The sequence below is a fragment of the Episyrphus balteatus genome, chromosome 1 (assembly GCF_945859705.1).
Source record: "Episyrphus balteatus chromosome 1, idEpiBalt1.1, whole genome shotgun sequence".
Classification (NCBI taxonomy): Eukaryota; Metazoa; Arthropoda; class Insecta; order Diptera; family Syrphidae; genus Episyrphus; species Episyrphus balteatus.
The window spans coordinates 162,906,412-163,150,204 of NC_079134.1; the positions used below are offsets into that span (position 1 = coordinate 162,906,412).

The following is a 243,793-nucleotide window of genomic DNA, read 5'->3' on the forward strand; positions in this document are numbered from 1 at the left end:
AAAAAAGTTCCATTTTCGAACACAGTGTTAATGTCTAATTGCCTTTTTTTCTAACTACTTAAATAAATGACTTATGGTTTTTCTATAAATGAGAATATAAACACTTTTGATTTATTACCTTAAACCCTCTTCCAATATGCCTGTTTTTTTTTTTTTTTTTTTTTGTCTATAACTTCCGTACACCAACCCTAAAAAATATAAAAAAAAAATAAATTATCCGATTCATGATAAATTCAAAATTAATAATTTAATTTTTATTTATCAACAATCCACTTGCCGTGCGTGTGTGATCCGGAGCATAGAATTTCACGCTCACTTATCTCCCATGTACAAATATCGCCTATGATATTGTAATGTAAAATAAAATTCATATGGCATTCATTTGATTTCAAGCGGAACCCATAAAAAAAAGATCATACAACCAGCCAGACACCAGTTATGCCTTATGAAACCAACCCCTTTTTTTCGTGCCTTTCCAGTAGCAGACACTTGACACCCCGAAAGCATTATGAGATTCGGTAATTTTTAAACAACTTACTGTTTCCTTAAGCGTTGTTTGAATGGTGTAAGCGTAACTCACCCTTCTTCAATTATCTCATAAGGATAACAAAAAAATAAATGACTAATTGAGTGTTTTCACAGCCCAAAATCTGTGTACGTAGTTCGAAACAATAAAAAACTGAATAAAAATGTTACATTCTTGTATGGAAGTTACATAGTCTGGGAAATTAAGTTGTGTTTTTTTTTTTGCATAAAATCATAATTACAAATTCGTATAAAAGTAGGACAAAGGGTCAAAGCATAAGTACAGAAATAATTACGAAAAGAATATGAAGAATCAGAGCCGAAAGTAGTAATTTACAACTGAAATTGGTATATCACAGATAAATTTGTAAAATCACATCCATAATAAGTAAATCTAACCAAAACTAAAAAAAAAACACTTGTTACTCATTTAATAAATACTGGTAAATTATGACCAAAAGTTAAAAATCTAAACTGGTAACGTACAACTGTTAAAAAAACTGTAAGATCAGAGCCAAAACTGATAAATCCAATGCACAACTGAAAAATAACAGCTTGAAGTGGTAGATCACAATAAAAACTGGAAAATAAAGAAAGAATCTTGTAAATCAATGTTAAAATAGGTAAATCACAGGTGAAACTAGGCTGCCTGATACAATTTTATTAAAATAGGGTTAACAGGCAGGGGCGTAGATACCGAAGCAAGCGGGGCGGTGCTCCGACTGAAGACAATAAAGAGAAGGAAAGTTATTATAAAAAAAGTTACGAAGCAAAAAGATAAGATATTTGATATGATTCACTTCAGAAACAAGAGAGAAATTATATCCTTCAGTGTAACGTATAATGTATTGGTAGCCAGTCACATTATGTAATATACCTACAAAATCTTAAAAATCTAAAATAAATACATAAATTTATCTAAAAGAAAAATATTGCAGGGGCCCCAAAAAAAAAAAGAAATTACTTTTTTTAAAGAAAAATTAAATATTATCGATGGGCTCCACAAATAATTACTTGCATAATCTTAGCGACCATCAAATAATACATTAGCAGCCTCCCTTTAAAAAAAATGTATGGTGTATACGTACTTTTTTTTTTATTATTTTTTCTTAATTGATATGTAATCAAAGGGGCCCGAAAATTTAGATTTGCCCCGGGTTCCCGGCAACTCAACGTACGCCCCTGTAATAGGTCTTAAAAATCAGGACCAATCGAAACACAAAAAAAATTTAATCTTAGAAAACGACCATTCCATTTCAACTTTGAGGACATACTGAAGCTTGTAATCTAGTTTATCTCGTTGAAAAAGTAATCTTTTTTCTTGAAACTTTATGAGTCTTAAGAAGGATTCAGGATAAAGTTGATGTTCTAGTAGTTTCACGAAAAAAACTAATTAAAAGTAACTAAATTATTCACAGACAAGGACGGCAACGGAGAAGATGAGTACGCCGTTTCTCCGTTATCGTCTTTATCAGGGAATAATTTAGCTCCGTATCATTTGTATATTGGAACTGCATAAAAATGGTTATCATCGCTGACGGTATTTTTAATGTCGTATAAGGTGAAGTACACTACATATCGAAGATGCCAAATGAAATGTAGCTAAGTGAACCTATTTTGGATTGCCATTTTCTAAAATACAACAATTGTTTGAATTTAGAAAGGATTAGGGACCAATCCCTTGGTTAATGTCTATGGCCTGATGCACAAATGCGTTTTTTTGACGCACAATGCCACACAATTTTGATTCTTACAATACTTACACTCACAGTAAAATTGAGTATGCGTTACTGTGTGGTGACACTGTAAGAAATCACGATTAGTAGATTAACGCAGCATCACCGCAACGGAAGCTTTATAATTTTTATAAGAACACATATATGTAGATCTAATGCTTATAATTTTGCCGCATTTTACCAAGTTTCATTACACAAGTACATAAATATCACGTGACAAAAAAACATAAAAAGAACTTACGAAAGCTTTCTTATACGATAATTTATTATTCCGAATTTTTTTCTGAGAACTTTGAACTAGTATTATAACCAATTTTGACCAAACGTCAAAATTTAACGAGTGGTTGAAAATTTCAACGCAATTCGGAGATGGCCTTATTTGTAAAAATGACGCGTGGATTGGAAAAACGTGGCGGCCATGAACTATCACAATCTATTCGTCACTTTTTGAAACATATTTACAAGGGAAAACTCTTCCTTACCATAGATATCTATTTAAATTCTAGAATTGAGCCGATGACAACGTCTAATTGTTGTTTGTCCTTACTGCGCATGGGTAGATAATGGACAGAAGGGTGCTAAAAGTGAACCTATGAATAATTAAAATCCCAAAAACAAAAACATACCTACCAATAGTTTTGCAACTTAACCTCTTAGACTATCAATAATAGACCTTTGCTCATTTAACTTATTGTCATCCCTGATATAGTCCTTGTTTACATCGTTGTTTATTTATTATGTTCGCAGCCAAACCCCTTGGGATGATGAGGCATGAAAATCTTATCACTATTAAAAAGTGATGTTATGACGTTTGTGTTTTTTTTTTATTTGTCACATTTTATACAGAAGGTGCATTTTGGTATACCAGCCTTAGCACACACAGGGTGGTGATATGTCAGATGGTCAAATGTGATTTTAGAGATTATATGACGATGTGCGACTTGATGATTAATCGCCGTGTACCCTTTATTGTTAGCAGGATTTAGAACAAAAATCCCTTCTGTTCGTAGTGAATTGACTGTAATTGAATAATCATCTGGATAAAATTGCAAAAAGTCGCTTAGGTAACATAAATATTTTCCTAACAAAAAAAGACACCCTGTTAAATGTCATAATTGATTGTATCTGTATCTACGCCCTGTCCAGTGTTTTTGGATGATGCAGAACCTTTTTTTTTGCTATGCTGCTTATTATTTTCGACTTTATTATCGCAGATAAATGAAGAAATTATTTCACCAAACCAACTCATCTAACAGAAATAAACAACAATATTGTGTTATATGCTTCGTCCTTGTTTGCGCTTGAATGTATCTCTCCCAATTACTCAAATGTTATCTTTAAGCTTACAAAGACTAAGTTTGAGGTTCGTTACTCCCCCTTGTCAAGGATAGAAATAACCCAACTCCTTTATTTTGTATCCCAGACGACACAGGAGAATTCTGTGTTTTTTGTGGAATAAATTTTTATATATACAAAGGGCTAGCACTTTGGTTTTATTTTGGATTATGAAGTGTAAGTGAGGGAGAAAGAGAGAAGAACCATTTTGGCTCCATAGTGGTGGGGGTATATTTATGTATATACACTTATTTGTTTGGAAGAGTATCATGGTCGGTCGGTGGAATGAAAAATTGAAAAGTATTTATTTGCAAAACGATGAGCAGCTTTGAGTGCGCAAAATGAATATAATTTTTCGGGTAAGAGCCACATGATTCTTTTAGGGCGTCCGTCGACAGATAAGGATTTTCTAAGATGGAGAGTTTATTTTTTTAAATAAGAGAGGAGGAGGGAAAGGAGATTGGGAGAAAAGATGCAAGCATCATGAAAACAGCAAGTTTATAAGAAAGTTTTGTGGGATTATGTGTTTTGGGTAATAATGTTGTGTTGGCATATTTCTTGTTTGCAGATCAACAACAAAATTTATTTTTAAAAGTTGAAAGAAAAATATTTATAAATCTATCTTTTTTTTAATAAAAATTAAGAGACATTTATGATAAAGTTAGGCATTTTCAAAAACTATAAGGTCCAATTTATTCACTCTCCATCATCTTAAAAGCCACCATTAAAAATGAAAAATCTGTCAAATCACATACAAAAGTCAAAAGTCGTGTTTTTTTACAATTTCTGTCAAAAGTAGACATCCTATCGAAAAAACTAAGGTACAAAAATTGTAGATAGTATAAAGATCTACAACTTTTACTCAAACTATTTTTTTATATAACCTCAAAAATATAGAGAAAAATGCAAAAATATGATTTGTTGGTTTTTACCGAATTCCAAAAAGGAGGAGGTAGGTATTCAATTCTTCTGTATTCTTCTGTATTTTTATTTTTTTTTATGTTTGTTACCTTTACTTTAATTTAGACTAAGTGAACAAATTTGGTGATTCTTTTTGTATCTATTTTAAATATTTTTTTTTAGAAAAATATAAATTTTTGGATTTTTGACGAATTAAATTTGAAAAAAATAGTTAAGGAAAAAGTTTTTGATTTTTGAAAAATTGGGAATGCCGTTATTTAGACTAAAACCTTGTACAAATGTACAAAAATAACATTTTTATTCCTTTAGTATAACGGCATTCCAATTTTTCAAAAATCTAAAATTCTGTCGGTAACTTTTTTGATTGAAAAATAGGCTATTTTTTCAAATTTAATTCGTCAAAAATTTATATTTTTCTTAAAAAACAAAGGTCAATCCGAGTTTTTTTTATTTTTTAATTCGAAATTACAAGAAATTTCCAAGTCTTATTTTCTCAAGAAATTTGAAAATTTGAACCAAAATTTAGTAAAGGAGCTAAAAAATTAGTTTGAATAATTTTCTAGTAATTTTCCAATAGAACTGCCTGAATTGGAAATTAAGTTTAGCAGTGAATTAATCCGAGACCCCACACTTTACTCAATTTTTAGTCGATAAAGTTGTTGCCCATGTTTTCGTATGTAGTAAGCGTATGAGTTTTCGAAGTTTTTGTTCTACATTTAAGAAAAATATAATCACCGTCTTACTTTGTAGCTATTGCTCTCCATACAGTTGATATGCATTTAAGTTTAGAATATTCACTGAACCAAATCCATACGTAAATACAACGAAAAAATTCGTTGAGCCAACGAAAATTTAATTAATTTTCAGCCGATGAAAAATTTAATTGGCTCAACGAAATGGCTTTCATACGTTAATGAAGAATTTCATCAATCAACGAAAACTAGTATTTTAATGAAATTTTTCATAAAAATTTTTGATCGAGAGTTAATGAATTTTTACATCACTTTACGAAATTTTTCATCGATTAACGTAAAATTTAATTAACCACGGTGATATTTTTTGTTAGTCAATGTATTTTTTGATTAATTTATGAAAGAACTTTCGTTAGTTAGCTAACGAATTTTTTCGTAAATTTAATAAACATTTTTATTAAATTACGAAAAAATATTTGTTAGCTAACGAAACTTTTCGTTGTATTAATTGTATTTTTTTATTGGACTTGTTAAATTATTAATTTAATATAGTCCAAACCAAAAATTGGCGTTTCGACCCGGTGGAGCTCACTTAAGTCAACTGATGAGTCCGACTTATCGTGAGACACCTTGTCAATACGCAAATATTTTTTATATTCAGCTCAGCTTACATAGATTTTTAAACAAAAACCTAATGTGAACTATATAAAGCAAGATTCAATTTTTAATCATTAAAAAAGAAATGCATCCAAGTCTACGTTTTTTTTTGTAAGGCAACGATTTTTTTCGTTAACTGATGTATTTTTTCATAAGCCAATGTAATATTTTATTAGTATATGAAGAATTTTCATAAGCTTATGAAGATTTTCGTTAGTTAATGTTGAATTTCATAAGTTAATGAATTTTTTCGTTACTTAATTAAAATTTTAATAAAGTAAGGAAAAAATTCTTATTTTTATTCTTTAAAATGAGTATGAAATTTTTCGTTAATTGATGAATCTTTTCATTGAATTGGATTTTTTGGCACTAAAAAGAGAGAAAAAGTGTATGAAACGTTTTCATTAATTGATGAAGGTTTTCATATTACGAAAAATTACATATTTTCGTTGAGCCAACGAAAGTTTCGTTGGGCCAACGAAAATGTAGTGTATGAAACGATTTTCGTAATTTTACGAAATTTATTATTTTCACTGTTGTTAAAAAGCATAATTGACTAGCTTCATTTCAAGCTTAAAATTAAAATAATGTCTGCAGAAAGTAAGGAGGTACTCGTCAAAGTTTGGAACACAAAAAAAATTGAGCGGAATTAAAATAAATAGTAGCTTTTCAAGCTAAACATTTTAGATAAAATCAAGTGTAGAATATCGGATTAGTACCTTTGTATTTCTTCTTTATCTCAAATTAAAGACTGAAAAAGTGAAAAATAAAAAATAATAAAAAAAATAAAATATTAAAGTTCGCTGCTCAACTCTTTTGTTTCAAAGATGTCATATAATTTGCTTCCCAAAAAGAGGTTAGTCAACTATAGAATCATTGTTTTTTTCTCATATATTCGTTCAACTGTGTTTCAACACGCCGTGTCATCAGCAGAAATCGCCAATCCTTCTCCAAAAACTCAGTTTGATTATATTTGAATTTATCATTACCTCTTGCAATCATCATTAACAACGACTTTTTACAAAAATTTAAAAAAATAATAAAAACAGAACCTATTGAATAGTCGATAGAAAATTCACAGACTAATTCAAAGTGACATTTATTTATGAATCCGAGGATAGCTGCAAGTCAATTACTGTTTCACGCTGACCACCATCAAATGAAATGCTCAATACCAGACAAAATTGTCCTTTCCACTCAATTAATCCAACGATTACACTATATTCCTTATACCTACCCTAAAATAAATTGTTATGCCTGCATAAAATCGATGAAAATCCATCCCTTTGCACAGAAATGCGCATTCAATTGCAAAATGGATCAGAAACCATGAAAGCCTATCGAGAGGGTCGAAAGGTGTTAAACCATATCCATTCAACCGACCACAGTGCCGGACACAACACACAACAATACAAATTTTGGCACGCGTTTAAACATCTAAGCTGATTAATGTGGTATCAAAACCCTCTACATAAACGCACAATCAATTTGGCTCAATGAAATGCGATAATAACATGTCGCTAATTGTCTAATTGACTTCCTCTGCTATATTACTGGAGTAGGGGGATCTTTTATTTCATTGTCGCATTGAATTTTCATTCGTATTGTTGCAGTCGTTTAGTATAACCACCCCCGCAACATTTGGAAATTGTTCATGAGACTTTTTGTATTTTTATTGTAAGTTTTGTGGTTTTTAATTGTTTGGTCATTTTTGGTTGTGATTGTCAATCACAGTTCGGGATTAGAATGGGGAAGCATTTAATTGAATTGTTTATTGATGATTAACCGGGGCAAAATGAAAATGGTTAGCCATCTGCTTGAAGATATTATAAGCGTTTTTGGACCAGAGTTCCTTTCAAAGTCACTTTTAGAAAAAATTAGTTCTTAAAAATCAAATATGAAAAATACAGCAAAAAAAAAAAAATTCGGTGGTGTTTGTACTTTCATTCAAGTCTTCATGTTTTTATTACTATGTTTCAAAATATCTATTTAAAGTACTGAACAAAATAGTAGCAGCCAGCTATAGCCGTAGATAAGTTCCAAAATAGAGCATAGTTAAAAAATAGTGAACATATGAAAAAAGTAAAGAAGAAGCCTTTAATATCTTTTTTTTTTTAATGAAGTAAGACATGTTCCATGAGACATGGCCCATGAGACATTTACCATGAGACATTTACCATGAAACATTTACCATGAAACATGTCCCATGAGACATTTATCATGAGACATTTATCGTGAGACATTTATCATGAGACATTTACCATGAACATTTATGGTGAGACATTTATCATGAGACATTTATCATGAGACATTTATCGTGAGACATTTATCGTTAGACATTTATCGTGAGACATTTATCATGAGACATTTATCGTGAGACATTTACCATGAGACATTTACCATGAGACGTTTACCATGAGACATTTAGAATGAGACATTTACCATGAGACATTTTCCATGAGACAGGTCCCATGAGACAATGAGACATTTTCTCTTGGAAAATTTCTTATGGAAAATGTCTTACGGGACATGTTTCACGGGACATGTATCACTGGGCATGTCTCATGGGACATGTCTCATAGGACATCTCTCATGGTAAATGTCTCATGGAAAATGTCTCATGGGACATGTCTCATGGAAAATGTCTAATGGGACATGTCTCATGGGACATGTCTCACGGGAAATGTCTCATGGGACATGTCTCATGGGAAATGTCTCATGGGACATGTCTCATGGGACATGTGTCATGGGAAATATCTCGTGGTAAATGTCTCATTTTAATTGTCTCATGGTAAATGTCTCATGGGACATGTCTCATGGTAAATGTCTCATGGAAAATGTCTCATGGGACGTTTCTCAAGGGACATCTCTCATGGTAAATGTCTCATGGAAAATGTCTCATGGGACATTTCTCATGGGACATGTCTCAGGGGAAATATCTCATGGGACATGTCTCACGGGAAATGTCTCATGGGACATGTCTCATGGTAAATGTCTCATGGGACATGTCTCATCATGTAATGTAGTTTCAGCATTCAGGTATTCTCTACATCATCAGTTCTTGTGGTCCATGTTTTTTCTTGCAACCTCTTTAATGCAATGTCTGAAGTTTTAAGCAGAACCCCACAAAGTCATATTGGACGCGGGCTAAATAAATATTATGCGTTCTTAAGTTACCAAGTTTCAAAAGTGATCAAGTTTGACTCTTCATTAGCAGCATATAACACAAGCTAAATTCAAAGAATGCGGTTTAAAATTTTCTTTGGGATTTTTGTCTTTCAGTCCTTAAGCCTGAGGCAGTCCTTCTATTGAATAGGCTTTTCGCGACCAGGGTCTCTAAAGTATCTGAACGATTAATGAATACCATTTGTACATGGGAATAGTCAAATTTCTTTTTTCTGAAAAAATTTCAATTACTTTCGTAGCTACAGTATACGGAATTCAATATTTTGTAATCATCTTTATTAAAATGTCTATCATATCGAAAAACTTAACACCTATCTTTCCTGCATCAATAAATCGAACATTTATCCATTCGTTCTGATGATTTAAGCTTAACTTTCTATACCAAATCATAAAAACTCCCAACAAAGCGTATAAAATTATTTACTATCTCAACTTATTACCATTAGCATCAAATCACGGTTCAGGAATAATCTACCATGTGTCCGAAAAGAAACCGCTCCCGCCTTTAAAACAAAGTAATACCGACAAGAATCCTATCCCTCCCTATACCATAAACAACAATGATGCCGACTTTAACAATTGAACTATAACCATCATAATGGTCATAACAATCAGAGGACGATTGTATAAAGTTGCTAATTGCATTTTATAGCGTTTTATAGATTTATTCTGGCAAACACTTTTTTTTTTTTTGAAAATGCTTAAATAACCAACCAAGCAAGAAATCAAAAAAGATCAAACTCCAACTTGCCTCTCTTGTGTACCGAAAATCAGTTCCCATAGCGAATATAGTCGTCATATCGGATAACTCATCAAAAGATTTTTGTTTAACTCATTTTGTCCTTTTTAATCGAAAATTAGCACCTCAGTTAGATATTTACTGAAAATTACTTACCGAATTTTACGGTTGCAAGTCTGTGGCTGACCCCAACAAACATCAAAAACGATCGATGTGGCGTGCAATGTTTATATGAAGAAGAGAGTTATTGGACGAAGAAGTTATGATAGTTAAACATGGTTGCCAACTCGTTATAAACTATTTTAATGAGAAAGTTGTAATATCAGTAAGATTTTGCTCATATAAAACTGTACAGAAGCTAAAATAGCCCCTATAAAGCTTTAAAGAAGCAAAGTTGTTTGTAGGGTTAGTAATAAGTAACTTTTCGAGTCGTGAAGAGATTGTGGTGCAAAGTTTGAAGTCAACTTAAAACTTTGTCGCTTTCTTTGAAAGAACAAGGTTATGTTGTTTTTTAAGGCCTTTGTCAAGGAAGAGTTGAGTAAAGTTTTCACTCAGAATTTTTCAATATTTTTTATAGATTGCTTTCTCAAAGTGGCAACCATGAATGCAAAAGCCTTCTGGTAGTCGCGGTTCATCGGGCTTCACAAGGTAGTGTATAATGATTATCGGACCATAAACTATCCGCTGGCTGTCGGTGTATATAGATTCAAAATCGGCGGCGGCGGCGTTTACACTTGAAGTTTTCAATATGAACTCCGCTGATGACGAAAAGAAAAAAACAAAACTGTCTATAAGAGATGATTGTAGATGAATGTAAGGTTTTCTTTTGGCTCAATTTCACAAATGAATGCGGGAATTTAAAGTCTTTTTTTTTTGTTTAAATTTTATGATTTGAGTGTTTTTAACACCTTTAAGCATTGGGCCATCAACTTATGAGTTGTTCCTTTGATAAAACATCATTTGGTTGATAAATTCACACAGCACACCATACAACTGGTCATCATTATTGTTAACTTAAGTATGCTTTTAGCTTCCTAGATAATATAAAATTTCTCTTATATATGTAAGAGAGGTACTATGTATTCATTGTACTCCTTATAGTCTTATGCAAAATGTATTTTAATATTTTGTTTTATTTAAGGTTAAGTTTAATTTTAAAATAATTAACAACAAATTTGAAAGTATGGCTGTAATATGAGACGGTTCATAAAATATAGGGAGAAATTTGTATACAAAACATGAGTTAATGAATTTAATTGATTAATAAATTAATTATTTCACATGTCTTACCTAATAACGAAAAAATTACTTGATGAGACTTAATTATTAATTTGGAACCATGTTAATTTTTAATTAAAATAGATGAGTCTTGGATTTTAATCATATCTCTATACCTACGTGATTTAAACAAATTAACATAATCTTGATAACAATTTTATTAGTAATTCATAAGAAGCAATGACTTACATTTTTAAATCGTTCAATAACCCAGAAAATATAATAATATTAAAAACTGACAAAAAAAAATACAAATTTTGTTTGAGTTGCAGTAAAGAGTTGAAACCTAAAAAATATTTTTCCTTTATCATGTCTGAGTTTATACCTAAGCAAAATTTTGTTGTAAAATAACATTTAGTCGTATGAATTTTTTTTAAATATACATATAAATGCCAAAATTATTTAACAAGAAAATTAATAACATTTAAAATGGAATATTCATTTCAACACCAGAAATATCGTTACCATGTCGTATACTCACTCGTACATTACTAGTTTTCAATATTACTGAAAAGGATAGTAGTTAGTACTTAGTACATAGCCGTACTATAGGTATGTCAAGTATAAACTTTTGAAATAAAAATATTGCTTAAAAACTACAAAGTTATGAGTAACAAAGTGTTGAAGTTATTTTGTTTGTATTGTAAGGATTGCCAACCATTGAAGTTTCCATTTTCTCTGTGGGAACGCTATTTTTTCAATTTCAGTTTCACCTTATCTTTCACTTGTAGGGTGTGATTAAATCAGTCTCTCATATGATATGAGTCCGCCCACAGAGGCAAACAGAGGAAGTAGTTAAATAAATTTTTGAACTCAAAATTACGGAAAATTATAAGTACCTATTCTTAAAAAGAAAAATCGAAAAATTTTTGTTTCCGCTAAACTTGTAACTGATATTGTTAAACTGTTTATTTTTAATATATTTGCAAAAAAAAAAATTGTTGAAAAGTCAAAATTTAACTGATTTTATACCATTTAACAAATACTCACATTTACATCAGTTTTCATAATTTTTCAACTTTGAATAAAAATTTCTAAATCTAGAAATTTTTTTTGAAAGAAATGCTTTCACATCCTGATTCTACAACATTATTACTGTAAGAAAAACTTCCAACATATAAAATAAAATGCACGACTGGGGTCGCACGTACTTGCTCTTATACTTAAAGTAACTCTAATGTTAAAGCTTTTTATTCAAACAAATTAGGAAAAATTTGATATTTTCAAGAAATTTCATAGGTAGTGTAAAAAAAATAAAATCTGTTTTTATAATTAATTAAACACCGTTTTAAATGATGTTTTAAAATAAAAAAACAATTATGCCATTTTATTACTTGTATAAAAAGGCATTTTTAGAAAAAAATTTTTGAAAATGGTAGGAGCCGTTTTTAAAAAGAAAAAAAATTTATATATACAAAATTTCTAACATTTTTCAAAAAAATAGTTGGTATGCCATTTTGAAGAAATAATTAATTTACACATAAAAACTAAATTTCAAAATATTTCATTGATCCGTTTTCGAAAAATTGATTTTCAAAAAAGAAATTTTGAAATATTTTTTAAAAATCCAAAAATGCGTTTTTTTGAAAATTTCATTATTCATTATTATTCATTAAAATCGGGTTAATATTGTACGAGATATTAAGAAACGAAAAAAACCGATCTATGACAGGTTACGTTAATAACGGTACAAAAAATAGTTTTTTTATTTTAAAAGTTGGCTTTTATGTGTAATACTACAAACAAAAATTTTAATCAAAATCGTTAGAGCCGTTTTTGAAAAAAATTAACTTTTGTAGTTCCGTTATATGGCAGGTACCGTTAGTTTTAGTCATAAAAAAAAATTTCAATTTCCCCTCTAGGGAATCACCAAAAACTGCTAACTACCAAGTTTGAAGAAAATCACTTCACTTGTTTAGGCTGCAGCTCCAGATAGAGACAGACACACAGACAGACAGACAGAATTGCCGGACCCACTTTTTTGGCATTCTCCATCATCGTAATGTCATGTAAAATTGTTATCTCGAGTTCGAGTTTTTTCCACTTTTTTCCCACTGTGCGCCGCACTGTGTTTTATACGTATAAAACAAATGTATTGTAAAATTAACAAAATGTAACAAAAATTGTTACATCAAATTACTTAACTAAAATCTAAAAACATTTTTATCGCCCTTTTTCAAAATCAAAAATGGATAAAAGACCAAATTTTGTCTGTAATTTTTTCCATTTTGTTTTCAGGCCTATTTTCCTTTTTTTTTTTTGAAAATGAAAAAAACTTTGTTAAAATGCGAGAAGAGATACTACGAAAAATTAAAACCTGGAAATGGCTTTGTAAAAAGAGGAAGATTTACGCATGACGAAATACATACTTTAAAAATATTAGTAAGTGGCTTGTTAAAATCCGCATTAGGCCCAAATTAAATAAAAAAAAAACAAACTGTTAAAAATCAACCAAAAAATAAAATTCAATCTCCGGTTTTCGAAAATTTCAATTATTTTTTTTCAAGAGTTTAAAATTTTATATTAATTTACATTAAAAAATATTTAAATGCTTTTGTATAATAAATTTCTTTAAAATTGAACTTATCATTTCCAACACATTCTTAAATTTTCATCTTATTTTAAAATTAACACTGTTAGACTGCACTTCTTTGTTAAAGATCATTCCTATAAATATTAAAATCCTAATCCAATTTTATGGAAACTGATGTCCAGATTTTATGCATTTTGTAACCCCATCAATTATTTTCCAATAAACTTTATTACAGTAGGTATGTAGGTTTATATTATACTTACAACAAATCCTCAATCAAATTTGTGGAAATGATTGGCAAAGCATAAACCATTTTCCAACCCAAAAATTTGAAAACTCAACTCAATTTCATGTCATGTAACATGTCACAATATACCCCCTAAATACCAATGATATAACTTATAAGTTATTATAACTATCAAATGATAAGCTATAATGTCATACAAAACGTTTCTTTTGTATTCCCATGAAAAATTCGCAATTTTCCCAAAAATTTACTACCAACCATGTCCATAAATGTTAATGTCCATTTGGGTCCACTCTGCTCTGGAAAATTATCCTAATTTGCCAATTAATAGTTTCAACCAGACAAAGCGTCCTGTCCCGTTCGGTCCATCCACTTCTTTCACTATTATATGGATATCGATTTAAATATGTAAGTCGGGACAAGCCCTTGGTGTTTGCATGCTTATACTTATATGTTTGTTGAACAGAACGACAATGAGAATCCTACCTACTTTCTGCTCTTACTCAAAATAAGAGTCCTCAGCTGCTCTACTCTATAATATGTACTCTCTATACCCTCCTCCATTAGTCACATAATTTCCATAAATACGCAATCACGATGAATCCCATAACATAACATGTTAACATCGTCCTTTTATGCTGAAATTATACATACTTGTATAACCAGCAAGGATTGTCGCCGCCATCCACCAGCCAGCCAGCCGCATGTTGTATAGTAGAATCGTTGCCAATTTTCCGACCGTGTCCGATTCGTCCTGGATATTTTCCTTTCGCTTATTTATGTGAAAAAGAGCGGCGGGATGATAATATGAAAATGGGAAAGGAGTTTCGTGTTTATATTACAATTTTATTCGAATGCTGGCTCGTAAGGACGAAACAATCGATGTAAATGACAAACGATTACGTATTTGATAATAATATTGTGACAGGGATGGTTATTAACGCAAATCGGTTCTGTTATGTTTTCATTTTTTTTTTTTTTTGTGATTTTTATTTGAATGGGAAGAATCTTTACTGAATATTATCTTTTTCGAATGAAATGCGTGTCAAATGTGGAGCACGATTCAGAGATTTTAGATAAAAACTTAGAGAAAAAATTGTAGTTTTGGCAATTATGTATTGTGAATTGACGAACAAAATTACAACCATTTATTTTATGTGAAGATGAAGTTTGAAAAATCTTATCACAAATCTTTGAATCGAGAATAGAAGAAAATGCAAGTAGAGTAGACATAATGACGGATGACCCTAACATATTTAAAGGTTTGATAATGCGTTACTCTTCAACACTAAAAGAATATAATTTTATAAATGTAATAGAAAAGTATATCACAACACAGAGAAACAAGGGGCACCTTAAAATAAGATGATGTCCATCTTAAAAGTTTTTACATAAAAGCAAGATGATTTTCCGCTAAAATTAAGTGGATTTCTTTTAAATTTGCCAATTTAAGAAATTAAGAAGATTTGTCCGCTTAATTTCAGACGCAAGTCATCTTGGCAAAAAAACCATGCCGAAATCCGTTTAATTTAATATGGAATCCGCTTGTTTTTATGTGGTCTTTTTTTTCGTGTATCTGTTATTCATAAGAATTTTGTTACATGAAAGGATACGAAAGTTAAAAATATGATTGAGCTGCTTTAAACAAGAACATAACCAAGGTTCGAACCTCGGTCATGAAATTTTGGAGCAAATTTTCACCTTGGACCAAATTATATTGTTTTATTAGCCTCATTAATGCAATTGGTGGTTCAAAAATGTGTTTGCAATTCTAAAATTAATACAATTTCGATTTAAAACATTCAAATCTGGTTAGCAAAGTTAGTTCAGGAAACAATTTTTCTGTGTGGAAAAAGTGGAGTAAATGCTGAAAAATCGGAGCGTTGGAGTAGATTATTTTTTTTCCCTCAAAAGTGGAGCAAATTTGCTCCGATAGGAGCAAGGTATTAACCCTGAACATAACATAACATAGGTACCCAGGTTTTTGGCAATTTCTTCTTTTTTTCCAAAATAATATATTTGCGAAGCAACGTTAGAACAGGTGTACATGTCTAATGTAAAAATGAATCATTCTAATTTTTGGTAGGTTTTTTTTTTACTAAGCGTTGATTAAACCATACCAAAAAAAAGTTATCAGTTAGGTATTTCATATCTTTCTTTAATGAGGTTTTAGAGCTCCAGACAAAAGTAGGTATCCCTTGGAATGGAATGGAATGGAATGGAATGGAATGGAATGGAATGGAATGGAATGGAATGGTCCCAAAAAGTAATAACATAAATCTTTAAGTTTCGTATGTTTCCATACTTGCAGTTTGGCTGCTATTTTATACCGTCAATTTCATTATAATCTTTGAACAACAACAACATCTTGAAGGTGCTACCCAGTGGCGTACGTTTAGTCGCCGGGGCCCCGGGACAAGACTAAATTTTGGGGCCCCTTTGATATTTGGGGGCCCCTTAGATACAAAAAAAAAATCATGTGTGCAATTCACACGTGGTAGAAGTGAAACCTTAAAAAATCATTTTTCTTGGAAAAAAAAAATATAAAAAAAATACCTATTTTTATTCTATCACCTTCAAATCCATGTTTTTTATATGACAACCTAGATAAATTTTATATCATCTGAAAGCTTATTGTCTTAGCTCAAAATATATATATCAATCAAGTCTATGAGACATCTACAAAAAGAGCTCAAATTTTTTGAACTCGATCAATTTCCATCAAAAAAAGCGAAAAAACACGTATTTTTATCTTCTCACACTATTAAATCCATTTTTTTCCCTATACAAATTTTTACACTATCTGAAAGCTTATTGTCTTAGCTCAAAATATATATACCGATCAGGTGTATGAGACATCCACAAAAAGAGCTAGAATTTTTTAAACTCGATGAAATTTCATCCAAAAAGCAAAAAAAAACATTTATTTTTATGTTTTCATGCTATTAAATCAATTTTTTTGTTTGACGACCTATACAAAATTTTATACCATGTGAAAGTTTATTGTTTCACCTTGTATAATAATGTATAAATCTTATTTCAAAGATGTCTACAAGAGAAGTTAGAATTTTTTAAAGTCAACCATGTCGAATTTCCAGACTGAGATTACGGTACTTCCTACACTATTAGCTGGTCATCGCCAACAGATCTCCACAGGTGTTTTGAGGTATTTTTAAATTTTTTTCAATTTAAGATTGTGTAACTTGTAGAGCACGTAACATTATGTGTGATATATCAAATAAAAGGTTATGTTATCAGCATGCGTATTAAAGTTAAATCAAATTTGTATATGCACTAGATCAAAAGATATTACGTGTGTTGGAAAAGAACATCTTTTTACCGTTATCTCCGAATTTTGAATATGAAATTAATTGAAATTTTGTACAATTATAACTTATTTAATTACCTATCTACAGTACAAATTTCATTCATCTATCTATTAAAATAAAAAAGTTATAACAAGTTGAAGTCGTGTCGCGTTTTCGTTTCATCTTGTTTCAAATCACTACGATACTAAAGAAGTTTTCACTTCAAAAAAGTACGTATACGCCATACATTTTCTTTTGTATGGCTTATTTATTTTTAGGTTTATTTAAATGTTTTAATATGTTCGTAATCCACTTTGCTATAAAATGTCTATCATAAAAGTAGTAAATACTTGTACTTGTAGGGGCCCCAAAATTAAATATTTAGAGACCCCTAAAATACAATTTTTTTTAGCTTAGAATTGGTAGTTCTTGATTTTCCATCATCTTCTTCTTCTTCTTCCTTTTTTTTTTTTCTCGGCGCTGATATGATCTCGATGTCGAGGGGATCATAACCTTCCCACGTTACTGCTTCACACTAGTGATCCGCCTGTGGGGTTCGCCGGGTTCCATCATCAAACATAGTTTATTTCTTTTGGGGCCCATGAAGTATTATTTTTGGGGCCTCTAAACTAAGTACATAGAGGCCCCTAAAATATAATATAATTTTTTTGGAGCCAAGAATTAATAGGTATTGGGGCCTCTGTTCTGAAGTAATATTCGGAATGCCACCAATAACGTGATTTTTTTTATTTTGGGCCCTGATGTATTTATGTTGGGGCCCCTGAATTGATATTTAATTTTCCATTTGATTGTTTTGAACCACTGAAGTAATAGCTTTTGAGCATCCTCAAATAATATTTGTCATGCCATCAAAAAATTTGATGAATATTTAATAGATTTTGGGGCCCCCAAATTAATATTTGATTGCCTCTCAACTAACGGGGTTCCTGAAAAATTATTTTTTGGGACCCTTCATATAATATTTTTGGAGCCCCAAAGTCATATTTTTTGGGACTCCTAAAGTAATATTTATTAATCCATCAACAAATGTAGTTTAATTTAAAAAACAATTTTTTTTTTAATTTAATTTTTTTTTGACACCTTGAAGTAAAGGCTTTTGGGGCCCCTGGCCTGAATTTGTTTGCTTTTTTGGGGCCCCTAACGTATTGACTTGAAGTAATATTTGGTATGTCATTAACAGAGCTTTTTTTGCTTTTTTTGGGTTGCAACAAATATTTTTTGGGGCCCTAAGATAAAATTATGATTTATCTTTTAAAAAAGCAGTTTATTTTTTTGGGGCCCCTTGGGTAACCTTTTTTTAAATCAATATATATTGTGTGGCTACGAATGCATTATACATTCCACTGAATAATATAATTTGTCTTCCTTGTATCCAAAGTGATTCAAATACATTTTAATTCACTTCATAACTCAATTTATGCTAACAGTTTCCTTCTCTGCATTGTCTCCAGTGGGGGCCCTAGGATCGGTCAGGGCCCCGGGGCGCCGCCCCGCTTGCCCCAAGGGAGTGTACACCCCTGGTGCTACCACCTAGTGTTTATGGCTTCTGAACTCGCTCAATACTCAAGTGTGACGGAAGAAGTTTTTCAAATCAAATGAAAAAATTACTAGACCAAGCACCACACACAAAATGGAATAAAAGGAGTCTGATGATCGGATTGGCATCCTTGAAACATTACTGTAACTCTAGCCATAAACACTTGGTGGTAGAACCTTCAAGATGTTGTTGTTGTTCAAAGATTGTAATAACATAAATCGTATATTTCATATTAGTCTGTCAGCGGATATGTCCAATATTACAAATCATACAAATACACAAATGTATAAAGTCTCATCATTATTAATTTATAGGTTAAATTTAAAAAAAAAATGTGTGAATTTTATTTTGCCGCTGAAAGTGATCATCTCGATCGTGCAACAACCATTAAAAAGTTTGGCTAAGAGCCATTTTTCTATTAATGTTATATTTTATGCAATTAAACAAATTTTTCTCACGGATTATAAACAAAAAGTTAAGTGGCATAACAAGACTTATATGAAATTCATTAGCATTATCATAAGTTATAAGTATTTGCATTTACGTCGTCAATTAAAATATCTTATAAACTCTATGTGTTTGTGTATGTAATAAGACGTGTAATTAATTGGAAGGAATGCAAGGGGATCAACAAATTGAGTGTGTCATTTAATTTATAAGATCTTAATCTTTTAATTTGGTATTTCTGGAATCAAAACCACTCGGACAAAAATAAGAAAGTTTTGAAAAAGCCCACTTTCAATCTCATCTGCTTAAAACAATAAAATTTCCTACTTGAATAAATGGAATCCGCTTAAATTCTAGTAAATTTAAAATGAACAACTTTTTATTGTAATAAGAATTTTTTATAAAAAACTTTAATTATGAATTATTTATCTATTAGCATGTGCGTGCGATATGAAAAGATTTTCTTAAAAAAGAGCAATCATTTAAATTAATGTGAAAATCTTTTTAAAATATAAATGTTTGTTTGTTATTTCTTTTTTTTTGCCGGATCGATTGTTTAAATGAGTGTATAACAGCAAACGATGGTCAATAATGTGGAAAGTTTTAGATAGGGATAATAAGATCAGTCCAACTAAAATGTATTGATTTTTTATGCAGAGTTATAATTTTATTTTTGTATGCTCAAGCTTAAGCATAAAATCTTTCAGCAGACCCTTCAGAAGTCTGAAAAGGAAACAGTAAAAACTAAAAATTTATCTAAAAAGTTGTAATTTAAAATAGCCCAGATATCTGAAAATGTTGTTAATTTTGAGCTATATTTTCGGGGCGTTAAATAACATCGAGATAAACAGTAATGTTGGCTTTTAAAGCTCAACATGGCCACAAAAACTCTAGAAAACCAATGCCGTTTTTTTTTCGATAGAATTTTTGCAAAAGAATTTAAAGATCATTTTAAGGATTAGGTACGATTTTGAATTCAAATGATAATAAATCAATTTTTCATGCATTTCTTTTGATATAAATGTTTGAATTTATGACACAGTTAACCATTTCTAGCATACAAAAATTGATATCGAAAAAAAAACTTTTTTCCGAAAATTCGATCGAATAAAACAAAAAAAAAAACCGCTTGATGGATTGAATCGATACTTTGTAGAGTTTTTGTTGGCATGTTAAGCTATAAAAGGCACAATCAACATTACTGATGTTTTTTTCGATACTTACAACTTGGCGCCTGATTTTTCAAATGATATAATTTTTGATTGTGATTGTGGTTTATGCAAGATTTTAAAACACACCTTATTTTTTCTGTGCAATCAGCGGTTGCTGAGATATTGATGTTTAAAGAAAAAAGATCTTTTTTTGTTCAAAATTCGATATTTCACCTTTAAAATGTTCGTATCGAATTAAAAAAAAAGAAAGAAAATTGAAGCTTAAATCAAGTTAACCCATTTATATTAATGGTTGGTAACATTTTTTACAAGTTCTTAGACCAAAAACAAAAAAATACCTACAAATTTCGATTTGTTTTTCGGTATTCAATAGGATTGTGTCGAAAAAATGTATTGTAACTTCTCAAAACTAGAAAGTTCAAGCCTTAAACCCCTCTTTTTTAAATATATCTGTGCGAAGATTTTAAGGGGAATACAGTCATTTGAAAAAACTCCAAAAAAATTGGAAAATTTATTTTATCCCTGAATTTTTCCGCTAGTTGTTTCGTTTTAGCAAATGGTCCCTAATAGATTCTAATTGAGTCAAAGATTGTAGATGTCCACTCAGAAATGTAAAAGCAGGTACATTATGATTCAAACAGTATACTTTTAAATGAATATTGGGTAACTTTGGTCTGTTGTTGTTTAAAATTTATCTAAGTCCTCAATATTTTGTCCCTTACAACTCTGATATTTCTCAACGACAAGTGAAAACTGCAATTTAACTTCTCACTTCGCTTTCACTAAACGCTATGTTAACTCCTTTTATTTTACCCAAAATAAAACGTGATTAATTGAAAAGAATAAGAAACAAGACATCAAATAGACTTTAAGAAACCTCCGACAAATTGTTCACACATTAATTTCAAAAGAGCCTACACCGCCACTGGTTCCCCGTTGTGGTATTTTTTCCAACTTAACCCTCTCTTTATCTAATTTCGATTCGTGTCAATTGAAAATGAGCCTCTTTTTACATTTGACCTTGTTAGCGATTTCATCGATAATCTAACAACTCGATTAGATGTTTATGAATTTATTATCCGAATCGGTTTTTTGTTCAAAAATTCTGTTGAAAATGTTGTTGTGATTTATTGAAAGTCGCCGCTCTTCTCAGTTTCACTTAAAATCTATCACATTCAAAATAGTTTTTTCCGCCATTTCAAAACACCAAGCGTATTCAAAAAGAAAAGGAAATAACAAAAAGAACTGCCTCTTTTTCAACGGAAAACAGTTCCTTCGCGAAGGATATTTTTAAAAGATTTCATTGTTAAACAAAACTCATTTACCAAGAACTTATTTCTTTACAATCTTCAGCTGAAACCTCTATAAACTACTTAACGATTAAAGAACGTTTAAACACTCTATGTCGTGGTTCAATGGAAAAAAAGGATCCTTTTTTTTGTTTAGGATGCGAGGTACAAAATTTTGCACTCTGGGTAAAACTGTCGATTATTAAGAACCGACACCATTAATTGCGGACTACAGAGTGAAAAAAAAGAAAGAAAAACGGAGAAAAAAAGGACCTCATTCTTGAATCCATATACAAAGTACCAAACCAATAATTTCCCCTGGGCCAAAAGGGCGAGAGATGTCCTCCTGAGTTGGGGGTAGATCACTATCTTTTAGTTTTGTCTCTATACCATATAAATGCAACGAAGGATTCACTCGGTTGGCCACATTCAATAATTGAACGACATTGGATTAAAATTTAAATATTTCAACAGCTCTGCAGGAGAGACTTCTTGGACTCTGTGTCCTGTGACACAATGGACCAAACAATATGTGTGTTCTCTCGAAGAAGATGTAAATTTTATTGAACTCTAGTGCTGAGAGCTGACCCACCACATCGCCACCGCTTGTGACATTGCCATGACTTGACTATTTATAATATGGTAAAATGCAATGCCATGCAAAAGGATGGAAAGGATCATAAATTGTTGGGAATTTCAGTTGAACGCTTCTTTTGCTAAATATCAACTCAATGTTTGTTATAATTTTTTTTTTCTTCTATTCACTTTCGCTGTCGTAAACACTTTCAGCAAAAATACACAAACACAACTATAACCAACACACACCTAAATTGAAATCCTTCTACTAATACAGATATACCTCGTTGATGAAAGGAGTTTATTGCACAAATGATTCCAATACCAAACACGAGTTATAAAATCCTTAACCATTTTTATAGGAGGACAGAAGAGGTATAAAAGGTGTTTAGCTTGGATATTTTGAAAGTCAAAAATACTCAGGTAAATATACGTACCTAAATCGCGATATTATTTTATGACTTTTATGGAGCTCTTATTTCTGTTTGTAAACCTTTAGCGAAAACCTTTTCTTTTTTTTATTTTGAGACTTTTGTATTATATACCTTTTTTCGGGGATAGAGTTTATGTTTTATAGTTTTTAGGCCTTTCATTTTTAACTGGGTATGATTTTTACTCGTAAAGGTGTTGGTTTTTGGTATGATGATAGGCTTCGAAAAGGACTATAAGGACAATGGCTGGTTAACAAGGCGTTGTTAGTTAAAAAAAAAAAAGTACAATGAGTATTTGTGGGTTGTGTGGTTTTTTGTTGTCTTCATTTTTTTGTGGTTTTTTTAGAAGAAAAAAAAAATAAAAGGTAATAGAATTGCACGAACAAATATGAAACAATTGGTTTGGTGTTTTTTTCAATTGGAATTTTGATTAAATTCATTTTTGAAATTACTTTTTTTATACTTAGGTACCAAATAGAAAGTTCGGTTTTATTCGCTATATTAGGTACTTTTTCTTAACTTATTTTGAATTCCGATCTTTTGGAACTAGATAAAGAACTCTTTGTGCGACGGGAAGCAAATGAAGAAGGAAATGTCTTCCAAGTAATTCATGACTGGCCGCCATTTTTAATTTTTTGAACCTTACTTCACTAAATTGGTTCAAGGTAAAAAATATTCAAGTAAGCTATGATTAAAGCTATGATAAAAGATAAAATTCAATTACGGAACCACTTTTGTCGAGAAACATTTTTTGAAATTTTAAAAAGAGCTTATACAAAAAGTAAAGGTACCACGTGGCTTCCCTGCTGAATTTTTAAAATTTCAAATTTTTTTTTTGTTTCATTTACTTACACTTATTACGTAGATATGGATTGGCTTAAGGGGGGGAAATCCCTCTGGACGACACCCTTTTTAATATTTTTTTATGAAAAACTGAAAGCACTTATTGAAATTTGGAAAAAGGCAAGATATTACTGACATTATTAAGTATTGAAAAAAAAAATGGCGGCTCTGGAGCCTTTCAAAGTTGACGCCTCTAGTTTACGCCGTGCAATGCACAGGTCCAGGAAATCATCTTAAATCAAAAAGGAAATTTTTTTCCGTTAGATGATATTAGTACGCATTGCATGAACCTAAATTTATTTTTTTTTAACGAAAAATCAAAATAAGAAATCAAAAAAACGAAAAAAACCATGTTTTTTTTTACAAAGAAGTAGTTAAAAAAAATATTTACTGTACAAATTTTATTTGTACTTTTAGGTTCATGTTGTGGCCAATAAGTTAAGGAGTAATTTGCTTCAAATTTCAAGTAGATAGCTTCATTAGTTTTTGAGTTACATTGCACGGCGCGGAAAAAAACTAGTTTCGAAAAAAATGCGTTTAAAGTTTTCGTTTTCGTACTATGGTAGGTTCGGAGCGCATTGGCTTCGGGACTATCTAGGCACTTTTGAGGCTTCATTTAAGGCTAAGACCACTGAAAATAGTTTCTTCGGTTGATAAATAAATTTATTACGCAAAAAAAAATAATGCAAAAATATTCCAATACTTAAATTTTTGTATCGAGGAATAACGTGACATTCTAAACTTTATGGCAAAAGCCCCATTTTGCTTCAATATATGTAGAAGCTCTGATCGTCTGGTTATTACGTAATGTTCTTAGAATTGGGGCAGTTTTTTCTTTTGTAGAAGACCAGACGAGCAGAGCTATTACCAGTATGTTTACAACTTTTCGTAAGTCATGATAAGAGTGTAAGTAAATAATGCAAAAAAAGAAAATAAGATATTTCGACAAAAACTTTAAAAGTTCAGCAACATTGTATTTCTTTTTGGCTTGGGCCTAATAATATGGCAAGGTAGTGTAAAGTGTCTGACACATTTAATACCATACGTTTACTGATTGAATCTACCAAAATCACTTTGTTCAAAATAAATATTACTCGCCTGGAGATGAATTTTTCCTAAAAATCGTTTCTCTTCCTAAAAAGAAAAGGAGATAATTTATCGATATAAGTACATGAAATTGATTGTTAAGGGTCGAATTTGTTACTTTTATAGGATAATCTTATCAAGTTTTCCCTTAAAAATTCTTAAAAAATAAGGCTTTAAACTGCAAGAAAAATAAATTTTATTTTTATTGTCTTACCTGCTGAAGATTTTATGATTCTAAGCTAAAACTATTAATATCTAACTATCACTATTGTACACCCCTCGCTGTTGCACTTAACTAAACAATCCATCTAGCTAAAATAAATGAAAAGATGTTCATTCTAAAATATGTAGAATTTAAACAGATTCCATTTATTTTAATAAGAAATCTTATAGCTTTAAGCAGATGGCATTAAAAGCGAGCATCATCTTCTTATAAAGTAAGTACGTTATTTTTCTCTGTTTTATTCTCCAATGACCAAAAAGTGGCATACAACTAAGTGGAACGCTATAATTCTTCAAAACTAAAGTATTGAACTTTTCAAAAATGTTTCTTTTTATTTTGAGGAGTGTAATAATACATATATGGAATTTTATTCTAGTTTTGAAATCAAAAATTGCATGTAGTTAATTCCGAAATCACTGAGATTTGGTGCATCATTTTTATTATAGTTATCAATTCATTTATTAGCTATTTTGAAGATTTTGAGTATTAAAAATTAACTAGAAATGAAGCCTTCGAAGTTCGAAGTTTCAATATCACGATCTCAAAAAAAAAAAAAAATGCACGACTGGGTCGCATGTACTTGCTCTTGTAGTTCAAAGCATCTTTATCTTAAATATCTATTGGAAATTTAAGATTTTGTGGAGAAAAAAAATCAAAACAAAAAAAAAATCGAAAGTTAAAAAAATTCAATTTTTTAAATATTTTTTGAAATTTTTTTTTTTTTTATTTTTTTTTTTAATTTACACTTCAATACCTATGATGTCTGTGAATTTTGAAAAAATTGACTTATGCTTTGATGAAATATATGAACTTAAGAAACATGTCAATTTTTGAAAAACGGCAACGCCATATTTCCGCTCTCGGCATTTTTTGAGAAAAACTAAAAACGCAGTTTTGTTAGAATCAATAAGAGTACTGCGCACACCAAATTTAAACGAAATCGTTAGAGCCGTTTTCGAGAAATTTGAAATACCTACCTCGAAAACGTTATATGGGAGATATGCGTTAAATTGGAGATATTAAAAAAATAAAAAAAACGGTCCTAGGGAATTACGTAAAAATCATCTGTACCAAGTTTCAAGCAAATCCATCCATCCGTTTAGGCCCTAGCTCCATGTACAGATGGACGCACAGACGAACAGACCGACGGACTGCATGACGAAAACCACTTTTTTGATCTTCTCCATCATCGTAATGTTGGTTTTGATTAAAACCTCGATTTTTTTTTCTACACGAAACCAATACTTGCCCTATAGAGCAAGTAAAAAGTATAATTGAAAGTAGTTGATAGGAAATTACCCGTCTTAACCCAAATAGAATTTTGACAAATAGTTATCGTATTTTCTGATAAGGCTCCATTCTAAATTGAGCAACATATAAAAGAGAAACTTTCTGATGGGTCCATTGGACTATGGACTTCTTTATATGGGCCATTTTGAAAAATAAGATGAAAAAAGAAAATCAATTTTTGAAGCTTATTGTAACTGTTTTCATAAAGTCTTTCGCTTTAAGACATTTTCCATTGAATATAAATCAATATCAATCCTACATGCTAACGTTATTCATCCAACTAGAACCAATATGTTGACATTTATAAAACACTGCCAATACTTTCGGGCCAAATTCTAAGTCCCTAATTGAGTTTTCTTGAAATCATTCATTTATCTTAATTTAACAAGACGACATTAAATGACTTTTTTCTTCTGTTTTTTTTTCTGATGGCTATATAGGAATTCTTTTCAATGATATTCCTTAAAAAGTTGTATCATCTCTAGATACTATACTATATAAACCCCCGGAAAGCAATAATAGAGTTCCAAAAATAATTCCAAAATAATAAATCCCTCCTTATTAAGATCCACCTGAGCACCAACCATCACTACCAACAGCAACACCAGCATCAGCAGCATCAGCAGCATCAGATTTCCCATTAAATTGTTTTGCTGACAGAACTCCGCCTTCTTCGTATAAAAAAAAAACGAAGCCTTAATACCGTTCCGCACCCCAATAATGTGTCGAATCGACTGCTATCGTTCGTATATACCAGAGCTTCCCCGAGTTTGAGAGGATAATAGATAGCCGATTAATCATGTTGAACCATTGAATTATAACGAAAATAATTGAAGTTCTCGGCACAGGATAGAATAAACTCGTACACAAAAGCCATCCCTGAGATGAGTTTTACCAAAATAATATAGGTGGTGGTGATGGTGCTTTAGGTACCTATAGTCTCTTTTTCGTTGTTCAGTTCGATTCCATCGCTCTTCTTCGATCCTAAATCACCAAACTGCGGCAATTTATCGGGGCCACAAGTATAATAAAAAGCCATGTGGAAGAGCTTTTTCTCCGTAACAGAGTTGACTAATTCATCACCTCGCCCCTGGCAGGGTTGGAGGATGTAAGTCTCAACAATCGATGTTGTAGTAAGGTGACCTTATGAGCACCATCAGGCCGACGAATTCCCTTCACTAAGCTGTTCCCCCATACCTTCCACAACCTCTCTCTCTATTCAAGCCATAAATAAGAGCTCCATTCAAAACTCACTTTATTGCCATTTTATTGACACATCATGCCAGGCCAGGCCAAGTCAGAGGGTGATGGTGGTTATATACGCGTCTGCGCTCAATACCACCCACCCCCTATTCCTTCCTCGGAACGAAACCCATCCATTACCTACCGAACTTCATTATGTGGATTTATTCCTCTATTTATCTTTCGCCTGCAATGCTGTGGCTGGGTATCCTTCTTCTTGGTCCTTCCTGTATATGCTTCTTGGCAGTGCCAACAACTGAAAGCCAACAACAAAAAAGGAAGTCGTTCAGCAGCACTAAATAACGAAAAGAACGATGTGGCGGCAGTTACATTTGCACGTGACATCCCGACTAGGAAATGATTAAATAATTGGAAAGGAAACAAAGATGGCTACTCTGCCTTCTTATATTGGACATCATGGAATATTTAATGTGGGCACATCGTTAACTATTTATTTACACCCGTTGATTGCCTTTTTACCACATAACCTCAGAAATTATTAAAATATCCTACCTCTGACATTTTGAGTTCGCAGACATTCGTTAAAAAAAAAATATGGCTTCCTTTGACAATTGCTGATTGTCATTTGGAAATGCCATCGTGACGTTTCATTATCTATCCATCACCATCCGTCAATAAAAAACTAAAACCATAAGGACCGATGAATAAATTTATGACAGGCTCTCTCGCTAAATGCGTAAGGACTTTCTTGTTATTCATACCTCTGGCTGATTAGCGAGGAAAAAATCGACTCAACTCGGAGTTAATTTTTATTGCGGTTTAACAATTTTTTACCTACTGTCACCTTTTTTTCCTTTCACCTTAAAAAAGTGTCACATTGCAAATTTGCTTGAGTAAAAGATCTGTTTTTTTTTTTTACCTTTTTCTGTCGGGTTTATGATTCTTCTCAAAAAAGGACACTCCGAATTGCACTGTGCATCATAAAAGTGTAATGGCCTTGTGTTAACTTTTAGGGAAAATATCATAGTTTTTTTCGTGAAAAAAATAAAGAACAATCGATTGAAACTGGGTAATCGTATTTGGTAAAAAACGAGAACACTTTTTGGTGCTATTATTATAGATGAGGTTGTGTTTTGCTGCTTTTGTTTGCAAATATATCTGCACTCTGTGTGTCTCTGTAGTTTTTGCTACTTTCTTAGTAAAAAGGCTCATAGAAATGAGATTTACAATCGTGTTTTGAGGGTATTTCAACATTGTTTTCATTTCAATTAGATTTTTAACCTTGTTAACCTAAAAAACTACTTACATAAAATAAAGAACAACGAATTCAGTTTTTGCGCAGGTTTTCGAAGAAATTTATATATAGTTTTGTACACAATATGGTTTAGGACGATTGATGGGAAATGATGTTTTTGCGCGAAAAAATTGTAAAAAATGATTGCAGTTTGCTTAACAAAACAAAGAGGTATTATAGAAGTGTATTAGGATTTGTGGAAATAAAGAATAATGATGTTTGTTAAAAAAAACGTTTATTGGATTCAAAACTGATTTTAAGAAAAATGTCAATGTTAATTTTGTAAAGGCAAATCCGATTTGACTTGACTTGAATGTATTTTCTATTGTGATTGAAAATCTGATTGTCTTAAATCAGAGAGAATTAAAGACTCTCGCAAACTAAAAGTTCCAACTGATTCCGCGATTCCATCCAGCAGCGGTTGACTGCATCAAAATTCTTCTTAAATGTGTAACTAAATTTGTCACTTTAATCATTTTATTTCACACTATTTGACAAAAAAGACAAAAGCGAAAAAAGTGACAAAAGTGATAAAAGCGAACAGAAGCGAAAATAGCGCAAAGATTGACAAAAACCGCGATAAAGTATGACCAAGGACCAGCTCAATAGGTAAGAATAGCATTTGGTTCGGTTTGAACTTCGTTTTTGATGAAAACTCCATCTGGGTTTAAAGTACAAGGCAATAGGGGTTTATCCCCAATTTAAAAAATCTTGGCCGCAGCACCACAGCTGTCACCACCGTTTGGCGGAAAATTTTGACACACCCACCGCCGCACCACGACTGCACCACGCCCGCACCATTTCATTTTGAATGAAAAATTCTTCGCGCCACCGCCGCACCACGACTGCACCACGTCCGCACCATTTCATTTTGTATGAAAAATTCGCTGCACCATAATACGTAATTTGGGATTATTGAAAAATAAAAAAAAAATAACGGCGAGAAGGAGTTTCGAACCCGAGAATCCAGAGCACTTTCAATTAGAAGTCCAACGCCTTAACCACTCGACCAAGTCATGTTTGTACGAACTGGCAATTTGTTGCTCAAGTCAAAATAACTTTGTATAAGTATGTACGAGAATAGAATTTTTGATCATGGTGCAGACATGATGCGGCGGTGGCGCACTGAAGTTTTCATTCAAAATTAAATGGTGCGGACGTGGTGCAGTCTTGGTGCGGCGGTGTTGCAGCGATTTGTTTTTATATTTTTTTTCATTTTTTCAAAATGAAATGGTGCGGACGTGGTGCAGCGGTGGTGGTGCGGTGGAATTCCATTTTTACTCGAAAGAAGAATATAAACAGGAAATGATCGGCCTTTAAACAAAGCCATAAACACAAAAAATACGAATACCCAACTACTTATTTGAGATTCTTTATTTTGCAATATCTCAGAGACCTATATTAAAAATAAAAACACGACATTATGATAATCACGCCGACAAACAGACCCCTTCTATCGCAGCAGCCAGATATTACGAGACGACATTCGGTGTTTGGTTTCGTCTGTCGTAACTTCTATTTGTGTATAAAACGACTAACTTCTACTAGGCCGATCCACTTGACGATCCATTACAACACTTTAAGTAGAGGCTAATTTGCGAACAAGAATAAATACATTTTAGAGCGTGTGTGTTCAATCTTTTTGAACTTGGTTCTCATAAATACATTGCGGTGCGACTGGCGGTTTTAAGTGGCTTCCCAGGCGGTCTGTCGGGCGGGATAAATAGATATGAATATATTGCAACCGGAAGAATTCGATTTTTATTTTGTTTCCCATTCGAGGGATAATAGAATCAAATAATAATTATTATTGAACATGTCTTTGAGAGAATAATAGCGACAAAGAAACCAAACTAGTGGCTATGTATTTAAGTGGATGCTTATAAGGGATATAATATGGAGGCGGAACGTCTCCGTTAGGGCGCGACATATTGTGATTCGTTATTTTATGATTTGAGTTAGGATGTCTAACAATTCAGCAGAAATAAACAATTCAGCAAAACTGTGAACTGTTTAGTTCAAAAAATATTTCGTTGTAGTAATAGAAATTTTGGAAGAAGTCTTCTAAAGCTTCAGAAACGTTCAAAATTCAAAAAGGCAACTTATCAAGTCAATATTTAAGCCTTCGAGCCTATAGTTTTGAACTTCTTTCAGGGCGAAAATAAAGACAATAAGCATGACGTCATAAAACTAATTCGCCATGATTTTGTAATTCCCCAACATGTTTCGTTTCTCTCCTCACAAAGTTGACAAAGTAAACCCTCTAAAATAGGTATCATAAACTTTGTGAGGAGGGGTGCACATTCTAGTAAACAAACATAAACAAAAGTAAACCAACAAAATTTTGCAAAAAAAAAAATCAACCCTTTCCACGTAGGTATCTCTCTTCTTCCATTCCAAACAAATCTACCCTTTTTCCCGAAAAAACCTCGTTCACTCAACTCTTTGAACCTCTATAAAATGTCACAAAGTCGAAACAATCAGCGGCAATAGTAAAACAGTTTATTGCAGTTGTTAGTACAAAATGATTTCGGGGCAATTGCCCTGTCATATATTTCAGCTCTGAAATGAGACGAAAATAAAGACAACAACCCTTTTTGAAACAGAATTGAATTGAATTGAATTTTATTGAGTCTTCAAAGTTAGGTTACATTTTATATCTTATTCTAACAATAGCTTTTATTGTACTAAAGTGGCTATAAAGTATTGCCTTCTTTTTCGAGTATTTTTTTTGTAAAGCCTCGTGGCTGTCAGTATTTATATAAAACTAAATATATGGTTGGACTGCTTTTGCTCATAAGCATTTAGTTGAATTTGTTTGTGACGGTAGTCACGAATACATATATACAATAAACTTAACCTATCTTAAAACTACATATATACGAAAACTGGCCAGTGCAGTGATATGCTTAATATCTAACATATTGCTTGAGATTTTTATTTTTTTTTCGTTTCTTTTCTTTTTTGTTTCTTTTGAGTTTATGAAGCGAGAGCGCCATATATACATTAAACATACAAGTAAAATCACATTGTAGCAAACAATAAAACATTCAATTTAGATGAAATTAAATCAATTAACTGGCGAATATGTTTTAAAGTATTTTAGATGTACTAGGGAATATGCTTTCAGTTTTAGCATCAGGTGTTTCGATGCGCCGTTATGATTCGTACCGCTTACTTGTATGGATATAGCGTGCGATGAAATGCCGCTATTTACTGTTGTGGTGTGTTATGTTGTACTGTTAGCACAGTTTAACTTTTTGTACATACTAGTTTCCCTGTTTTATGGCGATGTAATTATCCATCCTAGTCACTTTTTGTGTTATTATTAGCTGTGGCTAATTGTCTGTTGCTGTTGATGATTTATGTCGACTTCAAAGTCGCACGTTCTTTGCAGGACACACGAACGGGTTGGGGCATCCCGCAGACCCGTAAGTGACTCGTCCGGATCTCCATCACTATTTGAAATTAGCTGTGGCTAATTATCTATTGCTGGTGTTGACTTATAAGTCACACGTGTTTGTTGGACATACGAATGGGTTGGGGCAATCCCACAGACCCATTAGTAACTCGTCCAGATAATATAACTTTACGTTAAACTTTTACTAGCTCCAAGAGCTGCGACTGCCTTCGGCCACGACTGCCTTCGGCCACGGTTACTTCCAAACTCCTTTTTGAAACAGAAAAAGGATTCATTTGCAGTTTTATTGGTTTTTGTGGAAAAAAGGATATATTTAAACCGCCTAGGTTTTTCGTCAAACAATCGACATTGACAAACAGACACAAAACCAAAGACCCATAAGTCTATGCGGGCAACGGAAGCTGATGCATTGGTCTACCTCTATTCAGCGAGCGAGCGAAAAGTAGCCACTGGCGAATTAGCAAGCATATCATCCTTTTACAATCCTTTTTGGCAATTTTCTATTATATTCGCATCACGACAGAGTGCGCACCCCTTTTTTTTGCGAATCTACAATCTACCTCTTTTGGCTTTGACTTTCGTCCATCTTCACGGCATAAAGGGATTATCGAGTGGTTTTAGTACACAAACAGGTCTTTCGCACACAAAATCGCGATGAAAGGATTCCTGAAAGCTACCTATATAAATTTCGCACGTTTATTATCCTGTTTTGGACTGTCGCCAAAGACAATGGTCAGTAGTTTATTTGCGAATGCCAAAAGGATTAAGATCGCCCATTGTATTGCGCACTTAAAATAGTTATAACCCGTGTGTACATATCGGAGCTTGTATACGACTTTGGGTTAACCTGTGTTCTCTGCAAGTGCAACAGAAGATATAAAGATATAGGTGTTGACCTAAGAGGTGGGTCTGTTCCCTTTTTCATTGCCTTCAATTGGATTAACAACGATTAAGGGATGTAAGTTCGTCTGTTAAGTCGCAAATGTGGACAAATATTTGGCATCGAACTTTCTATATAGATACGAGTACGTACACATTGTAGCTTGTGTGTTTATTTGTTTTGAGAACAAGACGTTTGGTTTACAATTACATTGGACCATCCTCCGTACAAAACGTTTTGAATTTTTGTATAGGTATTTTGTATGTGAGCACAAGGATTTCTAAATTCGGATTAAAATTTACCGCTTTGAGGATTTAATTCTAGATAAAATAAGTTAATTTGTTTGTCATTTAGAAACATAAGCCCGGTGCGTCGCGTGCAATATTGCTTAGAGGGTGGGAATTTTGTGAGATTTTATGAGTAAAGTAAATTCAATAATTGGGGCTTTCCAGAAAAAAATGTGTGTGTAAAAAGTTCATCAAATTCTCGTTATGGGGTAAATGTTGATGGAATTTAATTTTTTGTAGTAAAAGCAAGTGTAAAGAATGGAAAATATCGGGTCAAAAAAATCTATTTTGGATATTGACAGGTACCGTTAGTTTTTGTTCTAAAAGAAATTTACTCTGGGGAATACCCTAAAATTGTTAACTACCAAGTTTGAAAAAAATCGCTTTCTTTGAATTCTATATCATCGTAATGTCATGTAAATATTATTTCGAAATCGATTTTTTTACGAATCCTTAACTTGCCCTATCGGTAGTAAAAATAATTTTTAATATCCAATTTTGGAGTACCTAATCAAATTTCAAACAAATTCTCTAACATACTATTGAAGAAATGGATGTTTCAAGAAAAATCTATCACAACAAAAACATTACTGTTAAAAAAGGAGCCAAGTTCTCCTATGTTGAAATTATGCTGGCACAAAAAGTACTGAGATGTAAAAGTGTACCAAGTTCTAAAGTTTGGGTTCAAATTCGTATCAATAAAATTTTGATTGTTCTCTTGACAATTTTTCTTTTAATTACCGATTTTTAAAGTTATTTCAAAAATTGCCAAGTAAACAATCCAAATTTTATTGATACGAATTTGAACCCAAACTTTAGAACTTGGTACACTTTTACATCTCAGTACTTTTTGTGCCAGCATAATTTCAACATAGGAGAACTTGGCTCCTTTTTTAACAGTAATGTTTTTGTTGTGATTTCACTACTTTTTGCAAGGTATGGCTGTAGAATTGAAAATCTCTATATTTGATGAAAATTCAGTGAAAATGGGCGGTTGCCACGCCCCCTGGCTGAAATTCTCAAACCTTAAATTTTTTCCTTTGTATAAACTACCATCTCTACCATTCTACCAAATTTCAAGATTCTACGATAATCAGAAGTGCTCTATTATATTTAATGAAAATTCAGCGGAAATGGGCGGATGCCACGCCCCCTGAATTGAAAATCTCAAATTTTCGATTTTTCCCTTTGTATACACCACAAGCCCTATCACCGTGTAAAATTTCAAGTTTCTACGTTAACGGGAAGTTCTCCATAATTTTGATGATCTGTCAGTGAGTGAGTGAGTGAGTGAGTCAGTCAGTTACGGTTTTTGCGATTTTTGAAGCCCTATATCTCAGAAACTACTCATCGTAAAAGGCTGAAATTTTGTGAGGAGTTTGGTTTTGACAAGCTCAATAAATGTAGCGAGTATGAAATTTCTAGCATCTTTGGTGTGGAAGTTAGAGGGGGGTCGAAAATGGCCTGAGTTGTTTCCTGTAAATAAGGGTGTAGTGCCAAAGTTGCTAGAGAACTTGGCTGGGCACTACCGTGCCCCTTGATTTCTTTTTATCCTACAAAACATTTTTTTAATATCATTTTCGAACGATATTGAAGCAAACTAATGCAAGTATACCTAGATTATACAATTTGTTTTAACTTTTACAATCAACAAGAACAGATTTATAGTCCATTAATTTTAGGTTCTATCTGCGGAAAAATTCCTACTGGGCTCGATTTTGGTATAGACCTTTGTTACGGCGTTGTTATGAAGATGTGAAAAATCGACATTGATATCGCGTCCGCGTTAGAAGTTATAGAGGTCAAAAGGTCACGAAAATCAGTTTTTCGCATATATCTCGTGACCTGTTGCTCGGAGGTCAATACAGGTTTATGGAAAATCTGTTCGTCATAAAATTATCTACAAATATTGCCTTATGCATTTTTCTGTAAATCCAACCGTTTCTGGAATAGAGCTGTTTCAAGCGTAGGCATAATACATGATACGTAATAATAGGTTTGTTTTTTTAAGAGTGAATAATTCAATATTTGAATACTGAAAAATACATGTGTAATCTCTTTTGCTTTTAATTAATACGTTTTTATAAGTTTCACTTGTAATCGATATTCAAACTAACTTACTAACTAACTTACAAACTAACTTACTAACTAACTTACTAACTAACTTACTAACTAACTTACTAACTTACTAACTAACTAAGTTACTTAGCTACTAACTAACTATTTAATAAAAATCTTAGCAATTAATTTTGACCCTCAGGTCAAAATAACCTACCCTGAGACATTTTGGTCTGTTTTTCGTGACCTTTTGACCTCTATAACTTCTAACGCGGACGCGATATCAATGTCGATTTTTCGCATCTTCATAACAACGCCGTAACAAAGGTCTATACCAAAATCGAGCCCAGTAGGAATTTTTCCGCAGATTGGGGTAAAAATGCCTAAAATTACTGGGCTATTAATAATTGAATTTCTTTAAATTTTATAAATACTTAGAAGGAATGATAACAAGACAAAATTATTTTGGAAATTTCTAACTTCTGTATTAATTTTGAGATAAATCTTTTTCAGTATAAGATTTCGTTTAAAAAAGTAAGTACATAGTAGGTAGGAACCTAGTAAATTGATTTGTTTTATTAAAATCGTTTTTTTGAGAAAATTAAATTTTTCCAAATAAAGTTTTTTTTGTTGCAAACGAATTACTTGGTATACCCATGAACTAGCAGCCATGAAAACTGGACAATGATAAAAATAAGTCGTTTTCATTTACAATTTGTTAAAAGTCCTGAAGTTTCCTGCGTCTGCTAGGTCCATCTTTGTTTAAATTGGTGTGCCTCTCTAACGTCACACCCGTTACATCTTATTTGAAGACAGCAAATTTTATTAATGTATTAAAATTAATGTATTAAAATTAATGTATTAAAATACTTAATTTAGTGAACAGGTAAATAAATAAGAGCCAAAAACGTACAAAATTATGCCTATATACTCTCATGGAACTACCCATAATGAAAATAAAATACACGACGGGATCGCATGAACTTGTTCTTAGAGTTCAAGTAATATTTTTAAAACTTTTTATATAGAAATTTGGTAAATGTAGGTAAAAACAAAAAAAAACATAAAATTAGCTTTTCAAAGGCATAAAACAAGATCTGAAATAAAATTGGGCTTCAAATCAAGTATGCAATTTAATTTATTTTATAAAGATGCATTTTTAAAAAAGGAAACAATTTAAAATCGTTAGATCCGTTTAAAAAAAAAAAAAAACTAATTTTTTATAAATTATTTTGTAGAAATCACAAATGAACGTCTTAAACCAAAATTTCAAAAAAATCCAATGTCTCGTTTTCGAAAATTTGATTTTTCAAAAACCAATTTTGTTTTCAAAATCTTATTTCTGACTAATATTTAAATTATATAAAATGCTTTTGCATATAAAAATTTGGTTAAAATAGAATTAGTAGTTTGGCAAAAAATCAGATTTGAAAAAAAAAAACAGTTCTATGACAGGTACTGAATGATTTTCGAAAAAAAATCATGAAAAGCTAGACCTTACTTAAAAACCAACATTTGAATTTTTTTGACAAATTTAAATTTTCCGAAATTTGTACATATGAAAGGTTCCTTTATTTTTAGTCCAAAAAAATTAATTCCAAAAACCCTTGGAATCTCCAAAAAATCCTACTTAACAAGTTTGATGTCAATTGGTCCTTCCCTTTAGGCTGTAGCCATTTACAGACGGACTTCCGGGACGCACTTTTTTTTAATTCTCTATCATAGTAATGTCACGTTCTTTTTTTGTACGAATGCATAACTTGATTTATGTGCCCATGTACATATGTAGTAGATACCTATATCGCAAGTAAAACTGATTTTGAAAACACTTAACAGTGTTTTTATATTTCAAAAAGAAAATGACTCCGAAAAAGAGAATTCTCGTAGTCTGTTCACCAACCCTTATTTTGTATAATGAGTTGAGTAAAAAATATAACACTTTTGTCTTCAGTCGGTTCTTGTCCTTGCTATTTTTATAATATATTTTTATTCCACTAGAGGCGCTCCAATACATTCATTGATTGACCGGTATGATTTGAATTATTTGATTAAGAGCCGATTGTATTTACCTACGTGGTGCATACTGAGTTCAGCTTTTACAACCTCACTCAGAGAAAAAATAGTTAATATCGGGAATAGTCAATTTACACTATTAAAATATTCAATAATGACTATTTAAAATAGTTATCCAGGTATTTATTAACTATTAAAATAGTTATTTTTTCTCTGAGTGTATGTATGTATTTAAGCAGACTAGCTAAGGTTCAGCTTTGGCTCAAGAATGTGAAGAATCATTTCTTTTTTTACACAGGCCTGAGTCACATTTAAGCATTTTTACCATGAAACATTAAGTTTTAAATTAAACAAAACAAATTTTTTTACCATCCTTTACACAGATATAGGTACACATTTATTCGTTTCACGATATGTAGAGATTAGTTAGCAGCGTTAGAGATATGATTGCGACAATTTTGGAATCTTTATAAAAAGTTTTCCAAAAAAATGATTATTTCCACTACAGAATATAATATTAATGGATTTTTTTTTTCTTACAATTCTTTATCAATGTTTACAATAATTTCTTTGTTTCTTTAAGGAATGTACTCAAAAAACACAATACAAAGAGACAAAGTACTGATGCCAATGCAACAACACGTGCATTTCCTTCTGGCATTATTTTATCATAAACAATAGATCCCAGGAATGCACCCCAAAAGCCAAAGCTTACTTGAATTCCACAAATTAAGGATCTATAAAGAATAAAATTTTTTTCAGAAATCTAAATTTTGAAAAATAGTTAATAGACCACCTACCTGACCATTGTGCCATTAAATTCAATCGAGTACAAAGTTAAAGCCTGCAAACCACACAGAATAGATCCTTGAACAAATCCAACAGTCCAATAAATGTACTCTCCGTCGGAAACGAACTCAATTAATGAGCAAACTGCCAAAGCAATTAGAATGCAAGAAGCTAAAAGGACACAAACTCTGAAGAAAATCGAAGAAAGGATACAAATAAGGACTCACTTGCAAATTGAATTCGACCAATCCGATTGAGTATCTCACCACCCCAAAACAGGACTATTATCGATGGAACAATCACCTCAATATTAGCATCGTGCATTACTTTGTAGAAAAATGTATAAAGTTCAAAAGGTTGATCACAATCGCTGTTAATCTGATCAAATTCTGTGTTAATCTTTTCACAGCCAATAAAATTTTTCGATTTTAGATTTGTATCGATGAATCTGAAAAAAAAAGGATACAATTATATTAATATTACTGTTGAAAAATGGGTCTTAGAGTTTTTGGGTCTTTGGGTCCTTGAGTAAAAATGAAATTTTGCCACAACACCGCACCATGATCAAAAATTTCTTAACCGCCGCACCACCGCTGCACCATGTCCACACCATTTCATTTTGAAAAACATATGACAAAATTCGCTGCACCACCGCCGCACCACGACTGCACCACGTCCGCACCATTTCATTTTGAATGAAAAATTTGGTACACCACCGCTGCACCACGACTGCACCACGTCCGCACCATTTCATTTTGAATGAAAAAATTTGGTACACCACCTCCGCACCACGACTGCACCATTTCATTTTGAATGAAAAATTCCGTGAACCACCGCCGCATCACGTCTGCACCATGATCAAACATTTTACTCTCAAAAATTTTATCTTCAATAAATAATCCAAAATTATGTATCATGGTGCAGCGAATTTTTCATTCAAAATGAAATGGTGTGGCGGTTGTGCGCTGAGATTTTCCGCCAAACGGTAGTGGTGCAGCTGTGGGTGCGGTGGTCAAGATATATTTTATTTTTTTCTTTAAAAATTCAATTTCTATTTTTACTCGGGTCTATGTGTCTATGCGTCTATGGGCCTTACGTCTAATAGTCTATGCATCTATTCGTCTTTGGGTCTATGTGTCTTTGGGTCTTTTGGTATTTGGGTATATTGGTCTTTGAATACTTTTGTCTTTGGGTCTTCTGATCTTTGGGTCATTGATTCTTTGGGATTTTGGATCTATGGGTCTATGCATCTATGGGTCTTTGGGTCCTTGGACCTGTGGGTCTTTGAATCCTTGGATATTTGGGTGTATGCGTCTTTTGAGTCTATGTGTCTTTGGGTCTTTGAGTCTTTGGGTCTTAATGTGCTTGGGTGTAAGGGTCTTTGTGCTCTATACTTACTTGACATTATTGAAAATTGAATACCAAAATGTTGTGTAAGCGGCAGTGATTCCATGAAAATTACTATTAACGAATGTACAATTCTCAAATTGTACATAATTTAACAGTTTTTGATTGAATGTACAATTGACGAAATTACAGCTTCCGAAAATTCTATTTACAATGTCTTCAGAAAATTCAACATTATCAAATGTTTTATAGATGGTATAGTTCTGAAAGCACAAAAAACAATGTTTAAAAATCATTCTTTCAATGTTTTTCAAAGATTTAGACTCTTAACTGTTCTTTCAGTAAATTGATGAGATTCTATATATCGGCCATTATTAAAAGCATAAACTGGAAGTCCATAGCCAACAAACATGGCTAATATCCAAATACAAGCAATTATTCCATTGGTCCTCCAAACTGGGGAACGATAGCAACAGAAAATCTGTAAAAAGTACAATAGCTAAACTTATTTCCTGAAGAAAAATTTTCACGTTAAAATCACCTCCGACAAACAATTTAAGAAACCACTTTTCTTTTCACCACTTCCAGAACTCTTTCTATATTTCATCCTGGGAACAGCCATTTCTAGAAAACTGTATGTTCCCTTTGAGTTATTCCAACGATACATTTTCTGATAGATCTTCAGAGCCTCGGCTTCCCTACCTCGGCTCAATAACCACCGAGGTGATTCATTAAGAAACACCAATCCAATAATTACAACTATGGCAGGCATTGCCATTACCAACGAATAAGTATGCCATCCACTGAAATGTTCATCAAGTTCCTGCATCAGTTGCATCCCAGATTTCGGTAATATTGACCAAGATATTACAGCAGCAAGCATAGCTCCAATCCCTCCTGTCGAAGTTACCATTCCCAAAGCTCGACCTCTCAAATGTGGTGGAGTTGTTTCACAGACATAAGTTGCAGCAATTGGGAATGTCCCTGCTCCAAAAGCTGAAGCAAACATTCGAGCTGCACCGAAAAATCTAAAAACTGGCATAAATGCTGCAACAATAGAAAATATTATCATGCAGATAAAACAAGTTAAGAGTGTTCTCTTTCGGCCAAATAGCTCAGCACAACCACTTGTAAATGTTGCACCAAAAAATGCTCCAATTAGATTGGAGTGAATTAGTGTTTTCTTTTGCAGTGGTGTCATGCAAAATTCCAAATCAATTGATGGCATTATGAAGTATAGAGAAAATAGTTGAGCAACTTGAGTTGCTAGAGCAATTCCTGTTGTAATAATTAGAATTATTTGATATCGTCCAAATCCAATCTTTTGAAGAAAAAATTTAAGTTGTTTTTAATTGTTTATCAAGTATGTATTGGAAATTACAACTTACTTGCTTGAGAGCATCTGCATGGAATTGTTGTCTTAAAGTTGCACCACCCGCTTTAACCATAATATCTGTTAGTATGTCGGTGCTATGATTTTGGTCGGATGCATTATTTCCTGAAGAATTCTTCTGTAAAAAAAGGATATAAGTAGAGTAAGAGACAAATGTAGCATACAAAAAAAAGAAAAACTTTGGTATTCATATAAACTAGATCTATCAATTTAGTACCATTTAGCGTAGTAGTTAGTGTGATGGACTGTCACGTCAGAAGTTCTGTGTTCAAATTCAGCCCACACCACCAAGAAATTTTTACTGAAACTTTAAGGACTAGAGTCACCAAAGATTGAACAGTAGATATTTTTCGAAATGTTATGCATTTTTGAAACTGGTGCGTTCGATAATGGAGCCCGAAAACTTAAGATGTTCATTTTGCCATAACAATAAAGAACTTTGCTCAAAAATTAGAACTACCAGATTCAACTCACAGTCTAATGGTAGGTATAAGATAACTGTTCTACATTGATAAACACAATTTGTGAGACAATTTGTTGCATTGGCTTTTTGGGACTTATTACAGACTTTACTCCGTTTTTGAAAAAAAAAAACACTTTTTCATCCAAAACTATACCAAATAGGTACCATTTTTATAACATTGATTTTATCGGAAGTTATAACGGATTTTCCTTATTTCCCAAAACAATTGTAGGGTACCATTTTGTTCATAGTTTTTCTGGTACTATTTCTAAATTTCATCTATTCTTCAAACAAAAAAACACTTTTTCACTCAAGATAATTTTTTAAACTCATTAGATTTTTAGTACCTATTTATAATGAATGCTAAATGTCAAAAAATTAAATAAATGTATTATAGCTGTTATGAAGTCTTTCACATAACTCCACCGACAAATATTTTGTAAAATTTTATGTGTTATTTATACTATTTATTATTATTATATTTTTTATCTTAAACATCCAAAAAATAAATTGCACTTGCTCTTATGCTAAAAGTAACTTTAATGTTAAAGCTTTTTATTCAAGAAAATTAGGAAAAATTAAATTTTGATATTTTCAAGAAACTTCATTAGTAGTGCAAAAAAATAAAATCTGTTTTTATATGTCATTTTTTATGTCATTTTGGTATGTCATTTTTAAGAAATAATTAATTTACACATAAAAATTAAATTTTCAAAAATTTTTTGATTTTTCAAAAAAAAAAATTGAAATATTTTTTATAAACCCAAAAATGTATTTTTTGAAAATTAACTTTTCTATTTCCGTTATAATATGACAAGCATCGTTTGCTTTGCTCCTAAAAAAAAATTCAATTTTTCCTTTAGGGAATCACCCAAAAACCAATCTGGAAGAAAATCGTTCCAGTAGTTTAGGCTGTAGCTCGAGGTACTTACAGACGGACAGACAGACAAAATTGCCACACCCACTTTTTGGCATTTTTCATCATCGTAATGTAATGTAAAATTGTTATCTCGAGTTCGATAAGTTAAAATAAGCAATTTTTTTAATAGCATGTCATTTTAAAACATTCGTAAAATAAGTAACTATACCCTTTCAGAACCTTTCAGAATACAAAAACTTAAATAATATCTAAAAACTACCTAAAAAAAAGTCGGATTTCTTAAGAAAAAAAATTTTATCTCGGTTATTTATGAAATATTCCCAACAATGTTAAACCATTTTGAAAAGAGAATTGAACACACCAACTTTTAAGGCAACTTGCCGAAACATTGTAGTGCATTTGTTTTACACTACGGCTCATTGAATTAGAGTCATGTAAAATTTTTTAGTACTAAGTTGGGTAAAAAAGTAATATTTTCTTTAAAACTGATACAGCTGAGTTAAAATTTTTGAATGCATTTGATAGCAGAGTTATTCAAGGTTCCGTAACAAAAGAAAAAAATGAGAAAAATTAAGATTTGTAGTCCCGGCACATGAAAAACCGTCACAGGGTGACCATTTTTTCGACTTTCAAATGCCCATAACTCCTAAAATATATGGCTGCGATTTTTTTAATTATTTTTCTGATAACTTTCACCACCTACCCTATCTACCGTTTTCGTTTCGACGTTAACTTTTGGGACCCCCTGTATAAAGAAATTTTTTTTTAGTTTCCCACAAAAAGTCAAATTTGGATCTACCCCCCTATTGATGCAAGGTGCTTAATTTGAACTTGGTTTTGTAATAAATTATTTTGATTTCTTTTTTAAATTTATTTTTGATACGAGTAGCATCTAACCTTGAATTAGGTCAGATCCATTGCGTCGCTGAGCAATGGCTTGAAAGTTAAATCTCGAAGAGACTAAAGCTGATCCGATGCTACCAATACAGTACAGCATAGCACATACAAAACAACGTTTCCACCTATGGACAATGATGGCATAAAACAAGAATTGGCGTTCTGAAGCACTCCAGTTGAATTAACGGAATGAAATTCATCGAGAATAAAGAGTCAACATTAACTGAAGATAATCGTTCGACAGAAGCATCTAAGAAAAATCTATGCCTAATTTTAGCCAAAGTTGAGGTATTCATTCAGCAGGGCGTGATAACGTCTTATAAATCGATGAACCATGGCAGCCACCACAAAAAAGTGACCCCATTTTCTATTCTATAAATTTAAATTCAGAATTAAAAATAAACTATTAGAGATACAAAAATCTTCTATAACTTATTTGAAAGATAATAACTTGAAGCTTAATCCAAATGAAGGATTTTTAAAAATTCCGTCATTTAATAGGGTAAACAGGGGTAAAACGGAAAGATGAAATTTGTTCTAAAATCTAAACGCAAAGTCGTAGAAAATTGATTTTTTTTTTGCTATAGATAGATGAGATTAATTTAAGAATAACTGCATTCAAGAAAAAATTCCAAAAATTTTTTAAACTAACCTATAACGTTTTGTTTGAACGTTGTACATGTGTTGGGGCTATAACAAAATGATGATTTTGGGTAAAGGAAATTTTTTTTGACAATTCTAAAGATGCCAGATGAAAGATGAGAGAAAAAAATTAGGGGTTTGATACGGACTTTTTTCCAACACTCTGCGTTTCGAAATATGAATTTTTGAAAAACACCTTGTTTTTTAGGGGTATTTTTGGGTAATTTTTGTAAACTTATAGGACATGTAGGTTTTGGCCTTATGCATTCATGTGCAAAAACTTGGAAACGTTAAGTGAGTTTTGATTGAATAAAGGAAGAAACAAGTTCTTAAAAAACACGTTTTTTGAGCGTTTTTAACCGATTTTCATTGTTTTTTATTTTTATCTTTTTTTCTTTAATAGATACAGGATGAAAATATATGGAGTAATGATAGACCAAAGGCTACGACTATATGTGTTACAAGTTTCAATCATTTTCGTAAACAAAATTTTGAGATAACGGTAAAATAAAATTTCAGAATTCAACAGGTTAAAACTTTTGACAAAGAGCAGATAGAAATTTAATTAAACTTTAATGAGCATCCTGATACAATTACCTTTCATTTGGTATATCACACATAACGGTAGACTAACTACAAGCTACACAATGTTAAATCAAGGAACTTGCGAAAAACCTCAAAACCCCAGTGGAGATCTATTGATCATGAACAGCCACCAGTGTGGGAAGTACCGTAATCTCAGTCTTTAAATTCGACATGTTTGACTTTAAAAAATTCTAACTTCTCTTGTAGGCATCTTTGAAATGAGATTGATACGTGATTTGAAAGGTGAAATAATAAGCTTTCACATGGTGAACATAAAAATAAATGTTTTTTCTCCTTTATTTTAATGAAATTTGATCGAGTTCAAAAAATTCTAGCTCTTTTTGTAGATGTCTCATAAACCTGATCGATATATATATTTTGATTTTATTTACTAGGTACTAAATTGTTGTATACTTTGCCTATTTCACTATAAATAATTGCAAAATTTGATTCTTGCCAAAAAAAAATGCATCGTTTTAGTTCTACAAAATATTTTCCGTTGCAAAACTTCATTTAAACGTGTATATGTAATTGAAATATTGTACACATACAAACATACATAAAATCTTACCATTCCCGGATTGTCATTCTGGAAGCTATTATTGCCCCCATTTTGAATATCATTTTCGTATGACGTTGGTGTTGCACCAGCATCTGCATCAGGACGAAGAAGTGGTCCAACACTTGGTCCATCTGTATATCTCATTGCATTTGAAGAATGTTGATTGCCCATTAAAAGGGCTTGTTCAGAATCGTCATCCATTTTGTATTATTAAAAATACTCCAACACCATCTAGAAAATCAAAACAAAATAAAAATAATCTTATAACATAAAAATGCACTTGGAAATTCAATATATGAGCATCAAAACAAGAGATTATCAGTTTTGTTTTTGTCTACAAAAACTAAGTATTGTGTATGTCAACATAAATAAATATAGGTTAGTGGGTGTACAGGAAATGATATTGATTTATCCAGTTTGTGTGGTGCTCCGGTATTCCGGTTGAATAGTGAAGAGTATTATGCATTTTGAAAAACAATTAGATGAAAGAATTATTAAAATGTTGATAGTTTAGAAAGTTAAAACACTTTAAAAATTTCTACGCAATATAAATTTCTTACAAAATTTACTCAATTAAGATAGAAAGTCGAACTTGAATACGCTAAGAAAGGTAATTGACTGCACTTATGAAATAAATACAAGTGGTAATGATAAAAATACTCAAAACCTATTTGATGTTTGTGATTTGCGCATGTGTTTAAATAGAGAGAACACATTTGAGGTGTGTTTCCTTTAACATTGTTTTGAAAGGATTTAAGTTTTCAATTTTGATCCTTTATTATAGAAATTTTTTTTGGGAAAGAATATTTTTGTTTGCTTTTTCGATTTGGTTCCCCTCTATTGGTTAACGGACTAAAAGAAAACTGAGAAGTGACTTTTTCAGTGGGAATAAATTAACTTTTCGCTTTTTCCATAGTTTTTTGTTCTCCACATTCGAATACTCAGTTTTATCAGCCTGTGAAAACAGCTGAGGTATCACAAATCGGGCTCAAAAAACCGATGAAAACGAAAATCGTATGAAAAATCACAATTTTTGTTTTTGTTTTTTTTTTTTTTAATTTCTGAGAAGTGACAAAAAGTGTTTTTATCCCCTTTTGGAAAGTCACTTCTGAATTAATATTTTACAGCAGCTCCGTGTATCTGAAATTTGATAGAACACTATTTCATTATTTTAATCTATCGTTAAAAAAAATTTTATAATTATGATAAATTATGGCAAATTATAAATCATGATAAATAATTGGGTACAAAGTACACTACCTATTTCCACTTGTAATATGACCTCTCAAGGGTTCCGATATCATTCCATCCATTGAAATTTGAATGAATGATAGCATAATTTTGACATTCAGCCAATGGTAACATAGATGAACAGATTTAAATTAGTAATTAAATTGATTTTACTTTTGTACTTTGAGTCACTGTGGCGTATGAGTAACATGTATGTTATGAGTAACATATTCTTGTTGAAAAATCTCACTGACCGAATTACAATAAGTTCAACAAAAGAAATAAATAAATTAAAACAGAGTTCTAGGTACTACCAGTGCACAGAAGATCAAAGGCTGTTTAAAAGGTTTAGTATTTTTGTAACAGTTCGACGTTAAACAATAATGCATTAAAAGTAGTAAAAGGTTTTTATTAGAAAAACCTGTTTCAAGTAATGAAATTTTCCTATCCACATTTTTAGCTTATCCAAGGGTCGAATTACGTCATATGTTCGTTAACGTATGTGTCCCTATCTTTTTCTACTGATTAAATAGAGACAGCAATAGCCAAAACGTGAACGTATGATCGTAATCTTGGGCCGTGATTCGACCCCAGAATAGATTATACCTGTCAATTCTTTAGTAAACGTATTTACTAGTTTTTATTCATGATTGGGGAAACTCTTGCTTAGTGACCCGAATACTTAATTTGGAGCGTTTGGCGAGGAAAAAATTACACCAAGTTTCCATTTTAATGTACGAATATATCTGCATTAACATTAACGACTTCTTTTCAAAGAACTTATTTATATTGCATTTAAAAAAAAAAATTTTTTTGTAAAAAAATTAGTTCGAATTTTTGAAGTGAAAACTTCTTTAGTATCGTAGTGATTTGAAACAAAATGAAACGAAAACGCGACACGACTTCAACTTGTTATAACTTTTTTGTTTTAATAGATAGATGAATGAAATTTGTACTGTAGATAGGTAATTAAATAATATATTATTGTACATTATTGTAAATTTCAATTAATTTCATATTCAAAATTCGGAGATAACGGTAAAAAGATGTTCTTTTCCAACACACGTTATATCTTTTGATCTAGTGCACATACAAATTTGATTTAACTTTAATACGCATGCTGCTAACATAACCTTTTATTTGATATATCACACATAACGTTACGTGCTCTACAAGTTACACAATCTTAAATTGAAAAAAAATTTAAAAATACCTCAAAACACCTCAAAACACCTGTGGAGATCTGTTGCCGATGACCAGCTATCAGTGTAGGAAGTACCGTAATCTCAATCTCAGTCTGGAAATTCGACATGGTTGACTTTAAAAAATTCTAACTTCTCTTGTAGACATCTTTGAAATAAGATTTATGAATCATTATACAAGGTGAAACAATGAGCTTTCACATGGTATAAAATTTTTTATAGGTTGTCAAACAAAAAAAATTGATTTAAAGCATGAGAATATAAAAATAAATGTTTTTTTTTGCTTTTTGGATGAAATTTCATCGAGTTTAAAAAATTCTAGCTCTTTTTGTAGATGTCTCATACACCTGATCGATATATATATGAGCTAAGACAATAAGCTTTCAGATGGTGTAAGAATTTGTATAGGTTGTTAGGGAAAAAATGGATTTAATAGCGTGAGAAGATAAAAATACGTGTTTTTTTGCTTTTTTTGATGGAAATCGATCGAGTTCAAAAAATTCTAGCTCATTTTGTAGATGTCTCATAGACCTGATCGACATATGTATTTTGAGCTTAGACAATAAGCTTTCAGATGATATAAAATTTATATAGGTTGTCATATAAAAAACATGGATTTGAAGGTGATAGAATAAAAATAGGTAGATTTTTTCTATTTTTTTTTTTGCAAGAAAAATGATTTTTTAAGGTTGCACTTGTACCACGTGTGAATTGCACACATGATTTTTTTTTCATTTCTTTTTTTTTAAATTTTGATTTTGAAAATACATTTTCAAAAACTTAAGAAAAAGCTCTTATTAACCCTTTCGGACCCAGCGTTACTCTCATGTAACATTTTTTTAAAAATTCGTAAAAAATATTAAATTAAACAATTTTTTAGGTTACGATGGCTTAATTGAAAGATAATAATGCCTAGTTACTGGATTATTACAAAAAGTTAGTCAAATATCATACCTTTAATTTTTTATCGAGAAAGGGACTGAAATTCACATTTTTTTTTTTTTTGCAAAATTTTTTTTTTTATGTATGGTCATAATTTTGAAAAAAAGATATAAAAAATGTTAATGCAGAAAGTGTTTTGTTTATTTGCTTAGAAGAAGTAGCATATATTATAGTCTCATAAAAAGTTATTTTCTCAGTTCTCCGACTTTTTTGGTGGTCATAGGCAGTGCATGTTACTTACATGTAACATGAGAAAAACACATTAGTTTTGCTATTTATTATTTTGGAAAATAACTTTTTGCTATTCATATTTCTTAGTTGTGATGTTTTTGAATCGATAATACCGAAATAATATTTTTTAATATGGATTTTCATAGCTTGGGTTCGAAAGGGTTAAAAACAAGATAAAAGATGAGGGTTTTGACTTTAATAACAACGTAATTTTAAAATTTTTATTGATTTTAAAATTTTGTTTTTTTTTTATGAAAAATAACAAAACCCCGCACAAAATCAACTCAGTTTACGGTACTGAAAATATTTTAAGCTTATTTTATATTTGAATTTTGTCAGCGTTACTATTTCGTGGTAAAATATTTGCAGAGCAACTGCAAGTGAAATTTTAAATATTTCATGATTTTTTTCTTTTAGAGGAAGCCATATTCATTTTAATGAAAGGCTATAATTAGCTGACAAGCAATACGATTCCAACGATACCTCATTATTCGAGGTGAGATAAGTGGTTTAGAAGTTTTGATGGCACAGATGAAAATACTTACTTTTCAATATTTTTCTGAATAATTAAAAAAAAAACGTAAGCATCTGTTTTATGGTGTTTAACAAAACATTACTGGGATCATCAAATCATTAAATATTTAAAAAAAAAAAAACTATTTTTTACAATTATAAAATAAAAGAAAAATAGGGTACAAAAACAGATTTTTTCATATCAAGCAATTTTTAATACAGTCAGACCTAACTATTCGAACTTTTTTATACCATTCATAACTCTCTTGAGTCCACCTTCAAAACTTGTCAGACATAACTTACAATTATAAATGCGCATATTAAACAAACACATGTTTCGAATGTCAGAATCTTTGTCTTAACATTAATTTGCAAAACACCATAAGAAATAAGATTCTTGATAACTTTTTTTATACACTTTACGCATTAATTCACAAAGATATGACAAATCTTTGAAGTGACGTAATGTTTTAACAACGTCATTTGACCTTGAAAACTAATTTCAATATCATTGTCCATGTCCAGCAGTGTTGCACTTTCTCTTTCAATATCACCACACAAAACACTAAACCTTTGGCACACTTAAAAGTTCATTCAAAAAACAAAACAAAAAAACAAGCCTGTTTTTAATTCACATGATGTTGACCTTTTTTTCACTGACCAATCAGCGTGGGTGTTCAAGATTTTCACTGCAAAAAATATATGCATTCGTCAAAAAACTCTGTTGAATATTTGATGATGTTTTGTTCATACTTGTCACTGCACCTCAATCATTAACAAAACACGAACAATGTATGTCCTCTGACCAAGTTAAATGTTATTTACTTTTTAGGACTTTTTTTTTAGATTTCCTACAATGATAAGATTTATTTTCTATCTAAACAAGACCTTTGAAATGGTCATTCTGTGTTTAGTCTTTGTCTGGAAGACACTCGAAGATAAATAGTTTTTGCGGTATCTTCTTTTCCGGCTGCTATTATTTAAACCTGCGTGCATCGTTAAACGTTTAACATTGGGATAATTTTAGATAAACGCACGCAAGGTCTAAACGAATTGTGTGGGATCAAAATACTTCACAAATTAATCGGGTTGTAATTGGCCTGTTAGTTTCGAATAAAATAAAAAAAAAAAAACAATAACAATAAAATAATAAACAACAAGTTCCAATGTTCCAGAACATTCAAGTTGAAATAAATTGAATTTGGTCAACCAGTTCTTGTCGTGATTTGGACAAGTTAGTTAGTGAGCTTTCCTAAGGGAAATTATATTCATCAAAAAAATTGTTCCACCATATTTTTTTAGTAACTTATTCCTTACGAAATGACAACAAAAGCCAATGTGACAGCTTCACAAGCTACCGCATTGAAAGGCGTATTCCGAAATGGCAGCTATGTGATACCAGGAGTTTACGATTTGAGTGTCGAGGACACAAATTGGGTGTTGACTTCGTCATTCATCATTTTCACAATGCAAACTGGTGAGTAAGAATTATTTTGATGGCAACAATTTGATAGGACAAAAGAAACGAAAAGGTTTGATAAAAAAGCTGCAAATGGTTTTATGTTGTGAAATTACAAATTTTGTTAGAACATACCTAACCTTAAAAACTTTTTGATATTTTGAAAAATATAAGAGATAATTACCACGGGCATACATTTTCTAAGTGTCTGAATTTAAACAAATTCCCTTAGAATATTATAATTCACAGTATATTCATGCTGTGAGTTTTATATAGTGTCGGTAAACATCGACCAAAATAAGGCGTCTTAGTAAGGGTACGACAAATCTAACTGATGAGCCCACTGTCGTACCTGGGCGAAACGCTTTATTAATAATTTCACTGAATTTTATTTGCGTGCAAAATTTTGCGATTTATCTTTGTATTGTGAAAACCAGCTGTGATTTGAATGTGGTCTTCAAATATTCACTTTACGAATTAAATGAATTTGTCAGAAATAAACTTAACGCAAGGTTTAAGGATCCATTTTTGGAAAAAAAAACACGATTTTTTCGCAACTTCTCGTTAAGAAAAAAAGATTACTCATACGCCACAGTGACCTATTAATAGTGGGCACTATTTTTTCTGCACTTTCAATTGCAGACATCTTCCTCATTTATCGTTTTCGAATTTAAAACATACAAAGAAAATAAAATCAACTTGCAATCATATACGTTAATGATTTTCATCCCCTAATTCTAAAATTGGGTTGAGACCATGATTATATAAATACGAAAATCGGTTTCCAAAACTCTGCAAACCATAATTCTATGTTTGAGTATTTTTTAAATACAGTACCTATCCTAATGGCACCCGAATTTTTTAGATAGAAGAGAGTCTCTCCTTAAATCTTATGTCTATTTCAACATGTAACTTTAATCTCTATCAAATATCATAAATATTGGATACAAAATAGGTGTTTTGGTGTTTTTGTATGCAAAGAACTTGTTATTATTTTAGAGATGATACCCGCCCGGACTCGAAAGTAAAGTGTATGCGTATACTTTAGCCCAATAAAAAAGTTTGAATAGGGTTACCATGTCTGCATTTCCACATTTCTTAAATTATCTTATTCATATCTGGCACTATTTAAGCTTTTATTTAGCATTTATGACCAATTTATTCATAAAGCAATTTTGCGTTTAAAATAGGGTTGCCACATGGAAATTCCCATTTTACAAATGGTAAACCTATTTTTTTTTTTTTATAATGAACTCATCTAACCTTATAACTCAACATTCGCCACTTAGACTATTGTTTTCATTAGGGTGGGTCAAAAAAAAATCGAAATTCGTTTTTTTTTATTTTATACTTCGAAAAATCGAAAAATCGATTGCTAGATACCTCTATACCTTTTAATTAATGGGAAGGTCAATCTTCTACAAAAAAAATTTTTTTTTATAAATCGACTTTATTCTTGTAGAAAATGGAGCGCTTCGTTTATCTAACCGTTTAAAAGATATTTGAGGTCCAAAAATTGAGAAAATCTTTAAAAATTCGTTTTTTGTTCATAGTTTTGTAACAAATTTAAAAATTATAAGAATCAAACGGGGAAGACATATACTTGTAGGAAACATATTGCTCCACAAAAAGGGTTTTATAAACTTTTTCATTAATCTAACCATTTGAAAGACATTCGAGATCAAAGTTAACAAAAATTATAAAAACTTTTCAAAATTTGCTAATTTACTGAAAAGTCATTCTTATCAAATTAGCAAGATTATTTTTTGTAGGGGCTTGTTCTACAAAAAAGTCCTTAGAATCAAATTGATTGCTTAAACCGGTAAAAAAAAATAATTTCGATTTTTTTTTTGACCCATCCTAATAATGGGTTTATTAATTGTGGCTAGATCCGAAGGGGTGAAAAATTTCTTAAACGAATATGAAAAACTGAAGGAACTACCTATCATCAGCGATTACGGATTAGAAGTAACAGTTTTTATAAATAAAAATGGTTAAGAGAGTTGGACGCATCACAAGAAAAAAACAATGTACAACCTGAAATTTGAACTCAGGACAAACTCCTCTTCAATATGTACTGCATCTAAACTCAACTGAAACCACAAATTTTTTCAGATTTTTCCCCCATTGACTGAACTATAGCACTTAACTGAAGACAAAAAATATTGCTCACACTTTACTGAAAAAAGAAGTTTATTAGTCCTTATGATTTTTATAAAATGGATTCTTTATTTGAATTAACCATTAAAATTGAGTTCATAATGATATAATTTTTGAAAATACGAGTATCAATTTCGATCAATACCCTTAAGCCTATGCACTTACTTGGTTTATTTGTATTCGAATTAATCTTCTTTACCTAACATCTTAATAAGAAAATAAATGAAATATGTACTTCCAAAGCTGACGGTCAGTCACGTTACTTTTATTGGAAGTTAAACACTTGGGACATCACAAAAGATTCCTACCAAATTTCTATAAAGTAAGAATAAGTATCTTAATGAAAACATAATCGAACCATTTAACGATGAAGGTGCTAAGTATCATTTTCAAAAATTAGCGTTTAAGGTTTCGTTTTCGTCACACAATGCCTACATAGCCACTGAACCATAATTTACAAGAAGTACATATCAGCCGTTACCGTGTGAGGAGAAAACAACATTTAAAAAAATAAAAATCGTTTCATCCTTTTAGCACTTTAATTGATTCTTTTACAAAGAAAATTACTAAAAACAAATACGAGTATGAGCCAAAACTTTAATTAAGTACAAAAAGTATAAAATAAAACAAAAATTCTTGAAACAATTATTTCAATTCAATTCAAAACGTAAAAACCCAAAACCCATTTGCCAATTAAAGAAATTTTACAAAAAAAAAAAAAAAAAAAAAATTAAACACAAAAGAAAACTTTAGCGTGCTTCCATCCAATTTTAAGGTCTATTAATATAATAATATTTGTCAACATTTGGCAAAATTCAGAACACCACCACCCAACCTCAAAAATTTTATTAACACATATTTTATTTCTTATTATTATGTGTTTAAGGTTTAATCCGGAATCAGCTGCTTAAAGATTGGGTTAAAGTGTTATTTTATTTGTTTGGATAAAACATACACTTTTTTTGTATAGAATTTACTAAACGGAGTGTAAATGTATAGTCAACACGAAAAGTTTATTATCTCTCGGGATTAACTTAACTTATTTGAAATTGATCAGTCAGTTGATGTCGTGATTTGAACAAGTAGAGATCGCTTTAGAAAAAAAATATTAAGAGGATAAGTAACTAATTTTTAACGAAATGGCAACAAGCGCTAATGAGACTAGTAGCAGCTATGTGGTGCCAGAAATTTACGATGCAAGTATCGTGGATACAAGTTGGGTGTTGATTTCGTCCTTTATCATTTTTACAATGCAAACTGGTGAGTTTGAAATAGAATGATGGTTATAAAGTGATATTACATAAAATATAGGGCTGTGAAGGAAAAAATGGCCTTGGATTTTCAAACAAATTAGATGTCAAATGATATTTAAAATTGTTTTAATCTTTTATTTGGAATACATAAGAAAACTAGCCAGTAGCTTTTCAAAAACAAAAAAAAATTATTTTGAAATAATTCGGTTTTCGTGGTTTTTTGTTTGTGTTTAGCTGACAAATTTTCGCGATTTTTTTATGTTAAGTTCAAGATTTAAATTTTATTACGTAAATACCAATTGATCAGAATTAAGATATTCTTGAAAGATTCTTTATCCTTAAAGAAAAAAAAAAAAAAAACAAAACAAAACAAAAATCTTATAAACAAAAAAGTTACTCATACACCATAGTGACCTACATTAATTCACATTTAAAGGCATATATTTTGTTTAAATGCGGAGAATATATTAAATTAAAAACATGAATTCATTGAAATATGATCGTTAATAACAATACTATCTGTCACTTTAATTTTGTATTAGTATAATACTTGGATTACATATCTCAAAAATTCTTGTCTCGGCAAAATTTGAATAAATCAAAGAAAAGATCTCAAAAATTCTTGTCTCGGCAAAATTTGAATAAATCAAAGAAAAGATCTTAAAACCCATTATGGCAATTAAAGAAACATTATTATAATCCAGTCAAATAAGGGTTTAACCTCGGAATGAATGTTAGTAGAATTTTTTTTTGCTCAATATCTTCCTTTTGCCATTCTATAACATATCTCAAAAGTCTAGAAAAATCTCATGTCCGCTTGTCGCGATTTCAAGGTCAAATCGCGAAATGGAGATTTTCAAAATTAGCAAAAATAGGCTATGGTATTATATACACATATGATACATGATTTCAATGTATTTTTTAATGCTGATTCCAAAAAATCTAAAATCAAGACAATCTGACGTCTCTGGAAAAAGTTATACCTGTTTTTCATCTGTCAACTCATATTATTATAACAGTTGCAAACTTACTGCCGAAAAACCCTTAAAAATTATGGTAGATGAACCAAATTTTGCATGAAGATTTTAGAATCCATCATTATTAAAAATCAAAACAATCCATTACAAAAAATATATATACCTACGAAATAATGGTATTTTTTGATGGAGGGGCAAATTTTAGGATATGCACTAAAGAAGATTCTTGTTCATCTTAGGAATAAGTGCTAATAGGCTATTTTTTTCATTTTAATCTTTGTTTGGATATTCTTTAACTACCCTCAAAAATCTAAAAAATCTCATGTCCGCAAGTCCTAATTTTCTTGGTTTGAAAATAAGGTGCAGATTTCAAAAAATTAATAAGAAAAGTTTAAATTTTTATATGTATACCAACATAAGCGACATGATTTAAAGGTATTTTTTAACACTTATTCCAACAAAACTCACAAACAAGTCAACCTGACCATCCCTGAAAAGTAATGCACCTTATTCATGTTGATCTGACACAAATATCTGAAGTGTAGTTTTTCAATTTTTTCAAATCTGCACCTTATCTTCAAACCAAGAAAATTAGGACTTGCGGACATGAGATTTTTTTAGATTTTTGAGGGTAGTTAAAGAATATCCAAACAAAGATTAAAATGAAAAAAATAGCCTATTAGCACTTATTCCTAAGATGAACAAGAATCTTCTTTAGTGCATATCCTAAAATTTGCCCCTCCATCAAAAAATACCATTATTTCGTAGGTATATATATTTTTTGTAATGGATTGTTTTGATTTTTAATAATGATGGATTCTAAAATCTTCATGCAAAATTTGGTTCATCTACCATAATTTTTAAGGGTTTTTCGGCAGTAAGTTTGCAACTGTTATAATAATATGAGTTGACAGATGAAAAACAGGTATAACTTTTTCCAGAGACGTCAGATTGTCTTGATTTTAGATTTTTTGGAATCAGCATTAAAAAATACATTGAAATCATGTATCATATGTGTATATAATACCATAGCCTATTTTTGCTAATTTTGAAAATCTCCATTTCGCGATTTGACCTTGAAATCGCGACAAGCGGACATGAGATTTTTCTAGACTTTTGAGATATGTTATACAATGGCAAAAGGAAGATATTGAGCAAAAAAAATTTCTACTAACATTTATTCCGAGATTTACCCCTTTTTTCTCCTTATTTGACTGTATTATTAATAAATTTTGTCTAAATCGAATATAATGGCAACGCATTCAGAACACCGCCCAACCTCAAATTTTTACTATCACATTATTTTATTTTTCATTGTTTTGTTTAAGGTTTGATCCGCCAACAGGTGTTCAAATATTAATTAAAGTGTTATTTCATTTGTTTGAATATAACATATCTTCTTAGAAATGAATAAACTGAAACTAAATACAATCAACTGTAAAAAAAAGGTATCTGTCACAACGCGACTGATATTCAATTAATTTGAGAATAGCCTTAAGACTTATTTGTGTTGAGTCAGTCTAAAAAAAAAAAGAATTAAAACGAATGATTTGGTAAATTTTAATTTATTCCAATTTTTGTTTGGTTGCCTACCTTTTATCATGTAAGATACATACATAATAAGAATCTGCTCAAATAACTTCTAGAGTTTTTCATTTTTGTTAAAAGAATTATTTTGTATCTTTCAAAACCTAAAATGAAATATCATCCAACATTAAACAATAAACTTAAACTTAAACTGAATTTAACATCAACTAAATTTTATAATGCTTTAATTTGAAACACTTTCATTGGTATAATATTTATACTTAAAAAAATACATCACAATTTCTTGTTAAATAAATAAATAATTATACCTGAAGATTTACATTTGTTTTTGATTACATCATTTATATAAACTAGTAAATGAATAATGAATAATTTATAAAAATTTTATTTATTGTTGATTTCAGCAATGCAGTGTTTATTTTTTAAAATAAAATTATTATAAAAAAAACCATGAACGTTAAAAAAAAATACCAAAAGGGCTATAGCTAGCTATCATTGAAACACATCATTGAAAATTTTCACTTTCGATTTTAAAGCAATAATTGTTATAATGAGTACCTATCGAAATATGGAGCTTAAAGACTAATGTTACTTAAAAACCCGGCATGGATTAATGATGAGAATTGATAAATTTGTTCAATGCAATATTGTGTAACTTATAAAACTTAAAATTAAATACCACCACACATTAAAGTCTTAATTCGAATTTTGTTAAGATAAATTAAATATCAACTAAATTATATAAATAGATGAATTGAAAAAACTTTCATTGATGTGATATTCAAGTTATTTAACTATGAATAAATATATTACTTTACTTATTCTCAATTATAGTGTAAGATTAACTTTCGTTTTTAATTACATTATTGATGTAAACTTGTAGAATAATGAATAAATTTAATAAAAAATCTTGTTTGATTTTGAGTCAGCGAAACTAAAAATATTCCATTTTCTTTCCATCTACAGCTGTTAGTTTTGGTTTCACTGACCAAATCTGTCGTTTGAGGAGTGACTTTTAAAAAGGTGATATAACCAATTTTCATTTTTTTTTTTTCAAACTATAAGCATGCATGATCCCACAAATCGGGCTCTGAAAAACAGTGAAAACTGAAAATCAATTTAGTTTCTTCGATTTTTTGAGAAGTTTTAAAAAGTGTTTTTATCCTCATTTTCAAAATCACTCCTCAGTTTATCTCACTAACTGAGCTTTTTTGTGCATTTCGTTTTTTTTAATGATTGCTATAACTGACTTGTCAAAAACTATTCCACTGTTTGTTTCAGTGATGTATTTCAATGATAGCTATAACTGGCCCCTAAATCATATGTACATTAATGAATGCTCGTATTTAAAATGTCTGTTAAAATAAACGACAAAAGTGTGTTGCTTCAAATATAAACGTGCTTTTGAATAGTTCTCTGTGTTTAATAACGTTAAGAACTTTGTTTTTCTTTTTCATTCTTTTTTCTAACGAATTAAAACTTTGGAGCACTGAGCCTGCTTGTTTGCTCGCACAATTATTTTGTGATGTTGGGCCATTTGGAATCGTTTCCTCATCCTCCGCAGAAATCATTAGAAAATTCGTAATGCTGGCCACAAAACAAATGTATACCTAAGGAAACTTATTAAATTCAATGTTTGCATGTGTTTTAAGGTTACTAACACCTAAAACTAAGTTTAATTACTGTAAACTAATAACACTGTCGGAAGAAACAAAACACAAAGATCAGGATCAAGAAATTTGATATGTGATCAAAAAACAAGCAGTTATGTTAATCACTAGGATTTCAAGATTTTAATAAATTTCTAATAATAAAAACATAAACGATCAATGGTAAAAACTTCAAAATTAAACAATGTGCTCCCGAGGTCTTTTCCACAAAACTGAACTATTGTTATAGAGACAAATGGCCAAATCGTTGTAGTGTAAATCTACGCTTCTACAATAGAAATTAAGCATTTTGACACAAAACTAAGGTATTTCTATTGGTAAATTGTAGCTTTGTGAAAAAGACCCTGGTTTCTAAGAAAATTTGGAAATACTAACTTTAATAGGTATTACGTATAATAAACAGGCGGTACTTTTTGGGGATGATTTTTCCGAAACGATAACGAGTAATCAAATGAAGACCAAACAAATGCACAAAAGTACCTTGTATTTAACAACTGTGATTAGTCATTAAAAAAGAAAGTAAGCATTAAAGTATTATGCTGTACAATACCGGATTGATTTGGTTAAATTCTTATGAATAAAAATAGTTAGCTTTAAAACAATTTAAGGAAAAATTGGATTCAATTCGCTCCATGAGCTCAAATTTTCGATGTAGAATGTTTTGCACGAGAACCATTGAAAAAAATCTTGCTCGTTGCTTCTCCCAAAATTATTAGGTATTTTATTTTTTTCTTTTAACTATGAGAATAAACATTAATTAACCTTTAAAACTACGAACCTATATTCATATTGTGAACAAGTGTAGAGTAATCAATTCTATTTGACGTGCAGGTGCATAACTTACAGGGTGGCGTGTCAAGTTTGTATGCTGACAATTTTCTAAATTGATTTATTGTTACTAACACTAAATGCTCAATACGAATTTGAATGCAATTTGTTTGAGGTAAAATTAAGTAAATTAATGTTTAAATTGATATTAATTGAATAAATATGGTAAAAGTCATGAAATATTAATAAATTGTTTAAATTAAAAAAAAAAACATGAATTAATTTGTATTAATGTTTAAATATCATCATAAAAATAAGTACAAAAATTACAAAGGCAAATAAAAAAATATAAAAACGCGCTAAATTACCCTAAAAAGAAAAACCCTGCAGACAACAAAGCCTTTATGGACAAAAAAATTAAAGACAAAAATATTCGACCATTTTTTCAATTATTTGAATCACTTTACCTTTTAGGAATGTAAACATAGAATATGACAAAAAAAATATCGCGTGCATAAAAGTATTTTTCAATAAAGTTACAATACAAAAAAAAATAATTTTTTAATTATATTAGAATTCAACAGAAATAAACCATTAAATTAGATAGTTTTGTAGGTAAAGAACTTGAAAGATGAGTTTTTTGTTAAATAAAACTCCAAAGGGCTTATATTTCTTGAATTACTAAGACCAACTATAATCATCTTCTTTAAAAGATGTGAGTTGTGACTTGTGAATAGTGGAAGGTTTGGTACTTTTACGTTTTTGATATTCCCTAACTTAGATCCCAAGTTTTGGATTGTTTAATCTTTTTTACCTCTATAGGCTGAATGTAATGAGATGGCAAGAATATTCAAACCCAGACTTTTATAAAATTTAGCTTTTGCCTTGTGGCTCTTTATGTATAAGTAGATTGTAGATTTATTTTGTATCCAAAAACAAAGTTTAAAATGTGTCTGCTAGTTAATTTAAGACTAATTTTCATTTTGTTTATTTTTTTAAAGGTTTTGGCATGCTCGAATCCGGTTGCGTGTCAATAAAAAATGAAGTCAACATCATGATGAAAAATGTCGTCGACATAGTTTTGGGTGGATTTACATATTGGCTTTTTGGTTATGGAATGTCATTTGGACGTGGGCCACTTTCAAATCCATTCATTGCAATTGGAGACTTTTTAATTGATCCGCCTGTTGGAGATCCACTAATGGGTCAAATATTTTCGGCTTTTCTTTTCCAATTATCATTTGCAACCACAGCGACTACAATTGTCAGTGGAGCTATGGCTGAACGGTAAGTAATTAGTAAAATTATAACCCTAGAAAAATTTTAACGATATTTTTTGTGTTCAGGACTAATTTCAAGGCGTATTGTTTATTTTCTTTGCTAAATACCGCTGTGTATTGCATACCTGCTGGATGGGTATGGGGTGAGCATGGTTTTCTAAATAATTTGGGAGCTGTTGATATTGCTGGAAGTGGGCCAGTTCATTTGATTGGTGAGTTCCTAAAAAGTTTATATGATTTTGGTGATTTTTAATTTACTTACTTCTCAACAGGTGGCGCTTCTGCATTTGCTTCAGCAGCAATGCTCGGACCAAGGCTTGGACGATATGCAGATGGATATGATCCTTTGCCACTTGGCAACCCTGTCAATGCGTGCATGGGACTTTTTGTCCTCTGGTGGGGATGGTTGGCTTTCAACTCGGGTAGCACATACGGAGTTAGTGGAGCAAAATGGCAGTATGCAGCCAGAGCTGCAGTAATGACCATGCTTGGTTCATTTGGTGGTGGAGTTAGTAGCCTTGGCTACTCGCTATGGCGAAACGAAGGTCGATTAGATATAATCGACCTTATCAACGGAATTTTGGGTTCCTTAGTTTCTATCACTGCTGGGTGCTTCTTATTCCGTGCCTGGGAAGCATTACTTATTGGAGCTCTAGGAGCTCTTTTATGCTGTGTGGCAATGCCATTATTCGACAGACTCGGTGTCGATGATCCAGTTGGAGCCAGTGCTGTTCATGGTGTTTGTGGTATTTGGGGTGTCCTAGCTGTTGGATTGTTTGCTGATAATCCAATCCCCTTGGGAACAACCAAAGGACGAACGGGATTATTCAAAGGTGGTGGCTGGTATCTTCTTGGAATTCAAAGCTTATCGGCATTTTGTCTTGTCTGTTGGGGTATTTGTTCCACATTTCTTCTACTCTATATTGTCAATAAAATCATTCCCATCCGAATGGAGCCAAATGAAGAACTTTTGGGTGCTGATTTAATGGAACACAGAATTCGACACTCACAAATTGGTCTTTCAAGAGCTATCTCAGCTTTGGCACCATTAAAAATTGATTTGGAAGAAATTGTTGGAATTAGACCAATCGGATTGAATCCTGGACATGAGAAGAGTCTTGATGAATTGAGAGCTGCTGAGGATAAACTTAATCAATGGCGTTCGTATTTGGATCAAATGGGTCCGACAAAACGTAAATCACAAGCTTCGTTGAGTGATGATTCTCCGAGTACGGCTGTAAGAAGGAAGAGTATTGCTGGCAATAGTCTTTCAAAGAAAATTCACAGCTTACGTGGTAAGATTCCGGAGACAACGGAACATGTTGCTGTTAGTGGGGTGGGGGGAGTATTTAAAAATAAAAATGCAGAAGTGCCAACAGTTTCAAAGGGAAAGGATAATGGAACGTTTGCTTGGATTGATTAAAGTTAAACCTATCAAATTTATTTAAATATTTGTGTTAAGTCATAGTTAAAAAAATATATATGTACCTATGTTTTAATCCCAGAATTTTGTATAGAAAATTCAATAAAAATTGAGTAAAATTAGTGAGCGAGACTCTTTTTTACTTACATTCAATTCAACTTTCCAATAAAATTGACAAAATTGGAAGAAGTTTTTTTTACAGCTAAGTAATAAGACATCAGAAAATCGATGTCCCTAACGTTTCTGAAACTGCCCGAGGTTTGTTATAGTAAAATATCCTTTTAACGTTTAAATGTAAGTTCGACGCCATGAATTATTTTTCTAAGCCACTTCACATACTTTTTAACTTATTTAAATGGCTTTAGTATTTTACTAAAACTTTAAAAATTTTGTAAACCGTTTTCATTCACGAACTTTGTCGAAACTGAAGTTAGGAAAACTTTTTATCCCTCACAAACCCAAAATATCAGTTAATTTTCTAGTAACAATTTTTTTTGGGAGATCGATTTGAAACTTATTCAAGGTTATACTTAAAGATGAGCATTTAGTTAGTCAATAATGCATTTACATGTGTCGTCTATTGAAATTCAAACACCAACAAGCTATACCTATACGCGCAGAGTTCTTCTATGATGTTTGTGTATTTTGGAAAATTACTTAAATCTTATGTACATAAACAAACATGGTCTAATTTGATTACAATTAGGGATAATCGGTCTCAAGGTCAAAATCGGTCCTTTTAAACTGAATCGTTTAGCTAACAAAAATATGTAATGTCAATTCGTAAATCAATTCGTTTCAATTAAGTAGGACAAAAGGTTTATAGGTAAATTGAATTTGTTTTAGTTTTACGCGAGACCTAGACGTGTTGACATAAATAAAATTGGATCATTTGTAAAAGAAATAGAAGTTTTAAAGATCTGATATATGGTTTTTTGTTATTTTTTTAACTTAAAAAGAAATAAAATAAAATGCCAAGTAATACAAATTCAACACCTCCTGACCTACATCCAATATTAAAAAATCAGGTTCATAATGGTAGTTATGTTATTCCTGGAGTTTATGATTTGAGTGTGGAAGACACGAATTGGGTGTTGACTTCATCGTTCATCATATTCACAATGCAAACTGGTAAGTAATATTGTTATTATAGTGCAAAATATTGACATGAAAAATGTAGCTCCAAACAGTTTAACGAGAAGTTAATTGTAATGCAGTAAATGTGTTCATTTCGCTTACAAAATAAAGATTTTTATTTCACTTGTATGTAGATGCAGAAAGATTGCATTTTTGAATGCAACCTTTAAATAATTCAATAAAATGATTGCATTTCATGAATTCAATTTAAAAATTCGACTTTAAATTTTCAGCCACCAATCATTTTGCATTCTTTTAAATGAAAGCATTTATTGCTTGCAACTGTTTAGTTTTTGATTCATTCAATGATGCACAGAATGAAAATATCACAGGGATAACTTTATTTCTGGCATTATTTAACTAATTTATGGTATATTCAACTACACTCAGAGAAAAAATAACTATTCTAATAGTTATAACTGGGATAAATATTTTAAATAGTCATTATTTACTATTTAAATAGTCACATATACCTAACTGTTTTAGTAGTTAAAATTGACTATTCAATAGTTAATTTGGAGAATACGAGTACTTCGATTGACTATGAAATTAGTCACATATAACCATTTTAACTATTTTAATAGTTATCCCGATATTAACAATTTTTTCTCTGAGTGCATAATATGATTAAATATACCAGAATTAAATTTATTCCTGGCGTTATTTTTTCTCCCTGTAGCAATATTTTGAGAATGCATGTATTCTTTTTCATGGATTAGCATTTATTTACATTTATTTGCAGTCTTCTGATATTTTTTTCAAACGTTCTTTAAATGAGTTCCTTTCACTTTTTTTTTTGTTCCAATGGAAATATAAACTATTTTACTATCCTTATTTTGAGCAATTAAGAAATCTTTAATTGCTAAACCAAGTTTTCGATTTTAATTATTTAGAAAGATTGCTGTGTAACAGTTTTTAACAGCAAACAAAAAAAAATAATACATATTTACCTTATAGTTATATAAGATCAGTCATGAATTTTACTCTGAAAATATTTTTACCATAGCTAATTGTAAAGTAAAAAGATCATACAAAAATTAAGCTGAGAGGTTAAAAACACTGGACTCATTTTTCTCCAAGTTGAAAAATTCATAAAAACCCCAACTTTTTTGATAAACAAAAATCAATCCATGTCCAAAGAGTTTTGGTTTATTTAAAAAGTACTGATTTTCATAAAATCTTTAAAGTAAATTCGGTAAATAAGCAAGGGCGTATACAGGTTTACTTCTTGGGGGGGGGTCACGCTGAAATTTTTTTTTTACAAAAGTATAGACTTGAAAATGTGCTACTTAAATTACAAATATTTAAATTTGTTCGTTTCGCATTTTGAACCGAACAGTATCGGAGAATTACTAAACAAAGAAAGGTATTTGATTCGTTTTGCTTTAGTTTAGCCTTAGCCTTGAGCCCAATTGCTCAGACCATCCTGTTCTAAAAATTAAACTGTATAGGTACTTCGATTTTCCGCTAGCCCAAAATCATTTTTAAAAATACATACTATGAAAATCTTCTTTATATTAAATAAATGTGGTAACTTTTTAGTTGAAAGTCTTCCTAAGGCAAACGAATCACAAAGTTAAAAAAATTGCATTTCGAAAAAAAATATTTTTTTAAATCTTATGCAAATTTTATTAGACTAGGGCGATAACATTTTTTATAATATATTAAAATTCAATGCAGTTTGCATAACACCCAACTACGACCGACCCATGTTTAGGATAATTTCCGATTTAAAAAAAACTATCTTTGGCGTAAAACATAATGCTAGTTTAAAGGTACCTATAGAAATTTTGGTAATTTTAAACGGTAATATTATTTTGAACAAAATGCTTTATATTTCCTACTTATTAGGAATTTTACAAAATATGGGTCTGATTTCGTCAGCCTTCGGGTTACAAAATAACACACATTCAGTTATATTTATAGATTTTCTTAAATTGGTTCTTAAAGGTTAATTTTAATATTCTAAGCTTGCTGGAAATATGTATTTAATTAGCTGTAGACAAGGTTACTTAAATTCTTACCAATAATTAGTTTAGCATTGATGATTGACAAATCGATAGTTGTTTCAAAAGATAAAGTAAAAAATACTATTATATTTTATAAGCAAACAAAATTCACAAATTCTTGGCTTTTTAGATAACACAGCCACACAAAAAAATATAAAAGTTCTGGTCTGGGGTTGCGACCAGGTTTTTCATATAGTTATGGGGTCGCTGAAACCGAATCCGAAGTCCGTTTTGCCCCATCACGTCAGGTTTTTGAGATAACCTCAAAAAATGTCACGAAAACAAAATTTTTTTTTCTCTGATCTGGATGTGCGAATATGTTATTCATATAGTTTTTGGATCGCTGAATCCAGATTCGAAGTCAATTTTGCCCTATCACGTCAGGTTTCTGAGATATCCTCAAAAAAATGTCAAAACCAAAAAAACAAAATTTCTTATCTGGAGTTGCGACTAAATTTTTCATATAGTTTTTGGGTTGCTTAAACCGAATCCGAAGTCTATTTTGCCGTATCACGTCAGGTTTTTGAAATATCCTCAAAAAATATCAGATAAGAACTTTTTTTTTGAGTTTAGACATTTTTTGAGGATATTTCAAAAACCTGACGTGATACGGCAAAATAGACTTCAGATTCGGTTTAAGCAACCCAAAAACTATATGAAAAATCTAGTCGCAACTCCAGATAAGAAATTTTGTTTTTTTGGTTTTGACATTTTTTTGAGGATATCTCAGAAACCTGACGTGACAGGGCAAAATTGACTTCGAATCTGGATTCAGCGATCCAAAAACTATATGAATAACATATTCGCACATCCAGATCAGAGAAAAAAAATTTTGTTTTCGTGACATTTTTTGAGGTTATCTCAAAAACCTGACGTGATGGGGGCAAAACGGACTTCGGATTCGGTTTCAGCGACCCCAAAACTATATGAAAAACCTGGTCGCAACCCCAGACCAGAACTTTTATATTTTTTTGTGTGGCTGTGTAATTAAATAAGGGAGCGATTTCTTTTTGTGACTGTATTTGTGTCTAAGTGACCGATGAAAAACAAAAAACTATACAAAACTTCATAGTAGGAACAAGACAACGTAACATTTGTTTGTTTTGTTCACTAAAAATGATTTATATTTCACAAATAAACAAAAATTGGCTCTGGTTCTTCATTTCTTTACAAAATTTTATTTTGGTTTGACGTTTTGTATTTGACAAAATTGTAGTGTTTGTGAAAATGTGTGTAAATACGTCTCGATTTAAAAGGATCGATTCTTCGGGAAAAAGTAGCGAATTTTTTTTTCATTGGAATTCATTTAAGGAAAAAGTAGCGACTGCAAGTCGACTGCAGATCGAATTTTTGGTTATTGAGAATTCGACATATAATATTTTTTCTTTTGCACTATCAAGAACGTATTTTTTTCTAGGTGCCAAAGAAGAAAAACATTAATCGCCACATGAAAAAACATCCATTTAAAAATGAACTGACTGTGACCTCCTGGGAAAATTTTGCGTGACCCACCGGCACCGGTGGGTCACATGGTGGTCAACGTGTTAAGGATACGTTTAAAATTGAACCACTTTTAAGATTGCTTTATAGAAACGACCGTTATTTTGTTTGTTGGTTAAGAGCTGCTCACTAAAAATATGACCGCATCTTCAAAATAATATGGTAAAATAGTTCGTTGACACCAAAAAATTTTTTCACTTTTCATTTTCGTTCATGTTCTAAAACTTAAGCATTTTAAAAATCATCTTAATTAAGTATAACTTACCAAATTATTGTTTAAGATTTGACTTCTTGGGGGGGGTCATGACCCCGTGACCCCCCCCTTGTATACGCCGTTGTAAATAAGCTGCCAGTTTCTCCTGACACGGAAAGCATTTTAGATAAGCAACAGAATGGAGTTGATAATAAAACACATTTTGTATCAGGCAAAAAGTAAAAAAAAATAATCAAACACATTCTATAACATTGGATACATTAGCTGTGTTTTTGTGAGAACTAAGAATGAAATTTTACAAAAGAAAATAAATTATGAAAAAACCAAATGCACCTCGAACAATTTTTAGAGTAGTGGTATAAGTTCTCGTTCCATTCAGCATTATAAAATACTTAAAAATAATATGTCATATCTCCGGATTAAATAAACATAAAAATTTCCAGCTCGATCAATCGTCTTATCTTCTTTCACATGCAGTTTACAAAAAATAAAATGCACGACTGGGTCGCACGAACTTGATCTTAGAGTTAAAGTTGCTTAAATTTTTAAGACTTTATATAGAAATTTGGAAAAAAAAAAATAAAATTCGTTTTTTAAAAAAATAAAATAAAATCTAAAATTGAATTGCCCTCCAAAACAAGTATGCAGTTTTGATTGATATATTAACATGCATTTTTAGAAAAAAAAATTTCAAAATCGTTAGAGCCGTTTTTAAAAAAATTATTTTTTATAAATAATTTTTTGGAAAAAAAGTTTTAAAATAAAATTGGTATGCCATTTTGTAGAAATCACTAATCAACATCTAAAAACAAAATTTCAAAAAAATTCAATGTCCCGTTTTCGAAAATTTGATTTTTCAAAAAATTTATTTTATTTTTGGTTTATACTTAAATTATATACATGCTTCTTCACAAAAAGTTTCGTTGAAATCGAATAACCAGTTTCGGAGATAATCGGATTTGAAAAAAACCGTTCTATGGCAGGTACCGTTAATAATGATTTTCAAAAAAAAAAAATTTTCATTGGAAGATAGACCTTAGCTTAAAACTAACATTTGAATTTTTTAAACAAAATCGTTGGAGCCGTTTTTGAGCAATTTCAACTTTACTAAAATCGGTATATGACAAGTACCGTTATTTTTGGTCCAAAAAAATTAATTCCAAAAACCCCTCTGGAGAGTCGCAGAATAACGCTACATACCAAGTTTGACATTAATCGGTCCATCCGTTTAAGCTGTAGCTCCTTATACAGACAGACAGACAGACAGACTGACAGACTGACAGACTGACAGACTGACAGACTGACAGACTGACAGACTGACAGACTGACAGACTGACAGACTGACAGACTGACAGACTGACAGACTGACAGACTGACAGACTGACAGACTGACAGACTGACAGACTGACAGACTGACAGACTGACAGACTGACAGACTGACAGACTGACAGACTGACAGACTGACAGACTGACAGACTGACAGACTGACAGACTGACAGACAGACAGACAGACAGACGGACTTCCGGGACACACTTTTTTGGCATTGTCTACCATCGTAATGTCATGGAAAAATGTTATCTCAACTTTTTTTTTTTTGTACGAATGCATAACTTGATATATAGTACCTATATCGCAAGTAAAAAAATAAAATAAATGAATACTAAAAATAGCACGTATACGCCACAGTGCATGTGGAAAACGTGCAATTAATGTGAATTACAACTTTGGCTTTGGTGCGAATGCACCCAAATCAATATTAAATAACACTTGCACTCAATAATTGTGTTAATAAATTAAAAGAAAAACAAAATCCTTTCAAATAAGAATCAAAAATTTTTCAATTTCTTCAGGTTTTTAAATTCTGTTTATTTTTAGCTTTTTTATTAAAGTTTTGGTTACTTAATAACCAAAAAGTCCTTTTAAGGGATATTTAGAGTTTAGACTATCGAAAATACAATCCTGTAAGGCAACTTTGGTGCCAATTCTCAACGGATTTTTCACGGTGTCACTCTTCTATATATAATTAGATCTGTCTGTTTGTTTTAATAATAAGCCCCAATTTGTTCACACTCGATTATCTTTTAATCAAGGATTTTTCTATGGAATAATCCTTGATTAAAAGATAATCGACTGTGAACAAACTGGCCCTAACTCTTTCAGCAAAAATCAAGTTTATATCAAAGCTATCGAGAATATCAGTTTAGCACTGTATTTCTTTCTCTGGTTGCTGAAATGAAAACCTCATTCTTCCCGTGTTGTAGTATCAATATTTGTTACTTTTCTTGTTGTTTATTTCTAGGTTTTGGAATGCTTGAATCCGGATGCGTGTCGATAAAAAACGAAGTCAATATTATGATGAAAAACATTATTGACATAGTCCTTGGAGGATTCACCTATTGGATTTTTGGATATGGAATGTCATTTGGCAGAGGACCACTCTCAACACCATTTATTGCAATCGGTGACTTTCTATTGGATCCTGTAGTTGGAGATCCACTAATGGGTCAGATATTTGCTTCATTTTTATTTCAACTTTCGTTTGCAACTACAGCAACAACTATTGTTAGCGGTGCTATGGCAGAAAGGTAATTGTCGACAATTATGGTAATCATCTGATATTAAGTTAATATATCCATTTAAAGGACTAATTTCAAGGCATACTGCCTGTTTTCATTGCTTGATACAGCAGTTTATTGTATCCCAGCTGGATGGGTGTGGGGTGAACACGGATTTTTAAATACACTCCGCTTCAACTGAATAAGCACACAAAATTTCAAAGGTATTTTGTGTATTTTATCCTAAGATTGAGCTTTAATGTGTCATTTGATGATGTTTACCGTTAGCTTGTGATGTTGTGAAAACAAATCGGAAAGAATAATTCACAAAGTACCGCTATTTTTTTTCGTGTTCTCTTACAAAGCGTCCCATATGGAAAAATGCAGTTTTTTTTTGCGTCAACTGAATAGACACACGGTCTTTCAAGGTCAATATCTTCGTTGTTTATGAGAATTTTGAGGTGATTGGCATACCAAATCAAAGGTTGAAATGTTCTCAATAAGATTTTGTCATTTAATTAAAATTTAAAAAAAAGTACTAGATTAAAAGCTTTGAATACTGTCGACAGAGCTAAAATTAATTTGTTAACGGAACAAGTACTGACCGGGTCTACTATAGCTACCAAAATTGATCGGAGTTTTAGTGTGTTGCCTATTCGTACCTCCGAAATAAAAGTTTGTACAGGAAAAATATGAATTGAGGTAAAAAACGGCAAAAATAGCAGTTAATCGACGAGAAATTTTTAGATCTGCCTCCAATTCATTTGATTCTGGGGCAAAAATCAAACAAAAAGCTGGTGTTTCTGCAAGTGTTTCAACACTCCGCAGAGTAATTAACAGCACAGATCATTTTAACCCATTAAAAGTCCAAAAGAAACCACCTTTAAACAAGAAACAAAAAGGTATTCGTTTAGAATTTTCTAGACTCCATATGAGCTGGAAAAATGAGTGACGCAAAGTGGTTTTTCTCATTTAAAAAAGTTCAATTTTCATGTATTCATAATTGAAGTCATCGGGCCCATCAAAATTGAACTTTTTCAAATGAGAAAAACCACTTTGCGTCACTCATTTTTCCAGCTCATATGGAGTCTAGAAAATTCTAAACGAATACCTTTTTGTTTCTTGTTTAAAGGTGGTTTCTTTTGGACTTTTAATGGGTTAAAATGATCTGTGCTGTTAATTACTCTGCGGAGTGTTGAAACACTTGCAGAAACACCAGCTTTTTGTTTGATTTTTGCCCCAGAATCAAATGAATTGGAGGCAGATCTAAAAATTTCTCGTCGATTAACTGCTATTTTTGCCGTTTTTTACCTCAATTCATATTTTTCCTGTACAAACTTTTATTTCGGAGGTACGAATAGGCAACACACTAAAACTCCGATCAACTTTGGTAGCTATAGTAGACCCGGTAAGTACTTGTTCCGTTAACAAATTAATTTTAGCTCTGTCGACAGTATTCAAAGCTTTTAATCTAGTACTTTTTTTTAAATTTTAATTAAATGACAAAATCTTATTGAGAACATTTCAACCTTTGATTTGGTATGCCAATCACCTCAAAATTCTCATAAACAACGAAGATATTGACCTTGAAAGACCGTGTGTCTATTCAGTTGACGCAAAAAAAAACTGCATTTTTCCATATGGGACGCTTTGTAAGAGAACACGAAAAAAAATAGCGGTACTTTGTGAATTATTCTTTCCGATTTGTTTTCACAACATCACAAGCTAACGGTAAACATCATCAAATGACACATTAAAGCTCAATCTTAGGAAAAAATACACAAAATACCTTTGAAATTTTGTGTGCTTATTCAGTTGAAGCGGAGTGTATATTGGGAGCAGTGGATATTGCTGGAAGTGGGCCAGTGCATTTAATTGGTTAGTGTTTTAAAAGTAAATAACATCTTTTAGAGCTTATAGAACTTATATCAACTTTCAGGAGGTGCTTCGGCTTTTGCTTCAGCAGCAATGCTTGGACCGAGATTGGGGCGTTATGCAGATGGTTACGACCCTTTGCCACTCGGCAACCCTGTCAACGCTTGTCTGGGACTTTTTGTTCTCTGGTGGGGATGGTTGGCTTTCAACTCTGGAAGCACCTATGGAGTCAGTGGATCAAAATGGCAGTATTCTGCTAGAGCAGCTGTCATGACTATGATGGGATCTTTTGGAGGAGGTGTCACCAGCTGCATTTACTCCTTTTGGCGACATGATGGCCGTTTGGACATTATCGATCTAATAAATGGAATTTTGGCTTCTTTGGTCTCCATCACTGCAGGCTGTTTTCTATATCGTGCTTGGGAGGCTTTTCTAATTGGAGCTTTGGGAGCAATATTATGTTGTTTCTCGATGCCATTATTTGATCGTTTGGGTGTGGACGATCCTGTTGGAGCAAGTTCTGTTCATGGTGTTTGTGGTATTTGGGGTGTAATAGCGGTTGGATTATTTGCCGATAATCCAATTCCATTAGATACAACCAATGGACGATCGGGATTATTTAAAGGAGGTGGCTGGTATTTACTGGGAATTCAAACTTTATCAGCATTTTGTCTAACTTGTTGGGGCATTTGTTCAACTGCTATTCTACTCTTTTTCGTTGATAAAATTGTTCCTATTCGAATGGATCCATATGAAGAACTTTTAGGTGCGGATATGATGGAACATAGAATTCGACATCAACAAATTGGACTCTCAAGGGCTATTTCAGCATTGACTCCATTGCAAGCAGATCTCAAGAATTTGAATAATTTAAAGTCAATTGGTGTGAATCCTGGACATGATAAGAGTATCGAAGAACTTAGAGCAGCAGAAGATAAACTTGCTTATTGGCAGAATTATGTGGAAAAACATCTAATAAAGGGAATCAACGTGGACGTTAAAGCTAACGAAAAGGAGAAAGATGATCAAAACACAATTATTGCTGGTAATTTGTTTTCTAAGAAAGATAACGTAATTAAGAACTCAGATATTCATACGATTTCGAATGGAAACACAAATGGTGTTTTTGCTTGGGTTGATTAAGTAAAGTGTTAAGAACATGCGATGAAATATTATAGGTATAGCATTAGAACTAATAAATTAATGTTTAATTAAATGTCCTATAGGTATGTTCATTCTTGAATCAAATTACGGATTTGAGTTCCTGGTGGATCTGTCTGAATTTTGATATTTTTGTATACTTGACATCTTCAAAAAAAAAATTCTAAAACATGATTTCGGGATGTTACAACTCCATCACTTCTAGCCTATAAGATCCGTAGAAGAAATATATATGATCATCTGTTATATTTAAAAATGACCAGGATCATATAAAAGACAATGTTGAATGTTGCTAATAACACTGTGCAAGTTTTTCCAAAAAAAATTTTGAGACAAGTGTGCTGTTGACTGTTATCCCTCCTATTTCGGGACCTGAGAAATCGATTGGCATCATTAGTTTTTCGATTAATCGGTACGACTTCGAACAAAATTTTTTTCGGAAGTTTCTTCAATATTTTAAGCATTTTGCCCGGTTTAAAGTAATTTTTCTTGTTTAGGTATATTGCTATTTTTTCTGCTAAAACGTTTATTTTTTATTATTCAATAATCCAAAATTATGTTTCATGGTGCAGCGAATTTTCAGACAAAATGAAATTGTGCGGACGTGGTGCAGTCGTGGTGTGGCGGTGGTGCGCCTAGTTTTTTTCACCAAACAGCGGTGGTGCGCCGGTCAAGATTTATTTTATTTTTTTCTTTAAAAATTCAATTTCTTTTTACTCGGGTGCTCAAAACAAAAAGATCCTTTTTAAGAGATGGTGTCTACTAAGTACTAACGGCCAGTTGTACAAACGTGGGTTAGCCTCGGATCAAGAATTTAACTCGCCGATTTCGGCGGATTAGCAGCGGTCCAACTTCGGTTCAAGTATGAATGTAGCTTTATTACCAATTTCAAGAGATAAAAGTTGCTGATCCACGGATTAAATATTTGTATAACTGGCCCTATGTTGATATCAAGCTAGCGAAACATCAAAAACTCATGTCAAAACAATGATAGTGACAAAATCAAAATCAACACAACAAGCTTAACTTATAACGGTGAATATAATGGATCAGTGATATTTCAAACAGCCCGACTAACAATTTCGCTTCTATAAAGCCTTTTTGTAGGGAGATCCCTTATATTTTTATTTAACTATGCTGCTGATTTTGTCAATGCCAATTTAGAAGTTGAAATTACACTGGTTTACAAGGAATTTGTTGCCGAAACAAAAGGTTTTCGGTGTGCTGAACTCGAATCCGAAGTCAGAAACAACTAATGAGCTCTTGTTTTTGAGATATTACCGTTAGAAAATGCAAAAAAACGTTTTTTTGAGTTCTTCGGACCTTATTCTTTTGTATAAGGGAAATTGTTTGAGCATATTTAGTAACGGTTTCTATAAGAACTGTCTTCCATCTTTCGATACCTCTTTAAATCTTTTCAATATCTTTTGTATTGCCCGAGATATCTTAGACTGAAGTAAGTGGGTTTGGCTTCATATATCATAAAGAAGATAATGACGTTATAAAATTTATAAAAATACCAAACAACTTAGGATATCTCGGGCAGTAAAAAAGATATCGAAAAGATTTAAACAGATTTAAAAAGGTGATAAATAGTTCTTATAAAAACCGTTACTAAATATGCTCAAACAATTTTCCTTATATAAGAATAAGGTCCGAAGTACTGCATACTCTAACGGTAAAATTCAAAAACGGGAGCTGATTAATTTTTTTGACTTCGAATTCGAGTTCAGCACACCGAAAACCTTCAGAAAAGTATATTTTTGTTTCGGCGACAAAAAAAGTTTAATTTTGTTAACCAGGGGTCGAACTACGACACACGCTCGTTAACGAATGGTTGCTATGTGTCCCTATCGTTTTCTAATAATTAAATAGAGAGAGAAATAGTCAAAACGTTAACGTATGATCGTAATCGTATGCCGTAATTCGACCCCAGTGTTATCAATGAGTTGTATTTTTGGCCACGTCGTGAAAATACATATTCAGCTCTATGTGAGTTTCACGTGAACAAAATTCCACCCGGAAAGTGTTCCGGGCGAAAACTTGTTTACGTCCGGAAAAATCCTCGTATTTTGAACATTTTTCAGGCAATGTGCGAGGTTCTTTTCTCACTTAAATTTTTATTAACGATAGAGCCCAATTTGTTCAGTATTCTTCATAAAATTTTAATAGACTCACTGTTGGCAAATCAAAATCCTAAATCAAACAAACCCAATTCTTATGTCATCTACAGAAATGTCAAAATAAGCACTTGCTTGTATAAAAAAAATAAAATATATATTTTTAGAGGATTTCAATTTCATCACAACTTTGTTATCATCAAGGATTTTCTCTCATAAAATCATATTTCATCCTTGAAATCTTCTCAATCTCTTAATAAATACTAAAACTATGTCTAAGATAATAGTTGCACACTTGTCACATCCCCAAAGAGTTCGAATCTTATACAAAACTGTTCTACGACTTCACAGAGGTGAGAATTTAAATATTCTCAACACAAAATTACCGGCTTACAAAATAGCATCTTCATCTTTTAGGACTTCCTGACGAATTAAAGGAACTTGGTAATAACTATGCAAGAGATGAATTCAGAAGACATTTAAAATGTACTCCTTCAGAAGCTCACATTTTCATGACTGAATGGGCAGTAAGTCTTTACTTACTCTAGTCTTGTCTTCTTTAATATCTGTTTGGTTTTCTAGAAATATGCTGTAACAATAAGCGAACAATTAGGTCTCAAAGGCAAACCAAAAGGAAAACTCGGAGACACTCTTGACATCGATGCAGTCGAGAAGTTGAGTGACCAACAAACCGTTCAACTCTACGAACTTATGGTCGCCGCCAAAGGTCTCGATGAGAATGTCTCGGAACTAACCTCCGAAGAAATAGAAAAGACTCAAAGAAAATAACGAAAGAAAAGCCAATCAATTAGAAAAATAGAAAAGTTTTAAGTTTATTTAAGATTTCAGTTATTTCCATTTGTACTTTCGTGTTGTTTCTTAAGGATCTTATAAACATATTGAATTCCATTCTCTTCCTGCACTCCTTTAGCCATATCATCGTCAAGTGGAATCTCTTTAAAATCACTTGGAATTTCTGGAAAGAATGCATCACATTCAAATGTTGCATCAACTTCAGTTAAATACAATCGATCGCATCGAGGAGAAGCCATTGCTTCTTTGTAGACTTCACTCCCGCCAACAATCCAAACATTCTCAATCACTGATTTGAGGTCATTGTCTTCTTCCAAACGTTTCATAGCTTGTTCTAAACTAGAACATAAAATGACACTTTCTGGATAGTCACTTGGAACTGGGTTTCGAGTTAGAACGATATTTATTCGATCTGGAAGTGGTCTCTTACTTTCGGGGACTCCGAAGTATGTTTTGCGACCCATAATTACGACATTCTTTTTGTTTGAGTCATTGATCTTTTTTGTTGTTCGAGAGAAGTGTTTTAATTCTTGTCTGGGGGGAATTTATGTTAGTAAAAATATAGATAGTGTGATGTTTTTTTGACCTACTTTAGATGCCATGGTAAGTCTCCTTTGATACCGATTCCGAAATTTTTACAAACTGCAACAATTAGACTGAATTTTAACATTTTGTTGGTCGTCGTTTATTTTGAGGCTTGTTGGCAAAACATGTGCAAAATGCAAATCCAAGTCCAAAGTCAAGTGGTCAAGTGCAGTGTGTACTCTGTACTGTTTGATTGCAATGGCAGCACTGCCAAGTCAAAAATGTTTTCTTTTAAATCCGAGCATGATGTGAGTTCCATTGGGCTTTGTAAAATACTTTCGAATTTGTTACTGAACTCATCAACAACTTTGTTTAAAAACGGTTGTGTGGTTGTGTCGGTTGTTAACTGTGATGAAAATATTCATTGTTTTAGTAAAATTGTGTGTATTTTTATTATTATTTTCAAGTCAAATGAATTTTATCTTATATCACTTTTAAATGCAAGCATTTTGAATGAGAAAATGAAATAATAAAATTTGAAAAAGTAGACATTTTTGCGTTCAAATTGTTTGGGTACTTTTTCACAATTTTCATTTTTATGAGACAACTTTTTTATCCAGCAAAGTAGCGAAACAGAACTTTTACGTTTGTTTGGGTACTTGTTCCAATTTTAATGGGGGATCCAGTTTCTTAAAAAATAAGTGATTTTTGTGCCTGGCTACACAGTGATTTTTTAATCGATTTAAAAATCACATGCTGTGGCTACACACTGTTGTGCCCAATCACGTTCCACTTTTACATTTTCTAGGAACAAACGTCAAAAAGAGGAACAATTTAGCAATGGATGTGTACTACCCTCAGAAAATTCAATTCCCTTCATGAGCATTTTCCCCCTTCACTCCTCATCCCTCTTGCCTACAAACTCACTGCTTAGGCGATTGAAAAATCACCGTGTAGCCGACACTTTGATCTTTTTAATTGAATTAATGGGGTTTTTATATCAATTGTAAAATATCATTTCATTATCGTTTGCAATTTGATTATGAGTTTATTTTGTTTGAATTAATGAAGTATAAGTACTTTAAACTTAAAACTATTTAAGTTCTTTCTTGTAACCGAATCAAAATGACACAAAAACTTGCTTAGCTGATGGTTGTGAGTTGAGATGCATAGGGTGCTGTTAGGAAGAAGAGGGGTAGTTGCCTAATGAATCAAAATCTGGAAAATTGATTTAAAATAAAAAAAAAATGTAATAAAAATAGATAAATTCTTTAATTAGCTCAATTCGAATTTCAAATTAATTTTTTTTTCTATACGATTTGAAATTCGGATTGAGATAACATTTCAGCTTCGATAAATGTATTACCAATTATACATTTCAGCTTCTGTTTAACTTTAGTAAATTTATTGGGCATGGAAAAAGAAGAACGTTATACAAGTTGGACCCTTCATAACAATGTCCTTGTAAGCTCTAAAAAAAAAGCTTAAATTAATCTTTACCGAAGCTCTAACGAATTTTGAAATTTGACAGATAGCTTCGGAAGAGCTTGTATAGCTCTTTAAGTACTTCTAGGGGTCAATTTCCGATCTGTGAAGCTGTGAAGTGATAAAAATAATATCATTTCAATTTTCACAGCGTTTTTTTCATTTTATCACTTCACAGGCACCCCTTATGCGATTCTGTAATAAATGTGTACTAAAAAGTACTAAATGAGAAAAATATATCCTAGCAGCTTATATGAACAAAAGTTTTCCTAATAAACAAATTCGAATTAGCCTATGTGGATAGGGCAGATGCCTTTTACTCCTACCGCCTAGGTTCCTAGGCTATAGTTGAGATTGTTTTTTTTTATAATTGTGTTTTTAATTTGTTAATTATTTTCCACAAAAATATTAAGTTGTCAAAAACAATTTATCATGTGAAAAGATTTAGATATTTGTTTTAATTTTTTCACAAATCAAGAATCGACTTTATTATGAAAACGTGATAAAACTTATCACTTCAAAGTTTCACAGATCGGAAATTGACCCTCTGGTTGTGTTCAACTCCATTACTTCTATAGAAAAATTGTCTTTGAATGGATTCAAAAGTACTTAAAAGTACTTTGCTGAGCCCAAACGAACACAGCCTATAAAAAACAAAAATCAAAAAAAATTATTTTTTTTTTCAATTGCTTTTGATTTGATTTTTTATCATGAATCTTATCTTTTAATCTGAAATTATATAACATTCCATTTTTTTTAGTTTATGTGTATTATATATAATTTATTTTGAAAGTATCATTTTTTTAACCTAGCCCTGGAATCGAGCTTCGTATCCGCTTGCTGTTAGTCCACCAATCTACCTACACTCGGCCATCTTAGAATCTTTTTTAACAAAACTAAAAACTTTATCACTTCTAATATCAGAGCATTGACTATTGTTGTCTTTATTTAATCAGTACAAAAAAATAGAGACACAATCCAATATAGAGACAAAATTAATGTATGGACATAATAGTATGACATAACTCTACCCCTGGCCTTTTTCAGACCCTTTTTACAAAACAACGAAAGATTTTAACGAGGCTTAAACTGTGCTGCGTTGGATGTTGTTGTAATAAACCCATTTCCTTAACTGAAACACTTTTACCCTCCTTTTGTGAAAGAATTTCTTTATATCTAAAATTTGGCTAATCTTTAGATCTAGTGGAAAATTTTGCATTATTTTGCATACCAATATAATTTATTTTTGTTTCTCCAATTAAAAATACACAAATTTAAAACAAAATAAAATTATATGAAAGTCTAGTCCACCAAAATATAATAATGATTTAATATTTTGAATTTTATTCCAAAAGACAAAATAAAAAAAAATTAAAAACAAAACATGAATATTAATAAAAATTGAATTTTTGAAACCAAAGTCCAAAGGCCAAACCAAACAGATAAAAAGTCCAAAGTTCAAAATCACAAAAAAATGCCCTCCCTCCGCTCACTCTTCATTAACAAATCAGACAGATCCAATACAATGCATCACAAAAGAAAAGAAAATAAACAACAAAACAAAAAAACTTATGACGTTTCTCAAAACACAAAAGAAAACGTCAAAAACTGCTGTCACTTGTTTTTTCTTCTGTATTTGTAATTTTTTTTTTATGGAATTCGTCGATGTCGTCTGCTATGAAAGTGAATTTTCGCTAGCAAATGCTCCGGCTAGAATTGCAAGAGCTTGGAAGAATCAATCGTCTGCATTAAGTGCTCCGAGAAACAACAAAAGTCGTGACTCAATTCGAGCAAAAGAATAGAACGTATATTGTTTATTCATTAAAGTCTGGGAGGAAGAACAACCTGCTTATTTTTTCTGTGTTGTTTGCTTTTTAAAGTGTTTTTTGTTGTTGCTTTTTTTCAATTAAAATTTGTTCAAAGTTTATGTTGAATTATGTCAGTGACAGATAAGGCAACTTAAAAGATTGTCACTGCCCCTAGATGGTGTAACCAAGAGTGATTACAAGGAAAGAGTTATAAAACCTGCAATTCTTTTTTATTTTTGGGAAAAGTTTGCAAAATTGGCTGCCAGCAGAATGAGGATTTTTCCGTGGCGGCTGCAGAGCATTCATAAAATGCTTGATTTCTATTCACAATTTAATCCATCGCCGTTGTCAATAAAGCAGTTTTTAGATTTTGGTAAGTCTCTTGTTCAAATTATAGGTATAAATTATTTTACTTTACTTTTTTGAGCATGCGGCTAGCAGCTGGAACTACCAGTTGTTTTTTAATCCTTCAAGGACACCTCAATGACAACATAGTCATTAGGAAATAATATTAATTTTATTATTTAAACAAATAAAGTTGAATCTTTGAGTTATTAAACAAACTTCATTTTTGGCTTACGCAACATTTTTGGTCTCAGTCCCAAACATAAACTTTTTGTTGTTGGTTGATAACAAACCCTAAACACTTTTTTTTTAATTTTAAAATTTTTTATGAACTAGAATTTTCTATGTTCTTATTTGATATTCCACCCATATCCCCCGTCAAGCTAAAACAACTTTATGGTTAAGTATTTTATGTTTGAGTATTATTTTTTTGTTTGCGAAAGGTGAGCTTGTCATAGACACAATGCAGATATACTCGCCAAAAAAAAAAAATAACAAAACATTATTTCCTTTCGCAGAGACAGTGGATTGTTTTTACTAAAAAATCAGCCGAAAATTAAACTTATTTTTTTTTCTAGCGAGGCAAGGAGTAGTAAAAGTGAAACTAAGCACCTAAGTAATCTAAGTTCTTTTTCTAGAGGATGGTTCTATTTTTTAAATTAATAAGATTCATGAGCAATTGCATTTTCACGAGCACTTCTTTTTTTTTTTCAAGTTTTAAAGAAAACCAAGTGATGATATTTTTGATTTATTCGAAATCTATTCATATGGCTGAATCCGAATAGGTACCAACTATTCGGATTCAGCCAGAATTGCGACCTCAAAATGTTTGAACCAAACTTGTCTAATTCGTTTGTCGACCTTTTGTTCATGTTTGTCAACCCAAAATTTTCGTTTGTCCATCCTTCAAAAATAAAATGCACGACTGGGGTCGCACGTACTTGCTCTTATGCTTAAAGTTACTCTAATGTTAAAGCTTTTTATTCAAGAAAATTAAAAAAATTTTAAATGTGATATTTTCAAGAAATAAAAAAAAAATAAAATCTGTTTTTATAATTAATTAAATACCGTTTTAAATGACCTTTCACAAAAAACCAAGTATGCATGTTTACTTCTTGTATAAAAAGGAATTTTTAGAAAAAAATTTTCGAAAATCGTTAGAGCCGTTTTTTAAAAAAACAATTTTTTATATATAAAAATTTTCTAACATTTTTCAAAAAAAAAGTTGGTATGCGTTTTTGAAGAAATAATTTATTTACGCATAAAAACGAAATTTCAAAATTTTTCATAAACCCGTTTTCAAAATATTTCAAAAAAAAATTTTGAAATATTTAACAAAATTTGTATGGCAGAGTTGTAGAGAATTTTAAGGTGAATAATCTTATCTCGGAAGGTTTTTCCATAATTTTGATAAAAAGTGCTCAAAACTTTAAAATTGTCACTTTTTTCGGTTTTTTTTACTTTCTTGGCTTGTAACTTTTTAAATATTCAGAATATCGAAAAAGTGTTCTTAACATAAAAGACGCAAAATTTAATTTCCTTGTATACACAACTTTTATGTAGGATAAATAAAAATCGAGATATTCAACAAAAACTAAAATCCAAGATGGCGGCCGAAAGGTGAATTTCGCGAGTGCGAAAAATCAGGGTAATGATATTCAGTCAATGCTCTATCGAATGAGCAAACAAAATTTGGGGGTGGTACAAACTGCTGGGTCAAATTATAAATGCACTGGACTATGTGGTGTATGAGTAGGTGTTTTTTTTTTTTTTGATATCTCCTAAACGTATGGTAGACAAACGATAGCCGTTTGAATTTAAAAAAAATAATTGTTGGGGATTAAAAAAAAAAAATTATTTTGTATGAGTTACTATTGATATTCTCCAAACCATGATTTTTAGTATACGCAAAGAATTTGAGATGGACAAACGACAGCAGCTTGAATTTTTGAAAAAAAAAAAAATGTTTTGGGGATTTTTAGGTCCATTTTCTTCACTCGGAGTTGAACAAAACTTGAGAATTTTTATATTAAAAATTCTCAAGTTATTGTCAACTCCGAATGAAGAAAATGGATCTTAATTGTTTAGTGCAAAATTTGTTTTTTTTAATTCCTCATAAACGGAGGGTGTAAAAACAATAATATTTAGTACAATGTATGTAAAACTCGAGGTGGACAGACGATTGTAATTAGTTTTATACGTCTATCTCAAAATTTGAGCGTTTAAGACGATTTTTCATTTTTCAGACTTCCTATAAAAAAAATTGCTATCAAACTTTTTTTGATGGGTGGACGAACACAAATTTTGGGTGGACAAACATGGGAAAAGGTGGACAAACAAATTATTCAAGTTTGGTTAAAAAATTTATAGGCGCTATTTTAAACAGGAAATTTTAAAATTTTTATCAGATGTTACAGATTTCCCATTTATAATGATTATTATCTTTAATTTAATTACCGTTCTTGATTACCTGCTCGAAGGCAAAGTGACGGACCCAAAAGTGCATCAGTTATTCTTTGCTGACGATGGAGCCATCATAAGTGAAGACCCGATATCCCTGCAACGAGCACTTGATGTATGGGTGGATGTTCTAGAAGGTAGTGGGTACCGCATAAGCGCGAAAAAGACAGAATACCTATGCTGCCCATTTTCCGATCCACACAGGCCTATCCCTGACATTTATTTGAATGGTGTAGTGCTTCCCAAGTGTGAAAAGTTTAAATATCTGGGGTCTATGATAAATAACGAAGGTACTTGTGATGACGATATCAATCATCGCGTAAGCATAGGGTGGATGAAGTGGCGGGAAAATTCTGCCATCTTCTGTGATCGAAAAATGCCCCCTAAGCTGAAAGGAAGACTCTACACCGCAGTTGTGCGTCCAGCACTCACATACGGTTCACAATGTTGGACAATTTACAAAAAGTATGAGAGTAAGTTAACGGCAGCTGAGATGAAGATGCTTCGTATGACAGCAGGAGTAACAAAGCTTGATAGAATTAGAAGTACGAAGATCCGAGGAAGCCTTCATGTTAAAAACACCATCTCCCAAAAAATTGAACACGACCGACTCAGTTGGTATTGCCATGTTCAAAGGAGAGATCCTGAGAACCCCGTCAAAAAAGCAATATCATACAACGTTCCAACACGAAATAGAAAGAAAGGTAGGCCTAAAAACTCCTGCTACAAGCAAATGCAAAACCACCAGCATTCAGTTGGCCTTAGAAATGGAACAATACAAAACCGGGAGGCTTGCCGCAGATTTCTGAGGTCAACCCGGCGAACCCCACAGGCAGATCACTAGTGTGAAGCAGTTACGTGGGATAGTTATGATCCCCTCGACATCGAGATCATAACAGCGCCGAGAAAAAGGAAGAAGAAGATCTTTAATTTAATGAAGAGTGGATAAATTACTGTTCTAATGCTCAAGGATTTACTTGAGAATGCCTTCAGTTCACATTGATAACACCGGCTTATGAACGGACCTACCTGTATTTTTGTTTTTTGATGCGCTGAATCCGATTCTGAATACAGTTTTGCCAGCTCACTCTCAATATTTAAAAACTCGTCGATTTTTTTTTTGCAATTTACTCAATGTTTTCAAGACTGTATGACAAAACTGACTTCAGATCCAAATTCATTTAACAGCAATGAACTTTTTATGGGCAAAAGTAACTTTAAAAATGGTACCCTTAGGCTTAAAATTTATCATCTCATTATCATAAACTGTACGACTAGTACGAACGACCTTGTTTAAAATTAAAAACAATCAAAAGACAAAATTTGTTCTTCAAAAAAAAAAAAAACCAACCGCTAAGAAGAATTTCAGCCCAAAAAACGGGTATTTTTTTTAAGAAGCAAATTTAATATTCTGATCAAATTTGGAGAAAAACAAAAAAAATTATAAAGCTGCCAATGTGCACTGCAAAAATTTGAAAAAAAAAATTCCGTAAGATAAAATAAATTCGGTTCTTGGATTCTTTAATTGTTCTCAATTGCAAATTTATTATTTAGTTTTAAAACTATTCAATCTCTTAAAATTTTTGCAAACTGATTATTAACGAGATTTTCAACATCTTATCTTTTAACTTTTTTTTTAAAAATTAGTCAGGTTTGTAATTTTTGTATGGTTTAAGTTTCAACAAATTCTTTCTCAAAAAAACATTTTGAACAAAGCTCGATATTTATACCTACAAAATATGTAAACAATATAATAAGAAATTGAAAAAAATTCCACTGTTTTTCGGTGCAAAAATTCCACTGTCACAAAAATATTCCAGGTGGTTGGCTGAGTAAGAGTATATTCAGGCCAAATACAGCTAAATTTGGTTTTTGCCACATCAAATGGTTACCAATACTAACTTTTGTTTTCAATAACAACAATAAACAAAGGGGGCGTGTACGGTGTACCCCTTAACTGCCTGTTGCCTGTTACCAGTCAGTGTTTCAAATTGATTAAAAATAATAAAACAAGTTTAATGAGTTCTTTTTTTTTTGAAAAAAAAAAGTTTGTTTTTCAATTAAATTTATTTAAATGCGAACACCGTCATCAACAGCATCATTATCGATAAAAATAATACACACGAGTCTTCATTTTTATTTATTTTTTTTACATTATTTTACTTTTCTTATTTTTTTTTTGTAATTCTATTTTTCACTTCCTTTCTCAATTAAATTGTCGTAGATTGTGGGATAATGATAGACATTGTTTCTAAAAGTAAGGAAAAATAAAATCGATTGATGAAAATTGAATAGTAATCAATGAAAATTTGCATTTTTTCCTTGCAGTTATAAATCCGATTCCATTAGCTATAAAATAAAAAAATAGAAAATTAAAATGTATTCAATTGACGACACTACGCGGAAAAGAATAATGATTGCTTCTTTTGCTATAAAAATATCTCATCTAGCTGTAAGTGATTAAAATGCTTTTCCATATAATCGTAAATAAAAATTTTGTTTTCTTTCTAAAAATATCTACAAAGATATCTAAAATAGTACAAAAATTGAACCGGCATGTTTACCATACTTTTTGAATCGGTCAGATTTGAACTATGTATATTATGACGCACAACCAAGATTTTGATTCTTTCTCCTCGACATAAATTAAGTTAAACTAAACTGATATTGCAATATGAATGTAGTCGTACTGACTTTGTTAGCCGCAGCATACATTTACAATACCTGAGCAAAATCTTTGCCAAGTTTTCTTTTTAATTTTCTTATTAGTATTGTTAAATTAAATTCATTTTGTTATTTATTAGATGTGTTTAATATGAATCTGCACAGAAAAGATCAGGAAACTAATGTGTAGGATTGTTTGATCAGCTGTTTTGTTTAAGGCGTTTATAACAAACACCTATGCATGAATAGTTAAAAACTTTTGGTTTTTATAATATTTTTTTTATTTATAACAATGATTTTGATTTTGAAATTTTTGATTTTGAAATTTGTCTTTCAACACATTGAATATTTTTTTGATTATTTTGCTTAATTTTAAAAATATTGGTTGGTTAAATACATTTTTGCATTAAAACTTTAAAGTATATTTTGAGTGTAAATTATAATGCTCTGTAATTTTCCTGCAGCCTGGAGATCTTAATGTTGAATATTCAAACAATACACCTCCAAGATTAAGATTTTTATAAAAAAAAACAGTTTTGAGTATTATTTTGAGAGTTTTTTTTTTGTTCAATTTTTAAATCATTTGAAAATTCCCAAAAAATTTTGAACAGAATTAGTTTATCCTTTGACAAAATAGTATTAGATTAACTAAAAAATGTAAATTTTCGAAAAAAGAAAATGCATATTTCATAAGATAATTTCTTCACAATAACATATGTACATATGTATGTACCAAATTTTATTTTGAAAAAAAAAAAAAAATGAAAATGTTTATATTCAAAAAATTTGAGGTTTTAATCAAAACCAACATTACGATGGTGGAGGAATCCAAAAAAGTGGGTCTCGCAATTTCGTCCATGCGTCTGTGTGTCTGTGCGGTTGTGCGGTTGTGCGTCCATCTGTACACATTTCCACAGCCTAAACGGGGGAATGGATTTTCTTCAAATTTAGTACAGATGATTTTTATGGAATTCTTAAAGTTGTTTTTTTTTTGTTTTCTTATATCTCGCTGAAAGTGTACCTCCCATACAAATTTTTCCATTTAAACCAAATAACTCGAAAACGGCTTTAACGATTTTGATAAAACTGTGCAGACGTAATGTTTAAAGCTATTGCAATAAAACTGAATTTTATTTTTTCCAAAAAAAAGTAAAATAAAAAAAAAAATGTAAAATAAAAATGTTTTAAAATTAAGGAGAAAACACCTTTTGGCTTACATTTCCAAACTGAGTATGCCATTTAATTTCTTGTATAACAAAAAAATTTTTGAATTTTTTTGTTTTGAAAATTTTAGGAACCGTTTTTTAACATATTATTTTTTATTTAAATGAAAAGTTTCAAAAAATTTTCAAAAAAAAAAATTGGTAGGTACTAGAAATCATTGTTCGACACCATAATAACAAAATTTCAAAAACAAAATTATCGACCCGTTTTCAAAAAATTGATTTTAAATTAAAATTTTTTTCAAAATCCAAAACTGAAGATTTTGAAAATTTTAAGACATTTTAATATTACGGCTACTCAAACGCTTCTGTATGGCAGGTACCGTTAATAATGGTTCAAAAAATATTTTTTTACTTTTAAAGTAGGACGTATTTTTTTTAAAGCCAAGTTTGAAGAAAATCGCTTCAAGTTTTTGGGCTGCAACTCGAAATAGAGAAAGACAGACAGACAGAATTGCGAGACCCAATTTTTTAACATTCTCCTTCGTCGTAATATCATGTTTTATTGGTATTTCGAGTTGGTTTTTTTTCGAGTCCTAAACTTGCCCTATATCGCAAGTAATAATTCTGAAAATATTTTGTAATGCTTTATTATTTGAAGTTTAAAACTATTTAAACAGGAGATTTTTGGTTATTTCAAAAACAGCTTTCAATACTTTTTTAACATTTCTTTTAAAATTAATGATAAAATTATATTAAAATTTTTCTTATATGAATGATGTACAGAATTAAGCAACTTTTACTATTAGAACAAGAAAGTGCTACCCAGTGGTTCATTTTATTTTTAAAGAAATTTATAAGTTTTTGAAGTTTTGAGAATCCATGAGTTGATTATGTATACCTACTTACTTATATTTAGCATTGAAAATATTTTTTTAACTCATCCATTGATTTTCTTTTATGATAAGGTGCCCTTTCCGCCAATGTAATTTCCGATAAAGCCCTCGATAAATATCAATGAAGCCGATATAGGAAATAATAAAAACGAATGACTATCTATTAAATTAGCGAACTATTAATATGTACATTTTATATCTGAGCTAAAAAATTAAACTACCCAAGGAAATATTATTATTAAAAAAATTACAATCCATTAAATTGACATAAAATTAAAAAGAAAAATACCTAATTGCCAGGAATTAAGCTTTAAAGAATATTTTTGCTGTCGGATTCTGCCATTAACTACAAAAATACTTTTTTAAGAGTTAAATATTCAATAAAATTAATAGCCTGGTGTAAAATAAATTTTAATTGCTTCTAAACTTTCATCGTGCTTTATCCAATCATCAAAAGTACTATACACGATATATAAATAAACAAAACAAACAAAATAGCCATGAACTGTTTGCGAATAAACTGGACAATCAAATTAAAATGACCTTCGTCATGAACAAACATTAGTACATACAAAACGTCTGTTTAAGGATTACGTAATATTAAGACTGTCTATATTAATAGAACTTTCTTTAAGTCCCGCAATTTGTAAATCTAACTAATCCAGTTTCAAGTAGCTCATCTTCATTGAAGCAATATTTTGTTTAACTCAAATTAATTTCAATTTAATCGCATTTTCTGTTTCATTGGTTTTGAAATAAAGTATGTATGTATTTCTTTCTTATCTTTAGACAAACAGGCCACAAACAGGACTGACAAATATACTTAATTCATATTATTTTGCTGCTGCTAACAAAGTGACAAGCCTCCACATATAATTTGTATTTTTCGCTTCCATTGTGTGTATTCTGCTGATAACTGATAACATGCCATTATTTCCATAAAAATATAATATTACCGTCTTTCATCAGTCATTTTAAAAAGAAGAAGACGATAATAAAACAAGAATAGAAGCAAAGAAGGTGTCTGACTTTGAGTAATAATTTCAATATGTTACAAAAGACTATATTTTTTCTCACAGGGTTGATTCGATTATTCTATACGAATGGACTATTATAAAGGGTGTTCCTTTATAAAATCCAATGATCGTCTTAAATCAAAAGTCCTCTACCAGTTTTATGCGACTTTTCCCAAAAAAAAAACATGCGTTTGAAAACGAGGCTTTCATGAGGTTCCTAAGAAATCCATATGAGTTTCCTGCATACAATTGCATACTAATAATAATTTTTTTATGTGTAAGAGTTCCCGAAGCAAGTTTCAAAAAAGTTTCATTTGAGTTTAATATCAGTTTCGTCAAAGTTTCACTAAAGCTTTCTGAGAGTTTCATGCAAATTTTGCAAGACTGCCACATGATTTTAAAAGAAGATTCTCATTACTTTTTAAGAACCTCATATTAGTTTGTCCAGAGTTCCCTTTGAGTTCCAAAAAAGTCTCGTATTTACGTTTTGGTGGACAAAATTAATTATATCTTCAAAATTAAGTCGAAAGTCTAATGAATAAAAAAACACCCTTTAAATTATTTTATTTTTAAGTTCCAAAGTACCTACAAGCGAATTGTTTACCCTGTTAAGGTTATATCTTTATCGCTTACAAAAAACAACAAATTATTTAATTGTATTTTTTTTTTTTAAGTACAGTTGAAAACAGTTTAGTAGGAAAATTGCAACATTGTAACCTCTACTACTGGAAGTTCATCAATGACTTTTGCTCATTAATTACAGAAATTTATTGCATACAATACAAAATGAACCGCAAGGTCTTTTTTAATTCAATATTATAGCTTCCCTCGCAATTGCGGAATTACATTCAAGTGGTTTTTATATAAGTTTTATAGGCTTATATTGTATACATTTTGTTATTGTTTTGTTTTGTTGTTATGGTTTAGGAATGATTCACAAAAGCATTCTAGTTTTCACTTGTATCTACAAGATGTATACACAAATAAAGAGTGGAAAGGCTTTATTTTGATTTCGACGACTACCGAGCCGGGCCGGCTGTATGGAAATTGTTTTATTTTGTTTACTTTTCTCTCTCCCACATGATGATGATGATGAATTTAGAATTATAATTTCCTCAGTGGAAAATAAATTATTGTCTTGATTAATAAAAATTGTTTTTAGACTATGGTTTATTATTTTAAAATAATGGAAAATTTTGGTAACTTGACAAAATTTAGTGAAAATAAAATTCTAATTGATTTTAGACTAATAATAAAAACATAAAATTTTATTAAACTATTTTAGTTAGCCCCAATTTATTGAATCTATTAAATTTATTAAGTCGTTAATTAAATCAGGAAGTTTTTAAATTTGTATGAGAACTGACAGCTATTAGGTATTATTTTTGATTGAAACTTTAAATTTAATAGATTTGAAACTTAATAAAATGAAAAAAATAAATTTTAACGCTTTTATGTAATTAGAGTCAGTTACAATTTTTCTCTGTAAAATATAAAAATATTAAAGTTAAAATGGGTTACATTTTTATAACTTCTATATTTTATTTCCCAAAATTCCTAAGACTGATGATGGTGTTCTAAACCGAAATGAATGGCTGAAATTTTTTATTTCTTATTAAATATTTTGAAAAATTAAAATTTTTTTGAATAAAATTAACAAACATTTTTAATATTCTTTTTGTTTTATTTTATTATAATAAAAAGAATATTAAAAATGTTAAATGTTAATTTAGCTATAACTTTAATTTTATTTCCAAAATTTTTGTTTCTTATTAAATGTTTTTTTTTAAAATTACTTTAAATGGCCAAAATGCTTTCAGAGTATGCTGTTATTAATGTTAAACTCTTAAATCGGTTTGCTCACGTGAAACTTCAGAATATAAACCTTATGTATATTAAGTCTTGGTCTTTATATTGTTTTTTTTCCAAAATTCAACGGTGCATGGACATCATTTAGTTTTAATTAATTATTTCAACTGCTTAAGGAATTCGTTTCTCAAGGTTACCAACCGGATGGTAACTATTCAACTGCATGTTCCGGATAAAAACTAATTAATTAACATACATAAAACCTTACGTTACATTTTACGCAGAGTAAAACTAGTGAGTTGGGCCGTGAGTCAATTACGTTAAAATGTTGCTTCAAAGTATAATATTTTTTACGCTTTCGATGTAGGTATTTTAAAGCTCGTAAGATCTTGAAACCCCTCATACTAGGTTTCGACAGAAATTTTTACAGTTAGTGAACTGTTAATAGAAAAAAGCTTGTTTAGTTAGGTAAGTTTTAATCAGCGATTTTTGTTTTGTTATTAGACATTTTTAGTGGGTCACTGTGACGTATGTGTAACTTTTTTTTTTTTGAAAAATAATGCAAATTGTTCTATTCTTGGGAAATTAATTAGATGAATTGACAAATTCACAATTCTCAGATCATTCAACAAATGGTTTTATAAGTCAGCCGAGGCTTAGGTTGAGGTTGATGAAGATAGAATACCGAAAAGAGGAAGTATTAATCAGAGAGAACGAAAAGTACGTAAAACAATCTGTATAAAATGCATTTAAACTATGTTCAGATGAAATAGAAAAATTAATACTTCTAAAGGAGGTGTAAAAAAGTATTAATTATTTACTTTAATGAAATTAAATTTTTTTCATTTAAAACAACTAAAGACACTTAAAAGCTATATCCTCTGAGGTTTTGAGTTTGTGCTCTAATTTTTGTATCAAACCACGATATTGATGGTTGATACAATAACATAGAAGTTTAATGTGACTTTATATCAAATTCGAATTAATTTGCCGATTTCAATCAATAGTTCCCTTTAACTTAAAAACAAACAAATAAAAAACAAGCTTCAAGCATCTATAAGTCATTAACCTGAATTCTATTCTGTTTTTGTCTAATAAACTATGAATATATTCAACAATTTTTTTTTATGTCTTCCGATGCCAAAACTTGATCTTACGCCAATTCAAATCAAACACATTAATTTTTTTGTCTCATCTATTCTGAAAAAAAATTAGTTCCAATGTCATTAACAAAAAAAAAAAGAGAAAAAACAACAACACAAACCCTTGGATACAATTTGTTGATATTCTCGAAGAAATTAGAAAGAAAGAAATAATAAATAAAAAATAATAACAAAAACAGGAAATATCACTTTTTCTGTATCTCTTTTTTTGCATAAAAATATTATTCTAAAATTAAGTAAATTAAAAAGATAAAAAAAAAATAAAATAAAAAAAGTTATCAATTAAGTATCCTACAAGATCTTAGATAAAAATTCCGCTGGTCATCAAAAAGAAACAAACTTAAATAAAGGGTGTTTCTTTTAGATGATATAAAAAAAAAATTCTACTAAAGTTGTTGTTAAAAATTTCCTTTTAATCTGGGAAAATGATATTTAAACATATTCAAAACAGAACTTTTGAACGTTATGGTCCTGTTTGCGCTCCAAAAAATCATTATAAAGCGTTTTTTTTTTCAAAAATTATATCAAATCATAGCTTGAATAAAAAAACACCCTTTACATTGTTTTGTCAACTTATTAGCAAAAACGTTTATCAATAATTATATTTCTAGTACAAATTAAACTAAGATAAAAAAAAATCAACTGAAGTCTCATGAAAACGAAAACAACATCATTCTATCAAGAGACGGGCCTATAAAATTTAATCTATACTTATTTTCTTGTCCCACATTGACTTTATCAATAAGTTAAGATTACAAAAAATAGAGTAAACACTTCAATTAGCAAATATGTCATGAAGAAGTCTAATTTTAAATTTACTGTGACATATTGCCAGTTTCTATCGAAGATAAATATTTGTACTCCATCAAATTTTGAAATAATACTCAAGAGGGCCAATAAACTTTTTAAATACTTGTAATCTTGCAAAATCATCGTTATCTAATCGTTAACAGAAGCTTAATTTATTTTATCATTCTCAGAGTTGTTATAAATAAAATTTTAGAGGCATAACAGTTTTCAATTGGTTAAATTAAAGCTCTCTGCAGGCTTACACAAGAATATGAATGTATAAATAACATCCAATTCATCACCCAGTAGGTACTACTTTACAAGCCCAATTTTGTGTTCATATCAGTTTCCTCTGTCCCAAAAGCCACTTTGCAAATTTGAATCATTTGAAGTGATCAAAAATAATGATCATTCCGAGCGCACTTCAAATGTGTCAAATTGAAAAAATAGCACTGCGACAAACGCTATATCTTGTCATACGTGCTAGGCTAGCTTATTATTGCTTACGTTGTGTTGTGTTTATTTGTTTAAATTGTTTTCACATTTTCCACCACAACCAATGAACGCGACGAACATCTGTGATAAAACTAATTTAGGTTTTTGTTTACAAAATGCGATCGCTCGCAAGTTAACAAGCATGTGATGTGTCAGAGACAAGAATTTGTCTGAGAAAGAGAGAGAGACTAGAATTGATAGTAAAATCGTTACTAAATTATGTAAATTTGTATTTTATTATTACAAAAAATTAAATGAAACTTAAAACAATCTGTAGAGGTTCTAAAGCTCTGGTAATAAAGAATATACCTACTTCCTGAAAGTCAATTCAATGTCAATTAGTTTGTCTACATACTCGACTTGAATCGTACATTTGTATTTGTTTTGTTTGGAATTAGAAACATTTTTTTTTTTAACTTGTAAACAAAAACTTACAATGTGAATTGAATCGTAATAATAAATTTCATAGAGAAATTCTCACACGAATAAACAACAAACTACCTTCACACTTCAATCAATCATGACAGATTGTTTAGAGTTTTTGTTTTGATTGGAGGAAGTACTTGTCGCTGGCTCACGAATATTTCTAATCTTATCTGATAGATGGATCAATTTTCTATTAATGAGTTTTTTGGATATCAATTATTTTAACATTATGGGAAATTCAGTAATTTTGTATCGAAAACTATTTTAAGACCAAATAATATTGATTTTAAATGATTTGGTTTGGAAAAATAATGTTAATACAATTTTTTTCCAAAAACATCTTTGATTAACCTTGAAAGTTTCTAAATAGTTTAGATTAATTAACGTATTTTGGGTTTTAAAGAGGGAATCGAAAATGGTTTATGGCAGTGAAGACTAATTTATACCAATTAGTAAAATTAAAATGACGAATGTATCGCACGAACTTATACTTTGTTAGAATTATTATTTTTTTATTTTTAAATCCCATGTGCTTGTTTTTATAGAAAAAGTTGCTTACCTCCAATTAGCTTAACCGAAAACCATTCACTTTATATAAGATTCAATCTCAACTATCTCCTTCTCGGTTGTTTTTTTAAAGCGTTAATTGACATAAAAAAGTAGATATATTTTTGCAAGGAATTTTGTAGAAGTCCCACCCTTTATAAAAGTTTTTCCACTCTCGACATTAACTTTTTATTTTTCTATATGAAGGCAATAAAAAATTTGTTTATTGAACGTTCTTGTAAGAAGACAAAATATTTAAATAAAATTCTTCGAAACAATCGAAGAATGTCTTTAAACTACTTGCTTTGTTCCACCCGTGACAAAAAAACTTATTTGCAAAAATTCAAGATAGCGTATTTTTTTTAAGTTGAAATTAAGATAACAATTTAGAAAAAAGTCAATTTTTTTTTAATCAGTATTCACCAGTTTTTTTTCGAAATTTAAAAGCCTTTTTGAGAAAAAATAATGTTCCTATGTCATTTTTTTAAACCCAAAACAAGATCTTCTTTATGTTCGATTTATCTATCTTTGAAATTGCATTTTTTATAGTCATTTAAACTTTTTTTAATCATTAATCCCTTATTATTTTTTTGTCTACCAATCAGAACTGAAAACTACATATAATAAAAGTACAATACCAAAAGTTTTCCAATAAAATTTCTTGACATATTTTCTTTTTGATATCGTGATGCCAGCCATTTTTATTGTATCATAATTATAAAAAAAAATGCATTGTTTTAAACCTAAATTTCCAATTTTCCCCATTAAGGACATCTGCATGTAGGTACTAAGTGCATTGTACTTATGTAGGTACATCTGTGGCATAAGAACACTTCAGTCTTTCCCTTAAATACCAACCATTTGACATTCACTCAAAATCTGAAGTGTGCTCTTAGCTAAAAAAAGATTTTGAATATTCACTGTGTCTGTAAACAGATATGCTAGTTAATAATCACGCAATCTATTAATCCCCTCCGTGTCAGAAAAAAAACGTCCTCTTTAAAAAAAATAAAGTTGAAATTTCCAATTTATCAAAATTTGTCTCTTTAAATTTTGAACTTGGTTATCAAAATTTTTCAAAATTCAAATTACATAATAAAAGCACAGATTTTACTAAAAAAAAATAAAGTTAGTACAGTAAAACAAGTTATGCACAAAAAGAGAAAATTATATTTCCTAGTAGTTTCGAAGTACCAAATCACATTTTTCAAAAGAAAAATTTCGCCATTGGTTGGTGTACCGATAGGAATTAAGCTTCTCTAAAACCCTTTTCTCAGTTCTGAAAAAATCAGCCCTCCTATATTTCATTTCACAAAATGCCTGTTTTTGTACTAATTTCTCTATACTAAAGACTAAAAAATTATTTTTCGTAAATATGTACATATATTTGTATTTGTAAGCTTAAAAATGTTCATCAAAATCGGTTAGGACTATTTTTAGAACGTGTACGTATGAATTCCTTTTTACGAAATAAATGACGTTAATATTAACCTGACAGCCATTTTCGATACAAAAAAATGAATGAACCTTTTAAAGCGAAAATTTGGTGCACTTTAAGGTTAGTTCCATCCCCTGTAGACCAAATCCATGAGTTCAAGGAATTCTTCTATGAATATAATGTAATGAATAGTAAATTAATGCATTTGTTTTATTTTGCATTTGCACTTATTATTTTACGAATGCATTCACCTATTCACAACGCTTCCTCCTCAAATACATATATCATATTAAATGCATTTAGCATATTTTAATGAATACATAATTGAACATGCCACAAAAGGCTTTATCGATGTCACCTAGAGTTGCCAAAAAATAATATTACTAAACACAGTGGCTCATTTCCGCGAACTTATCGGTACGCGTTTAAATATTTTTATAGAAGATTTTGCCTATAAATTCGTAAATAGATAGTATAGTATACACAATTGGATATCTTACCGATTCAAATTTGAATAGAGCCACTTTTATACTTTTTTTTTCCCGCGCTATATGAAACATATTAACTGAAGTCTCGAACATTATCTTCTATCTAATTGAGGAAACTTCAGCGATCATAGTCGCATAATGAGTTTAACTGATAACAAATAAGTCCCTAAAATGTTTTCAAATTACTTTAAATCGTGAAAAACTTAAGAAAAAGCGAAAAAAAAGGTTAAACTAAATCAAAACTGGTCTCAACTAGTTATATTTATTTAATTCGCTAAAGACTAACGTGAATAATATTATATTGCAATACTAGTTACAATTCTAGGGCTTCTAAACTTATAAGGAAAATATAAAAAGAAGAACAATATGATGAGTCGAAAAGAGTCCTTAAATCTATCGCTGACTATATTTAGTGAGTCACGACCAAGTCCCTAAAAAAGATTCTGAAATTAAGTATGTTTTAAGAAGACAACACCTACCCACTGTTTCTTTAAACTTCTGCCCTAGCCAAAATCACAAACGTGTCGTAGAGACTGCAATGAGTTCATTGAATGAAGGGATTTTGCTTGCCGTACAGTCGCCTCTGTTAACCTAACCTGAAAAAAAAACATTCAACTTCCAAATCAAGTTGAGCTTTGCTCTAATATGAATGTAAATATAATAAAGTTAAGTCTATATTTTGAAGGCCTTTTGTTGTCTTAAATTGATTTCTTATGTTGTTTTTTTAAATAATTAAATTTTGTGTTTGAACAGTCTAGACTCTTGTTGTTGGAATGAATGATCCAGATGATAACGGTTTCTGCTCTTTAAAATTGTAGAACATTTTATCACTTCTCAATGTCGTCAATGTGTTTAAATATTTCTTTAAAACCTGCCATTTGTTTAATTTCCTTATTTATATTTCACATCTGAAATGTGAATATATTTACATTAAAAAATAACAACCTAAATAAACACGTGCCAAAACAAACGTGCCTTTTCCCATGAGACATTTAGACATTTGAGACCTTGGAAATTTCAAGTTATTAATCATAATAACACTTTTTAAACATGAAATCCTATTTTGAAGTTAAACAACAAAAAACAACAACCAAAAAATCGATCAAACACCGGCAAAAAAGGTTTTGCTTCATTTGATATCAACAAACATGTAATGCAAGAATATTTAGATTTAGAATTTCATATTATTTTCTACCTCTAAGGGTAATGTAATCCAAAACCATTACCTTCCATTAAGAATATTACCATGATAAACAACATACCCGATGACGCAAGTGTTGTTTCCACTTGAACGCCCATCATTTGGGGTTTCGCTTATCATGATGTTATTGATTTTGTCAATAACAATATTAACTTTTATCAATTTCTTTTACGATTATTGACACTTACTTAATAAAATCAAAATCACTGATTAATTTTTTAAGATAATTAATTTTTTTTTTTTTTAATTTAAGGTCAAAATGCTTGTGAACGAAAATCCTTCGTATTTCTACGAAAAGAGCTTCCTGTACGATTGGCGAATATAATGAAAGAAATTGCTCTACTTCCTGAAAACCTACTTGGAACACGTTCCGTTGGTGAAGTGAGTCAATGGTATGCGCGTAGTTTTGAAGAAGTTCTAGAATTCGAACTATCCGAACCAACGCACAAAAATCTCGAAAAGTAAGTTTAATCATTTCCCACCTACATACATAACAAAAAACTGACCATTTGCATTTTAGATTCTGTAGTACACTGGTGCAAATACGAAATCGCCATTCAGATGTGGTACAAACAATGGCGCAAGGAGTTATCGAGCTCAAAGAAACTCAAGGTGGTGTTGTTGAACCTGCAATTGAAACCTCTATTCAGTATTTCCTTGATCGTCTTTATATGTCACGTATTAGTATAAGAATGCTTATTAATCAGCACAGTAAGTTAAAATTTAACTTTCTTTTAATAAATAATAACTAATGTTTTTTATCGATAGCAATACTCTTTGGTGAACCAACAACGCAACAAGGCAGACATATTGGATGTTTAGATCCAGCTTGTGATATAAGTGCGGTCGTTCAAGATGCCTTTGAGAATGCTCGTTTCCTCTGTGATCAATATTATTTGGCTAGTCCAGAACTTGTGATACATCAATGCAATGATTCGGAAGGAACTCTCCCGGTTCGGACAGTTTATGTACCCTCACATTTATATCACATGCTTTTTGAATTATTTAAAAATGCTATGAGAGCTGTACTCGAATATCATGATCATGATAAGAAATTACCACCAATTCAAGTTGTTATTGTTCGAGGAAAAGAAGATATTTGTGTTAAGGTGAGAATTTAGTTTTAATTAAATTTAACTGTTGTTTTCTTATGATGGTAGCATAGTGTTTATATGTCAATACCTCATTCAATAGCCCCTTTTAGCTAGCTTTATCAATTTTGTACCGAAAATTTGCAATGATCAACTTTAAGTAAGGCGCTAATTGGATTTGGATGATAATTCTTCACCTATTTATCATATCCCATGGCCTAGAGTTAAACATTTAAAGGAGTTGAAAATTTAAAATTCGTGATGACTTTTCTTATGATTGGTTAATGGTTACCCATAGGATGAGTTGTCCAATGATGATATGTGCTGTGATATGTTGGTTATATCCCGTAGCGCTGTGTCGAACTTTTCTAGTGGTTTCAAAGTGATTCCATAGCTTAACATGTTATTATTAAGTTATTAGATTCAACTTTATTTACCATACCAGACGCCTTAAATGCATATTTTGGACTGCAGGTAAACAGGAAAGTTCAAGCTTAAGCATCAGTTTGAATTGTTTCATCAAAACCCTAAGTAGAACTTACAAAAGCTTTTAATATGAACCTACCAACTGACACCGAGATTTCACTCATCCGTCGTCAGTTCCTTTTGGCATTTATCTCAGATAAGCTTATGATAGATCTCCATGTAGCCAAACATCTGCGACTACTTGGTTTGATTGTTTGATCAACAATTCAAATTGCAACTGGAATCTTTATCTTCATCGCTATTAAAAATCTTGTTGAAGAATGTCTCTCCACATGTTTATCATTTTCACTTTATTCCGTTTTCTAGGTTTTCACTCTCCTAGGAATTTATTGATTCCAGTTTTGGATTTTGTTTCTATTTTTTTTATAAAGCTTTGTAGGAATCGCGTACTACTTTCAATATGCTGGAAGAGTGTCCGCCGATTTAAATTTGAATTTGTAATTTATTTGCACGATCTTTGACTTCTTGTAAATAACAATGCCATGTCAACTATGTCTATAAGCTTGAGTCGGTTCTTAAAGTGTTGGTCTTGTAACCTTGAATCAAGGTACAATCTGGGTTCAAACTTTCGATTTTTTGCTTCGAATTTGAATTTCTAATAACAAATGTTTAACAATTTGAATTGATAAAAAAGTTCAAAGATGTGTCTAATTGGCTTTCTTGAAATATCACCCAAATTCGTTGAAAAATGAAATGAAGAGAGTCCTATTTAGCCTCTTTGTTTGGAAACCATTTACATGCGCTTATTCCCGTCTTACTCATCCCGGTTTCCAATATGACCCAAATATAAAAGGGTTGAGCCTTTCCTGCCTTTAAAGTGTAATCTGGTTTTCATTTCATTAAAAAAAAAACATTGAATAAGTTACTTTCTTAATTCTCAAGACAATTGCAACACTGAAAATCCTCATATTTTCAACTAAAGACTGTCGCATGTAAAATGTTAAAATTGAATAGATGTTTAAATTCTACGTCGATATAAATCATAAAAATATATGATTGCATTTTACTGGCCCTCTCCATACTGAATTTGCTAGTTGGGCTGGCACCATACTCTAATTTTCAACGTTTTAAATATTTCCTTTTAATTAAAAAACAAATAAAAATTCCAACTTATTAATGTCACCATATTTTGTAGATTTCCGATCAAGGAGGTGGCATTCCCCGATCACAAACAGACCAGCTGTTTAAATACATGTACAGTACAGCGCCACAACCGTCAAAGTCAGATATGCACACGGTACCTCTTGCTGGGTATGGATATGGTTTACCAATTTCAAGACTTTACGCAAGATACCTTCATGGTGATATTGTGCTACTTTCGTGTGAGGGTTATGGAACCGATGCTATTATTTACCTCAAGGTAAGTATTTGATTAATAAATATATCGTAATTAAAAATTAATTAAAAAAAAAAAAAAAACTATTTCATAGGCTCTATCTGACGAAGCAAATGAACTATTGCCGATCTTCAATAAGACCAGTTCGAAATTCTATCGAGCAACAACACCAACCGGTGACTGGTCTAACCAGGTAAAACATCCCAAGAAATATAAACACACAGACATTGGCATTAGACTTTGATCAATATCAAACGATTTCACAAAGAATGGTTTTTTTAAGATCTAAGTTTTTTTGCTTTTTTTTAAGTAAAACAGATAATATTATAAATATTAAAACACATTTTTATTTAATGTAATAATAATTTGTTTTCTGTTAAGTTTTTTTTGTATATTATATAGTTTTTTAGACTTAGTTGCATGTGTACCCCTTTAGTTTTTTTTTTTTTTTTGTATGCTATATTATTTTGTTGTAAAACATTGGATAAGAAAATATAATTGTTCTGGCTAAAAAAAGTTAACTAATTAAATTTAGAGTTTGAATTGAATAAGAGTAAGACAGTTTTTGTTGTAACAAAAAACAGAAAAGAGTGGATTTGAATTAAAAAAACAAAACACAAGATCTCAAAGACCTTCAGATAGAATATCAACCAAACCCAATCCCCAAAAAAGTGTGATGCATGTTTTTTGTTTGTTTGCAAAAACATGTAACTCGTATTGTTTGAGAGAGAGAGAGAGAACACTAATTTTCATTCTCATAAATAGTGGAGTCAAATTAGCTTTATACCTCGGAATCCAGGGAAAGTCGATGCATCTGAAAAACGAGTATAGGGCTGCATTATAAAAGGGTCAAATAAGAAAGTTAAAAAAAAAAATTCACCGCTCTCGATTGCAACAGTTTTTATGGACCGTTAACTGTCATTCCGTATGCAAGCGTCAATCGGAATTGCTGTCTCATTTTAGATTTGGATCAAACTTTGTAGGGATGTTCTCTAGGACTGTAAGGCAGCAAATCCATGATGATTTAATTTTAAGTTGCGTGGTTTCCCCGCTACCCGCATTCGAACTTTTTAAGAAGGTCATTTTTATGTTATTATAGCTTTGCGTCTACTAAAGATATCTTTTTGTTAGAAACGCCATTTTAAAGCTTAAGAGTAGTAATTTTTGAATATATATTAAAAAATTACGTAATAGTTATCCCTGAATTAAAAATAATTTTTGAAAAACTGGTAATTTTGCTGATTTTTCATGGTTTTTGACTGGCTCCAGAACCTTGGCTATTATATGTAGGAAGCTTATACTTACCAAATATTAAATATAGATATTTTTCAACAAAATAAATCTAAAATGAACTCGATGGCTGTACTCCTTATGCAAAAATTTTAAGTTCAAAGTTTTGAGTTTTTTGAAAAAATATTTTTTTATACTATGATTTTTTACGATTTGACTAAAGATAGAAACATGAAACTAACAGTGTGTTAAGTTGAAACTTTTAACTTTAAGTCCTCTAAATAAAATTGTGTTATTTTCATATCTTCTTAGTGTACCAATTGTTTGAAAATTCGCAAAAATGCTAAAAAGCCAAAAAACCCCTACTTAAGGCTATGATTGCACTATGTTTGAAATAAGATAGAAGCATGAAATTAATAGTATATTTAGTTCGTACTCTTAGCTTAACACACTGTAAGTTTCACATTTCTTCGTTTAGTCAAATCGTAGAAAATGACAGTATAAAAATTAGCTTTTTTAAAATACTCAATACTTTGAACTTAAAATTTTTACATAAGGAGTACAGCCATCGAAATCATTTTAGATTTATTTTGTTGAAAAATATCTATATTTAATATTTGGTAAGTATAAGCTTCCTACATATAATAGCCAAGGTTCTGGAGCCAGTCAAAAACCATGAAAAATCAGCAAAATTACCAGTTTTTCAAAAATTATTTTTAATTCAGGGATAACTATTGCGTAATTTTTTAATATATATTCAAAAATTACTACTCTTAAGCTTTAAAATGGCGTTTCAAACAAAAAGATATCTTTAGTAGACGCAAAGCTATAATAACATAAAAATGACCTTCTGAAAAAGTTCGAATGCGGGTAGCGGGGAAACCACGCAACTTAAAATTAAATCATCATGGATTTGCTGCCTTACAGTCCTAGAGAACATCCCTACAAAGTTTGATCCAAATCTAAAATGAGACAGCAATTCCGATTGACGCTTGCATACGGAATGACAGTTAACGGTCCATAAAAACTGTTGTAAGCGAGAGCGGTGAAATTTTTTTTTTTAACTTTCTTATTTGACCCTTTTATATTGCAGCCCTATACTCGTTTTTCAGATGCATCGACTTTCCCTGGATTCCGAGATTTTACAAATTTTATGTCTAATTTGACTCGACTAAAACTGATTCATGAGATTTATATAGTTTAAAACTATACCAAAACCAAAAACTATTTTTAATGTTATTTCAGGACTTTGGCAACCGTTGGCGTTATTTGTTAAGTTTAATCCGAAATAAAAATAACTAAAGTAACCTCTCCCGCGACTAGTAAAATTGTGATAAAATTAATTGTTAATTGATTTAAGTTAAACAAAATAAAAACAGCTTTTATAAAGCAAATTGGAGTGTTTTTGAACTTCACACTGAAATTAAATTAATATTCATCAAAACATTAAATAGATTGTATCGTTGCCATTGATTTTCTTTCTATTTATCGCCAAGAGATTAACACATTACATTGTATAAGTCGTTAAGGGTATTTTATATTGCTAGCCAATTTTAAATAGTTATTAAAAATAACAATAAGTAGAAGATCTTTAATCAGAGAGTAATTTACTGTATTTAAAATCATATTATCTGATATTAATATTTATAGACATCTAATAGGTTCAGTTAGTAAATAATTTAAAGCTAATTCATATTGTTAAGCACATCTACCTACCATTTTCTATGTTATGGATTTTCGTCATGCTTTTTCACAATCATTGATGTGTGACTTTCCATTGTTCAGCATTTAATTTAAATGTTCCATTCTTTGTGCTTAATGTTTTTTATTTATTTACATATATGTGTTCAAGATTGAACGAGAAATTGGATTGTACTTTTTTCTCGACAACTCAAATAAGGTAAAGAACTTCGGATTAGAATGGATATCTAATTAATTCGATTAAATTCCATGTAATCCGAATAATAAACACTATAAATTACTTTTGAAATACGCGTAATGCACTGGGTCATGTAAGTGCTTTTATTTTTCGAAAAATAATATCGGATTTCTAAGGTAAACAAGCCTTAATGTGAAGTAGTATTGTGGGAGAGTTGTGGTCCAATCCGAGATTATAATATTGTCGTCTATAATGGGGAAGACGAAGAAGAATTCGGAGTGGCAACCATTAAAAACAATTAGATTCTTACGTAGATTAAAGAGAATTAAACTACTTTGTGTATTTTGAGAAGGACTTATCCGCAATGTTTAATTTATACAGATTTCAGGTTTTTCGGATCGGAGAACAAAAATTACAGATTTGACTATTACCTAGGTCACAGATTAGTCATCTATTGATTCAGTTATCAAGCCCATAGTTTTGTTCACAGTATTTTCTGAACCAGGCCCAGGATAAAATTTATTTTATAAAGGCTTGTTGGTGAGCTCAGACCAACACAAATATTTGAACACCAATTTATATCTCAAAGCACTTTTCATTTTCATAGACAGAGTATAATGATAACATTACGATGTTTATTAAACTGTAGTAGTTTTTTTAGTACTTTCTAAAATTAGAAATTTTTCTTGGATGCGCTGATTAAGGAAAATCATAATATTAAACATAGCAAAAAAGTACGTATACGCCACAGTGACCAGAAAGAAAAGGGTTTCTTTTTAGATTTTGAGTAGTTATACACTGTACGGTTGAAGAACCAATTAAAGAACAGACTCAGGAGATACATATATTACCTAATTAAATTGTTTTGGTATACTATTTGAAATTTGGTAACGATAAAATGGATTCAATAATTTTGTTGCAATATTTAGATAATATTATATTGAAAATTGCCAACTGTAATAGACTTCTTAGAAGCTTTAATGAACTATAATTTCGGTCTTATGAGTCATACATCCAGACAAATGAAATAGAGGAACTAAAATATCAACTACTGCATGTAACTTCTATTTCACGAAATGCAAAATTATTGGCTTTAATATAGCATCTTCTTCAATATAGATTTGTCGGCACTTTATTTTCCTAAAATATCACAATTTTCGAGCTAATGGCCACAATATAAACTCAAAGTGAATTTTATGACTAAAAATTGCTTTTATAACAAGACTTCCTTAACAACTCTTTTAAAATGTGAATCTTTCAATATGAAAATGTCCTTTAAACTTTAAATAAAAATAAAAAAAATAATTTAAAAAAAAACTCCTGCTTTTCGATATTTGTGACACACGCTTTCTATTTTTTTCTTTTATTTCCACAAAAAATTGGCCAAATATTTTTATTTTAACAAAACAACAAAATTTAACATCAAACAATATTTGTTCTTGTTTCTATTTCAGAAATATCTTACTGCTGTTAATCGGTAAACTTTTTTTTTTAAATAAGCAAATAATTGTTTTTAAGACCTTGCACAAGTTGTGATTTATTTTATTCCAAAAAATTTAATTTATTAATTTTAAAATTATTTAAAGAGCAAAAACACCACACACATGTAGCTAATTTAAGATTTATTTTTTTAATTTCACAAAAAGAAAAAAAAAACATTAAATACAAAAAAAACACATTTAATGGAATGGTTAAAAAATTTATTTTTTTAAATAATAATAAATTTGAATAAATATATATTTTTTTAATTATTAATTTGTAGTAGAATTTGTTTCATTTCTTATAAATTGGTTTCTGGTTGTTAAAAAAAAAATGGGATTCATCTTTGTAACTTTTTTAAAATCTGTTTAGTTAAAATAATTTTGGTAGAATTTGTACCAACAAACAACTGGGCTGTTTGTTGATATCATGCTTTTGGTTTTAAATGAAATTTGGATAAAATTTACTTTTCTATATTGTTTAATTATTTTAGAGCTCCCACATGAATTCCCGACAAATGAATGCATCGACGCCAAAAAAGCTTTCAGAAGTTTTCGTAAAGGATCATGAAGATAACATTTTAAAGAAGCCAATCATCTAGGATGGAGTTAAAATGTGCTGCAAATGAGTGTTGAACACAAATTGAAATAAGAAAAACTAAAAATAGAAAAAAAAAATAAGAAACATATTATTAATTAGTAAATAGGATAGAAGTACAACTTAACAAAAAAATGGACATAATTGTTATTTTTGTGTGGTAAAAATCCATAATGCATTTTTGTAGAAAACTTAGTTTTTCAAGAAGAGAAAATTGTTTTATAGAATCTTTTATGTCGTCAAATTGTCGAATATAATAAAATAAAACATAAGTGAAATGTTAAAAGAAAAAAAAAAATTGGAATTTCATCGAATTGTGTTTTTATTTTGTAAGTTTTAAGAACATGAATATTTTCTGTACAGGTGAGTCAAAATAGTTGTATGGTTAAAATTAAAAAAAACAATCGGCTAATTAAAAATACAAATAAACGACAGGTGGCTTAAATCATAAAAGGAGTGAAAATTTATGTAAATTCAGAGTTACGATGGTAATACTACAATAGTGCATACATTACATGAATTACTACACTAATCTAGGAGTTTTAAAATTTTTCAAAAGTTTAAAACAATGTTATCTTAAATAATAATCAAGAAAAATTTATGGAAAAACCGTTATTACTTTAGGTAAATATAACATTAAATGGAAAAAATGCAAATATTCAAAACAAAATTGTATTAAGGGCCTATGTGGCCTTAGAGGCATGACTTGTGCCTTTTATCTATTAGTATGAAAGTACAAGATTCGCCATTCCTCAGAAATTGTATTTAACAAATCAATTACAATTATTTGCTATTTATAACACTATCCAACAAATTTCTTGTTTTATTTTTTATTTATGTATAGTTTAATGCAGTTGCAGATGCTTGGTTAGTTGTCAAACAATTTTTTTTTTTCAAATTATGTAATTTTTTTGAAAAGTTGAGTTTTGCATGTCTTACTAAATTTATTTTCAAAAAAGGCGCTAATAAATATTTGTACCCTTGATTATGAAAGTGGACTAAGTCACTTTTTGCATTGGTTGAAGAAAAGCTTACATAATAATTTTCTTATAACTGTATTTCTTTTGTGAAATCACTGAAGAACAATAAAGAAATTTATTTACTGTAATTTCGCGTTCAAATAAACTTTACCCCTTAAATAATAATTATTTTTAGGCTAGATTTGATGCCATTTTTAGGAGTGAATTAGTCCACTTTCATAATTACGGGCATATTTAGCCCCTAATGTTTCCTGAACTTGCTCAATGTAATCCTCTTATCACAGTATAGAAAATGGGTCCCCAAAAAAAACAATTTCAAAATCTTTTCTCGTAATAACAATTTGTATGAAACTTTCCATTACGAACGGATTCTATGATAAGGCCGGAATCTAATGATCAGGGATAGAATTTTGCAATATAACAAGGAAAAATGTTTGCTATTTTGCTTGGAAATTTAACAACAATAATAAATTAACAGTACGTATACGCCACAGTGTACGACAAAGAAAATTTATTTAAGTAGATTTGCACCGCATCTTTATTCTATACAATGTATAAACCAAGTATAGAAAAGAATATTTTTATTTTATATTCTTTTATTTTATCAAATCATTTTAGGAACACTCCGCTTCAACTGAATAAGCACACAAATTTTCAAAGGTATTTTGTCCATTTTTTCCCAAGATTGAGCTTAAATGTATCATGCTTACCTTTAGCTTGTGATGTTGAGAAAACAAATCAGAAAAAATAATTCACAAAGTACCGTTATTTTTTTTTTTGTGCTCTCTTACAAAGCCATATGGAAAAATGCAGTTTTTTTTGGCGAACAAAATTGACAAAACACCTTTGAAAATTTGTGTGCTTATTCAGTTGAAGCGGAGTGTGTATTATTAAAAATATATTCTGGAATCACATTTTTTAGACTTTTTCCTAGATTTATAAAATTCTTTGCAAATTTCGTCAACACGTTTATATGCAATGGTTAAGTAATTGTGCATAATAAAAATTGGTATAAGTGTTTTACTTTTCTTGTTAAAAAAATCAGAATTTGTGAATGTTTTAATTATGTAATTTTTGAAAAAAAAAAGCAATTAAGGACCGCTGGTGTGTGTGCACAAACTTTTTCTTTTTAAAATGGGTCTATTTTTTTTTGTCATACATAATTTTTTTTTTTTTGAAAAATGTTGAACATTTTTTATGCACATGCACATACAAAAATAATTCTACTGTTGAAAACGAATGTGATTTTCTAGCTGAAGCCTAGTACGCAGAGCCGCCCAAATAACAATTTCGCTTCTATAAAGCTTTACAGAAGCTATAGAAGCACCTGTAAACCCTACTAACAATTTTGCTTCTATAATGCTTTACAGAAGCAATAATTTTATCTGTAAGGCTTTATAGAACCAAAATTGTTTGTCGGGAAGCTTTACAGAAGCAAAATTGTTTGTTGGGCGAGCTTAATCTTAGCTCCGATACAAATTATATCGATAATGCTCAGATAAGTTTTAGTTCAGCTAAATTTTTTCGATAATTTGTATCCGGAGCTAAAATTAAGCTCGATCTGCGTACGCGGCTTTAATCTGCGCACAACTCGTACTTTAACTGAATTTCAGTACTACCCCATTTTGTCGGTATAAATTACCTAATATGTCTGTTCGTTGTTTTCCCGCTCCAGGGCACTCTGAGTCATGTCAATCATCTCTATCATTTTCTTCTGATTAAGTAGAGAGAGCAATAGTGAAAACGTTAACGAACGTATGCCGTAGTTCGACCCCAGACTTTCTCGGGTTTTATTTTACATCGAACAACTCAGAGCTTTAAAGTAAAACTATACATTTTTTTCATGTGAAAGGGTGTTTTTTTAGGTGCAGAGAAAATAATGAGTATATTTGAAAAGAAATTCAGCAATTATGTTACTTTTAAGATTCGAAACAAGAAACAAAAGTGTCTATAAAATATCATGGTTAAAGGAGAGCCCTACTAACAATTTTGCTTCTATAATGCTTTACAGAAGTAACAATTGCATCTGTAAAGCTTTATAGAACCAAAATTGTTTGTCGGGTGTTTTTTGAGTGAAAACAAAAATATTTTTGTCATATGATGGGTCACCCTAATGAAATTTCATGAAAACATTGAATTTAGGATAGAGAGCAAGTATAAAGAGTTTTCATAAAAAGAATTTAGGTGAAAGGGTATTTTTTTTTTTCGAAGAGACAGTAAAATCTGTAATTGGTCCCAAAAAGCCAATGATTCGTGTAAAACGTCTAAGAACTTAATGGGGTTTTCGTTTGGTACAAAAATCAATTTATTTTTTGATTTAGATCTACTGTCAAATAACTGATTTTGACAATTTTTGTCTTCTTTTGGTCAAAAAAATTGATTTATTTCATGATCTTAGATCATAATTTTCCAGATCTGGATTTTTCGGCAGATTTACCCATCTTACTAACGCCACTCCCGACAAACAATTTTAAAGCTTTACAGATGCAGTTGTTGCTTCTGTAAAGCATTATAGAAGCAAAATTGTTAGTAGGTCCGAATCAATATTTGACAACTGCGATCGCTGCCTGCTTTACAGACACAAATACATACCAATACTATAGCAAATAAAAATCAATCTGAAAACGTATTAGTTTCATAACTAAAAAAATCAATTAATAGATCAAAATATAAATTTACCAAACGAAAACCCCACAAGTATAAATCTTAGAGGATATAATATATGGAGTGCTTGTGCTGTTAGTTCCTTAAAGCTTTTATAGAGGGCTCTAGTTTCTTTAAGTTTTTCGATGAGTGCATGCCTCCCTTTTATTTTCATTTGATGACTGTCGTCAACAAGCGTGTTTATTTACAGCTGCGGAACCGGACTCGCACTGAAAAACGAAGGCAGCGACCCCTTTCCATGCATATGGCGTTACAATGTATTAGGTATAGGAACAAGATCTCCATATATTAGGTGTGTTTTTTTGTTTATCTATATAGATTTTGTGCAAAAAAACGACATCGACATATTTGAAATCAAAACAATTTACGTGTTAAAAACAACAAAAACTTTATCTGTATAGATTTTTGAAAAATCCAGATAATTATCCAGATTTTACTTTCTCTCGATAAAAACACCTATTAGGTGTGTTTTTTTGTTTATCTATATACCTATTAGGTGTGTTTTTTTGTTTATCTATATAGATTTTGTGCAAAAAAACGACATCGAGATTTTTGAAATCAAAACAATTTACGTGTTAAATACAACAAAAACTTTATCTGTATAGATTTTTGAAAAATCCAGATAATTATCCAGATTTTACTTTCTCTCGATAAAAACAGTAGTGCCAAAGTACTTTATTTGTTGTGTTCATATAGAAATATCTGAAAATATTAACAAAAAAAAAAGAGGAGAAAACGAGGTTTGAAAAAAACTCTCATAGAAAAAAATAATCAAAAATTTGTTTGACATGGTTGCATTGAAATGTTAATATCTCGAGATATACGCAATGCACTTTTCAGATAAAAGTCTTAAATGGATCTTGATAAGATTGTTGAACAGATATGTATATAAAATTACCAAAGTTTTTTCGAAAAATTAGAAATAAAAATAAAAAAGTTTTCACATTTGATTTTAAGAAAATCGAAAAAAAATTCAATATGGCTACCTTCAAACGCTTATAACACAAGAACGACGCAACTAATGTTAATGGTCATGGTCTTAAAATGTAGCTAAGAATATACAGATCATTTTTGGTTTTTTGTGAAAAAAAAATTTTTTGAATCCAACATGGATGCCATGGCCATATGAAAATTTTTGTTTGCATCCAACATGGATGTAATGGCCTTCCCACTTCGGAGTTAAAATAAAAAAAAAAACAAAAGCAACATTTTTGACAGACAGCTGCCAAAGTATATGTACAGTGGTGCCAAATGTTTGCATAAATTTCAAAAATCTCGATGTCGTTTTTTTGCTCAAAATTTATATAGATAAACAAAAAAACACACCTATTATATCCTCTACGGTATAAATGTTTAATTTGTCATATCATACCCAAAAATAAAATGAATCATATTGGCTCTCGGATTTAGGGTTGGTGGAAACGTAGTATAAACAAACATACATTTTGTTTGAGGTGCAAACACACCTTAAGAGCTCCTTTACAATCTGGTAACTTTCTATTTCCCATAATTTTCCACTACCATATTCCATTTTTCAACCCTGCCATAACACTGGTTTGCATCCCAACTAACCTGTCATCTGTCAACAAAAAAAAAAAATCCATTCAACAAAAACCAAACCCCAACCAACTTCAAGTTAAATATAATAAATTTTTGTTGCCAATGTACTTCTCTTCTTCATTTATTGTGTTTTTTTTTTATTACAAATGAAGAAGAAAAATCCAATATTTATAATTTTCATCAAAAATTAAGTGTTTTTCCAATAACCACCATTCAAATTAATAAACTACAAATGTAAACAAAACATTTAAACTTGTTATTTAAATCACTTACAAATCAAAAACTAGTGTAAAATTGTAGTTAAATTTACAATTCTTTTACTTATGTCACTATAAAAAGTTTTTTGCCCTCACACAGAAGAAACGAAAGAAGAAAAAAAAATTGAAAAAAAAAAATTATAATGAAAAATTTGTTTACATTTTCAATTCGTCGTTGTGCTAAGTTCCTAGTTTGACCTACATGCGAATTAAAAATCATGCAAAATCTATCGAATTCCGAATTTTAATATAATCGGGTTTTTCGATTTGTAAATAGCTTCTTTTCAGTTGCGCCAAGTAAACAATCCAAGAGTTCGCTAAAAATCGTTGCTTTTCCAACGTCGTCGTAGTTTTTTTTGGGCTTTTTTTTCAGTTTTCCAAGTTCGCACAGTTCAGAGAGTTTTTGACGTCTTTTTCAAATTCGTATTTTTTGTTGTTGTTGCTTTTTTACTTCGAATTGGAAGCAAATTTTTGTGGACAGACGAGTGCGCTGGCTCTACGTTGTTTTTCTAATTAGATTTGTCGTCCTCGTAGCTGTTAACTCTGATAGTTGTCGTGGTTTTGTTTGTTTTCTGTTCTGTGTCGGTTCTCGGGGCAGCTCGGGAGTGCAAACGATTGTGTTGTTTTGGACAACAACGCGTAAATGTCTCACAAACACAAAACTGCACGCTAAAATGCTAATAATAATGGAACAGCCTCGAATATAGGGTGGCTCTGTGAGGTTTTAGAGACGAGACGAGACGAGGAGGGACAACCTATGTCGTTGTTGCACATTGAAATTGAGTGAGAGCTGCTGACCTCGACGTAGTAGAAAGTGGGAATCGTTGTGGCGGTTGGTGGTTGGTAATGTGAAGGTAGGTTGCGATTTTGTTGTATATTGGCGATGTCAACTAAAATTTGATTTTTCTTCTCTTCTCTTCTTCTTTTTTTTTTATTTTTGGATTTGGATTATTTCCTTAATGGAGAAGGAAAAAAAAAAAGAGACTTGCGGAGCGCATTATTAACCTAAAATGTTTTTGGCAAAAGCATTTGAGGTGGGCACACAGTTTTATATACATAAAATCGATAGGATCTGTCCCATGGGTAGCAAGAGCACAAAACTGAATGTTTTCTACACATTGAGTAATAATGATGTTTTGGTTTGGTTGTCAAGCCTTAATGGCATAATTCCTTTTTGATAAAAAAAAAAGCTAAGAGATTAGTTTTTGGTCAGTTCACCGACAACCACTCCTAATCCGAGGGTTGTCAAACTCACAAAAACATTGCATTTTGCAAAACATTGTAGTCAAAAGAATTCCGACGTACACAAACCATCCACGTGCATAATAGTTGGTGGGAATTTTGCAAGTATTTCCACTGAAAAGGACATACTTTAGACGACCAATGGACTACAAAAACTCGGTATCCTTTGAGATGCCTTTTTTTTGCAGATTTTTGTTTGAATTTATAAATGTTACCTATATGTCACTGGGCCATAAGCCATTGCGATAATAACCTAGATGACCTTGCAATAGCTTGGTGCCTTTCTGGAACAAAACAGTGTCTTTCAGTTTAATTTTATGAATTTAAATTTTAAACAGATGTGACATGAAGGATTCCCTCTTATAGTTTGATTATTATTTTTGTCCAAAGTATACATAAAGCATCTTAAAACTATGACCAAAATTCAGAGACTCGCGTGTAGGTACCACTAGTGCCATGAGAACTACACCCACATCAGCCCTAGAAACATTCCTTTCACTTGCCCCGATCGACCTTTTTACAAAAGAATCGGAGGCCATAAGTGCCCTTCGTTTGAAGGAGGGCAAGAACTGGAAAGGGGGCCACTTGGGTCATAAATTAATAATGAACTATGTTGCAAGTAACATTCAAACTGACTATACTCTTCCATTCAATGATTTCAACCCAGTAGCGCTGACAGACTTCCCTACAAGGTAACTCTGGGAGTCAAACAGGGTCATTACTGCAGATCATGTCTCGGTTTTCACCGACGGGTCTAAAACAGACCTAGGCGTAGGGTCAGGCATCTTTTCAGATAACCCTCCCATAAACAAATCACTGAAACTCCCTGACTTCTGTAGTGTTTTTCAAGCGGAAGTTTTTGCAGTTTGCGAAGCAGCTAACATACTCTCCGCACTCCATTTAAAGAACAAAAATATTGATATCTTTATAGACAGCCAGGCAGCAATTAAAGCCAAACTAGTTGACCAGTGTCGTAATACACTAAGGTCCCTAAACATAACGAACATAGTTACCCTTCGATGGGTCCCAGGACATCGTGATATACAGGGGAATGAAAGGGCAGATGAATTGGCCAAAACAGGATAAACACTTGATCCGTGCCAAACCGTTTCATGGGTGCTTATGCCAATGGAGCACGAAAAAAGCAGAATAAAGCAAAGCTTCTTGAACTTTGCAAACGACAGATGGTCAGCTCTTGAAACCTGTCGTGTTTCAAGAAATCTGTGGCCGACCATTTCTTAGAACAAAACTGTAACCATACTTAAGTTAAGCAGGCCTCAGTTGTCCCTATTGATTGGTATCCTTACAGGTCACAACTCAATGGGAACCCACATGAGTAGAATGGGTATTGTCTCATCAGACTTATGTAGAGGGTGTCAAGACGAAGAGGCGGAGGAGGGCTCATACCACTTCCTTTGTGAATGCCCCAGTTTAGCAAAAAGTAGGAAAACAACTCTCGGAGATTACTTCTTCGATGAGTTAGATGACGTCTCGTCCTTGCCACTGAAAAACATAATGAAATTTATCCAAATTTCAGGATGGTTCAGGGAGGCCCCTAACACTAATTCCAACACCTAATTCCCAATAAACCCTTCCCTTACCCATCCTCACTCCTGCCCACCGTAACCCTGGGGATCACAATGGATCCATCGAGATCCGAGTGGGATAACTCGACTTGTCGGATTATCACCCCGTTCAACCTAACCTAACCTATACATAAAGCATTTTCTGAAGCTTTTTCACTTAACTTAGATATTTTGTATTAGGAATAAGTATACTTTTTTATAAAATGCAACTTATTTATTCTTAATAAACCTCATCAAGCATCGTAGTAAGCCTGTTTGTTTGGTTGCTAATTGCCTTCGAAATTACCTATGCCAAATTTGTTGAAGTCATTCTCTGCTTGTACGTTCAACATTGAGAGACATATAACTCTGTCACGTTGTCTATAATACTCATTGAGCTGATATATCGATATCCATAACCGTCATGTGCCCTAGGTTTCTCAGAAACACTTTCTTAAGTCTTCTTAAAAGGCTCAAAGCTTTTCGTTGCATCTTTTGCGATAAATACACTGAACCGAATTGTTAATTGATAGATCTGGACAGTGACTATGCATGTAATCAATACAGTTAATTTGGGAAAAATAAGGTTTTCTTTTCTTATTTAAGAAAGAGCGCTTGGAAACACTAATTTTTTGTTTGATTGCTGCACTGATCTAATTAAACGAAGTTGTAGTGAATTTACTATGTATTAACAAATTTATTTGGCCACCTAAAAGTTATATCTATCCATCGTGATATTTTGCGTCGAATCTCTTCACGATGACTGCTATGCTCGTTGCTTGCATATGAAAGGCGTTTAACGGACTTTTGAAAAATTATGCCACTGGTGTTGCCCTTTTGAGTTACAAACAATTGCTTTGAATATGATATTAAGGACTTGGGTGTTAACTTTGTTGACTTTCGCCGAACAGCGAGTATTCTTCATGGTCATCCTGTTCAAATAACAAAGTTTGGCAATAGTTGCAAGATGCAATATGGATCTGTATAGCTCGTCCTTATTATCTGTTTGATATTTTTTTTTTAAGAGCAATATGATGAAGCTAATAGATTAGTTTTTTTTTTTGGTCAATGAGTGAGACTTGTGTAAAGTTCACCAACAACCACTCCTATCCCGAAGGTTGTCAAAATCTGTCACAAAACATTGTATACAAACAATGTGAACAAACAACACTCCACTTGCAAATTTGTTGTTGGTGGTTTCGGAAGTATTTTTTGCCGAAAGGACATCCTTTATAGACTTGTTATGGATTATCAAAGCTGAAAATCCTTTGAGATACTTTTTTTGTTTTGTTAGCTATGTCACTGGGCCAATAAGGTGTCCCTTAAAGTTCAAAAGTCATTGCGATCATAACCTTGGAATAACTTGGTCCTTTTCAGCTGAACAATATTAGGAGCCTTTTATGATTGCATCAATACAATTGATATAAACTTCCTCTTACAGTCGTTTTGACGGACCTATCTCACTAATAGATTGAATGTTTATGGTCCACACTTAAAAAAAAGCATATTAATAGACTGATGAAGGTATTGGCTCCTCGAGGCATCTTCGAGCTAGTCTAACTTACTTACATAGGGTGACCATGCGCCGTAACACGGCTACTTTCCGCTATGGATTTGGGCCAAAATCAAAAAGCTTTGCCAGCCAGCTCTATCCTTAGCTCGCTGCTTCCTGTTTCGTTAGCCAAGTTGATTGAGGTCCAATTCCAGTTGGTTGAGACCCGCCACCTCAGACGAGGTCTTCCTCTACTGCGCCGCCGCCCCTCTAAGTTGGAGTCGATGCTTTGTTGTTCATGCGCTCCACGTTCCCTTGCCATAGCAGGCGCTGCATCTTCAATTTCTTGGCTAGGTTAGTGTCCTTGTACTACCCGTAAAATTGGTTGTTGTATTTTCTTCTCCAATCACCATCAATGCACACGGGACCGAAAATAGCACGAAGAACTTTTCTCTCAAAAAAAATCCAGGATGTTTCATCCACCTTTGTTAAAGTCCATGCTTCTGCACCATATAGCAGGACTGATGATAAGGGTCTTATGTATAAAGGGACACCTTAGTTGCTGATGAGAGGGCTTTGCTGGTCAATTGCCTTCTCAAACCAAAGTTTGTTGTTGTTATTGACTGTGTTTAAAGCGGAGCCTAGGTAGACAAAGTCCTATACTATCTCGAAGTTATGGCTGTCGATGGTTACGTTTTGCCCAATGCGTCGGTGTTGAGTGTCATTTTTTTGACGACAGCATGGTTTCCCCTCATTGACCTTTAAACCCATTTTTGCCGCTTCTTCCACTTAGTTTTTAGATTTATTATCTAGTAGCATACAGTGCTTAATGCTTTATGTTGAGCCAAGGAGTTGGATTCAAAGAGTTCGTGCTTCGATGTCCATAAACTTCGCACGAAATACCCATATCAGTAATTTTTTATCTTTTTGGCTAAGTCGACGTTCACTGTAAAAGACCTTTAGTTCTGCATTTTTGAATAAAACCATATAATTATAGTACGTAGTACTTCTGATAGATCGTAGATCTCTACATTTTTTGCTAGTAATGGTTCTTTCAGTCAATTTGGCGATCATTTGCCTATTAAAGCTTAATTTTCTTGCAATTACGGTGTTCGTTGTAGTTCCATTTATACACGCATCCAGAGACCTTGGCTGTAGTTATTAACATGTAGTGATAGTGAGTGAACAGAATATTTGTATACTTGGTCTATGGAAAATTGGAATTGGAATCCAATTGTAAAACTATACTTTTGGACGTTTTTTGGCCTGGAGCCACCAAAGTCCTCTTGTCACAAAGTTGATCAGCCTGATTATAGTTGTTTAGACGTTTTCGTGGAAACTTTTTATAATTTTATGGTATATTAATTCACTTTTTAGCGTAGTCAGATTTGCTGAAGTGGTTGAAAGGGATGTTCTTTTCCTCAATAGATTTTGATCATTCTTAAGGACAGCTGGTCTCATTCGTTCACTGATATTGTTATTCACAGCTTTTCCAAAAGAGCACGGTTGTCATATAGCCATTTTCTTTCGTTTTTTATTAACATCTCGAACCTTTTACCTTGTTCTTTAGTTCGAAAAAAAAGGGAAGTATTTTTCTTTTGAACATGTTTGCTTCAAATATGAAAATGTTCTCTAGATAAATAATATCATATAACTAGTGAGGAATTTATTTATCGGAAACTATATTTACAGCAGTGACATAGAAAAGAGTATCCTCGGTATCCCTGATCTTATGATGATCTTATTCTTGTGATAAGCCAGTACATTGATTTCGTTAACACTGTTACTAAACGAGTTCAATAACTCGTTCTTTGTACCAACAATTTGTACTCAATGATGTCTTACAGTTTTAGGATGAGATTTGAATTATAGACTGCGCTTGGATTAAGATCAATAGCAAAAGTTTTATTTGATAAATTGAATGGTAGATAATGGTAACGAGTTGATTAGCTGATGAAAACTAAAGTGGCCGTTTTAAGTAAACATAATAATATTTCACCTAGTTCAGTTGACCTCAAAAAATGGAACAATTCCAAATCGGGATACTTGCCGTCAATTTGTGAGTTCAATCCGTCGAACCCCAAAATCAAATAACTAATGTAAAGCAGATACGTGGGAGAGTTAAGATCCTCCCACAATACCCACATCGAAATCATTCATGCGCCGAATTAGTTGAGAGTTGTAGATGTGCATTTCTTATGAAATGCCGAGTGCTTCTGAAGTTCTAAACTTGGCCTGGTTTCCATTTGGATCCCATAGTTATGTGATTTAAACACTATCGTTAAACACACATTCTTTTTGGGAACTTTTGTTTCTACCTGAAACATAATCTTTTTTATCAAAAAACAAAACCGACTTCCATGGATTTTATGGTTTTTCTAATAGTTCCTATGGCTATAATTGCACGAAATTGAAATGGGACCACACTGCAGCCACCAGCTTTCCAATACAAAAATTGAAAATTGGTTCACTCAGTCCAAAGTTATGAGGCAACAAACATAAAAAAAAAAAAAAATTTTGGAAGTCGGTAAAAAGTCCTCTGAAAGGACACCTACTCCGACATAACAATTATTTTCAAGCTTCAATACAAAATTTGGAAAATACATAATAACAAAAAGTGAACATTCTGTAGAGAAAGATTGGACACAAAGTTAAGAAGCGCATGTGTCTAATCTTTAATTTAATTTTACTCATATTACTAAATGTTTATAACTTTTACCAGTTTAATATAGCTTTTATCTTCTGTTTTATATTATTAATATATTTTCTTTTGATTTCAGAAAAAATGCTGGCTAGTATATGATGTCTTCACAAGCTGTGTATTGTTTGAATCTTCAGATACGTAAGTATTTTATTATGCAGAAAAATTAAAAAAAATTTAAGGCAGGTTTAATAATTACGATAGTTTTTTTTTTTGTTTATACAGGAGTGGATTAAGCTTTTAGAAGAAGTTACACTTAGCTAATTTAAGGGGTACACATACGTAAGTACACGTATGTGTACTTACGATTATAGACGAGAATGTATAGCTCGTGATAAGAACTCTTTAAATCATTGGTAGGGCTCCATACACAAGTTATTTTGAGATTTCGAATCACTTTAAATTCCATCCAGAATGGAAGAAATAGAAATTTTTCCACACATGTTTTTTGGATTTAATAGCAATGCAACATTCTTCTTCATATGTTACATTAATTAAAGTAATTTTTAATTGCCGATCTTATAAAGTCAAAATAAATCTAATTCATAAAGAAAATGGTAATTTATTAAAAAAAAAAAAAAACAATAAGAATATTATCTTTAATTTATTTGAAAGAAATGGTAAACTGATGATAATTGGTATCAACCGTTGATTTACCACTTGTATAAAGAATACAGTAAGAACATTATTTTACATTTAACCATGGAATACCTTTTTTTATGAAACAATGAGGTTGCAAGACAAAAAGAAAAAAACACTAGCTCAATAAAATTGATAGCACTATTAGACCTGCTTACTATAGGTTTTAGAAAACTTTTTTTTTTTGGAACTCTCAATCTACTCTTTTGTATAACAAGCCAACATAAATTTAAGATAAAAAGATAAAATAGAAAACAGGGTACAAAAAGCTTAAAAGGCTTATTTATTAATGGTCGATCCTTTACTTAAATTAACCAATAAAAGAAATAAAGCTACCATAATCCTTCCTCTCATAATAATGTTGACAGCAAAATAAATTTTTTTCAAATACAAATATTCTTACTAGTAGATATATGTTTTAACAGTCTTCAGTATGAAGTTATCTGAACTAAATTTAGTTTAACACTTGCCTCCGACAGTCGTCAAGTACGAATGGAAATGCTGGCATGTTATGAACACATCCTAAAAAGTCAGAGAATTGTGATTTTTAAAAGAAAAAACAACAAATAAGCGGTTAATCGGATGTACATTAAAAAAAAAATCAAAGTGGTGTATGTAATCTAAAATTAAAGGGCAAGTAAAAAGTGACTTGCACCCTTATCGAACAGAAAATAGTCGATCTTATCACCAAAATTCGATATCATGAAACAATGAACAAACCATATTGATTAACTAAGTTAATTTGTAAAAGAGAAGAACACCCCATATCATCAGACCAAGTTTATTATATAAATTCTCGCTACAAAAATATATACAAAAAATCTAACCGCAATAGCTCTTCTAACCCTAAAATATGAGACAATTTGTCATATCCCTAATTTAAGCGTCACAACCATAAATCACGCTTACAATGACCGCTATACTGTACCCCAGAACAACCGCACACAACAAGTTTCTCAAACCCCCCCCAAAAAAAAAAAAATGTACTCGAAAGTACTACGAGTTACGAGAAAAACCCTAAAAACCGCTATACTGGTACAAGGGTACATATTCTATAAAGCATGCATACATGTTTGTATGAATGTACTTGGTCTATTTATTACTTCCAGAGATATGCAAGCCTCCTGTTTTTTATTTGTGTGTTCCATCTTTTGCTAAAACCTGCCTCCATCCGCGTATTAACAATTCACCAACTCTTGTACAGTTTGGCATTTCAAGTATGTGCGAGAATATTGTGTGGATGCTGTGGACACACGATACCGATCTCTCTTTCTAAGAATAAGAGTCCACCAAAATGACCACCAACAAAATAAAAAAAAAGAAGAAGATAAAAACCCCCAAAAACCAGAGCGTCATCGTCGTAGTATTTATTTGGTACCGCGAAATTAAATTTTGTGTACCTACAGCTTGTCAGATTGTTGGTTTGGAAACTCAAGCCTCAGAACTCCGGACCAACTATCTCGCTGGAAGAAGAATAAATATTCTTTTCGAAGGATACTTGACTCACACTCCAAATCTTGTCACTCCGGACCATAATACCTCTCTCGGTTGGACCAACTATTAAGAGATTTTTCACAAACTTGCTGAAAGTTTTATGATGCGCTGACCCTGGAGCATAGTACTGAACAGCCCAAGCGAAGGGACAACCCCAACGAATGTTTAACTCTTTGCCGAATTTATCGCATTTACATTTACGGATGAGCAAAGACCAACAACAAGAATTGGTTTGGCTATAGAATGACTACGACGACGACGGTAACGACAACGATGACGACGCCACCATCCAGAAGACGAAAGCACACTTTCAATTGTCCACGCTCGAGGTGTATAGGGACGACAGAGAGGCCTCATACCTGTGACCCCCCAACATAACCATAACCCACTCGTAATATTGGTCACTCTTGTTCCGTGGTGGGAATTTGTCGCGTAAAACACCACTAAGAGTTCCTTTTATAGCTTTCTGCTTCTGCTGCTGCTATAATAGTCGTATACCGTTATTGGTGCCGGGTATCGTGGTTTTGTTTTTGGGGTTTTGCTATGACATGTCTTCTCCCTCCACCAACCAAACTCCCAGAAAGGAAGCAAACGTGTACACGCAGCGTTGGATAACAAACAAAGAGAGTGGAGGTGGCACTGCACACCATTATCATGAAGGATGAGTTCCTTTTGTGTAACAAAATGAAAGGACAAAACGGACAAACGGACGGAAGGAAGGACATAACGGACATACGCTCCTCTGAGAGTAGAGCAAAAGGCGAACAAAAACTCATCCGACAGCTAATTATGACCTCGCAATTTTATATTAAGGTGACTTCTACTATTTTAAGCATGGTTCTAGCAGCCGCGTGTTCCGCGTGTGGATTGTATTCTATAGGTACGAGGTCTATAACATTGATTTCGGAGGGTAGGTGTTTTAGAACGACCATCAGAGGCACCTAACCCCCACCTCCCAAAAAGAGTATACGAATATTTTACCAGTAAAAGTGAACACATTTATTGCGTTAGTAAGAAATAGTGCTATAAATATGTCCCGTTCTTGATTTAGCGATATGCCTCCGTTCCAAACGTTCGTTTTTGGTTTGAAAGGATCATAAAAACAACAAACCAGATAGATATAATATTTGTTTTGATGCCATAAAAAAAGGACAAGAACTTTCCGGTGGTGGTCGGGTTATATAGAAGAAACAGAAATGAAGACAAAGTCGTTGGTCAAAAAGGAAAGGGTTACTTCTATATAGCTGATGGACAAAACAACAACGGAACTACCTACACCGATATAGTGACGGCCTATATTGTTATTGAAACATGTTTTGTATATATGAACGACGACGACATTTGTTTTTTTTTTTGTTCAGTCTTCTTCGTCTCATTTTTTTTTTTATAGTGCTTTAGATAGAACGTGCGGACGGACAGTGTTTCTATACACGAGGAGAGTGTATAAAACTTGGTTTCATAATGGATTTCAATTGGGAGTTCCAATGTCAGCAAGTTTTTCTTTTTTCTGTCCGTCTCTGGTACTGTGTGGTATATCTTTGGTGTATCTCTCGTGAGAGTGAGGGGGGTGATGGTTATGTAGGTTGGTTTGGTGGTGGACTCAAAACCATTAAAATCACCTTGCGCGATATGGTGATGGTAGTGACGTGACAGCGGCGATGGTGGTGGAATGAGAAAAGGATTTTTGTTTGGAAATGTCAGTGGAGCATGGGTCATGGACCAGTTAAAGGGGGAGGTGATGTTATTTTTTTTTTATTTTCATATACATTCATTCGTTTGGTGGTTGGTTTGTGTTGGCCCATTTCACGTTTCGCTGTTGAAGGCATTTTTATTAAATTAAAAAAAAAAAACATTATTTGCTGAGGCTGTTTTTTTTGTGTTTCCTTTTTTTTTTTAAATTTTTGTTTCCTTTTTTTTAAGGTTTTCTTGTGCTTTCATGGTTTTTATATTATATTTAATTTAATTCACTTTTTCTGTTAATAAAGTGGATTCCATCCATATCATACACATATTTTTCTGGAAGTGCCATATGTTTTTATATGTAGGAAATAAAAATACCTAAAGGTGAGGAAGGACGAACAGAAAAAATTGTTTTATATAATTTTTTTTTTGAAAACAACCAACTTTTGAGTTCTTCTATACTCGCGGATCAAACCACACATTAGTGTTATGAAAAATTATGGTGGGTTCTATATATGGGATTTTTTAGAGATGAATTTTTTTTCCAACTTTCTTTTGGATACAAGTACAAAAGGGATATTTTTAATGGTTGACCTTTAAGTTTGGAAATAAAAAAAAAACCTTAAAAGTACTAGACTTAAAGATGAGAGTTTTACCAATGGCAAATGTTATGCAAACAAATAAATGAAATAGATTTCAAAGTGCTTTATTGAGAAGACACAATATCTCAAAGGGAAGTTCTATTAGTGAGCTGATTAAGCAACAGAATTGTTTACTTTGTAATGAAAAAATGCAAATTGCATGATGGGTAGTACTCATTCCATATTCAAGTTATTTTAAGGTATTGGATCACTTTTTTTGCATTTGTTTTTAAATTTCAAAAGTAAGAGCTTATGTTTTGTTCATTGAAACCTTGCAGTTTAAGAAGTTCTTAATTTTGTTTGCAGTTTTAAAGCATTAAAAATGATACTAGAGAGAAGAAATTAATTTAAGAAACTCCAACTTGCTTTAAGTGCTCATCGATTTATCGCCATAGATTATTTGGAACCCAGGGAGGTATAACTGTTATAGGAATTCGCGCGAAAAAAAAAAAAAACAGTTTAATGCATTAATCCAGGAGTTACATACATTCAATTGGATATGGAATAGAAGCAAAAGACTAATGGCAGTAAAAAATTATATATTCGTCGTGAATAGCGACTAAACGTTAGGAAAAAGATGAACTAAAGTTTTTTTTTATTTGCATTTAACATCAAATTGGCCAAAATAGCCTGCATATAAACATACCTAATATAAATCTACAAATATTCATTAAAAAATTGCTCGCATAAAAAATACATGTACATATGTACATTATATCAGTCATATTTTTTACAATGTTCATTTACCAAATCTATTTTTATTTTGTTGATAAAACTAAATGTGATTTTTTAATAACTCACAAAATAATCAATCACAAATCAATGACAAAACAATCTAAAAAAAAAACATACCGAAAAGTTTATAAAATGCAATTCAATAGAATAATTCTAATAGCAAAATGAAACATACATATTTGCATTAAAATTTTTTTATTGCAATTAAAAATATCTATATATTTTAAAAAGAAACAAAAAATGCAAACAAAAAATTTTCGAATTTCTCAATTCTCAGTTTGAACTTATAATTATTACTTGCGGTATATGTAGGTACTATAGGGCAAGTTTAGGATTCGTAAAAAAAAATCGAACTCGAGATAACAATTTTACATGACATTACGATAATGGAGAATGCCAAAAAAGTGGGTCCGGCAATTCTGTCTGTCTGTCCGTCTGTCTGTCTGTCTGTCTGTCTGTATGTACCTCAAGCTACAGCCTAAACTATTAGAGTGATTTTGTTCAAACTTGGTAGTTAAGAGTTTTGGGTGATTCCCTAGAGGACAAATTGAAATTTTTTTTTTAGGATAAAAACTAACGGTACCTGTCATATAATGGAAATAGAAAAGTTAATTTTTTTCAAAAACGGCTCTAAAGATTTTCATTCAAATTTTTGAGTGTAGCAGTACACACATAAGAGCCAACTTTCCAAATAAAAAAAATATTTTTTTTACCGTTATTAACGGTACCTGTCATATAACGGTTTTTTTGATTTATGAATATCTCGTTCAAGAATACCCCGATTTCAACGAAAATGTTTATACAAAATCTTTTAGGTAAAGGTAATGTTAAAAATTTAGAAAATTTTCAAAAAACACATTTTTGGATTTTTAAAAAATATTTCAATTTTTTTTTTTGAAAAATCAATTAAATATAAAAAATTATTTTTTTAAAAAACGGCTCTAACGATTTTCGAACATTTTTTTCTAAAAATTCCCTTTTATACAAGAAGTAAACTGGCATACTTGGTTTTTTGTGAAAGATCACTTAAAACGATATTTAATTAATTATAAAAAACAGATTTTATTTTTTTTAATTTCTTGAAAATATCAAATTTTAAATTTTCTTAATTTTCTTGAATAAAAAGCTTTAACATTAGAGTAACTTAAAGCATAAGAGCAAGTACGTGCGACCCCAGTCGTGCATTTTATTTTTTATTGAATAAAGATCTTTTTATTATTAGCCGTATCTTCTGGTCGAAATTTCTCAGAATTATTCAAAATTTCTACTTTTTAAGTTTTATTAAAATTCTGACTACTGAATACCTAATTCTCTTAAAATAAAATCTCTCATTTTTCCTTTTTCTTACAGAATCAAATTGTGATGAAAATGGCAAAACTGTTACAACTCGAGCTCAAAACTCCAACGAAGTGTCCAAATCATCTTGCATCACAATGGACAGCAGTTCCAGTGATGATCCGTCGCCATTACAAAAAGCGATTGTCCAACATAATCCATCACAATCGATATTCGACACTGGCCAATCGCAACAATCGACTGGTAGCACCAATAATATCATTCTCTTGCGAGGTTCTCGCAATGAAAATGGCCAAATAATCATTCAAAACAAGCACGATGTGATAAGTTTCATCAACGAAGAGGACAAACCCTTAATCTTGCATACACCACGTAAGACAAATGGTGGTGCCAATTCCACCTCATCATCTGGTGGCAATGGCAACACTATTCTCTTGCAAACGCCAATCAATGCAAACCAATTGGAATCGGTGCTGCTCCAATCGGCAGCGTCTATGAAAAAGGGCAACCTCGGTGAACGGTCCTTCCTCATCCAAAAGCAACCAAGTCGGACCTACACTACGGATGGCAATCGCCTTACAACTACAACCACACTCTCTGGGGCAAATGCCAAAGGGCCCTTCATATTGCAAACGCTAAAACGCTTAGAAAAGTCACAATCAATCCTTGTAATACGGAACTCGAGTGCTAATACGAGCAACAGCAACAACAACAACAACAACACCTCTACAGTGACTTCTAGTGATGTTACAACAGCTGGCAATGTTAACACTGCCACATCTACGCCACCATTAGCCACATCATCGTCGTTGCCTTCGTCTTTGGCCTTCTCCAGAGTGACCACCACCCCGCAATCAACACAAACGGGTCTGGTGAAGCAAACTTCATCTGTGTCAGTAACAACGGGAGCAGCTGTAGCAACAATTCCCAGTCGGGTCAAATCTACAAATGCTCGCTTAGGTATTATCCAGCAACAGCAGCAGCATGCCAACAATAATAACAAAGGCAATAACACCGGCAATAACTATAGCCGGAACCCTCGAAATTCCCATCATGGTGCTGGAGGAGGTGTCGGTTCCGGGGTGGGTACAGGCGGCAGCGGCGGCGCCGGTACTACTGTGAGCCTGGATGAAGTCCAGAATAAACTTGAAGCAGCGGGACAGCAAAAAAAGACGAATGTACCTCTTGGGAGTGGTAAGTGCTTTGTTGTTTGTTTCTCTCATAATAATTACAAAGCAATGCAATCCTATGCATCATAGTCTCCATATTCGTATAGCTACGAGTATGTTCCAGAAAAATATGAATGTGTGTAAATCAGTGTGTGTATTTGTATGTGGACTTTTGTTTTGTGCATCCTGCAGGTGCATGATGGGTTCTTCTATGCACATTGGCTCTTTGGCTAGAGAACAGTAGTGTCGATATGGTGATAGGAATCACGACGAGGTTTTGTGTATTTATTTGTTGCGTTGCGTTTTGATAACGAGCCCCGAATACTTGTCTAGCTTTAGTTATTCTGCCCAGGAGATGTTCCTAGTCGCCTGAAGATATCATTTTTTTTTTGTTGGTTTTTGGGAAATAATATTAAGGATTTTATATTCATAAAAGGAACAAACAATAAAAAAAATTTACCAAAAAAAGTGGAGTGTAGGGTCCTTGAACTTTTTGAACGTATAAATTGATTGAGTAAGTTTGAACTATGTACGAGTACGAATACGAAAATTGAATTATTTTTATAAGGCTCGACATAGTCAGACAAAGTTCAAGAAAATTATGACAAAAAATGTTATTTAAAAAAACGTTTTTAATATACAGGGTGTCCCAAAAGTAATGGATCAAACGAAATATGCTGATAGGCCAACTTAAGGGCTCTCAGAATTTGGTAACTTGTTCATCCCAAATCCTTACGGTTTTCGTTTTGTGAAATTTCGAAAAATCCCGACTTGGCAACAGTATTTTGCTTCCTCTGCCCATAATTGATTTTTGTTTTTTACAATTCTTTCACTAAAACATTGCCTAATAATAAGAAATAACTAATTAATCAAAATATTTTTTATTTCATATGCCATTTTGCTGCAAATTAATTAACAGTTCCATGTTTTATAAAAACTCAATTTATTACTTTTATTTCAGAGCAACACCCTGATAAAAATTTGTATGGTGTGGTACAGGTTTATTATTTTAAAAACTTGCCGTGTTATTGCAGTTTTCAAAAATGTATAAAAGTTTCCAAAGTTGAAGTCGAACTAAAGATATTACAATTTGAATGCAAAAAAACGAGGTTTTCAGAGAAAAATAACAAAGAAAATAAACACATTTTCTCGACTGTTGTTTGTTTATTTATTTTTGAATAAAAGCCTCGATTTTTGTTTGTTATTTTGCTCTGAATTGAAATTGTAATATCTTTCGTTCTAGTTTCAACTTTGGAAACTTTTATACATTTTTGAAAACTGCAATAACACGGCAAGTTTTTAAAATAATAAACCTGTACCACACCATACAAATTTTTATCAGGGTGTTGCTCTGAAATAAAAGTAATAAATTGAGTTTTTATAAAACATGGAACTGTTAATTAATTTGCAGCAAAATGGCATATGAAATATAAAATATTTTGATTAATTAGTTATTTCTTATTATTAGGCAATGTCTTAGTGAAAGAATTGTAAAAAACAAAAATCAATTATGGGCAGAGGAAGCAAAATACTGTTGCCAAGTCGGGATTTTTCGAAATTTCACAAAAACTGCATTAAAACGAAAACCGTAAGGATTTGGGATGAACAAGTTACCAAATTCTGAGAGCCCTTAAGTTGGCCTATCAGCTTATTTCGTTTGATCCATTACTTTTGGGACACCCTGTATAAAAGAGTAAAAGAAAAGTACATTATGTACTTTAATTTACAAAGTTCATCAAAGCAAATCGCTTTCGCATAAAGCTCTGATAGTTCGGATACGTTAAAACTAGGCATGTACTATATGAGGTGTTCAGAATAATAATGGGTCACTTCCATTTGAAATGTTCGCATTAAACTGAACTTTGAGAAGCTCTGTTTCACAGATCAACAGCAGAATTTCTTTCTTTCATTCTATTTTATAAAATAGCCAACTTATAGAGAAGTTGACTTGACCCACCATTATTCTGAACGCCTTATATTTATGTATAACGCTATTAAACAAGGCTATACTTTTCCCAAGGATTTTTGGAGGTGCTGAACTGGAATTCGAAGTGACAAATGAAGTAACGTTTTTTGAGATAACACTTTTGGAAAATATAAAGGTTTTAAGTTTTGTGCATTATTTTTTTTGTTTCCAAAAAGTTTTTAAGAAATGAATTGAATGAAAAAAATTTAAAGGTTTCAAAAATTTTTGAATGAGGGTTGAGGATTTGTTAAAAAAATGCTTTATCGACTAGTTTTTGATACGATTTTAGAATGGCGATGCCATTTGCGTTACGCATAGCGTATAGCAACGTATCGAACTTTATAATTGATGTTTAGTAAAGTTTCACATTTTTTTAAAATTACACACTTATCGAAAAAAAAAAACAAATCCCAAAAAAAGAATCTGTTCGTGAAAACTTTTTATATAATATATTTTTTTTTAAAAAAGATAGAATTTAATACTGCATCTTTTAGAAAGCAATTTTTTTTTAATTCTTTGGTTTTTTCTAGCGACTTCAAAAATTTAAAGGAAGTCCCAAAAAAACCTGAACTCTACAAAACCAAATTTATATGTTTTTGGAATAATTAATTTTTCATAGGATAGGAGGATAGGAGGAGCTACCATCTTCAAAGACTAATGGCCAATTTCATAAAGCACTTTTAAATATTTATCAGGCTTTTACGTCCTAAAATATCGTTTCTTCTATACAAAAAACGTCATTTAAAAATTTAAAAGGCTTTTAATTATTTATTAAATCGGTCATAATTCGGTTTTCATTTTATAATTTTTTGGGACATTTTAACACAAAACCAGCAGTTTGAAACTTGTAAACAGTAACATTTACCATTAAAAGAGGCATTAACCAGTTCGGTAAATTGATTAAACTTGAAGATATAATGGATTAAAGCTCCTTTAAATAACTTTAAAGTGAAATTTTTGGATTGTGTATATTTTTTTTTGAAAACACTCAAAGATTTAACTCTGTTGAGGACTATAAATATTAAATACTACGATATGAATTAAATGAACTGGTTGAATCTATTTTTTTTTTGCGGAGGAATGTGTACCATGTACCTACTTAAGAAAATGTTTTTTTTTCCATTGGATCAGCCATTTTTAGCATCTTTAATTTTCAGTATTTTAAAACAAGATTTTGAAGCAGTTTTCGTTGGGAACAACTTTTTCGGTAAATTGATTAAACTTGAAGATATAATGCATTAAAGCTCCCATAAATAACTTTTAAGTGAAATTTTTGGATTGTTTATGATTTTTTTCTGAAAACACTTCAAAGATTTAACTCTGTTGAGGACTATAAATATTAAATACTACGATATAAATTAAATGAACTGGTTGAATTTATTTTTTTTTTTTGCGGAGGAATGGTTACCTACTTAAAAAAATGTTTTGCTTGCATTGGATCAGCCATTTTTAGCATCTTTAATTTTCAGTATTTTAAGAAAAGATTTTGAAGCAGTTTCCGTTGGGAACAACTTCTGAATTAAGGATTTGCCAAAAGCAATGAACTAAATGTCAGTATTAAGAGTGAAAACCAAGCACTTTAGAAAAACTTTAGAGCAACCTGGGACAAGTTTTGATTTTTTCTGAATTCTGAAAAGGAGACCAAACTTTTTTTTTTTTATATTTATAGTAAATTTTTTTTCTAACTCTTAATTTTCAAAAATTTGGGGACTAAATATATTTTTTTCTGAATTCGTTAAAATAATTTTTTAACTCTAAATCTACATTTTTTATTATCTTTAGGCGCACCTTATATTAATTCGAATTTTTTTAAAATACCTATTGAATTTAGAAGTCCAAACATTTAGGAACAACTGGGAACAACTTCTAGAAATTCAATTTTTGTAAAATAGAGGGCTAGACAAAAAACAGGTATAAACCCTCATCTTAAAAATTTAAACATTCCAGACAAAAACGGCGAAAACCTGGCAAAATTTTTAAATATATTAATTTCAAAAAAGGATGACTAACTGGGATCGGGTAAAATTCTGGCTTCAAAATTCTGCTTTTTCAGCGAAAATTCTGTTTTTCAAAATTCTGCTTTTTTTCTATTCTGTTTTTCAAAATTCTGCTTTTTAAAATTCTGCTTTTCAAAATTCTGCCAGCATTATATTTGAACAAAAAAATTCTGCTAATTCTGTTTTTTTTTTTATAGCATATGCGCTAAAGAAAAATACACCTCATTAATGTAATTCTCAACATTGGTACTTTCCTAAATTTTTTTATTTAAGTGTCGCAAATATTTTTTGAAATGCATATACTGACTTTCTTTCAAATAAAATATGTATACTAATTGGAACCGATGTTGTATATTCCTTTTCTTATTCAAATTTTTGAATATTCATCTTTATTTGATAAATTAATAAATTTTTAGTTATTTTCGGAAATGTTTAATATTAAAAACCTTTTCTTAATATTTACAAATTTATTCATTTATAAAACAAAATTTAATTCGCATTTAAAAAATGACAAATTATGTAGGTAAGTAATCAAATAAGCAGATAATTTTTCAAAAAGATGATTTTACAGAATTCTGCAAAAAATTAAAAAAGGTTTTGGAAAATGTTCCAAACCCTTTTTTATTTTTTGCAGAATTTTGAAAAGCAGAATTATGAAAAGCAGAATTGTGAAAAACAGAATTTTGGAAAACAGAATTTTGAAAGCAGAATTTTGTAAAGCAGAATTTTGAAAGCAGAATTTTGACAAAAAAATTTTGACCCCGGCAGAATTTTGACCCCAACCCTGACTAACTACATAATATTAAAGAACTTTTAATATTTCGTATTTTAGCCAATTTTTTTTCAGCAAGAATCCATTATAAGTGGAAAAACACTAAAATCATTCAATTATGACATTTGCATGAATCACAAAATAAGAAAATCTTTAGAACTGATTTAAAAAAAAACTCCATGCTTTTTAAAATTTTTCTAAATTTTAACATTTGGACATTTTAATACAAAATCTTGATTATTACAACGCATGAAATTTGTATTAAAAATTATCCTTAAAATTGCATACCCTTTCTGTAAAAAAACAAAAACAAATAAAAAAATATTTATTTAGGAAAAGCCCTAAAACAATATCTTATTCGATTCGAAAAAAAGCTAAAAAAAAAATAAATATTTTTGTACGTCAAACACCACCATATTTATATTCATTTGCTTTCATGAAGGAAATTGCAAAAAAATACTTGTTCATTCGCTGTGCATTTCTTGCTTGTCTATCTAATAGACATAAACCCACACGACACAATTAGCTTGAGAACATTAACATACACAAGGTCCCTTGTTATACGTTTTTATTTCTGTAACAATCCTCATTCAATCCTCACGTCAACTTAAGTTCTAAATAGTACAAAAAAAAAGAAGGAAACGAAAAAAAATTAAAAATACTTCATACAGGCGGAATGTCCTTCGGCGCGCGTACCCATCATTCCGAGTATTTTTTTCTCACCCCCACCTTCTCTTTATTTTTTTTTTCAAACAAAGGCTAAAAGTTGATTAACACCTCCTCGTTCAGTGAGTGAAATAAAAAAGAATACCACGTATATCTACAAAAAACTCTTGTGTTTAAAAAATTGTTTCCTGTTTTCATTTTGCTTTTTTTAGAGTTCACTTCCGCCACCTACCCCTATTTTTCAGCTGATGGGTCAGATTTAAAATTAAATGTTTGAAAAAGAAACAACTCAAATAAAAAAAGAAAGCACGGACAAAATGAAATAAGCTCCAGTGTAGTGTAGAATGAGCAAAAGAACACACAAAAAAAAAGGATATATGAAGCACACGGCAAGCAGGCAGGATACAAGCCTACATCATTACCCATTAAGGCCGAAGTTCGCTATCTCCTGGCTTGCATGTAAATACCCATTCAGGATGTGTACCCGTTGTTTCTTTTTTTTTTGTTCGCCCTTTTTTTTAGCCAGGATCTCAGAACCATAGAGCCTTTTATGCACTTCCTTTGTCCTCATCATCATCGTCGTCGTCGTCGCCGTCATCCACGTCATCGTGTGCCATAAGCGCGGGGGCTTTTCAAACAAAATTTCAAAAGGAAAAAAAAAAGACCCAAAAAAAAAAAAACTAAAAAAATAAAGGAATAACGAATAACGGTACCTTTAACAGAGAGACGAAGCGAAAAAAATTAAGCAATGATATCTAATTAGTAGACAAGTGTTACCTAGTACCAGGATCCGCTTTTATTTTTCGCCGGAAGTGTACACCAAAAAACTTTTTCCCATATTCGACGAAAGCAAAACATACAAAAAAAAAAAAAAAACACCAAAAAAAGAGAGAGAGTGGAAAGTTATAAGTTTAACTGTAACAACAAAATGTAATAAAATGAGAGAAAAGGACTGAAAAAAAACATCGACAACTTTATGAAATAACTCGTGGCTGAATAGCTTGTCGATTCAATGGCGGGCGGATGATGGTGGCAGAAGTCTTTTTGGGTAACGGTGGTAAACCATAGTGTTTTTTAGAAGAGTGGAAAATATTATTATTCATCTCGATGGGGTTGTTTGATTTTTGTGGGAGGGAATCTTTCAATCGACAGACGACGCACAAAACACAACAATATTGTCAACCGACAATATAAATTCCCATTGAGTCCTTGGCTAACCATACCCAGACTTGAACTGACTACGACGACATTTTTGGGTGTTCACAAATCGATGTTACTTAATGTAGGTACCATCGAAATCAACACTTCTGCGAAACGCGATTCGGAAATTATTATGTCCCTTGAAAGATTTAACATTGAATAGCAGATTGCTATCAAATGGAGAAGAAGATGACGACGACGACGACTCTTGCCGTTTTGCTCTGATAGCAGATGCCAAAAAGGCAAACGAGGATAAAGATTTTCTTTTGGATACTTGTGAATTTGTACATGAGGTATACTTGAATGTGGGAAAGTCTAATATGTAAAAATAGACTGATTCAAAAAAAATTTTTTTTTTGTTCAAATACTTTTTGATGAACCATTAAAAATGTATATAAAATTCCAAACTCAAAAACACAATCTTTCCCATGTTAATCATATGGGAAATAGAAATTTGCGATGCGGCGGTACTTAATGTTATTATTAAGGGCTGAAACTTTTACAGTATTTTTTTTTTGTCATTTCCAATAATATTTTCGGTAATGCTTTGAACAAAAAAAAATTTTGTTTGAATCAGTCTAATGTTAGAACATTCATTTTTTTTTTTTAATTTACTTAAATTTTTAATTTTCGACCTACAGAATAATTCGTTAAAAAAGTGTTGACACTCTTTAATAACACGACACATTCTTATTGTGCCTTCAAAAACAAGAAAAGATAATTTTTTGTCACATCAGATTTAAAAGCAGTTAAGATCGCCAATCAAATGATACAATCAGATAATATGACCAAAATTTGCGAGCTAGGACAGAAAAAAAGCGTTATAATTTCATTTGAATCGATGGTTTATAATATTAAATACCCAATTTTAAGTGCGTTAAAGCAGCAACTTCTTCAAGCACCAGGAAAAATTCTACTTTAACTTTTTTGCAATTAGAAGCTTTATGCAATGATACCTTTACTTTTGTGTTCGTTAGTATATGAGCCATTCGATGATACAAAAATCATTTAAAAAAAAATTTAAAAAATTTGTTTGAACTAAAATTGTTCCTTTTTTCTATAGAAAGGAAGGTCTTTCTCCTTCTTTTAAGGCGGGAAGGAAAATTTTTTAAAAACATGACTCAAAATCAAAAAAAAGATCTTAAAAACAACGGCAACACTAATAAATGATACCTTTTTCACAAGCCAACATTTTACACTTAATTTTAATTTAAATCAAACTATTTCAATCGATTCTTTTTGAAATAAAAATTTGAGAAAAAAAAAGATAAACTAACCATCCTTTATTGATTGTTTATGAAACACTGTCTACAGTCTTCTAGATTTTTTTAGAAATGATTCTGCGTTCAATGAGTAAAGATTGTGGGTTCAGACAAAAAAATTCTTTTGAAGAAATTGACTTAAAACATTTTACTCTATTTTTTGCTAGTTAAAAATCCTTTTTGGCTGCCACAGGGTATTTTTTTGGGAACACAGAAAAAAAAGTTCTGACCTGAGTTGATAGAATGTTTTTCTTTGTTCGGTGAAACCGAATCCGAAGTCCGTTTCACTCGATCACGTCAGGTTTTCTAGATGACCTTAAACAATTTTCAAAGACACACTGAAACTAACTCCTTTTTTTAGGTTATCTCGAAAACCTGACGTGTTAGGGTAAAATAGACTTGAAATCTGGTTTCAGCGACCCGAAAGACTTATTTATTTACATAGTGGAACCCCCAGATCAAAAATATTTTTTTTGTATGGCTATGACATTATTTGAGGTTATCTCGAAATCCTGACGTGATGGAGGAAAATCGACTTTGGATTCCGTTTCAGCGACCCAAAAAACATACGATTAACATAGTCGCACACCCAGGTCTGAACTTTTTTTTGTGATTGTAGTTTTTGGTACCTGTACAAAAATTTTTAAAAAATTTTACAGAAATTTCAAATTTAAAAAAAAAATTGGTAATAAAATAGTAATAAATTGTACAAAATTTCAAGAAAATTGCGTAACTCACTTTGAAAATTTTGATTTTTCAAAAAAAAAAAAAATAATATTTTTCAAAAAATCCATAATTAAATTTTTTGAAAACTATCCTAATTTTTAAATCAAAATTACTATGACGCTTTTATACTAATTTTCGTTGAAATCGGTTAAATCGTTTACAAGAAAATCAGAAATCAAGAAAACTGTTGTATGGCAGGTACTGTTAATTACGTTTCAAATAATATTTTATTTATTTCAAAAGAGAGAACTTACTTAAGCATTATTTGCAACTGTCTCGTTCAAGTAAAGCTTTATTTGGTGCCTAATTTTTCAGTTACCCAGCCAAATTCGAGAAACTTCAATGTATTTTCCAAGCACTACTACATCAACAGAATTCTCTCTCTTAATAAATAGTAGCTTGGAAGTTTTTTCGAAAAATTATGGGTAACTGACGAAGTTGATTTTAATTAAATTCAAATTCGATGCGATCCCAACGACCAACAGATGATTAACGAAGTGTATGAAAAAAGAAAATTTTTCATAAGAAATGTTATCTTTTAAGCTTCGCAGGTTTCCTTTATTGAAAAAAGTTTGTCCTATCTGCAGATTTGTATATCCTCTGTTAGTGAGGTTAAGATTACTTTTGTGTGAATTATTCAGAATTTCGATTAAATTACTTTTTCTAAGAAAATTATAAAAATTACAACAAAATATAAAATTTTTAAAGTCAAGCCACAACGTTTATATCTCGCACACATCAAAAATTCCACATTGCTCTATCAGAATTTCGAAAGAAATCGCAAATCGTATATATCCCCAAGTGCGCCATCCACATCACAATCGAAATATCAATAACTCGAAAGATTTAACACAACACAAGGATGTGCTCCATCTGAATGGCTACATCCTTTTTGTATTGTCAGCTAAAAATTTATTTGATACATCAGCACAAGACGAAAATATACAAAAAAAAAAAAGAAAGAAAGTCTCTTTTGGTTTCCCACTATACAACTATACACTTGTGTCTTATCCTCAAACCTTTTCAGCACTTACTAATGTGACACTCGTTTTACACGGTCGCACTTGAAAAACCACTTGTACGAATAAACGAGTATTAAAGAAGGTCCTTTCGTTATACAAAAAAAAAAACCTAAAAAAAAAGGACTCAGTCAGATGTGAAAAGGAGATAATTATTACACAAGTCGATTACATGAGTTAAAGTGTTATAAAGAGACACTCAAATATCTGATATCGGAAAAAATAGTCAAGACAAATAATAAAAAAATAAAAAAAAAAAAAATACAGACTTTGAGACACACACAGGAAAGGAAGAAGCAAATTTTTAAGGACCTTGTGTCCAGTAAAGTCATTCATCATCAATATTCATTGCTTGCTCCAGACAACACACAGCAGCTAGAAACAAACTTTTGTATTTTATTTTTTTTTGAAGAATAATAATAAACAAGTGATTGGAGGTGGAAGAAAGGGGGCTTCAGATTATTGGGAAGGAGGTTATAGAACAGCCAGATGGGAGTAAAAATCATTCAAACAAAAAAGGACAAAAAAAAAACTGAATACTAAAAGTTGCTTTCGCTCTTTTGTGTGATTTTGATCGTGTCTTCTAATTTATATTATAAAATAAAAAAAAGGTCCTTTATTCTTGTTCTGCAAATAAGCTGAAGACGATGAAGACGGATATTCGCAAATTAAGATGTTTTTTTTTTGTTGTTGTTCACTCTTGGCCCCACGTTTTTTTTTTTTTATTTGAAATGGTGGCTGCATCTTGGAAACTTAATGAGGGGAATCCCATTCCACAAAACACAGAAAGACTTGCTCCTGGTCAGTTTGAGTACAAAAAAAAGGACCAATGAAGACCCCATCAGTGAAAGGCGATGGTGAAGAAGATGGAAAACTGTTCGACCATACAGGCCAAAAATTGTATACGAGCTCGAACTAACTAACAAGAAAACAAAGTTCGTTTTTTTTTTATTGTTGCTCCTTTTCTTCTTCTTCTTCCACATTGCCATCGAAGACTATATAAAGTCTTGGTTCATTCCTCTGATTATATTCATTGATGGAGAGTGTTGGTTTGGTGGAGTTAAAGAAGCAAGTCCTTAAGGAATTTATTCTTTGAGGGTTGCTCCAAATGGTGTATAGAACTTACCCTCTCGTTTGTGTCTCAATCTCCCAACTATAACCCGCACATCATACTTCTCTTCACTTCGCTCACTCTCGCATTTTTATCCTGGGGCTTTTTATTTGAATTTAATTGAATAATTGTTTATCATGCCGAACACGTTTCACTGAATTGCGAGTATTTTAGTTTTTTTTTTTTGTTGTTTTGCTCTCCGAGGATATTTTTTTTTTTATTTCACTTGCATCTAGGAGGATTTTTTTTTTTCGTCCTTTTTAGATATATATTTTTTTTTTTTATAGATTTTTTGTTTTGTTTTTTGCTTTTTTATTTTTGTATCCTCTTCTTTTTGAGTGAATTTGTCTGGGTGGTGGAGAGGACGAGAAGCTTTGAGGCTATGTCCTACTGAGTGAATGGCTGTTTATTTGTTTATGAGTTCTTTCGTTTCCAGTGTGTTGTCTCTATTTTTTTTTCTTCTTCAAACTATATATCTCTACGAGTACCTCAGCTATAGAATGTGATGACTATGATTCTATTGTGTATGAGTTATTTGGATTTTAGAGTTTGAGGTTTTTAATGACGGAATAAAAAAATGTGATTTATTTATAGTTGCACATTCCTTCTGTTATACTATAGAAAAATATAATAAAATAATATGAATACATCTATATAATAAATACTGAAGAAGAAAATAGAAAGAAGAAGATTTTATTTTATTTCTTCAAAAAAGGTGAGTAGCACACGAAGTAACATGAGAAATTGAAAAGGATATAACATACACACATGTCATATAGGTATAACACACAGACACATGGATATAGTTTAAGGCCTTTAATTAGTCCTTGTACTTTGAAAAGTATTTGCCAAAGGAGATGAGCCAAGTTCTATTTTTGTGTTTTTTTTATTTTTTGTTTGGATTCAGACAAATGTGACGTCAATTGAAGGAAAGTGAGTGGTTTTGACTGACTTTAAAAAAAAAAAAAAAATTATTTTCGAATAGATTTAAGGGATATACAGTAGGGTGGGTCAAAATACAATTTTTTGGATTTTCAAAAAGGCTCAGCGATTAAAAGGTGCTAAATTGGTTCGGTTAGCTTATAAGTAAAATTTCATTTCATTATTTTAACCCTAAGTGCCTGCGGATTTTGGGTTCATTTTTGAAAAAGCTGAATTTTGCCTAAAAACCACACATGCTTTGTTTAATTTATTATTATCTCATTTCTTATAAAAGCTAATTCAGGAGCATGTGCCAAAAAGCTTAAGCGTGTAGGTAGGGTCCGGCCAAGAAAAAAATAGTATTAGAGGGGGTTAATATTCGCCCCCGTTTAGTCAGGAGGGGCAATTTTCTAAAAAAAAAATTATTTAATTAGGAAAAAATATTATTAAAAATCAACGGTTATATACCTACAACAACATGTTATACCTTTTTGCTAAGCCCAAAATCTCTTTTTTATTTTGCTTTCAAATAAAGCTGTTTTATAAAACAGTTTTTGAAAAATTAATTAATTTTCAAAATTTAAGTTTTCAAAATTCAATGCTCTTATTTGTTTGTAAGCAAAAACAGAAAACCAGATGCAAAAATGTTTTGTCGTTTTTGAGAAATTAAAAAAAAAACCAAAACTACATTTTTTAAGACTTGTTAATTAATTTATGAAACATTATATCTTTCTTTTATTATTTTTAAGGGGATACCACGCCTCCAAGGTAGAAAATCGTAAGTTTGAATATGTTTCCTTTGCATTAACTACAATTCTACCAAGTCTCAAGATTCTAGGGTATTCAGAAGTATACTTTCTAACAATTGATATTAATTCTACCAAAATGGGCGGTTACCACGCCCCCTGAATGTAAAATCTCAATTTTCCGATTTTTTTCTTTGTGTGTACTTCAAGATCCATGACCATAACAAGTTTCTATGAAAACTAGAAGTTTGCCATAATTTTTATCGTTTGTTAGTAAGTATGTTAGTGAGTAAATCAGCTACTCTTTTTGCGATTTTTGAAGGCCTTTTACTCAGAAACTACTAGTCCTACGTAGCTGAAAGTTTTTGAGGAGCTTGATTTGGACTATGTTAACAAATAAAACAAATGTGAAATATTTGACATTATTGAAACAAAAGTTAGAATGGTTCGAAAAAGGCCTGAGTTTTTTCCTAAGGTTTTAGGACCAAAGTTAATGGAGAACTTGGCTGGGCAACCGGAGGCAGAAGATAAAGTCTGATTATAACCAAACTTTATATTATTGTTCTATTCACAGTTTTGCACCTTTTCATCACTGTGCCCATAAAAAAATCAGCAAACAAAATTTCTCCATACATTTGTGACCCAGCCTAATATACAGTTCAAATAAAAGTAAGGTTTCAAAAGAGATAAAGCTAACAAAATTTATTTATTTATTATATTTATTTAGGTTTATATTAAAAAATTCACATAGCGGTAAGTTAACTTAATCACCAGGATAAAGATAAGTTCATGATTAAGTAAAGAACTTATAAAAATTAAAACAAAAAATACTAGATGCAAGAATCAAGTAATTTTATAAATCACGAGAGTAAATTCAGAATAAATTCTAATAGACTAAAAGTTTTAGGCTAGGCGCACACATGCGATTTTAGTCGCACGATTATTCAGTCGCAAAAATGGATCACAAGGATTTCAATACCTGTGAACACACATGCTTCCCGCGACTAAAAAATTGAAAATTGTGTCTACAGTCATTGAAATTCTTGTCATCTAATTTGCGACTGAATAATCGCGCGATCAAAATCGCATGTGTGCGCCTAGCCTTATATGAATTCCAATATTTCTGTTCAACAATCCATTTAAAACTTATAGCACGCACTTCGTACACTTAACACTCCTCATTAAAAAACAAAAAACCTTTTTATCCCTTATTAACTTTAAAATATTTTCATGACCTTTTTTAAATCAAAATAATTAACCCCTAAGTGCGCTCAAGGTCTGTCTTTTTTGTTGTTGTAATATTTCGTCGAAGTTTGCTATGTGATTTATTACTAATGCAGTTTTGTATAACCAGTAGGTAATCTTCGATGGTTGAAAAGTTCTGACTGGAAGCTTTATTTAGTTCATGGTATACGAATCGTAATGTATTGTAAGTGGACAAAACTGTTTCTAAATAATAAAAACAAAATCCCCTAATTTTTTCAGATTTTTATTTTGACGCTAGATGGCGTTCCCAGAGGGTTAAAGTTTTTAATGTAGACAAGAACCTCATCAAAAATTTTTACTCTAATTTCCAATTTATTCACACTCCATTAAATTTAAAGTCGCCATTAAAAAAGGGAAATTTTATAATTTGTATGCGATTTGACAGTTTTATAATTTTTAATGGAGCCTTTAAAAATAATGGAGAGTGAATAAATTGGGCCTAAGGCTATACCTATAAAAAAAAAATGGCCTCATAAATCAACATAACCTTTTCCAGAGGAGAAAAAACTCTAACACTCTTGGGGCGCCATCTAGCGTCAAAATAGAAATCTAAAAAAATTATGAGACAGTTTTTCCACTTAGGAACTTGATTCTCGAAAAAAAAACCTAAATAACGAACGCCCTTATGTATAGGGTGGGTCAACAAAATCGAAATTCTTTTGTTTTGATTTTAAGATATAATTCTAGAATATACTCATTACTCACCAAATAGGAGCTCTTTATATTAAATTGAAGGTGATCCGCTTCGCAATTTTTCATTTTTAAATCAATCTTCTATTAAAAAAGATTCATTTTTTTATAAATCGACTTTTTAGTAAATTTTTCTTTACATATTCTTGTAGGAATTTGAACGCTCTACAAAAAAGACTTTGTACACTCTTTTCATTTGTCTAACCCTCTAAGCCCTGATTTTTCAATCGTCAGTTAGACTATCAGAGAAATAAATGTCAATATAAAAAAAACTTTTATTCCTAGTAATTAGCTCTATCTGAGGTTTATCTGACTATTGAAAAATTGGCCCTAAAAGATATTTGTAAGGTCCGAAAATTGAGAATATCTTTAAATTTAATTTTTTTTTGTTTTTAATTTTGTAACATATTGAAAAATTATAATAATCAAATTATAATAAAAATTATAATAGATCACTGTGACGTATACGTAACTTTTTTTTTTACATTGAAAAACTGTAATGCTTGATAAAAGAAATTTTTTAGCTGAACTATCAATCAAACTAATCATCGCTTTGTTTGTAATTTATGGCCATTTAAAATTAAATTATTTATACAAAATTATACACAGGGTGTATTCCAAATCTTTACGGTTTTTGATTAAATTTAGTTCTTGTGAAGTTTTAAAACCCCTACTTCGAATTTTGCTTCCCCTGTTCATATAATTGATTTTTGTGTTTTATTTTTTTAAATAATTTTTTCAATTAGACGTTGGAAAATATAATTAAGAAAAAACCAAATAAAATAATTGTTAACAATTTTTTTGTAGCTCAAGAAAAAAAATTTTAAACGTATAAAAACGGCAAAAAATTCAAATACAAATTTCAAAAATCGTTAAAGTAGGTATTAAAATTTTTGATTTTTACACACATGTATGAATGCAATATTTTAAGAGATTTTAAAACCAATAAAACTGCATACAAATTTTTGTAATAAAAGGTGTACTTTGTGATGAAAAAATTAAAACATAACAGCAAATACTTGAAAAAACAGATAATTATTTCAAAAATCGAAATAAAATATAAAAATATTTTAAACATTTTAAAAATATATGATTTAACTGGAGAGAAAAAAAAGTAAAAGTTTCAAATTTTCCACACAAATTTGGCTCCGCGAAATTAGGCCCCAGGAAATAAGGCCCCAATAAAAAAATGAAATAAGGCCCCAAAAAAATACACACAAAACAACAACAACGAAATTTCTCAAATTTTGGGGTGTTATTTCATTTTTAGGGCTTTTTTTCATTTTGTTTTTGGGGCATAATTTCATTACGAAATAAGGCCCCCATGAAATTAGACCCCAAAACTTATTTTGGGGCTTACTTTCATTTTATTTTAAAAACAATTTGGAGCTTTATTTCATATTTCATAATTTACATAAAAATGCTATACTAAATTATCTTTAAAAAAAACTGTTGTAAAATTCCGCTTATCAAGGACCCAGAATTGGCAAAGTACCGCATATTGTGGACTCCCTGTTGGTTTGCAGCATTGAAAAGCATTAGTAAGTAACAGAATAGCTGAAAAAATCGCGCGATTTTTTCAGCTATTCTGTTATTTAATAAAGCTTTTCAATGTTAAGATCGTGCTGCAAACTAATGCCTTTTCATGTAAAGACCGTGTAGTAAACCATCAGGGAGTAACAGAATAGCTACAAGAAATCGCGCGATTTCTTGCAGCTATTCTGTTACTCCCTGATGATTTGCAGTACGATGTTTACATTGGACAGCATTAGAAAGTAACAGAATAACTGAAAAATCGCGGGATTTTTTCAGCTATTCTGTTACTTTCTAATGCTTTTCAATGTAAACATCGTGCTGCACTGCAAACAAATGTCTTTCAATGTAAAAAACCATCAGGGATCATTGAAAAAAGCATTAATATATAACAGAATAACAAAAAAAAAAAAAAACACAACAGTTTAAAACATCCTTGAGGAACAATTTTAAAAGTTCCGTCCATAAAGATGGTTTTGTTGGTTTGGGGCGATATTTCATTACCAAAAATAAATTAATTATGAAAAAGAAAAATTGGGGTCTTTTTTCATTTTTGTAGAAAGGTTCAAAACAAGTTGGGGCCTTATTTCATTTATTTTTGGGACATTTTTTCATTTCGATGGGGCCTTGTTTCATTGGGGCATATTTTCATTATGAAAAAATACCCCAATTTGGGGCCTTATTTCATTTTTTCTTTTGGGGCCCTATTTCCTGGGGCCTAATTTCGCGGAGCCCACAAATTTGTGTGGGGAAACTATGACCCTAGAGGCACGGGTTAATGATTTCTAAGTAAACAACTTTTCTAGAGATCGTATGAAATTATTGACATCAAAAATACATATAGTTCATTCCGATTAATTTTCTAATAAATGCCATTTACTATATTGTTTGCATATCTTCCAATATCTTTAACCAGTGTTACACTGAACTGACATACTAGTTAGATGCCATCATTCACTTTAAATCCAATTTACTTGACCGTTTGACAAGTACACAATTAATAATAATCTCTATCCAGCACCAACAAAACTTAAAATCATATAATAATAACCCCGATATAGAAACCCTCTTTTACAAAATTATCTACTTCCTGTAATAAGTTTATTATTATTCCATCAAACAACAACACGAACACCATATTACTAGGTCATTAAAAATTAACTCGATTTGTCCAAAATACCTAATCAATATAAAACATACATATACCACTAAAAGCAGTGCCTAACCTACCATTAAATGCTGTTCTAATTCTACTATAATTAACTACTCAATATGGAAAATGTTTAAACAGAGGTAACGGATATATGCTATTATTATCTCTCATAATTAATTGGCATTAGAAAATGTCATTATATCGGAAAATTTTGATCGAATGATAGAGCTAGCTGCTAGTCCTTTTACGATGGGAACTTTTGTAAAACAGAAAAAATACAAAATTAGAAAAACAAATTGACTATCGGCTATGGTGGACAGAGGATAGTAAACAGGATATTTCTAATATGTAACGATATTGCCTAAACACTCATTCAATTAGATTGCTAGTTCAGGCAAAAATGTTTTCATATTATGTATGTTTTTGATGCTATTTCTAGTTTTATGGCTAATGGAGTAACTATCTAAATTCAGTTAAATAAATTAAAATAATAAATAACTAATTGTACCTACTGGATGATGACCAGGTCGTTGTTTTTATCTATGGAAGAATAGATATTGAATTATACTCATGAAAATAGAAGGTAAAGTGTTTGATAAGCATTAGAATTACGCAATGGTACCTTAAATTCTAATCTTTTATTAAGATTTATATACATTTTTTTTTTTTTTTTTTTTTGAATTCCGAAATAGGTTTTGGGAAATTGGTCATAAATTGCAATAAAACTATTAATCAAAATCTATCTTATTGTTGGGATTTTGAAGTCGTTAGCCAACAAATTTTGAACTAAGGCCGATTTGATTTTTTACGGTTTTTGAAGTTTTGTCACAATTGCAACAAATGGCATACCATTTTTATTTAATTAATATATACTATTTTGAATTATATACTCGCATTTCAAAAAAAAAAAAACATCGAAATAAAAGATATGGAATTGAATACTTGTTTCGGAACTAAATTTGATTAAAGATGTTAGTTTATTCCTTTAAAGAGCGAATTTTATATTTTATTTTTTTTTTCATATGCATTTACCAAATATATAAAAAGTTTTAAAAATTTTTAACAACTTTAATTCTAAGATCTAATTCGTACATTTAATTTATTAATCTATTATATCATTTAACAGAAAACACAAACAAAAAATCGATTCGATTCAATATAGAAAAAAGTACGTATACGCCACAGTGACTTTAAAATTGTGTATGCAATTGGCTATTCCTGTAACATTATTTAAATTAGTATAAACTAATAGAATTTTTCAACACACAAAATAAATTCTAAAATGATCTCCAAGCATCGAGAAGGTCCAGTACCAAAATAGTGTCTATATAGGTAATGACAAAAAAAAAAAAATTAGTGTCTACTAAGCTAATCTTATAACTCAGGCTAAACCATAGTCTTAATGCAAAGCTCTTACAGCATAAATTAACAACTAATATTTCCAGAAAAAATAATAACCAATAAAGTACAATTTAAAACTTTCAATTAGATAAAAAAAACCGTTCGATTTTTAGTCCTTTTGAGAATTTTGATACTGCTAATTGCATATTCACTCTTTATATTTTTTCCTCAGTCTTCAAAATCTGAAGGGAATGGTCAGGGTTACAGCTACCTCAAAATCATTTCAAAAATGTGTCACTATGGCGTATGTGTACTATTTTTTGTCACTTATTATTTGTTCATCGTTTAAACGATATGTGGTGTTTCAAAATGTAAGGGAGAGGTACTTAGTTCGCAAAGTAAAAACTTTATATTTACTGATGGAAAAAATTAGTGATGGCATAATTCTGGAAACAATAATTCATGTCATGGTACAAAATTAAAATATTTTTAGAAATTATACCGAATGATAATCTTGATAGCAATCTAAAGAACAATAGTCAAAAAGTTTGAAAATTTTCACTGTTGCACTTTGTTTACGTTTATAAGAACAAAAAAAAAACTTATTTTGGCACTTTCGACTTAAATTGATCTTTTTTTCTAGTTCGAAAATTTTTGCGACTCTCATATTAGGTCTTTTGTCCTAATTTTTATCAAATTTCATCAACTTAATACCTGTTTGCAAAAGAGGTTTGTGTAGGTATAGCTTTCATACTTGCAGGGCAGCTGCTTGTTTAATCAATTTATATTGAGGCTTGAACTCATGACCAAGCGATTGTGAGGCCGACGCACTACGCATTGGTTTGGATACGAATATCTTCTAAACGGTTAAAGCAATCAATTTGATTCCAAGGAATTTTTTTATAGAACGTTAAAGCCTCTACAAGAATATATCTTGCTAATTTGAAAATAATGAATTTTCAGTGAATAAGAAAATTTTGAAAAGTAAAAAAATGTTTTTATAATTTTTTTTTAAATTTGACCTCGAATATCTTTAGAATGGTTAGATTAATGGAAAAAGTTAATAAGACCTTTTTTGTGGAACAATCTATTTCCTACAAGAATATGTCTTGCGCGTTTGATTATTATAATTTTTCAATTTGTTACAAAATTAAGAACAAAAAAACGAATTCTTAAAGATTTTTTCGATTTTTGGACCTGAAATATTTATTAAACGGTTAGATAAACGAAAAGAGTGTACAAGGGCTTTTTTGTAGAGCGTTCAATTTCCTATAAGAATATGTAAAGAAATTTGCTAAAAAGTCGATTTTTTCAAAAAATGATTTATTTTATTAGAAGCTTGATGTAAAAATGGAAAATTGCGAAGCGGAGGACGTTCCCATTAATATTAAAAAGAGCTCATATTTGGTGTGTATATTAAAGAGGTGTCTAGCAATCGATTTTTCGGAATACCAAATCAAAAAAAAAGAATTTTGATTTTTTTGACCCACCCTAATGTATATTTCGATTTATCAAACCATTTCTATAGATATCAAAAAGACCAGAACCGAGCATGCACGCCTGCGAAATATCAATTTTACAATGGAATCAATCCTGTTGCTTATTTAGTTGATATGATTCCATTTTAACATATCTTGATATTGTTTAAAAATTCATTTAAAATTTTATGGCAATCCATACCAGTGATTTCAATTCTTTAGAAATACAATCCTTTGATTTTCTTAAAAAAAAAAAAAATGTTCTTGAAATATAAAATATAGGTAATATGTTTTTTTTTTTTAAAGGTATACAAAGAGAAAAATGATGTCTGAAATTGGGCCTGAATCTAATATTTTTATTTAAAAACTAAATTTCTTTGAGACTTAAATCCCCACTATTTGAAAAAAGAATCACCAACTAGTACCTATTTTGTATCAAACTTTTCTAACATCAAATAGTCACAATCGATTAGATTTAGAACTACAAAAGAATAAAACAACTCTCTATCTTCTAAATAAAAACCTCAAATGTGATAAATCTCTGACCTAAAAAAATAAACAAGAGTAAATATTGAAGCCTTGCAAAAAAATAAATCCATTGAAATTCGAATCTCATTCAATTTCCCTAAGTGAAGTTCATGGAGAATATCTCTCAGATTTACCTAAAGTCAAAATGTTTTATGGAACGTGTTTACTTTGAATTGTTTATTGTTTTCCCATGACCCCCCCTTATTCCCTCAAACACTAATAAAAAAACGCCTCCTTTCTCCTAAACTATTACCACCAAATCTCGATAGAATAAATGTAAAAAAAAAAACATAAAAGACAACTTGTTCTCCTTTTAGGACTCTATTACTCTCAATATTTTCTTTTTTTTTTTTCGAACACATGTTCCAATACTTAAAGGCAACAAGAAAATAACAATATCAACAAAAAAATACAAAAAAAAAAAAATAACATCGCCTTAACCACATGGTCGTTCCTTAATGCAACTCAATGTTGTTGCTATCGGTTTTGGGGAAGGTACAAATTTTAGGCGCTCAAAAAGCACATGGCACGTCCACGTAACACGCATGTCCACGCGCACTCAATTTGCCTACCCCTACAATCACAGGAAATAAAACTAAAATAAAAAATCCTTAGAGGAGGCAAATTCAGTCCAATGACAGGATGAGTCTAAGAATTGTTGGTAGTTTTTCTTTTTTTCTCCAAAAATAGTAAAAAAAAGTACTATTCTCCGTTTTGAGATTAAACATCCTTTTTTTTTTCTCAAAGATCCTTTAAGTTTATGTTAATGATGCATCCTTTGGAGATATATATATGCAAGTAGAGAAATATCCTTAAGGGGAGATTTTTACTACCAGCAACATGTGCTTTTCTATTGCATGCTGCTGTGTGTCTGTCTCTCTGTAAATATTCTCGAGTAGGTGGATTTTCAGAGAAGGATTGCCCCAATATCCTTGTCGGCTCTGTTTCGCCGCGTGTGAAAAACATAGAAATAGTATCTCTGTCTATCCTTTTCGTTTATTTTTTGCTACAAAAAAAAAATCAAAAATAAACAAAAAAAAAAGGATGAAAGGAGGAAATTCCAACGAATGTAGTCGTTGAATAGTTTAGTAACTTAACTTCGTCCTTGCCGAAAGGATGTGTTGTATCGGAATTCGGAATAATAATATACGTTTTCATCACGTCAAGAGTCTAGTTTCGGAATTATTATTTTTTAACGGACGGACGGTTGTGTTTATTTTGAATTAAAAAAATAAAATAAAAAAAAAAAAAAAAATAAAAAAAAGTCCTTTGATCCCTGATTTCTATTCTTCGACAAATATTGGATACTTTCAACAATAAAATCGACGACTTCTTCAAGGTTAATAGAATAAAAATAAATGTTGTGGTTTATTGATGTTAACGCAAATTAAAAAAAAAAAAAATAATAAATAAAAAAAAGGATATTCTTGATGTGTGCCTTAGATGTTGTTTGTTGATGTTGTGTCCTTGCAAAAAAAAAACAAAAAATAAACAAACCCTAAAAACTTTAAAACACAAATCCTTTATTTGTTTTTTAATGTAATTGTTTTTTTTTTTTTTTACAAACTTGATGTATAATTATGTTGGTGTTGTATAGAAAACAATTTATAAATGTTTGCACCCATGTAATTAATTTTAATTGTATATTATTTCTGCAAATGCACATTCAAATTGATGTACAAAATTTATTTATTGTAGTTGGTGTTAGTTTGTTGTTAGTTTTATAGTTTCTAAATGTTTTAGATGTTTTTGTGTAATTGAACATTTTCTATTATTCTGTGTTGTTACTAATAATATCTGTTATAACTTAAAATGAGTCTTCATATTTTAATATTATCATAAACTAAAAAATTTTAGATTTTTCAATACAAAAAAATTCCATTTTAAGGATTCAAAAATGACGAAAAAAGTTATTCAATTTTAACCGTCGCTTTTTCCAGTAAAAAATCTTGTTTGATTTTACAATAATTGTTGTCATCTTTCATCTTTAATCTACAGACAATTACTATGACTGAATAAAACTAAATTTTTCATCCTAGGAATTAGGATACCTAATCCTCAAATTCAGGCAGTATTTTACAAACCAGCTTTAAAACTAGTTTTAATTTAGCTTTGCACATATGTTTGTTGTTTAAATATTTTTTAACAAAATATTTAATTCCTTTTTTTTTTGATAAAAATTATCACGAAAAATTAAAGTGACAAAAATGTAAAAAGTTCGAAATATTTCGAAATCAATTCTCAATCTTATTTCCTCTTCTGCACCCGTAGAAGATCGTTTGTGGGTCTTTCAAAACTCAGTGCTGAAATTTAAATTTTGTAACATTTAAAGATAAAAAAAAAACTATTGCTATTTTTGGAGAGATCTTTGATTGTAATAAATAAATAAAATCCAAAATTTAATAAATATCTCCGATGTTTATGTATAACTTCTTGAAACTTTTTGAAAAGTTTTGGCAATGAGAATCGGAATCAGAATCGTTATTAATTAGTTTCAGTTTTATCACATACAAAAATACAATCTTTCCGAAAAACAAAAGTTTGTCTAAAACTTTTTCCTTGTTTTAGTTTTTAGTATTCGTAGATATTGTATTCCATTTTTTGATCTTTTTCAAATGAGTAACTCCGTCGGAATTTAAACAATTTACCATTATGTCCCTTACATACAATTTGGCCACTTGTTATTTTCCATTGCTATGGTGAAATGATAAGCAACCTTTTTTCTCCAAGCATTTATTGCTCGTTTTTTAATAGAATCGGAAAATAATTTTGTCACGTGAAAATTATCTCCAATTTACTTCGAAAAAAAGCACGTATACGCCGCAGTGAACAGAATGTTTTAATACAACTTTCCTATTTAAAAGGATATATTTATACATATTTCGAAATAATGTAAACTCGTGTCAGGGAGGAGTAAGAAGTTAGTTGAACAAAAACAAAAAAAAAAAACAATGAAGTAATGTATTCAATTATATTTTTCTAAGAATACGCAAAAAAAAGTAGTTTTGTTTATTTATACCTATTATTTTATTTAAAGATTTGTTTTCGCTCTTAAAAACAAAACGATCAAAATAAGCACTTGAGAGTTAGAAAAAAAAAACGAAAATAAAATTAAAAATATCTTTCGAATCAGAATGAAATGATGTCTATATGAACACGATTTCCTTCGATCTCGGAAAAAAGCAAAACCCTACCTCTTATTTATCATCTATCGTCAGCTAATAAGACGTTTTACAAATGAAGTTAATATACCGAAGACACTGGCATGTTTTCAGTTTAAATTCTATAGGGTGTAAAAAAAAAGGAACAAACTTGGATCCAGACCATTATTTGCTGGTACACCATCCACTTTAAAATTTTTTAAGAATCTTATCTTTGTTTGAATTTGAGGACACATACAAAATTGAGCAAATTTTCTCAAAGGATAAAAATGGACTATTTAGTAGAGTAATTAAAAATGTCGTTTTTTCTCATTTTTGAATAGTTTTTCTTAAGTTTCTTACAATATTTGAATTTTAAATTATTTTAAAAGGATACCGATAGGATATCGATAGGAAATTTAATTATCTACAAAAAATTACTTAATAAAAATTTTTAAATTCGGCTTCCTTTTGAAGTTATAGACAAAAACTCAAAAAGTAACAGAAAAAGTCGAAAATATTGATCGTTACAAAAATGGTCACATCTTAATAAATTATCCACAGATTTTAAAGAAAACTATCTACTACACCAGAAAGTGTACAATACATGAAAAATTTAAAACAATGAGGATTCGAAAGATTTTGATTTTTTCTTTAAGTAATAAAGTTTTTTTTTGCAAAAATTTCCTTTAAAATATCGATTTTTTTAAAATGTTTTAATATATTGCACTTAAACATCTAGAGTTACCCAGAAAAGTTGTTCTAGTGTTTCTTACTTATTTATTCAGCTTTCAGGTTCTGGTTCTTTTGTTCAGATTAGTCATTTATTACTCAAGATATAACCCAAATACTAAGTATGCCTAGAAAAACAACAACAAAAAACTTTGAAAAAATAGCTTAAAAGTGTAAAAATCATAACGGAATAATTTTTTTTGAAAAGATCATAAAATTTTACTTCAAAAACAGTTTTGAAAAAAAAAAAAAAATAAAAAAATGGGTTTTTTAGAAAAAAAAAAAAATGTGTTTTCACCTTTTTTGTAATAGATCAACTTAAAATGGACTAATTTCATTTTTAATAACGGTTTTGGAAAGGTCTAAATATCACCCTACAAACGCAAAAAAAACATTCATTCAATTATGCTTAAAGTCGCAAGAAATAAGGAAAAAAGTAATTTAAGATCATAGTTTTTTTTACTCTCAAAAATTGAGTGACTTAAGGAATTAATTCATACTACTCACTTGCTAATTTTTTTGGGGGATTCTTTATATACTATACAGAAGTTCATATTTTGAGCTAAGGAACCAGTAAAAAATGACACAAAAAGATTTCATGACATAGGTATTTTTCGTATATTCTTTTCACATGGAATTACTCGTGTATCTTATTTATAACAAATACTTAAAATCTGAAAAATTAAAAAAAAAAAAACATATATACCCCTAAGCGTCTTAAATGCTTAAACATTTCTGTATAATAAATTTAAATGTAGGCAATTGGTCGCTTGTCAGCTCAATAGTAAGAAAATATCATTCAAATAATTATGTTTCTTGCCTTGCTTGATGACTTGCAGTTTATTAAAGCAAATCGTTTTTTTTTTTCAAATATACAAAAATAAAAAAAGAATAATATCAATCTATACGTTGCTAATTACTCAAAAAGTAATTTTAACGTTCTGACAAAAAAAAAAAAAAAAACATCAAATTCGTGAATTCCCATGTAATTTTTTTTGTAGGATATCTCTCATCCAATTAATTTTAGTTGAAATAATCAATCACCCTTTGATTGATAAACCATTAGAGATTATCGTCAAATTAAATTTTGCTGTAAAAATAATTTATTTTTGAGGAGATCTAAAAATAAGAGTCACTGTGACGAATACGTACTTTTTTAATGACTTTTTTAGGGAGATTTGTTTTACTATCCGGAATTTTCAAAACAATTCTGTTTTTGATTTTGCTAACCCATAAAAAAACACCCCTTGTTTTTTTTTGTTAACAAATGTTAAAACAAATGGTTATTAAAATTAAAATTAGTATTCACCACTGTGATCCAATTTTTAATGTCTTATGCTAGAAGTATCTTTTTATTTTTAGTGCCTTTAAAATTCAACTTCGTTTAAGAATATTAGTCTTGTTGAATATTAAATAAGTACAATTTTAAAACAGCTTTATTTTTTTATTGCGATATATTCATTCATTTTAGGTAAAAATGTCATAATTTGATTATCATTTAGCTAACACTTTCTTTTTCGCTTCACAGATAACATATGTATATGTTGTTTGAAAAATATAAGAATTCTGTAATAACAGTCCTAGGTCACAATAATATTAAGTGTGAAGGTACAAACATTTTAAGAAACTGCCTCCAAAATTCTTAATCTTAATCTTTAAATAACGAACTCTAAGAAGTGAATTTTTTGAAGATTGTGACTCTTCAATGTAATTAGATTTCTATTACTAAATGAAAAAAATTGAAAATCACTTTCCGATACTTTACCCCAATATATTCTTTAAAAAAATATATCTGTAAGAAATATATGAAGTAACAGTATGCGGATACAAATTTTTTTGACTCCTTTAAAAAAAACATGATTAAAATCTCTAGATACGTTTTTGAAAACCAAGTATAGAATAAAGTAAGCTCTTTTAAAGTAAAAAGATATTACAAACTAACAAATTGAGTAATTTTTTTTTCATTTAAAAACTTTGTAATCTGTTTATAAAAAATATCCTTTGATCTTCAATTAGTTCGCCAGTCTTCAAAGCATTTTTTACTTGCTCTATAGGGCAAGTATTGGTTTCGTGTAGAAAAAAAAAATTCGAGGTTTTAATCAATACCGACATTACGATGATGGAGAAGATCAAAAAAGTGGTTTTCGTCATGCCGTCGGTCGGTCTGTGCGTATGTGCGTCTGTGCGTCCATCTGTACATCGAGCTAGGGCCTAAACGGATGGACGGATTTGCTTGAAACTTGGTACACACGATTTTTACGTAATTCCCTAGACCCGTTTTTTTTTTTATTTTTCTAATATCTCCTTTTAAACGCATATCTCCCATATACCGTTTTCGAGGTATTGCAAATTTCTCGAAAACGGCTCTAACGATTTTGATTAAATTTGGTTTAGGTAATACTCCCATTGATTCTTACAAAACTGCGTTTTTAGTTTTTCTCAAAAAATGCGGAGAACGGAAATATGACGTTGCCGGTTTTCAAAAATTAACATATTTTTTAAGTTTATATATTTCATCAAAACATGAGTTAATTTTATTCAAAATTTACAGACATAATTTTGAAGTGTCAAAAATAAAAAAAAAATTAAAAAAGTTTTGGAAAAAAATTTTTTTTAAGTTTTTGAAAAAAAAATTTTAATTTTAATTTTTTTAACTTGCAATTTTTTTTTGATTTTTTTTTCTCGACACTTAACAAAATCTTAAATTTCCAATAGCTATTTAAGATAACCATACTTTGAACTACAAGAGCAAGTACGTGCGACCCCAGTCGTGCATTTTATTTTAATTCCCAAAACGATAAGAAAAATTGTTTTCAAAAACAATTGTTCACATTATTTTCTCTGAAACTTTCCAATACGACGCTATCATTTCTAATTTCTTCTTCAGTTTCTTCGCAGGCCTGATATAAATCGTAATGTAAACAAAAGTGAATTAATTTGACATTTCTGGGAGACACTTGACAGTTTCTCTCTGATAACCTGATAACAATCTGTGAGCACACTTTTTATAAACATGTTTTCATACCTTGTGAAAAAAATTGGGTATAAAAAAAAAAAAAAATTAAACTAACAAAAGACTACGATGAAGGGACATTTATCACACTCAGTGCTCCATTGACCTTCATTTAAAGGTAAATATTTTTGCCCAAGTTCCATATAAATCTTGTTGGATATAAACAGGAATTCCAATCCCACCTTAAAGCTACGTGAATAACATGCCTTTGCTCTTGCAATCTTTCATATATATTTTTACATCTTCTCTCTTTTTCTGTCTCATTCTGTCTTTGTTTATCAATTTATCACACTATATCTGTTTTTGTATCTTTCTTACTGTCTGTTTTAATATTGTTAAAATTCATTTGCACTTGACTTGTGCAACCTGACGTCTTTTTGGTTAAATACGATTTAACACGGAACAGGCTTTTGCTGCCTCTTTGCTTCTCTTCTACACTGTTTGCTTTTGGGCTTGAGGCAAAACAACAAACTTCTACTTACTCCATCCAATCCATATACGTGTGGCTAAGGCAAATACATCATCCGTTTCCGGTTTCCATTTATATATATTTTATATTGCCTAGAAGTGAATATGCCACGAGGCTCTTTAACAAACCTATCTTTCCTACTGGAGGAGTGCGTTCTGGAGGCGCCTGCCGTCGGCGTTGTCGTCGTCGTTCTGTAAACGAAACGAATGGAACGCAATTTGATGGTGGGAATATTTGAATTCCAGGCATTTCAATGTGTAATCCCGGTTCGAATTACTTTGCAAACTTTCACAGGTAATCTTCGTAAGTTGATAGTATTCCCTGAGCTCCTCCTCATGGTTCTGGTTCTGCTTTTGGGGGATCTCTGAATCCTGGAGTAGAGTGTCGTTTGCTAACTTTGTGTGAATGTTCTATATAAGCAAATATTATTATTCGTTCGACGATATACATACTTGAGGGGGCTTGACTTGTTACAAATGCCACATTTATCTGTTTGCTATGTGTCTTGTGTTTTCTTGTAAAATGCGTTTGTTCGTTTGTGCGTTTTGTATCTTCTTCTACTATATATAGATAAATGTGTGTGTAAGTATGTATGTTGGAGGTATATATCCTTAATTGTTCCTAATTAATTATATCGCTTATTTCGCAATAGTTCCGGAGAGGGGAATTTAAATAAATCTGTCAGGTGGTATTTCCACAGAGAGTCCTAGAGAGAGAGAATGCATGTAGGTAGACCGACTTTGAATAAAGTAGTTGGGTTTGTTGGAATACTTGAAATGTTTACTTAAAATTTTATTAGTTTAAATTGAAACATTTTAGTTACATTGAATCAAGATATTTTTAAAGACAGAAATGGTTTGAATTTGATATTGGAAATTACTCAGGAAGGCAAAATTCTTTTAAGTGAAAAAAAAAAAAAAAAAATAAAGAGAACAATTTAGCTGTGTTTTAGTATAATTCATAGTCCTAAGGAAAGAAGGCCAAATCTAAGGTGTTCCCGAATTTGGCTTCAGTAACTACAAATAAATAATTTGCTCTGAAGAAATTAAAAAAATTCTACTTTTTAACCCTCTGTAGGCATACCTCTTTTTTGTGACGTGATAGGCACACGGGTGCGAATTTGGCTTCTACTTTTTCATGTCGCTAGAACTTTTTTATGTCTCATATTTTATAGAAAAAACTTATATGAAATTGATGTAGAATTTTCCGAGGAATTCGAATATTTAAAAAAATGTATTTACACCATTAAAGAGACTTTTTTGCACCCACTTTTTTGAAAAATTGTAATTTTTTCATTTTTGTCGTGCCAAATTCGCACCCGTGTGCCGACAGAGTGTTGGGCTTAATATTTTCTAAAACACACATATAAAAAATTATATGTTACTACGATAAAAATCAGTTGACTTTATCGTTCTCGAGGTTTTCGGTCCCGGTTGTATAATACCTAGTGTTTTTGATGTTTTGAATCGAGGTCAACTAAACTCCAAAGTCGACGCATGGTTCCTCAACTCGGAACACCATAACTTGCAAAAAAAAAAATGGGCTGAAAATGTTAATTAAACACTGGTATTTTATGCATCATAGAAAATAAATTCTAAAATTTCCCAAACACTCCCACAGTGCTTTTAAGATGATAACTCTAGTATAAAATTGAGTTTTTCTACCTTAAAAGTGCGGTGGAAGTTTTGAAAAAGGTTTTGGTTGCTTTTAATTACTTTACTTTATACTCCAATTTTTAGTAAATAAAATAACCCGTTTTTGAATATTATTTTCTACTGCTAAAAAAATTGATCTCGAGATAACAATCAACCATGACATAAACGATGATAGAAAAGGTGAAAAAAGTGTGTCTGTATGTTTCTATCTTCAGACAAAAACTATAATACTGTCCATAATCTCGTAAAGGCCCTAACTACATTTTTCATACTTCTGAGTTATAGAGGAAAACACTCGCTTACTACAATAGGAATATGGAAATTAAAAAAATTCAAAAAATAGTTGGAATTTTCTGACTTATTAAACCACTAGGCTATGAAAATAAATCAGAATCAGAATCAATAAAAAAATACGTGTTCAAATAATCTCTTTCTGATTTTCACGTAAGTGACTCAATCGATTTCAATGAAAATATTTGTACAAAATAAACGGTTTGAAAGTTAAAATTAAGAAATATTAAAAAAACAAAAAATGATTTTTGGATTTTTGAAAAAAAAAAATATTTTTTTCAAAATTGCTTACAATGAAGGACATAAGTCTTATAAAGTATTGAAAGCCTTTAAATTATATATTAAGGAAATTTGAATAAGGTAAAGTGTATATATAAATAATAATAATACTATAGCAGTGGGCTTATTTACAAACATATTTTTAGGAAGAAGAAGAGACAGAAAATAAAAGATTTACAATAAGAAAAATAAGAAAGACTTAAGATTCTTTTTCGTGTAATGTTTTGCCAGGTTTAAAAAAAAAAAACTCCGCGAAACTAAATTGGCTTGAAACATACTTTAAGCTCAAGAGTGTTATTCAATATATTGAGAAAATTGGTTCAAGTCTAATAACACCACGAAATCGAATGTCATTTTCAAGTACGGTTAAAAGAATTTGAGAAAATTTGGCCTTTAGTTCTTTCGACCAGCAAAAAATTAAGTCCTTACTGATAGGCACTTCCTAAAAAGGTAGACAGTGAAAAGTATTTAAGAAACACTTTAAATTTTATAATTAATAATTTGTTTAGGGTTGAATTTGCAAAAAATCATCTGAACTGCTCGTTAAAAAAAATAAGCTTTTCGGTGATGGAAGTAAATTTAATTTTTTAATTCCGTTTGTGAAATGACACTTAGGTGCTCAAAATTAAGACGTTTGAAACCAAATATATATTCTACCTATCGTTAAACACGGCAGAAATCGGTAATGGTTGGGTTCTATTCAGCTGCATGCTGTAGCCCGTTTCAAAAAATCAACGGAATTAGGGATTTTTTTTTTTTTAATTTTTAGGTTGGAGACATTTCAAGCCATAGGTATCCGTGTTACCGCAGCTAAAAATAATTTTATCTATAAGACTACTTATGATGAGAAAGAATTGACTTAAGAATGGGTTTTCTAGTAAGTTATAATCCCAAAAATTCCTAAAGGCCCGTAAAACACTAGCTTAGGGCAAACAAAATCCGTGTTTTAAAATATCTGTCACAATCACCCGATTTGAACCCGATTGAAAAATTGTGGGCCATTTCTAAATGATGATTTTTTCAGCTATTATCAAAGTAAGGTGCTGAAAACCAACAGGGAGTCCACCCAATTTTTTCTGTAAAACAATTAAGTTTACCATTTTCATGTAAATAATGAAAAATGAAATATGGTCCCGAATTGTTTTTAAAATAAAATGATATTAAACCCCAAAATTAGAGTTGGTGTCTAATTTTATTGGGGCCTTATTTCACAAAGAAATTATGTCCCAAAATAAAAAATGAAACAAGACCCCAAAAAATTAAATAACAAGCCAAGATTTTAGAAATTTTGTTTTGTTCTTTTTTCCGGGCCATATTTCCTTTTTTTTTTTATTTGGGCCTTATTTCGGATTCTAATTTTTTCATAATTAATTTAATTTATTTTGTATTTTTACAAAAAAATTTATCCATTTAAATAAAAGGTAAAAATACGTTCGTAGATAATAATTCTTTGCAAAGTTAATTTTATCTATGACTCAAAACAATAACAATAAGTTACTATTTGTTTGGTATTTTTGCAAAAAATAAAAATAATTTTTGTCACATTAATGACGAAAATTATGACGTCGTTTGTATGAGATGATAAATTAAAACCATGCTTGTTAATATTTATCTCAAAATCTTTATAATTTGTAACCTGATAACAAATTTAAATATATTTTTGTTTTATTTGTATACAAATCTAAGTAAACCTTGATTGCTATAAAATTTGCAAGATGTTTTTACGAAGAAATAATTTCATTCCAAATTCTAAGGAATCTTTTATATTGGTTGCAGTTGTATTTGCAGAAAAACAAACCGAAATTATGATACATATTTGAAATTGTCATTCCATTTCGATATTTCTAACTTAAAAAAGTTTTGGATATTTTATGTTTATGAGTATAAAAAGTAAAATAATTAAGTATATTTAGGCAAATTTGCTATTAAGAAACAAAAATATTTCTCAACATCCAACTCGCAAACTTAGGCAACACACAGATAAAAACCTCATCGCAGATTAAAATGTCACAAAAAGTTTATTTGCAAACTCAACTCGTATCTCAAAAATACAATGAAACTCTTTTGTTAGAAGAAAAAGTAATGAATAACAAACTAGATAACCGCATCATATTTGTTCAAATAAATTTATCTTTAATCATCTCATGTGTGCTCTTGACTTGGACATTTAGTTTTTATTAAATGATGCGTAAATTTTAGTATGATAAATCTAGTCAACTCGTGCGAATAGAAACAAAAAATGCTTTCAAATTAGAACGAAAAATCGTAAAATAAAAGACAACAAAAAAACGTGAAATTAGTTAAAAAACGTTAATAAATATATATAAAATTTAGATTTAGAAAACATAGAAACCACACAAAAAAAACCTTTAACAATTATTTTGAGTTAAAAAAAAAACTTAAAAATATCTAAAAAAATTATCTCTGTGTATAAATGTATCAAAAGTGATTTTGCCTACTAAATGGCTGGCTATAGACAACTACCACCACCGCCGCCTCCACCTAACACAATCAATCCTAATCGCCAATCAATGTATCAAATGGCGATGGCTGCTAACCACAGTTTGGTGTATCAATCGGCGGCACACGCATCTTCGATGCACGCGCTAAGTAATCTTCACAGTCAACGAACGAGTGGCCAGTTACAGCATCATGCCCATCATCACATAATGGCTGCGGCAGCTGCTGTGGCAGCTAGTCGACAGCACCAACAACACCACCATCAGCAGCAGCAACAACAACAACACCCACAACATCATCAACATCCACAGCAGCAGCAGCAGCAACATCATCACCACCAACAATCAACGTCACATCCTCAGCACAGCCATCTCCTGCTAAATGGCGGAGTTGTGGGTGGACAGCACCACCATCATCACCACCATCATCATCCGGCATCTCGACAGATTTTCAGTCAGATGCAGAGCACTGTTATGCCATTAAACGTTAGTAAGTATAAAATCAAAAAAAAGAAAAAAATAAAAAAAAAAAATAAATAAATATAACTGTAAAATAGTTGTGTGTCCTGCTATGAATAGGTAATAGGATTGTTATAGAGGGTTAATCCTATAAACACCATGAATACAAGGGTGGGGGTGAAGTGTGAATGTTATTTTGTGTGTGTAGAGATCAAATGTGGCTTATCCTTTTTTTTTTTTTTTTGGTTTTGCTAACAATTGAGCTCAGATGGACGATTTGTGGGTATATTTTACACAAGATTGAGGTTAGTAGTAATAAAAGTAGAATGTGTGTTCACAATTTCATAAAAATAAAACTTCATTTACAAAGTTACATGATTTATTTTTGAGAAATAAAATCACTGTAATTTTGGACTGAACTAAATTATTAACAATACTAAATTATTAACTTGAGGTCCAATTTATTCACACTCCATTAAATTTAAAGTCGCCATTAAAAAAGGGAAATTTTAAAATTTGTATGCGATTTGACAGTTTTATAATTTTTAATGGAGCCTTTAAAAATAATGGAGAGTGAATAAATTGGGCCTAAAACATTCATGAAAACCTATTTTTGAATCGTCAGTTGTAAGAACGGAATAAGTCCACATTTTTTCCGAAATTGACTTTTTGATGCAAATTTCATTTTTAGGCGTAGACACATCTTCCAAGTTGAAAAAAAAAACAAAAAAAATTATTTTGGGTGTCGAAGTGGGGTTGAAAAATTTTATAAGTTTGAAGAACAGAACAAATCCAGGATTTCAGGCTATTGATTATGTCTAAACTAAGACGCTCACGGGTTTTTATTGCATATAACGTTGAATGGGTTATAAGTACGGTGACCATATTTCTAAAAGTGAAACCCGGGACCAGTAAAAAATTTGTTGGATCGTTTTGGTTTAAAAAAAAAAAAAATAAATAAAATAAAATGAGATTTCTTAAACGAACATTTTCGTTGAAATCATTTAAGTCGTTTACGAGGAAGTCAAAAATCAAGAAATCGGTTTTATAATAGGAACTGTTAATAACTTCTGAAAAAATTTGTTTTATCATCATTGTGAGAGCTGTTTTTTAGCATTTTAATTTTATTTTAAATGATTTTGAAATTTAGCTCTATTTTTTCTCTTTCATATGTTGTTCATTATTCTTTCCAACCTGACAAAAACAAGCTGGAATTAAATTATAATTGACGAAGAATTTTTAAAAACTAATGCTTTTATTCGAAAAATTGAAAAAAAAACTTTTATTTTCCAACCACTGTTTTCTTGTTTTTCGTACAAAGTAATTACAATTTTGAATACAAAAATCAGAAAATGTGGAAATACCTGACAATCACGGGACAAATTACAAAATACGGGACACGTCCCGGGTTTCCTAAATAAAAACCAGGGACAAGCTATAGAAATACGGGACAGTCCCGGGTAGGGTTGCCAACCGTACTATAAAAAAGAGTATTGTACTCTATTTCACGTATGTGTACTCTATAATCTATAACTCTTATAGAGCACGTCAAAATACTCTTTTTTTTTTTACTTAAGGCTAAGTGTACCACCACATAAACATCTTAACATTTACAAATTGGTGGATAACTTTCATATTTTTAAAGATAACTGAATGAAAAAGAAAACGAGGCTTAAAATATTCGACCCTATAATTACTAAATTTGAACAATAATTGTAATTTAGAGAGTACAAAACACTATAATTTTGGTCGTTGTTTTAGTATGACCTACTTGTTTTGTTTGTTTCTTAGTCGGACTTAAAATTTAATTTTTTTAATTCTATTTTGGAATGAAATTGAATCAAAGAAAAGACTAGGCTTTTTTCAAAAAACTTAAACTTTTTTTTTTTATAGAAAAAAAAAAATGAATTGCAACTAATGATATTTTTCTTGATTTTGCAATGTTTGAACTTGTGTAACTTTTGCTTTTATCAATATAATTCATCGAAATAAAAAAAATTATAGAATATTAATACCTTGATTTCTTACAAAAAAAGTTTTTAAATATTAATTAAAGAAAAATGTTTAAAAAGGATTTTTTTTTCCTTTTTCAGAAATATAAGCTTAATTTTTTTTTAATTCTAATTTTGTTCTCTATTTTACTTTGTTTTGTTTAAGACCTCAAAACATTACATTTTTTCTTGTAAAAAATCAAGGTATTTATGTTTGAGTTAAGCTTCTTATTTCTTTATATTTAGATAAATTATATTGGTAACAGCAAAAATTGTGAGCTATCTGTTCTTGCAATTTCAGCATTCACTGAGAGAGTATTTTGTGTCATGGATATGAAGTGGTCAGATTAGAGGAATGGGGCTTCATTGAAATTGATCAAAAATGAGCTCTTAATTTATATGAATTTTGAATTTGAACGTTAAGAGTTATACACATATTTTAAAAATAACAAAAATATTGTTATATACTGCAAGAAGCACCAAAAAATACATTTTCAAGACTTGAAATAAATGGTACTCTTCTTTTTTTCAAATGTACTCTTTTTTTCGTCTCTGAAATCAAATATACTCTATTCCTTCTTAAAAAAGTTGGCAGCCCTAGTCCCGGGTAAACCGGGACGGATGGTCACCGTAGTTATAAGAGAAGATAAAACCGCGGAGTGATAAAGGTGCAAAAGTCCCCTTTTTGGTTTTTTCAATATATCTTGTAAACAAAGCATAATTTTGATAAATTAATTTTAAAAGTTGTTGTTGTAGAGAATCAAATTTAATATCGAAAAAATATTTTTTAAAAATTGAAAAAAAAAAAAAATCCATACCAAAACAGTCCAAAAAAACATGAAAAAAAGTCAAGAAAAGCGATTTTTTGATTTTTTTTTTGCTTTTTTAATGGTATTTTTTTCGGGCTGAGAAAGTCATATGCATTGCTCTAAATAAAAAACAGAAGATTAAATTTCCTTCAAAATGATGGGCTCAAAAAGTTTTTTCATTGAAAATTAACCAAAGACCATTCGAAACTATCTTTATTTTCCCATTTTTACTTGCGATATAGCATAGGACAAGTTTAGGATTCGTAAAAAAAATCAAACTCGAGATAACAATTTTACATGACATTACGATGATGGAGAATGCCAAAAAAGTGGGTCTGACAATTCTGTCTGTCTGTATGTACCTCATGCTACAGCCTGAACTATTCGAGTGATTTTGTTCAAACTTGGTAGTTAACAGTTTTGGGTGATTTCCTAGAGGACAAATTGAAATTTTTTTTTTTAGGACCAAAACTAACGATACCTGTCATATAACAGAAATAGAAAAGTTAATTTTTTTCAAAAACGGCTCTAACGATTTAGATTAAAATTTTTGAGTGTAGTATTACACATAAGAGCCAACTTTTGAAATAAAAAAAATATTTTTTTTTACCGTTATTAACGGTACCTGTCGTAGAACGGTTTTTTTGATTTATGAATATCACGTTCAAGACCACCCCGATTTCGACGAAAATTTTTATACAAAAGCGTTTAGGTGAAGGTGATATTAAAATTCTAGAAAGGTTTAATATTTCAAAATTTTTTTTTGAAAAATCAATTTTTTGAAAACGGGTTTATGAAAAATTTTGAAATTTCGTTTTTATGCGTAGATAAATTATTTCTTCAAAATGACATACCAACTTTTTTTTTGAAAAATGTAAAAAAAAATTTTATATATAAAAAATTATTTTTTTTTAAAAACGGCTCTAACGATTTTCGAAATTTTTTTTTTCTAAAAATTCCTTTTTATACAAGAAAGAAACTGGCATACCTGGTTTTTTGTGAAAGATCATTTAAAACGGTATTTAATTAATTATAAAAAACAGATTTTATTTTGTTTTAATTTCTTGAAAATATCAAATTTTCAATTTTCTTAATTTTCTTGAATAAAAAGCTTTAATATTAGATTAACTTTAAGCATAAGAGCAAGTACGTGCGACCCCAGTCGTGCATTTTATTTGTTTTACTCAAGTAAAAAATAGACCACAACAAAATATTTTGTTTACAATGTACCTATAACACTTTTTTGTTTTGATTACTCAAACTCATTCAATAGTTAATCGATCGCTATCATAAAAACTTTTGCTTTAAATAAATTATATGTAATTTGGCTTTTGGGTGAAATTTCAAATCGTAAGTTGTAAGAACGGAATAAGCCCAACGTTTTTAAACCGCTATACCTGTCTACCAGAAACTGATAGAAATAAAATATTTGCCTCACTCTACTCAAATCTACATAATCTTTATTTTATCTGAAGCTATTCAGTTTTTTTGTTTTCCCAACAATTTTGCAAAATGGACTTATTCCGTTCTTACAACTTAGGATTCAATTATTAGAAGGGAAAAAATTAAAAAAAAAAAGATTGTTATATTAACAACATACATATTTAAAATAAACTTTCATACGAAATGAATATGTACAAATTAAAAAAAGTTAAGTTGCAGTTTGCAATTTTGTTTGGAGACGTTTAAAAATAAATTCATTGAACGTTTATTAAAAACATTTTCATTTGCGTGTTAATTGACATAAAAACTTCATTAAACTCAGACCGGTCCCAAAGTAGTTTATAAAGTCCAGAAAAGTGATAAAATTATTAGCAGAAAATGAGTATAGTGAAGAAATTTAGGATAAATGGTGTATATATGTTCCTACAAGAATCGCAGCAGATGGCCTCAAATAGAGTGCGGGATGAAAAAGATGGTTCACGTTTTTGAAATGAAATTTAAAAAAAAAAAAAAAAGTAAAATTAAAAATAAAAGGTTACAAAAAAATTAGGTACCTAACCTACTTACAAGAAAAATGATTCGCAAAAAATCGAAAGAAATATTTTGCTTCAAAATTCAAATAAAAACAAAATTTTATCAGAACCAAACTTTTTTCATCAAAGATAAAAAAAATTGTTTAGCATTTTTCTCAATATTTTTTGGGTTATGCAAACAAATTTAGTCATTTTTAAATACCACTATAAGAACTCATCTCTTAGTAATTTTTACACAACCTTTTTTAGTTGTCTTTTCAACGACATTGTTCATAAAACATGTGGTTTTGATAAAAAAAACCTAGATCGAAAAATTGCATAAACAATTAGAATGAAATGAGTGCATTCAATTATTTTAGATTGAAGGGTGTTTTTTTTTTTACACACCATTTTAAATATTCAGTGGCCCAAAATATGTAATAAGATTTTTTTCTTTACAAATTTTATCTGTGCAAAACTTATTTTCAAAGAGTAATCATTAAAACAAATTTTCATTATTGTTTTTAGATTAAAAGCCTTAATAAAAGCAATATTTTTTTGGATGGCACTCAAGTCGTTTTGGTTTGGATTTTATTAGACTAGACGTTTAAGAACAACTCAAAATCATGCAACATTCATAACTTGTACAATTTGTAAAATTCTTCTGTGTTTCATTGTCAAAAAAATCTAAGCGTTTATAGTTAACGAAAAAAGCCGCTGTATCATCTTATCGGCTATGTCATTAACCAGAATTTCGTTCTTGTATGAGAAATTACATACCAAATGCAACATGTCTTTTTATTGAACAAAAAAAAAACAACTTCTTCATATCTTTAAGCTTTTTGTTTGTATAAATTAAATATACTCTCTTAAAGTCAAAATAAACTAAGTCATTCCATTTACAAACGCCTTTCCGGTATCAAATAAGCTTCATTTATAAGACCAAACTCCAGAGCCAGACAAAAATTTCTTCCCACCGAAAATTTTCAAAAACGCACCTGACCCGAAAAATCTCATTCCCAATTCAAAGTGAAAACACAAGACAACCGTCCTAAATAAAATTTCCAAGAAAACAAAAAAAAAAAATTAAAAACATATTCAAAACCGATTGTCGTCGCTTCCTTTTTCCATTGTTATAGTTTTGTGAATATTAAAATATTGTATACAAATATTATTTGCATACCTACACAACAAAAAAACAACAACAATAATAAAAATAACTCATCCCTTGTCTATGTGTTTGTTTATCCTCTCAAAGACCATCGGACAGTTGTAGGTATTCTATGTAGTCATGGGGAGGGATGTGAGCCTCGTTCAACAGAAGAAGAACCCAGAGAGAGAATATTCCTCTTCCTGTAAACACCCACACTTTATGAAATTTTAACAAGGATAACACGATCTAACAATAAAAACAATAGCCACAGAGTTGTTTATCCCCAATGGAGCTTTCTTTTTTGTGTGTTTGTTGCTGGTATTTTGCACAAACAAAAACAACAACAAAAACAACAATAGCAACAAAAGTGAAACAGAAACCAGCGAATGTATGTCAGTTATTCTATACACTTCTCTCGACCCCGCACTCCTCCTCTCTTTCTCTTAATCCCTACAACCTTCTATAAGATTGTGGGCGAAAAAAAAAAATGACAACTGAAAAAGAAGACGTTTTTTCGTTTTGACTATAGGACAACAACGACGACGACGACGATGTCGATGGCAAAGCCCGAGGACGAGGACGAGCAAAAGCGAGTTTGGAACAACATTCAACAAGGCGCTCCAAGAAGCCCTCCTTGTACCTTGTGTTTTTTTGTTATATTACTCGTTGTATGGATCCTTTTGTTTGTAGCTGTAGATGCGTGGCGTCGTTGCTTCATGGTATGCCTCCGCTATTCTGCATGTCTAAGCGCGCGATGTCGACGACTTCCTTTATTCCACACCTGCTTCATGTTCTATGTCGATTATGGTTTTAGCTCAGGGATGTTATACTGCTTTTACAGAAAATTTTACATTCCTCAATTATTAAAATATGTATTTCTTGTAAAATCTCGAGCTTTTAGATTGTTCCGAGGTTTTATCAAGCTCTCATCAGCTTCATCTTCAAATTAACTTCTAATAACTTTTCCGGCCAAATCAAAACGTTATAAGGGTATAATTTGACATAATTTATCATTAGGTATGACTTAGAAACCTTATATACGCTTTATAGGTGTACAATTCTTGTATGTGACAGAGAAGTATATTTTCCAACAGTGATAAAAAGTTTATTATAGTTTTTGCTTAATTGCTTCTATAAAGCTTCTATAGACTATCAAAAACTTTTATAGGGGTGTTTTAGTTTTTTTTTTTATCAAAATGTAAAACGAGTACAAAAAGGTCGCCTTTTCACTTACTGGAGTGTTATACAAAGGTTATAGGAGTCATTATATCATTATCTAACGAATTATAAGCTCTATACGAGTGCAATTATAAAATTCATTTATAATGACCCTAGGTATAATATTACAACAGTATTTTTTCTAACTGTATTAAAAAAGCTTATTGGATTTTTGTCTAACTCCTTTAAAGCTTCTATTGACCACTTAAATGAATGTTTATAGGAGTGTTTAAGTTTTCTTCATTAAAAAAGAGTGCAACAGTAACCTTACTAAATGGAACGTTATACAAAGTTTATAGGACTAAATTATATGAAATAAAATGCACGACTGGATCTCACGAACTTGCTCTTAGAACTAAAAGCTTTTTATATACAAATTTGGTAAATGTATAAAAAAAACTTAAAATTCGTTCTTCAAATGTAAAAAAAACAACTCTTCAAATGAAATTGAGCTCCAAAAAAAGTATGCAGTTTAATTTTTTTTTACAGAGATGCATTTCTAGAAAAAAAATTTCAAAATCGTTAGAGCCGTTTTTAAAAAAAGTAATTTTTGTATAAATAATTAAAAAAGTATTTTTTTATAAATAATTAAAAAAAAATTTTTTTAAATAAATTTGGTATGCCATTTTGTAGAAACTTTTAATCAACACGTTAAACAAAAATTTCATAAAAATTCAATGTCCGGTTTTCGAAAATTTGATTTTTCAAAAAAATAAATTCCAATTTTTTTTTCTTTTCTTTTTGATTTAAGAAATATAAATGTTTTTGCATGAAAAAATTCGTAAAAATTGAACAAGTAATTTGGAAGATAGTTTGAAATTAAAAAAAAAAAAACGGTTCTATGGGAGGAACCGTTAATAAGGATTTTTGAAAAAAACCTATTTTTCACTAAAAGATAGGACTTATTTAAAATCTTATAGGTACCTAATTTTTTTTAAAAAAATCGTAGGAGCCGTTTTTGAGAAAATTAAACTTTTCAGAAATTGGCATATGACAGGAACTGTTATTTTTGGTCCTAAAAAATTAATTCCAAAAATCCCTCTGTACGAGTTCAAAAACTGCTACATACCAAGTTTGAAGTAGATCGACCCATCCGTTTAGGCTGTAGCTCCTTTTACAGAACGATAGACATCCTGACAGACTGACGGACTTTCGAGACGCACTTTTTTCATATTCTCTATCATCGTTATACATATCATAGAAAATTGTTACCTCAACTTTTTTTTTTACGAATGCATAACTTGGAATTGCCTACATATATCGCAAGTAAAACTATAATTTTGCGAATTAAAGTCAAGGTAATTTTGAGTAAGTATTTAGATAGAAAAAAAAAAATATATAACATCCCTGTTTTCACCGCTGCCCTAATCTTGCAATGCATAGTTCAAAGATACATTTAAATATTCATTGTAGATTGAGAGAAAGATAGGTACACTATAGGACCTTTATAATATGCACACTACTACGCCTCTGTTATTATTTATATAAAATTTATTTTATTTCTTTTTTTTGTTCCTATTGGGTGAAAATTTTCAAACAAAACATCATTCATCTGCCGCGGGCAGCGGGTTTCATATTTTTTTCATTTTTCTTTAAATTTTTTTATTTGTTTTTAGTGTGTGTGAATATTTGTTGTTTCAGTATCCCTGCCCTAATGACTCCTGTTTTTTTTTTATATTTTTCCTTTTTTTTTGAGACGAAACGCGCGAAAGAGGCTTCTTTCATTTTTTTGTCTATAAGAACAATGGAAAAAAATATATAGTATATATTTTATTGTGTAGAAAGTAAAAAAGAATATAAATTTAATTGAAAACAAAGAATAAAAACAACAACAATAAACAAACAAACAAAAAATCTCATTCTTTTAGACGTCTTCGTTCATCGTCGTCTTCGTCGTTCAACTCATTCCCACCAGATGTGGGTCAAAAGTGGGAAACCGCTCGCGTTTGTTTTTAATACTTTTGTTAAATTTAGTGCTTGAATAAAAAAGTTTTTTAGTACAAATGCGTGGTTTAAATTTTGTTCCTTTTTTGTATTTTTTTTTTAATTTTTAAGAAGTTTGAGGCAAGGATTGAAATTTTTAATGAAAAATTTAGTTTCACAGCTCATTTTTTCTGGTAGTTTTTAGTAACTGTTTCATATCATACAACTTTTTATACATAAATGTTCAAGGATATTGAATATTGCAAAAAAAAAAAACATTGCCATACTTATTCTCCAAAATTGATCATTTTCCAAACAATAGTAACCTAAAGTGCTTCATTTAAATAACAATAGGGTGTTTTTTTTTTGTTGAGAAAAATGAGAAATTAGATACTATAATTTTGTGTACAATTTTTGTAGTAGATTTTTGCCACTAAAATCGTCATTGATTTTTCCTTTTTCAATAAATTACTCTCGTGAACTCTTCAGATTTTTGGTTTCAATTTTAAAATGCAAAAATTAATGTTTGTAAACGGACCACTTCTACCATTGATTTTTAAGGATTTTCTAATATTTGTATCGACTGTTAAGAATCTTGTTTTCTGTGTTAAATAAGACATTTTTACCAATTTTTTCAATGGGCACCATTTTGTTTAGTTTTTGTTTTTTTTTTTCAATTCAATTCTTGTTGTATTAAAAAAAAACACCCTTTTTTCAAATTTCTTTTGTTAAAGTCAAACATTTTAATGTACTAAACAAAATGTACCTAATGTATGTTAGATATTTTGATACCATTTTCACACAAATCTAAACCCTTAAAAAAAAAAAACACCCTTTCACCCAAAATATTTTCAAAAACTCTTTCTTTAAATCGTTTTTATCTGAAGTTCTTAATTAACCCTCTGTCGGCACACGGGTGCGAATTTGGCAGGACAAAAATAAAAAGTGGTCACAAAAAAGTGTTTTTATGATGGTGAAAATACATTTTTTTTTAAATTTTGAATACAATATTCGAATTCCTCGGAAAATTCTACATCAATTTCATATATGATTCTCTATAAAATAGTGAGACCGAAAAAGTATAAACAAAATTCCCAAAAAAGAGATGTGCCTACAGAGGGTTAATGAACAGAATCATGAAAAAATTGTCCATTTTAAACTTGTGTCTTAAATCACTTTAAAGTTAGGTAAGATACACCTACAGTTTGTAGTGACACGATAGTAGCCTGAAAATATCGAAATTAATTAAAAATGAATGATATCGACATTTTCTTCTTTACCAAGAAAAAAAAAAAGGTAAACGAAATGTAGAGGTTAAGAAAAATTTGATATTCCATCGTTGATTCGATGTCGTGTAGACTATGGTCTCACAGGGACACCAGTTATAGAGTGACAGAAAAAAAAAAAAAAAAACACCCATATAGATGTAAAAAACCCAGAAGCACTTATATTTTAACTCACTCTTTCTTGTACATTTTTATACTAAAAAAAAAAACTGAAAACACATCGTTTGGAAGAGATTTCAATAGTTCTTCCTCAACAGACCCATATAGACCTTATGTATAGGTATGTCTCAATCGAGACCATGTCTTATGGACGCGACAGAGATGTAATATTATTTTTTTTTTTGTTTCTATGTGAAGTCAGAATGGTCACATCAGGACATCTCAAAGATCACGTACTCAATATATTTCCTTTTTCTGCTCTAAGTGGCACTTTTTGGATATTCAACTCTGTACGAGTGGTCCCATTAGAGGACATATACGAAGCATTTTTTTTCTTTTTTTTTATTTTCTTTTTTGATTTCGATTTGCTCTTTTTTTGTTTTATTTCTCCTTTCACTTTGATGTATATTTTGCATTTTTGAATGTTAAGTTAAATTGTATAGGAAAATTTAAATTTAATACGAATCCAACAGACGGTGCTTTCTAATTAAACAGGTTGTTTCGAAAATGATAGATTGCCATCGATAACAGATTTGCATGTTGTAATTTTGTATCGATATAATGAAACAAAGAAAACAAATTGAATGCATTAGTAATTTTAAGGGTTCGAAATATTCATTTTAGCTGTGTATTTTTATTTTTTAGTAGGTAAACCCCTCCAAATATATTCACAATAAATTTTGGTACAATTGAGTATTTTTTTTTTTATTAAAATAATTTCAAGTACTTGCCCCCATTTGTTTCTTAGTAAAAAAAAAATAGCGTTTTGTTGTAAGAATAGGATAATTAGGCTTGCTTTTTTTTTAAAATAAAACTAGTAATATTCAAATTTATGGGACTAGTACTTTGTTAGCCTTTCAACCTTACAGGAAAGCCAGTTGTGTGTCAAGTTCAAATAAAGCTTGGAAATCGATTATTATATCTTTGTTATATAAGTTATTAAATCTTTGTAAAAATCCAAAGCTTGGACTTACTCTAAGTCTAAGTCAACCGCAACAAAATTTCAAAACTGCCTGCATACAAAAAAAATCTAAAATACCCGTTATCGAAAAGTTGAGTAAATTTAATTTATTCCTAAAATCAATTTTTTTTATTTTGAAATGTTTTTACGCTTCTTCAGAGTTTTTCTAGAAAAATCGTTAATGGATTATGTCCGTTAGGCGTTGTCAACTGCACCGAAAAAAAAAACCAATATCAATTTAATATTTTTTAAATATCAAATTAACATTTTTTAAATATCAGCCAAAAATGCTCTATAAAATGTGTTTTATGGTATTTAAAATGTTAAAACAACATTTTTATTATCAGGATGATATTTAAATGTCACATTTTGGAAATTTTTTTTGATATTTTATTATCATTTTTTCATATCAATTTCTCATTCCAAATTATTGAAAAATATTAAATAAAAAATTCTTAATGTGTACTAATTTAAAGGCGCTCTGTGTTTTTTCGAAGTAAAATGTATGATTTACTGAGAAAATTTGACCGGCACTAAGATTTTACTTCACATAGTTTGGGAGAAAATAACAAAACAATTATATCACCTATAATAGAAAAAATAATATCACCATTATTTTGTAAAGAATATTCCCTTTCAGTAATGTTTTGAAAAAAGAAAGAAAATTCTTAAAATAATAAAAATAATAAAAATGAAAAGGAAAGAAATAGGTTTCATTATAATAAACTAAAACGTAAAATCTAGTCAACATTGATATTTTAATTGTCAAAGTGAAATTTTCACTATCCACTTTAACTTAAAAAAATGTCAAAATGATATTTTAATTGTCAAAGTGAAATTTTCACTATCCCACCTGAAATTAAAAAATGTCAAAATGATATGATAAAATATCAAAATTGATATTTTAATTGTTGGACGACTTTTGTCACTGAAAAATGTTAATTTGATAGCTGTTATTATCAATTTTTTTTTCGGTGTGTTGAAAACAAAACTTGGCGTCACAAAAAGTGATTTTTGTATTAGTAGGCACGTGATTTTTACAAACTTTCTTTTAGTATCGATTGATATCTTAAAATTGCATACTGTATACCACTGACAGAGCTCAGCTGCTTTTAATTTTTTTTTACTAAGCTTTAAATTATTTTTATAAAAAAAAGTTACACATACGCCACAGTGTTCAGTGAAATTTGTTTTGGAACTTTAAATTCTATCTTCTGCAATTATTCTTTTCAATTCAATTGTATCTTTGTAAATTAATTCGTTTTAATTTTAAAATTACTGTGGCAGCTTTGAAAACTGATTGAGAAAAGTTCAAATTTTGTGCTCCAATAAAAATTAAAATATAAAAAAAAAATTAGGTAATGCCTAAAGTGATCGAAAATTCGTTTTTTCAAAACTCGGCATATCAAAGTTTTTTTTTTAATTTTTCTTTTCATTATTTTGTTTAACAAAAGTCAGGAGAAATCAAAAATTGTTTGGACACTGCGTTTTTTAACATTTTTTTTGAAAAAAAAAAAATATTTTTTAATTTTCTTCTTGAAATATTTTTTTGAAATATTTTTCTTTAAAAAAAAAAAAACATTAAAGACAATAAGATCTCAGCAATTGTATTGAACTTAAAAAAAAAAAACAAGTAAATTTTAGCTGAATGAATTAGTTATAAAATTTAATATCTATAGTGGTTATCTTGAATTTATTTACAGATCTCAAAACTAAAAAAATTCGATCTTTGCAATCCTTTTTTATAATTCCAGCACGACAATTTTATTTTTAATTTGACTGCCAGAATTTTAAAATTGAGAATAGAAAAAAATTAGGATTTAAAAAATTGAGTTTTCGTTTAAAAAGGCAAAATTTTGAAAACCTGAATTTTGACTCGGACCTGTTTAAATAATTTTCATGAATTTCTTTTTTCCTCTGTTCATATCTTTTAAGGTTTAATATGACTGCGCTGTTTTGCGTTTCTTACCTTCATAATGTGCTTAGTTTCTTTGTATGTTAATAACAAGAAACACAAAAAAAAGTTGCTGCTATTTCGCCTTTTCTGAGAAGTAGTAAAATTTGAATTAAGGAACAAAACATTTTTTTTCAGATTTGTTATCATTGCAATCGTCTTAGCTTCATACATTTTCAACCAATTAAAAATATTATTTTAATCTATTTTGAGACGCTCGTGTGTCGTAAAGTGTAAATAAGGGTCAAAATCATTTAGGTGGAAAATTTGATGTCCAGGCATTTTTTTTTAATCAAAATAACATTTCTTTAAAACTGTTTTCTCATTTACCAATTAAAATAGTAGGCACGCATCTGCGAATATATTTGTTTCGGTTAGAAAAGTTTTCATTTCTTTTTTATTGCATCTAATATACTCAAAAAATACGTTCCCGGACATATCCATAACTTAAAAACTGAATATCAAATGGCTTAAAAACACACAAAAATCAATTATTTTTGAGTATTTCTTTTCTTAACACTACATATACACAATACTCTTTATAAATTGGTAAATCTCTTACAAAAAAATAAATTGTGTTATTTTTTAGACATTTATAAAAGTTGTCCCAAGAAAAATGATGCATCATTCCAACATATCTTAAAGTGTCAATTTTAAAATCATCTAACGTACAAATGGTGCTGCAAACAGTTTTTAAAGTTGATATTATATAGATTTATCATTCCACACCTATTTGTATGGATAAATATATAAAATGTATGTTTCATTTTTAAGGCGCTTACATCAATTAACCGTCATTCCGGGAACGCTTGTTTTGGGGTATAGTTGAATTGAAATTTTAATTTTTTGGTGATATTAAGATACAAAACCAAGGCCACTACAACATAATCTCAAAAATATTTCGTTTAACTTTGTGACATAAAAAATAAAAATAAATTAAGGTCAAAACCGCATTTCCGGGAACGCTCTTAGAATCTGAATAAATAATGTAGTCTAACACTCATTGTTTTGCATTTTTTGGGTATTTTTTATCAGTATCCTATCTAAGTATGGCTGTCATATACACTTTTATCAAAAAAGTTACAAAAAAAAGAAAAGAAAAAATTACTTATTGCCTAAGTGTTTCGGACGTGCATAAAAGCATTTTTTTTGTCTCTGAACCATGAAATAAAGTTATATTTGATTTATTTAAGACCTTTTGTTTTTGCATTACTTTTTGTTTGCCTTGTACATTCATTTATCAACTGAAGAAACTATTTTCAGTGTTTTTAGCCTTAAATGAAGCCTCAAAAGTCCCTAAAGAGTCCCGATACCCAGCGCTCCGAACCTACCACAGTACAAAAACGATAACTTTAAACGCGTTTTTCTCGAAACGCTTTTTTTTCCGCTCCGTGCAACGTAACTCAAAAACTAATGAAGCTATCGACTTGAAATAAATTGCAAATTACTCGTTAATTCACAATAAATATTTTTTTTTAACAATTTGTTTATCAAAAAACATTGTGTTTTTTTTCGTTATTTTGGTCTCTAATTTTTATTTTACACTGTTTTTTACGAAATTTAGGTTCATGCAATGCGTATAAATATATTTTATTGGGAAAAAATTTCTTTTTTGATTATAAATAAATTTCTAGACCTGGGCATTGCACGGCGCAAATTCGAGGCATCAACTTAAAGAGCTGTAGAGCCTCCATTTTGTTTTTTTTTTTTGACTTCAAAAAAATTGTATCAATACTTCATAATGTCAATAACATCACATACTTTTCCAAATTTTAATAAATGCTTTCAGTTTTCCAAAAAAAAATTATTGAAAATTGAACGAGGAACGTTTTCTTAGTACTAATTTTTGGTGTTTTGCGGTAAATTGCAAAATATACATTTTTGTGCTCTGCCCGTTCATGAGCCGACAAATTATGGCTAAAGCGAACATTTGAGCATGAAATTTTTATCATAAAACAAAGTTGATTTTTTAACAATTCGGTCATCGAATTTCCCACCTCCATGATTTTGACCCATAAGACTTCAGAAAATTAGGCTGACAGAATTCGCTATACACTACAGAGTTTTTTTTTTTTAGATTTTCGATTGCTTTGTATTGTTGAATACTCTTTTTGACAATTTTTCTCCTCCCTTTAAACATTTATTTTTAATAAAAAAAAAACATGAAAAAGAATAAAGTGGCATCACTTTTTGTTATGATTGGTTAATTTACTACACATGAGAAATGAAATGACCCACTAATTTATTGAGCCTAAGATTAGGCAACAAATATTATTATTTTCGAACATGAAAATGAAAAAAAATCTTTTTTCCAACCAAATTAACTATCAAACTAATAATACTCCCCATCCCAGCATTCGTATACCTCATCCGATGGTCTAGATTGGTATCTCTCTTGGCGCTGCTGGCCAAACGAACACACAGCTACTGGCTAGCCAGTATCTATTTAGTTGGTACCTTCGTTGTTGTGCTTGTGGTGTAGTAGAGATTCAATCAGTTTCCCCATATAATCGAACATTGCCTCCTGATGTGTGGTGTATTTGAACGCGGGGTAAGAGATATATTGCTTGCCAATAACTTATCCCGACAGATGAATGAGGGATTTATTCGAAAAATATGTAACCCTTTGGAGGCCGACATCCAAAACTTTTACCCTCCTCTTCGGCTGGCGTCGTCGTCGACGTTATTGTTGTCGTCATTGTCGATGAAGACAATCGTTCAAACTTCACTCCTCTTCCCAAACGAAGTGAAGAGAATTAGAATCAAACCCCATACTCGAATTTGGGGGATACCCCCTCAGCAGAAATGATGATACTCAATTCTCGAATGATGATGTTTAATGGCAGAGCAAAAGTTTTTGGCCACAGGTTTTGAGCTCAGGTTTGGGGCTGATGGTTCCAACGGCCCAGTGTCATTGTCGGCTACATATAAATCCGAGAGCATTACAGGTGGACGGACCGATTGGACATAAGGCACAATTTTTGGTTTGGTGTGCTGCTCTCCTCTTTTTGGCTGGAAGCTGTGATGGCAGAGGATATAGAAATAGTGCTAGAGTCGACACGAGTCCGGGAACCAATTGTGGTAAGGATGCAATTCCGAGCAATTAAATCACCTTGATGGTAATTTGGATTAATACTGTGTTGTCCGTTCCGGGTCGGAGTACAATTAGTTTTAGAAAATGTTTTGTTCGATGCTGTTGGGGTGTATGTATCCCCAATACCTAGAGCCTTTAGAGAGAGTGGAATGAATCCTAAACAGATTCATTGGCTAATGGATGTTGTTTGTGTTTTCTGGGCCTATATATTTTTTTGTTGTTCTGTTCTATTTCCAAAGAGTATAGGTATAAAACATCGAAACAAAGTTTGAAATAATGGCAGATAAAACCAATGTTCTCGTACGCATAAATAACAAACCACGCACGTTTCGTTCCGTTTTTCGTTCAATGATAAATTTTTGCAAAAGGCAACTACTCCTATATCGTATCGGTATATCGTATCTCTGTGATATTGAAGAGTATTTGGGAGTATTGGGGGTAACAATATCTAATAGATTGTGTTTTACAGTCAATGTGACATATTATAAGCCATATGTAATATCGGTTAAAGAAGACCGATATAGATTTTAAAACGGATATGTTGTATTAAAACTTGTATCTATTGTTTAGAGAGAGAGAGATTAAAATGGTTTATGTATGTCCTAGAAGCAGGTACATTTTTATATTGACATTATTTAAACAAAAATATTCAAAGGGAAAATTTAAAATTAATAAGTGAAAGTTTCTAAAAAACAAATAGAATAAGAAGGATTGAGAATTTGAGAATTTGGTGATTTTTTGGCTTGCAAATTTTATTAAAATTACAAATTTAATTAAAAATTACTTTTACTGAAAAAGAAGCTATTAATCTATTATTATTATAAACAAATTAAAATTGTTAAAACTTATAAGTAATTATAATATTTTTAAAAATCGATTTTTTAGTGCAAATAAAAATATTTTTTTTTTTTAAGAAAAAATATCTCCATCGATGAAAAACAATAAGACAAAATTGTGTAATATTTACATAAAATATATACTTTTAGAAAATTTGTCAAATATCTTACAATTTAAACCATACTAGTCCAAATAGGCCAAATAGTCAGAATTGTAAGAAATTCGACAAATATTAAAAATATAATAATATAAAAATTATTTTATGCACACAATTAGCAATGATTTTTTTGCAGACATTTTTTTATTTCCAATAATATTTGTACTTTAAGAAAAGAAAAGAAAAAATTTTAATTTATTTTTTATTTGCAATAAATATTTTTTTTTTAATTTGTAATGACACAAGAAATCCATAAAGACTTTGAAAATATTTTTGGTCAAATTATGGTTTTATTGAGGGGTTGATTTATGTGTAAGAAAGATTCCATAATAGCTGACATAATTTTTTTTTTTATTTTTTAAACTTGGGGAAAAGGTTTCATTTGTTATAAGAATTATAGGTAAAAATCTTAAAAGTCTACAAAATTATTTTGAGTGAAAGGGTGTTTTTTTTTTTTTTAAGAAATGATGAAATTCAGAATTAGTACAAAAAAAAAATGAAAATTGGTAGAAATGTTATATTTATCACTTGCAGACTTACAGTAAGAATAAAAGCAGTGAGTTTTTCGGATGAAAGGTTGTTTTTTTTTTTGGAAACAAGGAAACTCCGTGATAAAATCAAAAGTGTTGTTTCATAGCGAATTTTATTAAAATTGTTATCCTGCCCATAGGAATTGTTGAAATTGTACTTGTTTAAAGAATCTACTTTATTGTTTATTTATATTGTTCAAGCAACTTAATATTTATATGTTTGTAAAATAAAATTTTCATTATTTATTCTTGCTACAATCTTCAAACAAATAAGTCCTTTTATTTAGAAGCTGGAACAAATACATTTCTTATAGCTTTCCAAAAGGTTATGGGCCCAGGATCGCTGGACAATATAATTGCATATTAAAAGAAAATAATTTGTTCAAAGGAATCATGTCGTCGATTCCAGCTATTGAAAAATTAAAAGGACGTGAGAATTTCGAAGATTGGAAATTCGCAGTACAGAATTTTCTGGAGCATGAAGATCTGTGGGAAAGCGTTCTCGGAACAGAAAAAGATGCTAAGAAAATTTCAAAAGCGAAAACAAAGATAATTTTACTGATCGATCCAATAAATTTCGTTCATGTTAAGACGGCAACTACTGCAAAACTGGTTTGGGATCGTTTAGAAGCTGCTTTTGCCGACAAAGGTCTTACACGAAGAGTTGGTTTATTGAGGACTTTGTTGAATACGAAGTTGAAGACTTGTGATTCAGTTGATTCGTATGTGAATAAAGTTATCACAACAGCCCACAAATTAAATTCACTTGGAATGGAAGTATCCGAGGAATGGATAGGGTCATTGTTATTGGCCGGACTGGGTGACGAGTACAGGCCGATGATTATGGGTTTGGAAAGTTCTGGGGTCCCAATAACAGGAGACTCAATTAAAACAAAACTCTTACAAGACGTTAAAGATGATGCTTGCGAATCTAGTGATGATCCAATCGCTTTCTTTGGAAAGAATTCAAGAAAGAAATCATCATGCAAAAATAATCAACGTCGAGCGACTGAATTCAAATGTTTTGAATGCAAACAGAAAGGACATTATGCTAAAAATTGTCCGAACAAACGTAAGGCTACAGACAGCCACGGAAGACAGGTGCTTTTCACATCGCTCATGGCAAGTGGTAGTCGTGAGAATAGTCATGAATGGTTTATTGACTCGGGAGCTTCTGAACACATGACGAATAGAAAAGATTGGTTAAGAAATTTAACCAAAGTCAAGAAAGAAGAAGTGACAGTTGCGGATGCTTATAACTTGGACGTAGAAGCAAAAGGAGATGTTGACCTAGAAATTTTAATCGATGGCAAGTTGAAGACAGTTACCGTGAAAGACATTCTATATATCCCGAAATTATGTGCAAATCTTTTATCCGTCAGCCAAATGACAAAAAATGGTCTGATCGTTGAGTTTAAAGATGATAAATGCACAATTTCGAATAAAAGAACACTGGTTGCAACTGGAAATAGAATTAACGGTAAGCTCTTCAGGCTAGATGTTCCAAGGCAAGTGGAAAATGCGATTAACATGTTTGCTGAGAAGAAAATTTCTTACGAGTTATGGCATCGAAGACTGGGGCACGTGAGTCATGAAACTATGAACAAGATGAAGAAGGGATCTGTGAATGGTTTAGATTTCATAGATGTGAAAAATGAAAAATGTGTCAAATGTATCGAAGGTAAGCACTCGAGAAAATCTTTTCCTTCATCAGAATCGAAAACAAGTGAAGTTCTGGAACTTGTTCATTCTGATATCTGTGGACCCATGGAACAGAAGTCACTTGGTGGGGCTTATTATCTTCTGACATTTTTGGATGATTTTTCACACAAAGTTTTTATCTATGTATTGAAATCTAAGTCAGATGTCATGGAAACGTTTATTTCGTTCAAAAGTTTGGTTGAAAACCAAACGAACAAGAAGATCAAAACATTTCGAACCGACAATGGAGGCGAGTTCTGTAATCGTGCATTTGACAGTTTTTTAAGCAAATGCGGGATAAGGCATCAAACAACAGTTGCCTATACTCCTCAACAGAATGGCAAAGCCGAAAGAATGAATCGCACTCTCATTGAAAAAGCTCGGTGCATGATTTCTGATGCTGGTGTCGAAAAAACGTTTTGGGGCGAGGCATTGTTGTATGCGGCTTATTTAATGAACCGAATACCAAGTAGAGTGCTTGAAGATTTCAAAACACCTGAAGAGATCTGGTCAGGCAAAAAACCAGATGTGTCTCATTTGCGTGTATTTGGGTCAACAGTTATGGTGCATGTCCCTAAAGAAAAGAGGAAAAAGCTTGATGTCAAATCTATCAAATGTATTATGACTGGTTACTGTGAAGACTCAAAAGCCTATCGGGTGTATGATCCTAAGAAGAGGAAGCTCATAAAATGTTGCGATGTTATTTTCTTGGAAGATCAACCATTTGGACAGGTAATTTCTGAAAACAATATTAATAATTTTGTTTTGTCTTTCGAAGACTCTTCAGTGGGGGCTATTGAAGGTAGCGAAAATCATAGTTCTATAGAAGAAGCAAACGACAACAACGATGAATTTTTGAATATCAATGCCGAAACTGAAAATAGAGAGGAAGAACAAACCGGACCTGCTCAAATTGAAGAGGAAGTTTTTGAATCTAATCAAGAAGATTTGACTGAAATTGCAACTTCGTCGAAGTCTGTTAGAAAATCAGAAAGAGTTAGGAAACCAACAAAATTTTATAATTGCGTTACATACCTAGCAAATGACGAAAGTAATAACGACCCTCTTACTTACAAAGATGCTATTTCAAGCAAAGAAGCAGATAACTGGAAAGAAGCAATCAATAGTGAATATGCTTCTTTATTGGCGAATGAAACTTGGGAGTTAGCTGATTTACCTCCAGACAAGAAGATACTGAGTACCAAATGGGTTTTCAAAACGAAGTCAGATGTCGATGGGAAAGTCATTCGGTACAAAGCTCGACTTGTGGCAAGAGGTTGTAATCAACGGTACGGCATAGATTACGAAGAAACATTTTCTCCTGTTGTAAGATATGAGTCCATCCGATTCTTACTTGCTTTGGCAGCTCGAAAAGATTTAGAAATAGAACAGATGGATGCAATAACTGCATTCTTACAAGGTGACTTAAGTGATGAAATTTATATAAAACAACCGGAAGGTTTCGAGAAGGGAGAGAAAGTGCTTCGATTAAAGAAATCAATCTATGGACTGAAGCAGTCTTCTCGAATATGGAACCTTAAGTTGGATAAAGTGCTTAAAGAATTTGGAATGAAGCAATCAGAACTTGATCCATGCATTTATTTTCAACATGTTGATGGGAAAATGTTAATAGTTGCTGTTTATGTTGATGATTTCCTCATTCTGGATAACCATCCCAAGCTAAAACATCAATTGAAAGAGAATTTAATGAATAATTTTCATATGAAGGATATTGGACCTTCGAATTCATTTTTGGGGTTAAAGTTAACAAGAGATAAGAAGAAAGGTTTAATCTGGATTGATCAAGAAAAATATATTTTGAAAATGATCGATAAGTTTGGATTAAGCAATTCCAACGAATGTTCAACACCAATGGACATTAATCAAAAATTAACGAAGAAGATGTCACCTCAAACAGAATCCGAACGTCAAGAAATGTGTAATATACCATACCAAGAATTAATAGGTAGTCTTTTGTTCACCGCACAAGTTTCTCGACCGGACATCAGTTATGCGGTTAACTATTTAAGCCGTTTTAACCAAAATCCTGGGAAAGCACATTGGGTAGCAGCAAAGAGAGTATTGCGTTATCTGAAGGGAACTGCAAACTTAAAGATGTGTTATTCAAGAGAAGAAACAAGCGAAAGTTTAATCACTGGGTACTGTGATGCCGATTATGCTGGTGATGTTGATGAACGAAAGTCGATCACAGGTTATATATTTAAAATGCAAGGTGGAGCAATTTCTTGGTGTTCCCGTAAGCAGCCAACGGTAGCCTTATCGACAACCGAGGCTGAATATATGGCCATGAGTATGGCAATACAAGAAGTATTATGGCTCAATGGTCTTCAAAATGAACTTCTACCGGATGATAAACAAAATATAATTCTGTTTTGCGACAATCAGGGTGCTATATGTCTATCATCGACTACGGTCTATCATGCTAGGACTAAGCATATAGATGTTAGACACCATTTCATCCGAAATGTAATCAACGATCAACTCGTCAAGATTCAATATTTGAAAACCTCACAAATGATTGCAGATAGTTTGACAAAGAGTCTTCCGACTGAAAAGTCAACCTATTGTACAAAATTAATGGGTCTAATAAATTAGATTCTAGTGGGGGTGTTGAAATTGTACTTGTTTAAAGAATCTACTTTATTGTTTATTTATATTGTTCAAGCAACTTAATATTTATATGTTTGTAAAATAAAATTTTCATTATTTATTCTTGCTACAATCTTCAAACAAATAAGTCCTTTTATTTAGAAGCTGGAACAAATACATTTCTTATAGCTTTCCAAAAGGTTATGGGCCCAGGATCGCTGGACAATATAATTGCATATTAAAAGAAAATAATTTGTTCAAAGGAATCATGTCGTCGATTCCAGCTATTGAAAAATTAAAAGGACGTGAGAATTTCGAAGATTGGAAATTCGCAGTACAGAATTTTCTGGAGCATGAAGATCTGTGGGAAAGCGTTCTCGGAACAGAAAAAGATGCTAAGAAAATTTCAAAAGCGAAAACAAAGATAATTTTACTGATCGATCCAATAAATTTCGTTCATGTTAAGACGGCAACTACTGCAAAACTGGTTTGGGATCGTTTAGAAGCTGCTTTTGCCGACAAAGGTCTTACACGAAGAGTTGGTTTATTGAGGACTTTGTTGAATACGAAGTTGAAGACTTGTGATTCAGTTGATTCGTATGTGAATAAAGTTATCACAACAGCCCACAAATTAAATTCACTTGGAATGGAAGTATCCGAGGAATGGATAGGGTCATTGTTATTGGCCGGACTGGGTGACGAGTACAGGCCGATGATTATGGGTTTGGAAAGTTCTGGGGTCCCAATAACAGGAGACTCAATTAAAACAAAACTCTTACAAGACGTTAAAGATGATGCTTGCGAATCTAGTGATGATCCAATCGCTTTCTTTGGAAAGAATTCAAGAAAGAAATCATCATGCAAAAATAATCAACGTCGAGCGACTGAATTCAAATGTTTTGAATGCAAACAGAAAGGACATTATGCTAAAAATTGTCCGAACAAACGTAAGGCTACAGACAGCCACGGAAGACAGGTGCTTTTCACATCGCTCATGGCAAGTGGTAGTCGTGAGAATAGTCATGAATGGTTTATTGACTCGGGAGCTTCTGAACACATGACGAATAGAAAAGATTGGTTAAGAAATTTAACCAAAGTCAAGAAAGAAGAAGTGACAGTTGCGGATGCTTATAACTTGGACGTAGAAGCAAAAGGAGATGTTGACCTAGAAATTTTAATCGATGGCAAGTTGAAGACAGTTACCGTGAAAGACATTCTATATATCCCGAAATTATGTGCAAATCTTTTATCCGTCAGCCAAATGACAAAAAATGGTCTGATCGTTGAGTTTAAAGATGATAAATGCACAATTTCGAATAAAAGAACACTGGTTGCAACTGGAAATAGAATTAACGGTAAGCTCTTCAGGCTAGATGTTCCAAGGCAAGTGGAAAATGCGATTAACATGTTTGCTGAGAAGAAAATTTCTTACGAGTTATGGCATCGAAGACTGGGGCACGTGAGTCATGAAACTATGAACAAGATGAAGAAGGGATCTGTGAATGGTTTAGATTTCATAGATGTGAAAAATGAAAAATGTGTCAAATGTATCGAAGGTAAGCACTCGAGAAAATCTTTTCCTTCATCAGAATCGAAAACAAGTGAAGTTCTGGAACTTGTTCATTCTGATATCTGTGGACCCATGGAACAGAAGTCACTTGGTGGGGCTTATTATCTTCTGACATTTTTGGATGATTTTTCACACAAAGTTTTTATCTATGTATTGAAATCTAAGTCAGATGTCATGGAAACGTTTATTTCGTTCAAAAGTTTGGTTGAAAACCAAACGAACAAGAAGATCAAAACATTTCGAACCGACAATGGAGGCGAGTTCTGTAATCGTGCATTTGACAGTTTTTTAAGCAAATGCGGGATAAGGCATCAAACAACAGTTGCCTATACTCCTCAACAGAATGGCAAAGCCGAAAGAATGAATCGCACTCTCATTGAAAAAGCTCGGTGCATGATTTCTGATGCTGGTGTCGAAAAAACGTTTTGGGGCGAGGCATTGTTGTATGCGGCTTATTTAATAAACCGAATACCAAGTAGAGTGCTTGAAGATTTCAAAACACCTGAAGAGATCTGGTCAGGCAAAAAACCAGATGTGTCTCATTTGCGTGTATTTGGGTCAACAGTTATGGTGCATGTCCCTAAAGAAAAGAGGAAAAAGCTTGATGTCAAATCTATCAAATGTATTATGACTGGTTACTGTGAAGACTCAAAAGCCTATCGGGTGTATGATCCTAAGAAGAGGAAGCTCATAAAATGTTGCGATGTTATTTTCTTGGAAGATCAACCATTTGGACAGGTAATTTCTGAAAACAATATTAATAATTTTGTTTTGTCTTTCGAAGACTCTTCAGTGGGGGCTATTGAAGGTAGCGAAAATCATAGTTCTATAGAAGAAGCAAACGACAACAACGATGAATTTTTGAATATCAATGCCGAAACTGAAAATAGAGAGGAAGAACAAACCGGACCTGCTCAAATTGAAGAGGAAGTTTTTGAATCTAATCAAGAAGATTTGACTGAAATTGCAACTTCGTCGAAGTCTGTTAGAAAATCAGAAAGAGTTAGGAAACCAACAAAATTTTATAATTGCGTTACATACCTAGCAAATGACGAAAGTAATAACGACCCTCTTACTTACAAAGATGCTATTTCAAGCAAAGAAGCAGATAACTGGAAAGAAGCAATCAATAGTGAATATGCTTCTTTATTGGCGAATGAAACTTGGGAGTTAGCTGATTTACCTCCAGACAAGAAGATACTGAGTACCAAATGGGTTTTCAAAACGAAGTCAGATGTCGATGGGAAAGTCATTCGGTACAAAGCTCGACTTGTGGCAAGAGGTTGTAATCAACGGTACGGCATAGATTACGAAGAAACATTTTCTCCTGTTGTAAGATATGAGTCCATCCGATTCTTACTTGCTTTGGCAGCTCGAAAAGATTTAGAAATAGAACAGATGGATGCAATAACTGCATTCTTACAAGGTGACTTAAGTGATGAAATTTATATAAAACAACCGGAAGGTTTCGAGAAGGGAGAGAAAGTGCTTCGATTAAAGAAATCAATCTATGGACTGAAGCAGTCTTCTCGAATATGGAACCTTAAGTTGGATAAAGTGCTTAAAGAATTTGGAATGAAGCAATCAGAACTTGATCCATGCATTTATTTTCAACATGTTGATGGGAAAATGTTAATAGTTGCTGTTTATGTTGATGATTTCCTCATTCTGGATAACCATCCCAAGCTAAAACATCAATTGAAAGAGAATTTAATGAATAATTTTCATATGAAGGATATTGGACCTTCGAATTCATTTTTGGGGTTAAAGTTAACAAGAGATAAGAAGAAAGGTTTAATCTGGATTGATCAAGAAAAATATATTTTGAAAATGATCGATAAGTTTGGATTAAGCAATTCCAACGAATGTTCAACACCAATGGACATTAATCAAAAATTAACGAAGAAGATGTCACCTCAAACAGAATCCGAACGTCAAGAAATGTGTAATATACCATACCAAGAATTAATAGGTAGTCTTTTGTTCACCGCACAAGTTTCTCGACCGGACATCAGTTATGCGGTTAACTATTTAAGCCGTTTTAACCAAAATCCTGGGAAAGCACATTGGGTAGCAGCAAAGAGAGTATTGCGTTATCTGAAGGGAACTGCAAACTTAAAGATGTGTTATTCAAGAGAAGAAACAAGCGAAAGTTTAATCACTGGGTACTGTGATGCCGATTATGCTGGTGATGTTGATGAACGAAAGTCGATCACAGGTTATATATTTAAAATGCAAGGTGGAGCAATTTCTTGGTGTTCCCGTAAGCAGCCAACGGTAGCCTTATCGACAACCGAGGCTGAATATATGGCCATGAGTATGGCAATACAAGAAGTATTATGGCTCAATGGTCTTCAAAATGAACTTCTACCGGATGATAAACAAAATATAATTCTGTTTTGCGACAATCAGGGTGCTATATGTCTATCATCGACTACGGTCTATCATGCTAGGACTAAGCATATAGATGTTAGACACCATTTCATCCGAAATGTAATCAACGATCAACTCGTCAAGATTCAATATTTGAAAACCTCACAAATGATTGCAGATAGTTTGACAAAGAGTCTTCCGACTGAAAAGTCAACCTATTGTACAAAATTAATGGGTCTAATAAATTAGATTCTAGTGGGGGTGTTGAAATTGTACTTGTTTAAAGAATCTACTTTATTGTTTATTTATATTGTTCAAGCAACTTAATATTTATATGTTTGTAAAATAAAATTTTCATTATTTATTCTTGCTACAATCTTCAAACAAATAAGTCCTTTTATTTAGAAGCTGGAACAAATACATTTCTTATAGCTTTCCAAAAGGAATTACCTACCAATAAAATAGTTGTATAACTTTTTTTACGTGAAGAGGTGCTTTTTAGAGTTGTAAAAAAAATGTGGTTTGTTGCAAAGAATTATGAATATTAATTTTAAGAAATCATCAGTTTATGTTGACATATTTAATTACAATTATATTTTATTTGAGATAAGAACCATAAATCTAGAGTCTAAAATAATAATAATGGTGTTTTTTCGATAAAACAAAAATGTACTTTAATGAAATTTGGTAGCAACGTTACTTTTAGAATAGAGACTAGGACTAAATAAACTCCTGATTCATAAGAAAGCAATAAGAAGAAGTGATTTTGAAGGAACATTTTAGCCGGAGGTATTTTTGTTTTCTTCACTCAAAAAAAAAAAAAAAAAAAACAAACAAACATTCTCTCACAGAAATTATATTTTTATATATAAATATAACGTCTATTTATGTACCAAAATTTTTAACGATTCATTGGATTTTTGGAACCTATTATTTAAAATATCCTTTGTAAATATAAAAATCTCAAATTTATTTTCCTTAAATTTTTTGTTTTATTCACAAAAATTCTTACCATTCAAAAAGTGAAACAAGTTTCTCAACGATATGAACCATTTATTTGCCTTAAAAAAAAGTTTTTTTTTGTCCTTTGTCACAATATAAAGTAGAAGACTACTCGACAAATAAGGCACAAAAATTTCTATACATGAAATAAATTGTATAGGCTCAGGTTTGGAAAAAAAATCACGAAAAAATGGCATGTTTTCATAAAAACTTTTAATAAATAAATACAAAAACATAAAATTATTGTTAGCAGTGTTAAAATGTAAAAAATATTTAGGGGCCCAATATACATGGAAGGGCCATATTTAAACCTTTTCTCCTAATAAACATAGACCGAAAGTTCGAAGGAAATTTGGGAGTGGTTTGTGAATATGAAATAAGCCTACGGCATATGATACACCGAAAAAAAAAATTGATAATAACAGCTATCAAATTAACATTTTTTGGTGACAAAAGTCGTCCAACAATTAAAATATCAATTTTGATATGATTATCATATCATTTTAACATTTTTTTATTTTACATAGGTGGATAGTGAAAATTTCACTATGACAATTAAAATATCAATGTTGACTAGATTTTACGTTTTATGATATTTCGTTTCTTTTTTATTATTTTTATTATTTTAAGTATTTTCTTTCTTTTTTCTTTAAAATCAAACAAAACATTACTGAAAGTTAAGATTCTTTATAAAATAGTGGTGATATTATTTTTAAAATAAATAAAAATTGAAATTTTTTAAAATACGTTTTCATAATTTTTATTCATTTTGATATAAATATTTCTTAAACGATTTTATGGGAGCATTTTCGTTGAAATCATTTAAGTCGCATACAAAATAAAGAAAGCTTTTTTTATACTTAATAAGTACTGTTAATGACTTCTAAAAAAATATTTTTTCAATCAAAATCCTGAGAGCTATTTTTTAACTTTATTTAAAATGATTTTAAAATTGTATAATCTTTAAAAAAAACTTCTAACATGTCCTTAAAAATTTGAAATTTAGTTAGGTTCTTTACTCTTCTGTTCTTTATACGAAAAAACCTTCCCTAATGGAGCTTTTCAACCTGTTAAATATAAAGTGGAGTTAAATAATTGACGACAAATTTTAAAAACTTAAGCCTAGTCTAGAGGCGAATTGAAAATTATAAAACCAGCTCAACGAAATTGTAAAAGAAAATTTTCCTTTTCGTTGCACATTACGTAGCTTAACCAACGAAATTCTTACCTGTGCAAGAATAATTGCAGAGTTTTCAATCGTTTTTCACTCATACTTAACGGTGCAAGTAATTTTTCTTGCTCCAAAAGAGTTTTTTGACTTTGGGAGATTCAGAAAAATTTTCGTTTTGCTTCGGCAGCAAACTAGACTTGACGCTTTTATACCAAAAAAATTAGAAAAACTTTTAATTTGCAACCACTGTTTATCTTGTTTTTCGTACAAAGTTTTTAAAATTTTAATTGAAAAAATCAGAGAATTTGCAAATACGGGACAATCACGGGACAAAATACAAAATACGGGACACTTACACGTCCCGGGTTTCTTACATAAAAACCCGGGACAAGCTGTAGAAATACAGGACAGTCCCGGGTAAACCGGGACGTATGGTCACCGTAATTATAGGTGATATAATTGTTTTGTTATTTTCTCCCAAACTATGTGAAGTAAAATCAATTTTTTTTTTAGTAAATTATACATTTTACTTTGAAAAATCACAAGGCGCCTTTAAATTAGTATACATTAAGAGTTTTTTTTATTTAATATTTTCCAATAATTTGGAATGAGAAATTGATATGCAAAAATTGATAATAAAATATCAAAAAAAAAAAAAAAAATTCAAAAATGTGATATTTAAATATCATTGCTTTTGCTGATATTTAAAAAATATTACTTTGATATTTAAAAAAATGTTAAGTTGATATTGGTTTTTTTTTTGGTGTATACCTACATTTTCCAGACTTCTTAATCTGTGACAGAACGCATATAGCTATTCAAATGCGTTTTCTTTCTTTGCTTATATCTCCACTGCCAAAATTACTGCATTTCAAAAATATTTAATATATTTATAATTTTTACAATTTAATAATATCCTTTGACACTTTATTCGCACGTTATTCATACAAAAAAATAATATAAAAATATTTAAATTAACACTTATGATCATTTTAAAATCCCTAATTCAAACACATGAATTCCTTTTCATTTATGTGCGAGTACCTTTACTTCTCAACTACTTGACAACTTAACCTCATCATCAAAAGAGGATATCGCTTAAACGTATTATATTCCTGTTGAAATATTTCTGTCAATTACATGAGTATTCCACATTAAAATGCATGCACTCCAACAAGTTAAATCCCTCGAGCAGGGAAGCCGCTTGAAACCAGAACCAGAAACGAAAAAAAAAAAACTCATAAGCAAAGAAAGGTTATCCCTACTTGGTACATGTGCATATGTTCCCTACCATTACTTCTCATTAAACACTTCGTAAAGCTGTTCCCTATGAGGATATTCCGACAAAAATAAAAAAAAAACCAAGCCCCGCTAAAGAGCACGACTTTTTTACTCCTTGTAATGTCGTGAAAAAAATATAAATATTCACCTTCTTTTGTCGACTGATGATGACGGTCGGTGGCGACGACGGGCATGTGGCGGGCGGTATAGAGAGTGTACCGTCATCACTTGGTCGTCGTCGTTCGGTATGAAGAAGAGATTCCTCCAACAGAAGCACCAAGTGGCGCTACAATTGGTGTTCATTTTTTTTATACATTTTTTTTTTTGCAATTTAAATCCTCGAAAAAGTGAGACAATGAGCCCAGGAGGCAAGGGTAGCTACTACAAATTATTGCCTCATAATAAAAATGTCCTCCATAGGTGGATCCTTATTAAAATGTAGCCCCGGTCTGGAGGGTACTTTAAAATGTTTTTTTCTTTATTTCTTTTTTTTTTTTTCATATATTTTATTTTCCTTTGCCAAAATGGCCAAAAATGGGCAGAACCATAATATGCCTTATTGCCAAGAGTCTTTATATAAAAAAAAAAAGTAAATTTAGATCTTGGCGACCGACAAATGACCAAAACTTCACTCCAAGTCGAATAAATCCCACAAACATTCGATAATAATTCATTTCAATTTTATTGTCGCAACTCAATACCGAGCGTCATGGTCATGAGAGTTTGCCATCACACAGAAAACAGAAATGGAGTGCCACTAAGGGGGCTTGACGGCCAAACCATCTATGGGAATGAGATCGAAACCCTCAATAATACCATATATAAATAATATGGGGAAACCGAGATTCAAAATAAAATGAAAACACACACAAAGTTAAAACCTCTTTGTGAGTTAAAATTGGCCCCAAGTTGCTCGCCAGGGACTTGCACTCTATACCTACTCGCTCGTACCTATTACACGAGTACGGATGAATATGCTCCCCGGCTCGGATATTATGTAGTCATCGTGTTTAGCTCTTTTAGCTCGAGTCTTGTGTAATTGATGATGGTAATGTTTATAGTTTGAAAACATTTTTAATAAAAAGGCTTCTCTTTTTTTTTGTATTTTCTTTTTTGAAGTAATAGTTGTTTGTTGTTGTTTTGTTTGGTTGTCGTTTGTTGTACGACCCTGGTGCTTTTTGTTATTAACCTCCAAGCTCTCTCTCTTTTTTTTTATTCTACTCTAATGTGTTGAATGGGTGGGGTTATTTAAAGGGGGGGGGGGGGGGCTTTTATGTTTATTGCAATTGATGTTTCGCTGTCGTAAGTTTTTATTTGGCAAATTTATCATCATGTGAACAAAAAGGGGGAAGCAAAAAACTTAAAATGGGATGAACATAAAATTAATAACAACAAATAAATCGCTTTTTTCCAACAAAATTTTAATGTTTATTACGGGACAATCCAGGGGTAACCTATCCATAAGTTTGTGGTTTGGCAAAATGTTTTTTATTAATGAATTTATGGAGACATATATAGAGGGTTAGGATATTTAAGTGCTAATATGATGAAGATGATGAGGATAGTTTTGACTTTTCAAGTAACAAAGATACTTAACAGGCAAATTTAAAAATGATTCGTGGAAATATAACTCACACTGTTTGTATGTTATAACTTATAAGAAAAACAACGATTATGAAAGGACTTTAAAACAAAGAAAATAACTATTATGAAAGAAATAAAAAAAAACATCGTGTGCAATTCACACGTGGTCGAAGTGAAACCTTAATCATTAAAAAAAAATCGAAAAAATATAACTTTTTTTTATTCCATCACTTTTTTTATATGACAACCTACAATAAATTTTATACCATCTAAAAGCTTATTGTTTCAGCTTAAAATATTTATATCGACCATGTCTAAACAACATCTACAAAATGGCTAGAATTTTTTTAACCCAATTAGTTTTCATAAAAATAGCAAAACAATCAATCTCTTTTCTCTTCTAACGCCATTAAATCCATTTAAAAAAAAAAACCTATAATACATTTTATATCATTATTATAATTTCACCTTTTCTATGACGCTTCAATCATATTTCTACCATGCCTATAAAAAAAGTAAGAATTTTTTAAAGCCAACCATATCGAAATTTCAAACTGAGATTACGGTACTTCCTCTACTGCTGGCTGGTCATCGGCAGCAAACCTTCACAGGTGTTTTGAGGTATTTTTCAAGTTTTTTAATTAAAGATTATATAACTTGTAGAGCACGTACCGTTATATGTGATATATTAAATGAAAGGTAATATTATCAGCATGCGTATTTAAGTTAAATAAATTTGTTATGTGCTCTAGATCAAAAGATATAACGTTTTAGAAAAAGAACATCTTTTCACCGTTATCTCAAAATTTTGAATATAAAATAAATTGAAATTTTGCACAATCATAATTTATTTAACTACCTATCTACTGTATAAATTTCATTCATCTATCTATTAAAACAAAAAAGTTATGATCAATTGATTTTTCGTGTCGCTTTTTCGTTTCATCTTGTTTCAAATCACTACGATACTAAAGAAGTTTTCACTTCAAAAACTAATAGTACCTCAGGCTTAAACAAAATGCTTCTCACAAACTTATCGGTAGGTATTGGCAATATGCAAGAAACTCTTTGTGGGTAATGATAATTATTTTGTAGAAAACGCAAACTAGGATTCTCAACAAAAGTGTCTCGTTTCTTTTAAAAGTTTTCGTTGCCTTATAAAAAGCGGTGCCATCTTCAATTTTTACCGATAAGGTTAATTGATCATTCAATACTTTTTACCGACTTCCAAAAAGGAGGAAGAAAGAAAGGATACAATTCGCTTGTATTTTTTTTTTTTTTTATGTTTGTTACCTCATAACTTGGGACTGAGTGAACCAATTTTGATAATTCTTTTTGTATTGGAAAGCATATAACATAAAAAAAAAATAAAAAAATACAGACGAATTGAATACTAGGGTATGTTGCTTATTAAAATTAAATTCTGCGTTTACAATTTTCATTTTTACTAATATCTTTGGCTCGCTCAAAATATAGGAAGAAATCAAAGAAATTTGGATTTTTAGAGTTTTTTGAAATATACGTGTTTTTTTTTAACTGCGCCGCTTGGATACAAAAAAAAATATATATATATATTAAATATTTTTAGGCTTTCTCGTGAAAGATAATTCCAAGAAAAAAACTTTTAAGTTTATATTTGTTGAAACTGAGCACTTAGTAAAAGAAGCTGCGAAATAATAAGCGAAGGAAAAAAAATAACACTGGTCGTCAACGGATATAGAGCAAGAACCAAACACTACTTTTCGAGAGGAATTTTGTGTGCTAAGTCCGAATCTGAAGTCTAAATTTCACTGGCACGTCACGTTTTTGAAATAATTGAATATTAATAGGTCAAAACGCGTTTTTTTTTTGGTACATTTGACATCGAATTAAATCACCGTTAATTTTTTTTTTCCACGTCCTAAAGGTATTTATATTTTTTTCAAAACTATTTTTTTTCTCAAAGATATTGAAAAAAGAAATTTATGATAGATATCTCAAAATCTTGATTATTTTTTTCAAAGTAATGAATGGTTTTTTGAATCAAATTCCATCTTGCGTCTTCTGATTTGGACTTATAAACAGCAACATATTACGGAAAATATATATTTTTGACTAAACATAAAAAAAAACTCAATTAAAAATTAGTTTTTGAAGCTTTAAAGCGAAAATAGTGATGAGTATAGCTCAAAAACTAGACGTGATAGAAAAAATCTGTAAACAGTTTTGAATTCAGCACACTAAAGTCAATCAAAATCACCTTATAAAGTTCTTGCTCCCGACTTTTTTTAATTTTTTGCCGACCAGTGTAATTTTTCATATAAAATCGTTTTTTTTCTTAACAACTTCAACCGACTTGAGCGAGCCAATAACGAACGATATTATAATACTTTTTTACATATTATTAAACCATAGGCCCTAATACAATTTTTGACCACTATTACATTGCAAAATTAGAGTACTTTTACAAAAGTGACACACCTTATTGAATAACTCCTATTTTTTGGAAATCGGTAAAAACAGCAGGACACAAAACAGGTTCAAAAGTTTAGAGTGCACAAGAACAAATCACAAATTGATTGACCTAAAAAGACTGCATAGACGTGGGTGTTCCACAGGGCTCTGTCCTTAAACCATTTCACTTCATCGTGTATTTCAACTAAATTTTTTATGTACTTGTAAATGAAAAACTCGTTGTTTTTGCAGATGAATCTTATTCAGTAGATTACCTTATGATGCAAATTAAAAACGACTTGGTATTGCAATATGGATGAACCAATATAAAATAGTTTCATAGCTTGGGAAACGCATTGCAGTTGAGGTCATTCGAACTCTTAAAATTTAATTATATTCAAATAAAAGTATAATTTTCATTTCAATTTTCAAATTTTCATATTTTTGATTGGAAAATGACAAAACTAGAGTATTTGAAATGTATGAAGGTCCAAAAAAATCGTTTTTTTTTTTTGATGTAATACCTATTGAAAAAAAGTATGCAGTTTTAATATATTCGATATGCCTTACAAAACGTTGAAGATCACGAGAAAAATGTTTTTGAAATGAAAAAAATCTGTAATTTTTCTAAAAAACACAGAGACCAAAAAACTAAGTTATACCTATATCAAAAATTTTGAAGATATGTTTCAAGTTTTTATATTTTTGCTCTATAATAATGATAATATACAAATTATTTCAAATACCTTTCATGCTGATTTTTGGTAAAAAAAATCTCAAAAAACATCAAATTTCACGCTTTTGACTTTTAAAAGTGCTTTTTGGCGTCAAAATTCATTTGCGCCGCAATTTTTTTGACGAAAAGTCTTGAAATTTGGTACACTGAAGGATATTAGTATTGAGAATACATAAATACTGATAACTTTTTTATATTCAAAATGGCGGCTCCAAAATGGCGGAGAGAATGAACGTTTAAATATTCATATTCAATGAGAAAAAATCAAAAATTTGAAAAAAAGTCCAAAAAGTTCCAAATTAGTAAAACATAGTTTTAGACCTCTTTTTACGTTATTTCATGGATTTTTTGTAATTAACACAATTTTAACGTATCTCCTATCCTTTTTTTCATAAAAAATTGAATGTTTTTGGGTAACATGGTTGCCAACTGTTTTATAGCTAAAAAAACACGATATTATGAAAAATGATAATGTTTAATAAAACTGAGTATTTAATTTTTAGTGAACCAAAATATACCTTTCTATAGATTTTAATATTCTTAGTTCCAATGCGAAGTCAAAAAAAATTTATCACATAAAAACTCATCTTTAACATTTTATATCTCAAAAATGTTACGTCATAGATTTTTTTTGACTTCGGATTAAATTTTGATTTTATTGTAGACAGAAAAAGATGTTGTAATTTGAATTTATAAAGAAGATGTTTGACACATTTTATAATTTCGGTATTGCTTAACGTACCTACTTTTTTCAAAAATGTCTCGCTCGCAAAAGGTTTGCCACCCCTGACTCTAATAAACTTTGATGACATAAGACCAGTTAACTTTTAATGCTAATAGTCGATAGTGCTTCTAGAAGTGGTAATATTTTCTTAAGAGTTTCATAAGCTACAAGAATTTTGTAAAGGGAAAACTTTCTTTTAACTTATAAAAGAATACAATGATTGCACAAAAAGTACCTACAAACATTTATGAAAACAAAAAAAAAAAATTAAAAAAACAAGAAAAAAAAAACTTAAATGTTAATCATCACGACACGACATTGCATGAACATATAAACACCGAGGGAGAAGTTAACTTTGTATTTTTAGCAACGGATAGAATAAAAAAAAAAAACAAGAAAGTTGTTGAAAAACCTTCAACAATTGCAAGTGTTTGGCTCGATGACCCTTTCATAACTCTTTCGGGGTCTAACGTCCTTTTGGGACACTTAATTAAAAGTTTTTCTTTGAGTATTTTTTCCAGCTTTTTTCCCCCGTGTCGTGTCTAAAAAAAAACACAAATAAAACCTGCTGCCTCTATAAAAGGTTAGGCTGTGATCTATGTATATGTTTTATTGGAACCCAAAAAAAAGGAAGGTTTCAAAAAAAACCATACTGTTCAACATCATTGTGTTTGTTCAATGAATATTTCATGCCTTCAAAAATAAATACCAAAAATCCACCCGGAAAGTACACTCTCTGTGTGTTAAGAGAGTGTGGGAAAAACGGGCTTGAAGCTTACCTTTTTTTTTTGGAAAAAAAAAAATCAGGCAGACAAATATTCTGTATTCTGCTCATTAAACTTTTTCGAAAGGCCAAACAACGTTTGGGTCTTTAACAAAGCAAAGAATGGTGCTGGCATATACACAGAGAACCGAGAACAGAGAACACATCTATCTCTGGCTACCTGCCTCTCCCAGGTACAGTGACTACCTTAATACACACTCCCAACTCTCAGGTATCTCAGGTTTCATTTCGCGAGCTCTGAGTGTTCTTAATTGTTATAAATGTGCAAAAGATTGCAAAGTCAAACACAATCCCCCAGTGTGATATTTTGTGCATAGCTAGCATACATTCGGCGAGCGAGAATCATCAGAAGCCAGCCTTCTCTTTCTCCCATTCCAACTAAAGAGCAAGTACCTATTGCAAGTTGCAAGCCTTTCCTTTTGGATATTGTCGTTTTAAGTTGAAAATGTTTTAATAATAGGTACATGCGTGCTCTCGACACTTTTTATGAATTTAACCACCAAAGAACCAAAGAAAAAAAAAAAGAACGAGAACGAAATAGGAGACAAAAAAAAAGTTTATGAAAAAAAGTTATGGATAAAAGCTAGAGCATAAGGAAATAGACAATGGAATATGGAATTTTCTGAAATTTCGGGAGTCTCCTCTTCTGCCAAACAACGTGCCATCGGGATTCGAGGACTTTATTAAGTTTTGTTTAATGTGCAAATTCTTTTTTTTTTTTTTTTTAATATGGAATGGGTATGAGTATTCGTGTAGAAGAATAAGTTCGTTTTGTCGCGCAAGTTGTTGAAATGAGTATGGTTAATGATTAATTAACATGAATTCTAGATTTGACAACTTTACTATGCATGAAGAAAAAGGAAACACAAAGTTGAAAAAAAAAAAATGATTTAGAATAGGTTTATACTTTTGAACTGTTGAATTAGTCCTCAGATTTTGTACGACAAAACGATTTTGACGCTTTTGAAAACTTGATCTTTGAAGATAATTGGCATTACCTATATTAATCTAATTTGAACCGATAGAATTTAAACAACAACAAAATAGGAGTGATTTTTAAGGCGATGTATTTTTTTAACGGATTAATTTCACTGGTCAACAAAATTTATCTTTTTTTTGCCACAAGAACCAAAAAATACTTTTCAAATAGTTTTTGGGGTGCTAAATCCGAATCTGAAGTCAAAAAATTTGATTGGCCTCCGTTTTTGAAATATTACCGTTATATAATGCTAAAAAACGTAATTTTGGTTGTTTTCGAGGTTCTGTTTTTATGTGGGGTAATTCATTATAAACAAATTTGTAACGGTAATTATAAGAACAGAAACTGTTTAAATTTTCCCGATATCTCTTTTATTGCTCGAGATATCTTAAGTTTCATTTAATAAGCCAAAGAGAAACTAAACTAAATCTAAAGTTTAAGTCACTGGCCACAGAATTTTTGCCACAAGAACCAAAATATACTTTTCTGAAGGGTTTCGAGTTGCTGGACTCAAATCCGCAATCAGAAAAATTCTATTAGCCTTCGTTCTTGAAATATAACCGTTATAAAAAAACCCTTTTTTTGCATTTTATAACGGTAATATTTCAGGAACGAAGACTTTTTCTGATTGTGGATTCGAGTTCAGCAACCCAAAAACCTTCAGAAAAGTATAGGTATTTTGATTCTTGTGGCAAAAAAAGTTTAATTTGGTTGGCCAGTGTTGTTTTTGATTCAAAGACCGCTACTTGAATTTTAAATATCTCGGGCAATAAAAGAGATATCGGAAAGGTTTAAACATTTTTTGAAAGAATAAAACTAGTTCTTATAGACACCGTTACAAATTTGTTCATAATGAATTACTCCACATAAAAACATAACCTCGAAAACAGCCAAAATTGCGTTTTTTGACATTTTCTAACGGTAATATTTCAAAAACGAAGGCCAATCAAATTTTTCTGACTTCAGATTCGGATTCAGTACCCCAAAAACTACTAGAAAAGTATATTTTCGTTTTTTTGGCAAAAACCTTGTTGACCAGTGTTTTTCCTGTTGAAAACACAGGAAAAAAGTGGCTAGCAATTTTAACCGGACCTACATAACTTTATAAATTTTGACGCACTGAATCCGAATCACTGTTGCCCAAACACTCTCAAAATTTTGAGTAAATTGCAAAAAACCGCGGAATTTTTTGAATATTTTTATGGTTTGAAGGTGTTAAGGCAAAAGGCAAAACTGACTTCAGATTCGAACCCAGCACGTCAAAATACATAAAGAGTAGTATATCCGATCAAAAGTGCCAGCATTTTGATTTTTTGTGAATAATTAATTCAAGTTTTGTACTTTTTAACAGAGAGCCCATAAGTTGAAAAATATTGAACTTAAGTGGTGCCCAATGCTATTAATACCAACAAATCTTAAACCTATAGAGGAACTTTTTTAAAATAATCATTTTTAAAAAACAAATTTGTTTAGTCACTCTGTTTGTATATTCTGTCCACCCAGGAATAATGAGAATGTAAGTCGTTACTTAAATTGAACTTTTAGAAAATTTTGACTGTCTTGAAAAATACTTGGTCAGAAGCAGATTGATTTTGAAAACATATCTGTTCAAGCAAGGTTAATGCATTATTTTGCATTGCATTTCATTTTCAATGCAGTATTTTTTAATTTGCTATAAAATCTTTTTAATGCATATCCAAAATCACTGGCAAAATCACAAGTTTTTTTGTTCTTTTAATTTTGTTTGGGCCAGTAAATACTTCCAGGAAAATTTTATTTGCTATAGCCCACAATATGTTTCAAGTTTCAACAACAAATTTTCTAAACTTTCCTTTAAAATGGTTATTCTCATGTCAAGATCCCATCTTTGTGAATATAAGATGAGATGAAATGTAAATCTACAATATTTGTAGAAAATCCATTTCTCTACAAAGGAAATTGTGCAAAAAAAAAAATTGTCAGTTTTCAAAATTTAGCTAATTTTTCAAATAAAAGCAATGCGACTTTTACATATTGACGTGTTAAACTTTGAGCACTACGAACATTATTTAAAAGATCAAAATAATACAAAATCAATTACATTTCCATTGATCGTTCAGTTATAGATTTTTTCTGAAAAAAGTACGTATACGCCTGAGTGTCCTACCTTTACATAAAATATGTACATATGTAAGATAAATGTACGTATCAAACAAAAAAAAATCATGTGTGCAATGCACACGTGGTTGAAGTAAAAACTTAAAAATCATTAAAAAACAAATCGAAAAAATATAACTTTTTTTTATTCCATCACTTTTTTTATACGACATCCTACAATAAATTTTATACCATCTGAAAGCTTATTGTTTCAGCTCAAAATATTTATATCGACCATGTCTATACAACATCTAGGTACAAAAAGAGCTAAAAATTTTTTTAACCCAATTAGTTTTTATAAAAAAAGCAAAACAATCAATCTCTTTTCTCTTCTAACGCCATTAAATCTATTTTTTAAAAGACAACCTATAATAAATGTTATATCATTATTATTTCACCTTTTATATGACGCGTCAATCATATTTCTACCATGCCTACAAAAAAAGTAAGAATTTTTTAAAGCCAACCATATCGAAATTTCAAACTGAGATAACGGTACTTCCTCTACTGATAGCTGGTCATCGACAACAAACCTTCACAATTGAATCATTTATTTGCAAAACATGATAAGTCCATGATTTTAAATTTTTCAGGAGAAGAAAAAAACGTTCTATTTTCTTTTCATATGCGTAGAAAAATTTATAAAAAATATATTCTGTAGAACTCTTGCCTAGCTACAAAATACCGTTTCGTTTTTAATTTTTGGATCGGTAGCTCAAAAGATAAAAAATAAAAACGCTTTTGGACTTATCATACTTTGAAAATAAACGGATGTGAAATTAGTTTTTAAATTTAAATTCAATTTTGCTTTTAGCTCCAATCTATCAAACAATTGTATTTGAGAATAAAATACCAATGTCCGGACTGCTTATTTAACTTTAAAGTAGTTTTAAACTTAAGATTTTCAGCCATTAATCTAATATACCATTTACACAAAAAGTAGCTGTTGTTTATTTTCAAAAGATGATAAGTCCGGCACTTATTCTGTTTTTGATACTAAAAAAATATTTCGCGTAGCTGTAAAATCGGATATAGACTGAGTAGATGCTTCATATTTTGAAGCCAGGTGTGGTTATCCCCCAAGAACATATTCAGTTAAAAAAACGAATTTTGAAAAAAAGTGGACTTATCATGTTTTGAAAATAAACGATTCAATTGTTTTGAGGTATTTTTCAAGTTTTTTTTTAAATTAAAGATTATATAACTTGTAGAGCACGTATCGTTATTTGTGATATATTAAAGGAAAGGTAATATTATCAGCATGCGTATTATAGTTAAATAAATTTGTTATGTGCTCTAGATCAAAAGATATAACGTGTTTAGAAAAGGAACATCTTTTCACCGTTATCTCAGAATTTTGAATATGAAATTAATTGAAATTTTGCACAATCATAATTTATTAAATTACCTTTCTTACTGTATAAATTTCATTCATTCATCTATCTATTAAAAAAAGTTATGATCAATTGACTTTTCGTGTCGCTTTTTCGTTTCATCTTGTTTCAAATCACTACGATACTAAAGAACTTTGTTCTTGTTTATAATTTTTTTGCCTTACTTTTAATTTTTTCCAATTTTTTATCCATTCCATTTAACAATTTTTAAATAGATAAAGCTTCTCCAAGAATTAAAAACAATGTTTTTATACAATCTTTATGATTTCTTAATATTCATGAAAAGTGCAAAACTTCTTTTAAAATAGAACGAGAGTTTTTTATTTCAGCCTTGACGAAAAAAAATCAGTTGAACAAAATTAGCATTTCTATAAATAGGCTTTTCTCCCCAACTACAAACCTTAAAAAAAAAAATAATATTATTCAATTTAATCCAAAAGCAATCCTTTTAAGTGCCTCTAACAAAAAAAAAAAAAAAAATAATAAATTCATTCAACAGACCAAAAATATATATTTTTAAACAATTAAAAAAAAGGCAAAATAAAATAAAATAAATAAATCAAAAAAAAAAAAAAAAAACAAATTCCACCAAAAAGAAAGACCTCAACAAAATATTTAGGAAAAGAATAATATCATAGGAATGTCGTCCGTTGGTTGTTCCGTTTTGTCCCCTCACATATTTTTAAACCAGTTCAACACACAAAAATTATGAAAGGTCCTCAAATGACATAAAACGTTACTCGTCTGTCATGCCGAAAATGGGTGGCATGCAGAGTTTTGTATAATACAATACACACAGTTTTGGAGAGTTATGGTTGGGTATATATAGACGCGGCGAAGAACGGCAGCTTGTCCAGTCGGCACAATAAAAGAGATTAATGAATTTCCACCTGGAATAAATTATTTATGAATAACGACAGAGAGCGGATCGTCCAAAAGAATACTATACTATAGGTATAAGTCCAAGTCCATTTATATCCAAAGACAAGGGCTCTAAGAACCTCTCTCACTCTCTTCGGTGGTCTCCAGTAGTCACCCAAGAATATGAAGGGAGATACAAAAAAAAAAAACACAAAAAAAAAAAATGAACGAAGAATTGAAATTATCGGACTCATTCAACAAACTGACTTCTTTTTCCGTAAATGATTTCTTTTTGTCCGTCCGGTAAATGTTATTTGTTGAAGCAAATCCTAAGAAAAAGAATATATCCTTTTTGGAGAGAGAGAGAGACGACCCCAAAGGATATGCAATTCGGAAGGTACAAGAAAAAAAAAAAAAAAGTACAATAAACGACGAATTTTTATTAATATCCTTTTTCGTTCCTCACTTTGCTAGCTTGAGTTTTTGGAGTACTCAAGAGAGCACACTATACTTACTCATGCGATGAATTTTTCCCAAGAAGGACACACACATAGAATTACCATTTGGAAAGTGGACAGACATCTAGCAGGACGACCGATGACGACGATACCTTGTTGCCGCCCTGAGGCCTCAAAGACTATTAGTACTTAGAGAGAGAGAGGAAGAGAATTCTAACGAATGTCTTGTGAAACGTATAATTTGCCTAAATGTGGGTATTTATTATTATTATTCCGTTTTTCTTCTTCTTTGCTATTCTAGTATTTTCGTGTAGGATATCCTCGTTGCTCCCGGGCCCAAGCCGGGATACCAAAAAAAAAAAGAAAAGAAGGTTTAAGGTAATGTTTGGTTAAAGGATTCAAAAGGATTGCAAGTGGTTTTTAAAGGGATTATGTTTCAAAAAAAGAGTTGCTGCTACCGTTTGTTGAATTTAGGGTGTGTCAACTGGTGTAACAGTTGATTCTTTCAAAAAAAAAAATAAAAAAGAAACGAGAAAAAAATATGCAAATCAAAAGTTGAAGTATCTCCACCTGTTTGTTTTTCTTTTCTTTTTTTTTCTCAGTCATTTTGAAGATTTTCTCTTCGAAGTGATAAATGACTGCTTATATGAAAATGAATCAGAACGAAACAAGTTTTTCTTTTTTTTTTTTGTATTTCTGGGGGAAAATTGTCATCGTTAAAAACCTATTTATCAAAAATTCTAAAAAAAATGTTAAAACAGAAGGCTTGAAATGTTATTCATGAGAATGTTTGAAATATCATCATCAATATGGAAAGGAAATGTGTTCATAATTTATCGATATTTATATACTTTTTTTTTAATACTTGAGGCTAAACGTCAAAACATTCCTTACGAATATATATATCGATGATCATGTTTGAGAAAAAAAAAACTTAAACTAAATTAAATATTGTTTCGATTTTGAAACAAACGCTAAAAGTTACGCATTCTTTTTGTTTATGTTATTAAACGTTTATCAAATTGTACATGTTTTCAAAAGGCATTGTTACAAGTCCTTTACTTTGGCGGACATTTTGTCGCGGAATCAAACATTATTTTATTAAATTGTACTTAGTTTTAGCTAATTTGTTAATTATCGTATTTATAATTTTTTATTTCAATTTAAAGTTTGCTGTACCAATGTATTAAAGTTTACAAAATTAGTTTTTTAAATTTTTTGCAAGTAATTGATGGTTTTCAAATCAAAAGTTTTGGTGCAAACCTCAATTTTGAAGCTCAATTAGTTTTTTTTTTTTTTGTTATAAAAACAGCACTAAAACTACACGCAAACGCCATTATGTAATGGCCAAAATTTTCAAAAACGTTGAACCTTTTTTTATTTTGAAAGCTAATTTTTGTAAGCAAGCAATCAAGCTATGGAGCTAAAAAATTATGTTTGCATAAAAATCGTTTTAAAAAGGTACAATCACAGCCAAAACAAGTTTCAAAAATCTATTTTTACTTGCGATGTATGTAGGTACTATATATCAAGTTAAGCATTCGTACAAACAAGAAATAAAAAAAAAAATTGTTACACTCATGAAACTTGGCAACTTGGAGGGGGTGAAGGTCAAAAACATACTGAAAAAAATTGTTTGTCAAATAACATCATATGACACATGTTTTCAAGGTATTTTTTGGTGCTGAATCCAATGACATAAAAATAAATTCATTGCTAAATACATTGCTCTAAGAAAAGTTATTGCCGATTAAAAACAAGGGTGCTTGTTTTTTGACTGCAACAAGTAAAATATAACCGAAACCCATATGAAAAACATGCTACACTAATAAAATTCGGGATGAAGGTTTTAGATAAAGCAGGGACAAAGGATTCATAAAGTTCTTAAAATTATTTTTGGTGAAAGGGTGTTTTTTTTTATGGTTTAAGTTGTGTGTGGGGAAGGTATCATCATTGTATATATATTTCTATAGTACTATCATGAAGTCGAATTTAGTATTAGTTGATGTCGCCACTTTTTTGAGGTGGCGCTCAGTGTGGTTTTTTCATACAAATTCTGCTTTTTCAAGTCACCACTAGAGTTCCTAGGATCGTTTTACTTCATGATAGTACTATGGAAATATATATACAATGGGTATCATAACAGCTGACTTAAATTTTATTAATTTTTAAAACTTGGTGTAAATGTTTTGGTTCGTATAAGAATTAAGAATCTAAAAGTGTACAAAATTATCTTCAGTGAAAGGGTGTTTTTTTTTTAAGAAATGATGAAATTCGGAATTAGTACCACAAAAACTAGGAAAAAATTATTACACCAATGAAAATTGGTAAAATGTTTCATTTATAACAGAAACCAAGAACCCAAAAAGTCTATACAAATATTTTAGGTTAAAGGATGATTTTTTGGGAAATAGGGAAAAATCCCCGATAAGTCCGTTAAAATCAATGGTATAAATGGTTCCCTTACGAAATTCATTAAATATGTTCTCTTTCCTATGGGAATTACGAATAATGTAAGTCTATAATTTTTTTTATGTGAAAGGGTGTTTTTTTTAGAAGTAAAGAAAATATGGGTATATTTGAAAAAGTGTGTATTACTAGAGTAATATTAGTGGTACCCTATTGAAATTTAGCAATTTTTTTTTTTTTTTATAATTATGTTACTTTTAAGATAAGAAACAAGAATATAAAGTGTCTATAGAAATATCATGGTTATTAGGGTGTTTTTTTTTTGAGTGAAAATAAAAATGATGGGTCACCCTAATGAAATTTTGTAAAAACATTGATTTTGGGATAGAAAGCAAGAATAAAGAGTTTTCATAAAAAAAATTTTGAAAGGGTGAAAGGGTGTTTTTTTCGAAGAGACAGTAAAATCTGCAATTGGTCCCAAAAAGCCAATGATTCATTTTATTCATGGTTTCAATGGCAAATTAAACATTTATAGATAAGTTCTTACACGTTTTACGCTTTTAGAGCAATCGTATTGACTTTATTTTTATGTCATTAGAACCAGCATCAAAAACTACCTTGAAAACATGGGTCATATGATGATATTCGACAAACAATTTTTTTCAGTATGTTTTTGACCTTCACCCCCTCCCTCTTGTCCGCGAAAAAACACCCTTCCACCCAACTTTTTTTTAAAGACTTTTTTTTTACTTGGTTCTTATCCCAAAAGCAAACTTTTTGCCAAGTTTCATGAGTGTAACAATTATTTTTTTTTGATTTCTTGATTTTATGTACTATTTTACCTGTACTATATAACTAAAAAGTCAAATAAACCCAAAAATATACTGTAGTTTCAACTCAATTCTACGAACCGTTTCTTCGATATTATGCAAATGTTAAAAAAATTAAAGAGTCAATTTTTTTAGTATTTTCAAGAAAAATTTCAACAACCCTCCATGTTGTATATGTACATATGTTAAGGGTCAAAAATATAAAGTTAACATCTTAAAGTACTAAATTCTTGCAAGAATTAAAGGGATAAAACTTTGAAATTTGTTATTTGGGACCTTTACCTTCTGACCACAGAAGAATCCTGACATATTATTGTTTTGTTTGATCAAAAGTTGAGTTCATTTTTTTTAATCATAAACAAAAACGGTTTCCTTTAAATCTCAAGAGCTTCAATTCTTCTCGACATAGTTTTAGTTTTGTTCTTTATTTGTTTTTTTTTTTTGTAGTCTGCACTTTACTTCACAAACTACACAACTCGACTGCCAAAGAAAAAAAAAACATGAAAGCCATTGCAAAGTTGTAACAAATTTACGCACTCAGTGTGAAATTGCTTCGAGATTAATTACTCTCAACCCTCCCATGGCAATGGCAGCACCTTTAAGTACAAAGCGACACTAATAGCCCAGGTAGGTATACTCTTATGCCGGTTACCGAGTCCGGTCGTGATTTGTGCCAAACTACCTCTAAACTACAAGTCCCGGCTACAAATTCAGTAATAATTTTCCGCTATCTCACATTTTCAAAAAAAAAAAAAAAAAATAAAAAAAAAACAGTGAGAAAGACATTACTAGGATATTTGTTTAGCAGTGTTTGTTTGTGTTTTTAACGACAGTAAAGGTTTTATATCCGAGGATATACTAAAATGTATTTCCTTTATTTTTTCCGGTCACTATAAATGCAACAATAAACAAAACTAAGTAAAAATAAAAAAAAAAAAAATAAAACTTGCCAAACAAAATAAGACAAAAATAAAAAAAAACTCAAGAACAAGAAAAAAAACAAGACGACGACTTGCTTCTGCCTAATTTCGTACATAATACTTTTTATTTGTTTTCTTTTAAAAGAAAAACAAAAAAAGTTGGCATTTAGCTGGACTGCCAAGAAATTAGACAAATTTCTGTTGCACTGTTGCCATTTTGATTGTTATCAATTGAACAGGACAACAAAGGACCAAATAAATCATTCAATGAACATCTGTCAAAATGAAGAAAGACTAAAAAAAGTGTTCATCTTCATGGTCTTGTGATAGCCAGATACGTTAAGTTTAAATAGAAGAAAGGAAGTTAAAATAAAGTTTTTTACCTATTTTTCAAAATGTTTAGTTTAAAAATTATATTTATTAAATCATTTGTGATTTTTGCCATTTTTCTACAAAATACTATCAGTTTGAGTGTGTTGTATGAAAATAAAAAAAAAAAACTGACTGTTTTATTTTAATGACTTAAATTTGTTAACTTTTTATTTAATTCTACAACATGTTTTAAAATTCATTATTCAATATTAATTTATTCAAATTGTTAACTTTATTAAATTGAATTATTTTAATTATTTTTTTGCAGACGGTGAACCAATCAAACTCCCTGACAATCTTGAGAGTTTGCCACGTGCCGATAGTTTTCCTTCTCAACGACATCGGTGGAACACAAATGAGGTGAGTGAAATCTAATTAGGTTGATTAGATTTTTTAGTCGAAAGTCTTAGGTAAAAAAAGAGGTTGTCGGTTTACGGACGATGATTTTACGTGATAACAAAACAGGTTGTGTGCTTTATTTAATTAATTTTTTTGATATTACAACCTATAATAAATGTTATACCACCTGAAAGCTTATTGTATATAATATATATATCGATCATGTCTATTAGGCATCTACAAAAAGAGCTAGAATTTTTTGAACTCGATCAATTTTCATCAAAAAAAGCTAAAAAAACATATAATTTTATGTTCTCACGCTATTGAATCAATTTTTTTTAGACAACCTATAAAAAATTGTATATCATGTAAAAGCTTATAATTTGATCTTTCATATGACTTTTCAATCTTATTTCTGCGATGCCTAGAAAAAAAGTTAACATTTTTTAAAGCCAACAATGTCGAAATTCCAAACTGAGATTACGGTACTTCCCACACTGGTGGCTGTTCATGATCAACAGATCTCCACAGGTGTTTTGAGGTATTTCGCAAGTTTTTTTAATTTAATATTGTGTAGCTTGTAGTGAATGTACAGTTATGTGTGATATACCAAATGAAAGGTAACATCATTAGGATCAATAAAGTTAAATCAAATTTGTATTTGCTTAAGATCAAAAGATAGAACCTGTTGAATAATAAAACTTTATTTTACCGTTATCTCAAAATTGTGTCTATTATCTATCTACAATATAAATTTCATTTATTTATCTGTTGAAGAAAAAAAGATACAAATAAAAAAACGGTTAAAAAAGGTAAAAAAAAACTTGGAACAAAAAAACTTGTTTTTCCCGTTATTTGGTCAAAAACCATTTTGAAATACCAATTTTTTTCACATGTATGCGCACAGTCATAGACTTCATGTTTTATAAGCTTAAAATTTTTTGAATGCTACAAAAAATTCATCAAACCCCTTACTTTTTTTTATTATCTTTCGAATGACGTTTTTTCAAATTGTCAAAAAAAAAAAAATTTCCTACCTATAATCACTACTTTGTCAAAGGTCTATCTCATGTTTTAGTTTTAGAAAACCATTAATAGCTTGGTTTTGAAATTTTTTAGAATTTTTTCAATGCCATTGTCTGTCTTGCAATAAATTTATCTATTGATTAAAAAAAATTCAACTCTTTACATTGTCGCGTTTAGAAAATAGGCAAATTTTTTGAAATTTTGTTTTACCCCTATTTACCCTATTAAAAGATGGAATCTTTTAAAATCCTTCAAATGTATTTTTTAACTTTAGGTTATTATCTTTCAAATAAGCTATAGAAGATTTTTGTATTTATAATAGTTTATTTTTAATTTTGAATTGAAATTTTTGCCGCACTGCGAAAGTGCGAGAGTGAAACGGGAGAAAATTACGCTACTTTTTTGTGGTGGCTGCCATGGTTGTTCGATTTATAAGTTGTTATCACGTCAAAAGGGTATTAAAGAACTACAAACAAACAAAAAAAAAAAAAAACAATTACAGATTATAAAAGATTATTCACCAAATCGTCCTTTACAATGAAACACATAGAGTGCACCTTAAAATTCTTATTATTTATTTGAATCTTCTTAATTACTGATCATTCCAAAAGCATAATTCTTCAATAGCATGATTGACACTTTCTGAAATCTATTGAAAAATAATAATCGAGAAACGTTTTTGAGATGGGTCACTGTGGTGTATACGTAATATTTGTTTCTATAGAAAAACTTAAACTTAACATATAACGTTTAAACATCACAAAGTGGAAGTTCGTTATACAGACATTTACTAGATAGCGTTATTGTGATTCAATGATGTTCGAGTCTATGAAGATGCAAAACGGAGCAATTTTACGAACTCCTCAAAAAACATGTCCGATTTTGGTAATTTTTTTTTTTGCAAATTGTGGCACAATATTCAAGTTTACAATTGATACGAAAAATCGAATTCGAGCTCATAAGACAGCATGGCATTGCAATGATAGAAAATGGGAAAATGTTGGCCCTGAAATTCTGTCTATCTGTCGTCTGTCTCTATCTCGAGTTACAGCCCAAACCACTAAATCCATTTGATTCAAAATTGGTAGTTAAGGGTTAAATTATTCAATAGAAGGGAAATTAAAATTTTCTTTAAGATAATTTTCAACGATTTGCCATGTAGAAAAAAATATTTTGCTAAAAACGCTTCTAACGATTTTGTTAAAAAAATCTTTTCAATACTTTTCAAATAAAAAAAATATATTTTGAACCATTTTAACAGTACCTTCCATAGAACAGATTTGTATTAGTATTTGTATTAGGGTGATTTCGTAATTTTAGTTTAAAAACTGAGAGAAAATTTTAAAAATATAATTTTTTTTTGAAAATCTAATTTTTTTTTTCAAATGCATGAATGAATTAGTGATTTTTTCAAAATGGTGTACCTACAAGTATTTTTTTTTTAGAAAACATTTTGAAAGTTTTTGTCTTACTAAATTTTCCCTCTACCTCTAACCCCTGAAAATGTCCATCAATTCTGTACATAAATTCACTGTTTTGATTGCATCATAATTTTAATAAGTAGTCCACGTTTTTCCACTAAAAAAAAAGAATATCTCTTATAATTTTCTACCCAAAATAATATTTGGTTTTTCAACTGAGTCTATATCCATCAATCACAACAGCTTTCAGCCTTTTATCCCTTTGAAACTACTATAACCATCTAAAACAAAACTACTGCAGAACATTTCTATTAAAGTGTTTTTCATCGCGATATCCTCTCTCCTGTCGAGTACTGTTTCAAAAATGATTTCAAGTCAAAATGAATAAAAAAAAACAAAAACAAAAAAAAAATCAGTTCAGTTAAAAAAAATAACGAACTCGAGCCTATGTCACGCTCTCTTCCTCTTCTCATATAAATTCGTACACATGCATCTATACATTATATAGCTTTCACTATCCATTCCTCAATTCGATTCCCCGAAAAAAAAAAAGAAAACCCACAAAAATAAACCAAAGAAACCGCACGAATTTATTTCGCAAACAAATCATTTATTTAAAGGGCTCGCTCATAAAAATGTACATAAATATTTTGGTTTCCCTTTCATGATGGAAATGGAGATGGAGAATGACACGACACGGTCGTCCGTCGTCATTGTGGTAGTATCCTACCAGCATCCATCACTTCCAACGAAATAAGGACCAACAACAACATTTCTCTCCACCATCGAAACCAATTCAAATCAAAACCATCAGCAAAAGATTCATATTCCAAAAAGGAATGTGCCCAAAAAACTGAAGGTTGTTTTCCTGGATGGCGGCAGTGTCTTCCTAGATTTAGCGGCCTGTTCGATTCAATTCCATTTATTATGCTCTGAAAACATTAGGAGTTTGAAATTTTTGCTGATTCCTTGTAACATGTCTCAACAACATTTGATTCAAATGTTTTTTAGAAAATTTTTATATATTTTTATTTTGGAACTGAAGAAAAGGGAGAAACAGAAAGATGTCTTTGAGATGTCCTTCAAGTGGTAGATATATTTTTTTTTTCATTTCGTGTTTTTTCAAGTACATCTGCTTTCTACCCGTTCGGCTTAATTTATTCGTTTCGGCACTAAATTATTTATTTGAAGACAAATCAAAATTTTGAAACGAAAGCAAAACCAAAATAAAGTATCAACGCAATGAGAAATATGTAAATCTTTTACTTTGCTTACACGCGCAATTGATGTGCCTATTTATTTAATATTGGAGTTTTTTTTTCAGAAAAACCCATTATGTCTTTGTTTTTTCCTTTTTTTTTTGTTTTTTTTGAAGACCCATCTGAAGATATATTCGTGTAGTCAAGTTTTTAAAACAGGAAAGAGAATGCTAATTCAGTTGCCCCTTACCAATTGTTACTCATATATCAGTAAAAAGGGCTTACACAAAAATTTATTGCATGGAAAGGGGAACCGGCTTTTCAAAATGGACTTTATTCAATTTTCACATTTTTTTGTTTAAATAAATAGATAAATCATTTAAATGTGCAGTTTCACTTTTGTGAGTGAAAAATTTCCCATAACCAGAGTAAAAATATCAAAATTATATTGTAAAATTTCGGTTTAATAACTAACACAAATGTCAATTTTTAATTTGAAGTACAATTTTTTCAGGAAATTTAATCAACTGATAAACGATTGACGATTTTTTGTGGCATGAAAGATAAGAGTCTTGGAAGATTTTGCGTTTGGGAAATTTCGCCATTTTTTGTCGCATGAGAGTCATGTGACATTTTTTGTCTCATAGTAAATTTCTTGTTTTAAGGGGTATAACACCTTGTAAACCATGAAATCGAGCGTCATATTCATCAGCGTATAAAACAAAGAAGAAATATTATTTTCTTTTGGTTTTTGTTTAGTTTAATTAAGTATATTAATAGGTAACAGAATAGGCTAATGTTAAATTTTTTAATGATGTGAAATTTTTTAAATGGCGGTGTAGTTCAGGATGATAGTAAAATCCTGTGCTCCCATCGGGCGACCAACTAACTCCTACAGTTTTTAACCGATTGGGCTGAAATTTTATGCGGAGCTTAAAAATACTATTTTCTAGTGAAGTACGTAGGATTTTTTTGAAATATTAATTTTTAAAGAAATGGCATTAGTTTGAAAAAATTATTTCATTCCAAAAACAAAATTCGTTAAAAAAAGACCATAAAATCGTTAAATTTTAATATTTCAAAAAAATCCTACGTACTTCACTAGAGAATAGTATTTTTAAGCTCCGCACAAAATTTCAGCCCAATCGATTAAAAACTGTAGGAGTTAGTTGGTCGCCCGATAGGAGCACAGAATTTTACTATCATCCTGAACTACACCGCCATTTAAAAAATTTCACATCATTAAAAAATTTAACATTAGCCTATTCTGTTACCTATTAATATACTTAATTAAACTAAACAAACACCAAAAGAAAATAATATTTCTTCTTTGTTTTATACGGCGATGAAAATGACGCTCGATTTCGTGGTTTACAAGGTGTTATTACCCCTTAAGGAATTTTTTTTGGTGCTTGAAATATTTCCCTTAGAACATTGTTGCCATTTTTTGGTCCCATGAGTTACATGACATTTTTTGTTCCATGGGACTTTTATTGTTCCATGGGTCATTTTTTGTCCTATGAGACATTTTTATCGTATCAAAAAGCCTATTGATCAATGCCAGCTCTTATTGTTTAAGTTGTTTATAATAAGTTCCTTAAGTATTAAGGCGGGTCGTTTTTAGGTTTTTTTTCGAATTTCAAATCGTAATAGCGCGGAAAAGTTGTGAATGGTGAAGACTCAGAAGGGGTTAAAAAATAATCAAAATCGGTTAATATCTTCAATCCGCGCATCGGCTCTAAAGCTTGAAAAAATATTAAAAAAAATGGTATTTTTACAAAAAAAATTTAAACACCCTAACATCTTTTTTTTTTTAATAAAATAACTTTGGACAACCTTTATATTAGCTAAATATTAGATAGAAAAAAAAAATTGTTCAAATTGGGTAAGGACTTCCGGTAGCACATGCGTTTTGAAATTTGTCAAAATATGGCAAAATTCTTATTTTTACGAATTTTTTTTAATGGTTTAGACTGTTTGGTAAATTATTATTTTTACCAAATTTGGAGTAACAATGAAATTGAAACAATCAGTGAATGCGATTAGTTCATATTCAATGAAAAAAAAAATTTTTTAAATTTAAAACAAAGACCAAAACGTACCAAAGTAGTAAAAAACACTTTTATACCCTTTTTATGCTATTGCTTGGATTTTTTGATTAAATTAGCACATTTTTTACATATTTCCTATTTATTTTCATAAAATCATAGTGAACATAAATATGAAAGATGTAACTATGTTTTTATGAAAATAAATATGAAAGATGTAAAAATGTGCTAATTTAATCAAAAAATCCAAGAAATAGCATAAAAAGGGTATAAAAGTGTTTTTTAATACTTTTGTTATAAAAGTGTTTTTACTACTTTGGTACGTTTTGGTCTTTGTTTTAGATTTTTTTAATTTTGTTTTTCATTGAATATGAACAGTTCTAAAAAAATCCAAGAGCGAACATCTTTTTGACATCAATTTAGCTAAATTTCTAGCTTGTATTCAGTTTTGTAAAAGAAAATTCTCTAAACGCTTATTCTGTCCGCCATTTTGGAACCACCATTTTGAAAAACTAAAAGTTGGAAGATTTTTCGTATTTCTCATACTAATATGCTTCAGTGTCTCAAATTTCATGACTTTTCGTCAAGAAATGGCCGTGTAAATGATTTTTGACGCCACAAAGCACCACTGTGCGACGAGGAGAATGATACATAGTCAAATCGTTCTTGACCAACATATTTTCAAATCTTTAACGAGTTCATATCATTCACTGATTGTGTCAACTTCATTGTTACTCCAAATTTGGTAAAAAAATAATAATTTACCAAATAGTCTAAACCATTAAAAAAAATTCGTAAAAATAGGAATTTTGCCATATTTCGACAAATTTCAAAAGGCATGTGCGGAAGTCCTTACCCAATTTGAACAATTTTTTTTTCTACCAAATATTTAGCTAATATAAAGGTTATCCAAAGTCTTTTTATTAAAAAAAAAAGATGTTAGGGTGTTTAAATTTTTTTTGTAAAAATACCATTTTTTTTTTAAATTTTCAAGCTTTAGAGCCGATGCGCGGATTAAAGATATTAACCGATTTTGATTAGTTTTTAAACCCTTCTTAGTCTTCACCATTCACAACTTTTCCGCGCTATTACGATTTGAAATTCGAAAAAAAAAAACCCAAAAACGACCCACCTTATAAGTATGTTCCTGGAATTATTAAACCAAGAATTCGGTATCCTGAAAAAGTGCTCCTGTTTCCTTTTATTTTGCATGGCTGCCTTTTTCGCTGGCTTTGATATTATCGGAAAATATGGGTTATTGATGCAGTTTTCGAATATGATTGATAATAGCAGTATTACCACATGAGTTAGTTTTTTTCACAGTATAGTTAAATATCCTATCTTGCCTGGTAGTTGATTTCTTCAATTAAGCAGAGTGAATTTGTTCAGAAATTTCTTCTGCTTTTGGCTAAGTTTTAAGCTGGTTCGGAAGTACTGACAATGTTGTTTACGGTAAAAACCTTTTTGTTATTTGACTTCTTCCACAATTTCTGTAGGATGGGATAGATTTAGAACAGAATTTTCTTTAAAAAATAAACAAATGCTTCCGTTTTATTCTAAGATTCCTTAATTTTCCTCCTTATTGCTTTTCAACTATTTGAGTTATATTTTGAAGTGGATCCAGTCCTAATTTGATGTTATAAATCTTTCTTTGAAACTGAGAGCTGTTGTAGTGTTGAATAGCGTTTCTTGTATTTATAGAAGTTGTTGTTTTTTGTACTTCAGTCTTGGTGTTTATTCGCATGCCATCATTTCCGTAATGGTTTTCAATGTTCGTTAGCAATTCGTTATGGAAGATTCTAATATCTGCTCTTAAAGGTCTTAAATATTCTTCTCTTGTCTCTCTCGAAGTGTTGTATCATTTGAAGTCAATGTTGTTTTGGTTGGACAAATTAGTTCCACTTTAAGCTTCTTGAAGTAGAGATGCAATGTTGTCCTTTTCAAAACGTTTAAGAATTAATTAACTTTAAACGCGATTATTCGTTACCAGTTTATTCTTCAGGCTTGTTTCTCTTTTACCTAAACTTGATGGAAGATAAATGAAGATATTTGCTTAGAAAATATATGCTTACACCCTCAAAGCCATAAAAGAGACTTATTCAATTTTAAAATATTATATGCATTTAAATGCATTAAAGCAATCATTTTCCTTAAAAATAATATAATCTCAACTCAAACATCCATCGAAGTACTTGCCAAAACTTATATATTTAAATAAATCCCATCGAATTCCACTAGAAGTTGCGTGCAACAGGATATGTATTTAATTATCCAACATGTGCAGTATCAACTTTCCCAGCCTTATAGTCATCCACCCTCTGGAGCGAGCATCAGCTACCATAATGTATTATTACCCTAGTAATAAACTTAAGTTAATCGACATGTTATTTGTTCTCCATCCAGGATGAACATCACTCTTCAAACCAGTAGTACCCGCCCTCTCCAGATACAAGGATAATCAAGGATAAATCCGAACGCAACTGTGAATCTTATATCTTTACTCGTTTTTTGTTTTTTTTTTTTTTTAATTTAACATTTAGTTGTATTCAATTCGATGCTTAAAAATTAAAATTCATCTTCATGGCTTGTTTAACCGAAATGAGGGTTGAGGTTGAATATATCTCTTCTCACCCTTTTTTCCAAACACGCAGCGATTCCAAAAAATAAACTTAAATGAATAAAAAAAAAAAACAGTCAACCAACACAAACAAAAACAAAAAAAAAGTGGAAATGTATCTCCAACTGTGAAAAACTTTCGCCGAGCAACGAACGAATTTTAATTTCACTCGTAGAAATATTTTTAGTCACTGGAATGCAATATTACCCAATAAAAAATATGTTAACCCCTGTCTTCTGATGTGCCAGGATCAGGAGCATCAGGGAGGTAGAAAAGGATGGTTGAAGCTGAGTTGTGTTTGTGTTTTAACCAACTTTTCAGCTTGCGCGTCCAATTCAAAAAGTCAAGTTGCACCACCACACTCGATTCGGCCAGCAAAAAAGAGGAGTGAACACAGGAGGACAGGATAATACCGAATTTTTCCGCTGTTTTACTTGTAAATTAAGAGCGACCGCAAATAAAAATTTCCAGATGTAAAGTTCAACACCGTTAATGAACTGCAGCCAAAAGCCGCTTTCTCTGTGGTACGAACAACTTTACTAAATTAAAAAAAAAAATACATAGCAAACGGTCCAGGAGTCAGGACACCAAAATAAAAAAAAAACTTTTACATATATACGACATGGGAAATAATAATAATAATAATGAAGGTAAATTCGGGCATAAATAAAATTACGCAGATATTGTTACGGTTGGCGAAACACCACATTCCATACAGACACATGGAGACATTCTTTCGTAAAAAAAAAAATCTGATTACCACTGTGAGGCTTTGGAATGTGATTGCCCTCTGTTGTTCTGTTAGTCCAAAACTTTTAACTAAGGCCGAAAAGTTTCTACAAAACTCTTTGTGGCACGTAGGACTGGATACTAAAATAAGTGAAAGAAATAATCACAGCTACTAATTTTTGATTTTACCTAACTTCGAGGCATGCAATGTTGACAGAGATTTTTTTTTACCAGGTTTTTGTAGAAATAAAATACAATTCAAACAATAGACAAACTTTTCTGTTAGTAGACATATTTTTCCTTTTTTTTTGTAGAACTACTGGGGAGCAAAAACCTGTGCAAATTTATTAAACTCAATGTTAGTTTATTTAGTAAATTTATGGTGTTATTATAATCCTCCTTTGTGATTTATAGGCTGTGAAAAAGTTATACAACTGAAGGTTTTTTAAAAATGACATTTTCTTTTTTTTTTTGAGAAGATTGTCGAAAATATCAGCTTTTTGGTTTAATTGATTTTTGGTCAAATAAATATAATTTTTTTTTCTTTTGAGATCGTTATATAAAAACATACCTACTTAAATTAAAAAAAATCAAGTAAAAAATATCGGTTTTTTGGGGGACGGACACAATTCCCCAAATTTCCACAACACATAAATCTCAAAAAATTATTTTATTTTCGGGATTTTGACCTTTCTGGATTTTGGGTTTCCGATAATTTGGATTTTCAGGATTTTGAGCTGTCGGTTTCAGGTTTTTTAGAATTTTCGGAAATAAGGCCTTTCTGGAGTTTGAAGTTTCGATAGTTTCAATTTTCCGCACTTCATGTTGTCGGAATTCTAGGGTTTTCGGAATTCTGTATTTTCCAAATTCTAGATTTTTCGGATTCTGAGTATTCTGGATTCGTAAATTCGAGATTGTGCCCGTCTCTCCATTTTTCGTTATTTCGATATCGCGGCTTTGATTTTTCGAGATTTTCTGGATTTGGCTTTTCTGGATTCTTACCGTAAACCCGGTTTTTTTCAAATACTGTTATTTATCAAAAAAAAAAAATGTTTACTCATGTTATAGGATTTAATACATAACAATTTCTTTATACACATAAGAAAATTGTAAAGAATTAGACCAATTAAAAAAAGAATCAATTTAAATTATAAAGTACATGCTTTTTTCACTGAGGGAAAAAACAGCTTAAAATCAACGAAAACCACGTTGATTCAACTATTTTTCGAAATAATTTTGAGTTAAAGACGATAATTTTAAAATCAAAGTAGAACATCGTTAGTTTAAACTTTAAAGTGGTTTGCCGTTATAAAACATCCTTAAATATGTATAAGTTCTTTCAACTTCTAATCATAAATCATCAATTTAAATAAAAAAAAAAAGAAAAAAATTGGCAGCCACCTGGGATCGCACCTACAACTCTTGGGTTGTAATTTTTAGCTTTTTTTGGAGCGTTCAAAAAATCTCAAACTCATAGAACATGTAGGTTTTGGCCTTACGCATACATGTGCAAAAACTTGGAATCGTTTAGTGAGCTTTGACTGAATAACGGAAGAAACGTTTTTTGACCGTTTTTAACCGATTTTCATCGTTTTTTTATTTTTACTTCTTTTCTTTAATAGATACAGGAATAAAGTATATGAAGTAATGATAGACCATGACCACGACTAAATATGTGCGAAGTTTCAATCATTTTCGTAAACACAATTTTGAGTTAACGGTAAAATAAAATTTTAGAATTCAATTATTAAACTTTTATGAGCTACCTGATACAATTACCTTTCATTTGGTATATCACACATAACGATAGGCTAACTACAAGCTACACAATGTTAAATCAAGAAACTTGCGAAAAACCTCAAAACACCAGTGGAGATCTGTTGCCCCCCGAACAGCCACCAGTGTGGGAAGTACCGTAATCTCAGTCTGGAAATTCGACATGGTTGACTTTAAAAAATTCTAACTTCTCTTGTAGGCATCTTTGAAATGAGATTGATACGTCATATGAAAGGTGAAATAATAAGCTTTCACATGGTATATATTTTGTATAGGTTGTCAAACAAAAAAATTGATTCCATAGCCTGAGAACATAAAAATAATTGTTTTTTCTTGCTTTTTTTAATGAAATTTGATCGAGTTCAAAAAATTCTAGCTCTTTTTGTAGATGTCTCATAGACCTGATCAATATATATATTTTGAGCTAAGACAATAAGCTTTCAGATGGTATACAAAATTTTATAGGTTGTTGGGGAAAAAAATGGAATTAATGACGTGAGAAGATAAAAATTCATGTTTTTTTTTGCCTTTTTTGATGAAAATGATTGTTTTCAATAAATTATTTTTATACTTTTTGCGCATTGTAAAAATTTAAAAATGGTTTTATTCTTAAGAAGAAATACTTGGCTTTTAAATTGCATAATTTTTTTTGTAAGCTTTTAAAATAAAAAAATTAATATAATGAGAAAATAAAAAAGGTATGTTTTTTTTAGCTTTTTCTTGTAAATTATGATTGTTTGAAAAAAGTAAACTCTTCAATTGACTCATTTTAAACAAAACCACACGACCTGTTTTCTGACGACGTTATCATTAATTCTGCATAGATTGCAAAAAAATGGTTTTTTTTTAACTACTTTATAAGAAAGCATAAAAATTACTTCCTCGAAGCAAACAAAGGCATTTCTTAATAAAACCTCATTTACCCAATTAACGTGACTGTGAACTTAATTTTTGGGCTTTTCTAGCTCATGAATTAGAAATCCAAATAAAATGCCTTATGTCTAGCCATTATAATAGCAAATGATATTGAATTTTTTTTTGTCTTGAAATTCTATTGCCCTACATAAAATCTTCTACAATAATTGCATGTTATGCCTGTTGGTTCTTTTATACCAAATATGTCCTGCACGTATCAAATCACCTTGAATGAACGTCGTAGTCAACTCTTTTTTTTTTTGTATAATTTTTTTTTCTTCAAAAAACCTCATTTATAAGCATACTGTCCAAATATTTGCCATTGTGTCAAAGATATAAAATCCAATACTAATTTAAAGATGCTTATAAATGTATGTTGGTCCCCAAAAATTGCCTCCGACAATCTACCACTCTTGGGCGTCTTTCAAAAAATAATAACGATAATAAATTATAATTTTACAAAAAAAAAAGAAACTTCATCAAAAAAAAGATACTGCCCTCCGGTTCGAAAAAAGACAAAAAAAAAAAAAAATGTATCTTCTGCGAACTTAACCTCTCTTAAGCGCCACAGATAGTTGGCCGTTATTGAATTAGCATAATAAATGCTCCAAAGGTAGGCAGTCTTCCAATTTTTATTCCCGCTTCACATATTCAAGAATTTTTAACTCCAAAACAACAACAACAAGACAAAAATTGGGAGACTCAAATCAAAAAAAGTTCAAATATGCTGAGCTTCAGAAAAAAAAAAAAACAACTGAAAAAAGTTAAAATATTCACGTTTCTCTTGTTTGGCCGTCTTCATCGTTCTTCGTTTCGTCCACTCGACAAAAAAAAAAACTACACAATGAAAATTGAAGATGCTGCTTTGACAATATGTATAAGTATAAACCATGTGGATGCCACATAAACGTCTTCCTTTTCCAATTGGCAGTGAGTTTGCTTTTGTGGCATATATGAATTGAATATATAGTTGATAAGAAGGAGGAAGTCACTCGACAAAACAAAAAATTCAAAAAAAAAAAAAAAAATGCGAACCAATTTTTCCCTAATCGAATAAACCTAACAGCAGGTTTTTTTGTTCCTTTGCAAAACACAAGTCACACAAGACACAACATATGAAACAAGTTGGTTGGATGGGACATTGAGTTTTACTATAGCTGGAGACTTCCTTAGACCGGGGAACCGCCTTCGAGGATTGTTGACTTGGCCGTGGATCAGAGATGCATCACACCACACTTGGTTGCACATTTAGGACTGAGTTTTTAGATATTTATGTAGTGGGTGGCATTTAACTTTGATCACGATTTTTGTTGAGGGTGAATATTTTAAGGAATAAAAAAGGTTTTGAGCTTAAATTAACAATCAAAATATAGTGTTTATAAAAAACTGTGTAAAAAGGGTTAGACAAGGCATTTTTAAAGTTGAGAAACATAACATAAAAAACAGAAAATATGTTTTATTACAATTTTTGTACAAACAAGTAAATTTCCTTAAAGCTTGATGACTTTACTCCCCTCGAAAAGTTATTGCTGGTACCAAAAAAAAAAAATGAATGATAATAATTTCCGGTCCCGTGTTTGAAACTACAGAAACACTTCTAGAAAATAATTTTTTCACGGTAAAAATCTTAAATTAAAATTGTAACAAATTCGACGAGTATTTATTAAAAAAAAATATTTAATGGACACATTTTGAATTGAATTTTTTTTTTCAATGCAAACAAAATTTTATTTGCAATAAATTTTTTTTTTTTCAATGAAAAATATTTTAATTTGTAATAAATATGTTTTTTTCAATAAGAATACTTTTCAATTGCAATACAATTTTTTTAATGCAAATATTTTTCAGTTGCAATAAATATTTTTTTTAATGCAATTTGCTCTATAGGGCAAGTATTGGTTTCGTGCCGAAAAAAAAAATTGAGGTTTTAATCAAAACCAACATAACGATGAAGTGGGTCTCGCAATTCCGTCCGTCCATCTGTACACATTTCCACAGCCTAAAAGCGTGAACGGATTTTCTTCAAATTTGGTACAGATGATTTTTATAGAATTCTGAAAGTTGCTTTTTTTTGTTTTTTTTTTTATATCTCACTTAGAAAGTGTACCCCCCATACAAATTTTTCAAGTTATACCAAATAAGTCGAAAACGGCTCTAACGATTTTGATAAAAAAATTTGTGTATAATTTTACAAACAAGACCCAACTTTTGATTTAAAAAAAATATTTTTTGGAAGGTTACTAACGGTACCTGCCATAGAACCGTTTTTTTTTTATCTCTTACAAGACTAACCCGATTTCAACGAAAATTTGTATACAAAAGCGTTTAATTAACCGTAATATTAAAATGTTAGAAAATTTTCAAAAAATATATTTTTGGATATATATTTTGGATTTCAAATTTTTTTTTGAAAAATCAATTTTTTGAAAATATGTTTTTGGAAATGTTTCGAAATTTTGTTTTTAATACTAAATTAATTTTTTCTTCAAAATGGCATACCAAGTTTTTTTTTAAATATTAGAAAATTTGTATATAGGTACCTATAAAAAATTAAATTAAAAAAAAACCGCTCTAACGATTTCTAAATTTTTTTTTCTCAAAATTCTTTTTCATACAAGAAATCAGATGGCATACTTCGTTTTTTTATCAAAACCTTTAAAAACGGTGTTTTTATTAAAACAGATTTTATATACCTACTTTTTTACATTATGGGAAATGGTTTAATTAAATCTAATTATAATTTTGCCGCATTTTTTTTATAAAAAGCTTTAAGATAAGATCTACTTTTATCATAAGAGCAAGTACGTGCGACCCCAGTCGGTCATTTTATTTTTTATTGCAATAAATATTTTTTTAAATTTAAAATAAATTTTTTTTTAAATTGATATTTTTACAACCCTGGTCCCAACCAATTGGCAAAGTCGAATCAAACCGTTATTTTGTTTGTTTTGGATTCTTAAAATATACTAATTTTTCTCCTTCAATTAAAATCGGATTCAGGTATTTTTTGGACCTTTGAACCTTTCATCATGCCAGAATATTTTGTTATCGGATTTTTTAAATCAGCTATTAATTCTGATGGTTCCCGACATTTTAAGACCCCGATCCATCAAACCGACAGCATTAATTTCGTCAATTCGTTTCCGATAAAACATAAGCATGTCAGCCGCCGATTTATTCAAATAAAAATAAAAAAAATAACAAGAAGAAATATTTTTGAAAAATTCAAAATTATATTCACGGAATTTTTCCATTGAGAGCCCTTCTCCCGAACACATTTTTCTGCATAGAAAATAAATCAAGGAAACGGTTCTATGACAATTCAAAAATTATTATTTTTTTTTTTTTAATTTCAAAAATACGACGTGATATGCGTTAGTACATACATAGTACATACCTACAATATTTTTTAATAAAAATCACTATAAACATTTTTGTTTATGACTGTTCAATTTGATCTTTAAAAAAAAATCAAATTTCTCCTCTAAGGCTCTAAGGCATCTCAATTAACTCTTACACACCAAGTTTGAAGCAAATCGTTGAAATGTCTAGAGAACCACCTTGACTTAATTGAGGAAGTTTTAAATATGAGCATCAGATTTCAACATGGTACCTCTCTAACGGCTTAGGTTTATGAATATAACAAAAAAATCCTAAAATCTGAATCAGATTGTTCTCTATATAATTTGGATTGTTCTATACATACTTATTCCTTTCTAAATGTGGTGGCAAATTAAATTAAAACCTTTCGTTTATAACAAAGCAATCCTTAAAAGTCAACGTTTTATCTGACAATCGTTTCTTCAACACATATAAAATGTCCATCCTAAAGACACAATCTTCAATCCTATAATATTAATATTGCATGTTATAATGTTTGTGTCACTTGAAGAGACACAAAATGCAAATATAAAATAAAACGTGATGCCAACAATATTGCTCAATTGTGTGTCACACTCTGTCTCCTCTAGCTGACAGCAAGCCAAAATGAAGACGATAATTCCGCCCACTTCCATATCCACCTTTGGTGAAGCTTTCTCTTGTCTTCTCATACATATACATTCCTTCTATAGTTAGTCGTTCAGTTTTCAAACAAAAAGTTAGCCACATACAAAAAAAGAACAAGCAAAATTGAACTTGTCAACCCGTAGAAATACAAATAAGAAAACGGACTTGACTTTTTAACGTGTGGTATTCTGACAACCCCGCGTATATGTCCTTTTTTCCCCTAACCACCACCCCAAAAAGTAGGTGGAGACTTTCAAGTGAATTTGAATATTTCTCTCGCTGTGTGTGATGAAAATATAGTTTTCTGATAAAAATTGCATTCGAAAAGGAATAAAATCGTGGTCTTTGTCAAGCGACAGCGTCAACTATGAGTTTTTTTTAGATAGAGTGCCAACTTTTAAGTTGTCTTCAAAGCTATTGCACTTTTCTATCTACATACATTTGTGTTTTTGATATAATTTTGATATTTATTTTAATTTTTTTTATACAAATTTAAACTGACGTTGATAGACTTATATTTATAATCTATATTTATGTTTCATTTCTAGGAAATCGCAGCGATTCTTATCAGCTTTGACAAACACTCCGAATGGCAGTCGAAGGAAGTCAAAACAAGGTGAGTAATTTTTGAAAACGTGCTCTTTTGTGTGTAAATAAATAGATTTTGATATGTTATCTGAATTAATCTTGATAGGACTTTTGATTTGTGTATTGTTAAATCTTACTAGCTATGTGTTTTTAATCACGAAGTGTATTAATTTCGTAAAAACGTAAAAATTTTCGAGAGTGTTATATATCATCTCCTAATAAATTTAGGGTGCTGATTTCGAAAACAACATTAGTTTTTTTCTAGCAGCTCTAGTTCTTGAGTTATTCATACATGAAAAGGAATAGAAATGCATACAAATTTTTTTTTGTTAAATTTTTTTTTTATGTAAAAAATTTGTATTTGTATTTTTATTTTACTAACTGATCCAAAATACAATACATTCAAAATTAATTTTTCCAGCAAAACTTTAAAAACGCTTGTAATAATAAAATCTAAAAAAAAAATAGTATGAAATCACCCCAAAATGTGTAAAATGAAAATATCTAAAAAACTAGAGCTTCTAGAAAGCAACCAGTGTGATTTTTAAACTAAGCGAGCCCAAATGCAATAGGTTCGACAAAAAAATTTCTGGAAAATCTTAACAAACATTTAAAATAAGCTAACTTTAAAATAAGTACGAAATTACCCCCAAAATGTGGAAAACTTAAATATTTAAAAAAATAGAGCTCCTAGAAATAAATGAATGTGATTTTTAGGTTTACTGACCCTTTCTACATTTTTCTGGAAAATTCGAATAAACGCTCAAAATAACGAAAACTAAAAAATTAGTATTATTATTACCCAAATATGAAAAATTAAATATTTCAAAAACTAGAGCTGCTAGAAAGAAACCAATATGATTATTGAGCTTACTGAGCCCAAATCTATAAAATTAATATAAATATAAATCTTTCTGGGAAATTTTAAAAAGTTGAAAATTGTTGACCAGTGTTATCAATATGACAACATGCCACCTAAGACTTTAAAACTTAAAATATTCTGGAGCTATAAAGACTTTTTAAACTGGAACAGTTGCATTAAATTCTTACATGAATTGTTCAGATTCAGCCAGTCTCCATACCAGAAGCTCAGAACTCTTGTAAATTTGTATTGTGAAATCGTTTGATTCTAAGAAAATAAATTTTTAAAAGTAGCTTTTCAAACTACGGTGAATCTGGTGATTTATTACTGGGAGCGTTCACACATTTCTTCATTTACTTTTTAAGGTTAGATAAGTATTATAGTTCTACTTGCACTGCGATCTTGCGGGAGTTCTTCGATCTTACAGTTAAAACTCTATGTGGCTTGGTATCAAACAAATTTCAATTTTAATCTGCGTTAATAACGTTGGAGTAAATCGATGAAAAAATGAAATCAATGCATTTTCCATGAATCGTTCTTTCTTTCAAGACAACTAGGTATAGAAAAGCAAGATTGCTTTGAGACAAAGATTCTACTGACCACTGTGCTTCTTTGAAAGTCCTTTGTCGCTTAAATATTGAGACTTGTCTTAGTGCGTAGGTTTACTTTTAAGGACAATACTTTTAAATTTTTCGAGTCAGTAAGTGAATCGGTGATTGTTAAAACAACATAAGTGACAAATTTTTTGAAACCACTTTTATAACTGTTTTGCATTGCTTATGGGTAGAGCTAGCGTTGAGAGCAAAATCAACATGATTTGATGTTTGGATCATATAAAATTTCGAGGTTAAAATACGCATTTAGTGCTTAAACAACATATCTCTTCTGCCAATTTTGAAATTGAGTGTTTAAACACCTTAAGTACTTCATATTAATTTGTTTTTTTTACATTCAACGCTGGAAAAACGAAGTAAGTAAACTGTTGTTTCTTACAGTTTTTCGATGATTTAGTGTTAGTCAGTTGTTCGCGGTCATTTGAATGGAATTGCATCTTTCAAAATGTTCTTGTTGATAAATTAAATTGGTACTAAATAAAAAAAACAATATCTTAGGAAAAAGTTTTACTATGAATTTTTCTCTGCATTTGGATTAAGAATGTAAGATATTGCAATATTAGTATGGGTAATGCATATTGCAATGTGTGAAGGACATATTTAAGGACATTGTTAATTTTTATTTTGAATATAAAATATGATGCTCTGTTATTTTCCCTGAGCCATTAACTTCGACATTTTGTTCTAGAGTTTTCAAGCTATTAATACCAGCAAAGAATTGAAAATGCAAACTTAAAAAAAATTCGTAAATCTTGTCTTAAAGGCTTCTAGTTTGGGTTCTATTGGTTTGATATTCAAAATCAAGGTCACTTCACTTCAAATAAACATTAAAATTCAAAGAGACAATCAATAAAAAGTGTTAAATGCAAAAATGCATTTTATACAATTTTGAAGTACCTACGTCACAAGGATAAAATTTTTGCACAATGTAAGACTTAACTACCTCAAAAAATAACAAATTCATTGCTGGCCGTGGAACGTCCACTTTCGCCTATTTGTTTAATGTTCATGTTTTTTAATGTTTGTATTAATAAAATTGCTGAATTATGATGGTCTTTTATTCATTTCCATTAAATTTGCTAATACTTTGGATTTAAAATGAGTGTCAAAACAACATTATTTCCAAGTAATTTAGTGGTTTTGACTCCCAACAAAACGTTGGGTGTTCAAACAACATATACAAAATATTTATTTTTTGTTAAATCTTCTTTGATAAAGATATTTTTTTAAAACTTTTAGTTAGTTTCAACTCCCAACAAGGCCTCTAAACCGAATTTAAAGCTAAAATTGTCAATGCGGCCGCGTCGTCAAAAATACAGAGATTTTTGTCTCTCCTGAAAAAAAATAAAAATGTTACTTATGTTGTTTTAACAATCACCGATTCAAGTTAAAAAATGATGAGCAGTAAATGAGTGATGAACAAATTTTGTATTAATGATTTAGATAAGAGGAAAAATTCACTGAATCGCAAAAAATGGCCGGTGAGTTAGGTGAGTGTGGGAAAAAAGGGGAAAACTAATAATACAAAAACTATTTTTTTTTATTTTAATCCAAAACCAAAATAGTTTGATAGTTTTTGAAAATTTATACTTTTTTATGATATGATGATATGATATAAATAAGCTTTTAAAGCAAATAAATTAATATTTGGATTTTTTCAATCGAAAACAGTTGGTGAAAAATTTTTTTAGTTTTGAAAATTTCAATAAAATATTTTTTTGGTTGAAACGTTTTTTTTTTAATTTTTCAGTTACTGTGAAAAAATACTGTCAAAAACGGACACAACAGAAAAACAAATCATTTTTGTGATCAATATGTTTTGCGAAATTAAAAAATGCAAATCCTAAATTTGTTCTACCTTTTTCGATTAAAAAATAGACAATTTTTCGAAAATAAAAAAAAAATAAAAGCTTTCTAACATACATTTCCACTAAGTTTTATCAAAATCAAACTGTTTCTTATAAAGATTAAATACAAAAATTGCCCTTTTCCTCAAATGTTTTGAGGCTATTTAAAAAAAAAAAAAAACGATCGAAATAAATAAATTCGTCGTCAAAATTTTAGTTTCATGTGACGTTTTTGAAATACCTTATTATTAATAGGTAGAAAACGCGGTTTTTGAGAACTTTGACGTCAAATTGCATCACCGTTAAATTTGTTTTTAAAGCCTAGACAAAATGGTCCAAATTTTGAGAAATAAAGAAAATTCTTTCTGATGGTCTTACCTGATATTCAGATGTAAGAAGAATGTTCTGTCAGGTGTTTTATCACAGTATTATTTAATTCTTTTCGTAGGTAATCTTAAAAAGCAATAGAAGTTCTTGAAAACAATGCTGATATCTTGTGTTTCAGGACTATTTTTCCGAAAACGGAAATTCGGCCCTAAGCATACAGTAACGCCTGATTTCTTGACAAAGTTCTAAACTTTAAAACTTGGTTTTAGGATACTTTTCAGCCTTTTTTTTCAAGAAATCGGTTGAAATCAAAGTTTCTGACGAAATGACAGAAATAATGCAACTGTAGGTGAACTCGACTTGAAACAACCATAATTTTCTTGTTTTTATTTCAAAAAGGCCCGTTTCCTCTTTTGTTGTAGGTATTAAAAAAAAAGAAAGATAAAAAGTTACATCTTCTTTTAAGTTTGTTATTTTATTACGGATTTTCAAAATTTTAACAGTTATTTATTTTATTAATTTTCAAATAAATTTCTAAATCTATCTTTTAAAACAATTTTTTCAGACCAAAAAGCGGATCACTGCTCTTGTATTCAAGAAAAAAGGTTCGCTACCGAAGAGATGGTTATTGCTGGAAAAAAAGAAAAGACGGAAAGACTACCCGGGAAGATCACATGAAGCTGAAAGTTCAAGGAACCGAAGTAAGTTACATGTTTTCGTTTATTTTGTTTGTTTTTGTATTTTCAAATAAATAACAACTCAGTTTATTTTCTGTAAATGTGTTCTTCTTCTTCTTTACGATAAGACGTTGCCAAAATATTTCTTGAAACCAAACAAAATGTGTGACTAAACTTACGAAAAAAAAAAAACAATAATTACATTTGCAACCTTGTAATTCATTCAACTCAAAGTAAAAGGCGTTAAATAAAATTATAATTCACTAACTACTTACAATTGTAACACATTGTCAAAAGTTCAGCGGGATATCACGACTTTTTCGCTAGACAGACAGAGTAAACGAAAAAAATAGAAGAAAAAAAGCCTCATAAATCAATTTTTGAGCAATTTTTCACCCCTTTTCTAGTTTGCCATTCCGATGTGGCTCAACCCTCTTGTTGACTCTCCGCTCAGGAAGTACAAACCTCCCCCAATGTAAATAATTGCTACCTCCCAAGAAGACTATTGAGTGTTCGCGAAGCCAAAACATACGTTTCCTTCTCAAAATAAAAATAAAAACGAAAGAAAGAACAGAAAAAAAAAAAATATTTTTTTCCCTTTGGTAAGCTATAAGTGAAATAGGTACTTAGATTCTCGTCCTTATCTTGAAGACTCCCTTAACCCTACCCAACCGCTATACTCATTCATTTGTAAATGCAATTTCACGCCAAGATTTTTCCTTTTATTATTTCTTGTTATATTTTTTTTCCCCTTCTTTTTTTGATTTTTTTTTTTTACTGTGCTTGGCTTTTGTTTTGATTTCTTCTTATATCATCATCCGGTAGAGAATTTATGGTAGTTTGACGTCGCCGGAAGTCCTCCTGCCGCCATAACAACAGCGATAACTAATACCATCCTTGTGAAACCGATTAAAAAGTAAGAAGATAGAAAAAATAGATTGTACAGTTATGGATGTGTGCCTGCCTGCTTGCTTGCCTCTGCCTATGACCTGACTTCTTTTTCCTTCTCCTTGATGCCTATGTCGACAAATTTGGCATCAAGCCGAGTCAAATCTATATTAGGAACAAAAAAATATATAGAAACTCTTGTTTCCTTGGACCGTTATCGAACTGTTGGCTGTCATCCTTCGATTAATTGCATGAAATTAATTTTTTATTTTCACTTTTAGCTTTTTCTAGGTGTATCTATAAGTTAGAAATCAAAAGAATTGATCTATTTCCAATTTTTTTTTTTTTTTGTCAGTAGGTAGTTGTGTCGGATTTATATTTGAAATTAAGCAGAAGATGTTAAGAAATATTAAGGAAACTTAGAGCAAGGTTTTGGATTTATTTTTACCTGAAAAGTACTGAAACTTTTCTGTAAATAAAACAAGTAAAAAATGTAATATTTCATATAAATGACTCCTTTATAAAGGAATTTTGAAAATAAAAGCTGTGAATTTTTTAAATCGTTATTAGCCGAACCAATTTGTTAACTATTTGAATCTAAATTTAAAAAAAATTACTTAATATTATTCTGAACAGTGTCTATCAGCGAAATCGCTTTAATTGGAGAAAACGTTAATTTTAAAGTGATTTCATAATCGTCCTTTTTTCGTTCCCACCTATTATTGCTATTTTTTTAATTTCAAACTATACTTTTTTCAAAGATTTTCGTGTCCTGTTTCCAAATCAAAGTCAAAATTTCACTGGCACGTCACGTTTTTGAAATACATACATGAATATTAACAGGTCGAAAACGCGGTTTTTGGGGACTTTTGACTTCCAATAAATCACCGGCTTTTTTTTTGTAAAACAACTTATTCAATCTCAAAAACCGTATTTTATGGTCTAATATATATAAATGTATTTTTTTAATTAATTTTTTTCTCAAAAAAAAAAAAATAGAATTTTATGATATTTCGAAATCTTAATCTTAATGACCATTGATTTTTTGAGGCAAATCTCAATTTGTGAGTTATGACTTCTGATTTGGATTAAAAAAACAACATCCTTATAAATATAAATTTTGGATCAAACATAATTCCGTTGAAAAAAAAATATTTTTGAGACTATACATACACATAGCGCAAATATTGATGATTAAAGCTCAAAAACCAAACGTGAATATGTTATCAGTTTTGACTAAAATTCTCGCTTCCGACTAGGTTTTTATTTTAGTCGACCAGCGTAATATGTAAGAGTTTGCCAAAAAAAATTCTGCTAGTTTTTTTTTTTTACAGACTGTAGGTATACAATATCTTTTGTAATCCAAAAATTGGCGGACCGTTTAAAAAAAATTGCGTTAATGCATATAAAAGACTATTAAATTGGGACATATAAACTTAGAACTTTAAGTGTGAACGAACTTTAAAGTCAAAAACCAAATCGTCAAAGTCAAATAATTCAGCAAAAATATTGCTTTCATCATGTTGAAAGAACACTGAGTATTTCCAAATAATTGAATCTATTATTATTCAAGCTAATTCATAACGAAACCATTAATTCGTGCAAATATTTTACATAAAATGATTATGATGAGGTACTTGAAATATTAGGTATACCTGCATCTGTACCACATGTCATTTAATCAATAAAACTTAATACCTTTCCTAAATGAATGTAGAAAATAAACATTTCAGTTTTTGTCAAAACAAATGTTTTTTTTCAGTATTATATCAGTCTGATCTACAACCCCGCTCCAACAAAAAATTAAGTTTACAAATCGCCATCAACTAGTAAACGCAGAATCTTTTTTCTATCTCATTTCTTTTTTATTTTTTTTTTTTTCTAACAAACTATAGAGTTATAAATGTAACTTTTTTTTTTAAATGGCATGTTTTTAACCCTCTGTAGGCACACCTCTTTTTTACGAATTTGGTTAATACTTTTTCATGTCAGTAGAACTTTTTTCGGTCTCACTATTTTATAGAGAATCATATTTGAAATTGATGTAGAATTTTCCGAGGAATTCGAATATTGTATTCACAATTCCAAAAAATGTATTTTTACCCTTATAAAGACACTTTTTTGTCACCACTTTTTAATTTTGTCCTGCCAAATTCGCACCCGTGTGCCGACAGAGGGTTAACATTAAAAATTATGCTGCTGTTAACATAATTTCTATTTATTTAAATGCAAATATTATCCTCAAATATAAGAGATGGATTTCACATCCTTCTATAAACCTAACTTCATTACAATACACTTTGATCGAATAACGAAACATCTTAAACTCCGACACAGCAAAGTGGCTACAAATTCCACATTCAACTTAAGTCGGTTTATTCTTAGGAGTAGTTAGGCGATGTGTCTTATGTACCACTTACTCTGTTTATTGATATAAGCAGTACCCACGTAACTATGTATGTTCAAATCAAGATTCAATTTTACATCGGTTTCAAGAAAACAAAAATGTCGTTAATACTAAGCTTTCGGCATTCGACAAATCGGAAATGATTAATGAAGAAATTCCCTTTGAAGTTTTCAACCTAAAAGAATAGTTTTCACTCGATATAGTTTCTTCCTGTTCTTGTTTCTGAACATTACAAAAAAAGTAACACCCTCCATATTGTCTATGTATTCCTATTACACATTTACAACACCCACCCACATCCTATCAATCAAAACACGTATACCCCACTAATAATTATGATCTGTTGTTTTCACCTGTGGCTGTTTTTTCCAAAAGTCTTGCCGGTTAATAAAAACACAATAAAGCAATACAATAACAAAGTACTTACTTACTTCTATAAGAAAGACCAAAGAAAATGTTTTGTCATAAAACGAAACCTTCTGCTTCTATAACATCCAACATCGGTTGACATTCATTACATGATTCTTACACAATGACTCCGATGTGTTCAAAACAAGTCCATAAAAGTCATAAAATATCAAATTACTGTCAGGACACCATATCTTGAGGTGATAAATTTGACTTAATAAAAAAAAAATGATATACATAAGGAAACAGCAGACTTCACAAAAGTCCTGACCTCATACAATAACAAAAGAAAAAGAAAAAAAAAAAACACCCTCAAACAACCCTCCCACGATATTAGAAGAAGAAGAACCACAAACTGGTGTGTTTTTACACCAAGTCCATGTGTTTTGATGGATGGAATATGTCCTTGAGAATATGTTTTTTTTATTCTCGGGTTTCCGAAGCTTTATATAGAAGAAGACGACATAATGGATACCTTAGAAAATGATTATTATCTTTTTTTTTGTTGTTGCTTTATTTTTGTCATGACTTTTAAACTTTATTTCTTTCTTATTTTTTTGTCTCCTAGTGTATCTATGGATGTTATGTCCATTCCGCAATTCTGCCAACATTCCATCGCAGATGTTACTGGTTGCTACAGGTAAGAGATTCTTACAGTCTCACATTCTGGTTAATAACATTTTGTCTGGTATTAAATTTTTTTTTTTTTCAAGAATCCTGACATCGTGCTCGTTCACTACCTCAATGTTCCTTATCCAGATGATAATAAGATGGCTGTCATAGCACCAAGTCTAACACTTTGGGGTGATAAAAAAGAATGGACAAAAGAGGAATTGGTTAGTCAATTGAAACCAATGCGTAAGTTTATACTATCAAATCTTCCTTAGAACAGTTTTAAGACTTTTATTTTTCAGTTTCAACAGTATTCAGTGATGAAGATTCAGATTCTGGAAATGATATTGAAATATCGGTATGCCAAAACTTCAATTTGAATAAGAATAGTTGACTTGAATCCTTGTTTTGTACCTTTATTTTTTAGAATGCCGAAACTGTAGAATCAATAGTTAGTCAATTAATGGAAAAACAACGATTAGCGCGACAAGCTGCTTTAGTTAAACAACTTGAATGTGGTTGCCCTGATTCGACTTGTGCCGATGGCAAATCCTGTTCACATCCAATGAGACGAGTCGGCATTATGAAGTCACTCTCGGAGAAACGAAATGATGCATATAATCAAGTCACTAGTACGACGCCTAATGTCCTTATAGGAGCTAAGGTAAAAAATCCTTAAAAGTCTTAAAAAACTGCTTAACATTCTTTTTCTCTTTCAAAGCTCTATTCACGTTGGCCAGAACGAAAGAGTCGTCTTGAAATGGTTACCGCCGAATCAGTTGTAGAACATCATGAACGACAAAATGGAGAAATCAAATTCCAAGTGATACCACCTCACATGGAACAGCAACAACAACAACAACAACACCAGCAACAACAACAACATCAGCAATTTAACATTTCTCGCCACACACAAATGTTTGCCGGTCGTAATAATCTAATTGCTACCCCAACCCAAGGACCTGGCGGTGGTGTAAGTGGAAGTGGTAGTAACACTTCCAATGCTGGTAACTTCAATCAACAGAGCTTCGCCAATGCGTCTAATCAAAACAATCAAATGAATTTAAATCGCAATAACATGAATCAGATAATAATCAACCAACAACAACAGCAACAGCAGCAGCAGAGTCATCTGGTGGGGGGAGTAGTAGGTAGCAATATTATTACTACCACAAAAACAGTAACCACATTTACTGGTTCTGGTGCTAATGGTGGTACTGGAACTACTTCTACCACCCACAATAGTAGTCAAAATAATAATAACAACAACCAACAACAACAACAGCAGCAGCAATTATCGGTTATGTCGCCTCAGCAAATTAGTTTGCAAAACTCCAATGAACGAAATGAATTAAATAATAATAACTCTATAAATCCCAGTCAGGGTCACATACAACAGCTTCAACACCATCATCATCACCAACATCACTCCTCCCAGCAGCAGCAAGTACAGGCACAAAAACAACAAACCAATGATTTAAATATGTCGTTAGGAGGTAACCCATCCTCATCATCTCAAACTGAGCACCATTCATTTAAGCAACAGCACCAACAACAACACCACCAGCAGCACCAACAACAACATCATCTTCTTCGTGCCTCTTTGGCATCGACGACACCGTCAATCACAACCATTTCAGGGGTATCAGCAGCAGCAGCATCCACATCGACTCATTCAAATAAAAGTCAGCAACACCCCAATTCTCATACCCATCACCAACAACAACAACAACAGCAGCAGCAATTGGACCAGCAGCAACAGAGCCAACATCAACATTCCCATCATATTCACCATTCTTCCCAACAACAACAAACGTTAATTGAATGTAATGACATCAATCAGGGCCAGCAATCATCGAATCTAATTAGCAATACTTCGGATGACAATGGTAATAGAATGGGAAGTGATACTACTGGACCAGTCAATGTGGTTGCTGGCGGCGAGGTGGTGGGTAATAGTAGTGGTGGTAATGGTGTTGGTCAAGGGAGCCAACCAATGTCTACTGACCTAGGTGGATCTATGCTTAATTTGTCCCAGGTATGTGTTTGTTTTAGGCAAATGTAAAATTTTCAATTCAAAACTATTTGAGGTTTCAATTTTGGAATTTTATGGGATTTTAATGGCAGAGGGGCAGTGTGCAATCAGCGGAGGTTTTAGGGAGTTGTACTTGGGGATGAAAATGAGTTGGGTTATGAGATTTGAAAATTATGGCAGATTAAAAATAAAGATGCTTTTTTTTGTAGTCATAGAATTTTCTATAAGAAGGAACTAATATTTGTAAGTAGTCTTCTGTGGCTCTAGTTATTGTGTTTGCATCATTGATGTAGATGTAAAAAGTCATTCTTTTGAGTTACAATACTATTCTGTTCATTTCGTTGAGCAATCTTGCTTCATCGTATTCACTTATGGTAGTGTTGAGGTGAACCACGGTCCTTTGCAAAAATATTTTTAGTTACTTAAGTCAAGTTCATTGAAGGCCAATGGGCCTTAAGTAATAGACCCGAATTTAGCGAAGGCTTGATTTAAATAAAACATACATCCCACTTCCAAATAAAAATAAAGTGCTTTGATTTTAAAATCGAATTAGTTACAGCTGAACTGCCTCTAATATTGCCTAATGCTTCTATGTTTTATTACCATTAATTTTGTTAGTTAAAATCGAGATTTGCTAAATTCCCTTTCCAAATAAGAGCCATTGTTAACAAAGAAGTAGTTTTTCTCATTTAATGATATCAAAAATGATTAACCGCTCCTGAATAGGTCGGAAAAGGCCATATAAGATACTCAGTAAATATTGTGACTTCGAATCTTGATATTTGTACCGCTACCATCTCATCATGCGGGATAAAAATCAGCTATACGAGAACAGCTCTTATTTCTATTCTATTCGAGTGAATGTCTTAAATAAAAAGAGTTTAAATGGCGGTTAAAACTATATTAAAATAAATAATTTTTATTGAAAATTTCTAAAAACAACGCTTTTCCATAAAAAAAATCAGCGCTTTCGAGAAATCTTGGAGTTTCTTCAAACCAAGCTGAACTTAAGTGTCACGTCATAGATAGTTCAATATTTTCGAACTTTTACAAATTAGTGGACCTCATCTTATTGCTCATTGCTAGGTTACCAACCAACGACATTTAGTAGGGACTCAAACCAACTTCAACTTTCATTGAACTGTTTATAACTACAATTTGAATTTGAATTTTTAACCCTCTCGGTTATCAAGAACTTTGACAAACGTCTGCACTTTTTCGGCTTTAAATCTCTTTTCCTGAAATTAATAATTTCATCCTACATGGAAATACATTTCAACCGTTTCCAATAATTTCTTGTCTAACTCTGAGGTCCCCCAAGGCAGCCACTAATGTAAATTTTTTTTTCATCCTCCCTATAATAGCCCTAACTGAAATAATCATCATTATTTTCCTCATCACACTTTATTCTAGCAATACCAATTTCTTGGGCACATAGATTTTCAGTTTTCTTTGATTATTTCTCCTTACAAGGATCCCTTAATTTTACCTGCTATCGTTAGCATTCAATCAAGTAAATAAGATAAAAAACCGACTCTAAAGCTTCTTTCCCGTTCATCTTCCATTTCCCCTTCCAAAATTAAAATTGCATTGCATTTGTTTTGAATTTTTTACCCTCAAATAGATTTTGATCCTAATATTTATGTAAAAAATTGTTTCTAAAAACATTTTCTTTCATATACAGGATGCTGAACATTTATTAGATACCGAACTTGATGTCAGCGATACAAGCTTCCATGGATTGCAAGCAAATTGCGGTGACAATCCAGCAGCAAATACTGTGATTTCAGCCAATCAATCGCCATTGCAGCAACAGCAGCAACAAGACAAAAAAGAATTATCTCCGTCTGCATCGGAACGGACAGCCGCATCAGATGTCAGTGATTCGTTGGCATTTTTCAATGAAACTCTCGACTTATCCCAAGAGGACATCCAAAGGACATTAATTGCAAATATGCCATTTGGTGCTGGAAGCAGTGATGTTGTGGTCAATAACCACCATCATCATCATCATCATCACGATGATCGTGTTGGTTCAGATTTGAATCCTATGGATTTTATTGCGAACGTCTGTGACGTCACGAACGGTTCTAAACGCAGTTCAAGAATAGGTGGAGTTGGAGTTCATGATGATGTCGATGAAAATGAGGATGTATTTGTTAATTTAGATGCATTCGATATGTTGGTTGAATTTCCTGAATTGGAATTCGATGGGAAGCATGAATCTGAGTCGAGTTTATCATTCGATAGTAGTTTGTCGAGAGTCTTTTCGAATTCAAATCGAAGGATTCTGACAATAAGTGATTATAGCCCTGAATGGGCATATCCAGAGGGAGGAGTGAAAGTTCTAGTCACTGGGCCATGGAAAATGACCAGCACGTATACAGTTCTGTTCGATTCGGTACCAGTACCGACGATTTTAGTCCAGGAAGGTGTTCTCAGGTGCTTTTGTCCAGCTCATGAAGTCGGTTTGGCCACTCTCCAAGTGGCTAGTGATGGTTATGTCATTTCGAATTCGGTTATTTTCGAATATAAATCCAGTCCGAATCCTGAGGCCACTTTTGATGGCACTACCAATGATTGTCTTTACAAATTCACACTTTTGAATCGATTATCGTCTATTGACGAAAAGATGCAGATCAAAATGGAGCCAAAGGAATCGGTAAGTTATTGAGATAAAAAAAAAATTCCAAAGGAAATCTAATGGATAACTTTTATTTTTAGCCTGAAGATGCTGCTTTTATGATGCAATCCAACTTTGAAGAGCGTATGGTCAATTATTGCCATCAGTTGACAAATAAATTGTGGCGATCAAATGCTCCAGTATCCTGGACGTCCAGTGGATTTAAGGGAATGACTTTATTGCATTTGGCAGCTGCACTAGGCTATGCCAAGTTGGTGTGTGCAATGCTTAATTGGAGAACAGAAAATCCAAATTTTATTCTTGAGACAGAGATTGATGCTTTGAGCCAGGATGTGTATGGATATACCCCAATGGTGACTGCTTATTACTTTCTTTTTTTTAAGTTTCTTAATAATAATAATAACATATTTACGTTTTTAGACTTGGGCATGTGCAAGAGGACACACAGAAACAGCTTTAATTCTTTATAAATTCAATCACAATGCAATGAGAATCAAAAATTTGTCCTTGCAGACTCCGATGGATGTTGCTAAGTCGAAAGGGTTAGTTTTAGTTGTGTTTCATCATTTCTGTACTAAATTTCTTTTAATTCTAGATTCAAGTATCTTCTATCTGAACTCTCACGTTTAGAAAGCGAGAAGAATAAAAATCAAAATGATTTAAGCATTTCGTATGATTTGAGCAAACAATTAAAACAGAATTCCAGCAGTGATGTATCATTGAATGCTGGTCATACAATCAAAGATGAAATAACTGGAAGTAATAATTCAGATAATTCATCGGATAGTCAAAATACCGATGCTAGTGATATAAATAGAAGTCATGATGGAGTTTTTCTACGGCCTATTGCTGTAGCAAGGTAATTATACACAAAAATGTATTCTTAGCGAAGAAGGCTTATTATTAAAAGTAGGTATTATTTTAATGAATGTTCTGATTTTAATTCATTTTGCTCCAAAAAGAAAAAAAATTGAAAGTTATTGCATGAGTATGTAAAATGTTTAAAAAAAATTAATTTGTTTATTCTTTAACCATTATAAAAAGAAAATTTTTAGACGAAATGTAAAAAGGCTAGTTTGTGAATACGAGTGCGTTTAAGCTTAAGTGCGTTTTAGCTAAAGCGCAAATCCTGTAAAGCTGAATTATGATTTAAATATCCCTCTAAAATAAATTATAACGCTTTATACTTTTTTCTTACTGTTTAAAATCGAAAAGATTGCACAAATTGGTTACAGAATATTTGCCACATGTCAGTTTTTGATATTTGTATTTAAACTTGGAATCCAATACCTCAAATACAGTGCAATACAGCTTAAAAATTAATTAAAAAAAAAAATCAAAATTCCTACATTATAATTTATTTTGAATTTGAAATGAGATAATTTCTACATAATTTGCACAAAATAAACCTTTTGAAACGATTTCGATTTCTTTTGGTCAAAATGAAAGTATGAAAGCAACATATCGTGGGCACAAAGCCAAAACCACGAATCTGCAAAATTGTAGTTTTGAGTAAAACATTTACAAAGTTTTAGAAACTTGTGCAACGGACATTGATAGTTTACACTGTTATGCAACAGATGGAGGATTGGGGTCGACACGCAGTGAATAGAGGCACCGATAATAATTTAAATGACGCGTTAAAGTGAAAATGTCAAAAAATGCAGATTGGCTTTGAACCGACGATATGACGAAGTCAACTCCATAAAGGAATTCACCAAAAAATACAAGTCATCAAAGCCGAGAAATGCTAAAATTATATCTGTTCCACACTCAATCTGAGACTTCCGAATTAAGTCCTATTTGGTTATTTTTGTTCTGAATCTGTTCCCAAATTTAAAATTTGCCATTTAAAAAATTTTTCAAAGTTTGGTTTTTTAAGTCGGTAAAAAAGAAGAAATGGCGGTCCCAAACCAAGTGTGGAACAGACCTTTTGCTACCCTTTATTTTTTTTTTGGTGTTGACTCTGAGTAGGAATCATTATTTAATCGCCCTGTCCTATAGACTTAAAAGTCAAAATTTAGGGGAAAAAAGTATAAAAAAGTATAGGAAAAATAAAATATTTTTTTTTGTTCAAGATTGTAAATTTAGTTATAAATCATTTGTCCCTTATGAAGTCAGTCTTGTTAATCTGATGTAAAAAAAGAAAATGAGTAAATTTCTTACTTTATTTTATTGTTTTCTAAAAGAAATTCTCAGTTCCATATATTCCTTAACGGATTTTCAAGACTTACTGGGTTGTCAATATGCAATCAAGTGGAAGTTTTTTTTACTACCGAAATGTTTAAGACGGAAACATTTTTCAATTTTCGTGGAGAGGTAAAAAATCTTTAAAGGCTAGACAAAGCATATTTTAAATCTGTGGCTTTAAATTAAAGTGAGAGGAGGTAATAAAATGGATATAATTGAAATTTTTTAAAACATTTTTACAAGCAAATGAAAATGTCCTTTCTATTTTCTCGTTTATAAAAAGTTGATTTCTATAAAGGACAGGAGGGAATATTCTTGCTGTTTGAGTTTGAAAAGTGATTCCAAATTGGAATCTCAATTGGAAACAAATCCATGGAATATTATATTTGAATCAATTTATCGTCACCTGAATCCGAGAGCTGTTTTTATTAAGTTTGATTTTTGTTATTGTTTATATACATTTTTCTATTTTATATAGAAAAAATCAATAATTGTCATTTTGTTCTTACAATTTCAGCAATCAAAGTCCACCAACAAATAGTCGTTATTCAAAAAGATCATCCATTGATAGTGGAATAAACATGGATATGCGATCTTTTACAAAATGTGGAAAACCATTCAAAGAACAAACAAAGTTAACAAGGTATACTAATTTCTTATAGTCAAAAGAGCATTCAAACTAATTTCTTTTAACTTTTCCTTTTCAGTTTCGATTGCAACGATAACTACTCACTCTCAGTGGATTCAACATTTGATGGATTCTCAGCTTTAACAAGTTCAAGTTCACTTCTATCTCCGTTACGAAAAATGGACTTTGCATTATGTAAGTAGATAACTAAATGTTTGCCTTTTTTAATACTTAAAATTATACTATTAAAAAAATTATAAGTACCATTTTGGGAGAAGAAAGGTTTAAAAAACAATCAAACAAAAAAAAATCAAAAAACCCTTACAACCATTTACGATCAAAAACTGTTATAATTTTGCAATCTAGGCGAAGTATCAACGTGTAGCTCAAGTCCATTGGCCGAAAAACACGACGGAGACATGTCAGATAATGAAGATGATCCTGACGTCATGACGACATGTAAAAAAGATTCTGAGGCGAGCGTAGGTCAGTTTGGACGCTAATCAATGTTTTCATTTTCAATAAGAACAAAAAAATTGCTATTGACAAATAAGTGTTTTGCTATGAGTTTCATAAAACACCCAACACTCTTATTAAAAAATAATAATTGGCCTCTAACTTTTGTGTATAAAATATACTTTCTGTCTGTGTCTAATCTACTATTCTCTCTTATTTACTCGTAAATACTTGGGTCTCACACCACACTATTCAACTGTATTTTAAAGAAACATTATAATTTAAGCGCTAGAATATGAAGCTGTTAGGTGACAATTTCAAAAATTTTAAACTTAAGCTTTTTGAAGCTCCTTTTTTAAATAAGAAATTTTCAAAAATGTCACAAAACACTTTCATCTTCTGAGTACTTCAATTCAATGTTCTTCCTAGATAAAGTAGCTCATTGTATAAAAAATTAAATCATGGTAATACTAATTGTTGTTGCGCTGAGTATGGTTTGGGTAAAAACTAAAAAAAAAAAAAAATATTTTTAGAGCATTCCGAGATATTTATTTTTGTTGTTTTTTTTTTTTAAAGAATAAATCGGTGTTGTCGTGCTTGTTATACACATATAAAACAATTCACAAAAAAATGACTAAAACGAGCATTGTAAATATACTGTTATACAAAAATAAACGTAATTCTCTGCATGATGTCGTCATTGTTATCTATTAAATTGTTGTGCTTGTTAATACAAAAAAAAAATATACAAAACTATATTCGAAACTAACAAAAAAATGTAAAGAAATAGGAATTGTTAACTGTTATACACAATTAATGTGTCGCAATAATCTTCTCATTTTCCATTGTATGTGTCTAGAATATTACTATAAATTAATATGTGTAAAAATTTGGTTTTTCGATGTTGTGATTACTCATTTTGCTATGTGTTGTTTAACAGATTTTATTAATAATTTTCTATTGATTTTTGTAGGGGAATCAGATGCCAAAGTGTTGACGTTGGCCGAACACATTATTGCAGCTATGCCAGAGAGGATTAAGGTAGGTTAACGCTACTTATTTTTTTAAATCAGTATTTGGTCAGTTGGTTTCATAAGGTGTATATTTTTTATAATTATTTCTGAAAGTTCGTTGGTGTTCTTAAAAGAATTTTTGAAAAAAAAAAATTAAATACAAAACTACAATAGCTTGACAAATTGGAACTAATTCTAACTTATTTTTTAAAAATTTTAATTCAATTTTATATAATGTAATATAATATATACATAATTTAATTGAAATCAGATTTAATAAAACAAAAACAAAAATCTTATACTGTTGATTTTTTAGTATTTAACAAAATACATCTTAAATGAAAAATTAGTTTGAGGTCGAAAAAAAGTAGGTAGGCAATTTGAGCCGCTTGAAAAAAAAACCTAATTTTCTATAAATAATTTTTTTGAAAAACATTTTGAAATGAAATAATATGAAATAACATGAATTCAAGTAATAACTTTTGTTGTAAAAGTTTGATTAAAAAATTCAAAACTTTTTTAAAAATGAAAAAATGTACTTTTAAAAAGTTTCGTTTTTGATTTATATTGAGACAATGTAAGTTCTTTTGAATAACAAAATTCGTTCAAACTGATCCAGTCAAATGTGAGATACTCAGAAATTAAAAAAAAAAAAAAAAAAAAAAACAGTTCTATGACAAGTACCGTTAAAAAAAAAAAACAATTTATGGAAAAAACCTTGTTTATTTTAAGATAGACCTTGTCTAAAAAATAACATTTGAATTGTTATCTAAATCAAAGGAGGCGTTCTTAAGAAAATTATAATTTTTTTTTAAAATCGGTTGGTATATCACTGGTACAGTTATTCATATTAAACTATGATTAATTATAAAAAAGACTAAAAAGTCAAAATTGTCAAAAATTCGAGGATGATTATAATAAAAATATTAGGTAATTGAACACATTTTGCAATATATATTATTTTTATTTCCAAAAATATTTTTTTTTAATTTTAAATGAAAGGCAAATGTATTTGATGAAATATAATAGTTTTCTTATAAGTTATAACCCTGCTCATAATATTGCTTAGATTTTCACTTTGCAAAAAAAAAAAAAAAAAAAAAAAAATAACAATAACAATAACAATAACGCTCTGTTGTTAAAAGTGTTCTTGTTTTTAAGCTACAGCAAACTGAAGAAATTTAAAATTTCACTAAAGTTTATTTTAATTATGGATATTTTTTACTTTTTTTTAGCATCATTGATTATATAAAAAAATAAAGTTTGTTGCTCAGCTCTTTTGTTTATATTGGTCAATTTTTGAGTTTCAACCAAATACGGTTTCATTAATTTTTTTTTTAAATTGCAGTAATGACGTTATCTAATTTTTTTTTTCAAAATGTTTAAAATAAAACAAATTTTTTTAAACAAATCTGCTTAGATTGAAAAATTGTTTTTTGTGAATATTTTGTAAGTTTTTACTGGGTTTTACTTTTCACCACTGTAAAAACACAAACTGTCTTAATTCCATACATTAAAACAAATTGTTGTGTAAAATTACACTAACTTTTTATCTATGTCCTTGAAGAAATTGCGAGTATTGTCGAATATATTGTGACATTCGTCAAAAATTTTTTTTAGGGAGATTGGTTTTGTTTCTTCTAAAATGCATCTTGTCCTACCATAGTTCGAATACTTTTGGTCACCAAATTCATTTTTAAATGTTAAGTACAAGTTTTTTTCACTTAGTCAATATTTCTACCAACCCATATTATCTCCAAGTGCTGAAGATGCAGTTTATGTTCATATTTGTAGGAATTTATTAGTGACCTCTTGAAAAATATATATTTATGAAAAACTTTTTAACAGGTTCCAGGTCAGGAGCCTGTTAAAAAGTTTTTCATATAGTATGTTCATATTCATAGTTAGATAAGTAGCATCATTTTAGTAAAAGTTTCCTGCCAGAAAGAGAGTAATATGTCTTACCAAATTTAGAAACCAATATCGAAATTAAAAGTTTATACCTCGTTACCACATTTTCTGTATGCTTATTTCATTTCCAATTTTGTTTTTTTCTTTTTCCTTTTTCTTTCAGAATGAATCCGATGAAATGATGATTTTGGGCAGCCCCATGTCTGAATCTCTGCATGGTGATAATACTGGAATAAGTAATATGCAAGACAGTTTCATGGACCCGCTGCTAGATTCTCTCCCAAATACACATTTCGATAATGATTTCAATTTCGACTTTAGTGATCATAATTATCGTTATCATGATGTTAGCACACCATGTTCCAGTTTAAGTCCAGCCAGTTCGGGACCTCTGCAATCGCCAGCAAGTTATTCTATTCCTCCAGATCCGCCAATGAATTCACCAAGTCCGCCACCATCAACAAAACAATTAACTGAATTTCTGCAAGCATCGAACAACGCTCAGCGACCATTTGAAGCTGATTTTTCAAAACTTACACTGACTGGTAAAGTTCATTTTTACTTATTTTATCAAATTTATCTTAATCTAAATCAATCCATTACAGATAGTGAACAACGAGAATTGTATGAAGCTGCAAAATGCATTCAAAAAGCATATCGATCGTACAAAGGTCGTCAAAAGATGGAAGAACAAAATAAAGAACGTTCAGCTGCCATCGTTATTCAAAACTATTACCGACGTTATAAACAATATGCTTACTTCCGGCAAATGACAAATGCTGCTTTAGTCATTCAACATGGCTATCGGTCATATTGTAAGAACAAACGATTCAAAAAGTCACCACAGTCGAATAGTCTGTCGCCAGGAAATAATTTGACGTCCAGTTACAATGAGAGCTCGTCTCAATGTTTGTCCAGCTATTACTATCAACAACAGGACATTTCACAACCGACCACACCCAAAGAAACTAGTCCTTCAGGACCATTAAAGTGAGATTTGAAATAGAAATTTAAAAAAGTTTCTAAATGATTGTTTTTATTTTGCAGGAGAACCTATTCACAGTCAACGCAAAATCAAGCTGCCAGGAAGATTCAACAATTTATGAGACAATCGAAATTAAAGTGAGTAAAATTGTAATAAATTTTCTAAATCAATAAATACCAAAAAAATTGAATATAAACTTAATTAAAAAAAAAAATATGATACAATATTTGCACGCTAGCATTTGGGATGGCAATGTATCCTTATTGGTAAGGGTGCAAAACTGATTTATGAGAATATTGTTTTTAAATTTGATTTAGTTTTTTATTTCATTTATAACTTTGAAGAATCGTGAATGTTTTAAATTAAAATATTTTTGTATTTTATTCACAGACTTCAGAGAGAACGAGCAGAAAAAGAGAGGCTGGTGCACCAACGCAGGGAGGAATACCTCCAAAACTTGCAGTATCGAGAGCAACTGGAAACTGCGCACAATCAAGGACAAAGGTAAACACCACAAAAGACAACGAAATTATTCAGAAAGTTCATCTCGATTGAGACATGAGATTAGAATCACATATATCCATCACACGGCTTCCCCGAATGTATCGGTGTCAACTTTGTTTGCAAGAAAAAAGTGCTGCTGTGTCTTTTCTAACTGTTTTTTTTTTTTTTGTTGTATTCGGTTTCCATGTTATTTTTTATTTTAAAAGAGCCCGAAACATTTAGCTCCATTTGTGAAAGAAGTAGAACACCTTTGACCAAAGGAAAATTTAAGTTTTCAAGTACAAGAACCTTAATGCTGAAAATTTAAATTTAAATCTTAATAATCCAGTCAAATAAGGGTTTAACCTCGGAATGAATGTTAGTAGACATTTTTTTTGCTCAGTATCTTACTTTTGCCTTTCTATAACATATCTCAAAAGTCTAGAAAAATCTCATGTCCGCTTGTCGCGATTTCAAGGTCAAATCGCGAAATGGAGATTTTCAAAATTAGCAAAAATAGGCTATGGTATTATATACACATATGATACATGATTTCAAGGTATTTTTTAATGCTGATTCCAAAAAATCTAAAATCAAGACAATCTGACGTCTCTGGAAAAAGTTATACCTGTTTTTCATCTGTCAACTCATATTATTATAACAGTTGCAAACTTACTGCCGAAAAACCCTTAAAAGTAATGGTAGCGGAACCAAATTTTGCATGAAGGTTTTCATATCCATTATTATTAGGAATCAAAACAATGCAATGCAAAAAAACATTTATATCTATGACAAAATGGTATTTTTTGAGAAAAGGGAAAATTTTGGGATGTGCACTAAAAAACATCCTGGTACAATCTTGGAATTAGTGCTAATAGGCTAATTTTTTTGTTTCTATCTTTGTTTGGATATTCTATAACTTATGTCAAAAATCTAAAAAAATCTCATGTCCGCAAGTTCTAATTTTCTTGGTTTGAAGATAAGTTGCAGATTTTAAAAAATTGAAAAACTACACTTCAGATATTTGTGTCAGATCAACATGAATAAGGTGCATTACTTTTCAGGGATGGTCAGGTTGACTTGTTTGTGAGTTTTGTTGGAATAAGTGTTAAAAAATACCTTTAACTCATGTCGCTTATGTTGGTATACATATAAAAATTTAAACTTTTCTTATTAATTTTTTAAAATCTGCACCTTATCTTCAAACCAAGAAAATTAGGACTTGCGGACATGAGATTTTTTTAGATTTTTGAGGGTAGTTAAAGAATATCCAAACAAAGATTAAAATGAAAAAATTAGCCTATTAGCACTTATTCCTAAGATGAACAAAAATCTTCTTTAGTGCATATCCTAAAATTTGCCCGTCCATCAAAAAATACCATTATTTCGTAGGTATATATATTTTCTGTAATGGATTGTTTTGATTTTTAATAATGATGGATTCTAAAATCTACATGCAAAATTTGGTTCATCTACCGTAACTTTTAAGGGTTTTTCGGCAGTAAGTTTGCAACTGTTATAATAATATGAGTTGACAGATGAAAAACAGGTATAACTTTTTTCAGAGACGTCAGATTGTCTTGATTTTAGATTTTTTGGAATCAGCATTAAAAAATATCTTGAAACCATGTATCATATGTGTATATAATACCATAGCCTATTTTTGCTAATTTTGAAAATCTCCATTTCGCGATTTGACCTTGAAATCGCGACAAGCGGACATGAGATTTTTCTAGACTTTTGAGATATGTTATAGAATGGCAAAAGGAAGATATTGAGCAAAAAAAATTTCTACTAACATTCATTCCGAGATTTACCCCTTTTTTCTCCTTATTTGACTGTATTATATGTTATTTTGTTAAATTAATACAATTTATTTTCTATATCATTTCATTACTGATTTTGTGTTTATTTCCCTCTATTTCAGTGAAATGCTGTGATTCTCAATATGCTGCTTCCATATAATGGAAGTCACACAACTTACCCGCAGGGAAATGGAAAACTTTAATTAAATGTATATGTTAATGATGTATAATCTTTAGAGCATTCTTTAAAAACAAAAAAAAAATCAAACTCTCTTTAAAAAAATATTTGTATAACTTTTAATTCGCCTTTATAAGTATTTTAACCTACATTCTCAATTGCTAAAGTTAAATTATAAAACAAAAAACAAAAATAAAATAAAAACTCTTATAAATTAATGTAGTGAAAAGTTAGTGCGATAATATCCTGACACAATATATATATATTTTTCGGTCTTTTATCACACCTCTAGAATAAGTCTTAAATAGTAAGAAAACAATACAAAATGTATTCTCTATTTAGGACTTAAAAAACTATCGCACTTTTTTCTCTCTATCTCTCTGTCTCTTAAATCTCTTTATAAATTAAAACAACAAAAATAAAAATAAAAACAATAATTAACAACTAAAAAAAAAAACTACAACTACTGCTAAATATTCCTTAATATTAAAACTTAAAAAAAAAAAATAATATTTGAATGATAAAAGAAAAACAAAACAAAAATCTTATATGCCAACAAGTTCTTAACTTAAATTATATAAACAAAAATACATAAATCTTCTTAACTGTGATTCACAGTTGAAACATTAAATTTAAAACAAAACAAACAAAAAACTATTAAATAGTCTTCTTATCCATTTCGAGTAGGTGTGAGTTATTTTATTTATTTTTTATTTTTTTAATTAGATTTCTTATCCTTCCTCTTGTATATTAAATTTTTTTAATATTAATATTAATACAACAATTTTACTCTAAATTATATATATAAAAAAAGAATGAATTAGAAGAAACAAAACAACATAAACTGCTTAAATTTTGTTCTCAAACAAAAAAAAACACACCAATTGTAAGTTATTCGCTTTAAATATACCTAAAATTAAATATAAATTAAATTTAAAAAACAAAACAAAAAAAACCTACTTAAACATCTTAAATTGTAAAATTAATATATACATACATACATATAGCGATATTTTTTTTTTTCTAAAAACTTAACATGTATAACTTAAAAAACAATTTATGGGAATTTTTTCAAGATGAAACAATGAAAAATCTTAAAAACTTATTAAAACAAAATTTAACATTTAAAATTGCTTTTTGCACTTTTGAAGTAGACTTTCATAATGAAACATT

General features: G+C 30.6%; 7 protein-coding genes across 19 annotated transcripts; 5 read left to right on the top strand and 2 right to left on the bottom strand.

Annotated features, from left to right (window-relative positions):
* Window positions 1-37,588: 37,588 nt before the first annotated feature.
* Window positions 37,589-45,446, bottom strand: LOC129907014 (synaptic vesicle glycoprotein 2B-like). 3 transcript variants are annotated; one of them, XM_055983047.1, is made up of 9 exons: window positions 45,347-45,446; window positions 44,796-45,017; window positions 40,753-40,872; window positions 39,906-40,685; window positions 39,696-39,845; window positions 39,416-39,627; window positions 38,245-38,465; window positions 38,029-38,188; window positions 37,589-37,965 (listed from the first exon to the last, which is right to left on the bottom strand). In XM_055983047.1, the coding sequence occupies exons 2-9, from the start codon at window positions 44,985-44,987 to the stop codon at window positions 37,785-37,787; spliced, it is 2,016 nt and encodes a 671-aa protein (XP_055839022.1). In that variant the 5' UTR covers window positions 44,988-45,017; window positions 45,347-45,446; the 3' UTR covers window positions 37,589-37,784. The 3 variants fall into 3 exon arrangements, with proteins under 3 accessions (XP_055839022.1, XP_055839020.1, XP_055839021.1); XM_055983045.1 differs by having other exon boundaries at window positions 40,753-40,875; XM_055983046.1 differs by having other exon boundaries at window positions 40,753-40,875; window positions 45,356-45,389.
* A 4,709-nt stretch (window positions 45,447-50,155) lies between these two features.
* Window positions 50,156-61,481, top strand: LOC129907117 (putative ammonium transporter 2). Of its 2 annotated transcripts, none has more exons than XM_055983184.1 (4): window positions 50,156-50,381; window positions 59,741-60,026; window positions 60,086-60,231; window positions 60,292-61,481. In XM_055983184.1, the coding sequence occupies exons 1-4, from the start codon at window positions 50,225-50,227 to the stop codon at window positions 61,440-61,442; spliced, it is 1,740 nt and encodes a 579-aa protein (XP_055839159.1). In that variant the 5' UTR covers window positions 50,156-50,224; the 3' UTR covers window positions 61,443-61,481. The 2 variants fall into 2 exon arrangements, with proteins under 2 accessions (XP_055839159.1, XP_055839160.1); XM_055983185.1 differs by lacking the exon at window positions 50,156-50,381 and adding an exon at window positions 53,575-53,783.
* Window positions 61,482-62,413: 932 nt separating this feature from the next.
* LOC129911789 (putative ammonium transporter 3) lies at window positions 62,414-71,876 on the top strand. Its single transcript, XM_055989722.1, has 5 exons — window positions 62,414-62,573; window positions 68,603-68,888; window positions 68,946-69,022; window positions 70,674-70,736; window positions 70,798-71,876. Exons 1-5 carry the CDS (start codon window positions 62,414-62,416, stop codon window positions 71,874-71,876), a joined length of 1,665 nt encoding a protein of 554 aa, XP_055845697.1.
* Window positions 71,877-74,178: 2,302 nt separating this feature from the next.
* Window positions 74,179-74,850, top strand: LOC129921203 (succinate dehydrogenase assembly factor 3, mitochondrial). The gene is made up of 3 exons (XM_056002934.1): window positions 74,179-74,367; window positions 74,432-74,541; window positions 74,597-74,850. The coding sequence occupies exons 1-3, from the start codon at window positions 74,286-74,288 to the stop codon at window positions 74,801-74,803; spliced, it is 399 nt and encodes a 132-aa protein (XP_055858909.1). The 5' UTR covers window positions 74,179-74,285; the 3' UTR covers window positions 74,804-74,850.
* Window positions 74,823-75,619, bottom strand: LOC129921202 (dihydrofolate reductase). Its single transcript, XM_056002933.1, has 2 exons — window positions 75,418-75,619; window positions 74,823-75,361 (listed from the first exon to the last, which is right to left on the bottom strand). The coding sequence occupies exons 1-2, from the start codon at window positions 75,495-75,497 to the stop codon at window positions 74,860-74,862; spliced, it is 582 nt and encodes a 193-aa protein (XP_055858908.1). The 5' UTR covers window positions 75,498-75,619; the 3' UTR covers window positions 74,823-74,859.
* Window positions 75,620-78,481: 2,862 nt separating this feature from the next.
* On the top strand, window positions 78,482-103,729 carry LOC129919606 (pyruvate dehydrogenase (acetyl-transferring) kinase, mitochondrial). Of its 3 annotated transcripts, none has more exons than XM_056000550.1 (7): window positions 78,482-79,018; window positions 95,798-96,005; window positions 96,065-96,255; window positions 96,313-96,653; window positions 98,257-98,481; window positions 98,552-98,650; window positions 103,539-103,729. In XM_056000550.1, the coding sequence occupies exons 1-7, from the start codon at window positions 78,916-78,918 to the stop codon at window positions 103,644-103,646; spliced, it is 1,275 nt and encodes a 424-aa protein (XP_055856525.1). In that variant the 5' UTR covers window positions 78,482-78,915; the 3' UTR covers window positions 103,647-103,729. The 3 variants fall into 3 exon arrangements, with proteins under 3 accessions (XP_055856525.1, XP_055856539.1, XP_055856532.1); XM_056000564.1 differs by lacking the exon at window positions 103,539-103,729 and adding an exon at window positions 103,021-103,158; XM_056000557.1 differs by lacking the exon at window positions 103,539-103,729 and adding an exon at window positions 100,933-101,265.
* Window positions 103,730-108,988: 5,259 nt separating this feature from the next.
* On the top strand, window positions 108,989-243,320 carry LOC129907492 (uncharacterized). Of its 8 annotated transcripts, none has more exons than XM_055983757.1 (25): window positions 108,989-109,080; window positions 116,183-116,244; window positions 122,643-123,782; window positions 203,253-203,344; window positions 219,611-219,678; window positions 223,866-224,001; window positions 228,249-228,320; window positions 228,394-228,538; window positions 228,595-228,650; window positions 228,720-228,956; window positions 229,014-230,330; window positions 232,012-232,989; window positions 233,052-233,324; window positions 233,392-233,513; window positions 233,567-233,830; window positions 235,679-235,804; window positions 235,869-235,984; window positions 236,156-236,275; window positions 237,219-237,286; window positions 239,333-239,714; window positions 239,775-240,159; window positions 240,217-240,291; window positions 240,393-240,420; window positions 240,545-240,658; window positions 242,565-243,320. In XM_055983757.1, the coding sequence occupies exons 2-25, from the start codon at window positions 116,202-116,204 to the stop codon at window positions 242,565-242,567; spliced, it is 6,360 nt and encodes a 2,119-aa protein (XP_055839732.1). In that variant the 5' UTR covers window positions 108,989-109,080; window positions 116,183-116,201; the 3' UTR covers window positions 242,568-243,320. The 8 variants fall into 8 exon arrangements, with proteins under 8 accessions (XP_055839732.1, XP_055839730.1, XP_055839734.1 ...); XM_055983755.1 differs by lacking the exon at window positions 108,989-109,080 and adding an exon at window positions 109,174-109,957; XM_055983756.1 differs by lacking the exon at window positions 108,989-109,080 and adding an exon at window positions 110,085-110,137.
* Window positions 243,321-243,793: the final 473 nt, after the last annotated feature.

Excerpts from the sequence above, each read along its gene's own strand:
- LOC129921202 (XM_056002933.1), bottom strand. The coding sequence starts at position 75,497 with ATGTTAAAATTCAGTCTAATTGTTGCAGTTTGTAAAAATTTCGGAATC. Across the intron at positions 75,362-75,417 it reads GACTTACCATGGCATCTAAA|ACAAGAATTAAAACACTTCT; the intron begins GTAGGTCAAAAA and ends AATTCCCCCCAG.
- LOC129907117 (XM_055983184.1), top strand. The coding sequence starts at position 50,225 with ATGACAACAAAAGCCAATGTGACAGCTTCACAAGCTACCGCATTGAAA. Across the intron at positions 60,027-60,085 it reads AGTGGAGCTATGGCTGAACG|GACTAATTTCAAGGCGTATT; the intron begins GTAAGTAATTAG and ends TTTTGTGTTCAG. Across the intron at positions 60,232-60,291 it reads TGGGCCAGTTCATTTGATTG|GTGGCGCTTCTGCATTTGCT; the intron begins GTGAGTTCCTAA and ends ACTTCTCAACAG.
- LOC129907492 (XM_055983757.1), top strand. The coding sequence starts at position 116,202 with ATGATGTCTTCACAAGCTGTGTATTGTTTGAATCTTCAGATAC. Across the intron at positions 235,985-236,155 it reads AAAAATGGACTTTGCATTAT|GCGAAGTATCAACGTGTAGC; the intron begins GTAAGTAGATAA and ends TTTGCAATCTAG. Across the intron at positions 236,276-237,218 it reads AGATTCTGAGGCGAGCGTAG|GGGAATCAGATGCCAAAGTG; the intron begins GTCAGTTTGGAC and ends TGATTTTTGTAG.
- LOC129921203 (XM_056002934.1), top strand. The coding sequence starts at position 74,286 with ATGTCTAAGATAATAGTTGCACACTTGTCACATCCCCAAAGAGTTCGA. Across the intron at positions 74,368-74,431 it reads TGTTCTACGACTTCACAGAG|GACTTCCTGACGAATTAAAG; the intron begins GTGAGAATTTAA and ends TTCATCTTTTAG. Across the intron at positions 74,542-74,596 it reads TTTTCATGACTGAATGGGCA|AAATATGCTGTAACAATAAG; the intron begins GTAAGTCTTTAC and ends TTGGTTTTCTAG.
- LOC129907014 (XM_055983045.1), bottom strand. The coding sequence starts at position 44,987 with ATGGATGACGATTCTGAACAAGCCCTTTTAATGGGCAATCAACATTCT. Across the intron at positions 40,686-40,752 it reads ATGCAGATGCTCTCAAGCAA|ATTGGATTTGGACGATATCA; the intron begins GTAAGTTGTAAT and ends TTTCTTCAAAAG. Across the intron at positions 37,966-38,028 it reads TTTAATGGCACAATGGTCAG|ATCCTTAATTTGTGGAATTC; the intron begins GTAGGTGGTCTA and ends TATTCTTTATAG.
- LOC129911789 (XM_055989722.1), top strand. The coding sequence starts at position 62,414 with ATGCCAAGTAATACAAATTCAACACCTCCTGACCTACATCCAATATTA. Across the intron at positions 62,574-68,602 it reads CATATTCACAATGCAAACTG|GTTTTGGAATGCTTGAATCC; the intron begins GTAAGTAATATT and ends GTTTATTTCTAG. Across the intron at positions 69,023-70,673 it reads CCCAGCTGGATGGGTGTGGG|TTGAAGCGGAGTGTATATTG; the intron begins GTGAACACGGAT and ends GTGCTTATTCAG.
- LOC129919606 (XM_056000550.1), top strand. The coding sequence starts at position 78,916 with ATGAGGATTTTTCCGTGGCGGCTGCAGAGCATTCATAAAATGCTTGAT. Across the intron at positions 96,006-96,064 it reads ACGCACAAAAATCTCGAAAA|ATTCTGTAGTACACTGGTGC; the intron begins GTAAGTTTAATC and ends TTTGCATTTTAG. Across the intron at positions 96,256-96,312 it reads AATGCTTATTAATCAGCACA|CAATACTCTTTGGTGAACCA; the intron begins GTAAGTTAAAAT and ends TTTTATCGATAG.